Here is a 288,358-nt window from a genome sequence, read left to right as displayed (position 1 = left end):
GGGAATCCAAAAGATTATATACCAGGCGAAGAATGACTCTCCCCACAATTAGGTGTCCACATCCTAATTCCGGAAACCTATGACTATGTCACCCCACACGGACTTGCAGATATAAACAAATTAAGGACCCTGACAGGGGTCACTGCAAGTGGGAAACCTTTTCCTTCGTGGTCAGAGAGAGATGTGACTGGAGAAGAATGGTCAGAGAGATGTCACAATGCTGGCTTTGAAGACGGAGGAATGCAGCCCAGGGCCAAAGGATGCAAGAAACATCTAGAATCCAGAAAAGGCAAGGAAACAGATTTTCCCTGAGTGTCTCCAAAAATGAATCCAGCTCTGCCAATATTTTGATTTTAGCCTAGTGAGACCTATGTCAGACATCTAACCTACAGAAGTGTTAAGATAATAAATGTGTGTTGTTTTAAGTCACTAAGTTTGCAGTGATGTGTTACAGCAGCAACAGGAAACTGTACAGTTCCCTCCCACACTCCTCTTCTGAAAACAATTACTTAGGAATATACTATAGCAGAATGAAAAAGGAAGCTAAGAAATATAAACAAATATGATGCAAGAAACAGTGGAACTAATCCAGAAGTAAAATGGACAAGGTGGATTTACAGCTGTGCAATAAATCCAGCAAGCATTTTATCAAAATTAGACGAGAAAGCCAGAAGGCTCTGCGAAAAAAATATCTTAAGGAGAGAGTGAACTCCACAGCAAAATCACAGACGAAGAGGCCCAACGACCTCAAATATGTGATGACTACATTTGCATATTCTACAAATTTTTTTTAAAAGATGCACTAGGAACTTTGGGAAGAATCAAAAGTTGTACAGAAGTCATGATCCAAATACACACAAATTAAATAACCGAAAGAGAGTAAGAAAAGATCATCTATTTACCCAATAGGACAGGAATATTTCTTTTCATGCACCATAGCTTAGAATTACCATTTCTTCTCCATGGGCTCAATAACACTTCTATATTCTATATCAACTACTATTTACCCAATTACAATACTTGAGATGCTTTTGGCAGGGGTGATTAGAATTAACCTACAGACAAAGCAGGTGAGATTTAGTTATAATTATACTACCAAACACAATCGGTATCAACACTGACAAGATGAAAATAATGTTGGCCATCAGGAGTTAGGGCAGGGGGGAGGTGAGGGGGCAGAAAGTATAGGTCCAATAGTGTCCTCCTGTTACATGATGGGAAGTCAGGAGTACTATCTAAATGACTGATAAAATAAAAGTTTAAGGATGGATAGATTTTTTTAAGCAAAATACAGTTGGCATCCCATATTAAATTAGTCTCAGGTATACAACATAGTGATTCAACGATTATATACATTACAAAACACTCTCCAAGATAAGTGTAGCTACGGTCACCATACAAAGTTTTTACTATACTATTGACTGTATTCCCTATGCTGTACTTTTCATCCTCATGACTTATCTATTTTATAACTGGAAGTTTGTACCTCTTAATCCCCTTCACCTATTTCACCTACCCACCCTCACCCCCACCTCTGACAACCCCCAGCTTGTATGTATAATTGTATATACATAAGTATATATATTTTTAACTCATAACCATTCATTTAACGAACATTCATTGAGTGACTCCGCTAGTCACCTTCCTGTGCATGAGGAATCTAACAGCGAACAAAATAGATAAAACCCTTTTTATCACAGTTTACATTCCAGTGAGGAGAGATAGATTATAAATAAATGTATGACTTATCTAGTGAGTTAGATGGCGATCAATGCTGCAAAGCAGGAGTCAGTGAACTTTTTCTGTCAAAAGTCAGATACAGAGTAAATATTTTAGGTTTGCAGGCCAGAAGTTCTCTGTTACAAATACTTTGTCATTATAGCAGGAAAGCAGCTGTAAGCAATACATAAATAAATGTATGTGGCTTTGTTCCAATAAAACTTTATTTATAATAGTAAGCAGTGGGCCGGATTTGATCCATGGCCTAGAGGCCGTACTTTGTATATCTTTTCTATACAGAAAAAGCAAAGAGGGACAGGCGCTAGGGAAAGCCATAGACAGATGGGCTGCCATTTGAAATACAGAGAGGAGAGAAAGTCTCCGGAGAAATGATACTCGGGAAATTATCTGAAGGACGGAAGAGAGTGAGCCTTACAAATACCTGGGGAGTGTTCTAGACAGAAGGAACTGCAAGTACAAAGAAGGAGGTGGGAGCATGCAACCTAGAGACCAGAGACCCTGAGGCTGGGAACAAGAGGAGGGAAGTGGAGTATAAGACACAGGCCCCAGAAGCGAGGGAGGATGAGTATGTGGGTTGTGGGGACGATCCTGCAGTAAAAGTGTAGTCGTCAGCCAGCAGGACTCATTACCCAGGATCAGAATCTGCATTTTTTTTATTTTTAAATTTTTTTTTTAACGTTTATTTATTTTTTGAGACACAGAGAGACAGAGCATGAATGGGGGAGGGGCAGAGAGAGAGGGAGACACAGAATCAGAAGCAGGCTCCAGGCTCTGAGCCATCAGCCCAGAGCCCGACGCGGGGCTCGAACTCATGGATCCGCGAGATCGTGACCTGAGTTGAAGTCAGACGCTTAACCGACTGAGCCACCCAGGCGCCCCCAGAATCTGCACTTTAACAAGACCCACAGGTGAACCCTATGCACCTTAAAGTTTGAAAAGCACCCTATGGAGCCTCCTTGGCCATCTTAAGGACTCTGGCCTTTATTCTGAATAAGAATCAACCACTGGCTTGGGGCGCCTGGGTGGCTCAGTCGGTTAAGCGGCCGACTTCGGCTCAGGTCATGATCTCACGGTCCGTGAGTTCGAGCCCCGCGTCGGGCTCTGTGCTGACAGCTCAGAGCCTGGAGCCTGTTTCAGATTCTGTGTCTCCCTCTCTCTGACCCTCCCCCATTCATGCTCTCTCTCGGTCTCAAAAATAAATAAACGTAAAAAAAAAAAAGAATCAACCACTGGCTGAACAGAGGAGTAACCTGATCTGATACCCACGTTAAAAGAACTTCTCTGACTAGTATTTTGTGCTTACACTACAGGAGGGCAGGGGAGGAAGCAGGGAGACAAGTTAGAATATCTCAATAATTCAAGTGAGAGACAACCATGAGTTGGACAAGGGGAGGTAATGAGAAGTGGCTGGGGTCTGGGTATAGTTTGAGGTAAAGTCAATAGGATTTTCCATCATTTGGGGCTTGAGGCATGAGGGGGTCACAAAGGAGTGAGGAAAGGGAGATGACTGTAAGATTTGAGCACTTAGCAACTGTAAAGACGAATCTGGCGTTTACTGAGTGGGGAAGACTAGGCAGGGGAGTGGGTTGGAGGGGGCAGGGAGGGGTGGGGCCCAAGACCATGGGTTTCACAGGAGAGAATTTCAAGTTTGAGATGTCTGTTAGACACCCAGGTGGAGATCTCAAGCAAGCAGTTGGATGTACGAGTCTGGGGTTCAGTAGAGAAGGGCCACTTACTTGAAATGCTAAAAATCACTTCAAGAACTAAAACTGATAGCATGAGAGATGCAGAGCGAGAAGGGATTCTGGAAGTAGACCAATGACCTAAATCTTTCACTGCAGGAATCAACAAATACTATTGAAGTTTGAGAGATTAAATAACACCATACAAGCATATGAGTTAAGAGTTATAGTAGTGCCCGGCCTAAAATAAAAACCAGTCGAAAGAGCTCGTTTACATTAAGGGAAATGAGCCAGTCACAAAAGGACAAACCCTGCCTGACTCCCCCTACCCAGAGCAGACAAATGGATAGAGACCGGAAGTAAAGGGCTGTGGCCAGAGGCAGAGGGAGGGGGAATGAGGAGTTACTGTTTCATGGGTACAGAGTTTCACTCGGGGGAAGATGAAAAACGTTGTAGAGACAGGAGAGGGTGACGGCTGCACATCCACGGGAGTGTACTTCATGCCACGGAACTGTACATTTAAAAATGGTTACAATGTGGGCCACCTGGGTGGCTCAGCCGGTTAAATGTCTGACTTTGGCTCCGGTCACGGTCGTGCAAGTTTGTGGATTTGAGCCCCATATCCGGGTGTCTGCTGTGAATGTGGAGCCTGCTTCAGATCCTCTGTCTCCCTCTCTCCCTGCCCCTCCCCACTTTCTCTCCCTCTCCCTCTCTCTCTCTCAAGTTTAAATAAAAATTTCTTAAAAATGGTTAAAATGGTAAATCTTCTGAGCATTTTACCACAACACATTTTTTTAAATTTTTATAAACTCACAGAGCAAGCACACACAAAAAGAGAAATAAATTGTTACCTCGCGGGATGGAAGATGAGGACAGAGCGGGGAAAGGAGATTTCTGCTTTGTGTTTTGCACTTTTCTGAGCTGTTTGGATTCTTTAGCCAGATGCACACATTATTTTCATACTTAAAAAGAAAACATTTTAAAAGAATGAGGATGCAGAGGGAGAATTTCAACCCGTGTTTCTGCTTGACTTGCAACTCAATTTCTCAACACACTATTTTATAGAAGCTGATTTCCAAGAAGCCTTCAAAGCCCCTTTTTATTATTATTATTACTAGAAGCCATTCCCTTGGAAGCAGACACTTGTGATTTTCCGATGGAGCTCACATTCAAAGCCTCGGAGGGTAAGCGCACTTGGAAACCTACTCAGCACAGCCGCCTGCCTTTGAACTGCCATGTTTTCCAGGGCCCTTCACGCATCCAGTTGGCTTCCCATCCAACACATCCATTAGGCAGCCAGTATTTACTGAGTCGCCCATGGGGGTGGCCAGAATCTGCTGGAGCATGCCCATGATAGAAAGCCTCCCACCAGCAAAGCAAGATCTCCAGAAATTCCCAGACTACAGCTGCTCATCACCCAGGCTCCGACCAACAGACTATATGATGTCAATTTGAAGGTCTCTAATACATCCTTCTCATCTTACAGAATTTACCAGAAATTTTAATTTTTTTTAATGTTTATTCACTTTTGAGAGACAGAGAGAGACAGAGCGTGAGCAGGGGAGGGGCACTGAGAGAGGGAGACACAGAATCTGAAACAGGCTCAGGGCTCTGAGCTGTCAGCACAGAGTCCAGTGCAGGGCTCGAACCCACAAACTGTGAGATCATGACCTGAGCTGAAGTCAGATGCTTAACCAACTGAGCCACCCGGGTGCCCCCAGAATTTACCAGAAATTTTAGATTCCAGTCACAGGATTCCAGCAATCCAGAGTTAGAAGAGACTTCAGAAATCATACAGTAAAAACCGTTCCTCTTATCAAGGAAGAAATGAGGCTTAAAGACACACACAACGAGTTAGAAGCAGCAGCCAGACCCAAAAGTAGGTATGGCTATCAGGAAACATGCCATGCTCTAGATAAGTCTGAAAGGGTCTCCCAGAATGATAGATCCTGTCCTGTGGGGTTAGGTTGAGAAACAGGTGGTGATTAGGCGACTAGGAAGAAGGGAGGAAGTAGGGAAGGAATACATACATGTAGGTGAAGCTACCTTGGCAGGAAGTAATAGCATGATGAGTAAGCCAGAACTCTCTGGACTGTGAAGTCATTCAAATGATGCATGGTTTCTCCGTTGATTGACTCTTTTATTCAATGTACGTGCCAGACATTGCTCTATGTGCTATGGACGTAGATGTGGTACTGCCCTCAAGAGACAGACCAGCAGGCCAGCTGGTTACCATGGCCACCAACAGAGACAGTTGCAACACATTGTGATGAGCATGGAATAGAGCAGTATTTCCTAAACTTTTCTGGCCATAAGAATTCCCATCCCAGGGGCACACGGGTGGCTCAGTCAGTTATGCATCTGACTCTTGATTTCGGCTCAGGTCGCGATCTCATGATTCATGGGATCAAGCTCTGCATCGGGCTCTAAGCTGATGGCACAGAGCTTGCTTAGGATTCTCTCTCTCCCTCTCTCTTTTTAATAAACTTAAAAAAAAAAAAAAAGAATTGCCCATCCCAGATTTACTAAGTTTGATTATTCAGGGGCTGATAATCTGCATTTTTACTAAAAGTCCCTCCCCGTGCCCCGCCGACCCCAGTAATTCTTATGATCAGTCAGTCTGGCTTTGGAAACATTCAGAGCTGGATTCTAATTCTGACTCAGGCCAATGATGTTACCTGCCTGATGAAATTACCTATCGGGACATTCACCTCTCACCTGCTTCCAAGTTCCTAAGACTGCCTTTTCCAGCTGTCAAGATACAGTCCATCTTATATTGTTGTACAGGTTGTGTACTGCAAAAAGATACCAGTCAAAAGATTGAATGTTTGCTGAGATCCCACCTTGTACTAATTCCTCCACCCAGAGGAAGGGACCCCATTTTTTTTCATCCAAACACTCTTAGCTTTGCCTCCTGTTGAACTGTGTCTTCCCAAAGGGAGTGACTTTCGTAATTCTTCAGCCCAGATAAGGTACTTTTTCCTAATTTGTGCAAAGACCCCAAACAGACCAGCAGGATCCTGAAAACAGTACTGGTACCATTGACCACTCCCAGAATTCCCTGCTGCAGAGGCCTTCTTTATTTCTTCAGGCCCTCTACCAGGCTGGTGTATGAGCCACTTCCTGTGTGAGTCCTTGCCAGTCAACTCAGTCCTCCAAAACAGGACGCAGCACCCCAAGTACTGCTGTCCCTTGCCTAGAACGAGACAAACTGTAGCTTGTAACTAACTGTAGGAGTCTTCAACTCAGATCTGAGTTCACTCTTTCGTGTGTGACCTGAATAAAGTACTATTTGATGCAGGTTGAAAAGTTTCTCATGCACAACTTTGTTGCAAGGGTTGAACAAGATAACACATGCAATGGTCCTTAGCATGGAGCTGAGGACCTGGTGAGTTCTATTTCCTACGGGCGATCTCATTTGATTTCAACTTCACCATGACCCCTCTGGAGAGCTGTTATTGATATCCTCATCTCGAAAATGAGTAAAATGAATGTTGGGATGGGAAGGCAGTGGTACGGGGCTGATGTCCAAATCCAACTCTAGCTGTCTAATCCGTGCTTTTTCTACTCTTGCCACTAGATCCACACATCAGCTCTTCTCAGGGTTCCAGGTCTGAGGAGAGGAAAGGATAAGATTTCACCCTCAGTTTACAAATGCACCTCCATTAGGCTCATAACACAGGTATAATGGCACATAGCCTTTCAATTTTGAGGGCCAACTCGAATGGGTTAGTAATTACTGCTCAGAAGACCATGTCATGAAGGATTGCAAGAGCAAGTCAGAGTACATAGAGTATCGTGATTGATTAATGATGTCAGCCACGGGAATGGGATCCAGGAATGATGGCAGGCCCTAAGGAGCACACCGCACCCCCTTTCAGGTTTCAAAGTCTGCCCAAAGTCAAGCACACTTGATAAAAAGGGAGGTCCAAGGGTACTAAATAAAGCTGTTAAAGACCATTAGCACCTTATTAAGACCTTTTCCCAGATGCAGCCAGAAACAGCCAAAGAATACAGAATGGGGGAACATTTTGGAGAAAGAGCATAGAGTTGTCTGAAGCATTTAACATGAGGAGCACAAACCCAGTTCTGTCTGTTCCCAGACTTCTTGCCTCCTTCTCTCCAAACATCGGGATAGGTGGAGGGAGGGCGCCATGGAATTCTGAAACCTCCTCAAGAGGTCCAGCGGCAGCTTATGTGTGACCCAAGGCAACTAACCTAGGCTCTCCCAATCTTCGGGGTTCATCTGCAAAGGGCACAGAATGATCTCTCTCCATGGTTTTGTAAGAAGATAAAGTATCTAAAGAAGCTCCAGAGAACTCCACCCCTCAAAGTAGATCCTTGAAAAGTTTCATTCCCCATTCCTTCCCTTCCTCCCTTGAAGATCAGGCTTGTTGAGGTATAATTTGCATACAGTAAAATTCATTTATTTCCAATGAACAGCTCCACGAACAGAACAGCCGTGTGTAACTACTGCCTCAGTGGGACATAAAATGCTACCCTCAACCCAGAAAGTTCCTTCATGCCTCTTTCCAGTCCATCCCTCACCCCTACCTCTAGCCCCTGGTGAACACCGATCTTCTTTTTGCCCCTACAGTGTTGTTTTTTATCGTGACCTATTTTAAAAGCCTAAATCCAAACAGCAAATAATTCTCTTGAGTTTTTCTTTTACATCCTACTCAAAAATAGCTCGGCTCTGACAGCTCAGCTCTCTTTTCCAGGAAAATTCTTCATTAAATAAATGAATTCAATGTGCATATTAAAAACACTCAGCTTCGTATTCCTTCTATTTATAGCCAGAGTTCACCCAGCAGGGGCCCATCAGGCCTGTCAGGGTCTCCCTGTCCTCTTCAGCCCACACTCTCTCCTCCCAGCCCCAAGGCAGAGCTGGCTGCAGGCCCAGGCGGCACAGGCAAGTCAAAGCGCCAGAAGGGGCTTGGGGAAGTGTTTCCTGGGGGAGCGTGATCCTCAGCTTTTCAGCACAAACTTGAGAACACCCTGGAATTGCCATGGGGGAATGAATGGCCATATGATAATTAACAGCACCATGGAACAAGGGCAGAAGAAGGAGGGATGGGTAGAGCTATGCGTTCTCTAAAGTCCTGTCCTGCAAAAGCAGGCCCATGAGCGAGACAGATCACTCCACAATTCCTGGGGTCACCCCCACCCTCACCGCATGTGCCAGATCCTGCATTAAGCACAAAAATGAAAGGTGGACACGCAGAGGGAAAATAACTGGACCTGGTTTCTGTCCACAAAAAACTTACTATCTACTAGAGAGAGAAAACATACAGGGAAGGAAGGAGGAGTTGAGTGGGGGAGAAAAAGCATGAGCTATGGTGCCAAAGGGAGTGAGATTTTAAACTGATCTTGTCATTTGCTGGTCGTGTGTCCTTGGGGATGTTGCTTCACCTCTCTGAGCCTCGAGGTTCTCATCCGTAAGCTGGAAATTACACCCACCCTCAGAGGGGTGTTATGTTTAATGAATAAGCAGCTAATGGATATAAAGCCACCTAGTCCAGTTACTGTTACAGACACACCCAGGAACGTGTAGGTACCTTCTTACCTTCCGTGTTAGGGTTTCCCACAAAAGCAGAACCGGTAAGAGATGAGGAAGAAAGAGAGAGAGAGAGAGAGAGAGACTCTCTCAATACATATATATTGTAGATGATAATAGATACATACATAGATAGATAGATAATAAGGAATTTGCTCACACAATTATGGAGGCTGAGAAATCCCAAGATTTGTAGTCAGAAAGCTAGAGACCCAGAAAAGCCAATGATATTGTTCCAGTCTGAGTCTGAGAGTCTGAACACTAGGAGAGCTCATGGCAAAGTTTCAGTCCAAAAGCCAGAGGCTTGAGAACCAGGAAGGCTGATTCTTCAAGTTTGTGTCAAAAGGCAGGTGAAACATGATGTCCCACATCAGCCCTCAGGCAGGAGTTCCCCCCCACCTTGTTGTTGAATTGACTGGATGAGGCCTCCCCACAAGAGAGAGGGCAATCTGTTGGGCTCAATTTACCAATTCAAGAATGTTAACGTCATCCAGAAACACCCTTACAAAGACTCAACCAGAATGATGTCTGATCAAATGTCAGGGCAGCCCGTGGCTGGGTCAAGCTGACACATAAGATTAACCATCACCATTAACCCTCCCAAGAAGGAACTGGTGTTTTAAAGGGGTTAGATCAAGAGCTAGAGTCAGAATGAATGAGAAAAAGCTTACTTCTGACTGAGAGGTGTGGAAGAGATGAGATCTGGATCTTCTCTTCATAACTATCGCGACACCAACCCCTGAGCACCAGGCCCATCCCATAGGACAGGTTTGGGTTTAGTCTCAGACACCCCCATCAGTCTCAGCTACATCCCAAGATGTGACCTCTCACTTTCTACTGGCATTACAGTCCCTGTCTTGATTCTACTAATCTGTAGGCTTCTTAAGGATATTGTTCATGACTGATGCAGTCTCTGCCTGGAACATGGCAGAGGGGCAGGAAATACTGGTTGAGTGATATGAAATCTAATCCAACCATTTCGTGCAAGAGACAAAGCACCGAAGGCTAAAGACTTATTTGTTCGTTCATTCGGCCAGCATCTGCTGAGCCCCTAGTATATTCTGTGACAATAAATAAGGGTAAATATAGAGAGATAACCAAGATCACGTATGCCCCTAAAAGCTCAGGCTAATACAAGACAGAGAGAGGGAAAAATAAAGCTCCTACTATGTGCAAGTCTCTTTACGTACATCACTTCACCTTATACTCCCACTGTCCATCCATTCATTCATTCATCCAAATATACGTGTTGAGCACGGACAGTTCCAGGCATTGCCCTAGGTTCCACGGGTACCACAATAAACAAAGGAGGTATAGTTCTGCTGATACAGAGGGTTTGCAGTCCAGTGGGAGACACAGAGAGAGAGAGAGAGAAAGAGAGAAGAGAAAAGAAGGCAATTATGAAAAACGGCAGTATTTGCAACATGCAGAGGGATCTAAAAAAGAAAGAAAATATAGTCTGTCTGGGGGAGTCCAAAAAAGGTGTAACAGTAGTATTTGAGAATTGAAGGAAGAGGACATGCTCCACAATCAGACATGCAGGGAATATGGAATCAATGGGCCACTGCACCTTAGGTGGTGAGAACAGCCTCCACAAAGGTCTGGCACCATGGGACACCATACACAAAGAAAAGCTTTCATTTTGTGATAGAGCCTCTTACAGTTTAATTTTGCCCCAAAGTTATATTAAAACATAGGACCACGAGCCATTGCACACCACAGTCTAGCTCTGGCTTTTCATTCCAGCTGGTTAAACGTGACCCTGTGTGTGGCAGAAATCCAAAGGCTTCCAGTATGCAGCACTCAGAAAAGTTGCGTCACGTTGGGCTAGAAGTGCTGGGTCAGGGGACGCCGAGGGCAGGGGATAGTCCTCTGTCACCACTATGTGCATCTTTGCGGCCCTGATGGTATTCGCCGCAACCAATCATTAGTACATCTTTTGGATTACATCGTGCTTTAAAGGATCATAGACATGGCAAGCTATCAGAGAGCCGAAGTGGAAGCTTAGCGCTGCTCCTTGCTGGCTCTGTCACCACGTCCAAACGGTCTCACTTTCTCAATTAGTAATCGCTCATTTTCACCGAGGGCTATTTGCCAGGCGCTGCACCAGGCACCTACAGTCAGTCCCGTCAGACCTATGCCATCTCAACGAATCCTCAAGGCCACCAGCGGATGTGCACAGGGGTACCAGGATCCTCATTTTACAGCTGTGCACAAACTGAGGCCCAAGAGTGATGAACTGATGGGTCCAGAGCCACACAGATAGGGGCAGACTGTGGTCCAGAGCTCCACAAGCTCGACGTTTCACCCTCTGCCAACTCCCTGCCAGGAGGAGAGCTGAGTGTAACCCAACTATGGGAAGAAAAGAATGTGTAAATACTGATTAGGCTATCCAGCCTGAGAACACCATTCGTAGACTTACAATGATTCTTCAGTTCCCCCTCTACCAACCACGGGACAGTCCCTTCTCCAAGCACAGCACTCAGTATCCTTTACAACCTCGCTTCTGCCTCAAAAGCATTCATGTCCCCAACCCCAATACCAAATACTGCACATTACATCCTTTAACCCCCAAACTGTACTGCAGATAATACAGGGCAATTCCTCAGCTTCCTAATGTCTAATAAGGAGGGTTTTGACAAGAGCCTGTAAGGGTTCTCTATGGCCAAACAATCTCTGGCTATTTCTACTTCCGGCCAAGATGAAGGAACAGAGACCAGGTTTACCCTACCACCTGAAACAACTGAAAAGCCTAATGAAAACACAACGGTTCTCAAGGCATTGGACATTTAGGCAAAGAAGAACCATGATTTCTGAGAGATAGGAACACAATGAGGGAAATCTTCGAACGGATCCCATTTACAGCCTGAGTGAGTTTCTGGGCCACAGCACAGCACGGGGACCCAGGTGGAGGCAAGCAGACTCCCTGATCTGTGGAGACAGGGCTGGGAGTCTGGCAAGACCAAGATGAGCAGAGTTCGTGGGGCAATGTGCAGGAAGGAGCAACACACAGAGACAGGACTCCAGAGATCTGCGGATGGTCCCCTTAACCATGCAGCAGAGTGTGCATGGTGGAAAACTACCCAAGGCAGGAAGGGGGACCGGCCTGATAGGAGAAGAATCAACCAATTGGCACTAACCCATATGATAAAATTGGTAGACAACTCCATTAAAACAGTGATTACAAATATATCCTCCGTATTCAAGAAGCTAGAGGAAAAGACCGAACACAGACACAAAAAATGTAGAAAAGACCTAAAGCGAATGATCACATCTGAGATGAGAAGTAAACAGTGTGGGATTAAAGGCAGGGTCAACATTGCAAAAGACAATGAACACGAAGACTATCCGAAATCAAGCAGAGAGAGAGAGAGAAAAAAAAATGGAAAAACAATGAACATCAATAAGCTTTGGGAGAATACTATTTAGAGCATGAAAAAAAAGCAAACCACACACTGGGAGAATAGATTTTCACATCATACATTTGAAAAAGGATTTGTATCCAGAAGGCATAAAGAATTCTCAAAACTCAGTAATAAAAAAAAAAAACAAACAGGGGCTCCTGGGTGGCTCAGTCAGTTGAGCAACCGGCTTCGGCTCAGGTCATGATCTCACGGTTTGTGGGTTCAAGCCCTGCGTCGGGCTTTGTGCTGACAGCTCAGAGCCTGGAGCCTGCTTCCGATTCTGGGTCTCCATCTCTCTGTCTCTGTCCTCTCCCACTCATGCTGTCTCTGTCTCTCAAAAATAAACATTAAAAAAATGTTTTTTTTAAAAACAGCAAGCAAACAAACAAACAAAAAAAACCAGCCTCAATTTAAAAACTGGATGAAAGATTTGAACACTTTACCAGGATAGGTGGGTACTAAAGAAGCATGTGAAAAGATGCTCACCCCTCATTAGTCATTGGAGAAATGCAAAATCAAACCATGCTAAGACACGCGACTTGCCTATTAGATGTTAAAATTCTGAAAGACTGATATACTGAGTGTTGGGGAGGCTGAGGACCAAGTTGAACGCACACAGTTTGCTGGTGGAGATGGGAAAATGTTGCAACCACTCTGCCAAACAGCCAGTTTTTTAAAAAGTTACACACCCAGGGGTGCCTGGGTGGCTCAGTCGGTTGGGCGTCTGACTTCGGCCCAGGTCATGATCTCACGGTTCGTGGGTTCGAGCCCCGCATTGGGCTCTGTGCTGACAGCTCACAGCCTGGAGCCTCCTTCACATTCTGTGTCTCCCTCTCTGTCTGCCCCTTCCCTACTCAAGCTCTGACTCTCTATCTGTCTCTCAAAAAATAAATAAACATTGGAAAAGAAAAAATTTTTTAATGGAAAAGTTACCCACCCATCTATCATATGACCCACCCATGTGACCTTTAAGAGTTTAACAAGACTAATGTTCTTGGCAGCTTTATTTCTAATAGCCAACAACTGGAAATAAACGAAATGTTCATCAACAGGTCAATGGATAAATTATGGTCAATATTTACGACAGACCAACACTCTGCAATACAAAGGAATGATTGAAATGAAATGGCAAATCTGCAAATAATTATGCTGAAAAAGTCATTTTTCTTTTATTTGAGAAAGAAAGAGGGGGAGAGAGAGCAGAAGTAGGGGGAAAGAGCAGAGGGGGAGGGAAAGAAAGAGAGAGAGAGAGAGAGAGAGAGAGAGAGAGAGAGAGAGAATCTCAAGCAGGCTCTAGTACTCATCCTCACAGGGCTCGATCCCATGACCCGGGGATCGTGACCTGAACTGAAATTAAGAGTCAGAGGCTCAACCGGCTGAGCCACCCAGGCCCCCCTGTCTTCTGCCTTCTTTAGGGTACCCAACCCCTGGCTAGAACAGGAATAAATAAGTGCTTGGTAGTGCTACTTCAGATCAGCCCTCTGAGGTAAGTATTGTTATTATTGTTATATACAGTGTTGTCATATTATTGACAAGAGCCTGTAAGGGTTCTCTATGACCAAACAATCTCTGGCTATTTCTACTTCCGGCCAAGATGAAGGAACAGAGACCAGGTTCTAGGAGACCAGGGATGGTGGGAGTACCTATACAGTGTTCTGTCGGCAAAGACAACCTTGCCCAGCAACTGAGCATACAAACGCTGAGGACAGAGCAACTCGGGTTCAAACCTGCTTGCCAGCCATGGGGCCTTGGGCTTGAGACCTCCCCTCTCTGCTCAGTTTCCTCAACTGCAAAACAGGAATATAAATCCTTCAAACAGGCTTTGAAGCTCCCTTGAGTCATGGGCATGAAGAACATGAAACAGTGGCTGTTATGTAATAACATCTCAAAGGTGACAGTCAATGTCAGCTGAGGTCTAGCTTTGCAGTGTTTGTGGATTGACCGGTAACAGAAAGCATGTGACAGTGCTGACGCCCCCCTGATACAGTCCACCTGGGAAGTCCCCCCGGTGACAGTCATGTCCCATTCACCATGCCATTGGGATGAAGAAAGAGATCTAATTGCATCCTAAGAGATTTGGGTCTCATCACTGATTCCTCTCCAGCCCTGTCGGGCCATCTCAAAACCCCCTCAGAGCCCTGTGGGCAAACCTTGACCCAAGGTCACTCGCCTCTTCCTGGACAGAACCCCACCAGCCACTGCCCCACTACCTTCCAGCTCATCTCCTGCTGAATACCCTTGGCCTATCTTGGGGCTGTTAAGCGCTCTTAGGAGAAAAGGTTCAGAGCCATTTATGGTACCTTGTCCTCTTTGGAGTGAATAAAACTGTTTAATTACTTAAATAATGATGGGGCGCCTGGGTGGCTCAGTCGGTTGGGCGTCCGACTTTGGCTCAGGTCATGATCTCGCGGTGTGTGAGTTCGAGCCCCACGTCCGGCTCTATGCCGACAGCTCGGAGCTTGGAGCCTGCTTCGGATTCTGTGTCACCCTCTCTCTCTCTGCCTGCCCCCCCCCCCACACTTGTGCTCTGTCTCTCAAAAGTGAATAAATGTAAAAAAAATAATAATAATAAATAAAAAAATAATGACTAAGAGCCCTGGCCAACTCCAAATACCAGCCTTGTGACTTTGGATGAGTTATTGAATTCTCTCTGCCTCCATTTACACAGGCATTAAATGGCAATGATAATAGCACCTACCTCAGGGGATTGTCAATGAAAACAAAATTACATAAGTCATTTAACATAAGTCTGTTGGTAAGAAGAAAGTTCTCAACAAATGTTTGCCATGTTCTTGGTTACTGTTACCACTGTTGTGTTGTCCACACAGGACACAGCCTGGTGAAGGACCAGGTTTGTCGCTGTTGGAGGCCTGAGGGCTGGGCTCTAAGAAATGAAATGGCTTTGCTCAGGTCACAGCTGGCAGGAATGAGGCCTTAATCCCGAACCCTGATGCCACAGTACAGATTACTGCTAGTATTTCGGTGCCCATCCCAACACCCAGCTCCACAGTTCCTAGAGAAGAGCAGGGAAACAGTGCTAGGGAGGCTTCGGCTCATTCCAACAGACAGGTACTAAAGTCAGAGAAGCATTCAGAGCAGCTAGGGTCCCTGAACAGAACACACGGAAAGCCAAAGACTCTCTCTTTAGGAGGCAGTGTCAGAGTGGTCAAAGGCCCAAGCTCTGGGATGAGGCCTGGCTTTAAATCAGTGTTCTGCTACTAAGCAGCTACATGGCCCTGTACAAAGTCCCTTGATGCCTAAAAAGGTCCATTTCCTCATATATAACACAGGGATGGCGGGAGTACCTACTGCCTCTTCTAAAGCATGGAGCATAACGCAGGCACGCAGAAGCTCTAATTATTATTATCCATTTTTCACCCTCCAAGTGGTACTTCCTCCTCTTGGAGTAAAGACCAAGCCCACTAATATGGCCTACGGAGCCTGAGTCTGTCCCTATGTGCCCGTCTAGTCTAACGCTCACCTTTGCTCACCCCGTGCCAGCTACATTAGTGAGATGACTTTATAATTTCTCCTCCAAACAGAGATGCTTTCGAGTGCGAGAAGGCTCTAGGAATGACTATTCTGGGCAGGAACAGGGACTGCGCCCAGCAACCAGGGACATAGGACCCTACACAGTGACCTCTCCATTTCTCATTTGTGCCAAACTCCTTTGCGACTTCAGGCATAATGCTTTACCTAACCAAACGCCCTTCCCCTCCCTCTTCACTTGGCCACCTACCGCTCACTCTTCCAGACTCAGGCTCAGCCGCAGCCTTCACGGAACCCTAAACTCTTCATCCCTCCTCCCACACCTTCCCTGTCAGTGATTATTTCTACCAAGGTTGATTTACGTCTATCTCTCCCACTGGACCTTAAGCTCCATAAGCACAGGCCGTGGCTTTGGTTCATCTCTCCATCTCAACTGTCCAGCAGTTACTGAATGAATGACAAAGTGAATAACTGAAATTTGTTATCACATTTGACCTGGGCAATAACTCTGTAAGATGAAAAAGTATTACCATCCCCAATTCACAAATGGAGAAATGGAAACAGAAGCTAAGCACTTCGCCCCAAGTCATACAGTGAGTGGATCGATGAGGACACCGGACTCTGACCCTCAGCTCAGAGCGTTTCCTGCTACTGCCCATGGTTCCCTAATCCTCCGTCTCCATGTCCTTCTAGATCTGAACAAGTCAACCTCTACAGTGACTAGCTGAGAAATGCAAGAGAAATCTCTCTGAGCGTGGAAAAGCCCTCTCCACTTCTTATGTTAGCAGGAGGTTGGAAAGGAAGCTTACTGCAAACAGATGTAAGAAATAAACAGTTTTACCAGGCTGAATGTAGCCTATTTCAGTGGTTATTGAGATCGAAACCCCAGGGCAGTGTCTGGGTTGACCTCAGCTCTCTGAGGACAGCAGAGTACCACCAAGGTTCTAGCCACACTCGGGAGCCTCAGCCCAGGAGAAGCACACAAGGGCAGGGCTCAGAGTAGCAGTGACCCGAGGCAGCCAAGACTGAAACCCGAGAGGCCTCTTGAACTTGGAGGGAGAGGGCAGTCAACCAAATGCTCCATTGTCCACTGAAAGTTACACCCAACGCAGTATTAATCTCTTTTAGCAGAGGGCTTTATGGTTTTCAAAGTGCTTCCATAAACAGCTTTATCTTCCTTTTATCCTAGCCACAAAAAAGAGATGTGGGAACAGGCAATGTAGCAAAAATGATTAGGATCATGGGATCTGGAGCCAGACCAGATCGGATCCCGTTTCCGACACTTTCTATCTATGGAACTTAAATTAAGTCATTGAGCCCCCCTTGAGCCTCAGTTTCCTCATCTATAAAACAAAGATGGTATTATTACACACAGGCACATCCCAGAGACACTTACATGATTTATTGAAAATGCCGACTCATATACTCATTAATAGTTCAATATTCACAGCCCTGCAGTCTAAATGTCCCGATACCATTCCATTGAGTGGGATTTCCTTATAGGGAGGCCCACCAGCAAACATTCTCCTCCCTGTTTCATCTCCACAGTCAAACAGCAGGCTGAGTAAATATTTGTGCGATGAATCAATAAACCAGTGAAAATCTGTCCTATGATGGCACCAGGAAGCCTTTCCCACTCTCCTGGTTCAGGGGCATAAACGCTTCTGGAATAACAGGCTGTCAGGCATTGATGGATCACAAACCGGTGGGTTTACCAATGCCCTCAGAGCAATCACGTTTAAAGAAAAACCCTTTAGAGCACATTGACAGGGGGTGGAGGAGAGACGGGTTAGGTTCTGATGAATCCCACACATGGCCTGACAGGGTGACTGGCAGCCTCATCAAATCGGTTCTTGGCGGAGGCACTTGGGGAGTTCTCACTTACTAGCCTCTCCAGACCTGTCTGTCTGTCCTCGGCAGACCCCGCCTCTGATTGGGGAGGCCTGAGTCAGGCGACTAGGGGGGCCTGCTGATTGGAGTCAGCTCTCTGGGCTGTCAGCTGGGGAGAGGGGGATATTGAATTCATCAGTCTTGTTGACAGAGGATGTGGGAGGGGGACGGAGCTCCCAGAGCGCAGGGGAAAACCCAGTGGAGGGCAAAGCTGTGAAGAGCAACTGGTTTGGCCTTGGGCATGGTGACCCCCTGAGCCAGAGGAATGACCCGCAGATTCCCATTTTTTGTTTCAAATTGCACTAAATGATGGATGATCAATGTCAGCTCTTGGTCGTCACTCGACTACTTGGTCTAAGAAAAGCAGTAAACAATTTCCTAAATGTTGTGCCTCATGTTTTTAGATACTCTTGATGTCGTACATTTTGCTCCTTAAGAATTAGACATTCTGTTCCTATCTGGGAAGGGGAAAAGAACTTGGAATTTATTGAACACCTATTATGTGCCTTGTATGTACATGTCCATTTGTCATTGCATTGCTCTGAGAGGGAGACATGAGTATCTCCCAAGTTATAGGTAAGGAAACAGGAAAAAAAGACAGGTGACTAGCTTGCCAGGCCACCTAGAGACAGTGACAGAACCAAAATTTCCACTCAGATCTATTCACCTCCAAAGTGCAGTCCTCCCACGCCCAACCCACTTCACCTCTGCTCCAGAACCAATAAATAAGTTGGCTTCGCCTGTTGCTCTCTTGTTGAGAACATTTATATGCTTTTCACTGGTTAATTTTTGAAGTGAATTCTTTCTCTCTATGCATTTTAGCTAGAACCCTGTTAAGTTCCCTGCCTAAAACTTTACGTCAGTTGTCTTCAGTCCGGCAAGGAATCTAAAAGAGTGCTTCCTACCCCAGGCCTGGGCCCCTCCAGAACCCACCAAGAGGCACCCTTTTCAAAGGTTGTCAGAGCCACGACAGACACAGAGATTCTCTTCTTTCAAATTCCTGGGGCTGTCCTAATTAGCAGGTGGTAGAGGAGAGAGGAGAGTTTCACAGTTGGTACAGAGAGCTGGGCCAATGTCTCCTTTGGTTACAGTGCTCTGGGATTCTGTGAGTTGGGGGTATCCTCTGGTTCAGAATCCCCATCCCACACTTCCGCCTTCCCAGTCTTGTTTCCACAACCAAGGATTATATTGTTAGCTTTCATGCTAATGATATTGAATCACAGATTTGGAAGGGCTATATCCAATATACCATTTGATACTTGGGCCTCATCTATAACATTGCTGCTTACCCTTCTCCAGCAACGAGGAGTTCAGTATCTCATTCCTTCATTGGATAACGTGGCTGTTAGAGAGGATATTGACTGAGGGAAGTTACTCTCTCCCTTTACATTATTTTGGGCACAACACTAGCAAAAACATGGAAGACAGAAACAGCCCTGTACATTCAATGAGGATTTGGAATCAGAACACAAGAAGTCAAGTCCTACGCCTCCTACTTCTTAGCTGGTGACGTCAGACAGATCATTTAACCTTTGTGGACTTGAATGTTTCTTTCCTTGGCTGTAAAATAGGCAGTAATACCTGTCCTATCTACCCCAAGAATTTGCTGTGAATATCAAATGAGACGATGAACGGTTCCTTTTACAGAGAAAAAGACTGTGTGCATTTAAAATATAACAGTTATTTAAAAATAAAATAAAATACAGTAGTTATTATCATTGATACTTTCTTATCCAACTTTACTACTTTAAACAAGAAAGGAAACAAAGCAGTTGTTTTGTTTTCTTACTACTTGCAAGTGAGAGGGTTGACCTCCATCATAAAATCCAGAGGCAGCCCTTGACTAAGTTTTGCCACTTAGCACATGCAAAATATTCCCAGACGACATCATGAAACTGCTTTTCCCTGACCCCCCCAAATCCCCTTCCTGATCCAGGCATACTGTCCAGGTCTCTGCGGGGAGAACTCATGCTGATTTGCACCCACGTTGCCTGGGGCTGCACTGACAGAGACAGATGTCAACAGGGTGAAACCAACAAATTAATTTTGCCTGATGACCTAAGCCAGATGTGGACAGAAGTCTCAGAGGGAAGACAGAGTTGGGGGAAAGATGCGGTCTCTCCCCGCTATGCGATAACCCATTCTGTTTTTTCAAGATTATCTATCAGCCATAGGCCTCAAAACTGTTCTATACCCTAAACCTTTCTGAAACAGCATCCCCAGGTTATCCTGACTGAGCCCTTCTGGTTAACTGTGGCTATCAACTTTTGGGAAAGACCTGCTTGACAATGTCAAGGGCAACAAATGGTTCTTGAACTAGATGACATATCATTTAATTCTCAAAAGAATCCTATGTGGTCAATTTTATCATTCCCGTAATTTAGATGCATAAATTTAAGCCAAGGGAGGCAAAAGTTCTCATCCAAGTTCACCAGGTGGATCCCCTCCCCTTACCCTACAGAGACCACCACGATCCTGATTATCATGTTCACCATTCCCTCACTTATTTTCTAAATTTTACCACATGTGTGTAGGTTTGCAAACACTTGAACTTCACATAAAAAGAAACATGCTGGACACTCTCTTCTGCAACCTTCTTTTTCTACTTAACATGTTCTCAGTGTAGTGTAAACATGCCACGTGTAAAGGGTATGCTTGGTTTGGGACATGTAACATTTGCTCAGGCTGCAAACTGGGAGACGTTAGATAAGGAGTTGAATATATGATCTGGAGCTTAGGAGAAAGATACAAGCTGGAGGTAAACGTTTGGTGGCCGTCAGCTCATCAGTGGTGCCTGAAGCCAAGGGAGAGCAGATAGAGGGACAAGATAGAGGCTCGTCCACATTGTTTCTGAGACTCTGTTTCATTATTTTTTATTGCTGCATCACTCCACTGTATGAATACTCCACAATTTATTTTGCCTTTCTACTGTTGATGGATATTTGGGTTGTTTCCAATATTTGGTGACTACAATAATACTGCTATGCACTTCTATACATCTCCTCTGAAAATGTCTAGGATATATAATCAGGGTCAGCATTGCTGGGTGAGAGGCTTCGCACGTCTTTAGTAGGTCACCGAAAACTCCTTTTCAAAATGATTTGTATCGATCTGCACTCCCATCATCACGGCATGAATGTTTCAATTACCAACACTGATGCCGTCACACTTTCCTGAGTTAGTTGTCCCTCTATCTGCTCTCCCTTGGCTTCAGGCACCACTGATGAGCTGACGGCCACCAAAGGTTTACCTCCAGCTTGTACCTTTCTCCCAAGCTCCAGATCATATATTCAACTCCTTATCTAACGTCTCCTAGTTTGCAGCCTGAGCAAATGTTACATGTCCCCAACCGAGCATACCCTTTACACATGGCATGTTTACACTGCACCAGCTTTACTCGGTCACCCAAAGCAGAAACCAGGACATCACCGTAAGTGTCTTCTTTCCCTTTTAGTCCTACCTCCCCATCTTGTCAATTGTACTACTCAAATGTCCCTTGAGAATCTCTTCCCTCTCTTATTGTGGTTTGCTACTATGTCTGGGCTCGTGGTAAGATTGTTCTTCCTCGTTCTCTGAAGTTAAGAAGGCCATGTGACATGCTTGGCCAAAGAAATGTGTGCAGATGTGACCTATGTCACTCCCAGGCAGAAGGTGCAAAGCTCAGTGCATAATTTACCATAACCCAAAACCCCTGCCACAGTGGTGGGTAACATCACATCTGGGAGGGGCTCCACCAGCCTCAATTCTCGAGCGAGAACAACAAAACCCTGCTTACAGATAATCAACATGTAGTGTTCACAGAAACAAATCTTTCTTCTTTTAAGTTGCTGAAATGTTGAAGTTACTTGTAACTACAGCATCACCAAGACTATCCCGACAAATACACCTTTCTTTCCATCTTTCTGACGGCTGAACAGGCATCAACAGGAAGGTGAGAGAATTTTCCAGTTCCGCTGGAGCCCACTATGAAATTTAATTTTTTCTTGCAACTTCCTGCATAAAACCTTGCGTTGGCATAAAAATAATAGCCTTTGAATGCCTAACTTCAGAGTGTTCTGAGTTCTTTCCAAGTGGCATGAGTTGCTGCTGGCACTTTTTTCCAGAGCCCAGCCACCCTCTATCTGTGCAAGTCAGCTGTTATCTTCTTTCCAAAGCCACCAAATCCCAAAATAGTCTAAGTTGGGAGCAGGCTAATATCTTTCAGGCAAAGTCCAGTGTCAGGTTTCAAGGGCACCGCACCGTTTGATAGCCAGCTGACTGAGGGACATAACCTGGCTAGTCTGTTACGCTTAGAGACCTACAGACCTTTACTTCTAAGGAACTGACCACACCGAAGTCATGTCATGACACTGAGTAAAAGGAAATTAACACTGGCTGAGCACCTTCAAGTGCCAGGCATTTTATGTGTACTGTCTTGTTCAGTCTTCAAAACCACCCTGTGTGTTAGATATAATTAGTCTAGCTGACAAGTCATTCCCAAAAAAGATTCAAATTGAGTAAGTGACTGGCCAAGGTCACAGGAAAGACTCTGGGTCTAAAGCCCAGAGCCTCAGGCTTCTGGTAAAAGGTTCTTTACACTCTACCCTTGACTCTGAATTGTGTCACTGCCCTCAAAGATTAAACAGTAAACCAAACACAGGCAGATGAGTATTCTGAGCCTTGATTCACTTGTCTAACAAGCACTTGCCTCCTAGTCACTCAGTGTGAGTGGCAGTGCCAGAGCGGGGAAAAAACAGAGAGGGGTAAGATAGAAGGAGAAGGAGAAGGAGAAGAAGAAGAAAGAGGAGGAAGAAAGAAGAGGAAAAAGAAGAAGAAGGAGGAGGAGGAGGAGGAGGAGGGAAGAAGAGGAAAAAGAAGAAGAAGAAGGAGGAGGAGGAGGAGGAGGAGGAGGAGGGAAGAAGAGGAAAAAGAAGAAGAAGGAGGAGGAGGAGAGAAGAAGAGGAAAAAGAAGGAGGAGGAGGAGGAGGAGGAGGAGGAGGAGGAGGAGGAGAAGAAGAAGAAGAAGAAGAAGAAGAAGAAGAAGAAGAAGAAGAAGAAGAAGAAGAAGAAGAAATCCTTGCCCTCAAAGGGCTCGTGATATATAGTGGTACACAATGACAGGCAGGCAGATTAATTACACTGTGATGTGATGAATGCGTCCATTCATTCACTTGGCAAGCATTTACGAACAGCTGAAGATTTGCAGCTAGGATCACAGTCCCTGTCTTCAAGGAGCTCACAGTCCAGTGTCACCGTGAAACAACAGGAGTTTGTCAAGCGGGAGCACGAAGGAGGGCATGGCCAGTTCCCTTGGGTGAGTCAGCAAAGACTTCATACCTGCAGTCATTCTGTAGATGTTTTTAGAAACATAGGTTGATAAGGTGATAACCACTAAAAGAAGAGTGTTCCAGGCCACTAGAGCAGCATAAGCAAAGATGTACAGGGCAGGGCTGTGAATTCTGCCCTGGAGAATGAGGGACAGCTTCCCAGAGGAAGCAACCAGTCCACTATTGGCCCCACTGACAAGGTGCAGAGACGGCACGGCCAGGGCAGACAGAACAGCAGATGCCAAAGCAGGGAGGCTTTGCTGGAAGACACTGCATGCATCTGAGCATGCCTGGGGTTCGAGGTTCACACAGGGGAGTAGCAGAAAATGAAACTGGACAACAAGGGCCAGAGGCAGATCGTCAAGAGCCTTGAATGGTTTGCAAAGAAAACTGAAGGATCTCTTATGCGCAAAACAGAGCTACAGATGTCATGTCAGTACAATTTTTTTTTAAATGCTTAGAAAAAGAGCTTGACACATAGTAACTTCAACAAATGTTGGCTATTATTTTTAATTATTGTCTTAGCTATGGTTGCTACATTAAATACCATAGACTGGGTGGCATAAACAGCAGAAATCTGTCACAGTTTGGGGGCTGAAAGTCTGAGATCAGGGCGCCAACAGGCTCGGGTTCTGGTGAAAACTCTCTCCCTGGCTTACAGATCGTGCCTCCTTATCGTATCCTCACAGGACAGAGAGCCAGAGAGCCAGCTCTCTAGTCTCTTTTTACAAGGGCACTAATCCCATTATGGGACCCCCATCCTCATGACCTCAGCAAACCCTAATTACCTCCCAAGGGCCCCTCCTCTAATACCATCACATTGGGAATTAGGGCTTCAACATAGGAATTTAGGGAGACACAAACATGCAATCCATAGAAATTAACCTAACAAGGTGTTATAAGAAGGAAACAATGCGATCACATTTGCAATTTAGAATGCTCCCCCCCCACCCCCCACCCCGGCAGGCATGGGGGATGTCGTAAGTGGAGAGTTCCCTGCCACCACTGGCTGTACGTACTTGGCTGGCAGGTGAGATCTTGGATCCTCCCCTGTGCTTCTGCAGAACGACTGTTTCCTCTCCCACCACACTTAGTGCACACCTATCTGCTTACATGCTGGGCGCTCACGTTAGATGACGAGTTTCTTGAGAGACAGCGATTGCATTGATCTTTGGGTCCTCAGCACCGCCTGGCATAGAGTGTGTACTAAAATAATTTTAAATGAACGTGAGTCCACATAACCACCTGCCACTGCAACTGGTCTCCACCCCACCTGGGAGACGTTTCCTCCTTCCATATTCCACGTTCAAGTGCCTTGTCATTGCAGCCTGACCTGGTCCAAGGCTTATGATGTCATGTTTTAAAAGTTCCGGCTCAGACCAAGGGTGGTTAAGGATGGTGTCTACGTCCCCTTCATGGTCCAGACCCATCCACATTCAAGTTTCCACTTTCTCTGCACTTGCCTCGAAATTGATGACAAATGAATTTTGCAACAAACCTAGGAAATTACCTCAGCACCCAAGCCATTTCCTGGGGCCGTTTACATTCTTTAATGTACAAAGAAGGTTGAGGTACTTTTTCTTTTTGAATTCCCTGGACCACTGGCAAACCCTTTTCACCCATATAAATGGACGGGGGATGATGTCACAGCACAATAAAAGCTCTCGCTGCCTTTGCCTTCCCTTTCATGGTTAATGATGGACTCAGATTTCTCTGATCTTGGCTCCCTCTCCAAGACCGACATTATCAGATCACTGGGATGTCTCAGGCCTTCTGCCATTTGAGACAACGGATAGAGAGCTCATGGAACAAGACACTGATTTTCCTTTATTTTTTATTTTTTTAACGTTTATTCATCTTTGAGAGACAGAGAGAGACAGAGCATGAGCGGAGAAGGGGCAGAGAGAGAGGGAGACACAGAATCCAAAGCAGGCTCCAGGCTCTGAGCTGTCAACACAGAGCCCGGTGCGGGGCTCGAACTCACGAATTGTGAGATCATGACCTGAGCCGAAGTCGGACGCTCGACCGACTGAGCCACCCAGGTGCCCCTTTTAATTATTTTTTTAAGCTTATCTATTTATTTTGAGGGAGAGAGCAAGCAGGATACGGGCAGAGAGAGAGAGGGGAGAAAGAGAATCCCAAGCAGGCTGCGTACTGTCAGCCAGAGCCCGACACAGGGCTTGAACCCATGGACTGTGAGATCATGACCTGAGCCAAAATCTAGAGTGGGATGCTCAACCAACTGAGCCACCCAGGCACCCAGACACTGATTTTTCACATCACGGCGTTAGGCTGCACAAACTACTGACATATCCCAAATGGATCACTTAGCCATTCATTGATTTAAGCCACGTGTATAGGGATCTGACAGTGAGTAAGCCTGTGCTGGATTCTGAGGCCACGGTGCTGAGGAAGGCATATAACCTGCCTGCAGGAAACAGAGCATGATGCTGGTTCTAGATGAAACAACATGACTGGGACCTGCTCATTCACACCAATGAGTTTACAGGGTAGGTGGATACGGAATGCACATAATGATGTGGCTAGGACACAGTTAATATAACATTGAGGGTAGCAAGGACTTTAAGGAAGTAGATATATTTAAAATATATAAATACACATTTATTCTCTCTCCACATACATATGTATGAGAGATGCGTATCTTAGGTATAACTAACTATGTAGGTTTACAAAGCTATGTATACCTATCCTATGTATATCCTATACATTTCTACATATATTATAAACATATGTTGCATATGTATAGATTTACTCTAGTGCTTACTGTGAGCCAGATGCTTTATAAAGTGTTTTCACAAATAAACTCACTAACTTTAGCCCTCACGCAATCTCCATGAAATAGGCAGTGTCGCCATCGTCCATATTTTACAGATGAGAAAACTGAGGCTTAGACATTGAAGAAGTGTGCTCATGATCTAATGCGTTGTTGAGCAAGGATGTGAACCAGGCAGAATACCCCCAGAGGCTACGATGCATCAGCATATGGACCTGGAGGCATGGGAGGAAGAGTTGCAACAAACCTTTGGGGTGGGACACTGCAGACCACTCTCAAAGGATGGCAAGTAATTTAGTTTAAGATTAAAGTCAAGGGGTCATGTGGATGAAGGGCCACACTCCGGAGGGCAGCACAATAGACAGTGGGTACAAGGTGCAGGCATACAGACGGTGACCAGCTTTCTACCTGCAAGGGTGCCCAGGAGTGAAGCAGCTCCTCTTTTCTGCCCAGCTTAGCCTGTTCGAAGAGTCTAGCGACCTGCCATCTTGGTGGTGAAACACTTGAGCTCCGGGATTCCACTAGGTTGACTTTTGAGTAGAATGGCACTAGAACCTGAGAAGCATCTTCTCTCGCCTGAAGACACTCCCAGTATGACTCCCAGTATGACTTCTCGCCTGAAGACACTCCCAGCTGTCCCAGCTGACAACAAAGCCACTAAGGAGCTGCCCTGCTGTCTATGCTGTGAAATAAACCACCCCAGACCTGAGAGTGTAAAACAGCAATCATTTTGTTGTGCTCACAGACCGTGTGTTGGGAACTGGGAAAGGGCGGAGCAGGTACCGCTGTTGTCTGTTCTACAAAGTCTGGGGCCTCATCTGGAAGAGCTAGGTTGGCGTGACTTGACGGGTAGGAGCAGGGATCGCCTGGAGGCTCCTTTACTCAACAAATCTGAGGTTGATGCTCCTGCTGAGAACTCTGCAGAGGCTGCCAATCAGAACACCTACAGGAAGCCACTCCGAGTGGCTGCCTGGGCTTCCGCACAGCATGGCGGCTGGACTCCAAGAGTTAACACCCAACAGAACCAGATGGAAGTGAGTCACATAGGGTCACTTCTAGTAGAGTCACAAGCCCATTCAGATCCAAGGGGAGGCAACTGGACTCCCACAATTAAAATCATGAATGTCAACATGATATTGTTAGAAGAGCACATAGGATGGGAGAGATTGCTGTGGCCATCTCTGAAAAATAAATTTCCCACAGAACCTCATATTCAGAATTCAGAGGCCCCCCAACATTTGAGGCCACCTACTTTTTTATCAGAGAGCTTGCTACAAAATGCCAGCCCAGCAAAAAGACATCATCATCAGCCTCACCCAATTTCCACAGTCATTTGACCTCCAAACCCTTATCCAGAGACTATTCACACAAGATGGGACCTCAGAATGAGTTCTTTCCCAAATCCCTTCTCAGGACATTTGCACCAGCTCTTCTCTCTGCTTTCAACCACCTTCCCTCAGGTCTTTCCAAGGCTGGGTTGCTCCCCATCTGGGGCTGGATTCAAACATCACTTCTGTGGAGCAGCCCTCCCAGATTACCTATGCTCAAGTGTCCCCTCTTTCCAGTACCTCATCTGGTATTGTTCTAGCCCTAATATTCCCACTACCTGAAATTATCTAGTTTATTTATTTGTTTTTTCCACCTCACTCCTTCTGTGTGGTAACGCCCATGCGAAGACAGACCTTGCTCTTTCGGCTCCCTGGCACCCAGCCCAGTGCCTGGCATGCAGGAGACATCCATCAAACAGTCCTTGAATGAATAAGTGGAAAATGATGCCATATCCAGAAATCTTTTTATTTCTCATCTGTGGGATTTAGAGTAAGGAGAATAAAGGGTTTTTACATAGATCCCAATAAAGCGTAAACTTCCTTTCCTTCTCCTCTCCACTTCTTGAATCCTCTCCCAAATTTTCTTCTTTTTTTAAAAAAAAACAGTATGGTGCACAGAAGAGTGCTGTGCATGATTTTGCAACAATTTAGAAAAGGAAAATATAGTGACTACTTCTTGAATTGCCTCTCCATAGAATTTCTGGCAGTTAAATATATTCCACTATAAATTCCCTCATGGACTTCTTGTCTTTATAACATGAAGTGTAGCTAAAAATATATAAGAATATAAATAATATAATATGTAATTCATTTATATATAAAATATCTACATTTGTTTAATGTATTATATACATTTGTATTATTTATATGAAATATAAATATTTAAGTTTATATTTATTATATTTATATTTTATAAAACATTTTATAATGTTTATAATTATAATATTTATATAATATAAAATGTATATTTATGTCAATATAATAGTTATGTAAAATATAAACATACATTATAAGATCTAATAAGAGTAGCCTAAGAAACAATTTTTGGTCTTTCTTTTAAGTATTTGATCTTTCTTTCATAAAGATTTTATTTTGAGGGCACTCTGGACTTCAGCTCAAGTCATGATCTCAGGGTTCCTGAGAACTGCGATCTCAGCAACCATGAGATGGAGCCCTGGCATTGGGTTCCACCCTGACAGTGCAAGGAACCTGCCCCGGATTCTCTCTCTCTCTCTCTCTGCCCCTCCTCCACTCACTCACTCACTTTGTCTCTCTCTCAAATAAATAAAATTTTTAAAAAGATTTTATTTTTAGTGAAAAAACTAAGTTACAACACAGTGGTACGGAAGTATATATCAAAGAACACATAACTATCGAAAGCACTAAAAATAGTATACTTGAATTAAACAATACCCACGGTTCGAAAAACCTCAAACAAATGAATAAAATGGAAAGTCTAAGAGATACGGCAAAATTTTGCTTTCATGTACTGTAACTCACATATTCTCTATTCTTTGATGGGAGAATTCAACACCTACGGTAAGTCTCCCCGAGGAAGATGTCATTCATGCACTTCCTCCTCCAAGGTTTTGATAAAGGAGGATCGCAAAGAAAAGGGAGATCTTCGCCCTTCTCTGAAATACACTCCCAAGTCTTGTCCTTCCCATCCAGTCCCTCCTCCCCACCAACCCATGTAACTGCCCACTAATGACGAAGCAGCACTCATGAGCCACCTGCAGGTGCACTGACTTAGGCACATCAGATTTTATCCAGAATTTTTCACAGGAGTAAAATTATACTCACCCACACACCAAAAAGGAGGTCTGCTAGAAATCTTTTAAAAACCGGGTGCTTAATTTATATGAGACGGTGTCTAGACATTTATTTTCTGGAAATATTTAACTTGGATAAGACATGTGGCCCCCAAGATGAATGCAGGATTGAAATATTTCACTTGAAAATTTGTGCAAGGAAACGTCTGGTTGAGTGCAGTGAGGTTAAACATCGAAATATTTTCCTAGAATGGAAAGGTCATCCTGTTTGCTATGTGCTGGCAGGACACTGCCTCTGAATACTCCTGGCATTATGTTGGAAATATACACTTGGGCAATGATCGCTTTTGTTGTGCCTACCTTTCTATAGTTACATATGTCTGCACATGAGCCTATACGTCCTATACGTGACCGCTATAACCCCGATAGTTACTGGGGGAGAAATACTATGACAGAAATTCTGGAGATTATACACAATGGGAGCTTTATTGGACTTTAAATTGGAAGCTTTGCCTCAATATCCTAGACCATAGGGGCCAGCAAATTTTTCTGCAAAGAGTCAAATGGTAAATATTTTAGGATTTGTAGGCCATATGGTGTATCACAACTCCTCGGCTCAGCCATTGCAGGGCGAAAGCAGCCAAAGACAATACATACGCCGGTGGGTATGGCTGTATTCCAATAACCGTGTTCACAAAACCAGACATTTGCCAACCCCTGTCCCAGACCAGTAGCTTTTGAATTGTCTTAACTGTGACTCATAATAAAAAATAAATTTTACACCATCTCCCAAAACACAAACACATATATATATGTACGTCCCCATGCACGTGGGTGTGTGCTCACCGAAACAATCCCTTTACAAAGAGCATACACTGATACCTGCTATTCTATCCAATTTGATTCGAAATCACTTTTTAAATGCTGACGGCCACCATCTAAATCGACTTCAAGATCCACTTGTGGGTCATGACCCTCAGTTTGCAGAACACCGTACCAGGCTGACGCTGTGCTCGTGTTTAAAGCGAATAGCATGTGAATAGCTAGAAGTAAGTGAACAGGCATGTTCTGAGGGTTCTGCTGCCTGCTTGGGTTCTTGCATCTCTGGGATCTGATAGGGTGGTGACCCAAGAACCAAGAGGAACATGCATTGCTGAGAATGAGTATAAACAGTCTGAACAGGAACCGCAGGACAGGAAACTAGCATGCCTTATCTTCTTCAAAGCAAAGCTGGGAAACAGAATCTTTTCTCTTTGCATGAGCCTGGTAGAGTTGGCAGAAATCCTTCTCTAAATGGAGCCCCAGTGGGCAAGAAAACAATGAGGAACGATCTTTCTGATGCAACAGACCAAGCATCAGATAGTCCTACGCTGGTCACTATCTATCTGATGGCCTGGTCAGGTCACTGAGCCTCAGTTTCCTCTCCTGCTAACCGGGTGACGTTATGCCTTCCTGCACCTTCCTCTCTGAGCTGTAGATGCCCCAACTGTAAGGCAACGTTAGCTCCCTCCGAGGACTGCCATGATGATTACACAAACTAATGATGTATGCAAAGTGCTTAACACAAGCCTAGCACAAAGCCAGTACTTGATACGGAATACTTGCTTCTGACACGTCACATGTGGTATGTAATGCTCTTGCTACTAGATATGTAATACTTGATGCATAATACCTGCTACCATTTGCCCATTTTTATTTTTAAATTTTTCAGCAGAAAAGTTAACAGTCTAGTTGCCTAACAGTCTGCCTATTTTTTCTACACTTAGGTTTACCAGCTCGTCATATTTTGCCACATTTGCTCTTTCCTTCTCCCCCCCTCCCTCTCACATACACACACACACACACACACACACACACACACACACACACACACACACATTCCTTCTATCAGTCTATCTGTATATTAGTATGTACATATTTTGTGAACCAACTAGGCATAACTTACTAACATCAAAACACTGCATCTCTAAATAATTCAACACGCATCTCCTATTTCTTACCATCATACTCTTTCATGTGATATCATTATGGCTCAATAATTTAGTATTTATAAAATATTATCTAACATCCATTCCATATTTAAAGGTTCCCAACTATGTCCTTTATAGCTCTCTTTCCTTTTTTCCATTCCAGAGTTCAAACAAGTATCAAATGCACTGCATTTGCTTATCCTACCTCTTTAATTCTATTTCTATGTATCATTCCTCCTGTTTTCTTTCTTCCTTCCTTCTTTCCTTCTTTCCTTCCAGGACATTGGCATTTTTGAAGAGTCCACGATAGTTGACCTGTCGACTTTTTTTGCAAACCAAGACTCTCATTGTAAAAGAATGGGTGATATAAATATGAATGAGTAAGGTGATTGAGGACCTCATAGCATTGAAATTGGACTAGAGATATCTGACTCTACGTTAGCCAGGGTTATCCAGAGAAAAAGAACCAATGGGATGTATACATATACATGGTGGGAGGATTTATTCAAGGAATTGACTCACGCAGTTATGGAAGCTGAGAAAATCTTCAGGATGGGCCAGCAGGTAGAGACCCAGAGAAGAGCCCGTGTTGTGGTTTAAGTCAAAAGGCTGTCTCTGCTCAGGGGAAATCCACCTTTTTTCTAGTCAGGCTTTCATGTGATTGGATGAGGTCTGCCCACATTATGAAAGGCAATCTTTTTTATTCAAGGTCCATTGATTTAAATGTTAATCTCATCCCAAAACACCCTCACAGTAACATCCATGATAATGTTTGACCAAATATCTGGGTGCCTTGTCCCAACCACATTGACATATAAAATTAATCATCACAGACTCCAATATCTCTAAGATATAGATACATACACACACACACACACACACACACACACACACACACACACACACCTTATTTATTTCAGCTCTGTACTAAAAGGGCCCAAAAGCAATGATACCCCAGTAATACACAGAGCACCTAATGTCCAAATCTTGGTTTCTAAATACCATTCTCTACTGAAAACAGACAGCACTCCTTGGAGAAGTAGCTGATACTGGTTCTGGGGCAAGGAAAGTACAAGGTAAATCTGGAACCTCACATGCCAGAGAATAAGGAAGTATTTGAAGATCATTAGAAATGTACCAAAAAAACACAGGCACTGGTTTGAAGGAGATCCCACTGGTCAAACCATTTGGGAAATCAAGACAAATAATGATGGCAATGATTTATAGCATCAATAATGACAGAAGAGTCCATAAGACCATAATAATACTTACCAAATAAAATAAAAATGTGCATGGAGATGGAAAGGGAGCTGTTTGTCAGAATAGTTGTTACTAGAAGCAAGAAAAGGAGGAATATGTGTTCATCTCTATGCTCTCCAAGTTTTAATGTCATAGAACTCTTTGAAAAGAACAAAAATACACCAGTCTCTCCAATGCCCACAAATAAGAAGAATTTCATATCCTCCATGGTTGTAGGGTCTTTCTTATCCTGCTCTTTCCTCCTTTTTCTTTTCAAGATTCTACATTTCAGTCTGAAAATCCAAATGTAAAGGGGGAGCAAAAGTTATGTTTCAATTGTAAATAATATTAAAATGTTCAGGCATTTCACAATATATATGCCTATCAACTCATCACTTTGTACACCTTAAGCTTACGCAATGTTATAGGTCAGTTGTATCCCAGTAAAACTGGAAAAATAAAATAAAAAGATTTCAGGGCTTTTCACTGATAGTTTCCTAGGGATGCGTGACGTGGTTTTCCCAAAATTTGTGAGACTTCAGACTACACTCATAGGAACAAGGGCCTCAGAGAAATGGAGGTGATCTTTCTGTTTGCCTCTGGGTTTGGAATGCTGAGACCACTTCTTACATGCAAATAAACTGGATGCTTGCACACAGGAAACTGTTCAGTTGGGTTGAAGAAGGGGGAAGGTGGAATGAGAGGGCAATCAAACGAGTTACTGAAGAAAGGCTGGGACAATTGCAATGCTGATGCCAATGCTGACAGCCCCTGTTTGCAAGGAGTCGCTACTGAGATTTAAACACCATACTAGCCCCACCAGTCCCTTCATGCACATCCTGTCCTGTGTTACTCTGAGAAAGCTCAGTTAGGTGGGGTGCCTAAGGCCATATTGCCACTAAACATCAGAGCCAGTGCCGGCGTTTGACCTAGAGGTGTGGCCTCCAGTGTCCCCGCCTCCTGCTCTGGCATACACTTGCCTTTGGCCTGAATGTGAAGTAACCAGCGATAGATTCCAGTTCTGTCTCTGCGTGACCTTGAATAAATTACTCCTTTTCTCCGAACCTCAGATCCTTCAGCCTTTACTCAAAACCTCAGCACCCTTGGCTCCCCTGGTTCTCTCGCCCTTTTCCCTGCCCCCCATTCCTGCCCCCACCATCAGTTCATCTCTTCTCCACCTGCCCAGCCGCCTACACCGCCCCAATCGGCACAACAGGCAGGTGCCAGGAGAGGTGGGACAGGACACTGTATATGGCACATCTGCCCTCCCGTGGCTCCAGCTGGCTCCAGGGCTGCAAAGAGGAGCACCCTGCCTAAGGGTGGGGGAAGAAGCTCTGGGTTGTTTGTTTGTTTTATAAATTACCCCTTATACCCAGACAACTTCCAAGGCCAGCAGAACAAACACGATGAACCCGCCACCTGGATCTAACAATGTTACCATTCTGCCACATTTGCTTCAGATGTTTTTTTTTTAAAACGCAAAAACATTGAGTTGCAGGTTCAGCAGAAGTCCTCTCTGCAAGCTTCCCAGACCTCAGTCCACCCACCCCCAGAAGTAATTACTATCCTGTAGCAGCATGTACTTTTCCTGACCAGATCTTTATGGTACATAAAGAGAGTTCATTTTAAACATGCAGAATTGTTTCACATTTTTTTTAACATACATAAATGATCTTGTCTGTATCTTTCTGCAACTTGCTCTTTTTTTATTTAACGATACGCGTCTGTGATTTATCCACATCGCTGAGCAGAGCCCCACTCTGTTCCTTCAGCTGCTGGCTCATATTTCATCTACGGAAGACCACTTTATTTCTCCATTCCCCTATCCATGCACTTTTATATCATCTCCAGTATTTCACTATTACATAAAATGCTGAAACTGAACATTTTTTTACATCTCCTTCTGAACGTGTGCAAAAGTTTCTCTAAGGTACCGAATGCTTACAGGATACCCTGGTTCCAAGGGCAAGTTGATACTCACTAACATAGGCATTGCCAGTGGCTTCCCAAACTGATTTTACCATTTTATAGACCATTAGCATGGTGTAATAGTTCCCCTTTTCCTTTATCCTTGTTAACTCACGGTATTCTGTTATTTTTGCCAGTCTGACGGATGGGAAATGGTATCTCGCTCTCATTTGAATTTCCCCATGGCTAGTGATGCCAAACATCTTTTCACATGGCTATTGGCCATTCGAAATGCCTGTTCATAATCTGTCCATTTTCCCACTGCGTTGTTTTTTTTTTTCTTATTGACTCGTGTGAATTATTTATACATCCTGGATAATAATCTTTTAAAACTTGAACGTGTTGTAAATATTGGGACAATCTTTATAAACTTCAAAGCAGTGTAAAAACCTTTGGTTTTTATTAGCGTTCACTTTACTCTTACATGTGTCTTATCACCTAAACCAGAGCCCCCAGCGGACAGAGAATGTGGCTTCCTTATGTTTATTTATCCAGAGTGAGTGTTAATAGGAAGCAGCCTGGAATTATGGGGGGGAGATTATGGCTTTCAAAACAGAAATGGAGCTAATACGGCCTCTGCCACTGAGCAACTAGGCAAGCTTGTTCATGACACAAACTCTCAGCCTCTGTTCTTGTGTCCTAAACCGGGAAGAATCTCTCACAAGCTCGTCGTGAAGACATATACTAGATCTCAACAGATACCAGCTGAATAGAAATATTGATAAATATTTGTTGGTAGTTAATTCTTCAAGGACTGAATAATAACAGCATCAATTTATTGAGCATTGTTTATGTGCTAAACACTACATGAACAGCTCCCTGTTTCCCTCTTCCAGATGCTGAATCCCAGCCTAAGAAAGATTTAAATAATTTGGACATTCAGTGTTGTGAAACGGTAGCATTAAGCTACAGTCACTCATCTACCTTATTCTTGTGCCACAATTTATTAATTCATGCAACGGTATTTATGGAATCTCCACCACGCACCAGGTGCCCCACGAGGCACTGGGTGACATCGGTCAACAAGACAAACAGAGCTCTTTCCCTCGAGGAGTTCTACGAAAGGACAAAAGCAGAAAACAGCCAGGCAAATCACATGTGATATGTTATGAAATAAACGCACCGCTAAGAGAACATGTGGCAAAGAGCTGGGAGGTTCTCTTTCAGGGAGGTGAGCTAGGGAGGCTTCTCCAAGGAAATGACATCGAAGCTGAAATAAATGAGAAGACGTGGCAAACTGGCCAATCGAAGAGTCAGAATAGTTCAGGCCGAGGGAACAGGTCAAGTCCGGTACTAAAGTATATTATCAACTTATCTGAAACGATTTTCTTATTCTATATCCCATACTGTGGCTCCTGCTCACCACTCTTAGCTTAACCCATGGCAAGGAAGAGTGTGAGCCCCACGCATCTGGGAAAGCCATCAATCCATCCTGGGCCCAGATCACCCCAGCTGGGCAGCAGCCATCTGGACATCTTCCAGATGTAGGCCGCCCTCCTCCTACCAACTTCCCTTCCATGTCTCTGTTCCATCTCCCAGGCCCCAAGCCCGTGAACTCAGCCAGCCAAGCTTGGCTTTGTTTCCCAGGTAAAAGCTCCTTACCCTAGTATTCTCCACACCGTCAACAGGGTGGACATTTGCAGACTGGCCTCTATGTGCATGAGCTGAGAACCCCAGAGGATTGATTCAAGCCTGGAAGGCTGCCAGGTTTTCATTAAACCCCTTGTAAACCCACACTGCAGTTCTACAGAGCCACATCTGCCGAGGAAGTCATCTGTGATTTGTATCGTCGTGCTCCAACAAAACGCCAGCAGTGTGAAAAACTCTCCCCTCTGCTCTGCAGTGAACTGGAAAAGTAACATTAGTAATCGCTTCTGCAGGCTCCATAATGACATAATGGGCACCGGCTTAAGTCTTAAACCGAGGCTGATGGTCCCTGCCAACAATGTGGGTGGATCCAAGATGCCCTAAGAAATACAGGTCACCCCTGGTGCCCACCTCCCTATGCAAGAGAACACAGGTAAGGAATTTGTACTTTCGTGTACAGGGAGAAAAGAGTAACTAACGTCGAATGACTGTCTGCTATGCGTCAAGCACTTTACAACCATGATAACCTTAAGAAGCAGACATTATAATCCTCACTGTGGAGGAGGCCCCAGATGTGCCGGAAGCTGCCTCCATTCCGACTTCAGTCTGTACTTTCTAACCAATTAAGTTCTTCTTGCAGCTTATCTTTTAACTCCGGCAGAAGACCCTGCGGGCAAAGCATCCTGTGATGTGACCGTAACTACCCCTCAAGCAACAGGGACTGCCCTGAAGTCAGCAAGACCCCGCTGACTGACCCCGAGACAATGGTCAGCTTGACCTTTACTGCCCACCTGCACGTACCCAACGACCTTTGTCCCATATTTACCTGATATAAACCTAGAAGTATTTTTGCCACTTTGGAGATCGTCTTTGAGACACCAGTCCACCGTCTTCCCGGTGCTGCCTCACTGAAATAAATTCCTTTCTGGTTTTATCACCCCTTGTCTCTCTGCCTTTGGATTTTGTCGGCAGTGAGTGGCCAAACCTGGGTTTCTTTGGGGTCCATGGAGCCAGGTGCTCTAGCGCCCCTGAGTCCCAGTGACAATTTTACAGATATGGAAACTGAGGTCAGAGATGTTAGATGGCCTTCCCAAAGCCACATGGCTGGAAGTCAAACCCCCACTTCGTGAACTCCCAAGTCTGTGAGCTTTCTGCCACCCCAGAACCCTAGGGATGGCACGCAAACCAACCACTTGGTGGGTTGTTTTTATTTTTCTCCAGCTACACTTCAAGAATTTGTTAAAAAATTCTTGTCCAAAACTGTGTTTAAAATAAACAAGGCAGGGGGGGCACCTGGGTGGCTCGGTTAAGCGTCCAGCTCTTGGTTTTGGCTCAGGTCATGGTCTCACAGTTTGTGGGTTCGAGCCCCACATCTGACAGCACAGGGCCTGCTTGGGATTCTCTCTCTCTCTCCCTCCCTCTGCCCCTCCCTCACTCATGCTCTCTCTCAAAATAAATAAATAAGCACTTAAATAAAAAAAAATTTTTAATTAAAAAAAAAAACACAAGGCAGGACAGGTAGGGCATCTTCCACTCACAACAGCCTGGATCTAAGCAAAGCCACTAAATAATGGGATCTGCACATGGGATTTAAATCCATGATACTCATTTTGAATTGGATGAACTGAAAGGAACCCCCCTTCCCTGCTTCTTCCTTCCTTCTCCTCCCTCAAGCCAACAAACCTTGCCAGGAAGGAAGGAAGGAAGGAAGGAAGGAAGGAAGGAAGGCAGGCAGAAAGGAGGAAGGGAGGGAGAAAGGAGGAGGAAGAGGAGGAGAAGGAGAAGAAGACAGGGAAGGGAAGGGGAGGAAAAAGATACAGCCTATTCCTAAAGTCTGAGCCCGCATCCAAAAAAGGAAACGTCCAGCTGATGTCTATTCCACAGAGCGCTTTCCAAAAGCTATGCTCCCCCATTTGCTGCTACAGGGACCTTTGTGGTCTCACACAGTCTCGAGGCTAAAGTCCTTTTCCTTCTGAAATTGCAGATACGTAGTTTTCCCAGGGTCTCCCTGGGGCTACACAGGACAAAAGGCAGGGCTCCTCACCAAAAGGAATTTAGAAGTAGCAATAGCTTCAATTGCAGACTCAGAAGCAGAGAATAGTAGAAAAAAAGAGCCTACGCTTCAGGACCAGAAAGACTAAGGTTTGAATCCTGACTTTGACACCTGATCATCCTGTGATCTCAGATACATTTTTGCTTTTCTGAGCATGTTTATGTGGCCAGTGGATCTAACGATGCCTACAGTTCAGGGTGACTACAAGGAAGCAAGAAACAACGCATCAAGAAGACACAGACACACGGTAGCTTTCAACAAAAGTTCATTTGCTTTCCCGATCTTCTGTGTTTACTGCATATTTGGCTAAGGCTTCAAAGAAAGACTCGCAAAAAAGGTTGAAAGAGTTGATATTTTTCTTTAGAAAGGACAGTTTTTGATACATTATAGATGTTGTTGGATTACCCAAAAGTTTCCCTCTCAGCAGCTTTCCCTCTTCCCTCATGTAAACACCTAGAAATAATCTCCTGGTCCACGTCCTGTGGAAGTCAAAGAGCACCTGGCCAAAGAGAACCCGGTCACGCTTAAACTGCTTGGTGGAACTCACCCCTCTTCCACAGATTGCCCGGTTAGCCAAAGGTCTCACTGTTTTTAAAAAGGGGGGTGGAAGGGTGCCTGGGTGGCTCAGTCAGTTAAGCATCCGACTTCGGCTCAGGTCATGATCCTGCAGTTTGTGAGTTCGAGTCCCACATCAGGCTCTGTGCTGACAGCTCAGAGCCTGGAGCCTGCTTCTGATTCTGTGTCTCCCTCTCTCTCTGCCCCTCCCCTGTTCACGTTCTGTCTCTCAATAATAGATAAACGTTAAAAAAAAAATTTTTTTAAGGGGGGAGGAAAGGCACTTGGATGGCTGAGTCCATTAGGCATCTGACTCTTGATTTCGGCTCACATGACGATCACATGGTTCATAAGATCAGTCCCCACACCCGGCTCCCAGCTGACAGCAGGGAGCCTGCTTGGGATTCTCTCCCCTTCTCTCTCTGCCCCTCCCTCCCCACTCATGCTCATGTGTGCGTGCACGTGCACCCTCTCTCCCTCTCTCTCTCTCTCAAAATAAATAAACCTGCTCTCTTTCTCTCTCTGTCCCAAAATCAATCAATAAATAAACTTAACAAGATAAATAAATAAAAAGGAGGGTGGAAAGAGAAAAGTGCTGACAATAAGGGAAAGCTGCCACTAGGGGAGAGTTTAAGGCTTGACTAAGATTCACAACATACAATCACCATGTCCATAGCCACAGAGTGGCTTTGCAAAAAGAATCCAGTCCGGACGTCAGTACTGTCGTTAGAGTGAATTGTTCCATGCCTCTGAACTTCAGTTTCCTCTGCTCCAAAGTGGAGACTGGAGATGAGAATATAGACTTTGCAGGATGGTGAAGGAGATCACGGGTTAAACCCATCTAGCTACTAGGCTCAGTGCCTGGTGGAGAGCAGGTGCTTAGAGAAATGGATCTTACAAAACACTGTTTTTATACTCACAACAACTCTGCAAGGTAAGAATTACTGATCCCATTGTTTTAGACGTGGAAATAGAGATTCAGAAAAATAAAACATGCTCGAGATCCCATAGCCCTGGCTTGCACTGAGAGGATCTGCAAGCAGATTGATTTGGCTGCAAAGCCTATTTTCCTTCCAGTATACACACACACACACACACACACACACACACACACACACAGGCAGCCACGTCAGTTCCCGCGGATGCAGAGAGGGGAATAGATTTTAAGCCTGTTTTGTCTCCATCTGAGTTGCTTCCTCTCCTCTGGCTCATTTGTTCCATCTCTGTGGCCCCGGCCGAGGCCTCCTCTATGGCTGGCAACCTCCCCCTACCCCACGGCTGCCGCCAGCTGAAGCTCCCACACCGCCAAAAAGGCATTTGAGAAACCGCATCCCCTGCGCTCCCCACCGCATGCCTTTGAAGTGAGCCTGTCATCTGACCAGTACCTACTCAGGCTACAAATCCCAGACTCCTTCCCTACCTGGAGCCCTGAGTTCCGCCCAGGGTCCAGGGCAGACACTAGATAGTCTGCCTTATTTTTCACCGCGCTTCATTTCTATCCAGCCTGAATTCACTAAGCACCTACTCTGTGCCAGACGCTGGGCTTGGCTCTGGAAAGAGAGAGAAATGAGTAAAACATAGGCTCTGCCTTCAAAGAACCCATGGAAGATGACAGAATCCAATTTGGTTCAGCTTAATAAATAATTGCCAACCACCTACCATTTACAGACCTGTGCTGGGCACTAGAGAATACTATGATAAATAGCGTGTCAGTCCCCAGCCCGGAAGAGCTTACAGTCAATGGTATCCTACTCAGCATACTAATAAATACCTACTTAGCTACCCATCACCTGGTATGGCCCCCACCTTGTGCTTGATACACATTCTCTGCGGTCCTCAAAAGAAAATAACCTTTTGAGATAAATGTTTGAAAGAGCAGAAAAGTTTTTCTGTCCAAAACCCATCATGATGATGAGGATTCTAGAATTCAGGCCTGCTTTTTGTCTCAAAGGTTGCTAGTTTCTTGGCAGGGTAGTGGCAGATTCGTGGTTCCTATTATTACCTCACATTTGAATGATGTGCATGGATTTTCCAAAGCATATTCCCTCTATTATCTCATCTGAGCATCCACGTCCCTGTCCTGAGCAGGACAGAGGTTTTGCTGTGAGGCCCAGAGATGGTCACAAGTGACAGGAAAGAGGGCCGGCCAGCACCAAGCCCTGCGATGCCACTTAGTGTTCACAACACCCTGGAAAGGAGTTGACCTATTTCCCTCTCCTTGATTTACATTTGAGGAAGCTGAGGCTTAGGGCGTCTTTCCCAAGTGCACAGAACTGGTCAAGATAAATCCTGGGTCTGAACCCAAGTCCTACAGCAGCCAGCACCTCTGACAGCCAGGTCTGTCTTCAAAACCAACCAGCCTTCTCATCACAGAGCTGGGACAGCCTGGACTGCCTTGCTGAGGGACAGAAATGGCCTCGTGAGAGCTCAGCATGAGCGTGTTCCCTTGGCCGTATGACTTTGGGAGACTCTCAAACTTCTCTGGGCCGGCCTCGGTCTCTCATTTGTCAAGAGACAATGCTAACCTCTGGGTCTGCATCAAAGGGTTCGTTCGGTTCAGGGTCTGCAGAGGGTTGAAATGGACAGGAAGGCATTGGAGAAGTCACCCGTGTGTGGGGTGGCCCTCCATACAGGTTCTGCTGAATGGGACTATGGAATCAGAAGTCCAGGAGACAAAAAGCAGACAGGCCACAATCCCCCCACCCCCACCCCACGAGTCCCACTCTGGAACCAGGGACCCAAGAGAGGTCATCGTCCACAGAGCCAGACCCCTGCATTGCTGATGTGTCTGCCTTTGCCCCTTCAGCCCGGCTCAACGTGCAGACTTGGGGGGAGGGGCTATCACAGAAACAGACGGTCTGGTCACAGGGTAATGGCGTCCATGCCAAGAGCCCCACTTTGTTTTAATGAATGACACCAAACACTTAGGCTATAAACTCTTCAGATGGCTGGCTCTGGCAGTAATTACATACCTCCCATTAATAAATCCTGCTTCTGAATGGTTTACTGCACCCCTTTCTTCCAACACTGCAGGCTGAAACCTGTCAGATGAGGCCAGAGGCCTCGTGAAGAGAAGGCAAAGAAGACAGGGCAGCTTTCTGGGCAAGAGAAGGGAGAGAGCCCCAGGCTGGGCTCTGCGTCTGCGCCGGCAGGGGGAGGGAGGCTTCTGAGCCCCACCCCCACACTCTACCAGGTGCCGACTCCCATATTTAACCCCCCATTTATCCTGAAGCCACCTTCACTGCCTTGATCCAGGATTCACCAGTCTCGCCCACAACAGTGACAGTCTGCCTCCCTGTCACCATCCAGTTCGTCTGCCACACGCCGCCAAGGCAGTCTTGCCAACATAAGGGTCGGACCGCGTCCCTCTCTTAGATCCAAACCCTGCAGCGGTCCACGAGACTTCAAACTTCCCCAGGCAGGGCCCAGTGGCAGTGAATCCTGCTATCTGCCCAAGCTCACTTCCCAGAAATTACTCTTCCCACCCAACTTACTCCAGTGGTTCTCAGTGTGGGGCTCTGGGGCAGCATCAACATCACCCACAAACTCTTGGAAAATGCAAGTTCTCAGGCCCCACCCAGGGCTATGGATTCAGGGACCCTGGGGTAAGGCCCCGCAGTCTAGTTTTTTTGTTTGTTTGTTTTTGTTTTTTTTAAACAAACCTTCCGGACGATGTTGATTGTATATTTTTTAAGATTTTTAAGTAATCTCTACCCCCAACATGGGGCTCAAATTCACAACCTCCATATCAAGGGTCGCACACTCCATGGACTGAGCCTGCCAGGCTCCCCGGATTGCATAATTTTGATGGTGGTTTTGAAAAACACCACTTTGCCCACTTTCTCTTAAGCTTTAACGTGGGCAGGAACCACCTGGGGCTCTTGTTAAGATGTAGATTCTAGTTTAGTTGGTCTTGGGGTGGACCTCAATGATGCCACGTTCATGAGTTCGAGCCCCACGTCGGGCTCTGTGCTGACCTCACAGAGCCTGGAGCCTGCTTCAGATTCTGTGTCTCCCTCTCTCTTTGCCCCTCCCCCCCTCATGCTGTCTCTCTCTCTCTCTCTCTCTCTCTCTCTCTCTCAAAAGTAAACATTAAAAAAAATTTCCTTGTTCCAGCAAGTTCCCATGCAATGCTGATGCTGCTGGTCCTCGCTCCAAACTGAGCAGCAAAGCTCCAGACTTCAGCGATCTCTGTCATTTCCCAGGCATGCCTTCTACTCCTTGCTCTAGGCCTTGGGATTCCTGTCCCTGTGCCTTCCCTAGCTTTCTCTTCCTCCCTTTCTCACCTCCTTACCCATAAACAATTCTACTCACCTATCAAAAGTTCACATAAAGAGCCCCTCCCCTCATAAGACCTCCTGAACCCCTCCAGGTGGAAGAAAGCCCTCTTTTTCCTCGTCATGCACAGCTCCCATCACAGCACTGATCACCCTGTACTGCCTGTCTGTACTTCCCTATCCACCAGGACTACGTTAGAAACAGGACCCCTCCCCTCTCTGTGACCACGGCCCCGACACAGCGCCTGGCACCTAGCAGGAGACCAGTGGAAATGAGTGAATGAATGACGGACTGAATGAACCCCTAACAACCAGTCCTACTGGTAGGCAGAGGAGGAAAGTATCTGGGAGGGTTGGCTGTCTACTCCTGTACCTACCATGGGACCTGTACTAACTGCCAGGTTCCTTTTAAAGCAGGCAATAGCAAACTGTTTTCTAAAGCAAACCAACGGCCTGATCCCAGAAGACAAACACCAGAGAGATGGTCTCCCTGAACCAGGAACCCCAGAGAAAATTTCCAAGAGAGAATATCCAAACAGGATTCCTCAGAGAGGAAGACTCCCCAGACTGAAATTTCACAGAGGAAGTTCCTTTATGAACATACCCATTCCCTCCACAAACATGGACTGAACAGAAGAGGTGGGGATATAAGATGAGCCAGAGAGCCTCCTTGTTCCCAAGACGTTCATCCAGTGGGGGAGGTAGATGGAAGAGGGGCAGGACCAGCCAGTGAGAAAGGCTGTGACCCAAGTGGGCACACCCTTCACCCCGAGGCAGGTGCTTTCCATCTCACCAGGAGAGGTGAGGACCAGCATCGAGGAAGAGATGATATTTGAGCTCAGCCTGGAAGGCTGAGTCAGTGTTTCAGGAGCCCAACAGGGAAGAAGGAAGGGCATTGTAGGCAGAAGGTCTGGCACAGGCACAGAAGCAGGGGAAGAAGAACACTGCCCGCTGGGGCACTGCCAGCACTCTGACACGGCGAGGCTAAGTGGGTCGCGCTGGAGGTTCACGTCGGGAAGTGGAGCAGAACCAGGGCAGTCATTTAGCAAACATGTCGTGAGCATCAGCTTGGCACCGAGGCAGGCACTGGAGATGTAGACAGCCATAAATCACAGGTCTCTGCTCTCCTGGAGCTAACAGTTTACAGTTTACAAGCAGTGGTAGGAAAAGACACAAAGAAACAAATGAATACAATATCTGCAGAAGAGTACCATTAGCTGAACTGGAACAAAGCGAGACATTAAACCTCAGATAAAATGGTCAAGGGTAGGCTCTCTGAGGAGGCGGACTTCATCAGAGGAGGAAGGAAGGAGTAGAGATGAGAACCCCAAGCAGAGAGAAAAAAATATTGAACAAAACCCTGAGGCTGGAAGGAACACAGTAGATTCAAAAAACCTAAGTGGGGGCTCCTGGGTGGCTCAGTGGGTTAAGTAAAGCATCCGACTCTTGATTTCAGCAAATGGTCATGATCTGACTGTTCTTTTGTTTTGTTTTTAAATATTAGCTTTTATTTTATTTATTTTTTTTAACGTTTATTTATTTTTGAGACAGAGAGAGACAGAACATGAATGGGGGAGGGTCAGAGAGAGGGAGACACAGAATCTGAAACAGGTTCCAGGCTCTGAGCTGTCAGCACAGAGCCCGACGCGGGGCTCGAACTCACGGACCGTGAGATCATGACCTGAGCCGAAGTCGGCCGCCCAACCGACTGAGCCACCCAGGCGCCCCGATCTGACTGTTCTTGAGTTAGAGCCCCGCGTCCGTCTCTGTACTGACAGCGCTCAGCCTGCTTGGGATTGATTCTCTCTCTCCCTCTCTGCCCCTCCCCCGCTTATGCTCTCTTCCTCTCAAGATAAATTAAATAAACTTAAAAAAAAATCATTCCTTTCCAAAGGATGGAATTCATAAGTGCAAAAGCAGTGACCAATTTGACAAGAAGGGGTGGGAAAGGTAGCCTGGGTCTTACAGGCTCTGGTTGGTGCCTGTATTGATTCCAAGGGCAGTGGAGCCTCTGGGAGGGCTCATGAGTGGGTGGAAGACGTAAGCCAGTTTGTTTGGAGTATTTTGTTTGCCCTTTATTTATTTATTTTTTGAGAGAGAGTGAGAGAGTGTAAGTGAGCAAGGGACAGAGAGAGAAAGGGAAGTGGGGCTCACCTGGGGTTTGTATTTTACCTGAAGGGGGGTTTGTGTTGACCCAAAGTAGGACTCGAATTCATGAATGGTGAGATCATGACCTGAGCTGAAGTAAGATGCTTAATGACTGAGCCACCTAAGCACCACCCTTTTATTTTTATTTATTTTTTTCCCAAAAAGATAACCCTAGTTCCTTAGTAGGAAACGGGCTGGAGGGGGACTGGTGAAGACAAATCCTGACTAGAAGCTATGCAATTGTCCTGTTGAGGAAAAAAAAAAAAAAAAAAAAAAAGCCAGGGCCTGAACTAACATGAGGGCCAAAAGGATAGAGAGAACAGTCTTGAGAGAAGGTCTCCTTTAGGAAAATTCTACACTAGCAGCTCCAAACAGCGACGTCCTGTCCTTAAAGCGAATAGAACAGCAAGTTCTCTTTCAGGAGGTATCCACTGGAAGGAGCCCCCTCCCTTTTTCCAGGGTGACATCCATCTGCCTGAATGCTGGGTCGGACTCAAGGCAGAAGGAAGCTCTAAGCACCCATATTCCTGGCCAACACGTGTACTGATCCCGGCAGGCACTGAAAAAGGCAAAGATAACTCACATTTTTCCCACCTTGCCACTGTTGGGTTGCCCTATGGCAAGGTGCCCAGCCAGGTCTCCCAACAGGCTGAACTCCTGAGAATTTGGGATCTGAGGAATTATGGGAAAGAAGGTGGCTCCACAGAGGGAATGTCAGGTTGTACATAGCAGGCATGCATCTGATTCCTTTTCTCAAACCCCTACAATGCCCATCCTACAAAACATACATCATAGCATTTAACAGCAGGTTAGGAAGGGGAGTTTTACTGGGGCTTTTCAGACCTTGCAACAAATCCTAGCGTTAGATCTAAAAGATCTCCTAGGATAATTTAATCCAACCCCTGTCTGACAGATGGGAAAACTAAGATCCAGAGAAGAGTGATTTTTGTGAAATTACGTAGCTATTTTATTTGCAAAGTCATAGCCGCAATGTTGGTCCTAATTCCCAATTCTGTGCCCTTTCTTTATGACTCCACTCACATTTTAGTGAATAACTTACTGAGCATTTACTACACGCGGGGCTCTAATTCTCCATATCATTATAGAAATAAATGTTTAGGGGCTCCCGGGTGACTCAGTCGGTTGAGTATCCAACTTCAGCTCAGGTCATGGCCTCACAGTCCGTGAGTTCGAGACCCGCATCACACTCGCTGCTGTCAGCACAGAGCCCACTTCAGATCCTCTGTCCTCCTCTCTCTGTGCCTCTCCCCTGCTCACTCTCTCTCTCAAAAATAAATGTATGAAAAAATAAGTTTTTAAAATATTCAAACATGAGTACATGCAGTATTATGAAACTGAACTCTTGGCTTGGCCACAATCTTGACGGTAGTCATGGCCTCCAGGATATTCTGAACTCGCGAAGCAAGAGAAGGGAGTCTTGTTCGTCTCTGTGTATCTAGTCAAGGAACTAGGCGGACAGCACTGTTTATCAGTGAATGAGGGAAGGCATCCTAGTTGTTGACAACTATAAAATGAGGCCAAGTGACGTCTGGTACAGACAATTCCAAGCAGCCCTGTGTTCGTGGTGGGTCTCTGGACAGAGATACTGCTGGTAGTGGGTGGGTGGCAATGATTTTTTTCCCTTGCTGGTCAATTGCCTTTTCAGGTGGTCTTTATTAAGGCATCAATCTTTCGCCCCTGACAGTCACTGTGACCCACTGCAGCTCAGGAAAGGAATCTTTCTTAATTACCAGACCTTTCTTGCTCCCTTGAGATTCTTGAGTACTACACCAGGTGGGGCTGATGGATGTGTCATCTGGTTCTACCAACAAATGAAGTGTCTTATTTGCTCAAACCTGAGGGCCCAGTTTGCTATTCCAGCACAGTTAGAAGCCCTGGCAAGCCAAGCCACCCATGTTTTATGTCTCCGGGAAAAGCCCTCTTTGCTCCAGCATTTGGAGTACTGCTAAGAGCTTAAGAACATAGACGTCAGAGTCAGACCTATAGAGCTTGGATTCCCATCTCTGCCGCTCGCTAGGAAGCAGATTGCTTGATTCCGCAAGCTTTGATTTCTTCATCTGCAATGGGTTTCCCTCACCTGTGCCACCTTGAAATGCCGGCAGGCTCAGTCTTCAGGCCACTTCTATTTTCTGTCTATGCTCATTTCCTTCACGATCTTACCGATGGCTTAAATACTATGTATATGCCAAAGACTTCTAAATGTGGGTCTATACCAGACCTCTCATCAAAACCACAGACTCAATATTTAACTACAAAACTACCATCTCAACTGGACCAGGTAATGGATACCTCAAAGTCCATATGCCCCAAACCAACCTCTTGATTCCTACTCTGCCCTGTCTTCCCCATCTTGGTAAATAGCAACTCCACTCCACTAGTTATTTGGGTTCAAGACCTTCAAGTAATGTACTTTCACATCCCATCTCTGTCCATCAGCCTCTTGCACCTTCTGCAAGCTCACCTGTTCATAACACCCAACCCACCACCACCAACATCCAAGGTCCCATTAATCCTTTGCTTGGATTATTGCAATAGCCATCTTCTGGCCTTGCCCAAGCTGTACAGTGCCATGGTAACACTTTAGAGCCTTAGATCATGGATCACTTCTCTACTCAAATTGTCCAGTGATTTCGTACTTGACTCCGTAGAAGCTGAAGTACTTACAGTATCACGGGGGGCTTTACGAAATACGCCCTCCTCTCTCACAACCAGAACTTCTTTTCTTCCCTCTTCTCCTACCACACTCCCTCTCAAGCCATCCCAACCCATCCCACACCACCCTCCACTGTGCCTCCAACCTCCAATGGGCTCATTTCTACCTCAGAGCCCTGGTAGGAGCTGTTCCCACTTCCTGGATTGTGCCTCCCCTGATTATCCGTGGGGCTCAGTCTCTTACTTTTTCTACCCCTCTGCTCGAATATCATACCATCAGAGAGGTCTTCCCTTACCCTTCTGCACAACAGTGACCTCCTATTTACCACGCCATTACCCCCCAATCCTGCTCTATTCCCCCTCCTGACCTTACTACCACCTAAAGCACCCATTCGGTTGCAAGTTGTCTGTCTCCTGAATGTGCATGTAAGCTCTATGAGAGCAGGAAATTTGCTCTGCTTCCCACTGTGTCCCCAGAATCTAGAATAGCACTTGGTGTAGAGGAGGAGCTTTATTTTTTTTAAGTTTATTTTGAGAGAGACAGAGGCAGCACAAGTGAGGGAGAGGCAAAGAGAGAGAGAATCTCAAGAAGGCTCTGCACTGCCAGCACAGAGCCTGACACGGGACTTGAATTCACAAAACCATGAGATCGTGACCTGAGCCAAAACCAAGAGTCGCTTAACCGCTTAAGCCTCCCAGGTGCCCCAAGGAGGTGCTTTATCATGAATAAATGAATACATTCTTAAAACGGAAGATAACTGTTTCCCTACAAGGAATGGTGGAGCGATTGAATGGGATGGTATATAGGGGCTGCAGGTGAGCCTTCTAGTGAAGCTTCCAGTGTTACAGGTCCTGGTAACAAGTGATGCGGTGAAAATAGCATCCCAGCCCCTTACACAACAAGAGCTAGCATTGACTCCTGTGTGCCAGCTCCTGTAAGCTCTCACCTTCCTTATATATCATTTACTCCCACAGCCAACCTATGAAGTCGGGATTTTTATTATTTCCAACTTACAGATGGAGGAACTGAGGTCTGGGGAGGTAGGAAAGTTAAATAGATTAAATGTATGTAAAAGAGCCTGTCACAGAGCAGGGATGCAACACAAGTGTGTTGAACCGTCCATCCAACGTTCTGCCTGTGACTGGGAATTTAGGGGCCAGTAGTCTGCTGGGCCTCATTAGAACCCAACTATCACTCTAGATCAGACTTTAAAAGGCTCAGAATGCCTGAAAGGAGCAAGAGAAAAGAATGGAACTCCTCTTCCATAAATTAGGCCTGTAAAGAAATCTTTCCTTGAAACTTTAATTCTTTAATCAAAGAAGTACTGAGGTCAGTTCAACATGGCCCTTTTCAACACTTATTTAGAGAAAATCGACTAGCATTGAACCAAAATGGATATGTGCATGAGCCCACATGTAACACTTATCCCAGGTTTCTACTTCCAAATCTTGCTAAACTGTCCTCCATCAGTTGAAAGAACATGGCAGCCAATAGAATCAGATTTTATTTTTTCAACGTTTTTTTTTTTTTTTTTAATTTATTTTTGGGACAGAGAGAGACAGAGCATGAACGGGGGAGGGGCAGAGAGAGAGAGGGAGACACAGAATCGGAAACAGGCTCCAGGCTCCGAGCCATCAGCCCAGAGCCTGACGCGGGGCTCGAACTCACGGACCGCAAGATCGTGACCTGGCTGAAGTCGGACGCTTAACCGACTGCGCCACCCAGGCGCCCCAGAATCAGATTTTAAAAAAAAACAGAAATAACTTCAGCCAGCTGAGTCACTTGGTTGAGACCCACAAATGGGGGATTCCTCTAGGACCCTGACACCTGACCCCACCTCTCAGGCCTTTGAGGTGTTCTGAGTAAGAAAATGACAAATGACACCTGTAAAATCACATGCATTTAAATGATGAGAGAGAGTGAAAGAGAAAGAGAAGGTAGGAAGAGCTAGAAGCCCAGTGTTGGGAGAAAAAAAGCTCAAAATAGATGCTATTACACCGATATGTGAGTGTGTGTGTGTGTGTGTGTGTGTGTGTGTGTGTACCTGTTATATATAAAGTTTTGTACATAGAGAGAGAGATTCTGTAAGCACATATACTAAAATGCTAAAGGACTTCTCTCTGAACAGTGGGAATATGGGTGATTTTATCTCTTGTCCTTATATGTATTTTTTTTCCCTGCAATGAACATATTTTTGTAGTAAGAAGGAAAAAGAAGATACTAGCCAGAAAAGAGCAAGCCTCCCCATTTCCCAGACGGCACTGACACTTGGCTCAAGCATTCGCCTGCGCTCCTCAACTTTACCCCTCTCCTCCTCCCCTTTTGTCCTTGACTCATCCTAACATGCAAGATGATGCTTGGAAAAAATGGCCTTCACCAAAAAATAATAACAACTGAAGAGAAGCAGGAAGTATCAATCCTCCATGAAGGAAAACGATGCACTCCAATAAGAGATGCAATGTGGAGTGAAAGGGATTGACCATATTTCTCCTAATAACAAACAACAACCACAACAATAATACCAAATGCTGGCAAGGGTGCGTGAAATCGATAGCATCCTGCATCGTTGAGGACACTGCAAGTTCAACCCCATGGAAAAAGCAATCGTGGAAATATGAATTAAGATCCGTGAAATTGGTACTGTATTTCATTCAGTAATTCAACATCAGGAAATGTATCTTTAAAACACAATAAAAGGTGCTGTCAAGGATTTATGTTCCAAGATGTTCATATTAGCAGAAAAAAATAGCTCTGGTCTATCCATGCAAATAAAATATTAAACACCATTTAAAACTATCATCATCCTATGCTTGTGATATTTGTAAATGTACATCATTATTACAATTACACGTAAGTTATGGATAAAAGAGTCTAAAACACTTTAAAAGGAAACATAGCGACCTACTCTCATTGGATATGAAAGACCGAGAAAATCAGTATTTTTATTGATTTTTCTACAGTGTGGGTATGCTTAAGAACTTTTTAAAAAATCCATTCTAAATTAAACTGGGGTGGAAACCTGCCTTATTTGCACCTCAACTTCTCCATGCCTCAGTTTCCTTACCTCCAAAAAGTGTTAAGAATGGTGTTCACCTCAGGTGTGCCATGGGTGTAGGACAAGTTAATACATTTGATACATTAAATGAGCAAAGTCCCTGAGATGCTTAGACAATACCAGGGACACAGCAAATACTCAGTGAACATTAGTTACTACTGCTGTTGTTCTTTTGTAATTTGTCCTTCCCTTTCCTCCCCATCCCCTTGTACCACATTATTCTAGGGAATTTCTCTTCTCACTTAGGCCCTTTAAGCACCCGCCTGATCTGCCTTCAGACTCAGATTTGTTACAAATCCTGAGCGCAACTTTCTAAAAGCAAACAGACTGTTCACATCATTCATCACAACCTCCAACCTCTTCCAGCTTGGAGATGCTATCCAAACTCTTCAGCCTCTCATCTTATGCTACGGGATCAGCCCCTACGTTTCCTTATAGACTCACACCATCAATCGCAAAACTGCCCTCTCCGCTGTTGTTGAAAGGCGAAGGCGAATTGATCGTGCACGCCTAAAAGAAACCGGGAAGGGGGACGGGTGCTGTTGACGCGCACAGCACACAGGGTGCCTGCAAGCGCTGTGCAGCCGTCAGCACTGCCATCATGTCACAAGAGAAAACAGGCTGAGATAAGCGACTTGCCCAAAGGCACACGGCTAGCAAAGCACAGAGTGGAGATTTGGACTTCACGCTCTCCCGCCCCCAACACCAACCCCAGCACCCGTGTCCTTCCGCCTTCCTCCCTGCGTGCCTGCCTCATGAACATATCTTCCAGTTCAGGTCTTCCGTATCACCATTCTGCAAACAGGCCATGTTTCATTAAGGACCCCTTAGGTTATGGCGTCTGAAATGGCCCATACACACACACACACACACACACACACACACACACTCCCCTAGCCACGTGAGTGTGCCCGCGTGCATACCACACACTCTCTCTCTCTCTCTCTCTCCCTCTTTCCTAATCTTCTCTCTCTTGAACACCATTCCTCCTTCTAAGACCATTTACATCCTTCCCCTTGCATATTCTTCCTTTACCCTACCTTATTCATTGAATTCCATCTATGTTAAGAGATCACTCACCTGCAGTAAACAGAGCACTGAGATTCAGCCTCAGGGTCCGCTGAGAGGTGGTGGGCATGGCTCCACCTACAGAGGGCTGACAATCTAGCGGCTGCATTCTCGAGTGCTGATCCCAAAGAAGGTCAAATCCTAGGAGAGAGGCAGGGGGCGGTCAGAGCTGCTTGGCATGCAAGAGGAGGTATTTCACATCAGTGAGGACAGGACAAAGTCCTGACTGATCCCGCCATCGTAGACAAGTTACTTCTTTCTGCGCTCAGTCTCTTTCTATATAAAATGGTATAATGAGCTGGCTGTCCTCGGAGTACCTCCACCCTCACCCCAAACTCAGCACAGTGTCTGGCATACAGCGGGTATTCAATAAATATCTGCCGAACGAATAAATGAACTCTGTCGGTCTACAATGGAGGGGAATAGGAAGCGAGTCCTTTCAGGGAGAAAGACACGCTCTTCTCTTCTCAAGCTTTAGGCTCTGAAGAAATGATTCCTGCCCCAGGGGTAACCAATCACCCTTCTCCCCTTTCTCGCAAGGTCCAGGCCAGGTTTTCCCCGAGACCCTGACCATTCTTAGGCAGGGAGTGTTTAATTATTTCTCTGTGAGCCTGTACCCCAGCTGGACAGAGTTAATAAACCCGCCAGGTCTTTATCTTAACAAGGAGTCTGAGGATCAAATTCTCTCCTCATTAAAGGCCCAGAAATCTCCCTGACAGCGAGGCCTGGGAGTTCGGCAGTCAGCCTCAACACAGAATTTGGTTTCTTAGTGAATTCCTCCAAAGGCTCAAGCCTTTAGAGGTGGGGCAGTTAAGGGAGAGAGGGAGGGAGAGGGGGGAAGGTCAGGGAGAGGAGAGGGAGGGAAAACAACCCTCCCTTAGAACCCAGGACTTAGAGATGAGGCAAAGAGGTGCTTCCAGAGACAGCCAGTCCGTGGTGTGAAGGGGGGGATGCTGTGGGCCAGAGCGGGGCCCTCCACACACACTATCTCCCTGGACCCTCTGACCTGTCTTCTCATCTGCAAGAGGCCTGACAAACCCGAGTCCCCAGCTAGTAAGGGCTGGAGCCCATCCTTACTCGAGCCTGAGCTCCTTCCAGTCATTGCACAGGCTTCCCCAAATATGCCTCCAGACCACGGGGGGCAACAGGGGCAATTTCATATTCCCATTTCTCAGTGTCCCAACAACCACACAGGACAGATTCAGAGCCAAACACGTCTTTCCTCCTTCAGATAATGCCACATATAGCCACATTTATGAATAGGTGAATATATGTAGGGAGAGATTTCAATGTGTGCAAAACATACACATGTCTGGTTTTCGGGACAGTTTTTCTGTATGTACCCGTGTATATACATTCAACATGGAGCCACAAGACCTGAGTTCAAATCCCGCCCGTGTCACATGCTATCCACGTGAAACCAAAGAATCTCTTACGTTTTATTTCCTCACCCATCAGGCACAAGTAACAATAAGGCCTGTCTCCCAAAGTGGTTGTGATGGTTAAGTAGGAGAATACATATGCCAGTCAAAAAGAAAAATACTGTGTGCTTTTATTTACATAAGGTCACTAGAGTAGTCAAATTTACAGAAACAGAAAGTAGAACAGAAGTTGCCAGGGGCTGGCAGGAGAGGGGAACTGGGGGTTGTTTATGGGTGCAGAGAGTTTCAGTTTTGCAAGGTGAAAAAGTTCTGGACATGGGTCACACAAGAATACGTTTAACACTTCTGAGCTGCGCTCTCAGAAATGGTTCACATGATAAATTTATGTTTTGGGATTTTCATCCCGCTTAAAAATAAATGCTAATCAAAGGATACACATGAGAGGGCCCTGCCGAGCATGAAACACGTACTATGCTTGATGTTGTCTCACACACAGGAGCACACACACACATGCACACGCGTCCACGGCACACGTGCTGTTTCGCAGTCACACTTAGAAGGCGGCACGCGGGAACCCTATTTTAGGAAACTGTTCACAAATAAATTAACAATCCCATATTGGCTGCCTCTTCTGGTAAGCACAAGTTACGTGCTAGTAAGCAGGGTGTGGGGAAAAGATGGCCCAGGACAAATAAATAGGGGAAGCATTAGGTAATATCTCAAGACTTGAGGCTCATGCTTTTTTCTTTGCAAAATATACCAGTGTGTCTGCTGGTATGCCTGTGTTTGCACGTAGCTACTACTCATTTGGCATCTCCTGAACAGGTATTTTAAATACTTTGTCCCACTGAATATTCTAAATCACTCATCGCCATTAGGTAAGGTAGTAATTATCTCTAGTACACAGATGAGACAACTGAGGCTCAAAGAGCCAAATCATTTACCCAAGCTCACGTGGCTAGGTGACGCAGCTTTATTTTGAACTCGAATTTCTCCAACTCCAAAGTCCACTTCCTCTGTTTTGACAAGCCTGTCGCTTTCCTTAGAATGCTCACCCAGGACAGCGCTGGGCATTCTGGAAGTGTTGAGAGCAGATGTCGGGTGAATACATTCCCTTCAAGGTGGAGGAATATACTATGCCCTGGAGTATAAATGGAATGAGTCACGGGGCAAACCGAGCACCAGCTGGGCAATTCTGAGTATCAGTTCTAGCTTGGGGGCCCCTAGGAACCCAGTGGGATTGTCCACTGGGGGAAACTGCCAAGGTTGATGAGGTTCAGGCACCAGTTAAACCACCAGGGGCCAGAATTCAGGGTTGACAGGGAGGCCCAGGGGTGGCAGAATAAGTAAATCTGATTAGCAGGGTCAAAAGGCAAGGCAAGTCCAGAAATCAAAAACCGAAGCAATGGACTTGAAAGCAGTGTGGACCAAAACACTGTGGACAAAAGCACATAGCACGTATGTCTGTCCACGAGAGGGAAGCAAACCAGGCTTTGCCCTTCAAGCAGCGCCGGGGACATCACTGGGCTTAGAGAGACCACAGAGGAGACACTTCACATGTTTCCGAAAGGTGCCTTTAATGACTGAGATATGCACACTAGCCTATGAACCAGAGCTGAAAAAACGGATTGTCTTGCTATAAGCTCCAGGGGTAAGGACAAAGCAAACCAGTGGCATTTTCCATCACAGGTAATTCAGCCCCTAGTCAGCCTCACAGAGGAAATAGGTTTCCGTCTTCCCCTCCACGGTCTGTGGATCTATCAGAACAGGAGCCTTATGGGTTTTTGAAAGATTAGACAGAGCTCAGTGAGATTTACATTGGTCAGAGGACACACTGGGGCAGGAAATGCTGAAGAAGTGGTGACCACCCATCTGAAGACAGTGTGGGGAGTGGGGCACTGGGACAAGGGTCTCCCGTTGGCTGAGTGCCCCCCACCCCTTCCTTCTGGTTCTGGCAGGGCTGAAACAGAGGTGCTGGAGATGGCAGTGATCCCAACACTACGAAGGGCTGAAAAGAAGTCCTCCCACTGCCCTCGGGAGAAGGACGGTTAGCTCTGAATTCTGGTGCTCTTGTCTCAGGGAAGCGGGGCTGTGTGGTTGGGCAGGGGGCGGGGGCAGAAGGCTCCTGGAGAAGGAGGCATCAGAGTTGGGACCTGGGTGAGGGCACGGAGCTAAACAGATGGGGAGGCACACTTCAGAAGGAGGGAAGAGTGGGTGCCAAGGCCTTGAGGCAGGAATGACTTGGGAGTGCTAGAGGAACAGAAAGGGCGTCAGCATAGGGAGAACTTAGCTGTGCCTACCACGTGGGGCTTGGAGAAGTACCTAGTGATGCCTGAGGGCAGGTAGGGGCAGATGCTGCAAAACCCTAGTTTTCTCAGGTGTAAGTGCAGGTAACCTCCCTCCCCCTAAGATACCAGGTGGGTGAAAGAAGTCTGCAAACCCAGACGTAGGTCATATTCTCGGGGTACTCCTCCTCTGAGGGCCCAGGGAATACTCAAATATAAGCCTGGCTGCGGGCTGCATAATTTTCCTGATTTCCTTATCACCCGACAGGCAAGTGAGCAAAGGGCAAGACCAAAGGCATGTGGTTTGGCAAGAGTGCCCTTCTTGGGGCCATGTGGTAACTAGCATGCGGGGTTTGAGTGAGGAGTGCACACAGGAAGGAGTATGAGGGAACTCCCTCGTCACTTGTCACAAAAATCTGAGAACAGCGCATCCTTGACGGCCATGAACACTGGGCACTACTTTGATGGGTAAAAGCACATCCCGCTTCTCAACGGAGCAGGGACAGCCAAATTCAGGTTCCCCAGGTGCTCCTAGCCAGCACTGTAGGTCACTCCTAGAGAGGTGACCAGGCTGGGAGAGGCCTAGGAGGAAAGCTGGGAAGATTTTTCTGGCTAATCATGCTAGAACCCTCTAAGACCAAGAACTTGGTGTTGAGTTGGGTGTGAGAATTTTGGGGCCGTTCCCCGAAGAACATGTTATTAACATTCTGAATGTGTTGGCGGGGGAGGCAGTGACCCAGAATTCCCTCCCACATACCCAGCCAGGGTGGAGAGTGAGGGAAGGGAGTCTCCCCATGAGTATTTATCCTTCATGCTTGCACCCAGACATAAAACATCCATGCTCCGTGCTGAAATCCCATCCCCACCCCCAAGCTTGTCCATGTCATGCCTTTTACGTGTGTGCAGGAGAAGAAGGAGGGCTCATCGCCTCCCTGGAAAGAGCCAACAGCTGAGAGAGATAAACACAGGACTGAGAGAAGACACGGGTCTGGATTCTGACCCTGCTGCTTGCCCCCTGAGTGAATTTAGGCAACCCACGTGATCCCACTGCCCTCCAGCCGCCTCCCCTGAAACACAGGTGGCCCCACCCCACCTGACTCCAGCCTTCACCTACAATTCTGGATTGCTCAGGGAACACGACACCAGAAAGGACTGCATCAGTTTGGTTTAACAAAGAATAAAATGTAGGAACGAGATGCTAAAGCTGTACCAGTTGTCCCTTTCCTCTAAGAGCTCCAGGTGAGACAGTAGCACCATATTATAATAATCAGCGGTAGCAACTTTACAGAAAGATCCCCCTCTGGGATATCTGGATGTAAGCAACTGCCTTGAGGCTTTGAGAATGATTTGATTTGCATACATTTGGACTGCAGACAACTATTCAGGAGCCTACCCACCTCACACGCATACACTGAGCCTGCCCTTATTGTTGCAAGTTTATTCTTACTTATTCTTTGATTTGACAGATGGCCTTCTGTCTCCCCTGCCCCCCGGCCCCTCAATCTCCTGAGAGCTGTATTTGGTAGAGAGTCACGATCTTTCTTATAAATTTTTTGTTTATTTATTTTTGAGAGAGAGACAGAGACAGAGCAAGAGAGACAGAGCATGAGTAGGGGAGGGGCAGAGAGAGAAGGAGACACAGAATCTGAAGCAGGTGCCAGGCTCTGAGCTGTCAGCACAGAGCCCGACACAGGGCTCGAACTCACAGACCGTGAGATCATGACCTGAGCCAAAGTCGGAGGCTCAACGGACTAAGCCACCCGGGCTCCCTGAGAGTCACGATCTTTCAACCAGTAACCACCAAGTACTGACTTTCCCCAAGGGGCTGGGCACAGTATTAGCAGTGTTCCCTCACGTTTCCTATTCTTACAACAGCCCAGGAGATGGCTGCTACGCAGATCCCATTTCACACACAAGGACACTGAGGATCAAAGAGGTTAAGTGACTTGCCCGGGGTCACACGGTGCTGAAGTGACACGGCAGGCTATGGTGGCTCCTGAGCGCTCACTCCATCCACGGCATGGGAGAGGCAGCAGAGTTTCCCGCCTGTGCATTGTCCTGTTGGGTCTGACGCACACCCTGAGCTCCTCCTTGCCAGCGGCTCCAGGCCCACGCAGCCATCCACGCGGCTAGCTCTGACGTCCCCTCAAAGTCACACATCCAAGGGACGCTCTTTTGTAGCAGATCAGGAGGACTTTCCACTGCACGGAGGATTCCAGCCTTGCCAAGTTCTGCCCCAGCCAGGCTCCTGGAGGTGGGCCTCGTGTGTTCCCATTGCATAAGTGTTATTCCAGCCAGTTCCTGGAATCGGAAATACGGCAAACCATTCACCTCGTGGGGAGCCCTTGCCCGGGAGGGATGGTTGTTTGGTTAGCTGTGCCTTCAAGGCCCTTTCCAGGAGAAGAGCTTGTGAAAAGGCTTGTCTAGCAAGGCCACTTTCTGAAGTCAAAGTTGTTTTATTTTCCTTCTTCTTCAGTCACCCAACACACGCTTTTCCGCCCAATGATCTCTGAAATCCGCCTCAGCAGCCTCTGCCTGGCTCAGCCCCGCTGCCATCTCTGGCTGAAATCACACTGTGGCCTCCTTGCTGGTATCCCAGGCTTCCTGCCTCCAGCCAGGACCAGCTATGAGCCAACCTCCACTCTGCAGCCAGGAGGATCTTTCCGAATGCCAATCCTCCTGCATATAGGCCCCAGCGTAAAAATCCTTCAATGGCTCTCCAGCAGCTAAAAAATAAATACTCTCTGCTATTTGAATTGTTTGCAGTGAGAATGTATTATTGTTATAAGTTTGAAAGAAAATGTTTTAAAATGCTTATTTAGCTATGGAAGGGGGTGCTTGGCTGGCTCAGCCGGTAGAGTATGTGACTCTTGATCTTGGAGTCATGAGTTTGCCAACCCCACGTTGGGCACAGAGTTCACTTTAAAAAAAAAAAAGTTTCACAGATAGGCTTCCCTCCCTAGAATGAAACTCTCAAAAGAAGTGGGACAGCCAAAACAGCTTCATCAGTGTGTGCTGCATCATCTGAGATAAAGACATAACTTCCATTATAATATTTTGTTATCGTAAATGGTTCCTAGACTCTCTTTGTTAATTCATATTAGACGAGAACTCCAGACTGGGATCCATGTGATTGGCCAGATCTCTTGTATACCAATGAAGGCATACAAATTGCCTAGGGACAATTCTGATGAGCTCCCAAAAGAGAACGAGAGTGGTGAGTGGAAATTACCAGAAGAGCAATTTCAGTCCCTTGCTCTACCCTCCTATCTAATGCCAGTGACACCCTTTGCCCACAGCTGATGTCTTGGGCATCGGAGCTACGTTTGGTCGTGTACCAGCTCTGTGACCCCTTCACTTCTTGAGACTCTATGTTTGCATCTGTTCATGGGCTACTTGTGAAAAGCAAATGAAACCACATAGCATAATGTTTTGTAGATGGCTGGTGAATTCAGGGAATACAGAAAACCACCGAAATGATTAAAGTTACCTAGGCACAAACCTGTCTCTACTGCAAGATTAAGCACTTGAATTGGAGAGACCTTGTCCCACTCATCCTGCCTTCCTCAGAGTTCCTAGGAAGTTATCGTGAATTCATCAGGTGATCAGCCAGTGATCTGGGTAGGAATTGACATTAGGCCTGGATGTGCGAGCGCTACTGGCTTCTAGTAAGAACAAGGCCAAGCCTATGGGAATGGCCACAGGCCTCAGGCTTGCATCCGCGAAGCAAAGAAGACACATTGTCAAGGGAAGGCAGTACACGGTTAAGTCTTCCCAGATGTCTTCCAGGCAAGCATTTTATTCACTCCCTTACCGAATTTGCCCAAGTTGTGGATTTATCCTATAGCTGCAAAGGCTAAGAAACACTGTGTTGTCATCCCCCAAGAGCCGATCTTTCTCTCCTGCACACCAAGGGCTAATCTGGAAACCAGATCGCTCGTGTGTTATTGGACAGTGAGCGCAGGAAGGTACCATAACATGGAAGTAGAATCCACACATCAACACGACTAGTACATTCTCTACCTTCTGGGCCACACGGCTTGGGATGTCACATTAGACACGCTGACGATCACAGAGTGACCTAGGGATCAGCGCAGGAGGAGTTACATGACTACACTATCTAATAGCACCCAATTAAGATAGTCTTATGTGATTCCTAGCACGCAGCATGGACAGAGTGCCAAAATTTCCCTCTCTGACTCTGTTTTCCTTCCTTCTTCAAATATATTGGAGATCTATGGCCGGATTAAGATCAGTTGACTCTCAGAATCCTGGGAGCCATCCTGTCTCCTCACTAATCCTCTTGTGCCTGTCTTAAACTTTAACTCTCAAAGGATAATCTTGTTTCCATATTTCTGAGAGGCCCCCCCCCCCAGGAAGTTCCTTGTAATCCTAAGTACTGGCAACAAAGGTTTTACTTGAGAACAGCCTGGTACAGTAGAATGAGCATAAAATCTACAGTCAAGAAATTGGGATTAAAAAGAGGCTCAGACACTTGCGTGGAATGGACCTCCTCTCGTCATCCGGTAAGGGGGAATAAAATGCTCGTAACCTCCACTAGGGTAGTGGCAAGGGTCAAATGAGGTCAAGGATGTTATCAACCCCATGTGACAAGCTAGTCATTATTTCTGTTCTTTTCTTTAAAGTCTGGGAATAAGAAGGGTATAATTTTACTGTCATTAGGCCGTTCTTTAGTTGACACAAAGAGAAAAACCACCTGTAAAATGGGAGGCAGTGTTTCACACTCAACCACTGAGTAGCCATCTTCCCTCCCAGACCAGCCACACCTCTTCTGCATCTGAACTCCTAGTCTCAGACTTCCCTAAAGGATATGTCTGAGGAAGCATCCAATTGGATGTATTTCCTGCAGAGCTGTCTGGGGAGACGTTGGATGTTTTTGCCCCATTTTGCATATAACTGGAGGTTCCAGTGATATGAAAGCCAAGAACTGGGTGGAGATTTGTCCAGACAATAGCCAGACTTTCTGGATACCAGAAAGAGTTCACTTGGGGTTGGACGGATTCAGCTGTCAAGCAGTAGCAGGCACAAGGATTCCTTTTTAATGAGAGCTAACCAGCCCACTCCTCGTGGGGTATGAACAGCATGAGCAGTATTTGGCAGATGAATCTACCTACTGTAGGGTCATCCATCCGGGATCGGCTCAAATGCGGCCCAAAGAACCGGGAGGTCCTTGCGAAACACTCACCACTGTTAATTACAGGACAGTGTGCTGTGGAAACCGAAGCAGATGTTGATTCCCATTCTCTAACCGTCTCTGATTCTCGTGCCTCAATAACTTCCTAACACTCACTCTTTGCTTCAGCAAGACCTATCTCCTGGCTCCGATCTCCTCATGCCACGACCATTTCCCACCTCTGGGTCTTTGCTCATACTGTCATCTGTCAACAATTAGTAGTTGGGGGTAGGGGGACACAATGGCCTTATCCATAAGTCTCTAGTATCTAGCATGGTGTCTCGACAGAGAAGCAGCTCAGTGAGTGTCAGGCGGATGAATGAATGAATGAATGAATGAGTCAGTGAATGAATCAGTGAATGAGTAAGTGGATGCATAAGTAAAGGAATAAATTAATGAATGGAAGCCTGCGCTTTCCTTCTTCGAATATAAGCCAGCTGATCTCCTGATCTCGTTTTATTCTAGGATGGCCCAGACTGCATAGTTCTCGTAACATAGCAGGAAAATAGGCCAGCGAAACCTGGGGAATCACAATGAGTTTCAGATTAATCGGGCTTAATTCCCAACCATCCAGCGATAGCCTAGGGGAGTCTAGTACCAATACTAAGATCTGGGGGCACAGACTTGGTATAAACTCCAAACAGTAACCTGTTCTGTTAGGGTGATGAGTTCTTAAAAAAAAAAAAAACACACAACAACTCAGGTTTTGTCTCCATGGGGCACGACCTGGGTGAATCGGCTTCTCTTCTCATGTCAGAACAGGGTCCACAGAGGCAAGATTGAAACCACTGCTCTTCACATGCCCAGAGAAATGTGTGCTTCTCTTACAGCTGCTATACAATATAAACAATCGTTACCCTCCATTTCACTGCTGAGAAAGCGGAGTCTCCAAGAGATGAGGTGACTTACCCAATCATATCACTAGCGCACAGGTCCAGGATCCAAATCCAGGCCATTGTGCCTCTAGGTCCATGCTCTTCCATCCACGCCAACAGACGGCGAGGCCAGTGGTTCTCAAACTTGAGATGTCTGCAGGGCTTGTTAAAACCCACATTGCTGGGCCTCCCCTCCAGATTTTCTGATTCAGCACGTCTGGGATACAGCCTGAGAATTTGCCCCTTTAACATGTTCTCCGGTAAAGATGCTGAAGTTGGTCCCGGGATTACATTTTGAGAAAAATCTGGCTACAGTAACAGAAAAGACTCTTAATTGTAGTTAATAGAACCCAACTGAGGGTAATTTGAGGAGGAGAAAAAAAAAAGAAAAAGAGCATTTTATCACATGGATATCAGGGAACCCAAAGGACAGAACGCGATTGAGTCAAACACGTCTGGAAGCTCTATGCCTAGCTTTCATCCTCAGCTTCTCTTTGAAAGTTGCTTCATTTTTCTCCTTCTGTTTATACCAGCTTCTGAATCTGCCCCCCACCCCCACCTGCCGTCTAGTGACAGACCACATGGCAGGCAGCTTCTTCTAAGTTATGCCATGCAGAGCGAGCAACCCAAAGACAGACAGAACCTTCCTCACTGTCCCAGTCCCAAAGTTCCCAAGACTTGCTTGAGTGGGGTGCACGCCTCTGGTCTAATCACCTGTGAGCGGGACAATCGTGGGGATGGCGTTGTACAAGCGGCTACCAGAGCCCCATTACTGGAACCATACAGATGGACAAAGAAGGCTAGTTTGCAGAGAAAGGATCTGGGTAGTAAACCCAACAGCTGACCACTAGGCTAGGGTGTGATACGTGTGCATACAGAGAGGTAAGAGGTGAGAAAACTGGATTAAGCTGTAGTATTGACCACAACGTGAACAATAATGATTGGGAAACCTTTCAGAACATGCTGCTGATGGTCTCTGGAAATACTGTTTTTCCCTGGGACTAGAAGAGACAGTAAACAGTAAATCCATCTGGTTTGCAAATTCTCTCAAACAAGTCTACACAGACAATTCCGAGGGCTGAACAGAGCCAATTCTGTTTTCTTAGAAGGACAATGGAATGTGGAATTTCAGACCAGTACAGCTGGCCAAGCTGGGTCAGGGAAAAGGCACAGATTATATTCATTAATGTTTTGCAAACCCACCCAGTTCCGCCCCCCGCCCCCCCACCACCACCCCCACCCTTGCCTCTCTCTACCCCACCCTGCAAGGGAAAAGCCTAAAAGTTGCTAAAAAGGGTTGAGAAGAATTTGAGGCAGACGGGGTCAGATGTTCAGCGAGCACTTCCCACGCGGGCACGGGCACCAGCCCGCTGCTGTGTTTCGGAGAAGCGTGCACTTCCACCAGGCCGCGTGCTGCTGAACTAGGACCCCTGTCCTGGCAGCACCTCTGAGTCCCTGCTTGCTGGGAATTCCCATGATGGGAGCGTGGTGAGGGGCAGGTGCCGGCAGGCGGCACCATGGAAAGAACACTGGATTTATGATTAAACTTCAGTGGGTTCAACTTCCGGCTCTGGCGAACAGAGTGAACAGCCCAAGGAAGTCACCTGAAGTTGGGCAACATAATAATCCACATCCCTCTGATTCACCCGACCGCTATGAATAGCAAATGTGATTGGCTGAAGAGTATCACACATGACGTCAGGACAAGGCCACCGCTGGCCCGTATGATGTTTTCATGTACATTAGAAAAAGGCACCGCCTCCACTATGCCAGTGCACGTGGTTTAGCAAGCTGAACATGGGCTGCATTTCTTTCCCGGAGCTACCTCTGCACAGGGAATACCTTCACAGTGTCCCTCAGGTCATGGAGCCCCCTTTCAGTGGGCCACAGAATGGTCTCCGTCAGCTTGGATGATAGCAAGAGGCAAGGAGAGCGGTCAAGGCAGCCGTGACCACTATCCTCCCCGATCTAAGTTAAAAACATCCCAAAATGAGCAATCCCTAACTAGAAACCCACCCTCGCACCAGTGGAGAAAGGCGGAGGAAAGACTCGTAAATCTGCTTTCACTGACATGCTTAACTGGAAACACCTACACCATCAAGAAAAAACAAAGTTTTTTAGAAGCTTCAAACTGGCTGGTGTGAACGTACCTATTTTCACAAAACTCCCCCCAGCATCTCCGTTCCTAGACCTTACTATGGCAGGCCTGTACTCACCGTTCCTTCCATTGCCAGGTCTATCTAATATGAGTAGAGGTTTGGTGTTGAATGTCATGTATGAAACAGAGTCTCAGCCGCCACAGTTCATAAACACAAGTGGGTGTTAACACTACTTATCCTTTGCTTTCTGCTTTTTACTAGAATCCTATTTTTCTTTGATTACTTTTTTTTCCGCTTCTGTCTAAAAACACTATTAAACCTGTATTCCTATTCAAGCTTATCTTTTGCCTCATTGATCTGCCTGCTTCTACTGAGCCACAGTGCCTGAACCCCTCGTGCATGGAACCACAGAGAAAGGGGCACACAGGGCACAATCTTGTTTCTTGTGGGCCTAGTCCTGAACTATATGTCTTTGTCTCTCTCTCCACCCTGACTCCATGCTGCTCCTGAAGCTCCTAGATTCTAATTGCATGGCCCACTTTCCATTTATATCTTCGCCTTGCCTTATAAACTTGACCCTCTACTTGCTCCCCCCAGATGTTGAGATCACCTCCCAGCTAACAACATTCTGGTTCTCCCCTCCCAGCCTGAACTGTTTCAGGTAAATACTTCTACTAGTTTGGCCGTGCCCTGGGGCTTCCCACATTCAACAACCCCACCCCTCGTGAGTTACATACCCAAAAGGCCACCCAAACTCAGGAACCAGAAAAGAGTAAGGAGCGTTAAGAGGAAACCCAGTGAAATCTGGAAGGAACAGAAAGGTGCCCTCATGCTCTTCATGAGGGGGAAATCCCAGCCATCCCACTTGTAAAGAAAGGCGCCGTGAACCTCTCAGGAATTGAGTCTGAACCTCATACGAACGGACAACTGGGGAAACCTCAGGGATGCCGAAAGGGAGTTTCAGGAGGCTCAAAAGAGCTGTAAATACAGTTCATAAAGTGCCAAGTGAAAAATCAATATAGGTTCTCATTAAAGTTGGATGGCAGTTAATACTTCCAGGATTAGGCTGCCTATAACCGCATGTCTTTCTTAAATTCCTGAATGTTTCTGAAATCTGGGGGTCTACCTGCTTTCAGGCTTGTTCCACTCCAATTCACCCCCAAGTAGCCAGAGAGCTTGCCACTTGTCCGCTAAGAACCCGTCAGTTGTTTTACCAGCACTGGTGAAGCTCCATGCGTCCTTGGTCTGCCCACAAGGCCCTGCAGGACCACAGCTTGCCTCCTCACCTGTGTAGATACCTGTCCCCATCACAGGACTCTTTAAGGCACGGCCTCTACCTTCCTCATTTTTGTGCTCCTATCACCCAGGGTCACCCCGACACAGAGTGGACACTCCATAAACAGTGACTGTATCATTTCACTAATTAATAGCATGGACAACGTCTTCCTGATTGGGACCTAATCCCATTTATGTAAACTTCTCTTCTTTCTGTGAAGGAAAAAACTAAGCGACATCACTGTGCTCTCAGCCACCGAACCTCAGCGGCCCTGGACCTTGCGAAAGCAGTCCCTAGGGCTGCGGGGTTATGTGGCTGGGCTGGGGCTCCCTCCGCAGCCCGTGTCTGCAAGGCTGAGTCCTTGAGCACGAAGCCTGCCCTGGTTGGAGAAGGAGAAAATAGCTAGTAGCCACTGAGAGCCTGCAGCCAAGGAGATGTTTTTCTAGTCTGAACCCACACACCCAGACAGTCCCGAGAGATCCTGAGGGTAAGTGAATGTCCGCTTGCACAGGAACTCGACTCCCTGTGGGGGCCACCTCAACACCAAGCCCACCCTGGTCTTACTCCCCGGCACCCGGCCGTCTGACGCCCACTTCCTCTACCACGTTCCACAACAATGAGGTCTCCTGGCACCCCGTCTAGCTTCTGTTCCCCCTCGCCTTCGTTCCAGAATGCCTCCTGGAAAGGTTCTACTTCTAAGTTTTCTCCCAAGGGTGGGGGATTCTTGGCTGTTCAGCAAAGCCAGCAGGCTTGAGTGCACTCGGCAGGCTCCAATGCAAAGGTTCTCTCGATGGCTCTTGGCAGCATGAAGCTGTCTTCCCATCACAGACCTTCCTTACATCCCCAAGGTCCAAAATAGCCCAGAGTGGTGGCATGAAGCAAAGGTCAGAAGCACCCCAAGGACAAGCAGGCACTTGTCTTGGCGACCCCATGACATTTCTGCTAACTTGGGACCCTTTCTGAAAGGCAAATTCTCTGGCAGACAGCTGAACAGAGGGTGCTGGGGAGAGGCCGTATGCAGAGTAGAAAAAGCAAGGACTGTGAAACCAGAAGGTCCAGGTTTGGCTCCCTGCATCCAGCTTTGGGGTCTCTGACAAGCCACTGAAGCTTTCTGGAGCCTCCTTTGCCGAGAGCCCATGAGGTCAGTTAGATCTGAACCTGCCGCATACAGAGCAAGTAGAGAACCCCGACAAATTGTGCCTTCACTGAGTGCCAGATTCTCCGTCCATGAAAACCAGCCCAAAACTCCTTCCCCACTTTGGGAGGAGCACTGGGTGTTGTGGGTGAGCAGTGGATCACGGGAATCTACCCCCAAAACCAAGAGCACACTGTATACGCTGGTATGTTAGCTAACTTGACAAAAAATTATATTAAAAAAACAAACCGAAACAAACAAAAAAAAACCTTCCCCCTTAAATCCTCTCGGCAGCTTCTTGAAGCTCAGAGAAGTTAAAGCGCTTTCTAAGGTCACATAGGTGATGTTGCAGAACCGGGATGGAACTCAGCTCTAATGCCCAAATCCTATCTCCCGAGGCTTGTCCTTCCAGAGCAAATAAGACACACACAGAGTCTCTGCTTTCAGCCAACTGGAGTCTTTCAGAGAAGTTATGTTTACATCTCAAAATATGTGCCTTGTGTCCCTTTAGGTTTGGTAGAACTTCTTCGGCCAGGTGAGACACAGGAGCTGGGCTCTGAAGAATGGGTTTGCTGGGCCCCTCGTACCCTAGACTGCCAGCAACACTGGCCAGGGTGAGTGGCTCTCCGGCAGCAACAGGATGGGCTTGTGAGCAGGGGTGCTGTCTGAATTTACCTCACCTGCCCACAGCCTCCTCCTCCTGTCTCACCTTTCCCCTCGCTTTGCCACTCTTGACTCGAAGTGTACTTTATCTCATAGGTCGGAGTGTCTCTGTGTAAGTAGGCTGCCTTCGTGCATTTTGCAACAAGGCACAGGACGGGGCAGTTCCCCACTCCACACCTACTTAAGCGTAGACACTGCTGGGCCAGTGACTGGTTTCCATCCTCACTTTGTGTGAGGCCCCTGCCTCGAACGCCCTCTCATCCCTGCAGTTGGGGCCACTTGCCCTCTCCCACCAGGCCTCCAGGTTCACTAATTAGGGACACTGAGGAGCCCAGATATGGGCAGTCGGGGTCTGGCGGTTCAAGCAGATCAGCCTGCTGAGCTCATGCAGAGGGTGGCCCCGATTTCAGTGAAGGTGCTCATGGTGCTTCTGCAGACCAATGTCAGAGCCTCAGTCCCCACCTGTCCCTGTGCCTACCCTCTGCTGAGGCGTCCCGCCAGCCCCCAGGTTCTTTTCAGGATTGGGCCTTTGCTCTCGCCAGACCCTGTCCTGCAGCCAACCCCAAGGCCTTTAGAGGTAAGCACAACGTGGGACAACTTGGAGGTAAATGAACGACGACTGCACTCAGATTTGACCCTTCACATCAGTGGATGAGAACAGAAATATGCAAAGTCATCTGAAAGACCTAGATGGGCTCCCAGGCAGGAGATGCCGAAAACCCCGATGACTTCTAAAGGAAGGCAGGTCACACAGCAAGGGAGCTGGCCGACCGTTTCAACTGAAAAAAAGAGAAGGTTACAAAGTCAAACCAAAGGACACCGCCTATGGAGAAGATTCAGCCGAACAATTTCCAGCATTTACAGCCCCACTGGCAGACTGCCCCTACTGTGTGGTCAATAACTGATGGGTCTCATAAAGATGTTATAGGGACCTAATTCTCCTTGTTCCTATTTCATGCTTGCCACACAACCTTGCACCTAGGGGTTAGTTTTACCGGTAGGTCTGCTTTCAGGGAAAGCCTGAGCTTATTATGCCTGTGGGAACATTCCATTCCTGCAACCTTGAATTAGCAAGTTACATGAACAATTGGGCTTCTGAGACCCTTCAATCTCATTAACAGTCTCCCCTTGAGTCAAAGATACACTGCCAGAGACCTCACAAAGTAGATGTCTACGTCCTGAAAGCCAGCACGGTTGTGGAGAATTCACCGCATGATTGACAAACTGTAAGACCCTTTGGTGGCCAAGCCATTGGGGATCAGTGGGTAGGACATGTAGCTGCCAAAGAGAGCATTCTTTTCTACATGTGAAATTCCACTTCTCCCCAGTCCTCCTGAGGCTGGCATCCACAAGAGTGCACGGCTGTTTTCCCTATTATCTGTCCCCTATCGGGATGCCTGTCCACCCCTCTCCCCATACACCCCACTCACCCTGGTGGATTTCTAGGCACCTGTTCTCAGTCTGGACTGCCCACCACAGTCCCTGGGGAGCAAGCACACCTTGACGGGACTCACCCTTCCCCTGTGCAGTTGGGCCAGACTCTCACTAACAGCCAACACCCCGTTGGTGAGAATGATTACCAGTTGGTGAGAATGATTACCAGTATCCAATCCCTCTCCGTGCAACCTGTCCCACTACCTAACCCAAGTCAGAGCCACGCCTTCCCTCCCATGTGGCTCCCTGGCCACCGCCACCCCCACCCAGCTCATACAGGAAATAGAAATGTGTCTCCTCGGGTAATTAACATATTAAAAATGTTCATTTCCTAGTATACAGCACTACTCAAACTGGATGGAAAAAAACAAGAAGGTGGCACTGGAAGAACACAGATTTACTACAATAGATATTTTGTGTTTGGTTATCCAACTGGCAGGCATCCTTTGATACGACATTTGAGGGAACAGGGAAGCAGGAATGTTCACCCAGTGGTAGCAGCAATTAAAAATTTTTACAGCTTTCCGGGGGGATAACTTGACAATACGGTATACGGAAATGTCTTTAAAACTGAAATGTACTAGGGGCACCTGGGTGGCTCAGTCGGTTAAGCGTCCGACTTCGGCTCAGGTCATGATCTCGCGGTCTGTGAGTTCGAGCCCCGCGTCGGGCTCTCTGCTGACAGCTCAGAGCCTGGAGCCTGCTTCCGATTCTGTGTCTCCCTCTCTCTCTGACCCTCCCCCGTTCATGCTCTGTCTCAAAAATAAATAAACGTTAGAAAAAAAAATTAAAAAAAAAAAAAAAGTCGTATGCTTGGGGCACCTGGGTGGCTCAGTCAGTTAAGTGTCCAACTTTGGCTCAGGTCATGATCTTGCGGTCCGTGAGTTCGAGCCCCACGTCGGGCTCTGTGCTGACTGCTCAGAGCCTGGAGCGTGTTTCAGAGTCTGTGTCTCCCTCTCTCTCTGACCCTCCCCTGTTCATGCTCTGTCTCTCTCTGTCTCAAAAATAAATAAACGTTAAAAAAAAATTTAAAAAAACTGAAATGTACTTTAAATCATCAACTGCATTTTTAGGATTCTAGCCTAAGGAAGCAAAGATGTACACACAGATTGAACTGCAAAGAGGCTCACTGCAGCATTTTTTAACACTAGCGACAAATTACATCAAACTAAATATTTAACAGAGGATTGGTTCAATGAATGGCACATTCATAGAACAAACTACGAGGCAGCCCTTTTTAAATTATACAGAAACGTATTTATAGATGCAGAAAGATGTTTATAATATATATTGTTAAGCAGAAAAACACGTTACAAATATACATGGGGGAGAAGTCTGAAAAGACATACCAACGTGACAATAATTTTTATTTTTGGATGATAGAATTAATGGGTAATTTTTATTTTTCACTTGTTTCAGTATTTTCTCATTTTTAGGCAGTAAATATATATTAGTGGCAAAAATAAATAGATAGATAGATAGATAGAATGAATGAAAGAATGAATGAATGAATGAATTTGGGTTTTTTCAAGGGTGTGGACTTCATACTCACACAGACTCAGGTTCAAGTCCCAGCTAGACCACAAAGACATTACTTACGCTCTCTGAACCTCAGTTTCCTCATATCCTAAAAGTCTATCCTAGCACCTTCCTCATGAGGCGTTTGCAAGGATTAAATGAGGAAACATAAATAAAGCGCCTGGCACCAAGTAGACATTGATGACATTTTTCCCTTCCTTCCCGGATGTCCAAAAATACCTCGGAATAACAATTCACAAAGACAAGATGGTCAAACACGCACCTAATTATGTAAAACGTAGTTTGGAAACTTAGGAAAGACTCGTATTTAATGCTCCGGGCTTAATTTTTTCAGCTCTGATCTCCCCAAGCCCGCACGGTGGCACACACGGAGCCCCGTAGGTTGGCAACCCAGGTGGAATCAGGCAGGCTGTGTTACCCAGCCCCAGCAGCAGGTGGGGCCGGTCTCCATCCTGTGTCTATAGACAGCCTGCCGTACCCACTGGCCAGCACTGGACACAGCTCACGGAAGGCTATCCCACCAGACTGACTGCAGACACTGGGACCCTCCTCTCCGGCCCCTACATGCTCCCATCTTCATCCAGGTCCCATTCACGTCCCACTCTTAGCATTTTGGACTTGAGCTCCCAGGTTCATGAGTCTAGCTATCCATCAGGAATCCAGCTGGGATCTGCCCTGTCTTCTTTCAGCTTCTCATTCATTCACTCTCCAAACTTGATGCCCTCTAACGGATACAAAGCTCAGCACTAAGACACAGGATGAATCAGAGACAGGCCCTGCTCTGGGGGGCCTCACAGTCCGGGGGGAGAACTGACAGCAACACTATATGCTGTGGTATAGTGACTATTAATATCATACTTGTAGCACTTGCCCTATGCTTTTAAAAACATTTATTGGGGCGCCTGGGTGGCTCAGTCGGTTAAGCGTCCGACTTCAGCTCAGGTCACCATCTCGCGGTCCGTGAGTTCGAGCCCCACGTCGGGCTCTGGGCTGATGGCTCAGAGCCTGGAGCCTGCTTCTGGTTCTGTGTCTCCCTCTCTCTCTGCCCCTCCCCCGTTCATGCTCTGTCTCTCTCTGTCTCAAAATAAATAAATGTTAAAAAAAAAAAAAGTTAAAAACATTTATTAATTTCTTTACAATAATACCAAACCCACTACACATTAATCTAAATAACATGTTAAGTGAAAAAATCTATATGAAAATTAGCGAGAAGAATGGCATTGTTTCACAAGTTTACAAATTCCTTTAATGTCTGATTTATTAGCATACAGGTGGATTTCTGTAGCCTCTTTTTTTTTTTTAAGTTTATTCATTTTGAGAAAAAGAGAGTGCAAACGCACGGGCAAGTGGGGGAAGGGCAGAGAGAACAGGAAAGAAAGGAAGAAGAGAGAGAATTGGGGCACCTGGGTGGCTCACTCGGTTGAGTGTCCAACTTTGGCTCAGGTCATCATCTCACAGCAAGTGAGTTCAGGCCCCGCATAGGGCTCCAGTGCTGACAGCCCAGAGCCTGGAGCCCGCTTCAGATTCTGTGTCTCTCCCTCTCTCTGCCCCTAACCCACTTGCATTCTGTCTCTGTCTCTCTCAAAAAATAAATAAACATTCAAAAAAATTTTTAAAGGAAAAGAAGACAGAGAATCCCCAGCAGTCTCTAGAGCCCAGTGCAGGGGTCAAACCCACGAACCATGAGATCATGACCTGAGCCAAAAGCAAAAGTCAGATGCCTAATGGACTGAGCCACCCAGGGGCCCCTCCTCTTCTTTTTTTTTTTTTTTTTTTTTTTTTATTAAGTAGGCTTCACACCCATCCTCTTTTGCATTCAGTCTATGATGATATGGTATTTGGTTGTGTGAAAAGATAAGCTGGGGACAGTAAAAATTTTAAGAGCTTTGAGGGGTACTGACAGTGCACAGCCTGCTCGGGATTCTTCTCTCTCTCTCTCTCTCTCTCTCTCTCTCTCTCCTTCTCTTTCTCAAAATAAAGAAATAAACTTTAAAAATGTTTAAAGAAGAAAAAAAATGGGCTTATTTGAGTAAAAATCAATTTGAATGAGGCAGCACCAAACCGGTAGTGATTAGCAGTGCTCCCATGGCAGGAGTGCTCCCATGGAGGAGCTGGGGGCAAGACGTTCGCAGAGAAGACAAGGAAGTATGGCTAGGGAATTACCGGATTGGCCATAGCTTAAGCAGTGGTTGCCTTATTTGGGAAAGCCTATTAGGCTGGGATTGATTATCCTTAGGTTTTGATTTCTTAAACTTGAGGGATTTAAAGGCTTAAATTTTGGTTTGCTTGCCTAGGATACAAAGGCATTAGAATGACCTTAGCCTATAACATTAACAACTCAGGCAACAACAGATGTTGGCGAGGATGCGAGAAAGAGGATCTCTTTTGCACTGTTGGTGGGAATGCAAGCTCGTGCAGCCACCCTGGAAAACAGTATGGAGGTTCCTCAAAAAACTAAAAATAGAACTACCCTCCCACCCAGCAATTGCACTACTAGGTGTTCATCAAAGGGATACAGGTGTGCTGTTTCAAAGGGACACATGCACCCCCATGTTTATAGCAGCACTATCAACAATAGCCAAAGTGTGGAAAGAGCCCAAATGTCCACTGATGGATGAATGGATAAAGAAGATGTGGTATGTATACACACACACACACACACACACACACACACACACACACTGGAGTATTACTCGGCAATCAAAAAGAATGAAATCTCGCCATTTGCAGCTACGTGGATGGAACTGGAGGGTATTATGCTAAGTGAAATTAGTCGGTCAGAGAAAGACATAGATCATATGACTTCACTCATACGAGGACTTTAAGACACAGAACAGATGAACATAAGGGGAGGGAAACAAAAATAATATAAAAACAGGGAGGGGGACAAAACATCAGAGACTCTTAAACATGGAGAACAAACCGAGGGTTGCTGGAGGGGGTGTGGGAGGGGGGATGGGCTAAATGGGGAAGGGGCACTCCTGAAATCACTGCTGCACTCTATGCTAATTTGAATGTAAATTTTTAAAAACTCAAAAAAAACAAACAAAAAAAGAATGACCTTAGCCTAATGGCCTCTTTGTTTAATCAGTTCAACAGCTGAAAGATAAGAAGAAATGTGGCCTCACACACAGATGGTGGAGTTGACTAAGGGAGACCTATTTTAGCAGCTTATTCAGGGAACTGTGGATATTCTTCTTTGATACTATACCAACACTCGACAGGCGGTGGGTGGTTTCTTAAAGGATGGACGGAATTTGACAGTTCACGGTGGAGGATATAAATCTTCCAAAATTCTCATTCTTAATTTGTACTCTCGAATATGGTCTTGTTTTCTGTGAAGTGACAGCCCCCCAAAATCTGCCAACTACCCAAGTCTGATAGCCACAGTGTGTGTATCAGTCATTCTTTAAAAAAAAGTGGCTAGCTCAGTTCCTAGCTCAAACAACTGTGCCGGCATGCTTCCTTGATGGTGCCAGGGTACTGTGGTGGGTAGCAGAAATAGCTTATGAATACTTCCCATTTCATCACACAAAGCATTAAAAAGATAAGTACTCGGGGCACCTGGGTGGCTCGGTCAGTTCAGGGTCCAACGTCAGCTCAGGTCATGATCTCACAGCTCGTGAGTTCGAGCCCCGTGTCGAGCTCTGTGCTGACAGCTCAAAGCCTGGAGCCTTCTTTGGATTCTGTGTCTCCTTCTCTCTCTGCCCCTGCCCTGCTCACACTCTGTCTCTCTCTCTCAAAATAAATAAACGTTTTAAAAAAGAATTTTTTAAAGCCAAGTACTCAAGGGTTGACATTTAATAAATGTGGTCACTTTCACTGCTTCACCAAGCAACACTCTGAAAACTGGCTTTTGGTTTTTTTCTTTGTTTACTGTGCACGCGCGGGGGTGAGTCCCAGAGTGATTGTTACTGTAGCAAAGTAACTGTGTGTCAGGTTCCTCCGGGGCCCTCAGACTACACTTGGAGAACCACTGCTTTATACAACAGACCCAGGATCAACCTGCGGCTGTAGGAGCTTCCTCCTGCAGATCAAAGTTTGGACTGAAACCCTGCCCTGAGCCTCATGACTGCAACAGCCTGCATGGCTTGGCCAGCCCCTTCCCCCCCAACCTCCAAGAGTCAGCCCCAGTCCCTTGACCTCCAGCTTCCCGCTCGGATGCACCACTCACCACCGCTTGTCATCCACCTATAGAAACGGAGGGGAATTCACATGCCCCGGGCCCTGACTGTGTGCCAGGCATGACGTTATCGGATTTAATTGTCACGACACTCCTGTGAGGTAGATATTATCATCCCCATTTTGCCAGTGAAGAAACTGAGGCCCAGGGAAGCAGGATTCCCACACAGATCTGTCTGACATGATAGTGAAGGCTCACGCCGCCTTCTGGTCCATTCTCACAGTCTCATCCCCACCCCCGGTCTGGACTTCCTGCCCTTCGGGTCTGCCTGCTGGGGAGGTTCCAGCATGCCTCACGACCAAAATTTCCTGAAATGAGAAAATTCCCAGCACTGGCCGTTTTAATCATCCAGCGTCTGAATTCCTAACGTTCACAAATCACTCAGATGTTGGAAACTATGAGACACCTCAGTCTCCGGAACGGATAACTGATAAAGTCTGAGCTGAGTTCGCTTCTGCCGGTGTCTGTCGTGCATGAGCCCAGGAGACGAGGCTTTCCTCTGGGGAGCACTTCCACCCAAAGCTGACGGTTTGCCATCTCTGTCTTTGTACTGCACACGGGAGTTGACATCCTCTGGCCTCTTCCTCGGTGCCAGGGGGCTCCCTGGAAAAGCCAGAGCCCATTCAAACAAGTCACAAAACAACTCCCCAGGATGTGACCAGGATAAGAATCACATCCTAAGACTCCGCTTCAGGAAAGTTCATCTCAAAATAAACCCAGAGCTGAAGTAAATAAAGCATTAGGATTATTTTGGGAGAGCGATTTAACAGAACTAGAGAAAGGAAAAAAAGAAAAGAAAATACTATTGTCCCCAGCCTTTGTTCAGACATTCTGCGTTTCTGGTATGTCTTGTTAAGTGGTGGTTTCGTATCTGACATTGATGCAAGGGGGAAATGACCCATGTTTATGAAAATTATACCATCTCTGCTGAGGGGAAGAGTGTCCTTTAAGCACTGGTTGGAGAGAGGGCAGAGAGTCTGATGAGGATTCAAGGTTGTGTTGATTAAAGCTGGAAGAAACATGTAATTTGTGCAAAAGAACCGAGCGAACAGCAGCTAAGGAAGAACAGTGCTGAGCACGTACCAAGGGGACCCTGCGGTGCTGGCTCCCAGGGGAGGTGGGGCCGCAGACAGACAGCAAGATTTCTCAGGACAAGAGAAGGAACAGCACTCGGCACAAGGAAGGGCAAAGCAGTTGGCAGAATGGACGCCAACAGAGCCTCCACTCACGCATTCCACCAAAACAAACAGGTTGTTGTTCTATCGTGGTGTGACCATGATCTTCCTGCAGTCACTCCTTCATCCCATATGTAACAAGTCCACGGTCCTTGGCTAGGCACTGGGAAGATCTCAGGGATGACAACACCGCCTGTGCCCTCCAGGAGCTTCCAGGCCAGTGGGCAAAACGGACTTGTGAACAGGCAAGGATAGGAAAGCAACGATGCTATGGATTCTGTTGGGGAAGCGGGTGCACCCAGGACGCTTCCTCCGGAAGGTGGCAGTTGACCTAGTTAAACTCCCAGGGAGGACGGTGCAGGGAGGGGTTTGACAGATGGGAGGTGGATGTCGATGGTCAGTGTGAGTACTCCCAAAGATACCAAGGCATCAACCTTCTTCAGTCTGTGCTGTATCATTCCACTTAAATCCTTCCGAATTGGTGTAACTTCTATGGGCCTTAATTTAAACAGGGTAAGCAAGAAATGGTCATATTTGACTTAGGAAAGCCACATAATCTAGTAGTGTTTGGGGTTTGGGGGCCCACAGACCTGGGTTTGAATTCTGCCTCTGCACTCACTAGTGGTGGACAAGTTGCTTGACCTGGAACCATATCTACCTCACGGGGACGTTGTAAGAAATAGAATGAAGCAATTAGAGTGTCTGGCACATTCTGTCTCTGAGATCAAATAACCACTACTCAAATATCCCTCGGGGCAGCTGGGTGGCTCCGTCGATTAAGCATCCGACTACGGCTCAGGTCATGATCTCGCGGTCCGTGAGTTCGAGGTCCACGAGTTCGAGCCCGGCATCAGGCTCTGTGCTGACAGCTCAGAGCCTGGAGCCTGCTTCGGATTCTGTGTCTCCCTCTCTCTCTGCCCACCCCCCCCCCCCACACACTCTGTCCTTCTCTCCTTTAAAAATAAACAAACATTAAAATATATATATATGTATATATACATATATATACACACACACATATATATATACACACACACATATATACACACACATATATATACACACACATATATATACACACACACACATATATATATATACATATATACACACATACACACACACACACACACACACACACACACACACACACACACATATATATAGGGGCGCCTGGGTGGCTCAGTCAGTTAAGCGTCCGACTTCAGCTCAGGTCACGATCTCACAGTCCGTGAATTCGAAGTCTGCGTGTTTGAGCCCCGCATCAGGCTCTGTGCTGACAGCTCAGAGCCTAGAGCCTGCTTTGGGTTCTGTGTTTCCTTCTCTCTCTGCCTCTCGTGCTCTCTCTCTGTCTCTCTCAAAAATAAATAAACATTACTAAGTAAATAAATAAATAAATTTTATATATATATATATATATATATATATATATATATATCCCTCAATTCCCTGTATTACTTTCTCTCTCCAACGCCACGACCTAATCCAGGCTGCCGTCTCTCCCCTGGACTACAGGACAGCCTCAGCGCTCCTGTCCCTGCTTCCTATCTTGTTCCCCTCTGAGCCCCTTCAAGCTACCAACAAGGCTTTCAGGTACTTATGTGCCCCTGCCTTTCCCCGGCGTCAGCCCCTCCACAGCTCCCCTTGTCCGCGGGGTTGAAACAACAGTGGCTCTCAGCACATTCACCACCTGACCCTGCTTACCTCCCAACCTGATCTGCCCCACACTGCCCCATCACACTCCAATTCACTTTTGCCTCCAGAATTTGGGTGTGCTTCCTTCTGCCTGGAGCACAGTCCCTGCTGCCGGCCCTTTCCTCCAGGCTAACGTTCTCCTTCCCAACGCTCTATGCTTCTATCCTTCTTTCGGGATGCTCTTCCTGCCTCCTACCCTATGGCAAGGCTGGATCTGGTGCCCCTTTTTGTGCTCCCATAAAGCCACTTCCATGTTTTCCCCATTGCCCTACTCTATTGTAATCCAGTTCTCTGTAGCAATTGTTAGACAGTCATTTCTTAAGAGTAGGTCTTGTACTGTCCCCATTATCTGGCCTGTTTTGAATGAATGAACAATCTCATAGCTAATGAATGGCAGAAATGAGATTAAAACCCAGGGCACTCTAATTCCTAAACTCACGGGTTCCCCCCATCCCCACTGAAACCTAAAGACAGGTAGTGCTACCCCCCATCCCCTTGATCCCCCCCAACTCCTCCCCACCCTCCTGCAACAAACAACATTCTACAGCCTCTCTACTAGGTGTGGACTCACTTTCTGCCAGGAATGCATATCTCCATGGCAGACTGAGGCTCTGTCTGTATTGTGCAAAGTTATTATTCTCAAGGAAATCACTCAACCCACTGATTTTGGTGAAAACATTCTGGAGTGACAGCAATAACAGGGGGCTTTCCTGAGCTTAGGACATTGGTTTTGGGGAGTGGCAAAAACCACATTGCAACTCGGTTCGGGAGAAAATTCCTGGAAATTTGAGCAAGCTTGTTTGTTTCTTACTCATTAAAGTGCATTGGGCCAACTCTCATTCTTTTGTCAATATTTGCAGACTGAAGACATGACAAACTGCTCTCTGTGCTGGTCAAGATATGGATGCTGAATGATGGGACCAGGGACAAAAATCCCCTGGGACCAAAAGAAGAAGTTTCATGACTGGCTATAGGACAACTTTTTCCCATTTTGGAAGGTTCCACCACAGGATGGGAAAAGCACATGTATCGGCTGAACATGGGAGACACTCCCCTTCTCTTCCACCCAGAGTTATTCGAGTCCAGAACACAAAGGGACTTGCATGTCACATAAGGAGTTTGGATGTTAATACTAATAATGCCAATTATTGGGGACCTTCATTGTGGTAGATACACTTAATGTATTTTTATAATCCTGAGAGCTAAGAATTGATACAACCATACTATGGATTTGGAAAATGATGTAGAGAAGTTAAGAGCCGTGTCACTGCCACTCAACTGCTAAGTGACCAGGTTCAATTATGTCCTTTCTGCCCTATCTCACCTGCCTCCCTCCTCCCGGGCTCAGCCACCATCATCTCTCTTTGGAGTAGCTCCAAATGGTTCTCCCAGCTTCCTCTTTTTCCCTCCTCCAATGCAGGGAGATCTTTAAAAATGCAAACCAGTTATGTCAACCTTCCTGAAATCTGCTTGAAATCTTCCCACCGTAACAGGGGTTGTTGCTACTTCCCAGCATCCATCCTGCCAGCAATCCCGTGGTTTGGTGAGCCTAGTTAACTAATCTGGGGAGTCCCATGAGCCCTGCTGTAGGAATTGGTAAGCCAGGCACTGCATTCTCGTCGCTGCAGAGATTGAGCAAGGTGTTAGGAGAGGCCATTAGTCAGAAGTTCAGCAATGATGTTCTGTTTTCATTCTGGGGCTCTCTGTCTCCGTCCCTGTCTCTATCTCTGTCTCTGTCACTGTCTCTTTCTTACTCCAGAACATGAATGAAAAAGCACAGCCTCCGTGCCTGCGGGAAGCCACCTTGGGAGGGAGGCACTGAGCTTCACGAGAGGAGCACGGAGCCAAGGGGATCACAGAGACAGAGTTGGAGCCTCGGCTGCACCACATCTGAGGACTCTCTACCTTTCAGCCTTCTAGTTATGGTGTGCCAATAAACCCTCTTTATTATTCAAGCCGGCGTGCATTAGGTTCCCTGTAACCTGCCACAGAAAGTCTCCCGAGAGGTTCGAATGCCTCCCAGGGCACTTTGAATTGCATCCAGATGCCCTACCTTGGTATTAAAGGCCCACTGACCTCCAAGATCAATGAGAGGTGAGGGCAAGGACTGGACTTTCATCTACCCTGGTACTGCCAGCCCCTCACATCAGTCTAGCACGTAGCAGGCACTCTAAAAAAAAAAAAAAAAAAAAAAAAAAAATTTGTTTTTGGAGCCTATGAAGCCAGGTGTCTCTCTACTACATTATCTGCTTCCCGAAGGCAGGTGGTCCCACTGGCATCCCACTGCATCGCATGCTGGACAGACCTCTCTGCAAGTCAGCTGCATTTTGCTGGACATCAGTTTTATTAGACATTCAGCTCCCCCATGAGTGTCCTTGGGGACACCACCATCAGGGAGGGCTTGGCCCTTCTGAATGTGAGGATGTCAAGCTGTGCCTCTGATGGCCAGACACTCCCGGAGGAGGCAGCATCCCAGCAACGCCTAAGCTGTGGACCTTCCCCCTCACCCCCCACCCCCCTTGCCCAAGGAGAACCTCTGGAACAGGCTGGAACTCCCACGAGCAAGTGGGGAGGGGACTCCTAGCCATCATGATCCGGGCAGTGGGGCATAAAGAACATTCAGGCATGGGTCAGAGGAACATTTTATTCCTTTTGTTTATCTGACCAGCAGGCCCTTCCTGCCCTGAGCCCTCTGCACGGCTGCTTCCTCTGCCTGGTCACCCAGTTACTCTACTCTCCGAACAACCTTTGTCCTAATTCTCTGCAGACTGTTGATCAATAACTGATTTTACTTACCTGTGTGTTTATTTTTCTCTGTCCCTTCTTCTCAAACATAAACTCCATAAAAGCACAGACCGAAACTCTCTGCCTCATCACCACATCTCTGGTATCGAGAATCCCCTAATACACACAAATTATCAGTGATCAGCTGCCCTGCCCCCTCCCAGGGACCCACCCCCTGAAACAGCTGACTTTGTCTCATCAGTTAGGCATCATTCATTTTTTTTTTTTTAAGCGTCATTCATTTTATTTATTTATTTTTAATTATGAGAGAGAGCTGGGGAGAGGGGCAGAGGGAGAGAGAGAATCTTAAGCATGCCCCACACTCAGCCAACTCGGGGCTCAGTCCCACAACCCCAGGATTATGACCTGAGCCGAAATCAAGAGTCAGATGCTCCACTGACGGAGCCACCCAGGCGTCCCAGTTAGGCAATCATTCAAATATGACCTCCTCAGAGAGGCCGCCACCCCCTCGTGTAGAGCGACCCCTCCCCACAGAACTGCTTTCTGTTGACACATATGTGTATTTTCTTCCATAGCTCTGATCACGCTACAAAATCATCTCATGTGTTTGTATTTACTTGTTTGTTATCCGCTTTCTCAAATGAACGTAAATTCTCTATCATTCCCTGTGGAATTCCCCAAAGGCAAGATCACTTCCAAACATTAAGTAGGTACTCAGTGAACTTTTACAGGAGGAATGATAGGAAGAAAGGAGGGAGGGGAGGAGGGAGGGAGTCTCCAAGGCTTCAGAACTGGCGGACATGAGGAGATAAGGCACGGAAGGAAATCAAGGTTGATTTTAGAGTAACGCCGTGAGGTAAACAGGGCAGGTTTTGCCACCTGAAGAAACCACAGGTCAGCCATGTTGTGACTGTCACAAAACAGCATGTCTGGTGAAGTTCAAATTTGAACCCAACTCTCTATGATCCATTTTCCAGTTCCCTTTCTCCAGAATCGTGCTGCTTTCCTGTTTAAAACTTACCCACATACACGCTTAAGGGAGCAACGATCTCCCTTACCCCCATCAGTACAGATTCTCCTGAGGCGGAGTCTAGCTATTCGAGAAACCGTAACTGAATCTCTTGGTTTGTTTGTCTTCACAATGCTTCAATTAAACCACTTTAATGAGGCACAAGCAGCCAATACCAGTCTGATATAAAAGTCTTTCCATGCCTTTGTGCAACAGCCAGGTCTCTGGCTTCTCTCTCTCAATTATTACCTTAACCGTGCCCTGGAGACTGAAGGAGCCAGTTTATTTTGACTGGGAGATTGTTAAACTGCAGGAGGCAAATCTGAGACACTGCCAGGCTGTGATTTCCATTGCCCCACATGGCCACAGGGTGCTGAGAATAGCCAAGGGCGCTTCCTGCTGGAGGAGGAAATGGCAGTTTCCTCAAGTCCCGGAAACATTACTTCCTCTCTGGTGCCTAGCTCCGTGTTAACCAATTAGACAGCCTCTTCCCACCCCAAACCCCCAGAGACCTGGCCCAAGCCTGTAGAAGAGACATCCTGTTTCCCCTAAGGAAGTAGCCCAACTTGAAGGGGCCTCTAGGGTACTGAGTGAGGGGTGGGTAGGTAGTGGGGCAGGAAGGCAATGAACAGTAGTAATAATAGTGTTATCCAGTGTCAGCTAAGTACTAAGCCCCCACCCCACCCCCTTGTCCTGAGACTCAGAGATCTAAGTAAACTTGACCTCAACTCTCACTGGCCTTTGATAGTCCAAAGTCATCAAAGATAGAAAATTCAACCCTTTTCTTGTTTGTACAGAAAATAAGCTCACACCACACATTCCAGGAATTTAGAAACACTGCAGTGGAATTTGAGTGGTCACAGGGCACCGACATATTTCTTGGCAAGTAGCCTCACGGAGACAGCTCTGGAGCCAAGCTTCCTGGGTTCAAATCCTACTTCATACTCCCTATCCCTTCTTAACTGTATGTTATTGGGCAGGTCAAGGTCTCCGGGCCTCAGTTTTTTCTCTCTTTCCTTCTTTCTAGGGAAACAGTGGTACCTACCTCATCAAGATTCAGTGAGATAAAGCACTTAGAATAGATAAAGCATTTGGCACGATTCAGTACTCAATAAATGCCCATTATTGTTTATTCTGCTTCCTCCTCCCCTTCAGAAGGGAAAAAACAAAAAACCCTTCCTTGTCTCATAAAGAATAATGGTACCCCTTCTCTGAAACCTTGGCCTCAGCCAGTATCCATGCCCTTGAAATTTTAGCTCCTATGGGAAATGGCCTTGTCAGGCATTCCTCTAAGTGCTCTCCCTGTAGGCCATTTGAATGAATAAAAATTTCTCAGTCTCATTATCATTTATTCCCATTTAATAGCAACCACTTACTAAATAATGTTTGATGGTATTATTCCGTTTTTTTTAATAAACTTCCTATTTTAGGATAGTTTTAGATTTACAGGAAAATTACCAAGATAGTACAGAATTGCCATATATCTCACACTCGGATCCCCCATATATTAACATTGCATGTGAATGTGGTACATTTGTTACAATTAATGAGCCAAGGTTGATGTATCATATTAACTGATATATCTGTATTTACACATACATCTTTATATTTTACCTAATGTCTTTTTAGGTTTCAGGATCCTATCAAGGATAGCATATTATATTTAGTTGTCTTGCCTCCTAGGCCTGTCTTGGCTGTGACAGTTTCAGAGGAATCTCCTTGTTTTGGATGACCTTGACAGTTTTGAGGAGAACCAGTCAGGTATTTTACAGACAGTTCCTCAATTAGCCATTGTCTGATGTTTTTCTTATAATTTGAGAGACTGGGTTTTGAGAAGGAAGACTGCAGAAAGCAAGTGTCATTTTGATCATATCATATCACCCTATACCAATATAACTTATCATTGTTGATGCTGACCTTGAAGACCTGGCTGAGGTAGTGTTTGCCAGATTTCTCCACTGTAAAGTTACTCTTGTTTTCTCCCTTTCCATCCACACTCTTTAGAAGGAAACCACTCCATGCAGTCCACACTTGAGCAGGGAGATGTGCTTCACCTCCTTGATGGCACAGTATCTATATCAAGTATTTGGAATTCTCCTATATGGGAAATTTGTATATTCTCCTCTGTTGACTTATTTATTCAATAATTTGGCTATACCAGTAGGGGCTCCTGTTACAGTCAAAATCTTAACTTATTTATTCTGTTGTTCAAATTACTCCAGCTTTGATCATTGTGAGCTCTTTCACTTGATTCGTGCATCCCTTCACCATATTCCGTCACTGGTTTGCTTCCTTTTGTTTGACTTTTGAACACTTCCTCATATCCCGGTACTATGAGATGCCCTAAACTCATCTTATAAATTTCCTGCCCCGGTCTTAGATTCGGCCATGTCTCTAAGGAAAACTGATTCCTTTTATTGTAGAACGGTGTTAGCAACCAAGATCTGGGCACTAGATGTGCTCACTATGACTGCAGTGCCCTTGCTTTTAGGCTCTCTCAGTTGACCCAGTGAGGAAATTTTTGTGTGTATGCTAACTGTAACCCATTTATTTATACATATCTATAAATACTTATAAGCGTAGCCATCGGTATCTGTATTAAGCTGAACACTGTGGACACTAATGTCCTCAACTCTAATCCATTATTACCACATGGCTCATTCCAGCTTCCTCCTCTTGCTCAACTATGTACTCTCACTCCAGGAAGAAGAAAGCTGGCTCCTACCATCCATTTATTTAATTGTTCAATTCCAGTATACGGATGACCCTTGAACAATATGGGTTAGGGACACCAATCTCCATGCAGTCCAAAATGCCCATATAACCTCTGATTCTCCAAAAACTTAACTACTAATAGCCTACTGTGGACTAGATACCTTACTGGTAACACAAAAAGTCGACTAACATACATTTTGTATGTTACATGTATTATATGCTCTATTCTTCCAATTAGGTAAGCTAGAGAAAAGGAAATGCTATTAAGAAAAACCATAAATATGAGAAAACACATTTACAGTACCGTATGGTAAAATATCTACATGTAAGTGTACTCACAAATTTCAAACCCGTGTTGTTCAAGGGCCAACTGTATTTCTATAGCAATATCAGAACTGTTGACCCATATTCCCTGGGAACCAAGTTTTTAACGGAAGTGCAGTGTTTATACACAGTTCCTTCTGCCTTTAGTTTTACAAACTCCACTCATTTCCAAAGTTACTTAGTTCAGTGACTTCTTCCTTCGCCCCTTTCACTAAAGTTGTGTCATACACGTGTAATACAATTAAACTGTTCTGCCACATTCTCATCCCATCCCAGATCCCTTGACGTGTCAGTGATGTTCCTTTACTGTGTATATGTTAAGGTTCGCTCTGTGCTATCAAGTTCGATGTGTTTTGATAAGTGCATAATGTCATTTATCCACAGTTACGGTATCATACTCTAAAAAAACCCACTAAGCTTCACCTACTTACCCCCACCCTAGTGCCTGACAACTACAGATTTTTTTTTAACGTGGGGCTCAAATTCACAACCCCAAGATCAAGACCTGAGCTGATATCAAGAGTCAGATACTTAACCAACTGAGCTACCCAGGTACCCCCTCTACAGATGTTTTTAGCCCTACTTTAGTTTCACCTTTTCTAGAATAGCATATACAATTGGAACCATAGAGCATGCAACCTGAGTACCCTTCCTTCACTCAGCAGTATGCATTTAAGAGTCATCCGTATCTTTTCAAGGCTTAATAGCTCTTTTATATTTTGTTCTCTTACTGTGGAATAATATCTCATTGCATGTACATACCACAGTTTATCCATCCAGTGAGGAACACCTTGGGTGTGTGCGGGGGGCGGGGTGGGGAGGATCCAGTTTGGGGCAATTATGAATACTAGTGTGCAGGCTTTTGTTTGCATGTTGAGTTTCCACATTAGTTAGAAAAATACCTAGAAGGGCAGCTGCTGGATCAGAGAGTAAGAAACCGCAAGACTGTCTTCTAAAGTGGTCGAGCCATTTTGCATTCCTATCAGCAATAAAGGAGAGCTTCTGTTGCTATACTGTCCTCACCAGTATTTGGTGCAGTCGATGTTTTAAATCTGGGCCATTCTTATAGGTGTGCAGTGATATCTCATTATCGTTTTAACTCGAAATTTCCTAATGACAAATGATGTTGATCATCTTTCCATGGGTTACCTTCTCTGATGAGGTGTCTGTTTAGATCTGCTGCCCATTTTCATATTGTTGAGTTTTAAGTGTTCTCGTATATTTTGAATAGAAGTCCTTTATCAGACATGTGTGTTGCAAATATTTCCTCTCATTCTGTGGCTCATCTTTTGCCTATCTTAATGGTGTCTTTCACAGAGAAGACGTTTTCCATTTTTTTGGAAATTTAAAAAAAAATTTTTTATGTTGATTTATAAGAGCAAGAGAGACAGAGTATGAGCCAGGGAGGGGCAGAGAGAGAGAGAGGGAGACACAGAACCCGAAGCAGGCTCCAGGCTCTGAGCCGTCAGCCCAGAGCCCGATGTGGGGCCTGAACTCCCAGAACATGAGATCATGACCTGAGCCGAAGTCGGCCGCCCATCCGACTGAGCCACCCAGGCGCTCCTAGAAGAATAAAGTCCAAGTTACCTGCTTTCCCTTTCCCAGGCCACACCTTGGATGTTATATCTGGAAACGCACTGCCACACCCCAAAGGATTTTAAACGTGTTCTCTTCTGTAATCCTGACACCAGTGCTCTGAGGCAAGGGGCGTTACACCCATGTCACAGAGAGAGTGGCTGCCTGACACGCTTTTCTCTGAAGTACCTCTAAACAGGCGAAAAAGAGGACAGGTAAGAACTAAAGGAGAATGGGTAGCAGGCCAAGACAAATACCACATGTCTTCGAAGTTCCCTATTCAGCCTTAAAATTTGAGCCTGTTGACCATCTCCTCCACTACCCAGCTCAGTTTGTGGTGTTTTTAGTTTCAGAGAGGGCGCGCGCGCGGTAGTGGGGGTGGGAGAGGGGCAGAGAGACGGAGATGGAATCTTAAACAGAGTGCACGCTCAGCATCGAGCCCAACGTGAGTCTCCATCCCAGGACCTGAGCTCAAGTCAAGAGTCAGATGCTCAAGGAAACGAGCCACCCAGGCGCCCCAAAGCTGAGGTGTTTGTTTGTTTGTTTGACTTTTTTTAATGTTTCTGTATTTTTGAGAGAAGGAGAGAGAGCAGGGGAGTGGCAGAGAGGAGACAGAGAATCCCAAGCAGGCCCCCCGCTGTCAGTGCAGAGCCCGCTGAGGGGCCTCGAACTCACTAACGGTGATATCCTGACCTAAGTCAAAATCAAGAGTCAGATGCTTATGAGTTTAATATAAATATTATATTACTGACATTATTGTTGCTGGAACACACACACACACACACACACACACACACGCACACCACCAACACTATGATAAAACTAATGCCTCACTAGGAAATTTCATATTTATTGAGTGGATGACTTTGCACCCCCCAGCAGTGACACGCTCTTTCTAAGAATATTCGTTCATACCTCAGTTTGGAAAACAAACTGGACTGAAGGAAGAGGCAACGAGAAGGAACCTGGCTAGTGTCACGCAGCTAGCAAGCTGCAGGTTCAGGATCTGATTCCTGAATGAGCAGACTCCCAAAGCAGTGCTCCTGGGGACCTGGGGGGTACAGTAGGTGTGCCGGGGTCCTTGGCCAGACATAGCCTGCAGCGCAAGGAGGCACCCCCTCCCCCGCTGCCTGCTGACCTGGCCTTCCCCGGCTTCGCAGCCTCTAGAACCCTACCATGTAATTTAGGCTTCCCTCCCTCTTTGAAGCATCAACTAGAGAAAGGGAAGGAGCAACCCCGGGAAGTGCCTATCACTGAAGCGTGTGAATGTGGGGGGAGAACTAGCTCGAAGGGATGATACAGAACCTGAAAAAAAATTACCAATGATAAAAAAAAAAAAAAAACTTTGTAGGTCAAGACAATTTTTGCTGCAACAACAATGCACATAATAAAACGTCCCGAGGAACCTTATAATTACGCCAAGTTAAACTGCGCGGGAGCGTCTCTCCGGCCGTGAGAACCATGTATTTCTTGGTGCAGTTGCATTCAGTGGCTGGGGCTGGGGTAGCCACAGCTCTGAAAGAGGCAGCTTCATGAGAGAAAGAGGTCATTCTCTCAGAGGAATGGCCTCTGCCCTTCAGAGCTAGGATCTGACTGGCTCCTCTGGAAGGAGTGGGGGCCGCAGGCATCTCTGTGTGACAGCGGGGCTTTCAGAGCCCAGCGCCAGGCACAGGAGCCTCTCTGCTCCCCACCCACCCCATCTGGATTTCACGCATTCAGCGAGCATTCCTGTGTACAGGCGGGGACCCCCAGCTCCACCCTCCTCCTCAGGGTTAGTGGCCCCTTTTCCCACATGCCATCCTGGAGTCCAAGGCCTCAAGTTTTTTTTCTCTGCTTCCCCAGCAACTAGCCCTGTCCTCCTGCCTGACCTCTCGGGGCCACTTTCCTCTCCTCTGCAAAACAGGAGTCAGAGGACTCTAGGTGGGGTTGGACGGGGCTGCCTCCACCCTTGTGGTTTGACAGACGCTGCTTTTTTTTTTTTTGCTGCATTCCGGCAGAAAAACGGCCATCGGGACTGGCCTTCCAAGCTTGCTGCAAAGACTTCAGGTCCTTCTGGTAGCAAACGCCTCCTCCCAGATGTATGTAAAACAGTCAGCACAGGGTGCTAAGCCAGTCAGTGTTAAAACTTTCCTTCCCTTTTCTTGCACCGGCTTCAAAGTGCCCCCACCCGCTTTGCATGCCTCACTGCCTCGGATAAGGCTGCTCCGCCCCATGCCCCGCTTATGCCCCGAACCCCGGCTCATCTTCAGGGAGAGCGTTGGGGTGACCACTGCCATTCACATTTCAAAGACTCCAAAACGGGGGGCTCCTCTGAGCCCCAGCCTGATCGGTGGCGTGACTGAAGGATGGAGCGGGGACAGGGGGTTTTGCAGGATTAACCAGCTCTCCCACTGAGAGGCCGGGCAACCTGTGTTACTAAATCCTCCTACTGGATTAAGCCTGAGCCCACAGATCACCCGCAGCCTTGAACAGATGTGACACAATGGGACACTTTCTGGGCCTCGGTCCAACGAAGGGGCTAAAAGTAGACGGCGCATGGGCACACAGCACTTGTCACTCTCTCCCTTGTGTTATTTGTAGAGGCAGCAGGGTGTCTTAAAAAGAACATGAGCCAAAAGACCTGGGTCTGCTCCCAGCCCTGCCACATGCCAGCTGTGTGACCTCTGGTGGGTTACTTCACTTCTCTGGGCCTCAGCTCCCTCAACAGTTCACTGCATGGATTTCACAGACTCGTGCAGGGTTCTGAGAAATTACTGAAAACTCATGTCCTCAGAGAGCATGGGCATGAAGCATGAATGGGACTTCCCCTGGCTGGGATGAAGGCCTGGCTCGAATGTCGTCTCACATCTGTGGCTTCCTGCCCTCTTCCTCCTTCCTCGTCCGTGCTCTGCGGCACCTTGCACGTGCCTCCATCTTTACCCTCCGTCTTTCCAGTTTCTCTCCTTTTAAGGGGGGCAGGGTGGCTGCCCAGAAATTAGGGCCCCATAGTATTTATCTTTGCCCTCACTTATCTGGCCACCCATGGGTTCCTAGAAACACAGATCAAACTAAGAACACTTTGTAGCTGGTGCCCCCTCTGGGGTCACGAACCAGCCTATCTACCGGTACGCCCCATCTCCCCTCTAGACTGTAGGCACTCCAGGGGCAGCGACCAGGATCGACTCATCCATGCATCCACCATGGTGCCACGCTAGACATACAGCGGGTGCTCAGTGAGAACGTGTGGAAAACGGGAAGAAAGATGGAAGGGGAGAGAAAGAAACAGAACCCCTCTTCCCAAGAGCAGCTCACCCAGATAACTGTCATACCCCCGCAGCTGCCAGGCAGACCGCGATCTCACTCCTCCCCCTGGGTGCAAGTTCCACATGTTTTCTTAGTCCTCCTGGCCAAAATCTTTCCAAATTCAAAAAGCCTGGCTATGGTCTCTCCAGCAGCACTTTCCTGTGTGATGTTGAACTCAACCTGTCACCCAAAGGACGCAATCACTGCAGGGCTATCAGGGTTATGAGAAAAGTCACCCCTGGCCCCATGGAGCAGGAAGATCCCTGTATAATCTCTCCATAAACATGGGTGGGGAGGACCCGCCTTCCATTCACTGCTGCTTCTGTCTTTGCCGGTGCGCTTCCCTTTGGTCTGAACCGCCTTTGGCCATTCCCCAAACCACACCCTCACGTGAGACCCCTCCAGCCACCAACCTCGCCACAGCCAATTTGCCTAGGGGACTCACACTTCTCCTTCAGAATACAAGCCAGGTGTCACCTCTCTGACACAGAGGCCATCTGCACAGCAGGCATGCAGGACAGCTGTCAGGAGCCCGGGCTTTCCAGTTGAAGCCCTAGCACAAATGCGCTGTGTGACTTCGGGAAAGTCACCTCCCAGGTCTGAGCCTCAGTTGGCTCATCTGTAAAATGGGAATGGTAACAGCTCCTTCACACAGTTGTTACGAGATGTAGTAAACGTGAAACGCTTGGCACAGACCTAGGCAGAGGGAGAGCTCTTAGTGAACGGTGGCTGTGGGTGCATATGAAGCATTCCTAGACCCCCGACTGGATTAGATGGCCCTCCCCTACACTCCGACAGCACCCTGTGCATATCCCTATAGTTGTCATTCATCTCTTTTAATATCTGCTCATTATCTGTGGTCCAACGAGACAGGAAGCAACTCATGGGCAGCAACTCTCTGTCTTGGTAACCCCAGGAGCCAAGAGCAGATCTGTTTATTGTGAGTGAATGAATGGATGGAATGAATGAAGGCAGGAGTAAGTAAAGTGAATGAATAGGTCTTTAGGCTTCATTGACAGCAATGCCTATTATCAACACCCGTAGAGCTAACGCTAGAGCTGCCCAGAGCGGCTCAGGTCTAAACCATGCCTAGGATATCACTTTGGGCCCCCAAGGTCACAGAGCAGTGGGGACAATGAGAACTCAAAGGTAGACTCTCACATGTACTTTGTTACTGCTGAGCCTGGCCGCTGTCCTCCCCCCAAGGCCCACCAGGCATCTGACCATCAATAAATATTTGCTTGGAATGTAGAGATTCATTTATTCACTTAAGAAATATTTATCGAGACAGACACCATTCCAGCGAACAGGTTACAGCAGTGGAGGGATGAGCATGTTCCCAGGACAGACAAGGGGAAATATGATCCCTTAGAGAGGTGACATAAGCCAGTAACACCTGTCACTGTGGAGGTGGAGGAGGAGGATGAAGAACTATGAACAGGGAGCCAGGAAGCCCAGATCTGTACTTTGGCTATAGGCACAGTCATCTCAGCCAGGCCACTTAGCTTCTCTTGGCCCCTGTGACTTGCTACTTAGACGGCCATATCTGCCCTTCTCGCCACCAGGTCAGATATTCATATCAGGAATGATTCTAGAAAATGCTGTGGAGTCAGGGAAGGATGACAGCTTATTGCCACAATGACCTGGTTCGGGGACCTCCATCTACCTCTCCAAGCCTCTACTTGTTCCTCTGTAAAGTGGGGATGAATACTCACTTGGCCTACCCCACAGAGTCCTCGTGGATCTTTTTTTTTTTAATTTTTTTTTAACGTTTTTTTAAATTTTTTTTTGAGACAGAGAGAGACAGAGCATGAACGGGGGAGGGGCAGAGAGAGAGGGAGACACAGAATCGGAAACAGGCTCCAGGCTCTGAGCCATGAGCACAGAGCCCGACGCGGGGCTCGAACTCACGGACCACGAGATCGTGACCTGAGCCGAAGTCGGACACTCAACCGACTGAGCCACCCAGGCGCCCCGAGTCCTCGTGGATCTTAACCCAGACCACAGAAGGACACAGGGCATTGTGAACAGCAAAGAACACTGACATTGGAACTCCCTGCTCTAGGCTTGTACTTATTCCACTCACACTTCAGTTTCAAGGCCCGGATTTCCCTGAGGTGAATCAGCCTCTCTGACGCTCAAGGTCCTCATCTGTAAAATGGGAATAATAATCCCTGTCTGGCCCACCCCGCAGTGTTGTGAAAATCTAACGAAATTATGGATTTGAAAAACCTTGGCAAATGCTGACACGCTATATAAATGATCAAGTGCTCTATAAACGTGAAGAACGATTATTCTTTTTGTTGTCATGTGGGAGGATGTTCATCGTGGTAGAATTGGACTTGGTGCCACATCTGTGGCTCACCTATCAAGAGAGAAAGAAAAGAACCAGTAAAATGCTCTCCGTGTATCCCAAACGTGTGGAATCTCGCTCGATTCTTGAGGGGACCCCACGTGCTCTATGCAGGAAAAAGAAAGACTTTTTTTCATTAGAGAGGAAGATAGGATTCCAAGTTGTCACTGTTGCACCTACAGTGTGACCTTGGGCAAGTTGCTTTCCCTCCCTGAGCCTCATTCTCCACTCTTATCAAAAAAAGAGATCAGATTCTTTTTAAGTTGAGATGCTCATGCCTAAGAGGAAAAAAAAAAGTGATAATCAGTAACTCGATTTGTTATCTCACAGCAAGAAGCCCAGATATAGGGGTCCTGGGCTTGGTATTACAGGGCCTCAAAGGGATCAGGGCCACAACCAGTTTCTAGGTCATTCTTTAATGGTGTCAAGACAGCTCCTGCAGCTCCAAACTTCACACCCCCACTCAGCAATGCCCAAAGGCAAGAAGAGCTGAGTGTTCGCCTTGGGCCTCCCTTAAGAAAAGAATGAGGAAAATTTCCCAGATGTACCCCTTTGTTTTTCATGGTGCGGGCGGGAGGCAGGGGCAGGAGGGTGATCACATGCCTCTTAACTAAACAATCAGGAAAAAGAAAAGGGAATTACCATGATGAGCAACAAAATCAGTGCTCTGATAACAAGAACCAAAGCAGAAATGACTTCGGGGCAGGTAACCTTCAGCGTCTGACACAGTCTCTGGATCTCTGAAGTCCACTCGAACCCATGATGAGATCAGCCCAAGGTCACAGAGCCCCATGGGAGGAACTGAGACACCCTGCCCCTGCCCAGTCTCCACGCCCTACCCTGTTCCTAGTAGATGGACTAGATGGGAGGTGGTGCTGGTGAGTGAAGCCAGACTCTACACCATCACTGAACTCTCCTCTGGCCGCAGGACACCCGTTCAGCCAGGTGCACCTCTGACAGCTTTCTAGATTCTATTTCTAAAAACAGCCTCGCCCACCAGGCTCAGAGCTGATGACCCCTGACTTTCCTTCCTGCATCTTTCAATAAATAAACAGCAACTGATAAGAGTGACTTAAACAAAGAGGTGTGTTTTTTCCCCATATAAGAAGTCCAGAAGCAAGCAACCCAGGGCTCCACTGTCCTGAAGAAGCCAAGTTCCTTCCATCTCTCTGCCCCTCCATCCTCAAGATTATTTCATGGTCCAAAATCACTTCCACAACTATCATTATCATTATGTCAACATTCGGAAAGGAAAAGGGAAAAGCAAAACCAACAACAAAAAAGACCTTTATCTTTCTTATCCTCTCCTTTTTTTTTCAAGTAGGCTCTATACCCAATGAGGGTCTCAAACCCACACCCCCCGAGATCAAGAATCACATGCTCTACCAACTGAGCCAGCCAGGCGCCCCCTTCCCCTCTCCTTTTTTAAAGAGATTTCCCACACACCCCATCCCCAAACTCCTTATATCTCATTGGCCAGAACTTCATCACAGGACCACACCTTGCTGCTAAGGAGGCTGGGAAATGTCTGTTTTAAACTGGGCATTTTGCAACTCCCAATTCATTTAAATTAGTAAGCAAGACAAAGAGAACGGGTATGAGGCAGGCAGCCCGCAATCTCTGCTAGTTTTGGAGCTGATCGTTAGAGAATAACGTGAGTTCCAGACAGGAGATCTGGGTGGCTGATCGCTGCGAAGTGTTAGAGGACAGGGGACCCTGGGCAGTGGTGGGGGTGGTGGCTGCTTTGTTTCGTTTTGTTCTGGCTGGCTTTCATCTGGCTACCCGTGGTACTTCACACATGTCGCCACATCTCCCTGAACCTCCTAATGTAGAGGATGGGACTTTCTAGGTCAACTGTGGTAAAATGAATCTGGGGACAAGGTTCATCCCTTTACTTGTTCATTCTTTCACTCAACCAGAATCTACTCATGCATCTTCTGTGTGCCAAGGGCTGTGTAGGCATTGAGGATTCAGAGATTCATCATGAACCCTGCTTCCGGCAGTTTATAGTCAACTGAAAAAAAAAAAAAAAAAAGTCCAGGGAAACAACATCCATTATGGTACATTGTGCTAAATTCTACGTGAAGGATAAGTACAAAGAAAACGGAAGCTGGAAGAGGGGCGCCTAACACAGGCATCATGAGGATGCTTAAAACATGAGCAAGAGCTGGTGGGGGAGAGGAGGCTGGAAAGTACAGGAAGGAGGCTGGCACGTATGAACGTGTATCATGTTCCAGAAACACTCTCCCACTGCACACTGACCCTCAGGTAAGGCTCTGGCTTCTGAGCTTTTTTTTTTCCAGCTGGTATTGTTTATTCTGCTTGTTCAAACAGATCAGAGATTGGATCTCAGCCTACCACCTAACAATACGGGTTCAGGTAAGGGGTTCATCTTGAACTTGAGCTTCACCATTGTCATGAGCTTCCGTGTCCTTGTCCATAAACACCATCAGCCACTGGTGGTGAGGACTAATATCGTGCACACCTGGGCCTAGCCTAATCCTGATGCACAATGAGCTTTCAATCCATTTCTGCCCTCCCTCCCTTTCCTCATGACTATGGTGTGAACCCAACAGGTGTCAGGGAACCAGGAAGAGAACCACTGGCAAATGGCTTAAGCAGAACAAGAGTGGTTTCTGTATTGATCATGGAATGGGAAAAATTCAGGTGAAAGGAACCGTGATGCATGCCACAGAGCCAACCGTGTTGTTCGCCCCTGATGAGGCGGCCAGAAGAGCTTCTGGAGCAGGGGGACGGTCAACCCCTTGGAAGAGAACAAACCACCAAACCTTGTGGCCGGGTGACCCCTGCTGCAATTGACATGAATCTCTGTGCTGGCTGCCTCCTGTGGAACAAGGGAATTGTATCACAACCTCTGCCCCACCAGAGCTGCTACGGCTGTGTGAACAGGCCTGCAGGGGCATCCAGGGCACCCCTGATGAGGAAGGTCGGTTCCATCTCCGTGCCTCTGCCAACCTAGACGCGCACCTCCGTGCCTTCCTACAGGCTCCCCTTACCCCCGACCCAGAGCCCTCCCTTCTTCCTTTTACCTTCCACATCCTGCCCATCCTTGACAACCTTGTCTCCAGGAAGCCCTCCTGATGGCCAGCCTGCACTGATCTCACACCCTCAAGACGTCTCAGATCGGACCACGCCGTAAGATGGTCACTCTGCCTCTTCCATGTTTTTTCTGTTCTGCTTCACCCTCACCTCACCAGGACAAAGGCCCTTGGGTGTTCACCGTATCATCACTTCCAAGGGACTTCCCTCTACCTCCCAATCCCCACTGTAAATCAAGGCCACTTCATCTCTGCCCTCTGATATGATGATTTCAGTCCCTAAACGTGCCATACCCCAGCTTGTCTATCTTTCGAGCTTTGGTTTACACGTCACCCCCTTTGGAAGCCTTCCTTTGTCCTTTGCCTCTAACTCCCCTCAGACGGAGTACTTTTACCACGAGCCCTTTTTATACCGTTTCCCCCATTACTCCTCTTACCGATGCTGAAACTAACCAGTTCATGCCTTCCTCCCCCTCTGACAATAAACTACATGAGAGCCAGGGCAGAGATATATCCCCAGCACCCAGCGTGGTGCCTACCTGGGGCAGGTGCACGAATGACCTACCATGAACTACCCGACCTTGCAGTGATTGCACTCAATTCACAACACATTTGCACCGAATGCCATGCCATCTCGGCTCCAGCCCATCCCTTGAGGTGTCAGGCACAGAACTAGATCCCAGGAAAGAATGATCCCAGGCTGAGGGGGACAGGAGACAGCTGTAGGGTATGGGGAGGGAGCCCTGGGTGGAGATACAACATCACTGCCGCATCAGGACAGGGAAGGAAGCCAAAGCTTCATCTGGGACAATCAGGGAAGGTTTCTCAGCAGTAGCAGCTGAGGGGTCCGTTCAGATAAGGAGGAGTTTCCTAGGTTTAGGAAAGAGGACCGGGCTGACCCAGGTAGTAGTAGAAGCAGCATGTGTAAAGACAGGGAAGGAGGAAAAAGGTCACTACACTAAGGGCAGGATGAGAAGCCCAGGGTCATGGGCATATGGAGTCCAAGAGGGGAGTGGAGGCAACAGGGCTCTTGAGAGGAAGGCAGAGCCCAAGTAGGAGGGTCCTCACACTGCCAGGTGCCGCACCTGAGCCCTGATCCTGCAGGCAGCGGGGGGGCCGTGGAGACCTCTGAGTATGTGAGGCATGTGCCCAAGTCTGATTTCTAGAAAGATGTCTCTCAGCGCAGTACAATCTCATTTCCTATCCTCCTCTTTGACAAACTCATTCACGACCTCCACCCTTCCTGCAGACCAGCAGTGCTCGAGGCATGGCTGTGAACCAGCAGCAACATGTCAACTGGGAATCTGTTAAAAGTGCAGGGGCACCTGGGTGGCTCAGGCAGTTAAGCGTCCAACTCTTGATCTCAGCTCAGGTCACGATCTCACACATTGTGAGATGGAGCCCTGCATCAGGCTCTGTGCTGAAAGCTTTCAGCACAGAGTCTGCTTAGGATTCCCTCTCTCCTTCTCTGCCCCCCACCCAACTCTCTCTCAAAATAAATAAATGAACTTAAAAAAGAAAAGTGCTTATTATGGGGCTGTACCCAAGCCACAGAATCTGAAACCCCAGGACAGGGCGGGGGGGGGGGGGGGGGGGGGCGGGCACCATCTGTGCTTAAGTCTGCCAGGTGATTCTAATACACATCCAAGTTCAAGAATCAGTGCTTTCATGTGACCCTGTCTTCTAAGAAGGGAAAGGACAAAGTACTAACACCCTTCCTTAAGCTGCAGAGTTCTCCAGAAACACACTGACATGAAGGTCTCCATCACAGTGAACTTTAGTCTCTCCTCCAACAAAAATCACGGCACACCGGCTGCCTGGAGACAGAAGGCAGAATGGTCTGTGCCCGGGTTCATTCTGTACTTTACCCCCCCCCCCCGCCCCCCAATAGGATTGAGTACATATGATGCACGTTTCCAGCTTGAACTCAGAGACATCTGAGCCTCAAGGGGAGCAAGGGCTCCCGTGGGGAAGTGAGACAAGAGGGCTGGGTGAGCTCAGTGCCCGGCTCTGCCTGCAGGAGGGGCTGTTCTGGGGGAGGAAATCTCTCTAGGGGTCCCCTCCACCTAGGGCTTCAGCAGAAGGGGCTACCAGCCGCGAAGCAAAGGGCATGGGGTGCAGCACTCCTGCAAACACCAATGACACATGTTTCCTATTACATGCAACATTCTTTGTGGGAGCCCCTGTGAAAAATACACATGGCCAGCCAGCCCTTTCTAGGCAGGAGGGGCCCCAGGAAAGGGGATTTGGGCATCAAGCGTTAGAAACAAAGTGAAGGCTTTGAGCTTGTTAGAAAAACACACGGTTTGTGTTTGGGCTTTTATCTTAAGGATCTGGAGATGGTCTGGCTATCAGGGGATACCTGAGGAGCCCACGTGGGTCTCAAGACAACGGTTGAGAGTGCACAGGGTTTGGCATCCCCCCACCCCAGCTCCGTGGCTTCCCTGCTGCGGGACAGTGGGGGAGCCACCTGCCTGGCTGAACTTCCCGAATGTGATAACACTGCACCTCGCAGAGACGGGGCAACGAGGACCCTGGGAAATGTCATTTGCACGCCTGCTTTGTAACACAAATTACATAAAGGGGATTCTTCTTATCATCACTATATGTAGAAAATTCAGAAGGAAATATTGTCCAAGAAGTTATCCGGCAGCATAATACGGTGGAAGAACTATGGATTCGAAGACATTCAAAACTGGACCTAAGTCCCAACTTCACCACTTACTGGCCGTGTGACCTCAGGCAAGTCACTTCACTTCTCTGAGCCTCAGCTCTCTCATGTGCCAAACGGGAGTAAAAATGCTCCCCAGCAGACAGGTTGCTGCAAGGACTAATGAACATGCACGCTCTGTAAATGTCCCTGGCCTATGGAAGGTGCTCCATACAGGTGAGCACTACAGCCCAAAGATGCCCAAAGCAGCACCACCCACGCCCCCGGGTTCAGGGCCACTCCAAGGGGCAGCTCCGTGCTGCACACCCCCTCACTGGAAGAAAGGAAGCTGCCTCCACCTCCTGACATGCTTCTGAAAGGTCTTCTTCATCCTTACAGCTCTTGTAGCCTCCCTGGCCACCTCGATCAAGTTACAGGTCCGTTTGTTTCCCCTCACAAAGCACTGCGGTCTGGAGGCTGCCCCCCTTCTCTAGCCTGGTGAGCTGGGCCCAGAGCTCCGCTCTGAGTAGCACAGCGTCCGCACTTCTCATTAAGGCATGGAGAAGTCTCCCACCTGGCCCTGTGGTCCTTCCCTAGTATGTGTCTTCATCAATTTCCAGGCCACTGGAAGCGGCCCCCAGCATCCACTTCTTTTCAGCTGAGTAAGCTCCCTAGAGGGGAGGGGGTTTCATCAACCCACAGAAACCTGGTAGGTGTTGATGAGAGAGGTGTGATCCAAGGCAGGGGGTGGGAGTGAGCATTCACCAACCATCTCCCACATCCCAGGCTCCCTGTATGTACAGCAAACCTCAGCATGAGCACCACCTTTCTGGGGGCCCCTCTCGTGACCCACCCCCCCAAGACTCAGCGAAGTCCTGTTACACACCACCTTGGCAAGCCACATTTCTTCTGGCAACACTTACAAGGCTGTGTTGAGTCTCTTCCCTGCTGGTAAGCTTCATGATGGGTAGGTCAAGTCTCCCTCTTTCCCCAGATTTCTTTGGCACCTGCCACATAGTAAGTACGTAACATGCTACTGAATGAGCACATAAAACCTCATGGCAATGCTGTGGGGTAAATATCGTTTTCCTGATTTTTCAGAGCGGCTACTAAGACTCCCAGGGACAGAAATGTCTTCCCCCAGCCAACAGCCAGTAAACGGTGGAAATAGGATTCGAACCCAGGTTTTCACCAGGCCTCGCTGCATTTGCTTCATATTAAGATCAGGCTGAAAACGTTAACAAAGGCAATTTTTCAAAATAAAGAAGCTGAAGCTGTTTGCCCAGAACTCCCTCTCCACCCCCAACACAGCGGGATTTGTACCAAGTGAGCAAGCAGATTCTGAGAGCTCTATGCAACCCACACAAGGCGGGGAACGGGGACAGGGGCGGCCCTTGTCCCCCCAGCTGCCAGGGACTGGCTCCTCACACAGAGCCCCTCCCTGGCTGGTCCCCACCAGGGCAGGACTGGGATGAAAAGTCTCTCTCGGGAGAACAAAGACCACATTTTCCCCCTGGAAGCAGAGAAGCCAGCGCTGGGGAAACAATGGCCTTGCTGGGATCAAAGAGAGTGAGGCCCAGACAAGGGACAAAAGCTGAGTCCCAGCAGGGTAAGAATGACAACCTGTTCTCCTCCTCCTTTTGCAAAGGTCTCCAGAGAGCAAGCATGCGCCTCCTTTGCAGCCCACACCTCTTTCCCGCCTCCCCTCCCCACAGCCTAACTGCTCTTCCCTGGGCCAGCCATGTTCTATCCCTTCTAGGCCTTCCCTCAGGTTTTTCCTCTACCTACCCTGCCCCCCCCTCCTTTTCTCTGAAGTGTACGTACTCAGGCTTCAGTTCAAGAGCTGCCTCCTCTCTGCCCTCTGTGACCCCACACACCAGGACCAATGAACCCTGCCGTACGATGCCCCCACACGGGTGCCTGCTTCTAGTTACAGCACTGATCACGCTAAATTATTACTATCAGGGTCAATGCCTGCCTCCCTTACCAGACTGTGACCATATGGAGGCTAAGACCATTTCTTAATCATGTTGTAAATGCATTGCCTGGCATAAGAGGACAGGGATGGGTAAACAGTTTGTTGAATGAACAAAGCAACAAATGGTGTAGAGTGAGCTCTCCCAAGGCATGGAAATTCACTTGCGGTACCATGTCTTTTGGCAAATCAGAACCTCTCTGACCTCTCAGTGTCCCTCATTTAATATTGTGCAACTAGGGGCGCCTGGGTGGCTCAGTCGGTTAAGCGTCCGACTTTGGCTCAGGTCATGATCTCACGGTTCGTGGGTTCGAGCCCCGCATCGGGCTCCGTGCTGACAGTTCAGAGCCTGGAGCCTGTTTCGGATTCTGTGTCTCCTTCTCTCTCTGACCCTCCCCCATTCATGCTCTGTCTCTCTCTGTCTCAAAAATAAACGTTAAAAAATTTTTTTTCTTAAAATATTATGTAACTAGAATTCTTTTTTTTTTAATGTTTATTATTTATTTTTGACAGAGAGAGAGAGACAGAGCACAAGCCGGAGAGGGGCAGAGAGAAGGGGGGAAGACACAGAATCGGGAGCAGGCTCCAGGCTCTGAGCTGTCAGCACAGAGCCTGACATGGGGCCCGAACTCATGAACTGTGAGATCATGACCTGAGCCGAAGTTGGATGCTTAACCGACTGAGCCACCCAGGTGCCCCTAAATAGGGTGTAAAGTTCTAACCCTGCCTTGCCACCTAGATGGCCTTGGCAATACCTTGATGCCTTCTCCTTGGTAACAACAAATGGGATGTACCCTGCATCCCATAATATCTACATTCCTTTTCTTCTTGCATAGTTCCATTGTGTAAATAGAAAAAAAAATAAATTCCTCGGCAGTGGTCACTCCAATGGCAAGACAGGAAGAAGGCTAAGGTTCTGCTATTTTCAGAACCAGTCACACCAACACCCTCCAAGGGCTCAGCTTCCTGCTGTTCCTCTGAATCTATAGTTGAAGCAACTCCAGAAAACATTCTTTTCCTTACCTTTCCCCTCCTGCCCTACCCAGCAAGTGGGAGCCACGTTTTGCTTAGAGGCAATCAGTTTTATTATTATCAGGCAAAGAAGACATAACTTAGGGAGCCACCCTGACAAGACTTAACTGTCCCCAGGTCACCCACTGGGTATTTTAGGCAAGATTCATCCATCTGGCAACCTGCCTTGGCATGCCCCAAACAGCTAACCCTCCAGGAGCAGGTGACGAGGCAACTTCTCATCTTGCTGCTTTCTTGGTGAGATGCTAAAGAGATTCTGTGGTTTTCTTCTAAAGACTATGTCAGCATATCGTTTTTGCAATCTGAGCCCAGGCAGTTCCTAAAGACTGGCTTTACTCTGTTGTATTTGCTTCCTCTTTGAATCCAGTCAAATCAAGATAGTGATGCCAAAAGAGATGAGTAAGCAGAGGAGAGCCGCTGAAATGGCACTTCGGCACAGTCAGAAAAACAAAATAGTTTTGAAAAGGTGCTAATTGATCTCTGGGCCACTGAGGCCCTATCTGGGAGCTCACTGTGCCCCTTCTGAGCCCCATATTTTGGGTTGCTTTTCAAAATGACCATGCGCATTGCAGAAAATTTGGAAAACAGAAAAATGTAAAGAATGTACACATGTACACACATACATATTTACACACGTGTGTGCTCTTTGTTAGCCTATCATCTCAAGATATTGTTGAAACGATGATTAATGTCGGGATGTATTTTATTCCAGGCTTACTTTATGTTGAGCGGAAATCATACTAGAGATAACGTTTTATATCTTGTTTGTTTTGTTTTGGTTTTTAGCTTCATTGAGGTATAACTGACATACATTGCTTGATTTGATTAGCATTTTATCATAGGCTTTTTTTTTTTTAAAGAAACTTTAATAGCTGCACATTATCCCATTGACATGATGTACCTTTGTTATTTAACCATTCTGCTGTGAACGTTTAGGTTAGTTCTGTTTTCTGTTTTATTGTGGATGGCTTTTAATTGTAGGTCTGTTATAATTCGTAATTGACTATCACTGCCTTAATTTCCTACACAGTATTCTTGAAACAACCTTGAGAATTAGGTAGTATTCACATGAAGTAGATAAGGATCCCAGAAGCAAGTAATGAAACACAGCTCATAAACCCAGAACTAAAGCAGAGGCCACTTCTTCAGGCCTCAAGGCCCATGCCTGTTCTACCACTCTGTGCTTCCTGATACAATGTGAATGACAGGAGCACGGACCATCGGACCATCTGACAGCCACATCTCATCAGAAAGAACTGGAGGAACCGGGAATTCTGGACCTGGAGGAGAGAAGACTTAGAAAGCAAACATTTCTTCCAGCACATGCCAGGACAACAGATTGCCTGATGCAAAAGCAAGCAATAACATCTATATGGAAGGGGCGCCTGGGTGGCTCAGACAACAGTTAAGCGTCCGACTTTGGTTCAGGTCATGATCTCACAGCTCGTGAGTTCGAGCCCCGCGTCGGGCTCTATGCTGACAGCTCGGAGCCTGGAGCCTGCTTCGGATTCTGGGTCTCCCTCTCTCTCTGCCTCTAACCCACTCGCATTCTGTCTTGGTCTCTCTCAAAAATAAATACACATTAAAAAAAATTTTAAAGAACATCCATATGGAAATTAGAGATGATTTTAATTCAACATAAGGAGAACATATGGTGCCATGGGTTTGACATAAGATGGACTTGAGTTTGAATTCCTGCTCCATCACTTACTGGTTGTGTGACCTTAAGCAAGTCACTTGTGTTCTATGAAACTCAATTCCCACAAATTTAAACCATGTATGGCTCATCGGAGGGTCACTGTACATTTAGAATACTTCTTGGTGTATAACAGGGACTCAAAAAATGGTATCATTTTTAACACTCGGTTATAACTGTCTGACCCTAGAATGGGCCACGTTGGATGTTCAAGCAAAGTTGGTAGAAACAGTCAGAGGCTGAACCAGGTGATATCTAAGTCACATTGCAGGAAAAAGGTGAGCCAGAGTTAGGAGCCCTGCACACAAGACCCGGCTGCATTACTTAGCAGCCAAGGCATAAGGACAAATGACTTGCCCTTACGAGGCCTCGGTCACCTCGTTTATAAAAATGGGTAGAATAACAATGCACTCCTCACTGGGCTACTGGGGCAGAGAAAGGAAACTGCGGATCTGCGAGCACTCATTATAATTCCAAAAATTTCCACCAAAGTCCACTAATTTTCTGATTAGCCTTCCAACTCTATGACGTGATGACTCTCCCGGGGTTGCATGGAGAAAATAAACTGGGCTCCTGATACAGCTGCTGCCTTCCGGCCTCCACCACTCTTCACAGCAGGCCCTGCATTTTCCATCATCGTTTCAAGGGAGAGCCAGCCAGGATGAGCAGGGCCTTCCTGGGGTTCGGAGGGGCTCCCAGGACTGCCTGTGGAACTGCCTTTCACCTCCCAGGAATGTCTGCGGTACTGACAGAGCAGACAGCACCTCACCTCCAGGACTGGGGCAGAGACTGTGAGCACCCTTCCCCAGCCCCCTCACCTCTGGGTATGGGATGCTCTCGGGTTTTGGACAGCTGACCCTTTGGGCTGGAATGCAGTGAGCGAAGCCTGACACATCTTCCATCAACTTCCTTGGGAAAGAAAGATCCCAGAGAGGCAGCCTGCGTTCATCCATCTCATCTCAACCATCCCGGGTGTCTCAGGGGTTTTATCTGTTCATCCATCGCAGAGACTGACTGGTGCCCTTCACTCAAATGTCCATTACGTGAGGCCAGAGATTCCTGATCCTTGGTGCTCTGACCTCCATCCATCACTTAGAAATGGACAGGAATTGCATTCATGACAACTTCACCCCATAAATTCTGATTAGGTGTCACATTTCTTAGCCAACATTAGCTTTCCTCCATTGAAAACCTGGGATTTATATCAATCCCCCATCAGTCTCCTTAGAGCAGAACTGGGCAGAAGAAAGCTCTGAGCAGAGGTAGACCTGATCATAAATACCAGTTCTGGCATTTATTGGTGATGTAAGGCAGGCTGTTAGGTAGATTAAATGAGAGAATGTACATTAGGCCCTAAGCCCACCGCCCGGGGTCATAGAGCACACTCTATAAAAGTTAGCTGTTACTTAGCTATTGTATCAGCTGCATGATCTTGGGTAATTCACCTAGCTTTTCTGAGCTTCAGTTTCCTCATCTGGAAAAATGGATCATCTGTAAAAGGTGGTTGGGCAGAAAGCAGTAAGTTTCACACTCAGAGCAGGCTAGGATCATTTTCTACTTCTTTCCTTTAGCAAACTGTTTCCTTGCATGTTGTTGAAAGGAACCTCAGAGCTTCAGTTTCCTTTTCCATGAAGTATAAATAATAATACCCATTATTCAGGGTTGCTGGGAGAATGAGAGATAATATCTGGAAAGCTCCTGGCAAGAAGAACAACTATGACATAATTCCTCACGGGTGACCGGCAGAACGATTACCACTTTGACCTTGAATGGCAGCGATTTAAATTCGGCGTCTGAAGCCCTCGTCTTCTTCAAAGGGTGGAAGGGTATAATCGCCAGCCGACATCGTAGCAAGCGGATGCTGAGGTAGATGCTGTGGGCACAGCTGATGGGCCACAGAGATTAAATCAGAGCCAGGCTCAAATTACACAGGCAACCACTAAGTGCTTTGCAGGGGGAGATGACCCCTGTCCAGTCTGTCCTTCCCAGCCTCGCCCTGCCCCAGTTCAGGAGTAGCTATTCCTCAAGACCCAACTGCGTGGGACAGTCAAAATAAAGCAGATTCTTACTCCCCAGTTTTCATTGCATCCTCAGTCCCCATATCTACCCTGGTCGCCCCACATCCAAAAGCAGCTTTGTCATATGACTTTCAGTTTAAAGAGCTTCAGCGTATCCCTAATATCTCCCAAATGAAGTTCAAATTCAAAGCATAAAGTTAAGGTCTGCTAGAATTTTCCACCATTTATCCTGAGATGAGCTCACGGTACAGCGGGGCAGGGGGCTCTGGACTAGGAATCACACACACGTAGCTGAAGCCTGGCCCGTGCCACAGAGTGCCTCAGTCTCGTGTGGACAAGTTTCCTGGAAGAAGCAGGCGAGCGTCCCTCAGGTACTACAAGCTGGGAGCTGGGGCTGGGCACTTCTGCTTGGTATTCCAGAGGCATTCTCACCACACGGCGGCAAAGCAGAGATTTTTTTTTTTTTTGAGAAAGAGAGAGTGTGTGTCCAAGGGGGGGGTTGGGGGGGAGGGGCAGACAGAGAGGGACAAAGGGAATCCCAAGCAGCTTCCGCACTGTCAGCGCAGAGCCCGACGTGGGGCTCGATCCCATGAACCACGAGATGATGACCTGGGCCAAAATCAAAAGTCGGCCGCCTAACCGACTGAGCCACCCAGGCGTCCCAGAGCCAGAGACTCTTATTGTCCCTGTTTTGCAGATGTGGGACAGAGCTCAAAACCAAGCAACACAGACAGAGTCTCTGAGCTCACTTCCTGGTGCAAAACAGGGAGGCCCTAGGAATGCCTCTCCACGGGAAACAGGAGGACGCCCCCAAAACACCGTGAGGTTCAGGGCTTTAGTCAACGTCACCTCAGCTTGAGGGTTGGTACTCTTTCTGGCCTCATCTTCCTTTCTTCTTGATCTGTGGCTACACCATAAAGGCTGGCATGGCGTCTAGAAATAGCATGGACTTAAAATCTGCAAATGATTTTGAAGACTGGACTCATCCTCAGGTTCCCACCATAAAGAAAGGAGCAGGCAACTCCCACCCAGTCTGAACTAGAGCCAGCCTCCTGGTTATACATTCTCAAAGTTCCGCTGAATTTGCCTATAGCTCGTTCAATTATACCCAGTGGGAACACAGAGTGTGTGGAGTTTATGAGGGTAAGAATTATGTCTAATGAGGGGCGCCTGGGTGGCTCTTGATCTCAGCTCAGGTCATGATCCCAGGGTCACGGGATCAAGCCGTGTGTGTGTTGGGCTTCGGGTTGGGCGTGAAGCTTGCTTGGGATTCTCTCTCTCCCTCTCTCTCTGCCTCTCCCCTGCTCATGTTCACTCTCTCTCAATAAGTGAACATTAAAAAAAAAAAAAAAAAAAAAAGAATTATGTCTAATGTGCTCATCAGCCCCCTGCCCTGCTGTACCATGAGCTCATCTCAGGACTGAGGACACCTGAAACACTGGACCAATGTGCACTGCCTTGGCCACAGTGTCCTAGGCTGGCACCACCTCTGACTCAAAAGAGGCTGTGTGTCCCTCAAGGGCCGGGCTATGTGCACAAGTTTTCAGAAAGCTTTGTTTCTTGTCGAGAGCTAAACTGATGTTTTTCCTGGAATGGGTTTTGGAAGGAAGCATGATTGCTGATTAAATATGAAGTGGTTTGAAACCTCAGGGTCTCTCTGAATAACGTAATGTGTACTCCTGACGACCAGGAAGGGGTGCCAAGGGGCTGTCTCCTCAGAGTTATTTACATGTCCGGGTCTCCAACACCCCCTTTGGAAGCTGCTGCAGTGACCCTCTTTGGGTTGGACGCCCCTGAAGGGATCCGTGTCCTGAAGTGGCCTGAGGGCTGGGAGGGAGGACTGCTGTCCCCAGAGCCATCATCTCTGCTGGCTGCACCCCCCACATCCACCCCCAACCCTTGTGCCTGCAGAGAGCTGGCTTCACTGCTCCGTGCCCAGGGGAGGAGCCAGACACATACAGACTCACAGTCTCCCACCATCTTAGCATGGGGCCAGGGGATCCTGGCCTGTGATGCTCTGGAAGGAATCCTGGAGGCAGGTGGAAAGAAAAATAAAAGTTTCGTCTGAAAGGGCATCCTAGGGGTGCCTGGGTGGCTCAGTCAGGTGAGTGTCCAACGTTGGTTCAGGTCATGATCTCACGGCTCATGAGTTAGAGCCACACATCAGGCTCTGTGCTGACAGCTCAGAGCCTGGAGCCTGCTTCGGATTCTGTGTCTCCTTCTCTCTCTGCCCCTCCCCTGCTCGTGCTGTGTCTCTCGCTGTCTCAAAAAAAAAAAAAAAAAAATAGGGGCACCTGGGTGGCTCGGTCGGTTGGGCGTCCGACTTCAGCTCAGGTCATGATCTCGCGGTCCGTGAGTTCGAGCTCCGCGTCGGGCTCCGTGCTGACAGCTCAGAGCCTGGAGCCTGTTTCAGATTCTGTGTCTCTCTCTCTCTGACCCTCCCCCGTTCATGCTCTGTCTCTGTCTCAAAAATAAATAAACGTTAAAAAAAAAAATTTAAAAAAAAAGATAATAATAATAATAAAACAAAAGGGCACCCTGTGCTACATCTATCATCTGTCTGAATTCTTCAAAGAACCCTCAATGTGATCATTCCTGTTGCCGTTTCATAGTTAAGAAAAGCCAAGACCCAGGAAAGTTAACACTTTTCCCAAGTTCTCAGAGGATTTGCCCCCAGGACTGTCTGATTCTAATGCCTCTGTTCACTTCAGGAAGGAAAGGGCAGGTAGGAGGAAAGGGGGACTTATTTTCTGCCATGCACTGTGCAGGATGACTTCCTCTCCATTATCTACTTTATTCTTCCTACCATTCTTGTGAGAAAGGTATGATCATGCTCATCTCACAGGTAAGAAGACTGAGGTTCAGAGGACTGGAGTGCTTGCCCAAGGGCACACATGCAGTGATAAGAGCTAGGGGGCCACCCGGGTGGCTCAGTCCATTACGCAGGACTCTTGGTTTCGGCTCAGGTCACGATCTCATGGTTTAGGAGTTCAAGCCCTGTGTCGGGCAGCATCTGCTTGAGAGTCTCTCTCTTTCTCTCTCTCAAAAAAAAAAAAAAAAAAAAAAAAGTTAGAACCGGGTGATAGTTGAGGCTGGTCCTCATTTCCCATCTCCTTATACTGCCTCACTGACAATGAGTCCCAAAGTCTGAATCTCTTTCTAACCCTACCCCTAACTGGTGTGTGATCTGGGATCTGGGGTAAATCACTCGCCTCTCTCAACCTCAGTTTCCCCTTCTGAATCATAAAATGGCAGCAAGAGTCTCCTAGGTTTATAAATCTGAAACATTGGAGGCCCATCAGAACAGTCTCTACGTGTGGAGAGACAACCTGGCTCCTGGTCGGGTTTTAAGTAAATGTTGTTTAAGTAGCTGGCTCTTAGGCTGTCTTTGTGTAAGGAAAATATCTCAGAAGATACCCAAAAAGTTTTGTCGGTCACTAGGGAGAGGCTGGGGGCGGGGGGGGGGGGGGACGAGGAAGAGTGGGATGTACGAGTGTTTGGGAGAAGAAGGTTCAAGAAATCCCTGGAAAGTCCCTGAAATAGCTCATGTAGCCACCACCTCGCTCAGCCACAGCAGGAAAAGTGTAGGTGACCTGGGGCTCGTGTGATGGGGTTCTGAGGATGTATTACCAGGCCATCACCCTCAATTTCTTCACCCCCAAATTCCATGCCCCTGACACCTGCAAGAGTCAGGGCTCGCAAACATCAGTCCTGGGACACCAGTTATAGGAGAGAGTGCAACAGACCAAGCTTGAGAAAGGAAAAAAACCTAATTTGTTGCAGACCAAATGAATACCAGACACATATTCAATAATAAAAGTAACAAATACTGCAGTATTTTTTACCTACTAATAAGAATAACAATAAATAGGGGTGCCTGGGTGGCTCAGTCGGTTGGGCGGCCGACTTCGGCTCAGGTCATGATCTCGCAGTCCGTGAGTTCGAGCCCCGCGTCAGGCTCTGTGCTGACAGCTCAGAGCCTGGAGCCTGTTTCAGATTCTGTGTCTCCCTCTCTCTGACCCTCCCCCGTTCATGCTTTGTCTCTCTCTGTCTCAAAAATAAATAAACGTTAAAAAAAAAAAATTTTTTTTAAATAAAAAAAAAGAATAACAATAAATAGGAAACTAAAGACAAGTAAGAACAGTAATAACTGTGACCAACATTCCCAGAGCTCTTCCTTCGTACCTATGCCCCAGTCCCTCTTTGCATGCATTATGGTCATGAACCCTGACAACAACTTGCTAGAATATTTACTGTTACTATGCTCATGTCACCATTTTGGCCCCCTGAGGCTCAGAGAGGTTGAGTAACTTATACAAAATCAAACAGCAAGCAGCTGGCAGATTGGGAATCTGAACCTATGTCTGTGACCCGAATGCTCTGGTTACTCTCCATTAAACCATGAGGACTCCTGGAAGAATTTCAAGAATTTCCCCGTCTTTCCCCTTATTAACTGTGCCACCTTGGTCAAGGCACTGAACGTCTCAAAACGTCAGTTTCCTTATCTGTAAAATGGAGTTGTATGAGGACCAAGAACATTAGATCTGGTTGCGTACTTAGCCAGTCATTCCACAGCCACTTGTGGGGCTCCCCTGATCTATCAGGCACTGAGGTTCTGGGGTTTGGGAGGTGAATGTGAGTGTCCACCAACAAGGGCAAAAGACACCTGCACAACTAACCACAGGCAGCGTGCTAAGCGTTATTAGGAAACTGACTGTGCACCCAGTGACACCGATAAACGCTCAGGGTTCTTAGGAATACAGAATATTTATAGAATAAATTATTATTACTGCTGTTCACTGGGACATTAAAGGCCCTTCTGAGTCTCCCTTCCTGACTTCTCCCTTCAGATCCCACATTCCCCAGATGAACACTTAGACCAACAGAACGTATAAATGCAGCTGGCTTCAGAACTTGCAACACTATGGACTTTTTTTTTTAACCCTCCAGGAGCCGATAACTTGGAAAATCCCAGAGGTGACTCAGAGACTTTCAGGGAAAGCGACCAAAGCTGAAGCCACTAAAGCCCCTGGACCCTACCAACCCTACAACGTCCCCTCTCCCGGGGGCAGAACTGGCCAGAGCTGAATCCCACAGACCTTCTCACCGCCTGCGGCAGCTGAGGGAGGGCACAGGGCGCCCCGCGGGATCTGCTCATCCAGGCTCCAACCTGCCGCTCAGCTCTGGGTCAATTGTGGGTCCCTGGGCAAGTCCCTCCAAGGTCAATGTCCTCTTCTACAAAGTGGAGATAGAATTTTTCTACCCTCTTTTCCTCATAAGGCTGCTGTAAAAACTCAACAGGAAAGTACAGTATTGTGCAATGACTTACCTGTAAGAAAGAATCCATTCATTCTCTATTTGTTGAGCATACGCTTTGTGTCACAAGCTGACCGCAATAATTTACTGGGTACTAATTCCATGTCTCAAATTAGTTAACAATTCTACACTACATTTCATATATTACATTTGTCAATACATATTTTTTAAAAGCTTAGCTTTACATATATTACCTAATTTAATTCTCATAGCAAGCCTGTAGGTATATATTTTCTGTATCCTTATGTTGGGTTAGGCAACCTGCTTGGGTTACACAGACGTGGCCGGGGTTTAAAAAGCTGGACTCTGAACCTGAGCAGGCTAGCTCCAGAGTCTGTGTTCCCAGCCTTTACAGTACTTCCCTCTCCCTGGGGGCAAGACACGGTTTCTGCCCTCGCGGTCGGGTAGGAAAGAGAGACAAGTAAGCAGACAATGACAGTATACAGTATGATACTGCTGTGATGGGGGACGTACAGGGGCTCGTTCTGACGGAGCCTGGGGGTATCAAGGAAGACTTCTCGGAAGAAACAGATATGGGGTAACAGAGCCAGAAAGCCCCGGGGTGAGAAGGAGGCTGGTGCATGTGATAACAGAGGGGGCCAGGGAAGAGATCAGTTGGGGGGGGGGGGGATCGCACAGGGCCTTGTAAGCCAGGGTCCCAGCAGGAGAGAGGAGGCACACTCGCCTGCACGGTTTAAGAAAAGCTTAAGAAAGGGACTTCACAAAGTGAGGGCAGGGACTAGGAGACTGATAACAGATGTTGTAGGGGTCATGGGTTAGCAATCAGCAGCACCAGCAGTCTGAAGAGATAAGAGGCAAGAGGAGTATACAGGACTGTGGCAGGAGCTGTGGCCTGTGGTCCAGGGGCACAGCCTTCCATGGGAACCTGGCAGGAAGGAAGCAGGAGGTAAATGCTCTGACCACTCTCTCCTCCCCTCCCACCACCTGGAGCTTCGGGGGTTGAACCCAACTGGAAACACGCATGCAAGCAGGCTCTGTTGGCACAGTCAGGATGGCTCGGGGTCTTGAGGCACAGGGCGGGGTGAAGAAGGGAAGATGGGAGACCGATAGGGGGGTAATCCGAAAACAGTCCTGCCATGGGATTTGTTATTCATCCTGGGGGCCACGGGGAGCCATTACTACACTAAGTGGAGTATCATTCTAGAAGAATGGATCACAGTGTGAAGGAGAAGGAAAGCAGCATGCGGGCTGGAGGCAGGAAGGCCCGTTAAGAGGCCACAGCGGATGTCGCCATGGGAGGGGCGTGGGCCTGGACCACAGCAGTGGTGTTTAGGGTAATGAGATTCTCACAGGTCATTAGGGAAGGGCCTCCCAAACCTCAGGAAACTGCATACCTTTCCTTTTCCTCTTCCTCTTCTCTTACACACACCCCTTACATGCACCCTCACGGGCACTGAGCCACGTGCCCTGGTGCTGTCCCCAGCTGCATCCTCCGTTCCTCTGACTCAGATTCAGCTCACACTTGCCGGGCATCCCCGGGAGAGCCGACACTGTGTCGCTGTGTTGTTTCATTCATGCCCTCCGCAGACCTGTGGTCCGGGCACTCTGCTTTCGTCGTACAGCTGAGCGCCGAGAGGGTCAGACAAATCCAGAGACTTGCCCAGGGCTCCCGTGGCAAGTAAGCGGCACAGCCAGGACTGGGAGCCAAGAGTGCCTGGCACCCCCCCACCCCGGGGCCCTGACTATGCAGAGTAGCCCCCCTCCTCTTCCCTTCTTTTCTCTTGCCGCCCCCCCTTTGCCCTGCCATGAGACCTCTGACTCTCACACTTTGCCCCCACCCCGGGATTTCCTCGGTGAGAGGCATCACTCCCCACGGGGTCCTCAACAGCCAGATCGGGACTTAAAGTCAACTTCCCACTGGCACAGGAAGCCCAGGGCACCGCGGGGCCCCACAGTGGCTTCTGAAACAGAGGGCATCGCCTGCTGTGGGTTGGGTGATGATCACAGTAACTCTTTATACCTGCAGGCCACTTACTTTACTTTATGCCAGGCACTGTCTGAAACGGGAAACCCCACGTGGTGCGTGTGGTGAGTATTCCCATCACACAGATGAGAAAACAGAGGCGCGGTTTAAACGAATTACCTAAGAACACAAAGACTGTGGGTGGCAAGGCTGCATCAGAATTCGGGCAAGGTGGTTCCTGAGTCTGCTCACTTAATCTCCTCATATGTTTTTTGCCGGAGCTGGAAAGTCCCAAAGGACATCCAACATCACCCCTCATTTTGAAAATGAAGACCATGAGGCCCAGAGAGAGGGAGGGGAGCTTGCTCCAGTCCATGGGTCCGTGGCAGAGCCTGGGCTAGCACTCTCCCCCCGCCCCAGTTCCAGAGCCCCTCCTACCTCTGGCACTGCACCCCTTCTTAGCCTTCCATGGAACTAGTCTCTCCTGGCTGGAAACGGGCTGGGTTTCTCGCTAACAGCTCGATTATACTGGGGTGAGCACTCCACTCCAGGAAGCCGGTTTACGGGACATTAAAGTCTCTTGCTAATGACCTATGTTCCTCACATTCAAACTGGAGCCTGGCCAGACGCTCCAGGCAACCCCTTGCAGGAGTCACGAAGCTTTTGGCTGGGGAATAAGCGAAGTCACATATTTCCAGAGACAGGAAAACCCCTAGGGTCCCGTTGCTCAGCTCCTCCACAACCCACAAGGAGGTCGCTGTGCAGCCAGTGGAAGGCATTTTTTTTTTTGGCCTCCTGAGATTCTCCCGGAGGACACCTGGTTAGCCTAGGCTCCCATCACCCTCACCCCGGAATTGTTCTATAGATGAAAAACTGTCACGGGCTTTTCGATAGGGGATGTCTGTCCAAACCCCACCTTGAACCAACGGGGAAACTGAGGCCAGCAAGGAGACTGGGCCAGCTCCAAGCCACACGGTGGGCCAACAGCTGCCAGAGGCAGGCTGGAAACCCGACCTGTCCACTCGGAATCCTACTTTCCATCACACTGGCTCCTCCCAGCACTCTGCCCAGAGTAAATAATCCCTGAAAGTGTCTTAGGTTCTTCTTAAAACTTTAAACCATTGTAGATATCTTTGCAAAGACATATTTGTGGAAATAAAGAAAACAATCGCTCAGGGAATAACTTGTCTCCCTCATCCCTTACTTAATCTGTTTACTCAGCATTGCTGGGCCAGCTACCCAGCTGTCCCCTTCCTTCCCCGGGGGCTTGAAGGAGGTAAATTTAGGACATATCAATGAGCTCAACGAACGAATGTTTGTGAAGTGCTCTGCTTCACACAATGGTTTCGGGTTACATTTTCCAACAGCCTTGTGAGGTAAACACGAGCGTCTTGCAAGAGACGGTATGGCATGCCATCTCCACCGGACACGAGAGTGAGGTAGACCAAGGGCTGGATCCCAGTCTCAACACACACGAGCCACCCGAGCTCAGGTCACTCATCTACCCTCTCTAAGCCTCTATTTTCCTCACTTATAAAATGGACATCGGACCCACCTCACAGATTTGTTGGGGAGACTGAATGAGGCAAGGCGCCCAGCACACGATAGCACTCAGAAGATGCTAGCAATGGTTATTCTTGCTTCCTCTGTGGCCAGGGGCCACATTACCAATAAGGCAGTCACCCCTGGGGTTTGATAACCCAATATAGGCAAAAACTACACATGAGCGTCAGAAGGGTCGGATGGATTCCAGCTGACAAATCCATAGCGGGAGCTGGATATACTCAGGATTGGCACATCACCCTGGCTAATCTAGTCAGGGTGAAGCCGGGTTTTGTGAGGGAGCTGCTGGGAAGATGCACCACTTTTTTCTGTTGGATGTGTACCCAGAGAACGCAGGCATGGAGGTGCCGGCTGCCATGCTGGCACTATGTGGAAAGTGGGAATGAAGCCAGCAGGGAGAAAAGAAGGCCCAGGAAGGGAAGAAAGGGGGTCCCCGATGACATCGTCTTAGCAAGTTCTGCCCCAGGGCATTCAAAGGGCAGGAACCAATGCATCCTTTTTTGGGTGGGGGAGAATGTCTATCACTTACAAGTGAAAGAATTCTACAGATTCACCCACTGGCCCCCCGGGGTCTTTGATGGATCAAGAGATCCACTGGCCCGCTGGGAGAGAAGAGTTGGGCGATGCCACTGGAATGAGATACGCAGGGCACTTCAGAGAACTGTGGAGGAGTTCTACTTCTTAAACTGGAGAGCGAGTATGCAGGTGTTTTTGATGTTATTCTCTGTGCCTCGCATGGATGAAAAATCTCACCAGAAAAAATTTTTTTAATTCCACCTAAAGAAGTATACCTCACAACTTTTCTGGAGACAATCCCACAACACATTGTATTGTGTCCTGTGTATTTGTGTAAACACAAATGTATTTAACCATTTTTAAATTACCAACTGCAGGTGCACAAACAAGTTAACCCTAAAATCCCTCTTCTTATCCTAAGGAAACATTACCGTGGGCACAAAGATTTATTTCACACTGTTTATAATTTTCAAAAATTGAAAAGACCTTACGAGATTGATCAATAAGGAACTGAGTAAATCCTTATGCGGGAATATTTAATCATGAGGAAGAATACAGATTTTTCAATGTGCTAACAGGGAAAATATCTACAATATAAAGTTAAGCGGAAGGGGTGGGAGAGAACTAGGTGTCATTTAGAAACTGCATTCAGGATCAGGAGCAGATGACTTCATCATAGTGGCCTAAGCTCACAGGGGATTATTCTCCAATGTTAAAGACAGCCTGAAGAAGGACGATCAGAAGTGATGTGGCTGTTCCTTTAAGCTGTCAATGATTCAGACACTTTCTTGTGGCCTCCAACGTGTAGCTTCCATCCTCAGGGTCCCCTCATGGCCTAGGATGACTGCTGGAACTCTCCTTCACATCTGTTTTGTAGCTAGGAGGAGACAGGAAATAAGCTAAAAAGATGCACCTCCCACCTGACTTAGCCTCATTTAAGCAACCTTCTCGGTGTTGCACAGTCTGTCTGCTTATCTGCTATTGGTCAGAAGTTAGCCACATGCACACGCCTTGCTGGAATGGAGACTGGGAAAGGTAGTCTTTATTCCAGGTGGCAAAATGCTCAGCTAAAAATCAAGATTCTGCACTAAGTGGGGTGTGTGTGTATGTGTGTGTGTCCACATGTGTGTAGACTGCAACATACATGTTTATGCGAACAGAGAATAAAGTCTGGAAGCCTATGCATATGACAAAACATTGTTATGTCTGGGAAGTCCAATTAGAAAGGATTCTTTCACTTGCTACTTCGTATCATCCTGAATTAATAAAATTATTTTCAACCACCTTATATTACTTTTAGACTCAGAAAAAAAAAAAAAAGCCATAAAGATTCCTCAATACTGGGGACAAAAGAGGTTAATGATGTTAAAATCCTATAACGTGAACTTCAGAGTGTGCTATGAAATTGGCAACAATATTTTATTTATGCCAGGGTTTGAATACACTCATCTACAGTCATGCAGTTAATAACCATTCTTAAAGCCTTTAGTGTGTAGTAAGCCTGAATAAGGCTGAACATTGTAGACGTGAAAATCTCTCTTCTGATCTAAAGAAATTAGATCCTCCTGGTGGTGCTCTGATCATGAGTCAATGAAGACTTCCTTTTACAAACATTTCATCTCCCCACGAGACTCATTCAGTGAACATTAACTGAGTGCCCACCACAGGCCAGGCAATTTATCAGGCCCTTTCAACCTTTTCTCACTTCATCCTTAACAAAAGCTCTGTCAGGCAGATACTACCGTCCCATTTTATAGATGAGAAAACCAAGCCTGAGAGAGCTGAAATAAGTCACTTGATCACATATAGCTCAACACTAGATCTATCTGACCTTGAAGTCCGTCCTTTTTCCATGCCAGCCCCTCCTCTGAAGGCCAGTGGATGATAAATGACAAGTAATCTTCACTGAGTTCCTTGTCTCGTACCTTAGGAGCCTCAGAGTCTGAGGCTTTCTAAAATTAGGTTGATGGCTTCCTTCTCTACCTCCGGCCAGTTTTAAATATAGGCTCTCCTATCCATCTTCCTTATTCACCAATGTTTCCTCTGCACTTCACAGACCATCAGGCCAGCAGTATTTTTCCTATTGCCCTCTTAACTTCCTCTGGGAGTCTGACTTGTTACTCGTTTTGGACCCAGCGTCTTGCAAACTTGTTAATGGTCATCCTTACCTAACCGTCAGCTCTGACACAAGTCAAAAAGAGCCTCCATGTATTAGTCACCCCTTGGGGACAGGGCTCTCGGCGACGTGCCGCCCCTTCCGTGTTAACTTGAGCAAATTTCCTGGAAGCAGTGGGTGCGGTGGACAGACCTTGGGCTTCGGGCCCAGAGAAACTTGGGTGTGAATCTCAGCTGTTCGATATTTCTGAGTCTTAGTTTACTTATTCCTAAAATGCAAGTAGATAATACATCTTTTCCAGGCTGCATGGGGGGCGGTTAATGGAGATAAGTATTTTATCCCCTGGCACCTGGGAATTGCTTAATAACTTTGGCTATTTCTCTACCTTTCAGTTTTCTTGATTGAAAATGCCCCAAATTCTCACTTTATAGCTAAAGCATACCAACACCGGTTGTAACTGTGCCAATAATTACATAGCACAATAGTCCAAAGCACAAGCTTTAGGATTGACTGCCTCAACCCGAATCTCAGCTCCATCACCTGGTAGCAAGGTGACCTTGGGCACTGACTTAAATCACCTGAACCTGTTTCTTCAACTGCAAAATGAGTTGTCTGACCTTACCTACCTCGTGGGGTTAAATCACTTAGAATAGCGCCTCGCCCATTTGTGAGCACTCAGTTTATGTGAGCTATTACAGCTGCCGTGCACTGAGCTCCTGCTACATGCCAGCCTCTGCGTTCAAGTCTCATCTATGTGTTCTCATTTCCACTACGTCATGGGTCACACAATCCCCACCTTTAGGCTGCGGGAACCGAGAGTCACAGCAGGAGGTTGACTTCCCCTGGATCCCACAGCTGGCAGGTGGCAGAGGCTGGGCTCAAGTCAGAGCTCTTTTCCACTTCACCCCAAGTTTATCTCCCTCTGACTTCCAGCTCATTCTCCAAGGAGCCCCCTTGGCTCCTTCGCAATTTCCTATCCTGATATCTCAGGGACATTTCCACATTAATCTTGGTTTCCTATGCTATTTATGTTCTGTTACCTTGCCCATGCTGTATCACCAGGGTTGATTAATCAGAAATCGTGTCTCCGTGGTTATGACCCTGAAGGAAATGTTTCAGAACCCCCGCCAACCCGTCCCTGATGTCAGCTCATGAAGGACGGGCTGTTTATCAGAGGGCAGAGGGCAGCCTATTGTTGCGATATAAAGGAGAGACGGCCTGGTGGCAGCGTCTCTCACAAGACTCGGCCTCTGGGGCCTGCTGAGTAAGCAGGGGCCCATGTGGCCCTCTGTAAGCAGGACGGTGCCGGCCCAAAGTGCTGACGCAGCTCCGCTGTGCGGTGGAGGGAGGCCTGCAGGAGCAGGGATGCACACCCAGAGACAGTCACACGCCTACCTCCCCACCAGCAGAAGTTAGGATCACGCAACACGTTGACTGAGTGTTTCTCCCATGCTGAGGAGGAGGCACACATACCTCTTGGGTGTCAGCTCTCACCAGTCCCTGCCTTGCCCCCGAAGCACCAAGAACCCCAAACAACCCAGAGCTCCCTACAGGCCGCCTCCCCACCAGCCCCCCGCCGAGCTACTTCTTGCCTCTGTGCCTTCATCCATGCATTCCTTCATTTGACGAATATATTTTGACTACCTACTATGTGCCTTTTGTGGGTTGAATTGCACCCACCCAAAATTCGTATCTTGAGGTCCTAGCCCCCAATATCTCAGGATATGATCTTATTTGGAAATAGGGTCATCGCAGATATGATTCGTCAGGTTGAGGTCATGCGGAAACAGGGTGCACCCCTAATCTTATATGAATTGGGTCCTCACAAAAAGGGAAAATTTGGACACAGATGCACACACTCAGGGGTAATGCCACATAGAGATGAAGGCAGAGAGCAGGGTGAGATATTTACAAGAAAAGGAACACCAAAGACTGCCAGCAAACCACGAGAGGCTAGGAGGAAGACATGGAACTGATCCTTCCTCACGGGCCTCAGAAGGAACCAATCCCGCCTATGCCCTGATCTGGGACTACTGGCCTCCAGAAACGCGAGGAAATACATTTCTGTCGTTTGAGCTGCCCACTCTGTGGTCTCTTGTTATGGCAGGCCGAGCAAACTAATCCGGCATCAGGCCGGAGGCAAGGGGGACGCCACACTGAACAAGGCAGAGGAGGTCCCCACCCACATCATGCTTACATTCCCACAGGGAAAGCAGGCTGTAAATCCACAAAAATATATATAAGATGATTTCAGGTCACGATAAGTGACATTAAGGAAACTAAATCAAGGTAAAGGAATAGAGGGACCAAAGTACTCAGACCAAATGCCTGTGGGGAGGTGACATTTGAAGCCTGGAAGAAGTAAGACAGCACGCCATGAGAAGTTATGAGGAAAGGACATTCCATGCGGCCCGTGTGTATGGTGGTCCACCTCTCCTGTGCGCCCCAACTCTCACACCCGGCAGACTCATCCTCCAAGGCTCAGGTCAGATGCCATCTCCTCTGAAACAGACTTGGCTGACTTACAGACTATGCTTAAACGTGCTTCCTTCTGGGCTCTCAGGTCCCTCGAGTTCAGGGCTTTCCCCAAAGTCCCACACTGTTTTATAATTTGGGGGGGTAGAGTTTGTGTGCAAGCCTAGATAGTTTCTGTCCCATTACTCTAGACAAATACCAGAGACACACTGCTCTGTTCCAAGACAGCAGGAAACACCTGCCCTTTAAAACAAAATAAACAAGAAGCAAAACAAAAAAAGGAGAAAACCATGATACAGACATAGCCCGAAAATCCATTTTTCCAGAGAACTGCACTTTAGTCTTCAAAGCCCCTTTCCCTGGAAGACCAGAGCTCTTCTGGAGGATCGAGCTGGAAGACAGCAGACTGACGATGAATCCGCCAAACAGAGCAGCCCCTTCCACAGGGAAACACGTGGAGGTGGACAGGAATAAGTGTGGGGGTGGACGGAGTTCCAGAAGCTCCTGCCTCACTGACATGGATGGGGGTTTGCCCAAATGGCCCAGTATTCCCAGCAGGAGATGGCAGAGAGCACAAGTCCCAGCGTGGCCGGCAGCCTATAGGCCAGCAAAGGTCACTCTCCTCAGTGTGAATATCGCTGTGACTTCCATCCTTGCTGCCCATGTTGCCAAACAGCCCTCTGTTCCGTCCTGGGCCTCTGTGCCCAGGTCAAGGGTATGGATTCCACCTGGAGAGGTCAAGGTCAGATCCCAGAGCCCCAGTCCCCATGTGGAAAAAAAAAAAAAATCTTTCAAGCTTACAAAGCATTTTTGAGTAAAATACCTCAAAATTGGTCTAAAAACGAGGGCTCTTATCCCCCCAAGCTTACTTCCACTCCCGTGTTCTCAGGAAGCACCAATACTCACGTATCATTCAGCTAGAAAAGTAATTAAGCATCTTCGTTTTACCTCTGCATCATTCCCCTATTCAAAAGATGAACAAAAGTAGCTGATTCTACTTGAGAAATGTCTCCCGGTATCCCTTCCTCTCCACTCCCGGAGCACGTGCACTCCTGCGAGCACCTTATCGCCTCACTCGTGGCTTTCTTACTACAGCAGCAACCTTCCTCCCCCCCACCACACACACACACACACACACACACACACACTTGCAACCTACCCTCCCTGTTGGTGCCATCTTCCCAAACAGTTACCCTGATCAGGTCAGTTCTCTGCTCCTACTGCTGAATCCCGATTTCCCTCGGGATACATCCAAACTCTTTATCAGGAACCACAAGGCCCGGCACAACCCAGCTTTATCTCCTCTTACCACTGGTGCCTTCCACTTGTCTCTCCAGCAGCTGTCAACTGCTTAAAACCACATCACACCATTTCTCATCTCCGATCATTTCCTCATGTTTTTCCCTTTTCCTGGGACACCTCCCTTCCCTCACCCCACCCCACCCCCACCCCACCCCTACCTAACTCCTTCTCATTCTTTGTGGCACAGCACAGGTATCATCCCCGTGAGGAAGCCTTGCCAGGCCTCCCTCACCCCTCCCCAGCACACCTGGCGAGGGTAGGTACCTTTTCCAGCACCTTTTAGGACCCGAGTAAGTCATCTTCCCACGGCCCTTTGTTGTGACATGGTGCACCCAGAGTGACAGCCAGCCATTCATGTGCCATTCCTCTCATTTGACTGTGAGCTCCTCGAGGGCCAGAGCTGTGTTCTACTCGTGTCTACACCGCCAGCTGCTAGTCACAGCCTTGGCAGAAAGTAAGAACTGAGTAAGGGCCGAATGAAGGAAAGAATCTTTAATGGACTTGATGTAACTCATGAGTGGAAATGAGGAGCCTAGGGTAATTCCAAGTTCAAGAGGCTGGATAGTGATGACTTTTATAAGCATAGGAAATACAGGATGAGTGAAGGTTTAGGCAGCAGATAGCCACCTACATCAGGAAGAGACTTCACTAGGCAGTTGGGTCTATGTACGCTTCTAGAGTTCAGGGAAAGCTCTCGCCCGAATAAGAGATATCATTTGGGGGAATCAATGCAGTGGGAAAATTCCCCAGAGGGTGGTCTAGAGTGAGAAACATAGTGGAGGAAACCTTGAAAGAACACTGGCATTAAAAGGTGGGCAGAGAAAGACAACCCGATGCAAATGACAGAGGGGGACCGGCCAGAGAGGTAAAAGCTGCTCCATCAGAGAATGATGTCAACCAAATCAAGTGAAGAGTGCATTTCCAGAAGCATGACAGGGTTTCCAAATGCAGCAGTAGCGACCACGCTTTTTCAACTATGGGCAAGGCCCTTTATAATGCAGTCTTTGCCTAGACTTCCCACCTCACCCCCTCACACTGCAGATCCTAGCCTGTCTGCATGGTTTAGGATTCCCGAATATGCTATGCCATTTCACCCTCTCATACCTTTGCTCAGTCATTCCCTCTGCCTGTAAGGTCCACATCCACCCACTCTGAAATTGTCATCAATCAAATGCCACCTTGAGCTTTTCCTCCTGCAAAGCTCTCCTAGCCTGTGCCCTGACAGGAGAGGGAGGTGACTGCTCCCTCTTGGTAAGCCTCCACTCTTCTGTGAACTTGGCTCTCATATATGACCTGTAATACCATATTTTTCTTTCCATGCTTGAGTTGTCTAGGGGCACGGGCTGTCGTATTTATTTCTATATATTTTTATAATGCCAAGACCAGACACAGTCTGGCATAAAGTCTGAAGTCCATATATTTTATTGAATGAGAAAGAAAGAAGGACTCTGAACGTCAACATCACTCAGAGAACAAACCAACAGAAATGCAAGAATCAAAATCTGGTTAAATGGTCTCCTTGGTTGGGATTTGGTTAACAGGTTTTCCTGAGAATGCCCGGGTTAAATGTTACATAGGACACATTAAGTGAGTTTTGCCCTGGCCTACGGAAGCTCCTGAGCACGGCTGCAAATGAACTAATCTGGGTGGGAGGGAGCACCTCCGTGGGGTCACAGAGAAACATCCGTTTGTGTTGAAGCTGCCAAACTGCCTTTCCCTTGCCCCCAGCGCACCAAGGGTGTCTCATAAATGTTAAATAATCATAATGACCACGCTCAAGGGGTGTCAGTGCTCATAAAATCTAGCTTTTATGGATGATTCCGAGTCTCCTGGTGGGTGGTTAGAAATTGAGCAGGCCTCATGGCCAGAGGTCTCCATACAGGCTGCATCTGAGAGACCTATAAGCTTGGGTGGCAGGAAGGGGATCCAATCACAAGCTAGGACGCCCAACCATTGATTGATTGAGGAAGGCCACCCACACTGAGCCTTCTGGAATCCATTGGTGAGTCATGGGCCAAAGGATTATGTCTTCAATATGGGCCATCGGGCCTGATATCGAGGCATTTCCTGCTTACAGCTTAGGGGAGCTATCCTTAATGAGGGTGATGACCTGTGAGTCCAAGAAATAAGCAGCTGAGAGGAAAACCCTGGTCTCCTTTACCCCTCATGGCGGGCGCATGGCTTCCTAAGCCTTTTCTGATGGTATAATCTCCAGCAAACCTCAGTTTACATTCATTCATTCATTCATTCCATCATTATTCAGCTGTTGTATTCACTCTTTCCACAGACATTAATTAAGTACCTGGGCTAGATGTTAGAAGTACCGAGATAAATAAGACACGGTTCCCACCCTTGTTGGGTCCACTGTAGGAAAATGAGTAAAACACCAATTTTTATGTAATGGGTTAAGTACATATAGCCATAGAGGCACGTACAAAGGGCAGAACAGCAACCTCTACTGCTGTAGAGGATGAACAGAGTTCTACCAGGCAGGTAAAAGGGAAGAAGAGAGGGGGCTAGGTATCCAGGGGGATTGAGAAGGCATTTTAAACAATCAGATACACAAAGTGAGGGTGGCACCAAAATAGGGGTCATGACCAGTACCTCCACCTTGCATAGTTCCTGGAGCTACTACTCACATCAGCATCTATAGTCATATAGTGCACAGTCAACCCCCACACCCACCCCACCCCTAATCAGGGTTCAGTTCCTGGCTCTGCTTCTAACTAGCTGTATGACGCTCTTGGACAATGCTTTTCCCGTTTCTCAGTCTCTTCAAGTGTGGAATAAAGAAGCTGCACCAGCTAGCTTCCAAATCTCTTCTTCCCTCTAGAGTCCCCCAGGAATCTAGGAGTCTAACCGGAGCTGAAACGACATGGGGTTATTAAAGCTTGTCATTCAGGACCAAATTAGGTATTGTCCTTGGAAATGAAACTTTACTCTTCTCCAAATCTTGATTCACACAAAGGTTGATTAAACACTGACGCACTAAAATGTAAATTAAGGATCACTTAGCCCAAGTGGTTCCTTTTTGAAAAGGTGAGACTGAGGCCCAGAGACAACAAATGATTCACTCAGAGGTAAACAGCCAAGTGGATTAGGACCAAGACCAGGGTCAGGACAAAAGTGTTGTGTGTGCCAAGCCAAGTAGTTACCAAGCTGGACCCTGACTCCTTCCAATGCTTTGTAATGGCAGAGCACCCCGTTGACCAAACCTACAGATCTAGGACTGGAGCACAATTCCAACTGATATGCCTTTAAGACCTAAGACTTCCAAACCCATTTCCTCAGAAGTAAATTGAGTCTATGTATATAGTCAAGTTACTTTAGACATGGCCAAAACATTTTAAACACCATCCATCCTGACAACCAAATGAGAACCCAAGTGTGATCCTAGCTCCTCCCTCTCTCTATTGTCTCTTGCCAGGGGGCGCCTGGGTGGCTCAGTCAGTTAAGCATCCGACTTCGGCTCAGGTCATGATCTCGCATGAGTTCGAGCCCCGCGTCGGGCTCCGTGCTGACAGCTCAGAGCCTGGAGCCTGTTTCAGATTCTGTGTCTCCCTCTCTCTGACCCTCCTCCGTTCATGCTCTGTCTCTGTCTCAAAAATAAATAAACATTAAAAAAAAAAAAAATTTATTGTCTCTTGCCAGATCCTAAATACGTGCCTCTCCCTGTCCCACCGCTGACCTGGTTCAGAGCCAGGCTATTGCGTTAGCTGGCTCACTAGTCTCCCGCCCTCCCATGCATCTTCCTCCGTGTAGCTACCAGGACGGTGTTGACTCTCCCCTGCTCTGAGCAAGCTGGGGGCACTCCCACACCTGCCAGATAAAACCCAACCTCTGCAGCATGGCACGCCACACCTTTTGCCATTCCCCCCACCTGCCTGGCATTGTTAGTCTCTGCCTTCATACTCCTCAAGGGTGCACCGGTATTGCTCATGGGTCTGCAGTCATGCCGAGCTCTCTTGGCTCTCTGTGCCTCTCCTCAGACTGCTTCCTACGCCTGGAAGGCTTCCCCCTCCTCAAATCCATCTCCTTGTACATCCCTCCTATACTAGTCTGCTCGGGGTGCAAAATACCACAGGCTGAGTGGTGCAAACAACAGAAGTTTATTTCCTCACAGTTCTGAAGGCTAAAATGCATGACCAAGATGCAGGCAGATTCAGTTTCTGATGAGAGCTCTCTTGCTGCTTAGGGACAGTCGCCTTCTCTCGTGACCTCACGTGGTCTTCCCTGTGTGTGTGCATGGGAACATAGCTTCCTGGTATCTCTGCCTCTTCTTACAAGGACACCAATCCTGTTGGACCAGGCACCCACCTTCATAACCTCATTTAACGTAATAACCTCCCTAAAGGTCATACCTGCAAATACAGTCACATTCAGGGTTAGGACTTCAATATATGAACTTAGGGGAGGGGGACAAACTTCAGTCCATGGCACCTCCATTTAGAGCTCTTATCTCTACGAACTGGGATGATTTATTTTCATATCTGTCTCCTCCACTGGTTTTGAGTTCCTATGGAAAGTTAAAATGGTCTCTGAATCCTATGTCAGTGACGACTGGTCTAGGTTTTGCGAGGTCCTCGTTAAGAAAAGGATGAAAAATTAGATATGAAGTGAATTTAGAAAGGGCCCGTACAAGTGACGGACCCTGGAGTTAAGCTTTACAGCTTCAGAGTACATCTGCCTCTGGGCTCATAGTAAGAAGCCTCACTGGGTGCTAGAAAGACCACAGGCTGGGCTGCATTCCAATTTCTCCTTTCTTTTTGGGCAGGTGAGTTCACTGTCTGCACTTCAGTATTTCTGCATACCTGCAGGTGAGGGTATTTTGAAAATGTAATTACATAACCCGAAAAAGATGTTACGTGTTTGTTTACGTGCCTACTGTCTGTGTTTCTAACTACAGTGTGTGCTCCACGAAGAAGGGGACCTGCCCTGGTCACTGCTGAATCCCAGTGTTCCATGATCGTGCCCGGAAAGGACGAGATGCTCAAGAAACATGTGTTGATTGAAAGAATGTAGTCCTTGGTAGGACCTGAAAGATTGGTGTCTGGTATCCATCTGTAAGTAAGTTTTCCCCATTGAAACTCTCGCTATTATTAATGAATCTTAGTTAAATGAATAAAGAAGAGTCAAAACACACCCACGTTCAGAAGACATAAAAATCACTGTAAGCTAGACTCTGGAGAGCATAATAATTCAAAATTTCTTATGGCCCTAAATGTTTTTAAAGCTAGAATAACAAAATACCTGGAAGGAAGAAGGGAAGGAAAAAAGGGGAGGGAGAGGGGGAGAGAGAGAAGGGGAGAAAGAAAGTGAGGAGGAGGGGGAGAGGGAGACAGACAGAGAGACAGAGAGAGAGAGAGGCAAAACAAAAGAACACAGAAAACCCTCCGGGCAGTGGGCATAATCGAAATAGGAAAGCCCCGGAAATTTGATATGGTTTCTCTGGGGACTAAACATATTTATTCCTTGTGGAGTGGCCACCTCCGTACTCTCCAGGGAGCAGAGGGTGCTGGTAGGTGCTCTCCAGCGGGCTGCTTAAGGGGAGGCAGGGACCAGCCTCATCGGACAACCTGGAATAGTGCCAAGCTCCAGTCTCTTGCAGCTTGGAGCTGAAAAGCCAATCCTCCAACTTAGCTCTGAACTCTTCACCCCAATCAATTAAGAGAAATCCCATCAAAACCTCCAGATAAGTCTGCTTGGCCTGACCCTGATGATTCGAGAGACTCTGCTGCTCCTGGAAGAATCGGTTTTTAAATGGCTCACCCTGTAGGGTTGAGGAATTCAGGGAGAGGTAGACAATCCCAGCACTGTAGAGCTGAGAGGGACTTAGCACTCACAGAGTGCACATCTCGACAGGGTCACGTAGCTTCCTTAGTGTTGTTGGGAGAAATTTCTTAAAGTGGTCTGGCTTCCTACGCAGCCCATTTAATTCTCACACTTGACCGTGTCAGTAACTCTGACTCGTGGTTCAAGCATAAGAGCGTGGCCTCGGCTTCACAGACCTTGTTTCATTTCTCACTCTGCTTCCTGTGTACTGTGTGAGCTTCACCTTCCTGGGCCTCAATCCCACCTTCCACAGGACAGATATTATCTCACATTCCTGTAGTCAAGATGGAGTCAGATAGCATTTACCTAAAGGCGGGCACTTTCAGGGCTGAATCAGTGGTGATTTCCCACCTTCTCTCTTGCTCCCTCTTCCCTCTACTCCTTTTCCCCCTCTGTTCCCAGCAGGTACTGTGATGAACGCAGAGTGCAGTACGGAGCCCTTGCTCAAAGGAAGCTCACCTCCATGGAGCTTCAAGCTTCCATGTGAAGGTGGGAAGACATGGCTTCTCCAGATCCATGCTCCCCCACAGACTTCTGGGACATCACATCCAGGCCGTGGGCCAAGCTGCAGGAATACACAGATGTCCATTCCCTATCCTCAAGGAGCTCACAGAAAACTCTAGCTAAAGACAAGGAAGAGAAAAAACCCACAGTAAGCATGAAATTATATAGAGCCCAGAAGTCATGTAGAAGGGAAGGAAATGGCTTCATCAGGGTCCAGCGATGACACGATTGGGGGGAAACCCAAGAACAACTGCAAAGTCCTCCTTGTCTGATTAAAAAAATAAACATGCAAAAAAAAAAAAAAAAAAAAAGTACAAGGAATTAGAAGCTCACCAGTCAGGGCAAACTATTCCTGGGCACCGCATATTCTGAAGAGAATCTGGTGCATACCAACTACTACACTTATTCAGTCTTCTGGATCCTGTGATTATTAAGGCTGGTGGGAAAAAGTATACAATTAAAGGAGACTGAAAGAAAAAGACAGAAAATGAAAGAAGAGCAGAAAAGAGGAAGGAAGAAAGGAAGGAAACTACCTTTGGTTTCACTTGTGTGTACTAAGTCCCCTACCAGGTCCCTGCACTTATTCCACTCCCTGACTGGAAAGAAAGAAAGGGGTGGGGGAGGAAGAAATCCTTGAGATGGATAATATCTCTCTGTAACTATGAGGAAAGTAAAGCCAGGAGATGAAATGCCTTGCCTAAGGCCACATAACCGTAAGCAGAGAACAGGGATTGAAAGTCAGCTATGCCTGGGGCGCCTGAGTGGCTCAGGTGATTAAGCTCAGGTCATGACCTCACGGTTTATGGGTTCGAGCCCCACATCAGGCTCTGTGCTGACAGCTCAGAGCCTGGAGCCTGCTTCGATTCTGTGTTTCCCTCTCTCTGCCCCTCCCCTGCTCGTGTTCTCTCTCTCTCTCTCTCTCTCTCTCTCTCAAAGTGAATAAACATTTAAAAATAAAAAATAAAATAAAAAAGAAAGTCAGCTACACCTGACTCCAAAGCTCATGTTCCTTTCAGGGTATCCTGATCCCTGGGACAGACTCTACCATATTCTTCCCAAATGATGGCGTAAATGGAAAGGGGTAGTCATGGGTGTAGGAATATGAAGAACAGAGACATGAGCCCTTCCACATGCCCAAGGAATCCCACCACCCCTGTGACTGACTTCTCCCTTTGCTATTGAGTTAACCCTGGGCAAACTGCCTAACCTCGGTGCATCCTGGATTGTCTTACGTGTAAAACGGATCCCTAATACATTCATCATCTGACAAAGGAGAATAGATTAGCTAAATTCTTTTTTTTTAATGTTTATTTATTTTGAAAGAGCACACAAGTTGGGGAGGGGCAGAGAGACAGAAAGAGAGAGTTAATCCCAAGAAGACTCTACACTCAGCAGAAGCCTGATTCAGGGCTCAAGCTCATGACCCTGGCATCATGACCCGAGCTGAAATCAAAAGTTGGTTAACTCAACTGACTGAGCCACACAGGCACCCCCAGATTAGCTAAACTCTTGAGATCCCTTACAGTCTACTCACATCACAGAATTTCATACCTAGAAAGAACTGTAGAAATTAGCGTTTCTCAAGCTTGAGGAATGGCTAAATCCTATGGCAGCTATCTCCATTTGGCCTCTTTATCTGTTCATGAACGAATTTTTAGTTGGTCACAAGAATGTCCAGCTAAAGAGATTTCTTGGCATCCCTTGAAGGTAGGGGTGACCACTTGACCAAACTATGGGCAGGGAACTATAAAAAGAAGTGATATGTGCAACTTCTGCCCTTTAAAGGAAACAGTAGGCTCTTGCCTTTCCTCCTTTCCTCTTTCCTGTTGGATGGAATACAGACTCAATGGCAGGAACTGGGGCTGCCATCTTGGATCACAAGATGGAAGGCATATGTGGAGAACTATAGGGCAATATGATGGAAAAAGCTGAGGTCCTGATGCTCGAGAAGCCATCGTTCCCCTTAGGATGCCTATCTGGACTTTATATTTGAGAAAGAAATAAATTCCTATCTTGTTTGTGTCTTCTAACAAATACATCCCATTTAAAGAAAAAAAATTCACAGATTCCCCAGTTTGGGAAACACACTGCACAGAAAGTGAAATGGGAGAAATTTTAGATATTTTCAGGCTGCTGCCACAGTCATACATATAAATGCCAAGGGAGCGACTGAAATTTCATGTCCATCCATGAGAAAAAGGGGTGAGGGAGGGCCATCAAGATAATCTGGATTATGTTTATATGTAATGGCTAGAGCGTTGGATAATCATTTAATGTATACACAAAATTATAAAATTATCACAGGACTTTTTAATTGCCCTCACCCCTACCTTGAGCCCAGGGACCCGAGAAGCCAGTTTAGAGTGAAAATGTTCGATTCGGTTGTTTCAAACTAAATTCCACTATACCTCCAGGGCAATGTCTAGGACTCAAAAGTCCTGAGAGGATGAGGAGGACAAGTTGAAATCTAAAGCTGAAATCAGCAGAACCTCAGGCCACAACCCCATGGCTTTCATCTGGTTTATATATTGGGGTTCCACAGAAGAGTTCAAAGAGCTCTGCTGATCACATGTCACTAAGTGAAACCTTCTTGCTAATAGAGAAGGGACCTAATATCCAGAAAGAGGAAGTGATTTGCCCACAACCACACAATGAGGAAGAAGCCCAGTTCCCAGGCCTAAAAAGCAGCCTCTTTCACCTGAATCTGACCTACTGAGCAGACCATGCAGCTTCTAAGCTGGGGACAACCCAACAAGGCCTCCTGGAGTCCCTCAGCCCACTCTTACCCCAGAGATGGAGCTTCCCTTTTGTTCATAAGTTTTAAGTGACTCTCCATCTCCACAGCCAGAAGAGAAAGCAGCTTTGACCACAGCAGGTGCTCCCAGCCTAAGGATGAGCTGGTGAATTCCCATACAGGCCCCAGAAAGTCACAGGTTAGCCAGCCTGCTCAGCTGACCCACAAACAGATGGTTTCTCTCCTGGGCAGGATGGGCCATGACAACAGATAAGGGAAGGTGTCGCATTGTGATCATGACCAAAGGTCACTTCTACCCAGAAAGTAGGATCAGGTAGGTGCCTAGTGTCAGGAACAGACCCCCAAATGCCTGGGCACTGGTGTTGGCCACAAAGATTAAGATTAAAAGTGTGTTGGGGCACCTGGGTGGCTCAGTCAGTTAAGTGTCCAACTCTAGATTTCAGCTCAGGTCATGATCTCACAGTTCGTGAGTTCGAGCCCCACATGGGACTCTGCGCTGATAGCACAGAGCCTACTTGGGATTCTCTGCCCCCCTCTCTCTGCCCCTCTCCCACTTGCACATGCTCTCTCCCTCTCTCAAAATAAATAAGTAAATAAATGTTTTTTAAAAAGAGTGTCTAGGGGTGCCTGGGTGGCCCAGTCGGTTGAGCGTCTGACTTCAGCTCAGGTCATGATCTCACGGTTCGTGGGTTCGAGCCCTACATCAGGCTCTGTGCTGACCGCTGGCTCAGAGCCTGGAGCCCGCTTCAGATTCTGTCTCCTTCTCTCTCTGTCCCTCCCCCACTCACGCTTTGTCTCACTCTGTTTCTCAAAAATAAATAAATGTAAAAAAAAAAAATTTTTTTTAAAAAGAGTGTTTACTCATAGGAATGATCCAGAAGTTCCCGGTTCTCAAAGGGCTTTTACACACATTATCTCATTACATACAATCCTAGAGGGAAGGACCCTTATGATACTGTAACAGACACCAGAGGCCCAACAGGATCTCACTAGAACACAAATTCCTCCAGGGCAGGGGACTGTGAAGACTTTGTTCACTACTATTTCCCTCATGTCTACAATACTGAACTTGGAGTGACGCCCACTGATTATTTACTTCATAAGTGAATAAACGGCTCTGCCAATCTTCCAACCTCGTCTCTTCAAGGCCCCCAGGACACCACGCACTCTCCCTTCTGGTCACAGTGAACCACCTGCAGGTCCCCAAATGAAGGAAGCTCTTTCCCAAGCCTGCAGGTTTTACACATGCTTATTCCTTGGCCTGAAATGGACTCTTCCACCTCTGTCTTCTGCTGGACCTCTACACCTCGGTCTTGACATTCAGGGCTGCAGTGTTCAGATCTGCAAGCTGTTCACAAAGCAGGAGTGACCAGTCCAGGGGGGCGGTGACTGGAGGCACCAAAGGGCTCCACCTGCCAAGCGGTGCAATCTGATATGGGGATGCCCAGAAAAAAAAGGTGGGGGGGGAGCGGAGGTTGGCACCTTTTTCAAATTTTCATGAAGGTTCCACTACTAGGGTTGTTGTGGTCCTATTGCCATCAGCTCCTCCAGGGGCTCTGTTCCCATACCCCAGGGTAATTTAGGATCCACTCACAATGTCTGGCCTTGTCGGTTTCCCCCTCGAGGTTGTGAGTGTGTCCACTATAGGGGCTGTCTTGTTAGGTGTCTCATCCACCAGGACTGTGCCAGGCCCACAGTAGTACAAGAAATGTTAGTGAATGACAAGGGAATTGCCTTTTCCACGGTCACAAAGCCAGTGAGTGGCAGAGCAGGCTCGAGCCCCCCCAGACCTCCTGTAATCGAGGGCAGAGCTGCCTTCCACAGTAGAAGCCCTCCTTCTAAATATCCCTTCTTGAAGCCAAGCCTTCAGAGGCACTTTAGTTAGCAGTGAAGACAAGCCAGAGTGGCTAGATTAATTTTAAGAACGGCATGCACCTCATCCACTAGGTCAGTGAGGGTCACTCGTGAACAAAAATATTTGGGGGGAGGGACTTCAGTTTTGCACCCCCAATTCATAACTCTATCTATTGGTCACTCTCCACCCAGATTTAAGAGATTCTAAGTTCCAGCAGGCCCCATGCCTACGGTGCCGGCTATCCTGACCAGGCTTTGCCCCTCTGATTCTCATCCTGCAAACCTAAACCAAAGTTGCTTTACCAAATGGCTTCTCTAAGGGGTCGCAGAGCCAAAAGCATCTCACACTTTGGTTTTCTGGGATGATGTGATCCAGATCCCCCGATGGCATGCTGCACGGGAGAAAGTGAGGAGAAACACAGAAAATCACCACGTTGGCAGCCAGGAGATCCAGGTCCTTGTCTTGTTTGAGCAGGAAATTCATCATGGGAAAAGTGGTATTTGACCCTACAACTGGAGCCAGAAGTGGAGCTATTTTACCTGCTGAGGCCAAAATCCCCAAGGGCAGTGTCAGAAAGATGGGAGTCAGGAGAAGGAGGGCTGTGATCAATTCTCTATCTAAGGCGGGGTTACGCTAGATGGAGCAGAGAGAACCCAGGACTGGTCTCCAGGGCCGGTTCCGCCACTTTTTCACTCTGCGACCTCGGGCACCACCGGACATCTCTGAGCCTCAGGTCCTCATCTGAATGTGGGGGTGAGACACATTTCTACTGTGAAAGGTTTTTTGTTTTTTGTTTCATCATGCCCTTCTTTCCTTATCTACTTTCCTTATCATGACAGATAACAGAGTAGTCAAGAGCCTGGGCTCTGGGCTGAGATTTGCACTGTGATCTTGGGTAAGTTCCTTCTGTCTCAATTTTCTCCTTTGTAAAATACTTGTAAAAATACTATATTTTGTCCAATACCTCATGGAGTTGTTACGAGGACTAAAAGAAATGCAAGTGTATAAAGTAACTTATTTAGTATGTGCTAAACAAGTGAACTACTCTTACAGAAGTTGGAACCTCAGTTATTAAGAAATCCAGAGAACACCTTAAAGGGTAGAGAACCTGTGTTCCAGGCCATTTTGTCTTTCCTGTTCTGTGCCTCTATTTATTTCCTCAGTAAAATAAAAGGGTGGGGGCTCCCTAAGAGTCTTCTAGTCAGTCCATCCTGTGGGTACCGATACATGCCCCTTGGAACCTGTCTCAGCCATGGAACTCCCTACTCGTCTTCAGTGGCCAGGTTACATTTAACTTCGTCTGGGAATGCTTCCTTGTATCACACAGAAACAAGCCAACACACAAAAATGACCACTGGAATCTTCCCTTGCCTTGAGCATTCACCAGATACTTACTGTTTCCCTAATCATCAGTTTCCCTCCTCTCCCCACCCTTGCAAAGCCCTTACCCCTGGAGGGCATGTCCCAGGTGGAGTATTACAAAGTGCCCAGGCTATTAAGGCAGATCTGGGCGAAGCCGAATTCTAAATGACACTGGGTACTTCAACCCTCTAAGCCTTGACTGCCTTATCTTAAAATAGGCAGACTAATATCTACATCATAGGGGTGTGAGGATTCCACGCAGGGACAGCCAGGAGCTGGAGCACAAGTCCCTAGAAAGGGCTGGAAGTCGCCTTTTTCTCCAGAAACGTCCCAGGCTGTGGCAGAAAGCACGAAATACAGGGCTGGAGGACCGCACGCTGTGCTTTGTGCAGCGTGGAGATCCAAATCATCCTGCCGCCTCCCCCACGGATAAACCACCGCCGCAAAGAGTTAACGTTCAACCAACCACCCTACTGACCCCATTCTTTTCAAAACCAGACCTGGCTGGAAGCCCTGAGCTGCTCCCATTGGGCCCGTGCCTGCCCCGCCCTCCAGCGTCCCACCCGAGGCGCGGGCTGGGGAAAAGCACGCCAAACAAAACCCTGCTGCTGTAATCGGGGTCACCCCAAAGACGCTCCCAGGAAATCGCGCCGCTGCCGCACTACTCCGCACCCGCAGTCTAAACTGTGGGCCTGGGGATTTAAAGCAGGGAACTGGGTCCCAGCCGGCCTCACTCCCACCCCGGGACACCCGGGCCGGAGGCAGGGCTCCGGCGCCCACGACGCCCAGAAAAGCGCGCGACGAGCTCACCGCGGGGTCTCCGCGCCCGGCAGGCAGCCCGGGCAGGCCCCGCCCCCGCACTCAGGCCTCCAATCAGCGCCTCCTTCCGCCTCCAGCCGCCCGAGTGCAGTGCCTGGGGCGGCGGGCGCGCGGGAAAGCCGGCAGAGACCCACCACTGGGCGCGGGTCTCGCGGCAGGCGGAAAAAGTGCTAGGAAAAGCGCAAGTCACCTTCTCCCGAAAGGCGGAGAGTAGTCCTCACGGGAAAATGACCGCAGAGGCTATTGCAAAAAGGAAAAAAAAAAAAGAATTGGACAGGCACAAAGGCGTGTATATATATATATATATATATACACACACACATATGTATATACACACACATATATATATATACAGATATATATATGAATATTTTGAAAAGAAAAATCCATACCGCACCCCCACGGCTTTAACAATCCATCGCTCCCATCACCCATACCTATGTCCTCCCTCCGCTCCCTCCGCAGCTCCAAGGCTAGCCTCCATCACCTTTACTCAGCCTCAACTCCTGTGCCCCATCCCCCACACCCGTCCCGGGCCGCACCTGGCAACCCCCAAGCTGGTTAAAGCCCACCCCCGGCCGCCCTCACCTGCGTCCCGCCCCGGGAACGCAGCACGGGAGCAAGCTGCCTTGCTGCCTGGTGTCGATAAATTCCTGCGAGGAACTTCAGGATTTCCCGAGTGGATTCTTCCCCGCTCCTCTAAAGGACATTGCACATCTACTCTCTTATCAGCCCAGCACCTTCGCTCTCCTCACAGCGGCTCGTTTGGCCCGGATATTACTGCGGAGGTAGGTGCAATCCGGCCAGAAAGGACACTTTTCACCTAGTTCCCCCACCCCCCTCGTCTATGGCAGCCAGACTTCTGCCCGCCCCCCGCGCCTGGTGGTCTGCGGGGTCGCCCCGGCCCTTTTCTAGGCCTTGCTTTCGCCGGTTCTCTGTGCGCCTGCCCTTCACTTCTCCCCCCCCCCCCCCCCCCCCCCATCATTTGCCCCTTGCTTCCAAATCATTGCCCTCTGCTCACGAGTTTTCTCCTATCTTCAAAAACAAAAGCAAACGAAAGCCGAGCCAAAAACCAAAAATCTCTCTTGGTGCCCTAATTTCCTCCAGCTACCTACCCGTTTGCCCCCTTTACAGAGCAACTCATCAAGAACCCTTAATGCCAGTGGTCGTCAAACTTGTTTGGTTCACCTGCGCCTGAAAGAATATAGACGAATCATGTACTCCAAAACCGATTTTTAAGTTAACGTCTAAAATTGTTCATTTTAAGTTTAAATAGTTGCAAACATGATAATTTATGGCAATTTGTAAATATTGGAATTATAAAGGCACTTACTATTTTAAGTGTATCCAAGTGAATTTAAATATAGCACTCTGTTGCTTGCAAGAATGAAAGATTTAAAGAATCAGAAATTTTGCATAGTTCCTTTTATTCCTTGAACTCTTATTTTTATCCTATTTACCTCCCTTCCAGAATCTTAGCCTACTGCAGATTATTCGATTGAAAGTCTTTTATTCATCATACCATATATCTAACAAAACATGGATATAAATGGAAATATAAAATGTTCCGCTTCCCGTGTCCATGTGGTTCAAAGTATCAGAAAATTCCATCTGGGGGTTCCTGGGGGGCTCAGTCCGTCAAGCGACTGACTTGGGCTCAGGTCAGGATCATTGGGCCCTGTGCTGACAGCTCAGAGCCTGGAGCCTGCTTCAGGTTCTGTCTCCCTCTCTCTCTGCCCCTTCCCTGCTCACGGGCTCTCTCTCTCTCTCTCTCTCTCTCTCTCTCTCTCAAAAATAAATAAACATTAAAACATTTAAAAAGAAAATTCCATCTGAATTATAATAATTATCAGTAGTACACAATTGACCAAAACGACAAATATACTATGGATTTTTAAAAATAATTCTGAAACGTATAAAGTAAAATTTTATTGGAAATGAATCTCATAATGAGATCTATGAGGATTTTCTCAGTTCATATATCCATTGGCATATATTTATTGCTAGAATGGCACAAGGTTAAGCATCAAATCTGTTCCTATTTTTCATATTTACAGATGTCAGCAGTGAGAAACCTTATTCTCAAAAATAAGTATGTGGGGAAAGAGTTTGTTGTAAGAATGTGACTCAATTCTTCGAATTCCTTCTAAGGCATGTTCCAAAACCACATCGCGAACTACCATCAAAAATTGTTTTCAAAACTGTATCATTGGATAACAAATCAGGGGCTCAGTTTAGGGTATTGTGAGGTGCCTATTAGATATTTGGGCAGAGACATCAAGGGAATGCATTCTCTGCTATGGAGAAAACTGTGGTCTCCAGGCAGCTTCAGGATGTGAAGTGACTGCAGAGGCCGACCCTGACCCTGATGGCCAGTGGAATGGGAAGAGCACTGAACTGGAGTCAAAAACTTGGATTCTGGGGTGCCCCGGTGGCTCAGTTGGTTGAGCAACCTCAGCTCAGGTTGTGATCTCACAGTTTGTGAGTTCGAGCCTGGCACTGGGCTCTTTGCTGTCAGTGCGGAGCCTGCTTGGGATCCTCTGTCCCCCTCTATCACTGCCCCTCCCCCATTTATGCTCTCTCACGCTCTCTCTCTCTCTCTCTCAAAATAAATAAACATAAGAAAAAATAATAAAAAAACTTGGGTTCTACTCATGGGACCTAGTCTCTGCTGACAGTGTGAGCTTGCCCAAGTTACACAACCTCTCTGAGCCTTAGCTTCCCCTTTCCCCTTTCATGGGGTCCACAAAATCTGGAGCAGGAGGAGCTCTCACTGGGAACACAGACTTTTCTGAGTTCTTTAACTTCTCAGGAGACCAGAATAACACAGATCCAGATACGGCTGCATCACCAGCCACACAATGAGTTTTATTTTATTTTTTTAACTTTTAAATATAGTAAGATATGCATAGTATAAAGTTTATCATCTTAACCATTTTTAAGTGTACAGTTTAATAGTGTTAAGTGTATTCACATTGTTGTACAACTAATTGCCAGAAGTTTCTCATCTTACAAAATTGAAATTCTATATCCATTAAACAATTTTCTATTCTTTCCTCCCCCAGTCTCTGGCAACTGCCGTTCTACTTTGTTTCTATTACTTTGACTATTCTATATACTCCTATAAGGGTGATCATATCTCGTATGTCCTTGTGATTGGTTTATTTCATTTAGCACAATTTCCTCAAGGTTCATCCATTTGTAGCATATGTCAGAACTTCCTTCCTTGTTAAGACTGAATAACATTCCACTGTAGGTATGTACCAACTCTGAATTTTATTTCACACTGAGATGGGATTTTTTTTTAATTCAAAAGATGCTATGTTTCTACATACACATTTGTATATGACCTACCAGACAGATGTCAGGTTCACGGTCTACTGTAGACTTCAAAGTTGACCCATTCTCCTGTCCTATTTATTATTCCATCAATCAAAGCTGTGGGTCAGAATATCAAGTTAACACCACAATCCCAGTGTTCCAGTTTGGAGCCCTGAGACTACCTGGTTCCATTCTCCAAGCATACAACACATCTCCAGATCGGTCCTCACACCAACTCAAACCTCTGCTCACCTTTATTCACTCTCCTATGATAGATAGCTCTGTAGAGGTCTGTATCTCTCATGAGATTGTATACCTGTTTGCAAATAAGCAAATATTTGATTCTGCATCCCCAGCACTTGAACAAGGTATTTGGCACATGGAAATGTTCAATAATTGTTTTTTAATGTTTACTCCTAAAGTTGGAAAATCCCTTATTTACTTGTTCCAAATTATTCAAATAGTTCAAAATTTGAATGCAGAATAATTCAAAAATTACTGCTTGCCTTCTCTGAGCCAGGCTCTGTTCTAGGAGATGGACTATCACAAAGAACAAGACAGACTTGATCCATACTCTCATGGCACATTCTGGTAGGAGTGTGGGAGAACCAACAATCAGTAAAATTCCAGGCCCTGATTAGAAGAGGGTATGGAGTAGCAAGGGCCTGGGTTTATATTGACTTATACTGGGGGGGGGGGGGGGGGGATCATGGAAGTCATCTCTGCAAAAGTATTAAAGAGAGACCTACATGCCAAGAAGGAGCCAAGCAGGGGAAGAACAAAAAGAAGGGCATTCCAGGCAGAAGGAATGGAGAGTACAGAGGTCCTGAAGTAGGAAAGTTACACTGATGCAGGTTAAAGTCATATTACTTCTATTCTAGAGATACGACAACTAAATCTAAGAGAGAGTGATTTGCCCACCTCTCACAGAAGTGGCAGCTAGGTTGGGAGTTGACTACAGCCAGAAAGTAGTCATATTTAGGGGGTTTGCAGATGCTTACCAAAGTGGTTCGATTCCCTACACTATGAAAAAGAAGTAGCCTGACTGACTGTGATCCCCAATAAGTACGCGTCTCTTTCTACACTCTCCCACTGGACCATTTGTCTCATCCACCCTCTACTGGCTTTCTCCACCTCCGCCAGTTGTTGACTCCAAAAAGCCTACTAACCCCCAACTGGAATGCAAGCACTATTTTGTTTTGTACATTCCTACATGCCGAGAACTAAAACACTGTGTGGCATGTAGTAGATACTCAATAAATATTTGTTGAATGAATGGATAACTGGACCGCAAACCTATTTTTCTGTTATTCACTGGAAGTGTTCACCTCGACCTCCCACAAACACCTGAAATTCAGCACATGAAAAGCAGACCTCCTCATCTCTGCTACTCTGTCCCCCAAACTGCCCTTTCCCTGTCTTGTGTTTCTCTCTAAGATCAGTACACACTCCACCTGATTGCCCAAGTAAGAAACCAGATTTCTTCTTGATGATTTCACCCATATCTAACAGAAAATGAGATCTTCTCAGTGCTGACTCTTGATATTTCTATAACCTGTCCCTGCTTCTCTATATCCCTTCTGCTTATGCCTTGGCTAAAAATCTTATCCTTCTCTCCTGGATTAGTATAATAGTCAATCAGTTGTCTCATTTTTTTCTTACTGCCCTACATAAGCCTCTATTCTGTACATGCCTATAAGAGTGATAATTCAAAAAATATTTTTAAATTGTAAAAGCTATATATCCATTCTAAAGATTTGGAAAGTACAGAAAAAACTTGAAAAGCAGAAAAGAAATCACCAATAATCCCTCCACACAGAGATAAGTATAGTTATTTATTTATTCGGGTGTAGTTCTTCCCTTTCTTCCTCTCTTCCTTTCTCTCTTTCTTTTAAAACAAGACCAGGGGCACCTGAGTGGCTCAGTCGGTTAATCATCTGACTCTTGACTTCAGCTAAGGTCATGATCTTGAGATTGGTGGGATTGAGCTGTGGATTCTCTCGCTGTTTCTGTCCCTCCCCTGTTTGTGTTCTTTCTCTCTCTCTCTCAAAATAAATAAACCTTAAAAATAAATCAATAAATAAACCAAACCCAGAACCATTGTATTTAAACTTTGAATTCTTCTTTTTGCATTGACATTTTATTATGAATGCCTGCTATGCCTTTAAATGTTGTCGAATGTATTTGATTTAAAATATTCTATCATTTGGATGTATCATAATGCGTTTAATCATTTTCCAATTATTTAACATTTAGATTATTTATAATTTCATTATTATAAAACAGTCTTCGATATGCATTCTCGCACATAAATTTTTGTCTTTATCTCTGATTATGTCCTTATTATAAATTCCTAGAAGTAAAATTATTGGATCAAATTATATGAAACTGCTTAAGGCTCTTGACAGTTTTATCAAGTTGCCTGAGCGTAACTTTTTTTTCTTTCTTTCTTTTTTTTTTTTTTTTTTTGCCTTAGAGTAAATTTTTTAAAATGCAAATCAGTTGGCTACGCGTTTGACTCTTTATTTTGGCTCAGGTCATGATCTCATGGTTCATGAGCTTGAGCCCCACATCAGGCTCTCTGCACTGACAGCAAGGAGCCTGCGTAGAATTCTCTCTCCCTCTCTCTCTGCCCCTACCCGACTCATGCTCTCTCTCTCTCTCTCTCTCTCTCTCAAAATAAATAAATAAACTAAAAAGTTTTTTTAATGAATAAATAATGCAAATCTAATCACCTTCTCTTCTTAAGTGTTTTTAAAAGATTTTAAGTAATCTCTATACCCAGTGTGGGGGCGTGAACTTACAACCTGAGATCAAGAGTCCCATGCTGCACCAACTGAGCCAGCCAGGTGCCCCACATTATTCTCTTTTTAAAATCTCTAAACATAGAGTGCAGAAAATGGTTCAGACTTTTTAGGTAGGTATACAGGACTGCATGATTTGACCTCTGTCTCTCTGACTTCAGCTTCCACTTGTTCTGTGAGTGAACACTTCGTTTCAACCATATCAAACTATATAACAGTTTATTACATGTGTCACACCTCTGGACAAGGCTGTGTTCCTCGTCTAGAACACCACTAGAACACTTTTATGCTAGCCAATCTTGCATGTTGCTTCAAAGTTTAGCTTTAAGCATCATCTATATGTGATATAATAAAATACCTTCCACTTGTGGCGCCTGGCTGACTCAGTTGGAAGAGTGTGCCACTCTTTTAATTTTTAACGTTTATTTATTATTGAGAGACAGAGAGAGACAGAGCATGAGCATGGGAGGGGCAGAGAGAGGAGGAGACACAGAATCCGAAACAGGCTCCAGGCTCTGAGCTGTTAGCACAGAGCCCGAAGCGGGGCTCGAACCCACAAACCGCGAGATCGTGACCTGAGCCGAAGTCAGATGCTTAACCGACTGAGCCACCCAGGCGCCCCGAGTGTGCCACTCTTGATCTCAGGGTGGTGAGTTCAAGCCCTACGCTGGGTATAGAAATTACTAAAAACAAAATAAAAAAATATCTTCCACTTAAATGCTTGCAGTGAGTCAGACCTTCTGCTAAAAACTCATGTCATTTGCTCATCAGACCGTTTCACACAAGTACGTTATCTTCAGTATCCAACTGAAGAAATGGAGTCTCCATTAGTAAGTGATTTCTACTGTTAAGTGGCAGAATGGAGGCTTAAACTGCTTCCAAGCCCACATTCTTTATCACTGTGTGTGATTTCCTGCCTCTCTGGGCTTCTTGCCATTTAGATTCATCTTCTCTGTGTTTCTATAGTATCCTGGGCTTACCTCTGTCTCTCTGTCCATAAATCAATCTCCCTCCCTAGACTGTAAATTCCTTGAGGGCAGGAGCTATGTCTAAGTCACAGTATAGGAGCTCAGTGACTCTTCATTGAATGAATGGAGAATGAATAAACAAATACTGGTATTGCTCTTATAAATCTGACCTCGGTTTTCCTTAATTTCCTTTGCTGTCACTGATGATGACTTTATGAGCTTGTCTCCTTGGGGGATCACCACTCATTTCCTCTGATGTCTTGATTCATGCTGGGGTCCTCCAACTGAGCAGAGGTGACATCATGGTCATGGAACTCCTCTGCCAATAAAGGTGGACCCCTAGACAGCGTCCCATGAATCAAGCAGAAAGAGAAAGATGTCGAATGGCAGTGCTGGTAGAAAGTTTCTGTTTGCCCACACATGCCAGAGTAATGAGAGGAAAAGAAACACAGAAATAGAAGGCACAGGCTTAATGGGATGGAAAGAGGCCCCAGTGTGCAGCAGGAACTAGCCTCACAGGATTAAAAAGAAAATGAAAAATGAAAACTTGGCACATAAGCTTCAATTGGCATTAAAGAGATCGGGTCCATAGGAACCGTTGTCCACCGAGGCTGTCCCATTGATGTCAAAACTCATTCTTCCCCCTCCTCCCAACACCCTAAGTGTAAGAGCAGTGTAGTATTTGCTTAGGTAGAATGCACCCCCCATTAGAGGCACCTTCCATAGGGAGAGTTTCTGGCTGAGGGTTGCTTGGACCACATATGCCACAGTTTGGTCACCAAAGTGGCAATTATCCTTTATTCCCCTCTCCACTGTCACCGCAAACATCACAGCATCTCCACAAATGCCACCTAACGGTTTGTGTCTCCCACTCAGAAGCAGAGTGAACATGGACATGCATATATTTGGATGCACACACTCACATTTGCATGCATATCCAGAGATACAAATCACGCATCTGCAAATACATATACATACTTGCACATACAATCCCACCCCCCTCCCCCACACATACAACTTTCACATATAAACTGAAAGAGGGACTCTCTAGTCATCTATTCAATCAAAAACTATTTATGGAGTTCCAACTCTGTGCTAACCCCTGAGCTCCATCTTAAGGGAAAAATTAAGGATGAGACATTATCATTGCCCTCAAAAAGTTCTCAGTCAGTAAGTGAGATAGGGAGACATATGGTCAACTGCAGAACCAAAGGGCAGTTGGAAGGCCAGCAAAGCCATCCAACCCAACCTCTGGACTCAGAGTTTTTCCAGAGAGGGTGGAGGCAGATCCGATCCTCAAGGATGACTGGCTACAGATACAAAAGCAAAGCAGTATGAGTTTAGAAGAATTGCAAGCAGTTCAGCATGGCTGGATTTTAGGGGGCAAGGGGGAAAAGTAAGTACATTGGGAAAATATAGGGGTAGAGGGATAGGCAAGTCCCAGATCGTGAAAGTTATATTCCAAATCTAGCAACATGGCAGACTTCACTAATGTAGAACTACCTCTCCCAGAAAAACACATAGAAATACTGAATACAATATACTGCCTCCCTCCACTGAATAAAGTATAACAATTCCATGCCCCCATTAATCCATGGACCAGATGAGTAGAAGTTCCCTATATCTGAAATGAAAGAGAAGTATAAGAGCAAGGTAAGACCTTGAGGCTAAAGTTGATGTTGGAGAGGTGGCCATCAAATCACGCAGTCCTATACATCTGAAGAGTCTCGACTCTTTCCTGAAATCCCTCTTTAGAAAGTTTAAAAAGATGGGGCACCTGGGTGGCTCAGTCGGTTAAGCATCCGACTGAAGCTCAGGTCATGACTTCATGGTTCGTAGGTTCGAGCCCCACGTCAGGCTCTGTGCTGACAGCTCAGAGCCTGGAATCTGCTTCCGATTCTGTGTCTCCCTCTCTCTCTGCCCCTCCCCTGCTTGCTCTCTCTCTCTCTCTCTCTCAAAAATAAAAACATTTAAAAAAGAAAAAATAAATAAAGTTTAAAAAGAGAATAGCATGATTAGATTTGCATTGCCCAAGGCCTGTGAAATCCCTGGGACTCCCTCCTGGCAGGAGCAAGCACAGAACTACTTTTTAAAGACCAGGGCACATGGCACTCCTACATTAAACATAAGCCCTGCCATAGATAAGCTCAGAATAAAAACATTATAAACCACACAAGCTCAACCTATTTAGTATCCAAAATGAAAACTAAAATGCAAAGGGATTTTACTTATCCATACCTATTAGATCATTAAAATTTTAAAGTCCAACAATTGTTGAAGATGGAAATCAATTGGAAATCTGTGCTGCTAATAATAGTTTGAGTGTGATACAACTACTTCTGAGAGTATTTTGACAATGTCTGTTAAAGAAGGGATATACATATATTCTATCCAGTGATTCCATTTCTATGGATCTTGTGACTAAAACTCACATGGACAAGGAGAGAGACATAAGGGTGTCCATTGCTGCACTGTGTATAATAGTCCAAAACTGCAAACAACTTGAATGTCTTTCAACACTATAATGGATTCATGAGGAATGGTTTACTCATACAGTGCTGCTGCAGAGTGGCTAAGATGAACATTCTAGATCTGTGTTGCATCATGTATAAATTGCAAAAACACAGTGCTGACTAGTTAGAGCAGATTATAAAAATACATACTATTTTGATAATTTTTACATATATGTATATTTAAAGCTCGTAAAATAGTTCTACAAGTTATTCATGAAAGCATCCATGTATTGTTCAGCTACGAAGATCTGATTTGAAAGGACTAGAACTCAGGATAATGGTTACCTCTGGGACAGACTGTATGGAAGAGAGGGGCTGAGCTTAAATTGTATCTTAATGGTTCATTTTTAAATTATAACAATATTTGATCTGGAACAAATGGGGCAAAATGCAAATTTGTTATACCTGAGGGGTTGTTATATGGTTCTCACGTTACTCTCTGTATTGTATTACATTTTTAAAATAAATTGAAATTTTCAAATAAGGATAAATGCCATGCAAAGATTTTATTCCCTGAGCAGAGAATGACACGGTTAGTTTTGTGCTTTGGAAAGCTCCCTCTGGCCCTTGTGTGGAGGGATTGTTATGATAATGTAGATGGAGGCAGGGCTATTGCAGTAGACTGGGAAAGAGGTAATGAGGCCTGGCCTAAGTTCATGGCCAGGGAGTGAAACGAAGGGATGAGTTTGAAAGTAATTTAGAAAGTAAAATTGCCTATATACTATCAGCGTTTTCCTTTGTCCTTTGGTCTTTTTTTTTTTTTTTTTTTTACAAACTTTCCTTTTTTCCCGTTTCAACTGATGTATGTCATGGCAATAGACTAATGAATAAATCATAAGCATACTGCTTAATAAGTTTTCACAAAGTGACCACCACCCAGGTCAAATCCTCTCCCAGCCAGTATACTCCCAAATGTAATCACAAATCTGACTTCTGTCACCGAAGATGAGTTTATTCTGTCTTTTTTTTTTTTTTTTAATATTGAGTTGAATTTATTAAAATAACAAAGGCATTTAGTGACCACATATTATGAGAGTCTACATCCAGATGGTTCCAGAGCTGATCCATCCAGGGCATCGGGTCAACGGCTCTGTGAGGTTCTGGCCCTTTCCTTATGGCTGGCAAGGTGGCTGCCATAACCCCAAACATCATACCCTCACAGGACAATGCCAAAGGAAGGAAGCAGCCATAACCAAGCTAATGAGACACCTCCTCAAGTGCTTTCCTGTTTTCTCAAATACATAGAATATTAGCAGCTGCAAGGAGGCTCAGAAAGCCAGTGACCCTCTTCTTTAGACTCCATGACGGAGGATAGGTTAAGAACAACCTTCTTAGGCCAGGCGCCTTATGATAGTTAAATAATTTCCTTGGTTTCCAACCAGGCCATTTCAATGCTAGGAATCAAGTAGTACAAATATTTATTTTGGTTCAAGAGTCTTTTTCTGTCTGACGTATAATCATTACCCTGGAATTTTCTGTTCTTATTGAGCTCCTTGAACTATTTTTGTTAGTTTGGTTTTATTTTTTGTTGTTTCCCAGTTTTGAGTTATAATACACATACAGCACTGTGTCAGTTTAAGGTATATAGCATGACAATTTGACTTACATACATTGTGAAATAGTTACCACAGTAAGCTTAGTTAAGATTTATCATCTCGTAAAGATAGCAAAAAAAAAAAAAAAAAAAAAAAGAAAGAAAGAAAGAAAAAAGAAAAAATTTTTTTTTCCTTGTGCTGATTTAAGATTTATTCTTTAACACGGGTGCCTGGGTGGCTCAGTTCATCAAGCACCCGACCCTTGATTTCGGCTCAGGTCATGATCTCACAGTCAGGGATTGAGGCCCTCATCGGGCTCTTCACTGGTTGTGGAGCCTGCTAGGGATTCTCTCTCTCCCCCTCTCTCTGCCCACCTCCTCAAAATAAATAAACGTTTTTTTTTTAAAAAAAAGGATTTATTCTTTAACAACTTTCAAATATGCCACACAGCAGTGCTAACTATAGCCATCATGTTGGACATTACGTCCCTACTACTTGTTTATCTTATAACTGGAGTTTGTACCTTTTGCCACCTTCGTCCGATTCCTTCCCCTCCCACCTCCAGCCTCTGGTACCACAAATCTGATCTCTTTCTACGGCTTTGGGTTTTTTGGTTTATTTTTTACATTTCACATATAAGCAAGATCATGCTGTATTTATTTTTCTCTGGTTTAGTTCACTTAGCCTTAAGCCCTCAAGGTGCATCCATGTTGTTGCAAATAGCCAAATTTCCTCCTTTGCATAGGTGAATAGTGTTCTATTGTATATATATTCCACAACTTCTTCATCCACTGATAGACTTTTAGGTGGTTTCCATGTCTTGGCTATTGTAAATATTGCTGCAGTGACATGAGGGTGCAGATATCTCTTTGACAAAGTGTTTTTGCTTCCTTCAGATATCGTCCCAGAAGTGGAATTGCCAGATCATATGGTATTTCTATCTCGAATTTTTTGAGGAACCTCCATACTGTTTTCCACGGTGGCTGCACCAGTTTGCAATCCCACCAACAAGCATAAGGGTTCCCTCTCTTCCACATCCTCATCAGTATTTGTTACCTCTTGTCTTTTTGATGCCATTCTAACAGGTGAGGTGATACATCACTGTGGCTTTGGTTTGCATTTCCCTGATGATGAGTGATGCTGAGCATCTTTTCATGTACCTGTTGGCCATTCATATATCTTCTTTGGAAAAGTGTCTATTTGTGTCCTTTGGCCATTTTTTAAAATTAAAATTATTTATTTATGTTGAGAGAGAAAGCAGGGGAGGGGCAGAGAGAGAGAGAGAGAGAGAGAGAAAATCCCAAGAAGGCTCCTCGCCCTCAGGGCCGAGCCCAACGCGGGGCTCTATCGCACGAACTGTGAGATATGACCTGAGCTGAAATCAAGAGTCAGACACTTAACCGAGCCACCCAGGTGCCCCTCTTCTGGCCATTTTTAAATTGGGTTATTTGGTCTTTTACTATTGAATTGCATGAGTATTTATATATTTTGAGTATTAACCTCTTATCAGATATATGATTAGCAAGTATTTTTTTTCCCATTCCATGGTTGTCTTTTCATTTTGTCGATCATTTCTTTTGCTGTGGGCTTTGCCAGTTCTGAACTTCGTACAAATCAACTCACACAGTATGTATTCTGCTGGGCTTGGTTTCACTCACTCTATAGTCTTCTGTGAAATTCACTCATATTGTGCATAGTGGGGGTTTGTTAATTTTCATTGTTTAATAGTATTCCTCATGTGGCTATTTAATTATCCACTCAATTGATGAGAATTTGAGTTGTCTCCAGTCTTAGGTAGTGCCTCCATGAGCATTCTTGTACCTGTCTTTTGATAAGTATGTGGATATATATATATATATATATGTATATATATATACATATATATATATATATATATATATATATATACATATATATATATATATAGTGTATATATTTGGTGTATATTTAGGAGGAGAATTTCTGGGGGATAGGGTCTGTGTATAACTGGCTTTAGTAGATACTGCCAACGTTTTCCAAAATGGTTGTACCAATTTACCTCCTATTTGCCATGCATGAGTTCCAGTTTTGTTTTGTTTTGAATGTTTATTTTTGAGAGAGAGAGAGAGAGAGAGAGAGAGAATATGCAAGCTGAGGAGGGGCAGAGAGGGAGGGAGACACAGAATCTGAAGCAGGTTCCAGGCTGTGAGCTGTCAGCACAGAGCCTGACACAGGGCTCAAACTCACGTATGATGAGATCGTGACCTGAGCTGAAGTAGGACGCATAACCAACTGAGCAACCCAGGCGCTCCAAGAAGTCTACTCTTTGCCCAAACCCAGGATCGAACTAGGGACCTTTAGTCTCTTTTTCTTATTCATTATTATCTACAACCTGTTTGGGTGTCAAAAGAAAACTACCAAAGCCTCCCTGTCACTAACATTTTCTCTGATATCCGGCTGGGGCCATTCCTTCCATGTCATTTAGAAAGAGACGTGGAGAATCCAAATGGGACCGTGTGCACTCAAGGGTCTTTGAAACTGCAAAGGGCTGTTAAAGGCATGATTATCATCATTGGAAGGATTCTTGCAGAAGCTAGCATCTTTTTCGGGATTGGATGTTCTAGAAAGGACGCTTACATGAGGTGAGAAGAGGGTCCACATGGAGGGTGTCAGTCTTTCTGATTCATTCCATTTAAGTTCCCAGGACACTTTATACAGGGCCCTCCTCCCCCATCCTACTGCCATAATTATTTACCTACTCATTTGTCTCTTGTCCTAGACCTGCATTTGGCAGACTCTTCATTCGTTCTGTTGGGGTCAGGGAGGGATACAAACAGGCTTTGGCCCAAGGTAGCTCTTAGGGAAACCAGCCTCAGATAGGACATCTCCCTCTGCCTACACCTCATGGCTTCCTCTACTTTCTTCATAACAGCTTAATTCGTGATTACATATTTGTGTGATTATTTGATATTTTACATTCTCCTCTAGCCTATAAACTCCTTAAAACTGAGATCCTGTCCCTTTTATCCACTATCCTACCTTATGTGTTTACTGGTGCTCAGTACACTGTAGGGAATTAATACTAGTCAACAAATAATTGAAATGGGTTGGATCTGAATCCCAGAGGTGCCCCATACTATGGCATGGCTCCATCTTCCCTTAAGTCTCCAGGAAATGGGGTTATTTCTTCTTGAGACCAGTTGAGTCTGTCAAGTGCTACTGGAAAGGTGTGATGGAAAGGCTAGAGGATTAGCAGTACAGGGGTTTGGTCTCCTGGTCCCTCCTCTAATTTGCCTTCTCCCCCCCAGCAAGTTATTTTGTCTATCTGGACCTTTGTTCCTCTGGATTGGAAGGGAAAATCTGGACTCTGACCTTGAGGGTCTCCCTAGCTGCATACTGGGGCCCAAAGGTACATTTCTGCCTGCAGGAAAATGCTGAGAAAGTGCTGAGCTAGTGTCAGGGCCTGAGCAGGCTTATCTAGAAGTGAAGAGCAGACTGATTGGGGGGGGGGGGGGGGGCGGGGGGGGCTTTATTCCCCTATGCCCTGAAACCAAATGAAGTTTTGCCTCCTTGGATTTTCAAAGTGCTTGGAATCCACGGCTTTTTTCCTCCCATTTTCTCTTTTGAACAGGAATGTCTGTAACTGTTATTATTATTATTATTTTTTACATTTATTTATTTTTGAGACAGAGAGGGACAGAGCATGAATGGGGGAGGGTCAGAGAGAGAGGGAGACACAGAATCTGAAACAGGCTCCAGGCTCTGAGCTGTCAGCACAGAGCCCGATGCGGGGCTCGAACTCACGGACCATGAGATCATGACCTGAGCCGAAGTCGGTCGCCCAACCGACTGAGCCACCCAGGCGCCCCTGTAACTGTTATTCTACGCCTGTCCCATCGCTGAATTTTGGGGAGCAGCTGACTTGTGTTATGCATTCACAGTTGGAGAGCAATTATGCCTCAGGATGGACTAAACCCAGAACCCCATCCTTACCTGACTTCGATGATTTAGTTTAGATGATGAGATTTGAGACTCTGGAGTCAAGATTTAGGTAAGACTTCGGATTTGAGTTGATGCTGTAATGGGTTGAGACTTTGGGGGAGGTTCGGATCTGGTGAATCTATTTTGCATATGGGCTGGATGGGAATCTTTGAGGCCTAGAGGGTGAACTGTGGTGGGCAGTCTGACCACCCTGCAAGACGTCCGTGTACTAATCCCTGGGTTCTATGCATATGCTCTGTGACATGGCAAAAGGGAATTAAGGTAGCAGATGGAATGAAGGTTGCTAATCGGCTGACCTTAACACAGGTAGAGTATCCTGGATAAGAGAGGTGGGTCCATCTAATCAGCAGGGCCCTAAATGTGGAAGACGTGGCAGAAGTAGAGACCCAGAGACCACAGAATGGAAAGGACCTGGTCCAGTACTGCTGGCTTTGCAGATGGAGAAAGAGGGCCACAAACCAAGGGATGCAGATGGCCTCTAGAAGCTGGAAAAGACCAGGAAACAGCTTCTTCCCCAGAGCCTCCAAAACTATCAGATAGTAAATCTGTGCCGTTTTAAGCTACTGTGTTACTGGTAACTTGTTATAGCAGCAATAGGCAACGGACACAAGTCTTGGCCGGCAATTTACTCTTCCAGGATCTCAGACAGGTCGTTCCATCTTTGGGCTCCTTCGCATTCCTCAGGTCTCAAAGTAAGAACTGCCAGAAGGATCAGCAGTGACAAACAGGCAGACGTGCCTGGCACACAGGTGCTCAACGGGTGTGACATGTCCAGCTCCCCCTCTTCTTCCAGGCTGGGGAGACACCGGGAGAGAAAGCAAGGGCCAAGTGCCATTCTCTGGGGAGCACCCTCCACCCTCCTTCTTTTGATACGTAAAGAGCTCCCTTGGGAGCTCCCCAAGCACACCTTATCAGGAGCCCTGCTTCTTATCTGCCTTTGGGGGACCCACTAGCTCCTCCCTCCTTGACAAACCCGTTTAGAATACAGAAGCTCTTTAGAGCCTGAGACAGAGCAGAGCCAGAGTCTGGCTGGGCAAACAGGCTTTCAGAGATGAAAGAGCAGCTGAGGCAGCTACGGCCACCGTATTTCCCCCTGGAAGGATCAGGAAGTGGTGCCCCGAGGTGAAGCCAGCCCACTGAAAGAGCTCAGATGGCCTGCGAGCCCCCTCCCTCCTGCCACACACCCGAGACAAACACCCCTCACACATTTCAGGATTCCAGCCCCTTCCTTAGTTGGGTTATGAGCTTTTATTTAAAAAGCACATTTAATACAAGTGTAGTTTCGCAGATACAAGTTTTCACTTTGTATTCTACAAAAGTCTTTGAATATTATTCTCTTTACAAAATGGAACCTTACAAAAATACTGACACTTTAATGTTTTTATACAGTTTTCTCTAGTTATTTCTTTCGTTGTAAAACAATGTCTACCACAGAACTACGATATTTTAGTTGATATTAAAAAAAAAAAAATTAACTCCATGCTTTTTTTAAGCAGCTAATGTAAATAACACAGGTCGAGACAGTTTATAAATCATAGTGGATGTAGCTAAAATTGTTTCAGAAATAATATCTTACATAGTTAACTTTTAATGTTTTATACATTATTTATATAATATTTATATATAAAAATCATAGCTTGCTAGAAGTGGAAATGAAAAGGACGGCTTCTGGAGTAAGGATGTACATGTGCTTGATCCATGTGGTTACATTTAGCCCTTTGAAAGGTTTGCACCCGCGATCTGAAAGCATTTCTTCCTTCCTCCTTTCCTCGAAGGTTCAGTAGAAAGGATCCCTGTCTACTGCCCCGCGTGGGACCTTGCTTGGAAGGACACTTATGGAGAGAGGATGAGGAAAAACTCTACGGAGATTTAACCCATGTGTTCTGCCCAGCAGAACCTACCAAGAACTGCCCTAGAGATCAACCCCAAGACAATAGTGCTTTACACAGCTTCGCAAGAGCAGCCCCCGCAGAGACGCTCGTCCGCTCCGAGATCTGGAAGGGCCGCCTCTCAGGCACGAGACCATCTGCTGCTCTGGCTCATTCTGACTCTGAGTAGCCAAAAGGTTGGTGAGTTTTTCATTCTTGCCCATTCGTTCCCACGTCTCTTGTACGTAAGGCTGCTTCCCGTCAGCCGACGGCAGAGCACGCCTTTGCTGGGGTCGGGACCCTCCCGGGAGACCCCGGGGGGCACACAGCAAGGACTTCCGGGGAGAAAGCAGTGACCGAAGCTAACTGTTACCAAGAGTGTGAAGGTGCCGAGTGACTGGTGAACACAACAGGGGCATCCCGCTGCTGACGTCCCGCATCACACAATGATGCGGCCAGAGAAGACAAAGGAGGGCCAGCACCCTCTATCGCTTTTGAAATTGTGCTATTTGTGAAACTCACTCATCCACAAAGAGTCTCCTAATCGCTAAAGTGAGGGGCTGTGGCTGCTGGCCTGGGGGCCGGGGGAGGGAGGGAGAAAGGCCTCAGGACTGGGAATCCAGATTCGGGATCGCGTGGCCTGACTTAGCACACCTGCTCTGCCCTTATATTGAACAAAACAAAACCAACCTTCCTGAACCAAAGTCACAGCACAGATCAGAGTGGTGTGGACAGAGAGACACGAGACAGGAGCCCGCCCAATCGCTGTTTTCTTGATTCAGTGCTACTTCTAGCATTGTGTGCTACAATGTGAATTTGATCTTTTCTCACAGGCCTGGGGTTCCTCGGGTCACAAGCGTGACTGGCAGACCCTACTCAAATCATTTTAGTGTCTGTTCCAGAACAAGCCCGTGTTCACTAGAACATGAACACTTAGACCAATTGCACATCCAGGATTTCGGCACTTGGTGTTAGTTTGCTGTTGTTTCCACATAGGTGAATGCTACCTATTTTGGAAGGCCACAAAATAAGACTTTTTTTTTTTCCTTTTTAAAATCAGTTGGGCAAAAAGTTTTTCCCTACATTCTACTGTCTGATGAGATTGGAGAGCAGCAAGAGCTTGCTGTCAGCAGTCATTTTATAAAACAGCTCAGGAGGTGGGCAGCACCTACACCATGTTGTGGTGATTGTTCCTGTCAATAATGTCCACAGGCGAAAGGATTTCCTTCCGGAGAGCAGGGGGAGGCAGGGAGAGTGTCGTCTTAGTCTTGAAGAGGTCGGACACAAAGAAAACCTAGAAGCACAAAATCAGACATCGAAATTAATAACTGACACCTGGGGCCTGGGGACAGGCAAAGGGAAGGTCATAGAAGCACAGACTTTGGGAAAAAGGGACCCCCAAACCATAGATCTTTGACTAGGGAAGGATCCTACGGAGATTTTATATATATATATATATATATATATATATATATATATATATATATATATATATACACACACACACACACCAAGTTGTGTTATACAGGTAGGGAAACTGAAGCCCAGAGAAGGACAGTGACATGTCCCAGGATGCACAGCCATGGGGGGAGTAGAATTCTGTTCTCTGGACTCTCAGTCCAGTGCTTCCTACCAAAAATGCTACTTCCCTATTTCTCAAGGAAAATGAACAGCAGTGAAAAATACATTCCTACATAAGGAAGCAAGTCATAATTAGTCATGCTCATTAATCTACGATACTTTCCCTTTCCTCACAAAGAAATCTAGGGTGTAACCACAAGAGATCAGCCAACATGAATTCCTATCAGCAGGAGTGGAGAAGGAAGCCGTTGTGACCACGTTTTCCTGAAAGTCCGGATCTCAACAATTTGATGGGGGTGCAGAAGCCAGGGTTTTGTGGCTGAGGGAGTCAGCAGCTAACCCGGAGGAGAGGTCAATGCAATCTCCTATCGCTCCTTCCCACAGTCCATCCCATTTGTGAGCACAAGACCCCACCGGGTCTTAACAATCACTGAGGAACATTTACAGACACCCAACTTGCAAAGGTACGGGGATGGCTGAGGCATAGCTCCTGTCCCAATTAGCTTACGAGGACAGATTCAAGAGCCTGATGAGTTAGTGGAGTAAGAAAAATTTATGCTTTGTATTACATGGCAAAATAAATACACAGACATCCACTTGAGCCATTCAGCAATAGGAGTTTGTATTGCGTAACCATAAGAGGCGGCTATCAGTCATGTCATTTAATAGGAAACACAGGGCAGATTTTTGAAATGGAGACTAGAGCACCTCCAAATTCCCTATGCCTAGCCAACTTTCTGGATTGGAAAGTCCTTGTCCTGCCACAGGTCATGCGCTCACTAACAATGATGGCACTGTGACTTCGTTCTGGACACAGTAGAGGCTAAAAAGTTACTTTTCAAATTTTTTTGAGAGAGAGAGTATGAGCTGGGGAGAGGGGCAGAGGGAGAGAGAGAGAATCCCAAGCAAGCATGCTCAGTGCGGAGCCAGATGTGGGGCTCGATACCCTGATCCGTGGATCATGCATCAAGGGTCCATTGATCACCCCTTGGATCACCTATCGAACCAACTTCCATGATGTCCTTTCTATAGTCAGAGCATCAACCAAGTGCCACAGAAAGCACAGCCAGAAACTGGTGGTGCTGGTTACTCAGGAGATCAAGGGACCAGAAGAGGAACAGGAAATAGAGACTTATCAGCTGCTACAAAACCCTGACAACTTTAAAAAAAAAAAAAAAAAAAAAAGAATTTTTTTTTTTTTTAATGTTTATTTACTTTTGAGACAATGTGAGAGACAGAGTGCAAGCAGCGGAGGGGCAGACAGAGGGAGACACAGAATCTGAAGCGGGCTCCAGGCTCTGAGCTGTCAGCACAGAGCCCGACTCGGGGCTCGAACTCAACGAACTGTGAGATCATGACCTGAGCTGAAGTCGGACGCTTAACCGACTGAGCCACTCAGGCGCCCCAACCCTGACATCTTTTGAATTTTGTACCCATTCTATACATCGCCTACTCAAAGGTTTAATTATTATTTGTTTGTAAAAAAGTAATAAATAAGAAAAGATGGCTGGGATGTTTCTGTGCTACTATCAGAAAGTGAAATGTTGCGAAGAAATGTTAACATTTTAATAACATTTACAGCCCCGGCGCTATAGAATGTACCATTTTGCAAAGAAAAAAAAAATTAAACCTTCTGTCCCTTTCTTTTCCAAGGAGGTGTGAACAGTGAGAACTCCTGGCTCCTAGTCCGGGCCAAACCCGAGAACCAGGAAAGGAAAGATGTGTACCCAACCCTGCCAGGAGGTTCGAGGCCCCCTGGCTGGGAATCCTTTACATGTGGTCACAGAAGGAGCTTGCAAGTGCTTCCCGTATAAGAAAGCACTAACGACCGTGACTGAAGTTAAATGTGGAAATAATTACACTTTTCAACTCTTCTCTGACAGGTGCAGAGCCAATATCCCCATCTCCACCTGGAAACTACCCTCGGCTTCCTCCTTTACTTGGTTTTGGAAGAAGGCTTCAATCTAGCCCTCCGAGGCGGACTCTCAACTGCACTTCTTCCTGCCCAGCTGCCGGTGGCACCAAATGAGGGCTCTCACTGCTCCCATCTCTTAGAGATCTTTCTCCCAGCTTCAGCCCACCTGCTGAAGGCAAACATAGCAAGGGGATGAACCCCCAGCCCCCAATAAACATCTTCCCTCCGAGAATCTGACACCACCTTAATCTACTGGCTTATTTCCCAGTTTAATTTTCTGAGCTCATTATCTACCGCATATTAGGGTTTCCGTTTCCCAGCTGCGAGACAGGGATAATATGGACGTTAAAGGCAAGAATGTAGAGGCCGCCTGGGTGGCTCAGTCGGTTAATCGTCCGACTTCGGCTCAGGTCATGATCTCGTGGCTCGTGAGCTTGAGACCCCATGTTGGGCTCTGTGCTAATGGCACAGAGCCTGCTTGGGATCCTGCTTCTCTCCCTCTCCCTCTCCCTCTCTCCTCCTCCCCTGCTCACTCTCTTTCTCTCTCTCTCTCAAAATAAATAAATAAACCTAAAAAAAATTCTTGTTGAATTTCTTTTTTTTTTTTTAATATGAAATTTATTGTCAAACTGGTTTCCATACAACACCCAGTTGAATTTCTAAACTCCTCTGTACTGGAAGCAAGCACGCTGGCCTTGGGTCTTATCGGCACATGCAAATCCCCCAACCTTCTGGGGAACCACACGCTCGCACACTGCATGTACGTGGCCAGGCGGCAAGATGAAAAGTTGAGTCAGGTCCAGCAGAACCCCCTTTAAAAGCTGCATTTCGCTTTCAGCGTGGCTTGAGCTTACACAAACACTTTTTTGGGATCATGAAACTCGATCCTGTCAAGACTCAAACAGGGCTCAGTCTTCCCAACGCTTGAACAGCAGAGCACAAAAAGGACTAGCAGAAGTGAAAACCTTGCCCCGAGCAGTTCCATTTCCTGCAGAAGGTGCTCTCCGCCCAAAAAGAAAACCCAGAGGCCCAGACTGGGAAGGGTCTATACAAATTAGGTAGCTATCTTATGTCCAGGGAACCACTCCCAGCCCACAGCCCTACTTCCACAGATCTCTGCTGTGAGAAGAGAGCAACATTAGATAATAAACACAGTGTCAGCGAGCCGGAAATCTATACCCTAAGCACCAAGAAAAGCTCTTGTTTAAACTGCCCTGAGCATTTGCTTTCAATTCCATCTCTCCGATTCTTTGAATTTTATAAAGTGCTTTTTTTGAAAAATGCAACCAGTGGGGCGCCTGGGTGGCGCAGTCGGTTAAGCGTCCGACTTCAGCCAGGTCACGATCTCGCGGTCTGTGAGTTCGAGCCCCGCGTCAGGCTCTGGGCTGATGGCTCGGAGCATGGAGCCTGTTTCCGATTCTGTGTCTCCCTCTCTCTCTGCCCCTCCCCCGTTCATGCTCTGTCTCTCTCTGTCCCAAAAATAAATAAAAAATGTTGGAAAAAAAAAAAAAAAAAAAAAAAAAAAAAAAAAAAAGAAAAATGCAACCAGTAACGCGTATTGAACATCTGCTCTGTGCCAAGCCCTGAGATTATAAAGATAAATATACCTAAGAGCCCTTTGCCCTCCCAAGCTCACAGGGCAATGGGGGGGAGAGATCCAAGCAAACAGATAGTTACTATACAGTGTTTTAAAGATCATGATAGAGGGAAGCCAGGGGGGTTGAAGAATCATGGAACCCACACTGAAGGGGAGGGTGGGGGGCTTTATAAAGAAGGCTTCCCCCAAAGGAGGTATATTTGAGCTTAGCTCAATAGGAGTTAGCCAGGTGGCGAACGCCAGGAATGTTGTTCTAGGCAGAGGAGCAGTGCGTGCAAAGGCACGGGAGTGAGAGAGAACAGCACGTTCAGGAGCTGCAGGAAACTCAGCATGGCTACGGCCACGCGGTCAATAAGGCTGCAGAGGAGACAGCCAGATCCTGAGAAGGCTCCTAGGACACGTTAAGGAACTCGGACCTCATCCTCTTGGCTTCAGGAGCCACTGGTCAAGGCTGTAGCAGAGAAGCAGCCTGTTGAGAAGGCTGTTACCTAAAGATGCAGAAGGAGTCAGAAAAGGAATGGAGAACCTGAAGGCAAGGGCACCAAGTCAGGACCTGCAGAGTCCAGAAGACGGGTCCCGCGCTACAACCAAGCCGTGAAGACGCAGAAGAGATGAGCTTCTGGAATGTGGAGAGCAGACTGCAGTTGATAAGAATTGACGGGGGTTGGTGTGGACGTGTGGAGGTGGATACGCGTGCAGGAAAAAGGCGATGCTTTCCTTCCTAGTTGCGCGTCTCACTCTAGAAATCTTTGCTCTTGTTCCCCCCCAAACTCTTGCGGCGGGGGTAACCACGCCAGGGGAAAAAAATTCTAGCTCCGCTTTCATCTGCCTTCTAACATTTGGGGTCCCTCTGACAGCACCTTGGGGAAGCAGGTGTGGCCTTCTTCTGAGTTAGAATGGCCAGGCCATTCTGGGACCCGAGTGTGCAAGATGCCCTGACGTACCCAAGCCCTCAGGAGAGTGGAGTCCTTCGACCAAGAGCAAGACTCCACACAAACGAGGCAAGTCCAGGCTGAGGAATCCCATTCGTTACAAAGAGGAGGTAAGAAGCGTACAGGGAGCCACCATCCCCAGCGCACCACTGTGTCATCACCTCCCCCTCCCCGTCCAGCACATGCAGCACTGGCAACGAGCTTTGCCCACAAGGGCAAGACAGACTTGTCTTCAAATCCAGCCTCTGCCATTTTCGGTAAAATACCCAAATGAGGGACACAGTACCCACCTCGGAGGGTCACTCTAAGGATGTGACGTAACAGAAGGCACAAGTGTTGACAGCGTGGTTAATAAACCATAAATAAATAAATAAATAAATAAATAAATAAATAAATAAATGTTAATAAATGGGAGCCATGGCCACTGGCTCATGCGTCCAGTGCCTACCTACACAACGTCACTTCTCCTTCCCCGCCCCTTGTGCGGTCACTTCTCCTTCCCCGCCCCTTGTGTGGGAAGACAAGAAACAAGAGAAGGAACTAGAAGAAAGGAAAAGGAGGGGGGGTTGCAGGGAAGACGGATGATGAAGAATATAAATAAGCCAAAAGGTAAAAGTCGAGCCAGACAGGAAGATCATACGCAGGTAGGAGTTTTCCACAGGACAGATAGAATCTGATCTCCAAGTCCTATAATTTCCGAGGCTATTTTGGGGAATGAGTCAGCACAATCAAGAAGGAAGATGCCTCTGATGTCTTGCTGTCAGCACTCACTGGCCCCAGAGATGCCAGCCCCCCGGAGCAGAGAGGCCCTTCTGGGGTACGGCCTGGCTGGAGCTCAGCAAGGACCAAGCCGGCCAGAAACAAGAAGGCCGGTCGGTAGCAAGGTTTCCACTCCCACTTGCCTGCGAATGGCCACGTCGGCAACTTCTGAGGGTCACTTCGTTAATCTAGCCTCGGTTGTGACAACAAACGTGTTCTTTAAATGTTTCTGGAGTCCTTGAGTGTTTCAATTCCTGAGAATGTGGAAGTTAGCTCCCTGAAAATAGGAATCACCTCCTCATACATCAAGGATTTTTATAAGCCCCTGTTGAGCTTAGATGCCAGCCCAGAGCAGCTAAATATTAAAGGAGAAGAATGTTAGAACCTTAACAACCAGAAGAACACGGAGGGTTGTCTATTCTGGTATTTCTCCAAATGTAATCCTCAGATCATCTGTTTCAGAATCAGCTGGCTGCCTCTTGAAAAAGCAGATTCCTAGGCCCACCCTGGCCTACGGGAAGTGTAGGGTTTTAACAAACCCTATTTTAGTCTGTTATGCAGACTAAAGTTAGGAGAACCGCCAATGGGCACCCTATGAATGGGCTCAAATGCTAGATCTGCCAATTTAATGGCTGAAGGTCTTACACATCTTGTAATTGCTTTGAAAGCAGCTCCTGTATCTGTACACTGGGTTTCGGGATACCTGCCCGGAGCTGCCTGTATTTTCTCTTTGCTATCCACACTCAACGTTTTTTAAGTTTATTTATCTATTTATCTTGAGAGAGACAGTGTGAGCAGAGGAAGGGGCTGAGAGGGGGACTCCCAAGGAGGCTTCATGCTGTCAGTGGAGAGCCTGACGCGGGGCTCGATCTCATGAACGTTGAGATCACGACCTGAGCCCAAACCAAGAGTTGGACACTCAACCAACTCAGCCACCCAGGCACCCCTACCCACACTCAACTTGTAATGACCTTCCGTCTTAGCACTGGGCACAGGCTTTAAGGAGTAATGCTATGCCACGTTTCCACTTTAGACTGTGAGCTACTCAAATGCATGAAGGACTCAGAGCCCAGCTGTGGCCCTCAACAAATTCTACTCCACCCCCACGGGAGGATACAGTCCATGAGCTGGTCTTTTTCTTTTTAACATTTTCTTTTCAAGTAATCTCCACGCCCAGCACAGGGCTCGAACCTACAACCCCGAGATCAAGAGTCTCACACTCCACCCACTGAGCCAGCCAGGCACCCCTGTGCTGTTCCTTTTCGTAGACATCCCCATGCCTTGGCCTCAGGATTTCCTTTTGGCATCCTGCTCTACCATAATAAACAATCTCCTGGATTAAGGAATCATTTTCTTTGCAGGAGAAAGCCTTGGGACCCGGCTCACCCTCGTGCCCCAAGTATAATAAGGGCTGTCTAAAGAAAAGCCATCTTTGGCAGCCCTGTCTTTTGACTAAATGAGAGCTACCCAGTTGCAATCATCACTTTTTGACCTCAGAAAAGGACTTCCAGTGGCTTTTGGCACTGGGGACTTGCCAGCATCTCATCTGAATGGTTTCCTGGTATATCTGAGAGGAACTTGATGGGGTGGAAACGGTCACAGAAAAGACTTGCATCAGGCAGCAGGATCTGGTACCAAAATTGCTCCTGCTGTGTGTGACCTCAGACTAAGTCACACTCTTGTTGGGATTTGAATTTATACCAAATGAAGAGGTTTATAACTTCAGATGATAGATGGTCTCTGTATGTGTGTGCAAGCATTATTTAAAAATTCACCTTCCCATAGCTGTCAGGCTTCAGTGGGAGAATTCTCGTGAAAACACCTCCTACTGATGTAGGGGTACTCAAATCCTACCTCAGTTATCATCATTCATGACCATCACTGCTACTGAGGGTCATAGATGAAGTTAGTCTCACAAAAACAAGGTGTGTTTGGAACAGCGGAGGAGAGTTGGGGGCAATTCTGGAGGAGAACAGGGATCTGTGCCTGCCTAGGACCCTTCCAAGAAGGCGCTTCTAGGCTATGGCAAAGGAGGGTTTCTGGGAAGGCGGGCGGGGGGGGGGGGGGGGGTGGCGGCACAGCACCAACAGCTCAGCTAGTGGGGAGCTACATCTAGCAAGATCTGGGCTTCCGGAACATGATGCTCAAGGATGACAGAGGCTGGGAAAAGCAGGGGCCCTGCTTCCAGAAGTCCTACATTTTGAAGCCTTCAAGGATCAGAAGACACACTGTGTTCCCATTGTTCTCACCCATCCCCATGTCTCTGCAACATTCTTTCTTCATGAAATGCCTTTCCTTCTCTTTCATAGCTCATAAAAAAATGTCCACTCATCAAGGTTCCATCTCCTCTAGGAATTCTTTCTAGCCTTCCAACACCCTCAGAATGAACTATCCCCTCTCTTGTGCCCCCCATTGTCCCCACTACATCAGTGTTTTTCAAACCTCATGTCACAAGTCCTGAGAAAGTTACAAAATCCATTTACTGGGTGGTCACTACCAGCATTTGTTTTTTTTTTGGATACACTACCAACATTTTTAAAGGTTGAATGAAAAATATTAGACTGTATCACACACAGTAAGGGTAAGTCTTATTTTGGGAAATTTTCCAGTTATGTGTGAGTGCTTCTATTGGGTTATAATGGAAAACATACTTCTTTTACAGTTTATTTATTTATTGAGAGAGAGAGAGAATGAGAAAGAATATTCCAAGCAGACTCAGTGCTTCTTGCACAGAGTCCAATGAGGGCTCTATCTCAAGAACCATGAGATCATGACCTGAGCCGAAATCCAGGGTCAGAAGCCTAACCAAGCAAGCCACGCAGGCACCCTGGAAAATGAATTTATTATTACGGATCGTGGTCAAGTCTGGGGAAGCTCCTGCATTAAAACTCTTCAAGGGCCAACTCTTTTTAGCTCCAAATCTTTAAAACAAAGTATAGTACTTCCTCCACGATACACATTCAATTGATGTGTTGCATGTGGCAAGCACAGGCATCTTTTATTCATTGATTCCACAATCCAAAGAGAGTGGGATGTTATTATCATCCCCACACCCCACTATGGGGAAAGGTGGCTGAGAAGAAGTGACATATCCATATGCCTAATTAGCAGGTGGCTAGTGGGATTCCCTTTGGAGTCTCTGACTCATCACTCATTCATCTCAGCAGTGGAATGAGAAACGAGATTTTCGAAGGACACTGAAGATGGTGGAGGATCCAGTCATCATCTGTTGGGGCCACAGTTTGTCTCCAGACCTTGCTCCCTTCTCTTTCCCACATCACGGTCCTGACACCCCTACCCTCCTCAGAGCGGGGGCCCTGAGGAGGCAAGGTCAGCCCCAGGGCCTACTGGGCAAAGAGCTAGACTTCTGAATGGCCAGAAAAGACTTGCAAGGTCATTTCATCCATATTCCTGTGCCCAGACAACAGTGCGATCAATCCAATGGGAATAGACGGGAATCTTCCATTAGAGAAGGAAGAGATCTCACAAATTCATGGCATAGACCAAGCATGTTTAGAGTTCATGGTTTTAGTCCTGTGAGAGAGAACTGTGAGCCAGGATCTGGTCCCAACTCTGCCACTGTGTGTCCTTGGGTGTGCCACACCCTCTCTGCATCCATTTCCTCTCAAGGGGGTATCATCACCAAGTTCTTAACACTTGTGTTCTTGCTGGTCTCTTCTCCCAAGGTCACCGCACTGGGGCAGAGACAAAGAACGCCCTCTCCCTTCCCTACATCCTGGAGGAAGACAGCAGCACACAAAAGAGCGACTGCTAGCTGAGCTACACCCCCGGGGAAGAGGAAAACCAGGAAAGACTCTGCTGTGTGTTTATGACATTCAAAAACAGCTGCTTCCTCTGCTGCACCCACAGCAATGGCGGCCTGGCCCTGCCCTGACCCCTCCCAGGGCCCCATCGTTTGCCATCTGCTAGAGGGTCAGGGAAGAGGTGACCAGATAGGCAAGTTGTCACCAGACAGGAAATGAACTGATGTTTGTCGCTTCGTCGGAGTCCCTGGGTTACTCTAGGGGGTGAGTCCAGCTGTAGGGCTCATATCTTGGTAGGGCTGACTGTGTGTGTGTGTGTAGGCAGGAGGGGCACTGCGAAGGTCAGTATGTGGCTGTGTTTGCATTGGCTTGCCTGACTGTGTGTTTCTGTGGTTCTGATCGGAAAAAGGATGGATGTCTACGTGTCTGGGTACTGCTGGGTCTGTCCATGCGCCTCTGGGTCTCTCTACCTCCAGCCACACGTGTAAAGACATACATCAGTGCGCAGGCCTATCTGACCCCGTGTGCCCGTGTCTTCGTGTTCAGTCCGTGATGCCACATAGATTTTCTGTTTGTGGTGAGTGCCATCAGCTTCCCTCTCTGGAAAGGTTCAACTAGCGAGCAGTGGGGTAGGAAATCGGATCTGCTCTTGCTTGACACGTGGTTTCTGTCTAGACACATGTGCTTGCTGTGCAGGACTTACTCTCAGAAGACCTGAGTAAAAGTGCTAAGCTGTCACGGCCTGTTGCCCAAGGCTCTGCAGTGACTCAGTCAACGTTCTAGGGTGATGCAAGGCACCCACTGGGACTTAAAAACAAGTCCCAGTCCCCCAAAAGAGGCCATCTTCGTGGGCACTGCAGGAAGACGGTTCCATCTGCGAAGGCAGGTAGTTTACTCACTACAAAGTCGGCCGTGCCTCTCAATCTCTGTGGGAGAACGTCCCGGAGCTATCACGCCTCCAAGGTCCATTCACAGGATGAGAAAACTAGGCTCAGAGGGGAAGTGTCTCGCCTGAGGTTACAAGTTCACTCATCACATGCCCTCTTTAACCAAGGCTAATCAAGCACCCCTTGTGCCAGCCACTGTATAAGGCCTGAGGATGACAAAGAGCTGGAAGGTGAAGCCACAGGATTCTGCTAAGGCACTGGCAGCCTGGTCCGGGAGGCAGACATTTGAGCAGGCAACTTCAACAAAGCCAGGCTGAAGGCCACAGCAGGAAAACCATGAAAAGGGCCACGGGAACAGGAGGAGAAAGTTAGACAATTCTGTCTTCGAGGAAGATGGCGGGAAACGTGTGGTAGACTAAACAACGGTGCCCCAAAGATGCCTGTGTCCTAATCCCTACAACCTGCTAATATGTTACCCTCCATGGCCAAACGGACTTTGCAGATGGGATGAAGTTGAAGACCCGGAGATGGGGAGATTTCCCTGGATCACCGGGCGGACTCCATGGAATCTCCCGAGCCCTCCTAAGAGGGAGGCAAGAGAGTCAGAATCACAGGGGGAGATGTAGTGACAGAAGCAGAGGCCAGAGAGAAGGAAAGAAAGACCTGGAGAGGGAGGAAGGGGCCATGGGCTAAAGAACGCAGGCAGCTTCCAGAAGGAACGCAGCCCGCCAACACCTTGATCTTAGCCCAGTGAGACCTATTTTGTAATTCCAAACTCGAGAACTGCCAGAAAATAAATCTGTGTGGTCTGTGCTGTTCCGCCTCAGGTTAACTCTGGTTGGCCTGAGGCCCCAGTGACCATCCTTCCTTGCCAAGTGCAGAGGGCAAAGCTTTCAAGTCAGGGAGCACCTGAGAGCAGCCATCGACCATGGGTAAAGGATCTGGAATGGTGCCAGCACAGAGTAGGGGCTTAGTAAATGCTCGTACCAACTTCCTCTCCTCAGCTACAGTCAGCCAGAGTCAAACAGGACAAAAGTCAGACCTCTCATTTCCCTTGTTGAAAATAAACCCCGGTCCTCCCAGATACTGTCTCATTGTGCATGGAGAGTGCTATGGGATATGAAAGAGGCAGGCTACAAAGCATCTCTGCACCTTTTTAAACTGGGGGTGCAGGAGACCCTAACTAGGACAGCAGCACGCGGAAGAAAACACAGCAGCAGGCCGGTGGGCCAGGCGCCTGCCAAGAGCACGGCTCAGAAGGCCACAGTCGGCAAAGGGTTACCCTCTCGAGCAAACACCCGTCCCCTGCTGTCACTTCACATTAAAGCATCAGAGACTGAGCTGGCTGGTGACCGATGCTCTCATTTAACGGTTTGCTCCCCCAATTTCTCTCCCTTCTGACCTTGACTGAAAAAAAAAAAAAAAAAAGGGAGAAAGAAAGTGATGAACAAAGCCGTCAAAAGAGGCAAGTCCTTAGGCCAGGATTCTCCTGCCAAAACTGACAAGCAGCTCAGACACGACTTTCTACGTGGTGCCCACTCGATCGCCACTACTCCCTGCCCACTTCCTTCCCCCTGCACCCGGCCCTCGCCTGCAGCCGAAGCACCCTGTCTGTATCTCCATGACAGCCCCGTGCTGTGTTCTAACCCCTGTGCTGGCCAGGCAGTGGGAGTGAGTAGACTGGGATTTCCTTGGAAGCAAGGCCCGGGCCTTATTCATCCCTCTGCCTCCAACACAATGTCTCTTGTAGTGTTCTCAAGGAAGAGGAGAGCCACCCATTGACTCAAGCTTTCTGTGGATTAAAGATTTATCTACTCTGAGCCAGACTCCCTGAGAGGCACTGGGGAGACGGGGAGAACAGTGTGTCATCTATGGTCCCTGTCCCCGGGGAAATTTACAGTCTAAAGGGATACACACATCTGCAATGGCAGCACAGGGTGACAAATGCCATCACAGGAGTGAGTGGGAGAGGTGATCAAAGGGAGACTCGAGGCAGCAGCCAGGTTTAGAAATGAAGAAAGGCCAAGGGCTCGTCCAGATCTCTATTGTTCATGAGTCTTACTGCGAGTGGGCAAGGATAATACGAACAACACAACCCGCATGTGTGGTGCCTAAACATCCAGCCATGACTGTGCTCTGAGATTCTCGCTGGCCTGGTGTGAGCTCCCCAGGGTGGGGCCCAGGAAGGCACGGTATCAGAGCAGGAGCTCCACCATGTGTGCTGAATAAACCCCTCAAAACTTTTAGCAGGCAAGAAAAGCAGAGATTCTTGAGGGGACAGAAGCTCAGAGAGCTGGGATGCCTTATGCACATTCACAGAGTCAGGGATGAAATATGGGAAAAGGGTATAACCCAGTCGCCTGGGGCAAATGAGAACCTGGCCCATCCCGAGGCCATTCTCTAGGTACAAGGCCTTCTCTTGATGTACAAGGCCCTTTAGCTAACCAAGGTAAGGCTCAGCCTTGACCAACCCCCTCTTGTCTAGCCGACACCACGTTTAGGGTCTGACCAAGTCACCCTAAAGGTCACACTGGGAAGGGTGGAAGTTTCCCAAGATTCTGAATTCAACTCAATTTTAAGTGTCCACCAAAGCAGCACGTGAGCACTGAGTCAGAGACCCAGACTCTCCTGGTCACCTGACATGTGACCTGGGGCAAGTTTCTTCCCCTTTCAAACCCTAAATGTTCTCATCAATAAAGTGAGCAAGGTGCCCAATATCAAAGATCTCCGGCTGCAACGTTCTATGAGCCCAAACCTGAGGACTCACAGACTCTGCTGAATGAAAACTCACAGGCTGGAAGGAAACAGAAATGACTTTCCTTTTACTGAAGGGGTCCTGGGGCGGGGTGACTCTTTATACACCAAGCAGAAAAAAGGATTGAGAGCTCCCTAGCTTTGGTCACTGAGCTGGAAACATTTAACAAGCAGGCGGTGTGGGGCTCTGCGTGTATAGTAAGAATACGATGCTACTCACTATGCAGCAGGCCACCAGGGCTCCTTGAGCAAATCCTGCAAGCACATCGCTGGGATGGTGCTTGTGGTCGGACACACGCGACAGTCCTGTGTAAAAGGCCATCATGATCAGGGTGAACTGCAGGAGGGGCCGGAGCAGGCGGGCCCCTCGCCAAGTGAAGCGGGCCTGAAGGTAGAGCTGGACAGAGGAGAGAAAATGAACAGAAGCTCAGTGCATTAGAACACCACGAGGACACACACTACACTTCCATTAAATGGACCCATCTGGACCTCAGGTGGCATGTTTTGCAAAAAGCATTCAGCTTGGATATGACCTCAAGCCAGTTATTTAAGCCTTGAGCCTCAGCTCCCATATGGAAGAAAGAAAAGAAAAGAAAAGAAAAGAAAAGAAAAGAAAAGAAAAGAAAAGAAAAGAAAAGAAAAGAAAAGAAAAGAAAGAGAGAGAGAGAAAGAAAGAAAGAAAGAAAGAGAAAGAAAGAAAGAGAAAGAAAGAAAGAAAGAAAAAGAAAGAAAGAAAGAAGCAAGAAAGCAAGAATTAAAATGGAGACAGCAAGGAATGCCTTAGAATACACAGCCTGGGGGCGCCTGGCTGGCTCAATTGGTTAAGTGTCTGACTTCAGTTCAGGTCATGATCTCACGGTTTGTGGGTTCCAGCCCTGCGTCGGGCTCGATGCTGGCGGTGCAGAGACCGCTTGGGATTTTCTCTCTCCCCCCCTCTTTCCGTCCCTGCCCCACTTATGTGCACACATGAGAGAAAGATCTCTCTCAAAATAAATAAATAAACTTAAAAAGAAAAAAACAAAAAAGAATCCACAGCCTGGCACACACTGGACACCTCCTAAGTTCACTACTTTCTTTTCATCATTTTCTTTTGAAGATTTGAAGTTTGATTGAAACTCACTAAAGAATACTAACCAGGGTAGGAAAGCTTTCTTTTCTGCAACCCGTGACAACTCATTTCACGCATTTGTGTGTATTCCTGGAGATATGGCTGTACAGTCCCTACATGACTCGCCTCTTAGGATCGTGTTGGAAATAAAACGCAGGATCGATAGGACAGGTTATCGAGATAGTCACAAGGGGATGCTTCTGCTTCAAAACAAAGCAACCCTACCAAAGGCCAAGCGTCTAAGTCTAACTATGGATTTTTGAGCTTGAATATAAAGGAAACACATAAACCAACCAGACAATGCCAGGGAGCTTTCACACAGAGGTTGACAGATACTGGGCTGGGTGGAGTAGAAGAGTAACCTGAAGAAAAATGGAAGAAAGAAAAAAACCACCTCTGGCCGAGGCAAAGAAATGACGTCAACTGAGCATTGTCCCTTGGAGTTATCTGGCTGCAGTTTCCGTTCTAACCTCTGGGCACAACCTACTTCCCAGGTTCCTGTGGGAACTTGGGAAATGAAGGGGAAAAGGCAAGTGGACAAGGGGAACTTCCGAAGACAAATCAAAGGCAAGCACAGGGGGAGACCAGGAGAAAGGGGAAGAGAGCACAGGGGAGGAGCCGATGGCCCAAAGATGGACCTGGGACGGCAGGGATGGGACTCTGCCCTGCCGGAGACAAAGGGACACCTTCCTCCTGGTGGTCAGGAAGGACCAGCCACTGGCTGGTCCTGAGGAGAAAGAAGGGTGGAAGATTCCAGAGCCAGCCCTGACAGGGCGGGAAAGTTGGCCAGCACTGAATCCACAACTAACCGGAAAGACAATTTTAAAACCCAGGCCAAGAAAACAGCAGGCAACTCTATAATCATTATGAAATGCTATGAATGCGTTATTGGGCAATCTAAGAATAACGAATGAGAAATAATAAAGAATGCACTGATGGGGACGGTTGAACAAGTGATAAAGATCAACAGTTTCTCGTATATAAAAAATAAACAGTTGAAAATCTACAAGAAGAGGTGATGGGGCGCCTGGGTGCCTTAGTCCGTTAAGCGTCGGGACTCTTGATTTTGGCTCAGGTCATGATCTCACAGGTGGTGGGTTCGAGCCCTGCGCTGGGCTCTGTGCTGACAGTGTGGAGCCTGCTAGGGATTCTCTCCCTCTCCCTCTGCCCCTCCCCTGCTCACACTCATGCTCTCTCTCTCCAAATAAATAAAACATAAAAAAAAAAAAAAAAAAAAAAAAAAAAGGAAAATCTCACTGAGCCTTGAGTTTTCTCACAAATAAAATAAGTGTAACAGCCACTATCTCTCAGGCTGTAGTACAGACGGCTGCTATGGTAGAGGAGGTGCCTGGCACCAAGTTCTGCTCAAGACACAGATTTTATTCTCTAACCACATTTCTTTTTTTTTTTTTTTTTAATTTTTTTTTTAACGTTTATTTATTTTTGAGACAGAGAGAGACAGAGCATGAACGGGGGAGGGGCAGAGAGGGAGACACAGAATCGGAAGCAGGCTCCAGGCTCTGAGCCGTCAGCCCAGAGCCCGACGTGGGGCTCGAACTCACAGACTGCGAGATCGTGACCTGAGCTGAAGTCGGACGCTTAACCGACTGAGCCACCCAGGCACCCCTCTAACCACATTTCTTAACCCGGCCTTGAGATTTTCTCCTTTCCCTCAACTGAAAAGTCCGCAGATCCTCAGAAAATGCTTCTTTAGAATCCTCCAGGGCTTCTCCCTCCCTGTGCAGAGTTTAAGTCATGGGCCTTGGAAATGAGGGTGGGGCAGAGGAAGGGTGGGTTTCCCAACCGGACACGACCCACATCTCCCCTTCTACTGACTCAGATACTGGAGCTCACGAAAAGAAAAAAATAAATACACCAGAGGAACTTGAAGAGAGAGGAAGAGACCAGTCATCAGGAGAGCTTCAGGAAGGGAGTGCTTATGAATGAAAAAGGAGTAGGGGCCACAGGAAAAGAATCCCTTTGGGGAGCAGTCAGACGTGGACTGGCCGGCAGCACGCTGAAGCTTGCTCCTCTGCTCCCATCGGTAACCAACACATTTACCCACGAATGGCTCAAGGCCTCAGGGCTGATCCTGGGGTCTGCAGCTGGGGCTTCAGGGGGAAAGCACAGCGGCGGCGGCACCGGGAATTTTGGGGTGAAGCGGCCCCAACTCCATTCCTGGCTCTGTCACTTCCTAAGTGGGTGGGCCCCCAACTTCTCATCTGTGGAACAGGTACAACACTATCTCCCTCTCAGGGTTGCCGGGATCGAATGGGACACACAGGACCCTGCCTGGCGTGACACGGGAACTCAAGGCACTCTTCAGACACCTGTGTCAACCCTTTACATTGGTGAATGCCATTTACTCGCTGACGATGAGGGATTTCGCCAAAACAAGTAGATTACCAAAGCAAAAGGTTGCACAATAACCTTCCACCTTGTGGCTAATTCTGATTTGAGAAGCTGTTACAACAGGCTTGGAGGCTGACCGAAGGACCTGGTAAGTCCCTCCATGCCCCAGCAACCCTGCCGCTGAATGGATTAGTTTCTGCTGGTTCATAGCCCAGTTCTCCTGCTCTCGGAAACCTGAGCCTGGGAAAGGTCCGTGGGGCAAGAGGCTGTGTTCACTGCCATTCCACGGGAGGAAGTCGCACTTCTGACCACAACACTCCCATGGCCCCTGTCCTAGACCAAACAGCAAGGAGACTTGCCCGGAATCAGAATTTCTGCAGGGGCTTCAGCAAAGTCCCAGGCACCCTGAATGAGTAATTAGCAAAGACATAAGCAGAGTTGGACAAAACCAGAAAGGCTGAATCACCTTGATCTCTCCTCGTGGTCAGCAGCCCTGAGGTCCTGACCGATCTGTCTTTACTTCCCCTTTTGTGTGAAGACCTCTGGGATGGGAGAATCCACTTCTAACCATCAGTGTGACACTGCAGAAAAGTGTCTGATTTGCAATCAGAGCAAAACCAAACTTGAATCTTTTCTCTGCTCCAGGCCAGCTGGGGGACTCTGCTTCTCTGAAATTTCTGCTTTCTCTTACAGAATAAGGGAATTTGTTCATTAAAAAAAAAACCTCCAACACATACCGTGTACATCTGTTCAAAATTGTGAAAGACAGAAACATGAATAAAAAATAAGTTCCTCCATGCAAAAAGAATATGTTTACATTAAAAATTAAATCTCGGGGCGCCCGGGTGGCTCAGTCAGTTGGGTGTCCGACTTCGGCTCAGGTCATGATCTCCCGGTTCGTGGGTTCGAGCCCCGCGTCGGGCTCTGTGCTGACAGCTCGGGGCCTGGAGCCTACTTCGGATTCTGTGTCTCCCTCTCTCTCTGCCTCTCCCCCCTGATGCTCTGTCTCTCTCTCTCTCTCTCAAAAAGGAATTAAATGTAAAAAAAAAAAAAAATTTTTTTTTAATTAAATCTCATTCTTTTACTAAGATTCTTCTCCCCAATTGCTAAAATAACACTGCTGATTGAAGACAGGTAGCTTACAACAGAAAGGACTATGTCTGCCCGTGAACCCCCATCCCCAAAATGATGTATGTGGAAGTCCCTGGCACACCCAACTCACTCCCTAAATGGAGTTCTCTTCTCCTTCCTGGTCCTAGCTCCCAAACTGGGGTCCTGTGGAATTCAACAAAAACTCTTTAGAGAGGTCTGGCTGAACTCAAGCTGGCTCCTCTGGTCTGAACCAGCCGAGTCACATGTGGGGTGAGTCACACTCCTTCTTGCGAAGTCATTTGTGTTTCATTACATGATTTGCATACTGGTGAAACAGGTCGGTACTGTCCTCTTACTTCATTTCCATTGCTCTTGGGACTGCTCTGCTCAGAGTGAAAAGGAGGCTTTTGTCCCTCCTTACGTCCCTGCATATGCTCTCTTCCTGGAAGTCGGTCCAGATCACTGACACCCACAGGGAGAAGAAACTTTCTCCCTCCTCTCAGCTCCTCCACGGCTCACGCCTGGCTCTGGTGCCAGTGCCTGGTGATTCGTCTACATGGTGCAGAACGGGCATTTCTCTCTGGGAAGCTATTCGACTACTTTCATGACAAAAGAAGAATTTTTAGTCGACTTTTCTCCTCCTTGAGAAGGGGGTCAGCTCTTGTTTTCTGTCACTATCAGGGGGAGAAACATACACTCCCCGTTTGTCAAGCACGGTTTCAGACACAGTGCCGCGGCTTTAAACGGCCTCACCTGCAACTATCACAATCATCCTGTTGGGTAGATACCACCATTGTGCCCATTTATCAGATGAAGAGATCAAGGCCAAAAGGCCCCGTCACTTGCTCAAGGTAACAAAGAGCCACGATTTACACTGAGTAAGATGTGTCTTTTTCTAAGACTGAGGTCTAACCACAGAGCCTGGCTTCCTTTGAGGAAATTAGTGCTCTCCACACAAAGTAACGGTCTTTTATACTGGATTTGTCTTAGGAGAAAAGCAATTTGAGGGGACTACCCGCTTGTCGTGGACTTAAGGACAACCTACAGGAAACATGTGAACACTCATGCTCCTTGAATTCACCGGTCACATACTTTTACAAGGCCCATGTCAAAACACAAGCATACAGCTTTTGGAAGAGTCAGGGTATTAGAATCTCTGACCTGATCATAAGCTAAGGAGACCCTGTGAACTGAGTCAGTGAGCCTCAGAGTGGAGTTCACAGCCCTTCCCTTGGGGCTCCGTGCCTCAGTCCACCCGAATTGGGGACCTCATCCAACTGTTCTGAGACTTTACCTTTCAGGATTTCCACACCAAATACGAGGTCTCTTCGTGTCCTCAGGTGCTCACACAAGGTCTGGCTCAGAAACTGCTGGCTGGCTGAATGGATGGACAGACTGATGGATGGGCAGATGGACAGAAGGGTGGTTGGATGGATGGATGTAGATGGGGGTGGGGAAGAGTTTGGAAAACATTTGGTACAGTGGTTTATTCCCCTTACAAACAGCCATCTTGTACCTACAAGGGGTTTCACCAGAAACTCCCAGGATCTGTGGGCATGTCTCCTGGGCATACCAGACCCCACCGCTCCAGGATTCTAAACACACTGAACAAAACCTCAATGACTAACAACCACAGGCCAGGGAACATGGCGGTCAGAGGACAGCCGCTTCCCTGTTTCCTTGGTATCCGACAAACCCTTTGACACATAAACATTTCTCATGGGCACTGCAGTAAAGAGCCAGTGCATAAACAGTTCAGCAAAGAGGCAGCAGAGGCCTTCCTTACACCACATAGGTCCTTCACGATCTATCAATTCAGTGATGAGGAGAGGAACAAAATCTGCATGGAACCGAAAGAAGCATGGCCTGGGAATGTTGAAGACCTGAGATTGATTCATTCACTCACTCCTCAAATGTTCATTGCAACTAAGTGTCAGATGCTGTTTGGGGCAGTGGGATACAAGAGTGAGTCAAGAGACAAAAACATCTCCCTCATGAAGCTTACAATTTATCCGGCAGAGATAAACAAAGAAGCGAAGAATATATAGTATGTCAGATGGTGAGAAACTGGTCGGGGGAGGGGGGCAGGGATTAGGCTGCACAGGGGAGTCAGGGAGTATTGCAGAAGGGGGCCAGGAAAGGCTTCTCTGACCCTGAAAAAGGCAAGCGGCCAAGGTTCACGTTTGGGGAGGGGAGCGCAGCAACAAGGGAAAGGCCTCACCACCAACTTGCTGCCTGCTCTGGGCTGGAGAAGGAGGAGCTGGGTGGCTGGTCCCAAAGGTCCTCTCAGCTTTCACTGCGCCCTCCTGCCCCTGCTTCCTCCCCTACCAGCCACCCCAGCTAGACCGAAATGAAAACCTGCAGCCCCCAAACCATCGTCCCCCTTTTCACCTGCACACGGGTGGTCCTTCCAATCTGCCCATCTTTACCCTACGGGAACCCTTCCCCAGCTCTGCCCCCCTCCACTCTGGGCTGGCTGGGGGTGCCACGACCCCGAGCTTCCATAAGATCCCACGTCCACCCCCCACCCCCACCCCAGCACACAGTGTACCCAACCGCTGTCACTGTCTCCTTGCTCCCCTAGACTGAACTCCCCAAGGCTGTGACCACGACTTCCCCATGTCGTTAATTCCACCCCCTAGCACGCTGTTTGGTGTGTAACAGCCACCCACTGAATATGCGCTGAACGCCAAATGCCGAAACCGTGTTGAGTCCCTGGAGGGCAGGGCCCACGTCCGATGCACGTCAGGGGCCCCGGGAGGTAGCAGGGTGCTGACACAACACAAGAAACACCAGGTTGTCTGGTTGCTACATGGTTTAGTGCCTGTGCTGGTATAGGCGTTTTATCCAGAAAGCCAAGTTATCCTCAGTCCCCGACCAGGGAGGGTACAGGGCCAGTCCAGATGTGGTTCCCTGGGGTTGGGGCCAGGACTCCGGGCTAGGAAAGCTTCACATGTGCTTATACATGCTGTGGGTTTTTCTTATTAGAATCTGCATTAATCACTAACATGCCTTAACCTCATCTGTAAGCTTCTATGCCCAGAGATAATTTGGTGTTTGGGGCATGGTTTTTCCAAGCTAACCATTTTACAAATCAAAACCTAATACGGAGTGTCCTTCAAAGCCATGGGAGGCTCTAGATGGCAGCTGCCGTCAACAGGCCTAGAGTGCTTCCTGTCCGCCCCTCTCTTTGAACGCCAGGGCCATGAGGGCATAAGTTTGTCCCCGAGGGCTTCCCATCTTCCCTTGCAGAGTTTAGGGTAGTTCAAACATCTTTCAAAGAGATTGAGAAGTAGATGCCATCTAATTCCACTCTTTCATAGGACAGATGGAGAACGTGGGATCTAAAGAAGTGAAGTAGCGAAAACCCTGCGAAATACACTACTGTCTCTACTTTACAGAGGAATACACCGAGGCTTCAAAGCTCAGTGAGCAATGCCTGGTTCCAGAGCTAGTAACCGCCAGGGCAGAATCTTCCAGGTCTGCCTGACCTTGAGGGCAAACGCCATCAATGCTGCCATCAATGCTGCCGACACCCAGCTGGTTCAAAGGCGGTTTTCCCCCAAGGCCCCAAGGAAGCTGCCCTGGGGGGGGGAGGCCAGGGTCTTCTGTGGTCTCATTTGCCCAGCTCCAGTACTTTGGGAAGCTCCACATCCCTGGGGGATGGGTCTGAGGGCTGCTCTGACCGACTACAGCATTTCCCACTGACCCTGACGGGCAGCCGTGGTGTTCTAACTTGCTTTAGAAACCTCTGCAAATTGGACATAGAGAGGGTTGAGACTTCAGTCTGACATCACATAGAGGAAGAGCCCTGGGAATGAGCACTGTCCTCCTTGGAATTTAGCCTCAGAGGTTGCCTTAGGGCAAGATAACCTCAGAGCTAAAAATGGAGCTATGTGTTTCTATGTTGTATATGTGGGTGTCCGCGAGTTGTGTCTGTCTGCAAGGGTCCTTCAACGTGTGATGTGCGCATGGCTGTGTGCGCACGTGTAGCAGGATGCGAGGGACGCGAAGGACTAAGGACGCTCTTCTCTTCCTCCCTCCCTCCTTCCCTTCCTTCTTTCCAGGAACATAAAGGCACTGTAATTTTTTTCCTCCCTCAGAGATGCAAATAAACACCCAGTCTGAACTACCCCTTACTCCTCACCCCTGCAGAGATCTCCAGCTGTAATCATCCTGGTGGTGGAGGATGGGGGCGAGAAGGGCATCTCATCCATTAAGGCAGCTCTGAAGAAAGGCAGGTCGCCTTCAGGTGAAATTGAAATTAGGGTCGGGAGCTTATATTCTTTAAGTTTATCCCAACGAGGTTGGTTTTGGGTTTGTAGTGCAGTATCACGAAAAGAACAGACAGCGATCCTGGTGGCATCAAGACCAGCCTTCAAATCTCTTTTCTGCCTCTTACAGGAGGTAGAACTTTTATTGTTTTTAATGTTTACTTATTTTGAGACAGAGACAGAGTGCGAGTGGGGGAGGGACAGGGAGAGAGGGAGACGCGGAATCCGAAGCAGGCTCCGGCCTCTGAGCTGTCAGCACAGAGCCCGACACGGGGCTCGAACTCACGAACCGTGAGATCACGACCTGAGCCGAAGTCAGACGCTTAACCGACTGGGCCACCCAGGCGCCCCTGGAGGTAGAATTTTTATTACTAAACTTCTTAGCGTCAGGTTGGTTGGTTTGTTTTCAGCTTAAAACGGGGTAATCAAAACGCATCTCATCGAGTTATTGAGAGAACCAGTGTGGAAGAGAGAGCTTGACCCAGTGCCCGGCACACAGAAGGCACCAGAAACGGGTCAGCACCTTTATCTTTTGCGCGGCCATAGAGCACACAGTGCACACAGTTGGTTTCAAAATTACCCAGTATTTTTCTCTTGGAAGAAAATGAAGGAACATGAGAAAAATGAACAGAGACCCACTCCTCCAAGCACCTTTGCAAAACACTGAAATTACATTTGTAAAATTGCTTCCAGACCTGGGTAGAATACAAAAAAACAAAAACAAAAACAAAAACGAAATAGGAAACGAAAGATCTTCGTGACATTAGCTTTCTAAAAGCCAAGCGAAAGCAAAACAACAACAAATGAAGAATGGAGGGAGTGTGATTCGTGTTTAAACAAAATCCATGTTTGAGGTTTTCATAGGTTGGGGCCCACCTTTCAGCTCCGCATCCCAGGTAACGGGAAGCCGGGAGGCCTCCAGGCTTGGAAAGGATTGTTTTGGGAGGAGGGGGGAAACAAAACAAAAAAAACCTTCTGCTAGGTTTTCCAAATCCTAATTATGTTTTTTAAATAAGTCAAAATCAAAACGTTCTTTTGCAAACAGCTTTTGCTCCCCTGAGCTATGTCTGACCTCTCAGCGCCTTCTCGCTCTGCATCAAAGGGGCCGAAAGCAGGAAGTGCCTTGGCACAGGGGCCTCATTCAAGGGGAGAGGAGAGGCAGGGGACCGTTTTTTAACGCGCAAAGAGAAACAGACCAGCTGCTGTCTGTGCAGCAGCTGGGGAAGAACCGGGCACTCACCTGTCCCTTCCCAGCACCTCTAGGAAGTCGGGGCAGACAGGGCCACAGGGGTTCAGATCATGGCCCCACCACTAGCTGAGGGACCCCCCAACGTGCTGCTTAGCCTCCCTGGGTCTTAGTTTCTGGCTCCAAGCAGTGGGGATACACATTTCATACTTCGCCATGCTGTCATGAGGTGACGTATGCTCATGGAGCAGAAGTATTCTGAGAAACTTGAAATCATTCTATGTAGTCGGATATTGATGATTTTTAAAGCCTTTCCATCAGCGGGGGATGGAAGAAGCCTGGCATGGTGAACACTAGGAATTTGATGACAGGGTTTGCATTTGAGCAACAGTTCTAGTGCCTGTCAATTCTGACAGTTGACTTGAATTCTCGGAGCCTTGTTTAGTAATCCTTTCCCACAACGGAGACAGTAACTTATAACCCAGGGTGCCTGGAAGGGTCAACTGAGTAAACAGATGGTCAGAAGACAGTACTCGTTACCATAAAATATTACACAAGTGTCTTTATCACTTTATAATTTCAAAAAGGGCACACAAGCCTTATCAAGCAGCCATGATCAATATTATTTTTATTTGACAAATGGGAAAAGCCTAGAAAGGAAGACAACTTCTAACGCTGTGGCAGAGCTCAAAACGGAACCTAACTCTTCTAGCTAACTTCTTTTTCAAGGATTTCACAATGGGGTCTATCCCTAACCATTCTGAGGGCTCTCTGCACAGAAGAGATTTAAGCTGGGGCTCAATAGTACACTCCATTGGAATCAGAAGGAAGGTACTTACCACCAAATACAGCATAGTGTACATGGAGAAGGAGGCGTGGCCAGAGAAGAAGGACTTCCTGCAAGAGCAAGAGAGGGCCATGAGAGGGCCATATGCACATCCCTGACACATGTCTGCCTGTCTGTCTTCTCTCCCTAGACTGTGACCTTGAGATCAGCACTGTCTTGTTTGGTTTTGCCACGTTGGCAGTCCATTGGGACATGTTTTCTAGAACCTAGCAGGCACCCATGAATGAATGAATGAATGAATGGACTTACCAGTATTCTACCATAATTGCTTATTTACCTATGCATCTAAATCAACTGACCCCGAGTTCCTTAAGGATGGGGACTATGCCTCATTCACCCACTGAAACCAAAGCCCAGCGCTGAGCCTGGCACCTCATGTCGCAGGCGCCTTCGCAAATGCTCCCTGAACTGCCCGTGTCAAAGCAGGCACGCTGTGGCCACGGCAGGTGGTGACTCACCTGGCCTCTTGGACTTTGCTGTCGTCCCCTCTGCATTTGTAGTTTTGGATGTAGCCCTCGGAGCAGTTGATCTGGCTGAAATCGGGGTTGCAGACGTTCAAGAAGTGAGGACGCAGGCGCCCAATGGAGACTTTGGCAATGTCGGTGAAGGACTGGCTGATGGCACAGCCGAAGAGGAAGCAGCCCACCTGCTTGTAGAGGGCTGCCACATAGGGATTCTGGATGGCTGGCCGGGACTTCTCCTTCAGGTAGTAGATACGGTAGAACTCCCCAGTGATGATCTGAAAGGAAGCCAACAGGGGAATTAGGTGGTCTCAAGACCCGTCATCAAAGTGGATGCTGTAAAGGATATTTCATGACTCGAGAGAACGTTCAGTACGTAATCGCAGGCTATAATCTAGAAAAGTCCCAGTGTTCTATTTAAGAAATATACAGACAGAAATACGCAGGAGAGGAAAGAGCAAAGTGCTAATAACATGGTCATTTTCTCCTTTTTAAAAAAAGTCCCAGCAGAAATAAATATACAACTAAATGTATTTATATATAAACACATATGATATGTAAAAATATAAATATTATGGATAATATGTAAAAAATATAATTATATATAATATAAATTATATACGTATTTTTTTAAACAAAGAAAGAGACAAGGACCCAGATATGAAAAAAAAAAAAAAATAGAAGAATCAAGGACATGGTCAAGGGTGGCCAGGATGTCAGAGGATCTGAGCAAATGTCAGGATTCTGAGCTTTTGAGTAAGGGATCTCAGCCTTGTGTCAACACTGAGCCGTGGTGGGGGCTTCTATAGGAGGGTGGATGCCTAAGACCATGTCCTGGGTGTGAGTCCCAGCTCTGCCACCTGCCCGGTGTCCTTCAGCAATGACTTAACCTCTCCAAGCTTCAGTCTCCTTCTCCTTGAGAGGAGGCTGCAGGCCTTTGCAGAGTTGTTGGCTTAAATCTGGTAACACGGATGGGAAACGACCTGGGTTGTAGAAAGGGATTCTTTCATTTTCCTTTGTAGAGGAATGCTGTGATGAAAGAATACTGCTCTACAAACCAAGGAGCTTTTTTTTTGTTTTTTTAAAAATAGAATCCAGTTAACTATTAAGCATTGTATTTAGTTGGCATGTTTCTTTAGCTGTCTTTATTTATTTACTTTTTTATATTTATTTTTGAGAGAGAGAGAATGAAGGAAAGGCTGAGAGAGGGGGAGAAAGAGAGAATCCACTGACAGCACAGAGCCCAACACAGGGCTCGATCCTATGAACCCTGAGACCATGACCTGAGCCGAAATCAAGAGTCTGACTTAACAGACTGAGCCACCCAGGCGCCCCCAAACCAAGGAACTTTTAACACAATGCCCTTCAGTGTTTGCAAATTTCCAAGTCTCAGCACATTGTCTCCCATGTCCTCAATCCTAAAGGGCAGCCAATGAGTCTGGATTTTCATACCCTTTCTCCATCCCACCTTGTTTACGCCTAATACTTAGGGGAGGTTTGTCACTCCGGGAAAAATTATTGATTACCTACTGCCTACTAGGTATTGCTTTCATACACTTCATTTCATGAACTGCCTACAATAATCATGAGTTAGGTACGGTGGAAGCTCAAGATCAAGTCACACCGCCTGGTTTTATATTAGGAGTGGGGGGCCAGCCTGCTCTCCGTAAGGCAAATGCCCTTGATGCCTACACAGCAGAGGACCAATCCCACTTCGGTGATGCCCCACCACACAGCCTGCTGCTCTTGTCTTAACTCCATAGCACAGCCCCGGCCACTTCCTGATTGCAACCACAGTCCAGGGACAGCGATGTTCAACTCATCACACACCACAAAGCTCCTTTCACAATTCCTCCCAGGGCAGGGTGACGAGCCACACTTGCTGCTGCAGGGAACAGACAGCGTGTTCACAACCGCAAGGGAAGCAATAGACTGACATATCCGGGCACTCCTTTTCAACGTCTCCCACTATTTTTTTTTTTTTACCGCTGGGGAAGGGGTCAACGCAGGGGAACTGATCCAAGTTCTCAAGGGCTCCCACGTCTAGCGGGAGGATGGCCAGGTGGCAGGGAGATGCCAGCCGGGCCCAGGGGCCAGCCGGTGTGGCAGCGAGAACAGCCACCAGCACTGCTAACGTTTACACAACGATTCTGTGTTTATAAATACCTGATTATTTCTAAGTGCTACACCTTGGCTCCCACATCACACTGAGCATGATTCTACAATAAAGAGAGACGGTCAAAGGCCAGTCCAACGCAAAGTCCTGGCTTAGGCATTCCCTGAGGGGCAGGATGAGTACCTGCTCTTGCAGAGGTGCTCAGACTACTGATTGAATGAATGGACGGATGGAAATAGGACCACAGTTTTCGCAGTTGTTTTATTGCAAAGTTGGAAATATCCTCTAAATATTACCAAAAGTCCTTTGAGAACACGTTGCAGAGATTAAAATCTGAGAAGCACAGCAAGTCAGAAATGAAAGGGTCCCCTATACACGGAAGAAACCGAGGTCCAAATTAACTCGCAACTGAAGATTGGACCCAGGTGTTCTAGCTCCCCGCCCAGCGTTCTTTCCTACGATTCCTGGTCTAACTCCCCTTTGAACCTGTTTATACTTTTACCCTGTGTAACCTTACAGGCTAACAAGTTCCAGATGTTCACTACCACCGTCATGCTCTTTCTTCTTCTTTATTTATAAATGATGCTCACATGACTTTGGATGCAGGGAGAAGAAAACTACAGTAGCCAGCGTTCTCTACTCACTGAGCGAGTCTCTACTCACTGAGTGAACCTGAGATAAGCCAGTTTCTCCATTGAGGAGACTAGACTCCGTAATTTATCACTTCCTCATTGCAATGACATTTTCTTGTTTTTGAAAAGGGGGGAAGGGTGCAAGTGAGCGACGGGCAGAGAGAGAGGGAGTGAGAGAGAGAGAAGCGGGGCTCACCTGAAGCAGGGCACGAGCTTACCATAAGCGGGGCTTGAACTCACCTGAGGTGGGACTCGAACTCACAAACTGTGAGATCATGACCCAAACCAAAATCAGATGCTTAACGACTGAGACACCCAGGCGCCCGTACAATGACATTTATTTTCAACTCTCCCATACTACCTTCACCACGACCCTCCTAACCAAGCAAAGGTAATCAGCAGTAGCAGAGGTAAGGTACTCCCTCCGAGATGATGCCACGGGCACGGAGCAGAACCAAGGCCCCATGCACAATCCCCGCCCTTGGACGGCTCCTGAGTTCCTTGAACTCAGCGGCCACAAATGAAGAAACTCTAAGCTGGCCTGGTTTGAGCCCGATTTCCTATTTGATGCTGAAAAAGAACACGTAGCTTTTCACTGCAAATCAGCATCTCTTACACAAGTCTACGGATTAATCTCAGGGAATTCACTGCTGTGCTTGAGTCACTTTAGAGAGAAAGGGTTTGGTTACAACTCAAGGACTCATTTCAGTGCTAACATCCCTTCATTTGAAAACTTTGGGTTCAGTGCCACAGTGTCTCACACAGTTAAAATGCTTCCTCCTCTCACTGGAGGAGAAAGAGGTAAAGAAGGCATTTCGTGGCACCTCAGATTCCTCAAAACAATGCTAATAACGGCAGCAAGCTTTTACATTTCTTTCGTATTTTTTGGTTTCATTTGATCTGCGGCTCTGTGAAGTTATACCCATTCTGCAGCTGAGAATGGTAAGTAAGGCACTGAGGGAGAGTCACTAACCTGAAGGTTCTGAGGCTTCTAAGTGACAGAGCTAAAAGGAGAGCCCAGATATTTAAGTTCAAAGACTCACAACACACTGTATTGAGAGAATTTTTTATTACAGATCTTCCTCAACCTATGATGGCATTACATCCCGATAAACACATCCTAAGTGGAAAACATCGTAAGTCAGAAATGCATTGAACACGCCTAACCTACTGAACATCACAGCTTCGCCTGGCCTACCTTAAATGTGCTCAGAACACTTTCGTTAGCTTACATTTGGGCACAATCACTACCAAAGAGCCTATTTTACAATAAAGTGTAGCACAGCTCACGTAATTTATTAAATATTGCACTGACAGTGAAAACCAGAACGGTTGCACGGGCACAGAATGACGTGAAGAGTACCGGCTGTTTACCCTCGTGCTGGCAAGGCCGACTGGGAGCCGTGGCTCACTGCTGGTGCCCAGCACCGTGGATCACTAGCCCAGGAAAAAAAAAATCAAAATTCAAAATCAAAGTGTGGTTTCTACTGAATGGGTATTGCTTGTGCACCGCCGTAAAGTCGAAAAATCGTAAGTCAAACCCTCCTAAGTTGGGGATCAGCCGTATTTCTATTGTTACTAAAAACGATCTCCACGGCCCAACAGCAACTGCGTAATTTCAAGGACAGGGCCAGGCTGAAGCCATTTAGCAGACACATGACTCCAGGACCACATGGCTTCTGGGGCAGCCCTGACAGATCTTACAGTTAATGAGCAACAAATTATGTATTTTCTCTATCCCCTTGTACAGAAGGGTCGGGGAGTCGACAACACAGCCATAAATCATCATTATGAACCAGCCGGACTTGGCTTCTTGTAATCCTAACCCTTAAAAGGCCATTTAATGAAATTCGGGCTGTGAAAGGCAGCCCGAATACCTCACCTCTGCCGAAGAGGCGAAGGCTTAAATTGTTCTCCGACACGTTACACACCTAACGCCGGAGTTCCAGATTTACTGCTTTCGGACTTTATTCATTACTCACAATGTTTTTATTCCTGGGTAATAAAATAAGCTCTTCCCTCCCCCTACAAAGGCTCTGTCCCCACCCCCAGACTCCAGCCCCTGGAGCCCTCATTTCTGCTTCAGTCAGCAAGGCTGTGATATGTAAATTTCACTACTGAGAAAAATGCCTTCAATGTTGATCCCTTTCTGAAACAGCAAGCAACAGATTCCGGGGGTAATGGCAAGCTGCCAGGCAGCAGAGGAGAATTCTCCCCTACCTGCCTTTTAAAGCACTTGGCACAGAATCTGGAAACTAATAAAGCGGGGAAGCATCGCAATTAAAGCTACAAGGAGACAGAAAACGACCAGCGCTTGCCCCCCGACCACGGTGACGGTTTGTCCCCAACTCCAAGACAGCTCCTCTCTGCCTCTCCTTTCTGGTGTAAAAGACCTCAACTGTCCACATAGTCACCAATATCGAAGTGTTCCAGAGAGGAAATCTGGAGAGCATTGGCTTTTTGGAAAAGAGAGAGCACAGGGTGGTCAAAGCAGCACTGACTTTGGAGCCAGAAAAACCTCAGCCTGAATCGTACATCTTACGTTAGGCAAGTGACTTCGCCTCTCTGGGCTTACGGCTCCTCCTCTATGAAAATAACGTCAATAACATCTACCTGGTAGGATTGCCAAGGGACGCAAGAAGGTGGTATGTCAAAAGCCTAGAGCTCTCTTATAATTTTTTTCTCTTCCCCTTAGGGAAGAGGAAACAAAGCATTAACAAATACTTGTAGGAAATCTTTTTTTTTTTTTTAAGTTTATTTATTTATTTTGAGAGAGACAGAGACAGCATGAGTGGGGGAGGGACAGAGAGAGAGAAGCAGAGGCTCTGTGATGCCAGGGTAGAGCCTGACACGGGGCTCGAACTCATGAAACCGTGAGATCATGACCTGAGATGAAGTTGGACGCTCAACCGACGGAGCCACCCAGGCGCCCTGAAAATATCTTCTCTAAGATACTTTCAAAAGCTCCTTGGAAAAGCACATTCCAAAGTGAAGAGTTTGGAAGTACTACCCCTCCAGAGTAGAACCAGAAAACATGTGTATGGATATGTTGGCTTTGACCACTTTATCCATAGGATGTCTTTTTCAGGGGGACAAAGCAGAAGTCTCAACCCAGGGCAGCAAGGGAAAGCCTAGTGCATTGTTCGTGTCATCTGTCACATGCCACTCTGTAACTTATCCCAAGAAAAGTCAGACTTTTGCACAGCAGCCCAACAAACACCTCTTTTAGAGACTGAGAACTCATCTTCTTCCCCTGCCGAGTTTGAAGGACAAACTTCCTTATTTTTTGATCTGCTTGAATAATAATATTCGCCTAGCACTTTATGGCTTACAAAGCATTTTCACAACTACTGCATTATCTGCTTCTCACAACATCCTATTACTGAATTATTATTAACACCTTATAAGTGAGTATGGGGAAGGCCGGGGAGGCCAGGGAATCACCCTTAGAAATCAGGCAATGGCAGAACTGTCACTGCAGCCTGGACTCCTCATTCTAGCTCCTGGGTCCTGTCCGATGGCGTCAAGCTAGCTTTCTCTTAGATGTCCCAGCAGGCTGCAGGGTCTGTGTTTCCAGTGAGACAGGTGCTCCTAGAACACCTGGGAAGGTCAGGTAATCTTGCCAAACGCTTGCCCACCTCAGTCCCTGCTAGCCACAGAGGGCCAACCTGTTCTTTCACATCTCAGCTATGCAGACTAGTGAACTTCTTTCCATCCAGAAGAATAGATTCATTCAACAAACACTGGATGATGGACAATAAAGAAGGGAGAATCATTTTTTTCAGTCCCCAGCGAAAGGAAAAAGGTTATGTTATCTGGATCCCGCTTCGCGGGACGGAGACAGAAGTGTGGCTGGATTTTCTCTGAAGCTGGATGCTCCATCCAGGACAACAAAATGCAGTATCTTTAATGACTAGAAATAAATGATGAGACATTTAATCTTCACTGCTTCTCCTGCTTGGGTGGAAGAGTAGTGCCTCGCAGACTGGGAAAAGCACTGAGGACATAGTTCTGTCCAAGGCCACCAGTGGAGTTTCTGGACTCCGTGGATAAGCCAACACTCCAATATCTAGAATACAGACAGCAAAGAGGCCAGAGAGAGGCCACAGAAGCTAGCTATGGCGGAAATCAGCAGTGGCTGCCCTAAGCCCAGAAGCTTTATGAAGAAGGCAGTCTGAAGTGCAAAGCATCGTAGGGGCGCCTGGGTGGTTCAGTCGGTTAAGCGTCCAACTTGGGCTCAGGTCATGATCTCACAGTTGACGAGTTCGAGCCCCGTGTCGGGCTCTGTGCTGACAGCTCAGAGCTTGGAGCCTGCTTCGGATTCTGTGTCTCCCTCTCTCTCTGCCCCTCCCCTGCTCATGCGGTCTCTCTCTGTCTCTCAAAAATAAATAAATGTAAAAAAAAAAAAAAAAAATTTGAAGTGCGAAGCATCGTCATTTTCCCAAAATCAGGGACTCAAAGCCACGGGTGTCCTAGATGGCTAGCTCTGCCTGTCCGCATAAGGGTCTCCTGAATGTTTTTCTGTAGCACTGCCTGCTGCCCATCTCATGCTCTTTTTTGACACTGAATCCCCCGAACTTCCTGAATATCGCACCACCATGCTTTTCTTCCTATTTCTCAAATGCGTTTCTCCTTCCAGAGGCTCCCCCCTTCAGGGTTCTCCCAGATAAATGTGGGTCTTCCTGGGGTCGAAGCCTTGCCTTTCCGCCCTGATCTCTGCTGCTTCAACAGTTCCAATTATTACCTCTGTGAAGAGGACCATCAAAAGGGCACTTCCCTCTCTCTCTTCCCACCCTCCCCCCCCCCCGCTCTACTTTCGGCTTACCCCTTACCCCAGTGGTCGGCCTTCTTCCAATCTTCTGCCAAATCTCCCAACCAGTTATCAAACCAATGGTATCCGTACGTCAACCTAACCCAGTCTGTCACACCCATTCCCACTTTTTCCCCAAACCTCACTCTTCTTCCCCTTATTCCTGCTCAAGTTACCATCATATAACTGCAAAGACATGACCCTGTAGGCTGTCGCACGGTCTTCCAATTCCGGTCGTCTTACTTCTACAAGGAGTCTCATATCCATCTCTCTCTCTCCCTCTCTCTCTCTCTCTCTCCCCCTTGCATCAGCCCCATCGTGGTTCAGGCCTCCTCCTCACCTTGGCTGCAAAACTGATGAGGCTAGCTTGAAAGGCTTTCATCACAATCTCCAGCCGATTAACTGGGGTAAAAACTCCTTGACATTCAAGGAATTTCACAATCTCGCTGTGATCCTTTTCTACCTTATCTCCATCTACTCCCCGATACTCTTATTTCTCCAGCCAAACAGGGTTGCTCTACGTTTCCTGAAAACACTCCATTGTTCCAGCCTCTCATTCTCCGAGCAAGCCCTTCTGCCTAGAAGGTCAGGATCTCTGATGGAAGTCCCACCCACCCTTCAAGGTGGAGCTCCATCAATCAACGAGTGCATGGGGGGAGAGTTCTGGCTCTCTTCACTTAATGGGTCCTGGACAACAGAGCGCTGTAACCCTCAGTTTCCTCATGTGTGAAAAAGGGACGATGCCAATACCAAGAGCTCAAGGGCTGTGGTGATGATTAAGTGGGACCAGTGCCCAATGAATGACGAGGGGGACAATGATGATCCCAGTCTTGACCCATGAAAGTAACCTTCAGTGATCTTCCTCTGAATTTTCACAGCAGCACTTGATTTATACATCACACCATCTACAGCCTTTGGCCTGTTTTACCCTTGAAGCTCTCGGTTCCGGGGGGCACCACCAGCACCACCGGGGGCGCTCTGGCCCCCGTCCTGTTCTCTGACCAACTCCTCAGTCTCCCCGCGGGGAACAGTATTGTCAGTCTTGTAGTTGCCCTGCTTCCCCTTTAGACCATAAACCCCTAGGGTAGCATCTGGGTCCTAGGGCGAGGTGTCTACCACAAAGCCTGCTTGTTCTAAGGGGGGGGACTCACCCAACATCCACCCTCCCAGCAGGTTAACACCTTCTGCAAAAGCCACTTTGCCTAAAATGCTATCGCACACCGTCCACGGGAGGATCTTAGGCGGCCGTCTGCCTAGCGGTCTCAACGTTTTGCCTTCCGCCATACGCTGAGCTCCCCAAGCGCAGAAACGAAAAGGTTTTACAGCTCACTGAAATAAAGAGCACTCGGCATAGCTCCTGGCAGAGCAGGCCTTGAATAAATGTCAGTTCAGGCACTGGGCTCTGAAGCCACAGAGACCTGGGTTCTCATTTCTGCTCCCTCATTCACTGAACAGAGTAACCTTAAACTAGCCACTTCTCCCTTGGGAGCCTCCGTGCCCTCCTTCATTTGTAAAACAGGGTAAATAACACCTACCTCTGGGCACCTAGGTGGCTCAACCGATTAAGCGTCCGACTTCGGCTCAGATGACGGTCTCACAGTTTGCGAGTTCGAGCCCCGCGTAGGGCTCTCTCCTGTCAGCGCAGAGCCCACTTTAGATCCTCTGTCCCCACCTCTCTCTGCTCCTACCCCGGGCATGCTCTCTCTCTCAAAAATAAATAAACGTAAAAAAATAAAAATAAGAATAAATAATAATACCTACCTCATCTAACTAAAGAAGAGGATTTAAGATAAGGCATTAGTTTCCCGTCCATCAGATAGCTTGTAAATGTTACCTGATTCTCTGCCCCAATCCCAAACAGACAATGATTCACAGAATGGACTTCTCAGCCTCCAGAGCATTATCCATTTAAAATGGACAAATGAGGGGCGCCTGGGTGGCGCAGTCGGTTAAGCGTCCGACTTCAGCCAGGTCACGATCTCGCGGTCCGTGAGTTCGAGCCCTGCGACGATCTCGCGGTCCGTGAGTTCGAGCCCCGCGTCAGGCTCTGGGCTGATGGCTCGGAGCCTGGAGCCTGTTTCCGATTCTGTGTCTCCCTCTCTCTCTGACCCTCCCCCGTTCATGCTCTGTCTCTCTCTGTCCCAAAAATAAATAAAAAACGTTGATAAAATGGACAAATGAGGGGCGCCTGGGTGGCTCAGTCGGTTGAGCATCCGACTTCAACTCAGGTCATGATCTCGCGGTTTCCAACTTTGAGCCCCACGTTGGGCGCTGTGCTGACAGCTCGGAGCCTGGAGCCTGCTTCAGATTCTGTGCCTCCCTCTCTCTCTGCCCCAACCCATTCGCATTCTGTGTCTCTCTCAAAAATTAATAAACATCAAAAAAAATTTTTTTAAATGGACAAATTAAAAGCCACTTGCACACTGGAGACATTTTCCAAGTGGTCATTAACCCCTCAGAGCTACATGTGCCTGAGGAAAAACTGGTGCCAAAGCATGGACTGCGTGTGTGTGTGTGTGTGTGTGTGTGTGGAAGGGAACAAACTAAATCCTAATCCCGATGCCCGTGTTTGTTAAATTGCAAATAGATGCCCCCTGCCACCATCCCCTCAGGGATAAGAAGGTCTCAGAAGAACTCTGTGCCATTTGATCAGGGACCGACACAGTGGAAGGATTCATGCGACCACTCTCTGTGGGTGGTCCTGGTAATTGCACAGGCCTAGTGGATTGTAAACTGGGGGACCGGGTCTCCTACCGGGGCACCGCTGGGCCAGCCCGACTTCACTTTTTGCAGAGTTGAAAACTCGACTAACCCTTAATGAGGCAATCTTGGGGAACCTTGTTTTCTTGGCAGTGTGCTCTCAGATAAAGGGGTTGGAGGGGTGGGGAGGAAGTAATGAAGTCCAGATGTGGGCACACTGAAGCCCGATCCTGAATAAACAAGTCTTGGAGGTATTAAGCTCTTCTTCTTGTCTCTGCAGCAAGACATCTGCGTGTGCTACACAGCCCGTTCCCACGTGCGTTGAGGACCGTATTTAAGATTTTAGGGAAGCAAATGGAATACTTTGCCCGGCTGCCTAGGTCCTCTGACATCTCCTGGCCTAATGCTTTTGATTTGCTGCCCAAAACGTATGGCTTGTGATTTTTACAAACGCGTATTGAGCACCACAGTCTGTGCCTTGCACTAGAGACTACCAATTTAAAATCAGATCAGGCCGCTCCCTGTCTCTGCTGCAGCTAACGGGGTCACCGAGAAAAAGATAGGACAGTTGCACACAGTAACTGCAAAGACAGAGGCCAGCCCAGGGATCTCTGGGACCTTTGGAAGGTGGGGAAGGAGGCAGCCAAGGAATGTTTCCTGGAGAGGGAGATGTCTGACTGGGGTTTATTTAATACATACCAGGGGCAAGAAGAAAAGGCTGGTCTCAGCCTTCCAGGGACCTATCATCTAGCTGGGGAGACAATACCCAGACACAAATCACATTACCAGGCAGAAATACTCAAGGTGCTGTTTGCCTGCTTGAGATGCAACAGGTTCACCATCGGGTCCCCAACACCTGCTACTTCGGGGGTGCTAGACAAGTGAATGTGGAAGGCAGGCAGGCAGGCAGGCAGGCAGGCTTTATAAGGCAGCAATGGTGCCATTATTATTATTATTATCATTATTATTTTAAAAGCCTTACCTGTGAATCAGAGGACCCCTGGTCTGGCCCTGCCACTAAGTAGTTATGGGAAAGTCACTTAATATCCTTGATCCCCAGTGGCCTTAACTGTAACAGTCAACCTCCCAGAATCACCACCAGGTGCAAATAAGGGAATGTGCACATAATGGGCACTCTGTTAACTATATGACACTACAGCAATGACAAGGAGGACTCTCGCCAATGACACACATAATGTCACTTGATTGGACCTCCAGAAAAGCCTAGGGGGTTGGGGAGCTACTGTCACCATCTTACAGGAAAGGAAGGTATAGTTCTTTTCCAAAGGGATCTGACAATCAATAATCAGCACAAAAGTTAGGACATAAACCTAAACCAGATGATGCCAAAGTCTGAGCTCTTTCTCTAGTTAGGAGTATTATTACAGAAGTTCCATTCAATGGGATCTGAGAGGAAAAGCCAAATTTATATGGCCAGAGGGAGAAGGGGATTCACCCGTGACTCATTCACACATCAAGTCCTAGATGCTAAGAATCTATATAAACCACTTTCAGGGCCTGACCAAAGCAAGCCCTGAGCCCACGCTGATTTAAAAAGAATACTGAGCATTTTTCCATATTAAAATCTTCGCCCCTGATACTCTTCATAGTGCAGTACAAGGCAAATTGAGAGGAGGCTAGGTAGGGGGTGATACTTCACTGTTTTTGCTCCTAATCTCTCTGCTGCTAGAGTCATTAAACCTTTACAAGGCAGAGATAGGAACCGCTGCTTTGTGGATTTGGAAGGAATTCCTATTATGCTATAATTCCAGAATCTGAGATACATCTGAAAAAGAAGTCAAAGCGACTAGATTTTTCCACATCTCCTGCCATCGAAAGGTGTCTGCTTTCTCTATAACTTCTGATGATTTGCACCTCCCGGTCACATTTGAAACGGCACCGCCACCCCTCTCCTTTGCTGTGGGGACACTCAGACTGGAGCAGGGGCATGCAAGTCAGCCAAGGATTCTCTTGTTGTTTTAAACAAACCTGAGGTCGGCAGGAGAAGGCCCGGGCAGCAAATATCAAGATGATTAGATTTCCAGACCAGGTTCCCCACCCCCACCCTCCCTGTCACTCACGCCCTCTGATCAGAAGCAGATCCTGGATGGAGGCAGCCAGGCTCTGTGACCAGTCATGATGGGAAAGTGGGAAACGTGTTGTTGTTGTTTAATTTAAGCTGTATATAGCTTTTCCAGAATCGGGTGCACTAAAGTGAATTACTCATTTTTCCTCTGAGGTCCTGCCTCTGCTTATTTCCATGAGTACTCTAGTACTTAATGGCAGGGAAGTGGGTAAGCAGACCTCGTTATGAGCCCACATCTCACACATGCCCCCAGCTGGATCCAGAGGTAAAGGTCCTTTTGCAAAGAGCACGGGAGGAAGAGTCAAGAGATCTGGGTTTTAGTGAATTAACTACAAGGAAAGAGCGGGAGCGGCAGGATGGGTCCCAAGGCTGGCGTTCCTTTCCTGATTCTATTTTTATTAGACATGAGGTCTTTGCAAAGTCACTCCACCACTTTTTGACTGTTTAGTCATTTATAATGAAAACAGTTAACATTTATCGAGGATGCTCCAGGCGCCAAGCACTGAGTTACCTTACATGCATCATCTCACTTAATTCTGAAAACCTTAATAAGGAGATGTATTATCTCCATTCAACAGATGGGCCTACTGAGGCTCAGCGGGGTTAATTCACTGGCTACATACACACTGCACAGCGGGAGTTCAGAGAGGCACCGGAGCACATGCCTTTAACTTCAGACTAAATGGAGGCAGGTTATCTAGCTGTCAGGGTTTCTGCACGGGTGAAATGCTTGAACACAGTTTGTAGGTTTCTGTGGCACACAGTGGCACCTAACGAAGGACACTAATTATTATCTGTTTTGCCTGTTTTGTTTTGGGCTTCGGAGGGGGGTTGGGAGGAGCACGGAGAACTAGAGGAAAGCACTATCCAAACCTATTTTGCTGACACTGTATGGGATGTGGAAGCAATGCTGTTGCTCATCCTATAACCAAGGTCACAGCGCACGACTGACCGTTTCAAGGAAACCTGGGAGGTCAGGGCGGCTTTTAATTAAAACACCAACATGACATGAGGAGAAGAGCAAGCCAAACTAAACTCCTAAAAGCAGATTTTTTTTTCAGAAATGCTAGCATTTCAAGAGGAAGAAGGGGCTGGTCTTGACCGACAGCAGGGAAAGAGCTGCTGACCAGGAGTTTTGCTTGAGGAAGGAAGAACAGACGAGAAGCACAGCCCTCAGAAAAGCCACTTTGGCACCCCATGTCCATCTGCTACAAAGTCCGTTCCCACGAATGATGGCATCTGATCCTTATAGCAAGGCCCATGAGTGAATCTGAACACAGGTAAGGAAAACGAGGGCTGGACAGAGTCGTGATTCACCTGATTCACGTAGCTGGGGTGCCACGGCCTCTGAAGAGTGCCTCGCTCCCGTGCTGGGTCTGGGAGCAGTCCCACTAGGCAAGCCGAAGCCAAGAACAATTGCATGCAGAAAGAGCAAAGGGCATGTGACACTTTGTCCCTGTGCTATTCTTATCTTAACCACTCCTGGGTTACAGTCAGCTTCCTAAAAGCACTCAATTAACTGATCCTCCCGAGTGTCAAAAACACCTGTTCAAACCTTAGTAGACGATACTGCACAATTATGTGCCTTCTACGACAAACTTCTCTTCCAGGAAAAGCCATTCTTCCTGCAGAACTCAACCTCACACTGTCCATTTGGAACAAACAGTAAAATTAGATTTTATATCTCTCAGTTTCTGAACACAAAGATCCTCAGTGCACCTTTAAGAAACTACGAGCATTGCCCGATGGACTGTTTTTATTTTAAAGGTTGGAAAGAATTCTACCAGCCCCCCTCCCCCCCCCTCCCCAATTTCAAACTGTTGATTGTGTGCTTGGTTTACGATGTTATTAAAAAACAAAGAGGGGTCTCAAAGTTTACAACCAACCCCCAGAGTGGGGAAGTCAAAAGAAAAACTTCATGAAATGGCGGCTCAGGACCATCAGCAGCTTCCATCGGATCCAGAGTAGGCATGAGTAGACAAATGCTGATCCCTTAAGCAATTAATTTGGACAGAACAGCCACTCTGCATTTGAAATCACGCCTGCAAAATGGAAGCAGGGCTTTGAAATAAGCCAGGGATAGGCTTGAGCCCCAATTTTTACTTGCTGTAGACTTTGAACATATCATTTAACCCCTTTGAGTTTCTGATTTTCCATTCGTATAATGGGAATACTAGCACTCAATTCACATGTAGTGTGTTTAACTCTAGCTTCCTTCCTTCTCAGCTTCTCATATAGGCCAAAGATAAGCTTCCAGGCTCTGGCTAATATAAACATGACTCAAGGATCTGAGAGGGAGAATTTATGATCTTGGTGGACATGATGCCTATCCCTTATGCCTACATGGCTGGGGTTCAAGGGCAAAGAACAGAAAATACTGGAGGTGTGGAACAGACATCTGTGAAAATGTATGACTCACAAATTAGGAGAGTGGATTATCATCAATTACTCTCCCAAACACCCCAAATGGACACATCTAAAAACAAAAGGTGGTGACCTCCCAAGTAAAGCCCAAGTAGGCCATGCCCCAATTTCCACGAGGCTAACATTGCTCCAAAGTAATTCCGGACTCTGTCAAAGACCGTGGCACATGTGTGCATTCCCAACGAGGCCTTCATCCTTTAAGGGATGAGCTGTATGTAAGTCGAGACTTTACACTTGCACCTGAGTAACCCGCTCAGCAATTCAGGAGTTTGCCAAGTTATTTCAATGCTCATGCTCTCTTTTCCTCCTCAATACAACACTATGCAGCAAGGGGGTCATCCCTGGTTTTAAGCACGTACAGCTTGTCAGCGGGGTGCCAGGTCTAGAACTTCGGTCTCTTGATGCCAAGTCCCAATTTTATTTTCGCTTTGCCACCCCAGCCCCTGGATGAGAGAAGTAAACAATATGCCAGAGAACACCAGTGGCATGACTGTTACAAAGGCACAGCCGTAGTGTGAAGACAGCAGAACATGCCTGTGATAGCCCTCCTCGGGGGCTCGCCTTCATGGCTCAGAGGTCAGACTCTGGGGTAAGGGACAGATGGGTTCAAATTCCAACTCTACCGCTCCAAGTGAGCGTGGGCAAATTATTTTCACTCTGCAGACCTCAGTCTCCTACCTTGTACAAGAAAGACAAGGACGGTATCTGGACTTCACTGGACGGCTGTGAGGATAGTGCATGCAAAGTAGAGTAGAGGGGTGCTTAGCGTACTTTTAGAAGACGTTCAGTATATATGTGTGTATACAGATGATACTTTTAGTATATGCTTTTGGTAACAGCATTAACCGCATGAAATACACACTATTATCAACCGAATGAAATTCTGCTTGCGCGGCCAACCTCCGTTGGCTCAGATATCCTGAAACTCGACACAGGGGAAGTCGGACAGGTGGAGCATGGCAGCCCAGGCGCTTACCGCGAGGATGGCGATGACAATCCCCACGGCGCAGAGCACAGCATCATTTATGGTCTCGCTGGTTTTCAGAGGATACTTGATGCTCTCGTCATTGCAGTAAAACCCTCGGTGGTAAGGCTTGATGGTGCTTGTCTCAATGATGAGGAAGGGCAGGCCCGCTGGTCCAGATGCAACCATCATAGGCACCGGAAAATTAAAAAAACGAGAGGAGAGAGAAAGGGAAAACATCAATAAAAGGAGGCCGGAGAATGACTTGCAGCAAAGACCAGCCCAGGTAACACCATTGCCAGGGACAGGAATTCCGTGCATTTGCAGCTATGTACAGCCCACAGAGAGTGTTCAGCACCTGCAGGCCCTCTCCTTCCTGGTCACCCCCAGGAGGAGCAACGCATTATTCTCTGGTCTCGTCCAAGGGCACAGTGGGAGGCAGTGGAAGAGCCGGGGAGGAGCTTTCCCACCGCGCGACCACACCCTGCGGACATTAAAGCCCAACGAGTGACAATCGCCAACAGGGCCCCGAGTCTAATGATGTGTCGTTCGCCAAGTGCATCGGACGTCACCATTCCCCCTTCGAGAGGCTCATCGTAAGGCTCTGCTGCTTGGAGCCGTGAAGGCCTCGGGGTCAGATAAGCTGAATTTGGATCTCAGGTCCAATGTGACCCCTGGTTGTCATTCCATCTTTCTGAGCCTCAGTCTCCCCACACATGAGTTGCAGGGACGACAAAAGGAGAACCAGCCACACACGACTTCCAGCGTAGCGCCTGGCACACGGTAGCTGCTCAGTGGTGCCCTTTTCAACCATTTTCTCCCACTAAAGAGTCCCTTCCAAGACGAAGTAGAGCTGAGCAGAGGGCCCTGAGGCCTGGAGCTCTGGAGCGGAGCCCAAGGGCATCTGGGAGCACCAAGCTGCTCCCGCAGCTGCTGCTGGTTTATCAGTGGCTCGGCTCAGATGCCATTCTCTTAAAGGTCATGGCGAATGGATTCCATCACCTGCCAGGAAAAGTTCCTCACAACCCTGAAGCAAAAAGCGAAGGCCTACAAGATCTCTGGCCTGGTCACTGCAGCAGCCTCCGCATCGGTCTCCTGACCTTCACCGCCTCTCACACACATCTACCGGTTCACTTCCTGACCACGAGCACGTCACTGCCTTGCTTAAGTTTCTTCCGCGGCTCGCCGTTGCACCGCACGAGATAAAGTGTGACCTCTGGAGTGCCCCGCGACCTGGACCTCCCTTCTCCTGACTCATGGTCTGTGGCCCCCGTGACACAGCCTCCAAGAAAACAGGACACGGCGACTCTTGCCTCAGTTGCTACTCTTCTCTCAGACTGGAAGACCTCTTCCCCTACCACCCAAGTTCAATGCCAAGCTGCAATACCACTCCCCTAAGTAAAAGGTGAGCCAGTAAATGTTAGGACTAGGGAAGACCAAGAAAAACATCCTGTTAACAGCCACCACCGATGTAAGAGCCATCCACAATGTGTAAGGCATTCATTCATTTCTGTATTGGATCTCCCAACAACCTGAAGAGGTCATTTTACACCATCGGTTAAGCATGTGCCGTTCATCTTCAAGTGAAGAGAACAGTGACTACGAGAGAATATTTAGCTCCTTCAGGGTCTCTTAGTCTACCCCCAAATGCCTGAATCCCTGATTTAACTTTGCAAATTGGTTTCGTCCGACTGTGAATTTCATTAGCCGAAAAATCCCAAGATAAGCGGTGGTTGAAAAGATAAAATTCCACTTTCGTGTTTTTCAAAAAGAATTGAATTCACGTCACGTCACGTTGCTCGAAGCCCCAGACTGCCTCTTAAAAAAAAAATGTACCACGAACTCCACAATTTTTCAATTACTTTGGTCCAGACCAGCAGCGATAAAAATGCTCACTTTCTAAAAAGTGTATTTATGTATCACTGTGCATACACACATGGATTTATTTGGTTTTATTCTTTGGATTTATTTGAATTCTACGGCTATTTATTTTGTGACCCCTAACTGCTTCCTGCTAGAACAACAATTTACTTTATCAAATTCATACTAGTGCTTTGAAAAGAAAGAAACAGCAACATACCACAGCATTGTGCCTGACCTTCTCAAAGTAAACACAGAGGGACCCTGGAAGGCAATAACCATTAGCTCTTGAGACCGTGTCTCTGCAAAAGAGTGAAGCAGGAGAGGTGAGGCAGGGAGGGAATGCTGTGGCGAGGAAGGGGCAAGAACAGTCAGCTGATCTTTGGGGGGTGGGGCGCTGGGAGAGAAAAAAATAACCTACGGGCCCAAACCATCTTCATTCCACTGCCTAAACATTTTGAAATGTGGCCAAGTTGGCTACGAAAAGTAGCCAAGAAGCCAGCACTATGATATTAATAGTCCGCTTTTAAAGCTCCACACATCGTGATAAAAACCTTGAGCTCCACGTCTGAGCCCGGCCGCAGCCTCTGTGGTGCCTGGGAGCCAAAGCGTTGCTAATAAACTCAGGAAGGGAACAGACCTCGAGTGCCTTACATTCAGGCTGGGCTCTTAGGCCCCAGCTTCTATTTTTAATGGTGTTCACATGATAGGCCTGTAAAACATATGTTTCTAAGGACAATAAAACACATATAAAAGAGCTGTGGAGTTAGACAGAACTGGGTTAATGACCTCAACTCTGCTCCCAGCTACTTGAGCAAGTTATTTCACATCTCCAAAACGCTCTTCTCATCTCTGCAATGGGAAGAGTGCAGTCTAGCTTTGGGATTGCTGGGATGACGCCATCTACTACTACACTAACCCATTCATTTAGTCGACAAATATTGATTCAATCTTCACTGTGTACACGAGGTACAAAGACAGCACGAGCCCTGCCCTCAGGGAGCTTGCAATCTAGTACGGCAAGACGTCATGGAATAAAATCAGTGCAGGAAGGGGTTTTAGTTGGAGGAAACCAGGCAACAGCACTGGGTCATGTCAGCTTGGGGTCTGGCACGCACCACAGACACTCAATAAATGTTAAAAGGACCAAGAGGGGGTGGGGGGAACAATCCCACAGAGAAAGTTAGTAAAGAAAATCTGTTTATTCCGTTCCTTTGCCCTCTCTTAACCTGGGAGCAATCCAAATCCTTTCTCATCTGTCCTCCCTTGCCTAAAGCTCGGGGAGCTTCCGGTTCTGATCATGTGGACAGTGCCCACAAACAGTCAAGAAGTTGGATCTGAATGTGTTCTGTTTATTTTCTTGAAAGGCATGGAGAGAGCATTCAGAAGACCCAATGGCTTTTTCTGTTTCCTCTAAAAATGTGTGGTATGATCGGGGATGATGCCAGTCAAGTCTTGACTTCACTCCAGAAGAGAGTAACCTCGGATTCCCTTCAGTTGATGGGAAAAGCATAGGCATTTTCTCCAACGGGGTAGCTGATCCTCAAGAGACACAGCATCATGCCTTCCTTGCCTCTCCAGGACCCAGAGAAGAGGCTGTTCTTTTCCAAAGCAGGATCTCCATTTCCAACACTGGCACCATCTTTATACCCAACTACTATAGCTCTTGATCAGTTCATTTCCAAAAAATTCCCAGTGCTAATGACTAGGAACCTAGAGGTGAATGCATCACAGCACCCGCCCTCAAGAGGCCTATGGTATTTTAAGAAAGTTACAAAAACAAGCGCACTAAAATATTTCTAAATGGGCAGACTGACGTATGTATAGATTACGGGGAGGGCCCATAAGACTTCTCCACCAGGGACACTAAAGATAGCCCACAGAGGATGGGAGGCTTGAGGGAACCCTTATGTGAGTAGGAGGTTTCTGGGGTCCAGGGACTAAGTACGCTCAAGAAACTCAAAGTAGTTTAGGGACTTCAACAAGGCAGTCATCACAACCGATGGCCATTACGAGAACACGATTTTAGATTTGGCTCCAGAGCTGGAAGAGACACACAAGTAGACAACGAAAGGAAGAAAGAGAGAGTCAACACAGACAACAGCAAGAGCAGCTAACATTTACTAAGTAACTGTTTTGTGCCCGAACTGTGCTGAGGAACCCCACATGAAGGGCTGCCATCTGGACAATCTGGATACCCATTATTGTTCTCGGCACTGACTGGGTCACTGTGCTGAGGGAATTTAAGTCCCAACCTTCAAGTGGCCCAAAGGCTAATGGGAGAAACAGTCATAAAAATGAACACATTCAGTCACCCGAAGGTTCAAAGGGATTAAAGTGACTTACCAGAGACACTCGGACTTTCGAGTGCTTTCTAAAGTAAGCGAGTCACTTGAAACAGAGAAGGAAGCCCCGAGGTATATTGATAAATTAGTTAAAGCTCAGCAAATTTCATGGCCTTTGAAGAAAAAGATGCTTTATATGGAACAGTCAAGGCAACAGCATGGGCGATTACTCACTGAATATTCACCACATACACATCTGTGCTCAGTATCTAATTTAACCAACACTCTGATGCCAATATCCTGGAATTTAGATTTATCTATAATGAAAGGTACATTACAAGCTTTTTGCAAAGTAGAAATAAGAAGTGTGTGTGTGTGTGTGTGTGTATACATACCATCTGGTGATTCTAGACCCCAATTCAAAGCACTTCTCCTTCTTTTAATCAAGGATCAATTAACTTCCTATACCTCCAGGGACCTCTTGGGATATGTAGGCTGCAGAGGAGGCGTAATACGAACTCACTGACAAACACTTAACGGGCAGAAAATCAAAGCGTGAAGAAAGGCCCCTGTGTTGGGTTCGGGCCTTTGAAACTTCTTGGGCTTTGAAAAACTAACACTTGAGCAGGTTGGGTGGTTTGGGGGTGGGGTGTAAAAAAACACAGGATAAGTTTTTGTGGCCCACCCATTGATAAAGTCATGTGGGAAGTGTTACCAAAGTGACCCAGCCCCAGAGCCCTGCTCCCTTCAGCCACAGCTTCACGTTGGCACAAAATTAAACACAGCCTCCTGCTCTCAAAGTGCTTTTTTAGAAAGGGAAGGAGTGGGGGTGGGAGAGTGAATAAGAAATCTTTGCACTTGGGCGGGACCCACGGCAGGACCTGACTCAGAGCATCAGGAAGGGGCTGCCCGTGGCTCCTATATACCAAGTCCTTCGAGTGCCTTTCCCGGAGTTGTCCAACTTGATATTTCATCCAATCTGTGGTTATTTTAGAATAAGCAAAGTCCAGGACCTGTGAGAATAATAATTAAACTAATATCTGCAGAAAGCCTACACTTCTACCCACAGAAGAATACTGGGTGCAGACCACGTATGTGGATATCAAGCGCAGGCTCACTGCTCCAATCAGGCAGCTGGGAGAACTCTACAACAGAGTTTTCTACATCTTACCTACAGTGTAGACTTCACTCTTGTGCTCATTTTACAAATGAAAGACTGAAGCTCAGAGACTGAAGACTGCAGCTCATCTAAAATGCAAAGCCGGCAAATGGCACCAATGTGGACCAGATGTTTGAAATAGTGACGGAAGGGCGCCTGGGTGGCTCAGTCGTGGAGCATCTGACTTTGGCTCAGGTTATGATCTCACAGTTAGTGAGTTCGAGTTCCATATCGGGTGAGCTCAAGCCCCGTGTGAGCCCCACTTCTCTCTCTCTCTCAAAAAAAAAGAACAGAAAGAAAAGAAAAGAAAAGAAAAGAAAAGAAAAGAAGAAAGAAAGAAAGAAAGAAAGAAAGAAAGAAAGAAAGAAAGAAAGAAAGAAAGAAAGAGAAAGATAGATATAGATGGAAGACATTAGGCTTCTGAGTTCAAACTTGGAATCCAATTAGGAATTGATGTATCTGAATTTTCACAACAGCTGTGAAAATGTGCATTATTATTTTCATCTGTACCCAACAGAAAGCTGAGGCCAGAAGTTTTGTAACATGTTCAAGGTTCCCACACTGAGTCAGTTGGTCACTGGGATTTGAACCCAGGTCTGTCTGTCTTTTGGTTCATGTTTTCTTACTCCATGACCTGACCCTCCCTTTCTTTATAAATGTATTCCTTGTTAAAATATGACCAACTGATTTTTTTTTTTAATCACTTAAGGCCAGAATGGTCAACCCAACTACTACTTAGAGGTTCAAAATACAAATATTTATGTTGCTTGTAAGTGACAGGGTTTCTATTTAAAGTAATTAATTGCTACTGGTCTTAGAAGTGTGCAAACTTTCTTTGGTTTACGATTATTTGTCCAGATTTTTGTACTGGACACAATCCAGATGAGACAAAACTGAGTTTACTATGAAGGCGTTTCCTACCTTTGAAAAGGGCTGCCATGAAAAACACTCGCTGTAGGCTGGTGTGAACATGCAATATTCTGGGTCTAGGGGTTTGCCTTGACAAATGGTCATTCTTCAAAGCTGGAAGGTCTAGACCTTTCTTTACAAAAAGAAGACTGTCATAACCGAAAGCAACTCCATGGGAGAAACAAAGACATTAGTGGCAGATCTGGTCCCGGTGCCGGGTTTCCTGAGCCCAAATCCAAGGCCTTCAATGCAATTCCACAAACATGTACTGACAGTTTCTGAGTACTGGGCACTGTTAGGTGCTGGGGACACACCGTATCGAGAAACCACACTGTTTCTGAGTTTCTCAACGTTGAAAAGTCTCCGGTTCCATGACAAAGGGACATCTGTCTTTAGTCTAATCATGGATGTGAAAAAGAACTTTGGATGGCCTTTCTTATTTGGAAGTGCTTAAAGGGCAAAAACCCACTTTATTCTCCAAAATAATATCAGCCACCTTAAAACTCTTAGCGCTATTTTGGCCTTTTCATTTGGATTTTGAAAGGGGTGTCAGATCCACCCCTAAAAAACAAACTAGCCAACAGCATGATTCAGACCTTTCACGAAGAGAGTCCCAGCCCTCTTTTGTCGACATGATATGTCTAATTTTTGAGTGAGCCCCACACCCAATGTGTGGTTCGAACTCATGACCCTGAGATCAAGAGCCACATGCTCTACCGACTAAGCCAGCCAGGCACCCCTCGACATGATATTTCTAGTAATACACAACTACCAAAGTTAAAAGGACTTATAATTCTCTTCCCCAGGTCAAACTGGGTCACCTCCTTCCTCTTTTGACCCCTCTTTTCAATAAGGACGAGAGTAATATGCATTCATTGGGTACCCATACTACGTGCCAGGAGTTCTGTATAAGTCAACGGATGTAACTCTCAAAACAATCCTCTAAAATAATTATTAATATACAGCCAAAGAATTGAGTCAGAGAGATTATAATTTGCCACTGCTGATAACCAGTGTAACCAGGATATATCATAGAATACCAAGACCCTTAGAGTTCATTCAGAGATGGGGCCAGTTAGCCTTTCTTGCTAAAGTACATAGGAAATATGTCTATGTAGAGATTAGCAAAGCTACAAAGCTCTGAAAAGTGTAGGCTGACCCTGAACGAGGATAAAAAGCAGGGCTCTCCCTTATATGTTGAGATGGACTTACCACCTACTCTCTTGATCTCTCTGGATCTCTCAGATCCACCTACTCTCCTGCCTCAGTCTCTGTTATGACCCAATGTGTTTATTTCCAATATGGCTCCCCAGAGCTAGGACACAGCAAGAATCCCAAGTGTGCATGGGGTTTTATTAGCTCTTACATAAATAACCACATTTAATCTTCCTAACAACTCCAGGAAATGATGTCTTAACATGTGGATTAAACTACCGCTGGCAAACTCCTATTCATCCTGTAAGACTTAGATATCTCTTCTACAAAGGATTCACTGAGCCATGTAAGCTACTCTGGCAGAGTTACTTTTTTTTCAATTTATCTGTGAACTTCAGAGTCAGGCAGACAGGATTTCACCTCTTACCTCTATCACCTGCCACGCTTACGGTATGACCTTGGGCAAGTCAGGTTCCAGAGTCAGGCAGACAGGATTTCACGTCTTACTTCTACCACCTGCCATGTTTATGGTATGACCTTGGGCAAGTCAGTTTACCTCTCTGAGCTTCATCGTCGTACAACAGGACCTGTACAATAGTTCCCAATGCACGAAGACACAGTTTATAAAATATCCAATTGCCTGGCTCCGTGTTAGCTCCTGCTCCTGTAGGTGACAGGAAGCCGCTGAAAGCTTTTAAGCAGGTATAAGATGTGATCAGCGTTCAGTCAAAAGCTCACTCACTCAGCTGTGGGTTTGCCAGCTCCTTCCCAAATGCAATCTGATCCCATGGGAAAAGCATGCTCATAAAATCCTGCAATTCCAGGGACTTCTTGGGATTGTATAAACAGAAGGGGCTTCAGCAGTGGTTAGCAGGACCTGGCACCCTGATGCAGAGAAGAAATATCACGGCAGGAACCCTGCCACGTGTCATCAAAGGATCGCACAAGGCTGAATGGGAGGGAAGTCCACGAGGGTGAAAAAAAATGTTATTTTCCCAACAGTTACGCACACATGCGTCAGCAGGCGTGCTCCCACCCCAGCCACGCTGCCCAGGTGTACACAAAACGCCAGGTTCACGTGGCGGTAAAATAAACAACATGTGGACTGGCAGGACATCAGACACCTGGGAGGGCCAAAGTTCGAGATAGTCAAAAGGCAAGACTGGAGCCAGACGCGGTGCCAAAAATGAAGAGTTGGAGTGTTACTGGAGACGCTGTGAGAACAAAATCACGCTGGTAGGCAATCCAAGGCCACCAGGGCCCAGCTGCATGGTCCAACCTAGGTCAAAGGTCACAAACTGGCAGCCCATGGCCAAATCTGGCTGGCAGAGATGCTCGGTTTGGACACCCATTGCTTAAATTTTTTTAAATGTGTATTTATTTAAGAGAGAGAGAGAGAGAGCAGGGAAGGGGCAGAGAGAGAGAGAGGGAGAGAGAGAGAATGAGAGAGAGAATCCAAAGCAGGCTTTGCACTGTCAGCACAGAGCACGACTGGGGTTTGAACTCACAAACCGTGAGATGATGACCGGAGTCATCAAGACTCAGACACTTAACCAGCTGAGCCACCCAGGCCCCCCCCCCAACCCATGTATATGTTTTCATCTTAACCCTATCTATGTGTTCAACTATAAATCCAAGGATTTATCCATCACATCCTAGCACCATTAATTATTCCTTTTTCTGTAAGCCCCCTACATCAGCTGATAGTCTCTTCAGAAAAGGGTTCATATTTTATTCATCTCTGCATACCCCGCACAAAAAGACTAATTCCTGGTGCCTAGCGAGTGCTCCACAAACGTATATTGGAGAAATGCATAAAGGAAATAAACTAAAATCCAGATGACCTGGCTCTGGCCCAGATACAGTGTATGGCTTGTAAATCCTTTTTCCCCCACCCTTCGGAGTTTTAATCTGATCTCTCTCACATCTCCAATCCTGTTTTTCTAACACAATCCCCTGAAACAACACACGACCACACAACCTCATGAAGAGCAGACAAATCCATCGGGAGTTATTTACGGGGAACCTAACCAGCTTCAAGCCTCTGGCTGTTGGGCTGGATGACCGCTAAGACCCCGAATTTTCAGTTTCCTCATCTTTTTCAGGTAGTGAAACTATCAGAAAACACTTTGTGGGGCAGCCCCAGGTAAGCCGCAGAGGCCGCCACTCAGTGATTCAGCCGCCCCGCCCCACCCCACCCTGCCCGGCCACCCAGAGGGCTAAGGGATCCATTTCAGCACACCTCTGACCCACTTCCTGTGATCCTCTTGGGAGCCACTGCCCAGGAGAGAGCTCCCAATCAGAGGAAGGGCACAAATCTCAAGAAGGCAACTCGGATCCGGGTTTGGAAACCAGTTTTGCCGCTTGAAATCTATGCAAACTTCAGCAAGCTGCTTAATTTCTCAGAGCCCCAATTTTCAAAAGAGGAGGTCAATACCCACTTGGAAGAGCTGGGAGGATGACAGATCACATGGTAGGTATTTAACAGAGGTGAGTTCCCTGCCCTCCCAGCCTGCAAATCTACTATCCAGCTGTATCAGCCGGCTTGACTGGTTTGCTCAAGAAGGTGGCCAGACTACCCTGGTCAGGGCTGTGTCAGCTCAAGACAAGGACCGGCACTGGAGTTCAGTAAAGCTGGAGCGATTCCAGCTTCAGGGATAAGACCAGCCTCACGCCAGGAGCACACTCCCCATTCCCCAGCCTGTCAAACGTTCCTTTTGTAAAACCCAGAAACCTCCTTCAAATCTGACAGCTGCCACCTGCACAAATAATTCAGGGATGCAATTCTGAAACCGAATACAAGGCCCCTAAAAGCTGAAAAGTTTGAAGTCCAAAATAATCCCTTTGACCTTCTGCCTAAATGCACGCTAATCACTTTTTAATTTGTAGTGTATTTCCTCCCTATGTGTTGTACTTGTGGGGCCACATTTTCTTTTAGAAGTATCCAGGGAGTGGATGGCATTACAAAACACCTGATTAAAGTACAAGGCAAACTTCTTTCCCCGACATCTGAGGCTTGGTGTAGGCCCCAAGTTTTCCGAACTGCACTGGGTGGTGAAGAAAGTGAAGGAGAAAAAGGCTGCTTTTGAAGGAGGGTCCTTACTGAGAGAATTACGGGCTACAGAAATTAATAAGAGGTGGCCCCTGCCCTCTAAGAGTGCACGCTCGGGGGACAGCACACGCATCTGGGGAGGCGTACTCATGATGCAGCGTGACAGGAACGTCCAGGACATGTGTTAGCACGTGTCGCGAAAGCCAGCAGACGCGCAGTACCAGTTTATTGACTAATCCAGTAAACACATTTCAAAGATTCCTTGCTGTCATCTGAACGCCAACAATGTAGGTAAGGCCACACACACAAAAAATTTTAATAAAAAAAAATAAAAATAAAAAAATAAAAATTCAGAACTGGAAACCACCCCCCCACCACCACCCCGACGAGCCAATTAACAATACTGCTGTTGCAACCTACCCTCATTTCCTACCCAAGTTTTAACCCTGAGGAAAAATGAGAAAAGGAGTCTGAGGGAGCCCATCTAATTTCACAGATGCTGAAAAGATGCTACAAAGGGAGAACTGGCAGTTAAAAATGTTGTTCACTCCAGAAGAAATGTCTTATTTGGGGTTTCCCCCCAAAAGGGGAAGGTTTCTCCAACCTTAAACTAGGTTTCTAGTTTAAGAAAGGATCTATAGTAATCACCAGGATTACTCTAAATGGAAGTAAGTCAAATCCAAATAGAAGGATCAGGGTCATTCTACACTGTGTGACTATCCTAGTGAATTAGGCAACCTTTCACCTACTGACTAATGAAGTCTCAAGCAGTCGGAGCTGGGTCAGCTCAGCCAGGGTCCTAGAGAAGAAAATGGTCTCCACACTAGTCCCTGACTCGGTGAAGAGACACCTGCTACCACAAGTGAGTTGGGTGTACAAGGGAAGTTTCTGTTGGCAAGGCGACCTCAAAAACTAATACCAACTAACAATAATTGACAATAATAATGACCCGTATTCATCAGTGTTTATTCCGCGGCTGGCTAACTATACAGAGATTCACTTCTGCTCTCTCAGGCTCTGTTTCTTCATGTGCAAAATGAAAGGGGTGGTTTCATCAGGTGGCTTAGGGACATTTCTAATTCAGGAGAGTTTTTGCCTTTAGCCTATAGGCATTCTATAAACAAACTGCAGGCTTCATTCCCATGGCGTCCTTATAGGGCGGATTCGCCACCTGCCCGCTATGCCCCTGGGGTAACTGAGGAGCGGTGCTGCTTTCAGTTGGGGAAGAGAGACTGGCCAAGCAGAACCCTCCAGAATTCAAAGGTGCTCATTTATAAACACGAGCTTCAGAAAACATCCCCAAATCTGCAGGCCTTCCCATCCAAAGTGAATTAATGATTGGCAGCTCTTGGCTCTGTCAAAGAAGCAGGTTATCAGCAAAAATGCAGTGTGGGTTGGAAGCAGGTGGGAATTTGCATCAGCTACTGCAGCCAACTGGATACTCTCCTAGGTGATTTAGAGCTGAGCCTCTTTTATTCCTCCTAGGAACCCCTTCCACGTAAGCGGCACCACCTAGGGTTTGCAAAGGCCCAAACTGAAGATCAGAAACACGGTCACAGAACAGCAAAGCAGAAATGCCACTGGGTCAGACTGGCTTTGCACAGTCCTGTGCAGTCACCGCACTTCCTATCTTTAGGTGCTTTTGCCCAGACTGAGAAGGGGGTGCCTCTGGTGAACTGGCTGGCCTTCTGTAGTAAGAAATCCCAGAAATGTCTCTGGGGCCACCCTCAGTTGCTCTGGCAGCCCCCCTCCCCCCACCAGGATGGGGATAACAAAATGTGGGCATTCAGATACAGGAGAACTGGCAGCAGTAAAAAAAAAAAAAAAAAACCAAAACCCTAGGTGGTTTGCTATAGGAACCCTATTGTTCCAGAGGGGAGCTCTTTTGCCAAAACTCTCCAGGAAGCCACTGCTCTGTGATGCATTTTTCAGCTGTTGAGAGAAAAGGGTAGTTCCTGGGATGTTTCTTCAATGGTACTGGAAACCAGGCCCTTAATCCTTGCAAAGCAGCAAGGAGCCAGCTTCCCTCAGAGGGACAGAATGTCTAGAGTCCTTCTTCCAAATAGAAACATAAAAACTCCTCAACTTCCTCCTTACAACCTCTCAAAATGTGTGAATCAGGCAAAAGGGGAGAAGCAGGTAGTGAATCCCAAGGTGGGGAGGGGAGCATTCAGGCCTCCTCTGCACCCCACCTCCCCTCATGGCCCTGCTCACCTGACCTCTCTGTAGCAGTAAATTACAAAGCCCCCACTGTTCTCTCTGCCCATCCTCCCACAGCCTCCCTACCCGCCCCCCGCCCCCCACACATACATTTTTTTTAAGGGCGAAATGCCAAATAACATTATTCCCCTTCACCATGGTATTGCCATGAGAGCTGCCTGGTATGTGTGCCTGAAAATTGGAAGGTTTTCATGGAAATCTCGGCCTCCACTACAGCTCTCCCTTTGTGGAAATGGACTTGGAAAGAAATGGAAGGGCCTCTAACTGGAACCTAATTGGGCAGACGAGAGCAGAGAGCAAGGCCCCTGGGACTGCTCGGAGGCCTGAGGAATACCTGACTGCCTTCGGAAGCCTGGAACAGGGCTCTGCACACTCGAGAGCCCGCCTTCTCCAGCCACTCATCCGCCTGCACAATGTGGCTCTCTGTAAGGGGCAGCCTCACCCCAGAGTAGGGACCCTACTACAGAACTTCAGGGGAAAGGGGAACACTGTAAGTGCATATATTACCCACAGGTATCCCTGGCTCAGGAGGTCAACGACAGAAAACTGTTTCATACCCCATCTTTTGTTTGTTTTATTTATTTATTTTGAGAAAGAGAGAGAGAGCAAGCATTAGAAGGGGAGGAGCAGAGAGAGAGGGAGAGAATCCCAACCAGGCTCCATGCTGCCAGTACGGGGCCCAATGCGGGTCTTGAACTCACGATCCTCAAGATTGTGACCTGAGACAAAATCAAGAGTCCGACGGTGGAGCGACCCAGACGCCCCCCCACAGCCATCTTAATCAACTGACCACCAAGCAAAACGAAAAATGATTTTCCGGGTTTGGTCCAGTTTGGTGACAGTTTGGAATTAGCGGACCTAGATAGGAGTCCCTCCCTTCTCTGTTGTGGCACTGTGACCCTAGATTAGTGAATTCTCAGAACCTCCGGATCCTCAAAAGAGGTCATGCAGCCTGGAAGGGCTGCTCTAAGGATTTCCTAAGACGGGGTGTTAAACAGCTGGGCATGACACAAGAGTAGATGCCCTCTGTTTCTTCCTTCCCCCCAAAGCACGGCGGGGAGGGGGACAGATTGCTGAGCACAGGACAGGAACCGTGAGAAATCATCTCTCCTATCACACTCCTTGTACCGCTGGGAGCAAAACCATGTATGTGGGCCCCTGCTTGTCCATCAAGATGACAGAATGGGTCTCGGGGAATTAAGTATTCAACAAACTGGCCCTTCACAAATCCCATCCAAAGGAACGGTTTGATGCCTTTCAGTACACTGACTATACAAAATACTGAAAGACCAGTGCACTTCAAAAGCTTCACAAAAACCCAGGCCTGGGTTTGGCAGGAGTTCCTCAGCCACTGGGTTTTTCTGTGTGTGGTTTATAATAACATGCAAGCCCGATGCCAAGTCCTAATCTATTAAGGGACTGCCAATTAGCAGGGGGCTTAGAGCCGCAGGTTTGAGAACTAGGGAGCAGGTCTAATTAGGGTTCCAAATCATTTCTCTCCATCACCCCCTCTCAGTCTGACACCAGGTATACTGGCCAATTGTTCTGCGCATAACCTTTCTGCATTTCTCAGCACACTTTGTTTCAAGGCTCCAGGCCTGAAGGCTAGTGCTTATTTTCATGGCTGTCTTTAAGTGTAAAGCTGGGGATTGAACCAAGTTATCCTCTGGACAGCGACTTTCAGATCTGGCCAATCAACAAAATCATCAGGGGCACTCATGAAAAAATACATTCCAGGCCCTACCCAGACCTACTTAATAACTCAATCAGAATTCCCAAGACAAGGGCCTGAGAATTCTCATTTTTAATGAGCCTTTGAAATGATTCTATTCCCAGGTGATTTGGGAATCACTGCTCTAAAAAGTAAAAGCAATTTCACTGTCGAACTCAAGGGCTTTAAAAAAAATTGACGGGGGCGCCTGGGTGGCTTGGTCGGTTAAGCGTCCGACTTCGGCTCAGGTCATGAACTCACGGTCCGTGAGTTCGAGCCCCGCGTCGGGCTCTGTGCTGACAGCTCAGAGCCTGGAGCCTGTTTCGGATTCTGTGTCTCCCTCTCTCTCTGCCCCTCCCCTGTTCATGCTCTGTCTCTCTCTGTCTCAAAAATAAATAAACGTTAAAAAAAATTTTTTTTAAATAAAAAAATAAAAAAAATTGACGAATAATATACATAAAATGCAATTTATATATGCATACACCAAATGATTACAATTTTGAACCACAATGAACATCAAATGTTTGCTGAGCACCTACTGTGTGAGAGAAGGGGACAACCGAGGGGAAAAAAAACAGGGTTCCTGCCCTCAGAAGAGCTTGCTGTCTAGCGATGCAGTGACATCCCAACAGAAAAGCCAGCCTTTCTTACCCAGGGATCCTGTGAGACTACAAACCCACGGCTCTTCCTCGCTTTCTCTTTTGCCTCATGGTCAACTTTGCTTTCCAGTCTCTTCGCCAAGATGGCACCAAAAACGCAACAGGATGATTTCAGGCACCAAACATCAGAGGCCTATCTTAGAAGGGGAGGAAAAGCCTGAGAAACATATGGTTTCAAGATCCAGAAGAAAATATGTGCCTTAAGCCTGTCTAGTCTGAACACAGAGAAATAGAGTGGTTCCCTATACAGCAGACAGAGCCCTGGGCTGGGTTTTGAAAGAGCCCAAGGTCGGAGTGTTTCTCAATTTACAGCCTCCGTTCCTCATTGTGCCTCCTTATCTGTTAAAGAGGGGAGACTGGACCTTGTGGTCACACCCGAGAGCATATGTAGCATAAACCCTTTCCCTGGAGCCTTCATCAAAGTTCTCTGCTGAGTCTTCAAGACTGGAAGAATTGTAGCTCTCCAGAACGCTCTCTAAGAAAAGCTCGACTAAATGATCTCTGACCGGCTCTAAAATTAGGTTTCATGTACCCGGCTTTCAAACAAGACTCGTTTCTTAGCCGGCAGAGACAGGGCTTTTTCTTTATTCTCTGCAGTGCTGGGTACACAGCAGAGACTCAAAATGAAGGAAGAGGTCTAGGCTAGGCAGTGGCATGGCCAGGCTGCTTTACAAAGATGACTCTGGCAGCCACGTGGAGGACAGACTGGAGCACAGGGCCCTTAGAACTAATGCTCCCTGCTAACTGAGGTGTGACCAACCACCTTCCCGAGGAAAAGCCTTCTGCATTTTTTAGACACATCCCCATCAATTCTGAATAAGATGTATTAAGGCCTCCCACAGCCCTGACGCCATGCTAGGTCCTGGCCAGCACAACTCAAATAAACACTGCCTGCTCTCCGGGAGAGTCTGGGGCTCTTTCCCTCTTTGCTTTTAAACACCTCTCTGAAACGGACTGCTGCGGCCTCTCTGTTCAGACTCTCGGGTTATCTTAACACAGAGCACTATTCAGGAGCACGCCTAGGTGTAGACTGCCGAAGGGGCAATCCATCTATGGGCAACTGAACTACCATGGCTTCGGTGGTGCTCTAAGCAGGTGGATTTGGGGAGTCAGACGCACCGGGGGCTCATCTCCACCTTAACCAAGTCAGCACACCTCACAGTGACGTGAGAGGAATAAGACACTGGGTGCAAAGATGCTTAATTCAATGCCTGGCACACAGAAACGCCCAATAACCGTTGCTATCGGGACTATGGGATGGCGAACCTTCTGTAACAAGGAGAGAGACAGGTGTTATCCTGGCCCACGAAGAGGGCCACGGTTTACTTTACGTACAGTTGCCGAATATGTTACCACGATGGTCACCAAGCCTTTGGCTTTTTGAGGAGACGTGAGTGAGTGAGTGAGTGAGTGAGTGAGTGAGTGAGTAAGTGAGTGAGTGAGTGACAATATAGATGATCAGAAAAAGCACACAGGGTTTGGGGTCGATTCAATTTGCATTTGAAGCTTGGATCGGTTTCTTCTTAGTCCTGTGACGTTGGGCAAGCTGCTGAAGTCTGTAAGGCCATCTGTTAGGTGGGGCTAGCTGAGCCACTCCTGAGGGGTGAGTGTGGGGTTGAAACATACAGCATGATATATACAGTGCACTCCGTTCATAGAGGTGATCGTGATCGCTGACGGTCTTTCCTACAAAACCCATCAGAACCAAGAAAGAGGATTAGGGGAGTCCTTTGTCCCCGAGTGGGAGCTCTTCATTTCCTTTCAAGCAGTCAAGGGCAACAACATATGCAGAGTTTTCGAAAACACCAGTTGCCTTTTGGATGTTGGATTATTTCCCGCTAACGGAAAATAACTGGGGATTTTCTCAGCACGGCAGGCTGGTTTGAATGGAATGTCCCTTGGGACTGCCTGGGGCCTTCACTTCATATTGATAGTCTCCATACAGACAGAAACTACTGGTTCACCTTCTCTTCATTCACTTTTTTCCAATCAATATTATTATGCACCCACAATGAACAAAGTACAGATGTGAGGGCAGCTGGGGGTAATCCCGGGTCAAACCCTTTTTTAAAACTCATGTGAGGAAGTTAAGAAAAAGAAGAGTGATCTGCCCGAGCGCACCCAGTGAAAAAGGGACTCAGGTATTTATGTACAGCACGACCCCAAAGGTCACTACTTACAGGCTTCAGGGTCAGCCAGGCCTGAATCTAAGGGCCATTTCCACTCCTGCCTCATGGAGAAGGCTGAGCAGGCCCCGTGCAACCTCCTCTACTCGATAGCTTCAACAGGGGCCTTGGATTTCTTGTGAGCATGGCATCCTCAGGACCATGGCCTGGCTGATGACATCAGCTGGGCACTGTTACGCTGGGTCTGGCCTTCCCTGGGGCCTATTGGGGTGTATGTGATGTTCACGCCAAACTTGGATGAATCGAGTCATAAGGAAACAGAAAAACCCAAAGTGTGGGGCAGTCTTTCGCACAACTCGCCAGAACCCCTCAATAAATTCAATGTTATAAAAAAAGAAAGAAAAGAATCTGCTGCAGATCGTTGGTCTCCTTTGAGACTGAAGAGGCAGTCATCAAATATGCTGAGTGAAATTTGATTAGATCCTGGATCCAAAACACCTATAAAAGACATACTGGGCCCATTCTGCCATTTTGAGGATGGCCCACGTATTAGACATTACTGAATAAATGTTACTTTCCTTACCAATAGTATGTATGTGGGGGTGTAGCACGTACGCACGTGTGTACTCCTAGTTGGCCATAGTCACGCCGAAGAACGAAAAACTAAAAGGGATCTACGAAAAAGAGAAACAAGATAAAAACGGATGACCACTATGTAATATTGATAGGTTTTTCACTCTGAAATGTGATCCGACTGCCAGGGAATCATTGGGATGCCACGGAGCCAAGAGGAATGGAACAATCTGTGCAACAGGTTTAGCAAACACCGCAGAACAATAGAAAGGTTTCACAAAGCATAGTGTATTGTACTTCTCTTCATTTTTAGATAACATGATTACCCAGGTTCCAAGGGTCAAGCAGTTAAATTTAGCAGTTACTAACCATCATCAAACATTGTCTCACACTAATCAAAATCACATCAAGGAAGACATTTTTTTTTCCCACCGTTCATGGCATTCTCAATTCATGAGTAGAAAACAGGATGTGAGGATAATGCACATTTCAGAGTCACAGAAGCCTAGGTTCAAAGCTCAAGTTACTTAACTTGGGACTCGTTTTCCTCGCATATAAATGGAAGAGTGTTATGGCTTGAGGTGTCTCCTCCTCCCATCCCCAACATGTGTGGACCTCAGAGTGTGAGACCTTATTTGGAGATGGGGTCTTTACAGAGGTAATTCACAGTGAGGTCATTAGGGTGGATCCCAATCCAACATGACAAGTGACCTAATAAAATGGGATATCTGGACGTAGAGAGGCGCATGGAGAGAGAACGCCAAGGGCCCAGGAAGATCACCATCTTCGGCCAAGGAGACATGGAACACCTCTTCCCTCACAGCCCTCAGAAGGAACCACTGTGCATCACTTTGATCTTGGACTTCTAGCCGCCAGAGTTGTAAGACAATAGATTTCTGCTGTTTAAGCCACTCAGTGTGTGGTACTTTGTTAATAGAAGCCCTAGCCAACAGGGCCAACAGTACTACCCCAGAGAGAGAATCAATCTGGGGGAGAAGCGGGGAGGAAAGGTACAGGGTTACAGGGTAATCCTTAATTCTGAATAAGGGTAAAGATGAATAACTTTGATTATGGCAATTCTTTGCAACACAGAAAATCATACATATATATGTACATATATATACCTAAAAAATTAAAAGAAACTCAAATAAAAATGGCTAATGGGATATATGCCCAAATGGTGGTAGAATTTGTTGTCAGGTGGTGGATATGAGTGATTTTCTCCCTTTTTCCCAAATTTGGGCGAGTTTAAAACATCAGTGATGAAAAAGAAACTGATAGGTTTAGAAAGAAAGGCTACAGGGGCACCTGGGTGGCTCAGTCAGTTAAGCGTCCGCCTTCGGCTCAGGACATTATCTCGCGGTTCGTGAGTTCGAGCCCCGCAGCAGGCTCTGTGCTCAGAGCTAGCTCAGAGCCTGGAGCCTGTCTTCAGATTCTGTGTCTCCCTCTCTCTCTGTCCCTCCCCTGCTCATGCTGTCTCTCTCTCTCAAAAATAAATAAAACATAAAAAAATTTTTAAAAAAAAAACCTTAAAAAAAAGACATTATTTAAAAAAAAGAAAGGCTATAACATTTATGCTAGTGCAAAAATCACTTCAGTTTATCTGTTTGTTTTTTTTTCAATTTTTACTGAACAATTTATGTATACCAGGCCCTGAGTTAGGCAACAGGAATACAGAAGTAAAAAGAGAAAGTCCCTGCCTCAGATTTCACTCTCAGGGTTCTACATAGACCTATAGCTATTCTGTTTCTCTCCCAATATATATAGGAATATGGTATTTTCTCCAAATCTTAATCCACCATACAAAATGCTCTCATTCAAAGAGGGAAAGAAAAGTTGTGTGCGTGGTCCAGATATCTACAAACACATGGGACACTTTTCTTCTAAATGTCATTGTTCAATAAACCAATCAGCTGTTATAATGTCTCTGATTGAGTCCAGTTGTCAAAGCGAATTAAGTCCATCTGAATCAAAAGAGAGAGACATGCTGTCCCTACATCTCATGACAACACCTAACTAGGGTGAGAATAACCTAGCCTGGATGCAGATTCAAAGCCCTGGCACCTCTGAATTCAAGTGTGCTGGACTTTGTTGGTCAAGCACGTCCGTGAAACTACTAGGGGAGGAACAATACTCGTTAACTGCCACCACAAATAATGCTACAAGGCAGAGGCTTAGATCTTGACTCTCAGGAGCCTCTTAGCATGGACTACATTACTGACACCACCCATCTGGGGCACAGAGCACAAGTAGTTAAGATCACTAATCTACGAAAAACTGTCCCTCCTTGCTCACATCTCTTGAGTCCTGTTGCCCTGAAATCTTAGTTTTCCAAATGTGTGACCCAGAGTCGCTGCGCCTCGTCTAGGTGACAGTCCCGGTTGACCCAGGCCCTCCCAGAATCCTGTCTGTTGTCAAAGGTTCTGCCAAACCCACTCATTTCCTTTCGTTGTTCCCATTGTTCTATCTCGACCCCCACGCCCCCTGCTCCAACCTTACGAAGCAGTTGACAGGAAGTGGGTCTTCACTGCTCATGGACGTTTTTGCTTAGTAGGTACTGTTTAGATACATAAAAATGAAGAAAAGGAAAAAAAAAAAATGAATGGGCTCTGCCAGAATTTATTTTCTCTTCCGTGAGTTATATCACTGAGTCTCCTCCATGTTTATAGCCCTTCTCTAACCAAACCGTCCCTGCAGGGCTCCATCTGTTGGTGGGGTTGCTGCTGTTTAGAAAATCTGTGAGGAGACTACTGAAGTCTCACTTCAGGGAAGGTCAAATTTAAAAGCCTGTTGGTTGGGAGAGGGCCACACGTATGTGAACGCGGTGGTGGGTGCTTATGAAGAAAGGCAGTCTCCTAGACTTCAAGTCTTCGCGCTCTGGTCAACTCAAGTTTAAGCTCCTTTGTACTGGAATCGTACTCCTTTAACTCAGCTCCATCAACCTAGCAGATAGCAGGTGATGAGAAAATGTTGCACAGATAAGCGGGTGAATCAATGAATTCATGAACGCAGTCACTTTGGGTGGCGAAAGGAAAACCTTTGGTCTCAGGTCAGACATCCTTGCGAGAGTGGTCATGTCTGTGTGTACCTTCACGGATCATTTCCGTCTTCTGCTAAAAGACATACTAGTGTTAAGTCCGCACTATACAGGCTGTGCAGATTAAGCGGACAGAGGAAAGATAACAGCTTCTGAAACCGACTTTCGAGGGTTTTGGAATAAACTCTCACTGTATGGGGAAAGTTTATACTTCCTCCATCGATCCCATAGTCCCTCTCCTCCTCGGCAAGTCCCGGGGCGCTGTTCCAATCCCACACTGCTCTGTGCTGAAGCCAAAGCCCCGTTTCCTGCCTCAAAAGGCCCTTTGTTTGGGCTCTCTTTCCAAATCAGCGTATCCTGAGCTTGAACCCTCTTGCTTTTGAGAACTCCGATGCCTTGGCAGCAGAAGCGTTGGCCAGCAGGTCTGTAGTCCTAACAGCTTTCAAAAACCTCAATGTGAGGGCATGTCTATAGCTAAGAAACTCTGTTTCATGGGAGGGGGGAGACGGAGTATTATTTTAAGAGTTGCAAAAACAACTTCAAATTGACTCTTTAGTCTTTAATTGCTACCAGAAGACTGAGAACTTCTTGTTCCCTTGTATTTAATTAAGATGATAGTTTTAATCAACTTTAAATGATATTGGTTAATATGCTCAGCTTAATCTCTTGGGCAAGTTTTGCCTCAGAACACTGGAATGCATTAAAGACAAAACCCCAGCGTGCACACTCTCTCCCAACTGGAAAACACCTTCCTTTAGCAAGAGCAGCTGGCAAGGTAGCTATCTGTGCAGCTGCCATAGGATTCTCTGGAAGGGCTCCAAAGCTACTTCTCAAAGATCAGATAAACTACGTCTAATCCACACTTTGTATACTACACATGCTATAAATCCAGGTAGCACTCTTCTACACACTTACTGGTTCTGAAGTTTGCCAATTATCTCCGACAGATAACGGTTTCCAAACAAAAAGTTTCTAGGGGGGCAGGGCAGAGGTAGAGGTCAGTGTGGAATAGGCTGCTGTCTGCCAGGGCATCTTCCAATCCTGGGACAACCTCTGAGATAGGGATTACTGCCCCCATTTTACAGATGAGGAAACTGAGTTTCAGAGAGGTTACAATCCTTTCCTTGGGTTGTAAGCTAGCAAATGGTGGAACCACGATTTGAGTCCAGAACTGTCCCAAGACACATCCTTTTTCCATTGTGCCACATTGTTTTTTATAAAATGTTAACACTTTGGGCAAGCGCTGGACTGGGGAAACTTGTTAGGTCAATCTCTTCGTCTCTCTTCTTATGTTGAAATCCTGGGACAGGACTCAGCCATCCAATACGGTCAAGACTCCAAAGTAACTAAGCATTGTGTTAGGTGCAGTCTTTAATATTTTATGACCTCAGCAGATCTTAAAGACCATCTAGGGGTGCCTGGGTGGCTCAGTCAGTTAAGTGCCCGACTGTTGATTTCAGCTCAGGTCATGATATCAGTTTTGTGAGTTTAAGCCCTGTCAATCAGTGGGGTTCAGCGCTGTCAGTGTGGAGCCTGCTTGAGATTCTCCCTCTTACTCTGCCCCTCCCCTGCTCTCACTCTCTCTTTCTCTCTCGAAATATATAAATAAATAAACTTGAAGGAAAAAAAAAAGGCCATCTAATTCAACTGCCCCATTATTTAAGTGAGGAATATTAGACCAACAAAGTTCAGGGCTCTCTTTAAGGCTGTTAACTAGTGCCACAGCTGGGATGACTTCAGATGAGGTGGACGTAGTGAGGGAGTGGGATGAGCAGAAACCAGCCATCAGAATGGATACGCTTTCCCACTTGCAGAGAGGAAGGGGAGGGTGCTTTGAAGAGGGAAGACGTGATCAAAGGCCAGAAGGCAGCCATCTGTGGGGCGTGCCTAGGAAACAATGAGAGCAATATGGCTGAATGTGGATGTCAAGGAGAATACCTGTGTATTCAAAATAAGCCTGGTAGGAACTAGAAACTGTTAACAGTAGATGCCTCTGGGGATTAGAATTTTGAGGGATGATGGGTGAGAGGGTTATTTATTCCCTTTTAACATTATCATATTTTTGGATTTTTTTTTTTTTTTTTTTTTTTACTGTAAGAATATTTCGCTGTGCTCTGGTATGCTGTGTTAAGGTTTAAAAGGCTTTGTAGATTACTGACACATGGGGTCAGTATCTGATCTGCAAAAGGACCAAATCCATAGCGTGCAGGGATGCTTTAAAATAAAGTACTTCCTGGATTTAAACTTGGACCTGCACAAGGTAAGCGTTTTATTTCCTCTGGGTTTTACCCATTTTCCAAGACGGTTAACTTTTCTGAGCCTAGTTTTCCCACCCATAAAATAGGGGTGGGCAGGGGAAACCCTTGGTGCTTGTGCCCAATGCCTTCTGCATTCTAAGACTTTTCTAAAGGATGGTCATCAGTACAGGTCAGGGCTAAGAAAGAAGAACCACTCTGCTGGTGTAATGCCTCATTTGACAACGGTGCCTAACAGCCTTCTCCTGATTTGCCGTCCAAACAACTGTGATTATTACTACCCTCGGTCTCCCCAGACCAATTCTGCCACCCCCGTACAATGTCCGTGTTGAACTTCTAGATTCGTATCTGCCCAGTGTCCGCTCCAGAAGACTCATGGGCAGGGACCACATCCGATTCATCATTAGGTCCCAACACCTAGCGCTTTCCCTGGTACATTAAAGATGCTCAAGGAATATCTGTTGAAATGACACATCATGACCATTTATTCTAGGGCTTTAAGTGATAAAGCTGATTAATATTAATAATGCTAATAATTAACAACACAGTACCAAACATAGTTCATGCTGGATTAAAATTATAGCAAGACAGATTGCATATTAACATAGTCTTTGAGGCAACAGTCATAGAGAAGGAAAGTTACCTGGCCAAGGTGATCCAGTAAAATTAGAAGGTTAGAACAGAAGCCCAGATTTAGATTTCTTTTTCCCAGTTTGGATGTCTTTCCTCCACAGAAGGCCTCCTCTCTCCCTCCATGTAGAAGCCTACCTTCAGACAGGACCAGGTGAGAAAAATCTCTCATTCTAAAAATAGCCCTGGCTTTTTGGGCACTTGGGTGGCTCGGCTGGTTAAGCGATCGACTTTTGATTTTGGCTCAGGTAATGATCTCAGGGTTGTGAGATCGAGCCCTGCGATGATACTGTGGAGCCTGCTTGGGAGTCTCTCTCTCTCTCTCTCTCTCTCTCTCTCTCTCTCTCTCTCCCTCTCTCTCTCTCCCTCTCTCTCCCTCTCCCTCTCTCTCTCTCTCTGCCCATCCCCTGCTTACTTGCTCATGCTCTCTAAAAAATAAAAAATATTTTTTAAAAAAGTAAAGAAATAGTTTAAAAATAGCCCTAGCTTTTAAGGTAAGTTAAACACTTTTTTTTTAAAACAGAAGCTGTCGTGGTTAGTACAAATTCAGTCTGTTGACCACAAAACACTGTATGAATGTGAAACTGAACTCAAAATATCTAGCGGCATTTAATTTTGTTACATACTCTCAATTTTCTCAAGTTCATTAGTACTTTATGATGGGCTGTTACAAGTCTAGGAAGCAAAGGGTTGGTTTTTTTTGTTTTTTTTTTTTTTCCCATTTCATCACACTGACTGGCAGGAAGTATGTAGTAAGCATACAGCGTTTAGCATTATAATTATACTTAATAATAATGTAGCTATTTATAGAAAGAAGAGATAGTGTGCCAGCGGCTACCTTAGGATTGTGCAAAATGTTACTTTTCTTTTTTGCTTCTTGTCTCTACTTTCTAAAGTAACTTTTTGCTGACATTTTCTTTAATACAATTTCTTGAGCACCTATTATATGCCAGGAAGTCATAATCTATTAAGATGGAACTTTACAAAAGTGAAAATAAACCAAACGCTCTACCTGAGAAAGATCAACACAAAGTGCTATGAGGGCCCGAAGAAGGTCTAATTCTGCCCAGAGGAAATAGAGTAAGGCTTCACAGATATTGCACTTGAACTGAATATGGGGAGGTACATAGCATACAGTGAACAAAGAGAAAGAATGACAGTGGGGAAGCCAGTGAGCAGTCATAGAAGGGAGACGCCGGGGGGCCAAGGGCATGGAGAAGGGGAAGAGAGGGGGAATGGGAAGCAAGGGAATGAGGAACACAAACAGTTGGCTGGGGCCTCACTCCGAAGGGTCTCAAATACCCTTATTTTGTAGGGGCACCTGGGTGGCTCAGTCGGTTAAGCGTCCAACTCTTGATTTTGGCTCAGATCACAATCTCACGGCTTCATGGGTTTGGGCCCTGCATTGGGCTCTGCGCTGGTGTTGGGAGTGTTGGGATTCTCACTCTCTCCCTCTCTCTGGCCCTCCCCTACTCATGCTGTCTCTCTCTCAAAACAAGTTTTGTTTTTAATTTTTTTTTTTAACGTTTATTTATTTTTGAGACAGAGAGAGACAGAGCATGAACAGGGGAGGGGCAGAGAGAGAGGGAGACACAGAATCTGAAACAGGCCCCAGGCTCTGAGCAGTCAGCACAGAGCCTGACACGGGGCTCAAACTCACGGACTGTGAGATCATGACCTGAGCCGAAGTCTGACGCTTAACTGACCAAGCCACCCAGGCGCCCCTCAAAACAAGTTTTAAAAACCTAAAAAAAATAAAATAAAAGGTTACTTTGCAGTCAATAAGAGGTCGTAAAAGTCCTGGTCTGAAGAGAAAGGCCTATGCAATCTGAATTGCTGTTTTCGGACACACTCCTTCATTCTTTTTTTCTTTTGTAATGTTTTTTTTATTTATTTTTTGAGACAGAGAGAGACAGAGCACGAGCAGGGGAGGGGCAGAAAGAGAGGGAGACACAGAATCCGAAGCAGGCTCCAGGCTCTGAGCTGTCTGCACAGAGCCCAACATGAGGTTCGAACTCACAAACTGTGACATCATGACCTGAGCCAAAGTCGGAAGCTCAACCGACTGAGCCACCCAGGTGCCACAAGAAACACTCCTTTATTCTTAATGCATATGGAGGGGAGACACTATCACCTCAGAAATAAAACCTCTGAAGAAATGTTTTCAGCCACAAGTATGTGATAGCATGCATCTAAAATGAGATAGAAACAGTGAGAATGGAGAAGAGAGCAAACTCAGAAGATAATATATATATGTATATATACATACACAAATATATACATATACATATATATACATATACATGTATATACATATATATATGAACACACACACACACACACATGTATATATCCATTGCATAATACATACATGATTTTACAGCCTAAGGCATTTCCTGTATATTTGTGACACCATACCCTTTGGTCTCAATAGCTCTAACAGGTCAGCAGAAAATGAATTGTCACCCCACTGTATCATTCCTAAAGTTGTAGTGATTTGCCAGGGGACCCCCAACCAATACAGCAAAGCAGGGAAGAGAGCCCAGGATCAGCAAGGAGCTGCTTCCTAGACTCCACATTTTAAGTTTTTCATTTAATCATCCACCCAAGACACCTGGCTGTGTTTTCTAGGTCAACTGATTGTGTACCTATCTTCTCATCTTCTCACCTGCCCCTTAAGGGCAGGATCCACCTCTCCAGATTCTTTGTGTCTCTCTCAGCCTTTGTATGTATCTCAATAAACACTGAAGGATAGATAAGATAGACCGGGAGTCCCAGGAATGTTCTCATCTGTAGTTTTCCGACAACAGAGAATGGTCAATAGCCAAGAATGCACTTTCTCACTGGTTTTTTTTTTGTGTGTGTGGGTATTTCCCATTCATCACTGGTCCACAGGGAAGGAACAGCCCTTGCTATGACTCCTATGATCCCAAGTGCCTCTTGCCAGCTGCTTTGCTGCTCTGCATGCTAAGTGTGAAGGGTCTGTACAAAATGGGTCTGCTCTAAGTCCTATTTAACTTTTCCATGGGTCTGTGTTTGTCAAAGCTTCATGCCAACTCTGTCAGAAAAAGAAACGCCACAAAACTTCTTTTAGGAAAAGGAGAAAAAGACCTACTTTATACACTTGCTCTCATGCTAATCATACCACCATTCAAAACCAGATGAATAGGAAACCTACAATAGCCTGGGAAATACACAGAGCCTGTAACCAAAGTGTAGGCTACTTCCCTCAAAATGTTGCATTGCCCCGGGGTCTTTTTAACTCTTTTGGGCAAGACTGATAAGCAACAACCACAGAATCTGAAGTCGCGGATCTCTACACAGAAAAGTCCATCCATTTCTGTATGAAATTGGCAAACTATTCTCCTGCCAGGCCCCTGCCCTTCTTTAATGCTCTACGGAGCTGGAGCTAAGAATCTCCTGCGTATTTTCAATAAAAACGGATGCGTGGCATGAGTGACCAGCTCAAAACAGATCCCAGAAAAACACTTCCCCTGGAATCTTAGTAAACGATCTTTGCTAGTGATTAACTAGTTGAATTATTAATACGTTGTGTCACTACTCACCAGAAGGAGTTGAGACAGGCATTGCTAAGTTCAGAGAAAACTAAAATGAACTCCAACCTGCTCCTTCAGAGTTATTGTGAAATTCAAGTCAGTTAATAATGCCTGTAAAGCCCCTTGCATTACAGCCTGCCAGATAAGTCTCCAGCAAAATGCATGCCCTTCCCCCTTCCAGCCTGAAGGTTTTGAGTCTAATCTCGACCCTCCAGGAATCTGCAAAGCAACAGGCAAAACTAAAAGGCTCTAAATCCCAAATCACACTTGAACACTTTAGAAGGCCTGATCATTTCATTCTAAAACTTTCTGGCTTGCTTGCTTTCTTCATAAGCTTATTATTGAAAATAGAAGCCAGTGCAATTTCCAATGCTAGTCTTCACTCTTGGAGGAAAGAGCGAAGGTGTTGATTGCTTCTTATCCCCAGGCACTCAACCATTTTCCTATCGCAGGATCCCCAGCAAGCCACTCAACCTCTCCCCAAAGGGCAACTGCTTCGTCTTTAAAAATCAGTTATGGCAGTATCTCCCCCTTCGGCATCACACAATTTGATGAGATACACATCATGCATGACTATATCAGAAGGGCTCAAAAAATGTTTGTTTCCTAGTCTTTTTCCAATTGACATTTGGAGAAAAATATTCTGAATGTGGGGGTATTTGTGTTTTGTTTTGTTAGCTTTCAGGGTTTAGGTAGCCAGAGATCTATCTAGAATGAGAGAAATTAATTGGGGCAAAACAAAATATTTACGCTCAAATTCTCAGATGCATTTGATGGAACTGTTCAGTGAAAGAGATTATTAATTAATAATAACTGTATTTCACCACCCAGACGAGCGGGACTGCAGACACCAAATTTAAGGCAAAATGTTGATTAAAGGTTTTTCAATCATCAGTGGCCCTAGGAAAATTGAACCAAAGGAAAAAAAAAATCAAGATGGCTTACTTTCCCATGGGATTGAAAGGCCAGTAGTTTGAATGTTCTGACCCAAGAAGCATATTTTAATTTTCCACCAGCCCCTGGAAATCATGCATTCACCCAATGCCTATGATATAGATCTTCCAAAGCAATGGTTTACCAGGTAATGAGTGGAGACCATCCCTCCTGCCTACTTATTGGAGTCACTCTCTCCAAAGAGATTTAAGTGAGAAGCCCATCAAACAAAAGACTCGGCTAAGTTGGTAACATCCTTGGCAATATTTTAAAAATCCTAGCCTGCTGAAAGTAGGTGCAGCTGTTCAAAAGACAACACTATATATTTCATCAAAATGTCCATCAAGGCCAAGATGACAGCCAAGACCAATGCAATGATGAGAACTAATACATCAGGTCATTCTTCCCTAGAAACCAATGGAGGCCAAATTGACCAAATCAGCTACTGTGGGCAAGTGTCTAATGAAATCCACTGTGCGGCTGACAAGCATGTCTGCAACTTCCTGTTGGTGGTCACCAACTCCACAAAAATGTGGGTCATCTGTGGGGAAGAGGCTATTGGGAGAAGTTCTATTCACCGCATCTAATGAAGGTACTGCACCCACAGCCACTAACCAGAAAAGCGCAATTTCTCCATGGGACCCAAAGGTTACATCACACCACAAGCACAGCACATCAAGCCCATGGAACGAAAAGGTCACTAACACAACAACCCATTACTGTTGCCTGATGCCGGTGACAAAGGCTCGGTTCCAGCCCCTCTTCCATTTGGGCCGCCTTCCCATGACCTGGTGGTTTCCTCTGCTCTAGATTCACAGAGCGGCTTCTCCATCCAGGAATGCTCAACCTTTTCACCACCAAAGATACCTGCCACTTCCTTCTTGACCCTCTGTGACCTCTGGAAGATGTCCTTACTTACCAAGTAAACTATATTTTACATCATTTCTCCGCTTTTGCAAAACAAAGCATAGACAGTGCCAATCCCATCTCCGAATGAGCAGAGATAACCAGCAGGACCAGAGTGAGTGGACAAGTGTCCTTACACATTCAAGTCACAGCACAGAACACCAATGCTTTGACTCATCTAGGCAGAGGCTGATGGTCTGAGTTAGTCCAGTCTAATTGACTGTGGGTAAATAAATGTGCAGTACATGTTAGCTATTTTTGAAGTACAGAAAATAGCATAAGATGCCCCATAATTGCCCTAGTGGAGCTTTACAGGCCCAGAGAACCCAGGGCGAGAATCACAAATATAACTCATGTTGGACAATTCATCATGTGTCACCAATGTGAAAGCCAGCAGGGACTAGTACGGACAAAGGGGGCTTCAGAAGCACCCGGAGAACAAAAGCAGTAAAGCCTGGTCTTATGGGACAGACTGCTTAGCTCTGACCCCAACACTGACACCCACTTGCCCCATAATCTTTAAGAAGTTATTTTTTAACCTCTCTGAACCTCAGTCCTATAAAATGGAAATATTGGTAATAAGGACTCCACAGGCTCATTGGGAGAATTAAATAAGAGAATGAGGGCACACTGCTTAACCCAGTGAGAGGGACATAGTACTCAATAAATGTCAGCAATTAACATTATTTTGGCAGGCCTGAGTCCCAGGCCAGCCCCAACATACATGAGCTGTGTGAACTTGGCCAAATCATTTCCCCTCTCCGAGTTGTAAAACCAAGTCATTGACATCTACCTTATTCTGTTATTGTAGAGATCAAGCGAGACAGCAACTAATGTTCCTATTAATAAAGGTGAGTGTTGGGGCGCCTGGGTGGCTCAGTCTTAAGTATGCGACTTTTGGTTTCGGCTCAGGTCATGATCTCATGGTTTGGGAGTTGGAGCCCCACATCAGGTTCCATACTGACAGCGTGGAACCTGCTTGGGATTCTCTCTCCCTCTCCCTCTCTCTCTCTCTGCCCCTCCCCCCTCGTTCTGTGTCTCTCTCTCTCTCTCTCTCTCAAAGATAAATAAACTTTAAAAAATAAACAAAGGTGAGTCTCTTCCTCACCCTTTTGTAATATCTGTGGTTTTTCATGCCCTTACCGTTTCATTTGTAGAACAACTTACAGCATGATACTTAAACTAATTCCTAAAGATTTGTGCTTGGGTCTTACGCTCTTTACCATCTCCGGCACCCAGCACAAGTCCAAAAGACAGGTGGTAATTCTCATTTCTGACATGATCATTATGTACACAGCCACACAACTGGGGGCAGGGGGGAGAGTGAAGGAACAACCTTAGCAGACACGACAGCTCTATTCCATAGCCTTAAAAATACTGTAAGACAGATCTCAGGAATACTCAGGTCTTAATATTAACATTCGCACTTTTAACTGTTTTCAAGCGACTCTGAAGATCCAAGCCTTGTTTTCATGTTGCCGAGGCAGGAATCTGCCTGTAACATCCCGGTTTGTGGAAATAGGTTACTCAGAGGGTGAGCGGTCTAGCTGACCACCCGGCATCTTTTTCCTCGGTCAGCTTTATTGTTCTCTGCCCACTCATTTTAAACCCAGGGACAGTAGTAAACTGATTAGAAACTTTGCTTCTTTGTGGAAAATGGCCCTGAGAACAAAGGGACACTATAGTGGTTTCATGAATATGTTAATTCCAAAGGTCTTTGGTAAAACTTTTGTGTTTTCTCCTTACATATTTTAATTAATCTGAAGAAATTTTCCTTAATTTTTTTAATATTTTTTTTAAATTTATTTTTGAGGGAGAGAGACAGAGAGAAACAGAATGCGAGAGGGGTAGGGGCAGAGAGAGAGGGAGACACAATCTGAAGCAGGCTCCAGGCTCCGCAAACTGTCAGCACAGAGCCCGATGCGGGGCTCGAACCCGTAAAGTGTGAGATCACAACCTGCGCTGAAGTCGGATGCTTAACCCACTGAGCCACCCAGGCGGCCCCGATCTTAAGATATTTCCAAAATGGTACAGCCGCTATGGAAAATAGTTTGGCAGTTTCCTCAAGAAGTTAAACACGGAGTTACCATGGGGTCCAGCAATTCCACTCCTAAGTATACATGCCCAAGAGAATTGAAAACATAGCCACACACAAAGTCTGTACAACGAATGTTCAGAGCAGCATTATTCGTAATAGCCAGGAAGTGCAAATAACCCAGAGGCCTTACTGACTGATAAATGTGGTATGGCCATACAATGGAATATTATTTGGCAATAAAAGTAAATGAAGCATTGATACATGCTGAACAAACACGCTGTTCATATGTGATACAATATGGATGAACCCTAAAAATATTATCTTGAGTGAAAGAGGCCATTCACAAAGACCACATAGACGATTCCACTTACATGAAACGTCCAGAAGAGGTGAATGCGTATAGAAGCAAAGAGTTGATAAGTGTTTGCCGTGGGATGGCGGGACCAGGAGGGTAAATGGAGAGTGACCGCTGACAGGTACGGGTTTCTTTTTACAGGATGAAAATGTTCTAAAAATTGAATGTGGTGACAGTTGCCCAAGTCCGTAGGATATACAGAAAGCCAGTGAACTGTACATTTTAAATGGGTGAATTATACAGTACCTGAATTACACCTCAACAATGCCGTTTTAAAGACAGCATTACAATCCAAGAAAAATTGCTTCTCTAAACCAGGAGGATATCCAATGGCCCATTTATTTTCAGGGGCATTTGAGAAACTAAAAGTTCCAGGAGGCAGGGGTGCAGAGATAACTCACAAGTTCACTTGTCTAGTAAGGTTATGAACATGAAGCATTTTAGTAGTCCTACAAGATGGGTTTCATTGAGTCTTATATAAACACTGTCTTGAAAATGTGGAGGGAGGGAATAGTAGCACCACTGTTCGGAGGTTCCCACCAAGGAGATCAGGAACTAGCTGTCTGTCTGTCTGTCTATCTAGCTTTCTTTCTTTCTTTCTACCTATCTATCTATCTATCTATCTATCCAATTTTTCTCCCTCCCTCCCTCCCTTTCTTTCTATTTATTTATTTTGAGAGTGTGTGCCACTGGGGGAGGGGCAGAGAGAGAGAATCCCAAGCAAGCTCTGTGCTATCCGCACAGAGCCCAGAGCACACAGCCCAACAGCGGGCTCGATCTCACAAACTGTGAGATCGTGACCTGAGCCAAAATGAAAAGTCAGATGCTTAACCAACTGAGCCACCCAGGCACCCCTCTCTGTCATCTTTCTTACCTTCTCTTCTCTGCCTCCCTAATAACTGGTCCTCATTCTCCAATTTCCCTCTCCTCAGACCCAGTGATCTCCAACACAAATCAGAGTAGATGAATCCTCTCTTAAAAATGGTTCATGAATATGTTAATTCCAAACGTTGTCTATAAAACCTTTAATTTTTTTCCTGACATATTTCAACTAATGTTATGCTATTTCTAAAACATGCTGCAGCCGCCATGGAAAAACAATTTGGCAGTTCCCCAAAAAGTTAAACATGGAGTTACCATATGACCCAGCAATTCCACACCTAGGTATATATGGTGTTTGGTTTCTATATGACATTTTCCATAATAAAAAGGAAAACGAAAACAAAAATAAAATTTCATTTGCTCGGCTGGTCCTCCAAAATAAAGTTCAAGTTCCTCGGCTGCCTGCCTTTCACAGCCCCCCCTTTATAATCTGGCTCCAAGCTATCTCTCTAGCCTCATCCACAACATTCTCCCTCCCACACACAATACAAACACACAGTGCTGTGCTTACACCCCAGCCTCACATACGCACCCTTCCCGGATGTATGTTCCCGTTTCCACGGCTCAGCACCTGCTGGTCCCTTTGCTGGATCGCCGTCTCCTCTTTCCGGGCATGTAAGCCAGGATTTCTCTTGCATGACCCAGCTCCAGTCGCTCAGGCAAACTTCCCCACTCTTCACTTTTCTGCTAGAGCCCCTCCTCTATCACTCCACATCAGCAACACTTAGCGTGCACAAGTATGCAAGTCTGTTTCTCACTCCCCAGCCTGAGGAAGTCTTAAAGGTCAAGACACCCCGAGGGACCCAGCATATAGTAGGTGTTCAAGGAACATCCATGGAAGACAAGACCCCTACTCGAAAGACAGGTACAAACCTAGACTTAATTAAACAGGCTCTCTAGAAATTATACCGATTGATACCACAAACTAATTTGGGGGCCAGATATAAAGAAACCATCAATGAGAACGGCTTCCTTCGTGTCAATATAATTATGTGCATTATGTGCTTTGGGGGTACATAAACAGGAACCAAAGCATACTGCTTATTATGACAAGGCGCTTATACTGATTTGCATTTCTCTGCAAACCTCTCGAGGCATATAATTTTGTTAATTTGTGACAAACCTCAAAAACACACTTACCACCAATATTCTGATTGCAACATATACTTTCAAGGAACAGAAATCAACAAGTTCCTTTCAAAAGTTTCCAACTGGATTTCATGTGTGTTGTTTGGTTTGCTTTTAAATTGGGGGGACTTTAATGCACATTCTAATTTGTACATCTGGATCTAAAGGAAGGAGAGTTCCACGAGGATGTTGGAGAACCTGACCCAGCTTTCTTTTGAATGTTGGCACCAGTAATTAGTGCATGACCCTGAGGAAATTATTTAATCTGAGAGCCTCTGTTTCCTCCTCAGTCACATGAGAATATTTTCTACCTCAAGAAGCTTTTAAAAAGCAAAAACTTCGCAAACTTGGTTTTCTTTTTCTTCCCTCCTGATACAGCGTTTGAAAAAGTGGGGGCCTGTTCAAACTCCAATCAGTCAGCAGTGATCTTTGGTAATGAGCACTTTCCAGAACAAGTGCTGGTTTGAAGAAAAATGGCATCGAGAAGCTGCCTTGTCCTTCAAATTCGCCTCATGTGTCTCTGGCCTCGCTCAACTACGACCTGCCGATTTAGATTACAAGTTAACCCATTTGCCTTGTTCTTCCTTTGACGCCAGCAAGGGAAAAAAGAGAAGTTCTGGAGAACTGGACCTCACGAATGATGCTGATTTCAAACTCACAGCTACACAACACAGGAAAAATGGCATAAAAGGCAAGACACTGGTTGGAGGCCCTGCTCCTCCATGATGGCCAGGCGATCACCACCCAGTTCAGGCCTCAGGCTCCTCTTATCTGATCAAGGGCCCAGATGAGGACACAGTGACAAGGATGACAGCAGCCGCCACCACCTGCTGAGCGTCCCACACCAGGCACTATGCCTGGCAGAGTCTCACAACCCTACAACACACGTACCATCCCACCGACAAAGGAGAAAACGGAGGCCTCGCACACATGCAGTGACTTGCCTTTTTTTTTATAATTTTTTTTTTAAACGTTTATTCATTTTTGAGAGACAGAGAGAGACAGAGCATGAGCCGGCAAGGGGCAGAGAGAGGGAGATGCAGAATCTGAAACAGGCTCCAGGCTCTGAGCTGTCAGCACAGAGCCCGACGCGGGGCTCGAACTCACGGACTGTGAGATCATGACCTGAGCCAAAGTCGGACACTCAACCGACTGAGTCACCCAGGTGCCCCTCAGTGACTTTCTTGAGAGTACAAAGCCAGTACTAGCAGGCAAGCTCTCATCTGTCTGACTCTAAAGCCTGTGCCTCCCTCTCCGACCTCCCGACCAAGAGCCCTGTGTTTCTGACTGAAATTAAAAAAAAAAAAGACCTTGATATTGTTGATCATCATGCCTCCAAGCCCCTTCCAAATTCTAAAGCTTCCATGAATCTAAGGCAGTGGAGAACTGTTCCTACAGAAAGGCTCATTCAACACACTCTGAGCTGTTTTGCCATTAATTATGTACAGCTAGCTCTTCACTGCCCAACATGATCCTTCGGGTTTCTATTTATGTCCGAGGCACCTGGGTGGCTCAGTCAGTTAAGCATCCAACTTCGGCTCAGGTCATGATCTTGCAGTTCGTGAGTTCGAGCCCCGCGTCGGGCTCTGCTGACAGCTCAGAGCCTGGAGCCTGCTTTGGATTTTATGTCTCCCTCTATCTCTCTCTGTTCCTCCCCCACTTTCTCTCTCTCAAAAATAAACAAACATAAAAATTTAAAAAAAAAAAAAAAAAAAAAGAGACTCCTATGTATGTCCTATATTGGGTCCCGTAGAACATACAGTACATATCCGGACTCAATAAAACTGAAATGAATGAAATAGAATGAACTAGAAAAAAGCAAGTCTTTGCTGCATTAATTGCATTGAAAAGTGGGCAGCGAGGCAGATGGGAGCGGACAAGAGCTCTGGAAAACTGCATGACTAATGACCACCAGGCGCCTGTGTTTCCTCATCTGAGCTGCAGTTTCCTCATCTACCAAAGGAATCTGGTACCGACCCCACACGGTTGGCCTGCATAATCAATCTGATAATTAGCACGGCTGGTCCCCCACTTCCTCAAGAAATACAGAGTTCCCTGGATGACAGGCATTTTGAAAACTGTCAATCATGGCTGTTCTTTTGAGTCAGATTTTTCCCTGGGCTGGCAGAAGACACGGATAAGAAGTGACCCTGAGACATGCCATTTGTCCAAACTCCCTCCCACCTTTCCTAAGGTGTGTTTGTCTTTCTCTCCAGATGATGTCCCTTGCAAAGGGGAAGAAAGCAGCCATCAGACATTACTGAGGTTCCTGTATTGTGACTTTCCCCACAGGGGATCAGAAAACCGGCCCCTGCTTTTCTTCCGCTAATGGAAAACATTTGTGTTCCCTCTGCCTGGTTTTTTCTTAGGATTCTCTTCCCACTTTTTCCCCCTAGCCTATTTTTCAGGCAATTCTGCTGCCAAAAAATGCAAGGATTTCATAGCACCCCTGGGGAGTAAGAACACTAGGAAAGAAAGGGAAATACTACTATTACCAGGAGTAATAATAGCAACACAATACCTGGTAGTGATAGAGTGCTTTTTAACTTCCCAAAGTGCTTTCAGATTCATGACCTCATCTGAGTTGCACCGGACAAGGGGGTCACTAGGTTTCTTGCTTATTTTCCAGATGAGGAAAGTGAAGCCTGGAAAGGTTAAACAACTTTTGCCCAAGTCACAGGCAGATCTGAGTGAATCCAAAGCTGGTATTGTTTCTACAATACTTTGCCAGGCTAACTTTGATCCTATGAAGGCTCTATTCAAGAACCTCATTTAGGGGCGCCTGGGTGGCTCAGTCGGTGAAGCGTCCGACTTCGGCTCAGGTCATGATCTCGCGGTCCATGAGTTCAAGCCCCGCGTCGGGCTCTGTGCTGACAGCTCAGAGCCTGGAGCCTGTTTCGGATGCTGTGTCTCCCTCTCTCTCTGACCCTCCCCGTTCATGCTCTGTCTCTCCCTGTCTCAAAAATAAATAAACGTTAAAAAAAAAAAAAGAACATTTATTCATTTCGCTTGTCACTCATACACAAACTTCAATATCTCAAAAGAAAATATTTACAAAGTTAACACCTCATGTTTCCAAAGTGGTCACTGGGCTGGCAACTTCCACTGAGCAGAACTCAGTTTAGAACCCAGAAATAAAAAATTCCGGCCTCTCGGCAATCAGAAGACATCACACCTAGTCCCTGCACTAAAAATCACAGACCTTCAGGCCCGCACGCAGAGGGAGTTTTTCCTCTTGAAAGAGTTCTAACAAGCTTCATGATCTTTGCTGAAAGACAGGTGTGCTGGCCACCAACGGAAAAACTACAGACAACCTAACAACGTGAAAACTGGCAGAACAATCGGTCCAGGGACAAAAGGCCCAGCACATAACCAATTGCCCTTAAGACACAGCTGTTGAACAACATAGCTAATATCCGATTGGCTTGATGAGAATCACCAGAAGCTTTTATAAAAAACAGGACCCCAGGTCCTGGCCCAAAGCCTGGCGAATCTAAATCTCCTGAGAAGGAGGCTGAGAATCTCCATTTCACATCAGTTGGGTTTCCTTACTAGGTGAGTTTGCGACATACTGATATAGTAGGCATCCCCCAAATAAGTCATTACCCCTCATATAATGTGCGCTGGTTGAATTGACACACTGGGTAGGGTGTTTCCATAAATATAACTGCCCACACAGGGAAGAGGTCCTCGACTACAATCTCATTAGCATCATGCTGTGACCAACTGGGCTTGCCAGCCCAAACAACTGCACAGGAAGGGGAAAGAAAAAATCCAAAATTGACAGGAAATCAAAAGGGGCTAAAAGTGGAAAAGGCCACCAACTCTGGCTTTAACAGCCTCCCACAAAGACAGCTAAACCCCCCCTGGTGTCTTGGGAAGAAAGAGCTAAGGTTAAACAAAAACAGCACAAAAAGACCCTGGCCGTTCGGACAATTAAGGAAACCGAGGTTTTCAACCATTCTGGAAAAGTCATCATGGCTTACCTATGAAATGGAGGTTCCCTTCTTTTTTTATTTTTTTTTATTTTTTTTTTTAACATTTATTTATTTTTGAGACAGAGAGAGATGGAGAGACGGGGAGGGGCAGAGAGAGAGGGAGACAGAGAATCGGAAGCAGGCTCCAGGCTCTGAGCCGTCAGCCCAGAGCCCCGACGCGGGGCTCGAACTCACGGACCGCGAGATCGTGACCTGAGCTGAAGTCGGACGCTTCACCGACTGAGCCACCCAGGCGCCCCTGGTGGTTCCCTTCTTTATTTCAACCCACGCAGGATGCTTGGCTGGACAGTTCACCAGCGGATTAATGAAAACCTGTTTCTACATTCTGTGGTTCACATGGTAGATTAAGCTATCAAAACGTATTGAGTTATTAAAAACACATAGTGAATATAATAGAAGAGCAATAAAAAAAGGGAAAAGTCACCTGTTGTGATGGTATGCTTGTGACTACAGCCGACTCTTGAACAACACAGATTTGAACTGCACGGGTCCACTTACAGAGATTTTTTTTCAATACAGTACAGGACTACAAATGTATCTTTTCTTTCTTAAGATTTTCCTAATAACATTTCCTTTTCTCTAGCTCACTTTCTCGTAAGAACATAGTATATAATACCTATAACATGCAAAATACGTGGTAACTGATGTCTATGTTTACCAGTAAGGCTTCCGGTCAACAGAAGGCTCTTAAAGTTTTGGGGAAGTCAAAAGTCATACGCATTGCTCAAGGGTCAGCTGTACTATACATTTCAGGAGGCAGGTTAAGGGACACATCTGGCCAAGGAAAAATCTAGCTAGTTTCTCAGCATATTGGGTTAACTTTAGTAATGGTGCTTACTTTTCCTTCCAGAAAGAATACCAATATTACCTTATGGTCAGCATTCATTCTTTGGTAAAAAAGAGGACACTTCAGTTGATGGTAAATGGTCCAACAGAAGAACAACTGGGTTTCTACATCGCAGTATCTACCAGCACAGAATCATAAAACGGTTAGTGCTGCAAGAGATCTGAGAAGATGATCTAGTCCCTTCCTTTTATTGTGATAATGAAGAAACCCAGGCCCAGGGAAGTCAAGTGACTTTCTCCACAGTTACATAGTGACCTAGTGGCAGTCTGAGGCCAGAACCCCTATTTCTAGGCTCATCACTGTTGTCACTCACTGAGATAATGGACAATGAAGAGTTAAGCAGAGTGCACCCATGAGGGTAGATATTCCACAAATGTGTCACTCCTCTCTACTAGAAATCCGTCACAGAATGTTGCAAGGCAGCTTTACACATTAGAGATAATCCCACCCAACCAGTCATTTTACTACTGGGGAAAAAAAAAAAAAAAACAAACCTGAGATCCACAGAAAACCAACTTGTCCACAACCACACAACTGGATGGTAGCTTTGGCCACCCTGGAACTGGAAGCTTTCTGGCTCCAAGTCTCCTGCTCTCTTCACTACACCACACTGCCTCTCTTCCACAGTTAAAAGTGGGTAGTTTAATAATAACACAAGAGGGTGTTATGTAGCCCATATATGGAACCAGTTCCAGGATTTTACCTCCACTGTTTAAGTGAAAATCAAGAAACATCCAAGAACATTCTGGAATCACTAAATTACCCAGCATAGTTGCTGAGTGTCCAGATTCTATATTTTTACCCGTTTGAGCTTCTTTCTCTCTGCTTCATGATACTACACCCATCGACTGCATTTCCTGGCGAGGAAGGGCACAGGAGTCCAGCCTTCCAGGCTAAATCTGACCGAGCACCTGCTTCTTCAAACACCTCCCACCCCTACCTTAAGTTCAACTTACCTACCTTCGGGTATCAAAAGCCAAATGAGGACAGTTGGGTTTTTTGTTTGGTTGTTTTTTTTTTTTTTTTTGAACAAACAACTTTCTCTAAAGAGAGCTTAGGGTACGCTGTTGTTGAGCAGTTGGCTCAAGAATTCTGCTCAGTTTTAGGGTCCACTTTCTCAGCTACAGTTTAGCGTCCCGATGAATGGGAATCATCTGTCTTCAACTTACTGGGCAAACGTGACATTCTCCTATTTGAAGTGAAGCTTTCTGGTCTTCACCATACTATTCTTCCTGAGTATTTCATGGTCTCATCTACTTATTATTCTGAGACACAATGTATGAAGACAGCCACAAGACCTTCATCCAGGGCTCAGGTATAAATCCCTTGCATTTGCCCAAGTCTTTTTAAAAATTTTTTTTTTTTTTTTACAACGTTTTTTATTTATTTTTGGGACAGAGAGAGACAGAGCATGAACGGGGGAGGGGCAGAGAGAGAGGGAGACACAGAATCGGAAACAGGCTCCAGGCTCCGAGCCATCAGCCCAGAGCCTGACGCGGGGCTCGAACTCACGGACCGCGAGATCGTGACCTGGCTGAAGTCGGACGCTTAACCGACTGCGCCACCCAGGCGCCCCTACATTTGCCCAAGTCTTAAGAGAGGACAAAAAACTTTCACGTCCAGTATTTCTTCTGATCCTTGCAGCAACGTAACGAAGTGGTCAGGCTGACCACTGTTTTGCAGATTAGCTAACTGTGCTCGAAGGATGAAGGGCCTTGAACAAAGCCCACGCATAAAAAGCTGGACCTGTCTCAAACTGCCTAGACCTCAAAATGCATGTGTTGGAAGGAGGCACTCAGTAAATACCTGGGATGAGGGACAGGAAAGAGGGAAAGCAGGGGCATAGAAGCTCCGCATGGATTTACCAAATCTCTGCCTTTTGCTACAGCCACGGACTGCTGGTGTTCCTTCTTTGGAACTGCAGTCGCACAGAGTAAAAAGGTGCCCTCAAAAATCTGTGAACTACTTAGACTCACAACCAGCCCCAAATCAAAACAATGCTATGGGGCCACAAAACCGTATCACTAATTAGAAGAGTTCAGTCACGTTTATCCATTTGCTTTGGTGCAAATGGGTAACTGGGAAATGTAGAGAGGGAGGGCTTTGTGCGAACGGTTTCGGAATTTTCTGGTAAGAATCTGAGTTTGAGGGGTGCCTGGATGACTCAGTCAGTTAAGCATCTGACTCTTCATTTCAGCTCAGGTCATGATGGATCTCAAAGTCCACTGAGATCGAGCCCCACGCAGGGCTCTGCACTAAGTGTGGAGTCTCCTTGGGATTCTCTCTCTCTCTCCTCTCTGTCTCTCCCCCGCTCACACACACTCTCTCTCAAAGTAAATAAGTAAACATTTTTTTTAAAAACCTGAGCTTGAGGGGCGCCTGGGTGGCTCAGTCGGTTAAGCGTCCGACTTCGGCTCAGGTCATGATCTTGCGGTCCGTGGGTTCGAGCCCCGCGTCGGGCTCTGTGCTGACAGCTCAGAGCCTGAAGCCTGCTTCAGATTCTGTGTCTCTCTCTCTCTCTCTGACCCTCCCCCGTGCATGCTCTGTCTCTGTCTCAAAAATAAAAATAAATGTTAAAAAAAAAAATTAAAAAAATAAAAACCTGAGCTTGAAAAGGAGACTGACTCCAGTCCTGCTCACTGAGAATTAGTCCTCAACCCATATTGACTTCAGTGTGAACCTCAGTCCTTCCCTTCTCTGACATGCTGGTTTTCTCACCTAGGAAATGGAGATGATCTCTCCACAAAGGTTACAGCAAAGAGGAGATACATTTATATTAAGAAGAGGTGAACAGGGCTTAGAAGGACAGTGGATGCTCCTCCCTTCTTGCCTGGGAAGGTCCTCTGCCACTCTCATGTCCCCTGCTACACCAGAACCCATGCACAAAACACAGGAGGCGGTACATGTTACATAATTGAAAGGAAAACAAAACCAATTTCGGAAAGACTACCACACAAAGATTCTTAACTGTGTTTACAAAAGCAATTAGTTGGCAAAGACAGCTGTTCAATGGGAGGTAAACTCCCTTTGGTGTCCTCAGACACCAGATTCTTTTGGCCTTCAAGCCAAGAGTGGACTTTTGTTTTGTTTTTTTTTTCCCTAAGAATTTAGCGTTCCAAGAAGGTATGAGAAACGAGTTCAACCACTAGCATATTTCCACTCACATAACACTTATGTAGCACATCAGCTTTTATTTTTTCCAGATACAAGGAGATGAAGCTTGCTGTGTATTCCTGTGAGAGAATAAACAGAAAACTAGGCTTCTCTTTTTAATATATTAGTGCCCTGTAATCCAGACCAGATGATCAATAAACTATATAAAAATTAAATCATACTGACAGTCTGAGGCAAAAAGTGAACCAAGTAGAAACAATGTTTTAGGACCGTTGTGTAGGGGATATTAAAATCACATGCTGGTTATTAACTTTCTTTTGGAAGTCAAAGAGTTCTCCTGCATAGGTTTCTCAAGTGCTTACCTTATGGCTTTTCCTATTAATTAAAGGTGTTAGGCATTAAGTTAGTGATGATGTATTTTGGTCTATGCACAGGGGAGACACTGATAATAAGTCACTTTGAAAAGGACTTTGTTGACATAGTTTTAATGGCACAGCATATACCCTTAAAATAGATAGCTACATGCCTCATAATAAAATGCAGGGTCCGGCTATCACCTTTTTGAGGTAAACAAAATCATTTATTCAACCAGACCAGCAGTGAGTCAACATAATAGCAAAGTAGAGAATATTAGCTTCCGGGGGGGGGGGGGGGGGGGGGGGGTGGGCACAGGGAGAGTTGGGGCAGATGACCTAAAATGCACAATCATACACATCACTCGCACCTTCCACGCACAACAGTGTCCCTGGCTAAACCATAGCTGATAGTTGGGTCTTCTTGCAAATTCCTTCACACTTCTTTTCCCTTTTCCCTTTACTCAGAATGCATCCTCTCTTGGGGACGGCCTTCTGAATCAGCAGAGTGGAAGGGGGGAGGAGAACAATGAAACTGTTCAAAGGCTGTCAGGCATGTTCTACCTTTGTTTTCCTAATCACAAAGTGGGAGGCAGGAGGGTACCGGGCACAGACCGTCTGGGAAGAGTGTACCTTACCGCCAACAACACGCACCAGTAAACACTGGGAAGCCCCAGACAAGTTTACAGCAAACAGCTTCAATGTGTTTAGTGTTTTCCTTGCACTCCCCCAGGACCAGGGAGGGCCTTTTAAAAATTCAATAGCTTGGCAGCAGACTTGAAATACTACTCTTCCCACTGTGCAGGATAATAAGCCAGCGGCCTTCAGGAAGGTAGGCCCCCCAGTGACAATTCCTTTACATAGCATCTTAACGTTCAATTTCTAGCAAGAGGTGCCAAGGGGATTTGTGCCTCTCTTCCCTTCCACAGAGCACAATTTTATGGACAGCTGTCTCCCTGGGCCCAAAGGGGACCATTCTTATGTTTTCATAATCCTAAGGGTCCCATCTTTCTTTGACTCCCAAACTTACTACGGACAGTCAAGCCAAGGACAGACGGACGTCAGTAAGGACCTCGCTGCAGAAAGAGTCAGCAAACACAAAGAGAAGTGTACCTCCAGCCCACTGTCCCTGGTTTGCACAATGTGCACGGACAAATCCATTTCAAAGGGGACTTAAGTCTCCGTGCAGGAGTTCTATTTTAAGGGAACTGAACTGGGAACACAGATGTTTCTTCAGTTAGCAGAGTTGGCAGAACAGCTCCTGGACCAAATCCGAGTTCTTAATGCAGGAAGGGGCCTTAGGAGAGCATCTAATTCAACCCACTCACTCCACTGACGAGGAAACTGAGGCCAATGAGGCAGTGGGGTGGCACACCCAGCAAGTGGCAGTGTTCTGATGACAAGTCCTGCGCGCTTTCCATTACGCCATGAAGCGCTTTAAAAAAAAAAAAAAAATTCTACTCTGACTTCAACCTTGGAACTCCTGTAGATTCATGTCAATAGCTTTCTCCTGCCTCCTACCAAGTTCATAAATCCTCCTCGCTCCCCGTTCCATTCTTTAACGCCCACCGCTCTTCCGGCGGGGGCATCAAACTAGTGGGGAAAACAGCAAAGGACCATCGCCTCAACTTTCTGGGACTGCCGTTAACCGTGGTGCCACAACATGAACTCGATCCTGGCTTGCCTGCCCCGTGCCTCGGTCTTCCTAATCGGTGAAACGGGGTTCCTCACCCATCCCGCACCGAGTCAGGGCGAGGGCTGGTTGAAGCCAGGGCCGCGACACCGCCCACCCCTGACACACAGTAGGCGCCCAACAAGTTGCAGCGGAACGGGCGCCCGCATCAAGGCCCCGGGGCGCACCTTCCAGCCCCCCCGGGGGGCGCGCGGGGAAAGGCCAGCCCGAGAGCCGCCGGGCCGCGGCGGCGCGAGCGGAAGGGTTGGGTGTTTACACACATTCAGCGAGGAGGCAGCGCGGCTGCAGGCAGGGGCCCGGCGCCCCCGGAGATCCATTTTACTCGGACGCGGGGCCACAGGATCGGCGCGGGCTCCGGGTCACGGTTCCGCCCACGGCCCTGCGTAAGGAGGCCGACCCCGCACCTTCCGCGGGACCCTGCCTGCGCCCCCAGCCGGAGACGGCTTGTAAGGGGCCGCGGGCTCCGGTGGCCCGGGGAGCCTGAGCGCGCCCCCACGCCCGCTTCCAGGCCGGGAAGACGGCGGCCCGGGGAAGGGCGGGCGCCGGGGCTCGGGCGGCGCGAGGGCTCCGGGACAGGGCTGGGGTGGGGTGGGGGTGGGGGGCCGGGGCTGACGGCGCGGGGCCGAGCTCACCCATGAAGAGGCAGAAGAGGTCGAGGCAGATGAGCAGCGCCCGCTTGCTGCCGCCCTTCCTCGGGTTGTTGTTGAGCGCCGGGCTGCCGCCGTTCTTGCTCTCCGGGGCGATCGCCTTGTCGTACTTGTAGTTTTGCATGGCGCTGGCTGCGGCGCGAGCCTCCGGCCCCGCGAAGACGCCCGGCGGCGGCGGCGGCGGCGGCGGCCACACACCCGCGCGCCCGGCCCGCCTCCCGGCCGCGGCTGCTCGGGGACGCGGAGGGTCGGCCCCCGCTGGCGGCGCGGCGGCGACGGTGCAGCCCGCCGCGCGCTTCCCGCTGCAGCCCGGGCTGTGTTCGGCTCCCCGCTGCTCCTCCGCGCTCCTCTCTCAGCCCCCAGCCGTGCAAGAGTCCGGGGGGACGAGAGCCAGATGCCGAGCAGAAACTTCTGCAGAGAGCTGTGCTGCCCGGGGCGCGCGGGGCTGGCGCGTGTCCGGCTGCGCGAGCGGGCGAGTGGGCAGCGCGGGCGCTCGGCCACCTTCCTCGGCTGCTGCTTCCTTAATGAATGGGAGCTGCTCCGAGCCCGGCCGGAGCGCCTGCCCCGACTCCCAACTTCTCCTCCCTCCTCTTCCTCCGCCTCCTCCTGCTGCCGTAGCGGCTGCTGTTGTGGTCGCCTGTGTTTGTTTCTGCACTTTTATTGCACGAGGTCCTTTTAAAAAGAGAAGGCGGGGGGGGGGGGGGGGGGGGGGGGGGGGGGGGGGTCCTTACTTGGCTCCGAAGAGATCCCGAAAGCACAGCCCCTTCCTTAAACTGCCTAAGACGTAGGATAATTAAGGCCACATTTTCCCCCACCCCCTTCAAAAAAAAAAAAAAAATCCTAAAAGGAAAAGTTAACTCTCAAACCAGAGAATCCGGGAGCCCCTAGCGTTCAGAAACACCAAGTTGTCACAAAAGGAAAACGATATAAATAAAAAAACATTGTCTTGCTGGCCCTTGGGTCGGCCAAAAGTTGAGGCTGTATGCATTCATTTCTCCTCCCTTACAGATTCGGGGCTTTTAAGGATTTATTTCGGTTTGAATCGTATTAATCGTGAAAATGCTCAGGGAAAAACGCCCGGCACTGGATTCTGAGCTAGATTCTGAAGATAGGAACTGGAGACACGACTTTGGAGCCAGAGCCTGTAGATTTGAATCGCGGCTGTGGCTCTGTGCCTCAGTTTCCCCATATGTAAATGCATATGTTAACTGTTTCTCCCAAATACAGTAACTGCAAAGATTGAATTAGTTAATCCATGTAAGCATCTAGAACGGTGCCCGGTACAAAGAAATGCTACGTAAGAGTTAGCCATGACCTTTATTCCAGTTTCTGGAGATGAAGGCATCCCAAGCCATCAAGCCACTCTGCAATATCTGTAATATTATTTTACATTATTTTATATGAGTTCATCTTTCTTCCAGGTAGAATACTATATCAACATTTACGGGGCAAGAGTCTTCCCCTATATCTTCTATAGCGCTTGGCAGAGAACTGGGCACACAGTGGACGATAAATGGACACTTTTTCCAGCTGTCTTTTTTGTGTATCAAGAAAGAGTTGTAGCTTGCTGATACATTTACACTGACTTGTTGTGGGGTTCAGTGACACCTGTATCCAGCCACCATCAACCACTTGTCCTTTCCAGAACAGTCCTTTGACACCATTCTCTTGCCCTCCTACTCCCTCTGCTTATGACGCACATCTATCCTTTCTCTAGCTAGCAAAAGGCTTCTGTTGCTCTAGAGTCCTCTGAAATGTCACCTCTCTGAGCCCGTTCTTGACCCTTGGGCAGAATTAACTTCACTTTCAACCTTTGTTTAGAACACTGTCGTGGCACTTATCACCGTCTGGTTTAGGGCTATAGTTAGGAAAAATCAGTTGCACAGCATCTGTACCGTCCCCAGCACAGGGTTTGGTATCTGCTCAATTAAGGTGAAGTCCAGCCTGGACGACAAGTCGGGCTGGCAAAGAAAGGTAAAATCGCCGTCTTCTGGAATCTCCAAGCCAGCTTTGGAGCTGGGGCATCCAGATGTGTCACACACACAGCACTCTCAATTCAAATAGCAACAAGTAAAAGCCAGGATAGCTAAGAGAACAGATTCCTTCTGTAGCTTTTCAGTGAGACCCACCTCTTGAAATGTTAAAATGGCAGAAACAATACAAAGTGATTATTGACATTCTGAAAGGAATTCGGGGATTCTGGAGTCTTTCCCTTGCCCACTCAACCCTCTTTGTAATGATAATCACCCTTGAAGTTCTAAGTCGCCAACCCCTGTCTTTGGAATTTCGATCTGCAAGTAAGTCCAAGTCTTGTTGAAACCTCAGACCCCTCCTATCTTCCCCCCTCCTTGGGCACCTGTGCCACTCAGATGGCTCCTTGTATCCTACTCTGTTCTATCATTAGAATTTTAGAGTTACCTCCTTTTCCATTTCCTGTATGCTTTTCCTTATCTGCGAAATGCCTTTTATTAAGAATAAACATATTTAAGAATAAACATTGTAAAAGCCAGCCTTTTACTGTAGCTAAATGGTATTACAACTCTTCAATCTTGTCGGTTCCTAAAGTAATTAATTGGGTGAGATTGTTAACTTTAGCTGGCACTAGACTGAATACTAAGAACCTAACATTCAAGTTCTCCAGGTTGAATTCAGCTGCTTGCTAAGAAGGCAAAAAAATCTGTTGTTCCAAGAGCAGATAAGAGGGAAAAGGAATGGATGTTGAAGTAAGTTTTATATTTCCATTCACAGGGCTCTGCAGGTTATCTTTTGTTCATAACAAAAAGATCATAGCGCTGATTGAAGCCTGTAGTTATGCAAACAAGTATTGTATTTGAATTACTCTTCAAGGGAACAGAATGATAGAGATACTCATTAAAATTGACTTGAACAAATCACAAGTACAGTGTCAATATCATTCTTCACATAATAGGAAATCACACCACCTAACCAGATACGTAAACGTGAAGGCATCTTTGCTTTAAACTCTAAAATTGAGCAATCTAACTAGCAAGTTAAATGCAGTGGAACAGACTTCATAGTTTAGAATGGTGTCATTTCAAAGTAATTAAGTCATTAAAATTCCTGGTAAACATGGCTTACCAAAACTCACTCCTGAAAATGGCATCCAGTTCACTAAACTAGTCTGTATAAGAACTATAGCATCAGCAGGGATAAATGCCTTTTTTAAGATTAACTTATTATGTGTGACAACCACAGCACATCATATTCTTAAATAACTGATACCTCCCAAGAGATTTAAATGGCTTTCATTTCTAAGATCTCCTGTTACCTCATTATTTTATTTCTCTTTCTCTTTAACCCCTAACATTTAATAATTAATCTTTTGTTTTGTTTTGTTTTGTTTTGTTTTTTGAAAAGGCATGAACTGGTTCTGGAAATATTTAGAGGAAAGGTAATGGAGTGCCTTTACATGAGAGTGTGTAGTCCAAAGGTCAAAGGAAGCCATTGAAATTCACTTAAGGAGACAGATAAGTTTTGGTTATGAAGTACCCCATTTATCCAGTTTCTTTAAAACCGGTACATTCCACCTCTGGATTATACTAAACAAAAATTGCTAGATTGCTTTTTTGTAAGTGCTAGATTTGGAATCATGAGTGTTGCTACAGGAGTGAGTAGAGGCCGCCACAGTAATGGGCCTGGGAAAAGGCAGGAAGGAGGTGCCTAGGTGGCTCAGGCAGTTAAAGGGCCAACTCTTGACTTTGGACTTGGGTCATGACCTCCTTGGTATGTGGGATCAAGCCCCGCATGGGCTCTGTGCTGACAGTGGAGCCTGCTTGGGATTCTCACTCTTCTCTCTCTCTGCCCCTCCCCTATTTTCTCTCTCTCTGCTTCTCAAAATAAGGAAATAAGCTTAAAAAGAAAAGGCAGGAAGGAACAGGGGATTTGAGGTCTGAACATCTTGGATCTGCTGTTTGACCTGAGGCAAACTGAGCAACTTCTCTGAGTCTCAGTTTTCTCAACTTTTAATTTCAATTTCAATTTGATTTCAATTTTTCTCTGGTTTTGAGGACTAAAACATTAAAAATGAAAGAACACATTTTGAGAATACTCAATACAAAATAGGCAGTTGATAAACGTTTAGTTGAATGTTCGTATTTTAAGCAAACAGTTTATTTCTACAAGACACCTAATTTAAACACACATATTCAAAAAGTGTTTATCAACTACTAATCTGAATATATACCATTTAGTTTGAGTTTATCCTTCCCTAAATGCAATGATACCTTAGGCTTCTTTATTCCTGTCTTTTTTTTTCTAAATGTGAGATCTCCTGAGATTTCTCCTCCTCCCCGCCCTGAGGGGGTGCGCAGTTCCTAGAGGTGCTGCATTCCCAGGTCCGTGTGGAGTAGACTGAGCAAGCTCCAAAAATCCATTTACTAGATTGTCTTCAGATAAAGGACATATCAGATATCAACCTGATAAGAACAGATACTACACTTGATCTTAGCTCAAAGGCCAAGAAGTGATGCACAATTTCCTGAGATTTCTGAAGTAAATCAAACATGCTTATTTTAAAAAGCCTATTTAGTTACATGTTGTTGTCTTCGGGATTCTTTGTGAAACTCAAGAAAAGCCATTTGCTTAAACTAACAATCTTGTACAAGTGAGAGTACTTGCACTGTAAATGCACTTTCACATCTATTACCTCATTTTATCCTTACAAGTCACTGAAGTAGGTGGGGTTGCTTTCATCAGCCCATTTTATAGACGAGAAAACTGAGGCAAGCCCATTTAACTGGCTAGAGCTGGTTTTCCCCGTAGGTAAAATGGAAATGATTCTAACATTAGCTCATGCAGTATAAAATAGAGCCCTTTACAGTTTATAAATGCATTTACATTCATTGATCTCATTTCAAGTAGATAAGGCAGACATTATTATCTTTGTTTTAGAAATAGAGGTACTGAATTTGGGAAAGATAGGAACTTTGTTTAACGTTTATTTATTTTTGAGACAGAGAGAGACAGAGCATGAACAGGGGAGGGTCAGAGAGAGAGGGAGACACAGAATCCTAAACAGGCTCCAGGCTCTGAGCTGTCACCACAGAGCCCGACATGGGGCTCGAACTCACAGACTGCAAGATCATGAGCTGAGCTGAAGTAGGACGCCCAACCGACTGAGCCACCCAGGTGCCCCAGGAACTTTGTTTAAAGTTGGAGATAAGGAGATTCCTGAAGCACCACTAGAATCCCAGGTCTCTTAATTTCTAAACCGGGATTCTTTTCTTTACACCACAAGGTCTCACCTTCAAAGGTACTCGGAAATTTCTGCTTCTGCGCAGTGGTTTCACAGAATTAATTTAGAAGGACTGCAGAATCAGCCACATTGTCTTTATTTAGAAAGCAGAGAACATTTGCTTTTGTTTTTTTTTTTTTTTTTTCTTACAGACTTGAAAAGGAACAACATTGTTGCACCTTGTGTAGCAGAAAGGAAGGCTTGGGTTCATTATTTGTCAAGCAGTTATTTGTTACGGAAATGGACCTTTAGGAACGCACAAAACAGTTACTGTAAAGCAGCCTGGATTATGTCAGTACTTCTTCATCTTTTTACCAGCGGTGATCTTTTCTTTAGCTAGAAATTAGGGCAGTTAAGAGCTCACCTTACAGTAATTCAAATAGTTAATGTTGTTATTCAAAGCAACAGAATCTAGAATGGATGGAGGAATTTGCCCATAAAGACGCTGCGGGATTTCTCTCTAGAATAGTGAAACTGGTGCGGTTGGTCGCTCAAAAGGAGACTGATGCTGCCACCTTGTGTCACTGGTGAAAAATGCTATGATTCCCAAAGAGTGAAATTGTCATCATTGGGGACTGGGGGATGGGGAATGGCTGGAACTGGAATTCAGAGCTTTTCTATCACGTATGAAATAATCACAGCCAACAATCATCGGGATTTTCCTGATCCACGTATTTCTCATTCATGCAACAGACGTGATTATCGAGTGTCTACAGCGTACCAGTCTCCTAGGAGCTAGGGGTACAGCAATGAAGAAAGCAGACAAAAATTCCTGTCCTCATTGAGCTTTTTAGGTCTCTGGTTGTTTCATACGTATGCACTCATTTAATATTCTAAACAACCCTATGAGAGAGGTCTTCCCATTTTACGGATGAGGTTACTGGGGCACAGAAAGATTTAGCAACTGGTCTAAGATTATGCAGCCACTAGGTGTTAGAGCCTGGATTTGAATGGAGGCGGTCTGATACAGGAGCCACCAGGACTTTGATCATGAGGCTATACCACGTAAACTTTGTCCTCTGACCAAGGTACACAAAGATTAGTTGCACAAGAGGTACTTTAGCTTGTGTGTCTGGGAGGAAGAGGTAGAAGGCTGTGTGTGTGTGTGTGTGTGTGTGTGTGTGTGCACATATTCACTGAAATCTTATATGTACATAATCTGTGTACATATGCACTGTATACATATATGTCCATATAATCACTGTGCATGTATGGGTATTTATCCACTCATTTACTCAGGAAATTTTCATGAGCACCTCTTTTCTACCAGAATTCATGCAAAGTGCTAGAGATAATCGAATGAAAGCTTTTGCCCTTTCTTCAAATGCCTAATTTTTAGTAGGAGAAAAACATAAACAAATACCTGCAATATAATCGTGGCACTTATCACATTTTATTGTAGAGACTTCGTTGTTATCTTCAAAAGGCTATAATCGCCTTGAGACTAAAGCCAAACCTTTGCATCTAGCATGGTGCATAAAAAGCCTTTAAAAAGTAGTCGTTGAATGAATGCTGAGCTGACAGTTGTAAGCTCCGCATTCGGCCATCAGGGAATGTTTCAGGGCTGGTAAGTCACAGCTGCATAGAAGAGTTGGAAAAGGTGTATGATAATTTGAGTACATAGAAACAAAAGTGTAAAACCTCTGCTTTACATCATACACAAAACTGAATCCTAGATGGGTCATTGGCAAACGTTGAGTGACAAAATACAGCTCTTTGGGATAAAACAAAGGAGAACATATTCAAGAACTGTGATAGGCAAAGATTTCTTATATAGGAATAAAAAGCACTAATGACCAAAGAAGAGACATAAATTGGAACTCATGAAAATTAAGAACTTATGTGTATAAAATACATGTCGGGTCCACCAAACTATGGCCAATGTACTAAATTCATCCTGCTATATGTCTTTGTACAGCCTGTGAGCTCAAAATGGTTTTTATATTTTCACGTGGTTGAAAAAAGTCAGGGGAAGAATAATATGTAATGATATGTGAAATGCACATGAAATTCAAAATATCAGTGTCCATAAATAAAGTTTTATTGGAATACAGCCATGCTTATTCATTTAATGTATGGCTGTCTACAGCTGCTTTTTTTCTACAGTGGCAGAGTTGAGTAGCAGCAACAGAGATCACATGGCTTACAAAGTCTAAAATAATTACCATCTGGCCCTTTATAGAAAAAGTTTGCTGACGGCAAAAATACACAAGTGAGAAAATGAAAAGGCAATTAGGGCAGATCAGGAAAAGACATATATTTACAAAGAGGACTCATATCCAGATTATATAAAGAACTACAAATCAGTTGGAAAAATACAGACAACCCCAATTTTTTTTGGGGGGGGACAGAAAAAACCTTCAACAAGCACTTTGCAAGAGGATATACAAGTGGCCAGTAAGCATAGGACAAAGTACTCAACATCATAAGTCATTAGGGAAATGCAAATTAAGACCCAATTAAATCCCACTATATGCCTATCAGAATAACTACAATGAAAAATCCTGACACTATCAAGCGTTGGTGAGGATGTGGGCCAACTGGAGTGAAAATTGGTCTAGCTACTTTGGAAAAGTCTTTGGCAATATCTACTAACACTAACCATATGCTTATCCTATGGCCCAGCACTTCCACTCCTGGGTATGTGCCCAACGAAGATAAGGGCATATGTCCACCAAAAGACCTGTGCAAGATGATTCATAGCAGCTTTATTCATGATAGCTCACAAATGGAAGCAACACAGGCACCCATCAAAACAGAATGACTGTATAATACACAATGGAATACTATGGAGTGGTGAAAAAGAATGGACTCCATCTACACGGAGGACCATGGAAGAATCTCTCATACACAATGTCAAACAAAGAAAGCGACACAAGAACACATACTACATTGCTTTATAAGAAGTGTGAAAACAGTTAACTAGTCCATGGTGATAGAACTCAGAATAGTGGTCGCTTTGGGAGGAGGGGTTATTAACTGGGCACAGGTATGTGAAAGCTTCCTGGGTGCTTGATTTGAATGGTGCTTACATAGATATACACATATGTAAAATTTAATAGTATGAAATCAATACACGGGCATAAAGCTTTATGCTTCATTGCTTGTATGTTATACCACAAGTTTAAGAGACTTAAACTATAAAAAGGTACCCAAAGTAGAAGTGAAATATGAATAAGGAAGGGAACAGTTCTGTATGGTATGGATGGGAAAAGGGAGAAATGGGGGAATTTCTTCAATATGCCAGATTGTTATCATTGGATTACATTTATCTACTTGATGTTTGGCCAACAGGGAGTTAATAATTCTTCTGAAAATTTAACCTACCTAGTCATCCCAACTCCAAACCAGATGTCAGCCCCACCTTGCACTTGGACCACATTAACGGCCATGGCCATATGAACATCTCTTTCTCAGATAATTCGTAGTCGTCCACCTCGCCTAGTTCTGCATAGGCACTGCCTTCCCAAAAAGCATGTCTACAAGGCAACCTTTCAACCTGAAGAAAAAAAGATGGGGAATGTGAGGAAGTCCAGAGTGAGGGCAAAGTAAAACTAAGACAACTTCACTGACTATAGTGGACTCACCCCCTTTGGAGGGGTAATTCACCCCTTTGGCGGGGGTGAATCCGCTCACACCTTGCAATGGTCACCCCTCCAAAGATATGTTTATGTCCTAATTGTCAGAACCTGTGATTGTGACCTTATTTGGAAAAAGCGTCTTTGTAGGTGTAATTAAGGTTCTTGAGATCATCCTGCATTACGAAGTTGGGACCAGAATCCAAAGACAAGTGTCCTTTTAAGACACAGAAGAGAAGACATGGGCACACACAAGAGAAGACCCTGTGACAGTGGCGAAAGAGGGGACAGTGAAGCAGCCAGAAAGCTCTGTGGCGGCCGCTGGGAGCTGGAAGAGGCAAGGAATGGGTTCTCTCCAAAAGCCCCCACAGAGAGCACGGTTCTGCTGGATTTTGGCTTTCTGGTCTCCAGAGCTGTGAGAGAACACATTTTTGTTGTTTTAAACCCCCCGGTTAGTAGTAATTTGTTGAAGTAGCCCTTACAAAGTCATACATGGAGTTATCGAGTACGTTATCTTCTTCAGTCCAATAGAAACTTTTCACTTTTCTCTTTCAATGTTAGAAGTGGAGAAATGGGACACAGCATGACACAGACAGGACGATGCAGGGCCTTTGCACTGACCGCTCCCACTGTTGGGAAGTTCCCCTCCTCAGGCCTTTACTGTATTCGCCATATCCACGTCTCTCCTGACGCCACTGCTTGCTTTGTCCCCATAGAATTTACATATTTTACTTGTTTCTTCCCTGTAGTCCTTGACCAGACTTCAAACTCCATCAGGATAAGAATTTTTGTCTTGATTTCCCTTTGGTTTCCTTAGTGCAAATATCTGTTGCCTAAATCAGTAAATAAGTGAATGAATGAGCGGGTGAATGAATGAATACCTAGCTGGGATGGAAGACACAAAGGCCGCAAGAAGAGTTCATGATAATTTTAGGTATTGTCAAATCACTTGAAGAAGCCTGCTTCCCTGTTATTCATTAGAAAAAAGACATGATGCGGGGTTTCTTTTTTTTTTTTTTTTTTACGTTTATTTTTGAGACAGAGAGAGACAGAGCATGAACGGGATAGGGGCAGAGAGAGAGGGAGACACAGAATCGGAAGCAGGATCCAGGCTCTGAGCTGTCAGCACAGAGCCCGACGCGGGGCTCGAACTCACGGTCTGTGAGATCATGACCTGAGCTGAAGTCGGACGCTCAACCGACCGAGCCACCCAGGGCCACCCAGGCGCCCCTAATTTTTTTTTTTTTTTTTTAACGTTTATTTATTTTTGAGACAGGGAGAGACAGAGCATGAACGGGGAAGGGTCAGAGAGAGGGAGACACAGAATCTGAAACAGGCTCCAGGCTCTGAGCTGTCAGCACAGAGCCCGACGCGGGGCTCGAACTCACAGACCGCGAGAACGTGACCTGAGCGGAAGTCGGCCGCTTAACCGACTGAGCCACCCAGGCGCCCCTAACATGATGCGGGGTTTCATCTCTTAGCAGCCAGTGTTTCAAACCACCTCGACCTTTCCATAATTACCGCATCTGCTTCACTAAGCTGGATTCCATATTTGCTGAGTGCATTCTATCTCCTCAACCTGGATTGTGCCTCCTCTTTTCGAGATTCCTTTCTCCATTTTCCCCTCTTTGGTCACTGTTAACTGGCCTTTATCTCCCATCCTAAACTGTTGGGCAGGTAAGTAGGCTTTCCTATATTGAGTGTCTCAGGTTAATCCAGTCTGGATAAGAGTAAGAAGTTCTACTGAGGCAAAATTCAGGTGGAAAAATAAGGAAGGAAACTTTAGTAACATTCTTCGAACACCTACTACCTACTGGTTCCCTTCTTTTGTATCATCTCCTCTCTTCATGTTAACCCCGTGACTTAATAATAATAGCAACTACCTACATCATGCTTGTCCACCAAGCCCAAAGCATTGTGTGTGTATTATCTAATGCATATATTATTTGATAGCCCTATGGGATAGGTGCTTTTATTATCCGTATTTGGGGGTGAAGAAAATGGGATTCGAAGAGGTAACTTGTCCCACGTTACACTGCTGTGGTCATGGATCCAAATCAGGCAGTTGAGGCTCAAAGTCCGTGTTCTTAACCAAAAAGCTGTGATAATCCAGTGGGTTATTATTTGGCTATTAAAGAGTATTGTAATCTTCACTACCAGATGAAGGAATCAGGGAAAAAAATAACTTTTCGCAGTGTCACATAGCTTGCAAATGGCGGAGCCAACATTGGAACCCAATCTGAACTGTATATCAAGCTACCTATGTACATCTCTACCTGGTGGTTCTCAAATGTAGCATATCCAGAACTCCCGGACCCCAAGCCACTCTTCTCGTAGGGGTCTCCATCTAATGGAATGGAGTCCTCCTCTACCCCGAGCCTTCATGCCCTACGTCAGTCTGTCACCAACTTTATCTACTTATCCCTCCAAAGTAGATCCTAAGATCCATCTCTCGTCTCTGCCTCTACTTCAACAATCCTTTCTTCTGCATCTCCTGCAATAACCTTTTAATTGCTCTATTTCTACATTTGTCCTGTTCTAATTCTCCCAGCCAGAATGTTTTTTTTTTTTAATGGAAATTTGATTATGTCACTTACCTGCTTGAAGCTCTTTAAAACTTCTTTCAGGCTTGTGATAAAATTTAAAATTCTCCATGATACACTCTTAATCTAACTCTCCAGCTTATTTCCCACTTTGCTCATATACTGGGGATTTTGGCTTTCCCTCTTTCTTTTAGATACTAAGTTCCTTTCTAATCTGGAGTCTTTACATATTCTGCTCCCATTTTATTATGTTCTGTCCTTTCCTCCTATTACCTTCTGTTGTGTTTATTTGTTTGTTTGTTTAGAGAGAGAAAGAGATGTAATTCACCTATCATAAAACATACCCATTTATAGTGTACAATTCAGAGACGCCTGGGTGGCTCAGTTGGTTCAGCATCTGACTTTGGCTCGGGTCATGATCTCACAGTTCGTGAGTTCGAGTCCTGTGTCGGGCTCTGCACTATTAGCGGAAGATTGGGATTCTCTTGGGATTTGCTTGGGAGTCTCTCTCTCCCTCTGTATCTGCCCCTCCCCTACTCACACTTTCTCTCTCTCTCAAAATAAATAAATCAACTTAAAAAAAATAAAGTGTACGATTCAGTGGTTTTGGTATATTTACGGAGATGTGCAAATATAACCACAAGTCAATTTTAGAACATTTTTTTGTCATTCCCAAAAGAAACCTGTGCCCACTAGCAGTCACTTCCTGTCTCTTCCATCCCCTCCAGTCCTGGGTAGCCACTAGTCCATTTTTCCATCTCTATGGGTGTGCTTATTCTGGACATTTCATATAAATGGAGTCAATACAATATACAACCTTGTGGCTGATTTCTTTCACTTAGGATAATATTTTCGAAGCTCATCTAAGCTGTCGCATATATTCATACGTCGCTTTTTTTTTTCTTACCAAGGATTTTGCATTCTGGACTATACCACATTGTTGTTGATGTATCCATTTGGTGACATTTGGGCCATTTCCACTTCTTGGTTTATTAGGAATGATGCTGCTATAAACATCTGTGCCATCGAAGGGACTGTAGCCCTTAGAAGACGCGAAATGAAAGTCTGTTTTAGAACTAGGGTCAGAAAGAATCATTCTGGCTGGTTTTTTTTGTTTTTGTTTTTGTTTTTTTTTTGTTTTGTTTTTTTTGTTTTTTTTTTGTTTTTTGTTTTTTTTGAGAATAGACTGGTGTGGACAAAGGGAGAAGCAGAGTCTGGCTAGAAGACCATTGCAGTCACCCAAGAGAGAGATGGTTATGGACTGGTTTAAGGTGCTAGCGGTAGAGAACATGGCGAGAGACGTCGGATTCTGGAGATGTTTGGAAGGTAGAACCAGCTGGATTTGTTGACAAAATGGTATGTGGCAGGAAAAAAAGACAGACATCAGTAAAAACTCCAAGGTTTTTAGCCTGAGTAACTAGAAGGATAAAGTTGCCATCAATAGAGAGAAGGAAGACTGAGTAAAGCCTACCTGGGGTGGGGGGTGTAGAGCAGGAACTCAGCGGGACATGAAAAATTCGAAATATCGATTAGTGATTCAGGATGTTAAGTAGACAGATAAGCATGTATTATAAGTTTATTTGTCCTTATTACATCAAATAGTATAGTACTAATTTAATTTTTTTTAATGTTTATTTATTATTGAGAGACAGAGAGAGACAGAGCATGAGCAGGAGAGGGGCAGAGAGAGGGGGAGACACAGAATCCGAAGTGGGCTCCAGGCTCTGAGCAGTCAGCACAGAGCCGGATGCGGGGCTCGAACCCACGAACCGTGAGATCGTGACCTGAGCCGAAGTCAGACGCTTAACCGACTGAGCCACCCAGGCGCCCCACTAATTTAATTTTTTAATTTATTCAGTAAATAATTAGTGAATGCCTATTATGTGTAAGGCACCACTGCGGATAGCCAATGAAGATAATCTGACTCTGTTTACGTCTCAGACAGTATTCTACACATTGCCAGTCATCAGTGAAAGCAGTGTGGAGTCTGGAGACACAAATATTAGTTCTGTCTCTAGTCCAACTGGTTACCTGATCTTGGGCAACTATCTTCACTTATCTGTGCCTCAGTTTCTTCAACTTTAAAAAGGGGGGTCATGCAAGAAGATAGTCAAGATGCCCCCACCTGGCCCTAAAAATTCTTCAGTTTGCATATCTGAATTGAAGTCGATTTTTCCTCAGGTGATATCATTCCCTTGGAACTTAACCGGGGAAGACAGCTACTTTTCCTTCTCCCAGTAATTCACTGGACAAAGAAAAAGTTGTTCTCTACACAGACAGTCCCGACCTACAATGGTTCAACTTATGATTCTGCAACTTCACGGTGGTGTGAAAGTGATACGCATTCATTGGAAACCATGCTTCGGATTTTGAATTTTGATCTTTCCTCGGGCCAGCTGTACATGGTATGAGGTTCTCTTGTGCTGCTAAGCAGGAAGAGTGAGTCACAGCTCCTAATCAGCCCCATGATCACGAGGATGAGTATCCAATACGCTTGCAACCGATCTGTACCCGTACAACCATGCCATGTTTTCTGTCTGAACAGTATTCAGTAAATTACATGATATTCAACAGTTTATTATAAACACTTTATAAAATACACTTTATGTTGGGTGATTCTGTTCAACCGTAGGCTACTGTAAGTGTCTGAGCATGTTTAAGGCAGGTCAGGCTAAGCTGTGATGTTTGATAGGTTGAGTGTATAAAGTGCATTTTTGACTTGCGATATTTTCATTTTACAATGAGTTAGCAGGGTGTAACCCCACCGTAAATTGTGGCAGACCTGTATCTGTGACTTTCCGTGGCCACTTCCATACTTGTGCTTCTCTTCCATAAACTTAATGATCTCTCTTCATTAAAAATTAGGGGCCCCTGGGTGGCTCAGTCGGTTGGGCATCCAACTTCAGCTCAGGTCACGATCTCGCAGTCCGTGAGTTCAAGCCCCGCGTCGGGCTCTGAGCTGATGGCTCAGAGCCTGGAGCCTGCTTCTGATTCTGTGTCTCCCTCTCTCTCTGCCCCTATCCCGTTCATGCTCTGTCTCTCTCTGTCTCAAAAATAAATAAACGTTAAAAAAAAATTAAAAAAAAAAACTAAATGAATCTTGGGGTGCCTGGGTGGCTTAGTTGGTTGAGTGTCCGACCTTTCACTTTGGCTCAGGTCATGATCTCAGTCATGAAATCGAGCCCCCTGTCAGGCTCCACACTGAGCGTGGAGGCTGCTTGGGATTCCTTCTCTCCCTCTCTTTCTCTGCCCCTCCCCTGCTCATGCACATTCTCTCTCTCAATAAATAAACTTAAAAAAATATATAAATAAAAAGTAAATGAATCTTTTAAAATTGGTATTCTAAAAGTAATATGTATTTAATGTAGACAAAATGAAAATTATGCTGCCTCTGCTAATTTCTCATAACCCTATACTCACATGGCTACTATGGCATTTGTAACATTTTGCCCGTTATTACAGTTATTTGTGTGCTTGGAGATAATACATTTCATGAGGTCAGTAATTGTGTCCCATTCGTTTTTACAGCTCCCATAGTGTTCAGTTCAGGGCCTTGTCAATAACAGACATCCCCCAAATGTATACTGAATTAATGAGCAAGCCAACAGGCCATGTATGATAAATTTTTAAAATTCTAATATACAATAAAATAAAATTTCCCCTCTGATGTCTGTGGGTATTTTTCTGCTCTTTTGAGCTCTTATGTAATATTGTGATAGCTCTTTTGATTTTATACACACCTATGAGGTCACTGAAGGGAGAGAGAAGAAGAGAGAGAAAGGAAGAAAGGAAGGAAGGGAGGAAGGAAGGAAGGAAGGTCATCCTTAATTTCATGGAGTAAAATCATCTTCAAGTAGGAAAGAATTAAGACACATGAGTCAATTTGGGGCTTAAGTTGATAGTCCCATAGTAACAAGAAGAAAAGGTTACATAAAGGAACTTTGTTGTCCCTCAATCTCTTACAAGAATGATAAGCCTATTTATCCTTAACAAAATAAAAAGGCTTCCTTTCTTTATGATATTATTTAAAGTCAGTTTTTCCATTTTTTTTTACCCAGTTGGTATGATAATAATAAAGAAGGCATTATTTTGTAGTTGAATCTGGGCAAAGTATTTTGTCTGATACCCTAAACTGTGGGTTGGAGTGGAGATAACCGCCCCAAGGTAATCACACTTAAAAGTTTATGCATGCCCTTGAGCATTCTTTCTAGGTCATTCTCCTAGAATAGTTAGTAGTTATTCAGGTTCCAGGATTTGGAATAGATACCCTCTCTTAAAATAGGGAAGGAAACACAGGAGAAAATATTAGGGCTAATGTCTGTGGAAATTTTCTTAACCCTTAAGGGGCATGTCTCTGAATTTTTAATCTGGGGTGTCTGCCTAAAAGACTCAGTTGAGTAAATTTGATATTGTGAGTGTGGAGTCAGATAGGCTATACTGCTTACTAGTGTGTGTGATCATGGACAGTTACCTCAGCTCCTTGTCCTTGAGTTTCCTGATCTGTAAAATAAGAGAGTTAGGTCTTCTTTGCAGTGTTCTGGGACAGATGAAGTAAAGAACGTACACTGAAATAAACTGCTCCATCCATGGTAACTCTTATAATTCAGTGACAGAATAAGATTACTCCTTATAAACCACATTCTGTTATGGAAGATTAATGCTTCATGTTTGGTAACTAAATGAAATGCTCAAATTTCTAAAATTTGTAGACAAATGAGGAAAAGAAGTTTATTATTCTATATCAGGCAAATACATACACCGAAAGAGAAAGAGTGAAAGGCAAAAACACAAGACTGAGCGCTCATGGAAGCCAATAAAAACCTTTGCCTTAAAAAGCCCGCAAGGCCGTCTAAATTCTTCAGAGACTTTGTCATCAGACCTCTAGATCACTTGAGGGCATCTAGACAGGAGGAAGGGTGATAGAGTCTAAACTACTTCCCCCTGTAATGTATGTAAAACTGGCCTGAAGCCTGGGATTGGGAGGCCACAAATACAAGGACACTGGAATTGGCTATTTGCTATGAAATTATATCTTACAGATCCTCTGTCTTACAGACGATAATGAAAAGCTGAGAGCAATTAACAATAGAAAATGAACTACGAAGCCCAGAGAGCCTCTTTGGTATCCTACAGGCCCCTTTTCTCTTGTAGTGAGAGGCAGAAGAAGCTAAAAACCAAACTCAGAATTAAATAGAGTTCCTAGCTTCAAAGACAATTGAATATATAACCCAAGAAAGTCTATTATGCCAATGTCAGGGCCCTGCTTGGGAAGCCCAGGAATCTCGACACACAGGATAAGGACATCTGCGTATTTCTTGAAGATTTATGCACCACAGACTTATATAAATCCTCAGAGCCTGCAAAGATGACCTACCTCTCTTCGACAGTGCAACTGGGCCCAAACTACAAAGTTAATAGGTATGTGGAGTGACAGCCAGGTCCATGTTTAGCCTGATGAGGGAGGACAGGGTACTCCACAACAGCCGCGAGAGTGAGTCGGCATTTTCCACATGGAACCGAGGGTACCTGAGCACTGGATCTTGTGAAATTTTCTCAAAGGGCCTGGCACATAAGACTGAACGTGGTAGAGTTTCTTGAGTTGGGGTAACTCTCTTGAGATACTGGGTTTAGCATCCTTCCAAGAAACTCAGGTGACAGTACAAACCCAATGCAAGGGAGACCAAAGAAAGCAATGGTTTATGCTGAGCTAAGTTGAAATGCTTGAGTCTCTGTAGCGTATGGTGAACAGGAAGAATAAAAAGCTCAGGCAATGGGCGCACTTGAGTAGATATACCATGGGAGTCTGAAGAACCCACTGGAGGGTTTTGTCCCACGAGGTTCCATAAGTCATGCAATTTGCCAAGGCCATCAGGTTTATGCCAGTGAGAGAAGCATTGGCATCACGAAGAAGTTTAGCGGTGGCTCCCGTCTGACAGTAGGGGAGGTAGGAGAACTTGGCTCATTGATGGGAGGGGACGAAGACACATGGTAGTGCTTAACCGCCAATGCTTCACAATGGTTCATGATGATTGTAATGATGGACAAAGTTGATGTGGCATCCAAGAGAATGTGACCTGCAGGGCTGTAGAGATTATTAACAGAACACCGTGTCCCTCAGGACAAAATAGAAGGGGCGGGGGGGGGGGGGATCTCTGTGCAGGTCTATGTCTCCAGCCAAAAGAAAGCAAGAATGGGATAAACAGATGGCTGCATGGCTGCAGAAAGCTGTCTTAATAAAAGTTCACCATCCCTCGCTCAGTTTCTGGACCTGTGCCAGATACCAAACCTGGAGTCCATTTCAGTACAGGTCCAGTCAGAAGACAGAAACTACACTGTGATGTTTTAAATTAAATTTTTTTAAATGTTTATTTATTTTTGCAAGAGAGAGGGAGAGACAGAGCGCGAGCAGGGGAGGGGCAGAGAGAGAGGGAGACACAGAATCCCAAGCAGGCTCCAGGCTCTGAGCTGTCGGCACAGAGCCCGACGGAGGGCTCAGACTCACCCGCTGTGAGATCATGACCTGAGCTGAAGTCAGATGCTTACCTGATTGAGCCACCCAGGCGCCGCTACACTGTGATTTAAACAAGAGAAGTTCAGTGCAAAGAATGATCAAGCTATGATAAAAGAGTCACTGTAAGATACAAATAGATCTTGGGGCTGAGGGAGAGTAACCAAGGCAGGACAAACGTGTACAGGACTTTAGACCTCACTGGAGACAGTAGAGTTGCAGTCCACTGGGTGGTGAAAAATTCTCCAACATCCCACATCAGAGATGGTCCACAGTCATTGGGCAAGCAGGAAGCAGCCCTTGGGGTCACAGACAAGCCACAACCAGTGGACACGCACAGGGTACAGGAGAAAGCTACTTCCATAAGGGAGCTACACGTTACTGGGCTTCAGTGCATCTTTTTAAATTTCTTTTCCCGTAAGTTCTGAAGTGCTTTCAAAAGGGTCCATCTGTGGACTCTACCACAGTCCTTACAGACTGCCATAATGGCCCAACGCCATAGCCACGTAAGTTTCTAAGGCACTTGCTTCATCTGGCACTCCATCACAATCAACGACAGTGTGATTACTCACGATGCCATCACATGCACTGAGTTACCAGCATCCCGCTTCCCGTTAGCAATGGGTTCAGCGCTGCACTCAAGACCAGAGGATGACCCATCTGATTCCCAAATCCTAACTCTCTGGAGCCATTCCCAGTGTGTAGCAGTCTGGGTCCAATCGAGAGACAGCAACCACACCATGATTTTAAAAGGGCAGTTTCAAGAGTAAGAATAATTAGGCTATGATCAAAAAGTAAGAATAAGATGTAAGGGTACTCTAGGGCTGAGGGAAAAATACCCAGGAAGAACAGACTTCTATGGAGGGAGTTCTCTGAAGGCTGGGGTTCAGATCTTGATGGCGAAGGTATGGTTGCAACCCATTAAATGACAGGGAAGTCTGCTGGCTTTCCTAGGCCAGAGCTGGTTAGTTTCCAGGCAAGCAGGGAGAGAATCGTTGTGGGGGAAGGTTGGCCACAGTGGCCGGCGCAAATGGGATGCCTGGAGAGCACAGTGTCTATGTCAGGAAGGTCACGCCATTGTAAGGGATACCAAACCTGGCGTCCTCTCCCTCTGGGGGAGAGGTAGAGGCCAGCAGAAGGAGGTGCTGGTGCAGACAAGAGCCTTGGAGGGCACGATATCTGTATTGAGAGGGCCATGGGAAGATTATCAGTCTAGGCTGGGCTGTGTATTCTGGGAGCTAGGCTGGATCGGCACCACTGACCGCGTCACTGACTGACAGCACAGCAGCCAGAATGAGTGGAAAAAGCTCCTTGCTTCTCCCTGTATTATTCTTCTAGCACCCGCCACTGAGAAAGATTAGCATTTTGCTCACTGCAAAGGATAAATCCTTAAAAACATTTCATCCATGATCATAGAGTATGCACTGACGTGTAAATTTGGAGCTGAGAGGTAATCAATTGATAATTAGGACACCAGTGAATAACGAAGTCGTTTGTCTCCAGGAAGAAGGACCCTGAAGTACCACAGCAAAATACTCAAATTCTCTTTGTTCTTTCCCAAAGGATGAACGGCTGTTTGCTTGGGTGACTATACACTGGGGAGAGAGAAATACCAATACCTTTGGAAAATTATTGGAACAGGGTCTGCTATTTGATATTGATAGCACGATGGTTAATTTTATGTGTCAACTTGGCTAGGCTCTGATGCCCAGATGTTTGTCATAATGCCAGGCTAGATGTTGTGGTGTAGGTATTTTTCAGGCGTGGCTAACATTTAAAATTAATAGACTTCGAGTAAAGCAGATTACTCGCCATCATTCCAAGTGGGCCTCATCCAATCGGTCGAAGGGGTTAAGAATGAAGACCGAGGTCCTCTTTAGGGAAAAGGAATTCTGCATCCAGACTGCCTCTGGACTTAAGCTACCATATCAACTCTTCCCTGGGTCTCCACACTGCCAGCCTTCCTTGCAGATATGCCTGTCCCTATAATCACATGAGCCAGTTCCTTAAAATCTCTTTCTTTACACAACACACACACACACACACACACACACACACACACACTTTTGATTTTGTTTCCCTGAAAAACCTTGACTAATACAGATACCTAGAAACCAGGTGTCATTATAACCCTCTGCCGAGTGGATGCAAAAGTGAACCAGGAATTAAGTGGATCCATGGCCACAAGATAGCTTAAAATCAATATACTATGTCTGTGCACTGACCCTGTGGCTATTTCCCCAATTCTTGATTATATCACGGAGACCGAATTACTTGGCATTTGAAGTAACGCTTGGCTTGTGGGGATAAGAAATATGATAGTAGGTCAAGTAAAAACCTCTGAAACTGCCCCATCCTCACCCCTAATCAAGGTAGAAACAGCATTGTATCCCAGGGAGGATGGAATGGATTCGTATCAACCTTACGTATCTCAAGGATGCAGTGATGGTGGCCACCACCTTGTCTCCATGTGACCAGCCAGTCTTGCCTCTGCAGAAACCAGATGCTAGATTCTGGAGAACAACAGTAGGCCACTGCAGGCCCAACCAAGTAACATCCCCAATTGCAGCTAATATGCTAACCATGGTATCTTAACTACAGCAGATCAATTATGGCCTTAGGTACATGGTATCTGGCCATTAATATGAAAGATGAATTCTTTTCTATCCTGATCAAGAAAAAGGACCAGAATCGGTCCCTATGAAGTGGAGAACTATACACGTTCACAGTTTTGCCAGTGTGCTCTGTTAACTCTTCTGCTATCTGACATTAACACAGTCCGAAGAGATCTGAACTTTCCGGGTGTCCCACAAAACATCACATTCATTCATTCCAGTGACGACATCACTCTGATTTGACAGGGTGAGCAAGAATTGGCTAGCACGCTGGAAGCCTTGATAAAGTGCGTGCATGTACTCCAGCAGGTGGACCATACATCCTCGGATAATTCAGGGGCCTGCCATTTCAGTGAAGTTCTTAAAACCCCAGTGGTCAGGCGTATCCCAGAACGTCTCCTCCAAAGCAAAAGACAAATTGCTGCATCTTGCACGTTTCCATAAAGAGGAAAGCACAATGTCTGGTAGGCTTCTTTGGGTTCTGAAGGCAATAAATTCCACATCTAGAAATACTGCCCTTCTACCGGTGTCCATCATGAAAATTTGTCAGCTTTGCACGGGGTCTAGAATAGGGAAGGCCTCTGCAGCAGATCCAGGCAGTGGTACAAACAGCTACTCCACTTGGGCCATATAATTTGGCAGATGCTATGGTGCTGGAACTATCAGCGGTGGGGACATTGTAGCATAGAGTCTGTGACAAGCTCTAGTGAAAGGGTCACCATGCAGGCCCTTGGGCTTCTAGAGCAAAGACCCTGATCCACAGCGAAGAATTATACGCTTTCTGGAATACTGCTCCTGGTATGCTGCTGGGTCCTGGTAGATTAGAACGATGACCATAGGGTACTAAGTGACCAGGCATTCAGAACTGCCCATAATGACCTCGGAGCTCTGATAGACCCACCGGGTTATAAAGGTGGACAGTCTCAGTAACAATCCATCCTAAGATGAAAGTGTTACACCGGGGGTCAAACGTAAACAGAACCGAAGGGCACAAGTACCTTGCATAATCAGGTATCTCAACCCTACCCCCACCCCCGCCGCAAAGAACCCTGCGGGAGATACTCCCAGGGCGGAAGTGGACAGCAGTGGCCACAGAGATGTGCCGCTTAGCTCCCCCTTCAAGAGAGAACAGCTACAGTTGCAAAGATTGAAGTCATTTGACAGCTTCCATTTCAGTGCCTTCAGGATACACTTTGGTTTAACTGAAACCTTACTTTTCTTAGGCAACCCAAGCCAATGACTAAGGACAATGGAGATATGTTATGGACTGAGTGTTTGTGTCCCCCTCTCACTAATTTATATATTGAAGACCTAACCCCTAAGGTGATGGTGCTGTGATATGAGTCTCTGTGTTCCCGCCAAATTCATATGTTAAGATAATAATGCCCAATGCGATGGCAGTAGGTGGGGCCTTTGGGCAGTGCTTACGTCACAAAGGGGAGGTCCTTTGGTCATGAGGGCGGAGCTCTCACGAATGGAATTAGTGTTCTTAGAGCACATACAGTTCCCTAGCCCTTTCTGCCACGTGAGGACACAGCATGAAGCCTGTGACCCAGAAGAGGACCCTCCCGCCGACCACGCTGGTATCCTGATCTCAGGCTTCCAGCCTCCAGAACTGTGAGAAAAAAATAAATTTTTGTTGTTTATAAGCTATCCAGTCTGTGGCATTTTGTTATAGCAGCCAGAACAGCCTAAGACAGGTGGTATTTGGAGATGGGGACTTTGACGTTAATTAGGGTTAGATCAGGTCATGACCATGGGGCCCTGGTAATGTGATTAGTGGCCTTATAGAAGAGGGAGAGAGAGAGCTCTCTCTTTGTCCTCATGAACATGGAGGAAAGCCCACATGAAGACACAGAGAGAAGGCAGCTATTTGCAAGCCAGGAAGGAGTTCTTACGAGGAAATGAACCCCGTCTAACTTTGATCTTGGACTCCTCAGCCTCTGGAACTATGAGCCCCCTCGTCTATGACAGTGTGTTAATGCAGCCCAAGCAGATGGAATCGGTGTATGGCCACCAAGACCCAACCAGGACTCTTAGTCTTTGCTCCAGAGCTCCTCATCAGGCTGATTCAGACTTCGGCAGGTCTGCATTACAGTCCTCCCCTTACTGGTAACTCAAAGGATCTGGTAAGTCAAAGGATCTGTGGTTTGACTTTTCTTTAAATACAAGCAAACTAGCTTATATATTTGAATCCTCTCCTCCCTTTCCTGGATAAATGATAACGTTCTCCGTATGCTTTCTCCTCCTCGCTGTTTACACTTAATATATTCTAAAGATAACTCTATTGTAATATATAGACAATTTTATTCCTTTTTGTACATCTGCTTCGTACTCTATTATATGGAGGTGTTATAACTTGTTTATCGAATCCCCCATTGAGACTTCTGACTTGTTTTCAGTGTTTCGTTGTCACTTCACCTTTAGGAGGGAGCCTGAGAAGTGGGGCTGCTAAGTCAAAGAGCAAATAATATGTATTTTGCTAGGTATTTTTATTTTTGTAATTTTTTTAACGTTTATTTATTTTTGAAAGAGAGAGACAGAGTGAGAGCAGGGGAAGGGCAGAGAGAGACAGAGACAGAGAGAGAGAGAGAGAGAGAGAGAGAATCCCAAGCAGGCTCCACGCTGCCAGCACAGATCCCAATGTTGGGCTTGAACCCACGAACTATGAGGTTATGACCTGAGTCAAAACCAAGAGAGGGATGCTCGACTGACTGAGCCACCCAGTCGCCCCAGGTTCTGACTTCTAATCCCAAAATCCATGGCTTTAATTCAAACTCTTGTGACCTCCTTGGACATGCTCTCTTACACATCGTATCATGGGTATGTTGAGGCACATGTACCTGGAGACTGAACAGACATTGACTAGAGAAAGGGCTTTCTAGGCAGAGCAAAAGCATATCCTAAGGTACTGTGGTAGGGAAAGCATTTCCTAAGAGTAGGAACTGAAAGAAAGCTAATAAATTACAAGCACAAAGAGGAAAAGAAAATAAACTGGAGAGATAGGAGCCAGAACATGCAAGGTATGTAGACTAGATTAAAAATATTTTTTTATTATTTAAAAAAAAAAAAAGGATTCCCTACTTTATGCTAAACAGGATGGGACCCGTGGGCAGTAAACGCTGCCAGAGGTTCATTTGAAATTCTAAGATAAGATAGTAAGCACTAAGTGGGAAATAAAGTTCAGTGGGAAGGACTGGTTGATGACGTATGTTTCTGAGTCATCTGCTAATGACATAATTTGGAATCATAGGTCTATATGAGAATGTCCCAGTATTGTAATGAGGAGGGGACAGGACTAGATAAAGTCTTAAGGTCCGGTGACACTCACTGCCAGAAAGAGGAAGAGCAGCACACAAACGTATAATCAAGAAACAGCAGCACGTTGTGGGCGTTAAAAGGAAGCCAGAGAAGGAATAGTTAAAGAAGAGAATGCTTGGTTGTGTTGATTGCTGCTTGAGGTTGGGTTAAATGAAGCCACAAAAAAATACTCTCATTAGACTGAGCAACAGAGCCCTTAGTAACTTCTATAAGGTCACTGCCCGTGCAAGTGGAAGCCTCACTACAGTTTGTCGAGGAAAGAATAGAAGGTAAGAGAGTGGCGGGGCACCTGGGTGGCTCAGTCAGTTGAGCATCCCCTCAGCTCAGGCCATGATCTCGAAGTTTGTGAGTTCGAGACCCGCCTCCGGTTCACTGTTGTCAGCACAGAGCCCGTCTCACATCCTCTGTCTCCCTCTCTGCCCCTCCCCTACTTGTTCTCTCTCTTTCTCTCTCTCAAAAAAATGAACAAATGTTAAAAAAAAAAAAGAAGGTAAGAAAATTGAGACAGCCTTTGTTTTGCTTCAGAGAAGTTTGACTGGGAAAGCAAGTACAGAAGTGTAGAAATAGCTGGAGGCCTGGATGCAGTGAAGGGAGGTCTTTTAAAGGTGGAAAAAGTACAGTGAACGCAGACGGGAATAGAGGAAGAGGGGTTATGCCCACAAGAAGGAGGGGAATGAGGAATCAAGGCCCCGAGAAGGCCAGGGGCAATCAGATCCATACTGAGGAATTGGCTGGCCATAGGAGAAGAGACACTCCACCAGATGGAATAGGAGGAAAGGAGAGGAGGGCAGGCGCAGATGGGCTTATTGACCTAGCGATAAGATGACCCAAGAGTACCCATCTGATGGTGTCTATTTTCCCAATTAAATGTGAAGAGAGGCTGTCAGATGAAGGCGATAGTGATAGAAGTTTGAGGCTAGAGGGTCTACGAAGCAGACACCTGAGAATTTGAAAGCGAGCTTTCAAGAGGAATGTGGTATGACGGTTGCCCAATGTGGACAGCTCATTTTAACTTGTCAGTTGGCATTACCATTCTCCTGTATTTAACATCCTGACTTGTAAATTAATCCAAATTGATCTCTGCAAGAGTTTGGTCTGAATTAACCAGATGATGGTTTCAATTCTCCCCTTATGTCTTAGTCTGGATCGCCCCAAAGCAGAGCCTGAAGCAGAGGGGGGGTGTGCTCTTATTTTATTAAGGAGTACAATCCCAGGGAAGGAGCGTGAAGGGCTAAGAGAGCCAAGCAAGGAAGGTGAGAAAGTCCAAGTGCCGATGGTATATACCAGTTGCTGCAAAGTGCTATTGATTGCTGGATTCAAAGACTAGGCTCTTAAGAATCCGGACATGCTGTTTGTCAGGACTTCCCACTTGGCAGGGAAGGGGGTAGAAAGGAGGAAGAGTTTATCCATTGGCTGTGATCTATGAGATCGTAGTTTCATCCCCTACGCTTCCAGGTTGCATCTGTCCAGGTGCATGTGGACCCCTAGTAGGGATGTGCCAGGGTGGGAGGCAGGGCTGGAGGTGAAGTGCTTTCATCTTTGGCCTGTGTGAACTTTGTCAGAGCTCATACAGAGCTGGCCTGCCCATCTATGCCTAACGAGCTGGACTAAGAGGTAGAAACGTCCAAAGAAGTATCTCATATTACTTACACTTCACAATATGGCTTACTGATTTGACTCAAGTCAAGTAACGCTTTAGAAATCCAGACAACGATGGAAATGAACTAGCTGATTTTTGGGGTTTTTTTTTGTTTTTTTTAATGCTTATTTATTTTTGAGAGAGACAGAGACAGAATGCGAGTGGGTTAGGGGCAGAGAGAGAGGGAGACACAGAAGCTGAAGCAGGCTCCAGGCTCTGAGCTCTCAGCACAGAGCCCGCCGCGGGGCTCGAACTCACGAGCTGTGAGATCATGACCTGAGCCGAAGTGGGACACTCAACCGACTGAGCCGCCCAGGTGCCCCTGAACCAGCTGTTTTTAAAGTCATTAACAGAAGTCCTCTAACCGGGGTGGTAGGCTGATCTGAGATTTTAAGATGCTTTGTACATAGCAGGAGAAGTTCAGATTTGCTTTGGGCAGACTTACACAGGAAACGATGTTAAAATTATTATTTCAACAGGGCAGAAGAATCTCATGGATTTTGAATGCTGACCTCCCCGACCCTTAATCAGAACGCTTCACTGTCCTGCCATCCAGTGTCCATCTCAGAGGGACGTTTGTAAGGAGTTGCTTTATCTGGTCCTCAGGGGCAGCCCTACCGACGTTTTGTGGCAGGGCAATTTCTAGTTATGGGGGACTACTCCCTGGCATTTGGGGATATTTATGTCCCCGTCCCCCACCTGCCTCCCTCCAGCCCTTGTGAGGACTGAAAACATTTGCACATTTTGAAATGTGCTCCAGCACCCCAACCTTTGAAAACCAGTGCTGGAGGGGTTGATGGTGAGCCCCTACCTTATAGATGAGGGAACCAGGGCTTAGAGAAGCTGGATAGCAAGGTCACGCTAGACATGAGCAGCGGATTTGGTACTCCATAAATGTAAGTTCTTTCCTAACTTCCCTCTGCAGAGGGTGTTTAAGTGAGTAGCAAGTTATTTAAGTTAGTGCATGTATGATAGGACACAATTTATTAAATATTTTCACAGAGCTGCGTTTCACAGTGAGGTTCACTTGTCAGATGGTCATGCTAACAAAGATAGAGTAAATGATAGAGAAGTCGATAGAAGAAACGATAGAGAAGTCACAAAGTACAAAGACTGTGAGGCGTTTGAGGAAAGATTATAGGAAGAAATTATAAATAAACTGGGCGATTCAGCCTAGAAATTGGAATGAGGATTTGCTAGTGGCCTTCGAGCATATGAAAGATTTTTGCACAGAGAATGGTGTGAATATGTGACATGCTATAAGGTCAGAGATGCTGTGATTGAACGGTGTTTGCATCGGGATAGTGTTTGTAAAGAGCTTGAAAGCTTACCAAGCACTTTCATATACATTATCTCATCTAAATAATTTTTCTAGCATTGAGTCGAGTTTAAGGCGGTAGTGTTATATGTACTTGTTACGTACATGCATAAAAATGGGAGAAAACAAACATTACTGATAAAAATCAGAGAAAAGACTACTGAATATAAACATATGATGATTCGGTTTTAATTAGATAGGAAGATGGGAGTTCATATAGGCAGGCCCGTGTCTGACCATCAGACGCCTAGGAAATTCAGGGAACTGGCTAATTTTAATGGAAGGTCTATGCATGCATTACAAGACCTGTCTAACTGAATGCACCAACAGAAAGACCATCAATCAAAGTGAAATCAAATTCAAAGAGAAAATACGTATCCGTGACATATTGCAGATGGTCACTGAAAACAAACCCCAAATTAGAAGGAGTTGGGAACCAGGATTATCAGGAACGCATGAGGCACAATGCAAAGACAGGATAAAAAAGATGATATAAGAGAAAACTCTGGAAAAAACAGAAGAATTCTGAGAAGAACTCCTTACGTGAAAAAAAATTGCATGCAAGCCAGAACCATCTAATTCATTATTCATGAGGGATTGTTCGTCGTGTTACCTGTGTGTGTAACCCCAAATAACCAGAAATGACATAAGAGGTAAGAATAATTGACTATGTATGCTGCATGAATATGTGTTTTCACAGTTACATTATCTGACTGAGTTTTAAATCCAGGAATTATCTCCTGTGATGGCGCTATTATCCCTTCCTCTTTGACATTATTTATTCAATAAATAGCATACCCACTGTGTGCCAAGCCTTCTTTAGGCACTGGTGAGACAGTAGAGAACAGAATAAACATATTTTTGCTCTCATGGAGATTACTTTCTTGAATGTGTGTAGGGGGTGGGGAGGGGAGGAACAACAGGTGAACAAAATAAAGAAGTAACATTTGACCTTGCAGCGTGTCAAGGGTGGTAGGTGTTACAGAGATGCTAAAACAGGCAAGGAGGGTAGGCACTGTTGGGGCATCCATAAAAAAATAGTATTTGTTGCTCAGGATAAAATATTCAGTGAAAAGAACAGGTCTGAAACTGCATATAAGTATATTGCCCATTTTTATGTAAAAATACATTTAATACAATATGCACAGAAAAGAGAATCCAAGGGAATATTCCTAAAATTAAAGCAATTATCTTTTCAGTTGGTGAAACCAGGAGTGATTTTTAAAGTGTTTTTCTTTATATTTTACCATTTTGCTAGTTTTCTATGTTAGCACATATTACTTTTATAAATCGGAAGCAGTACAAAGTTATAATTATTTTTTAAATATGGTTTTCATTTCCACTACATAGAATGGAGCATAATAGATCTGTGTTACACCTATGGAAGGATCATTTTTCTAGAGAGATAAAATTAAATCTTCTTGAAACCCCAATAATATCTCTTATCATTATCCACTGTTCTCTCTACTAAAGTGCTACCAATTTTTAAAGATCTTGACCTTTCGCCCTGATTTCTCTCCCCTCATTCACTTACGGCTTAGACCACTCATAAGATGTTTACCAAATATTGTTTTGTATTAGTAACCTCCCTTCAAGAAGGAGTGGCTAAGACTCTGGAAAACAGGATGGAGGTTCCTCAAAAAATTAAAAAATAGAACTACCCTACAACCCTTTGGAAAGAGCCCAAATGTCCATCGACGGATGAATGGATAAAGAAGATGTGGTATATATATACAATGGAGTATTATTCAGCAATCAAAAAGAATGGAATCTTGCCCTTTGCAACTAAGTGGTTGGAACTAGAGGGTATTATGCTAAGCGAAATTAGTCAGAGAAACACAAATATCATATGACTTCACTCATAAGAGGACTTTAAGATACAAAACAGCTGAACTTAAGGGAAGGGAACCAAAAATAATATAAAAACAGGAAGGGGGAGAAAACATAAGAGACTCTTAAATACAGAGAACAACCTGAGGGTTGCTGGAGGGGTTGTGGGTTGGGGCATGGGCTAAATGGTTAAGGGGCATTAGGGAGGACACTTGTTGGGATAGCACTGGGTGTTACATGTAGGGGATGATCACTGGAATCTACTCCTGAAACATTATAGCACTATATGCTAACTAACTTGGATGTAAACTAAAGAATAAAAAAATGAATTAAAAAGAAAAAAAGAGGCAGTGGCTAAGAACACAGATTCCAGAGACAGGCTGCTTGGGATTGAATTCCACCTTGCTACTCACTAGTTGTGTTACTATGGCCAAGTGGCCTAATCTTCCCGTGCTTCCTCACAGAAAACAGGATGTAGGGGCCCTGGGCTCAGTCGATTAAGGTTAAGCGTCTGACTCTTGGTTTTGGCTCAGGTCATGATCTCACGGTTGGTGAGTTCGAGCCCCTCGTGGGGCTTTGCACTGACAGCACAAAGCCTGCTTGGGATTCTCTCTCTCTCTCTCTCTCTCTCTCTCTATCTCTTTCTCCCTGTCCTTGTCCTGCTCTCTCTCTCTCCCAGAAGAAATAAAGTTAAAAAAAAAAAAAAAGACAGGATGTGCATAATTCCTATCTCATAGGTTGGTATGAAGAAGAGTGAGTTTATCCATCTAGTAGTACTTAGGACAATGGTTGGTATATATTAAATGTTACTCATTGTTATTTAATTTTCCAGAAGATGAGGACCACATTTGATAGTTCTCTATATTAGCTCCAACTAAGCACAGTGCTTAGGAAATGCATCCTATCCATCTTGTATCCCTAGGGCCTAACATGTGGGGAACAGGTGAGCTTTGGCGTGGGGTAGGAGAAAATAAAATGTCAAGCAGTTTTATCTGTTATGTTTGTAATCCACTCTGTCATTCTTCAAGGTAAACAGCAGGTATGAAAGCTGAGGCTCTGAGAATTTCAACAACTTGCCCGAGATCACCCTGCTGTTAAGTGCAAATTAAATCCATGTTTGTTTGACTCTATTCATTGTACTATGTGTTGGAAATAAACGTGAATAAATGGATGAGTGAATCTGAGAAGGATCTGGAATTGTCTTTTGAGCTCCTCCTGTGTTTATTTATTTACCGCTGTATTCCCAGAACTTCGCACAGCGCCTACTTCACAGGAAGCGCTCAATAAATATTTATTGTTAAGTGAATGAATAAATAAATGAAGAAAAGGACAAAGGAACAAATCAAGGAATGAATAGGCAAAACGCCCTTTCAAAATATTATTTTCAGCCTTAATATCCAGTCTCCTACATTCAGTATATGACAGGATCATGATAAATGCATCTATTCAGCACCTAGAGAAAGTGGAGGAAGTAATTCATTAGCTATTTGCTACATGCACAAATTCAGACCAACTGGTACACAATCACCCGTGGTTTTATTTTTATAAAATGAAGAAGTAATAAGTCTCCAGCTGTGCAACCATAAGCTTCATTTTTTTGGCTGTGGGTTCACATGGAATAGGCAAAGGCATTCTAGTAAATTTATATGGTGCATCCCCAACATATTTTCTCTGTCGATTCAAAGAACTTTGGGGAAACATTTTTGTTTATATTTTAGATTACTGTATTTCTTCCCCCCTCCCCTAAAAAAATCAGTCTCAAGCTGGCAAAAATCTACAGGGACTCCTGGAGGGACTATTACAGATACTTCTTTTGATTCACGCTAGTCCCCCACTTCCTCTTAATATAAGCATGGGAGAAACACCATAAGTTTAAGATAAAATGATTTATTTATAATAACATGTCAACACGATAAAAACACATTAATATATCTGCAGGGTACAATGAAAACCTGCTCTAAAAATCAACTGTAAAAATAACTTCCATTTCGATGAATAATAGTAGATAGCTCTGGAATGAGCCAATGCGTGTTTTTGTGAAGAAAGCTTATATCCCACTGGTGCTTATAAAACATTTCTCAATTTATAAAAATATGCTTTTTGCATGATTTTAGAGTTTATAAACAAAGTCACGCTGGAAATGGCATAGTATCATTATGTTTTATATGGGTACATTCTCTCCATTCACACATAAAATGTTCAACATTAGAATGAATTTTGGAGCAGGGAGGTTGCTTTCAGATAGTCAAATAACTATAATATGCAAATACAGTAGAACAGAAATATAAACAACATGAGTTAGTCACAGACGACTTTAAATTTTTGACAGCTACTACTAATGCACAATATTGAACAAGAAATCTTTCTCAGTGGTCAAACTAGAACCCTCCAATAAATGAGAAAATACTAATGTTTGGTATTATTATTTCTATTACCATATGCATCTGGGTGTATAGTTATACAAAACACAGTTACAATCCTGCAACGCAGTTTCTTTCCTTTATTTTGCTTCCCGTGGGCATTAGTGGAGAGTGAGAACTGTCTGAAGCATTTCATAAGCCTAAAGTCCTATTTCATTAGGACAAAACTCTTCTTCCTCATGTCATTTTCTTTACTGAATTAGATTGGTGGCAATGGATTTTATTGTGAAAATGATTTCTTTTCAATTTTATTATAAAAGGGGAATCATGACAGATACATTATTATTAATTATTAATACAAACATAGAGGCATACCTGTAGGCTATTGTATGGCAAGTATTTGCATCCTTTGCACGCACTTTGGTACAAAAAGGCGGACATTGTGTTAAGAGTGACACACGGCACATATTTGACAATCTATGTGTAACACTTGCTTCTTTGTTTTGAAAGTCACTTCAAAGTCCCCCCTTTTGTTTATATTGCTTATGGTTTTTCTCACAAGGACGCTATGATCAAAAAGTTAATTCTTTTTTGCTATAGTACCAGGCGACCCTAACACTCCAGTGGCTTACATTAATATAGATTTATTTCATGCTCACAGGCCTCTGAGCATCGCCTACAGCTTTGATGGGCTCTATATGGTTTTTTTTTTTTGGTTCAGGACTATCCGAGAAAGGCTATTTGTTTGGCAGAGATCAGAAGCTTAAGAGGACAGAGCAAACCATGCAAGCATGTTAGTACCTGTTCAAGGATGGGGTGTATGTGACATCTGCTCACATTCCATTGGTCAAAGCAAGTCACATGGCCAAGCCCCTCACCAATGTGGTGGGGAAGTATATGCCTCTCCTACACGGGGAGGTGGGGGAGGAAAAATTGGGAGTTAAACATAAAGTAGTATAATCTGTCTTGACTGCAGATTAAAGAGCCAAGTCATACCCCTGAGTTACAAAAACGAGTTAAATTCTAAAATATCCTTTCAGATTTAAGTAACATTTTAGTATTTCATTGGAAAACCACTTACAAAGGACGTGATTGTTTGGAAGCCAGGCTAGTAGTTTAGAGAAAGTGATGTGATACATTAATTAAATCTAAGAAAGTACAGAACAAAACATATCAATTTCTTTCTGGGGCTTCCGTAGCACCTGTGCTTATCTCTATCATTTTACATATTATTATGCCTTCTGATTGTTCATTTCTGAAGTCAGAAGCAGTATGTATTATCTTTGCATACCCAAGGCCTAGTCAAAGCCCTGGCATCAAAAAAGCACTTAATAAATGTCTTTTGAATGACTAAATGAATCCATGCACACGGAAACCAGAATATGTTGTCCTTAATCTTTTTCAATTCTAAAATCATGGGAGAATTAAAGTAGTTATTTTTCTCTCCCCCGTTTCCTATGTGGGACTTCTCACTTTTCCTTCTCTCGGTGAGGTGATTTTATTTTAAATAAAATAAGTTAAGCATGCTTCGTTTAATATACCTCAAGTATTTTCCTGAAGATAAGCTGTGTGCACATGAACATCTGTGCGTGTGTGTGTGTGTGTGTGTGTGTGAGAGAGAGAGAGAGAGAGAGAGAGAGAGAGAGAGAAATCTGTACAAACAGATTGTATACATTTACCAAATATTTTTAGGGTATTCACTATTCATTTACTATACTGTTGATGAAAATCAGTTCTTGAACCGACTTCTTTCCACATTTATTTCTTTTATGATTTGCTTACTGGGAAAACCTTCAAAGAGTCACATTATGTAGTTATGAGCCTGTCAGGAGGTCTATTACCATAACAACACAGTTAAAAAGATTCCAAATAGGTTGTATAATGCAGTCCCTTCACAGTAAACAGCAGACAACAATATACAGGAATGAGAAAGTGATGATAATTCGAAAAAAAAAAAAAAGAAAATGGAAACAGTAGAATGCAAACTGGTTTCTATTTCCATTCAGCACATAAAATAAACCTTTCGATTTCTATAAAATTATTGTTAGACTCACTTGGCTCAGTTGTATATTTTCCTGATGTAAACCTCACACTGAAGTCATGAAGTATTTTTAAATGAAGTTCATATGAAATTGCATCTTTGCGAGTTATTCAGAAATAATGGAGAGGTACCATCTCTGCAATTCCCCCTGCTTCTCCAAACCATGACTTTCCAATTCTGTAGCTGATATTAGAGAGATGAGGTATGTGACAAGAGTAGACAGTATTATTTTTATGTTGCTAAACAAAAGGAAACAGAATTTGCTCGTGTTTTTTTTTTTTACATATGCATATCCTCTTCCTGCGGGAAACTTAATTGTTCCTGACAAAACTTTTGAGGACACAAATGGGTGTGATTACTTAGTACAAGTCACCTTGGCTTCTTTTTTTCTTATAGGTAAAAATGTGATGACAATTTATTTTATTTTATTTTATTTAACATTTATTTATTTTTCGAGACAGAGAGAGAGCATGAACGGGGGAGGAGCAGAGAGAGGGAGACACAGAATCTGAAACAGGCTCCAGGCTCTGAGCTGTCAGCACAGAGCCCGACGCAGGGCCCGAACTCACGGACTGTGAGATCATGACCTGATCCGAAGTTGGCTGCTTAACCGCCTGAGCCACCCAGGCACCCCATGTAATGACAATTTAAAGACTAAATGAGGGGTGCCTGGGTGGCTCAGTCCGTTAAGTGTCTGACTTCAGCTCAGGTCACGATCTCGTGGTCCCCAAGTTCGAGCCCCACGTCGGGCTCTGGGCTGATGGCTCAGAGCCTGGAGCCTGCTTCCGATTCTGTGCCTCCCTCTCTCTCTGCCCCTTCCCCATTCATGCTCTGTCTCTCTCTGTCTCAAAAATAAATAAACGTTAAAAAAAAAATTTATAAAGACTAAATGAGGGGCGCCTGGGTGGCTCAGTCGGTTAAGCTTCCAACTTTGGCTCAGGTCATGATCTCACAGTCCATGAGTTCGAGCCCCGCGTCGGGCTCTGTGCTGACAGCTCAGAGCCTGGAGCCTGCTTCAGATTCTGTGTCTCCCTCTCTCTCTGCTCCTCCCCTGTTCACGCTCTGTCTCTCTCTGTCTCAAAAATAAATAAATGTTAAAAAAAAATTAAAAAAAAAAAAAAGACTAAATGAATTATCCAAAAATCACAACTTCATGAAATCTCAGATTTGTAATGAATATTCAGAAGATTTTCATTTAGAAACTCACACATATCAGGGCAGAAATAGTGAAGTGATTCAAAATAGTTAACACCCGAAATCTGAAAATTCTTGGCTTAATGCTGAGAAATATTTGGAATATAATAAGATCAAGCTGTTTTTATCTGATGCTTGACTCTATGCTAAGGATTCTATCACATACAAATTCTCTATGCTAAGGATTCTATCAGATACAAATTCAGCTAAGACGTAGTGACACGAAGCTATGACATAAAGCTCCCAGCAGCAAAGGAGTGAGAACATAAAATTCTTGTAGGGATTTCTTTTTTAATGTACATTTGAAAAATGTTCCTAACAGATGAGAAAAAGTAAGGAGCTATTCATAAAACCTTTGGCTTATTTCCATGAAAATGTTCCATTTATTGAACAGGAAATAAGGTGTAGAATGTACTTTTAACCAAACTAAGAATTCATTTCTCCAATTTATAAAAGCTGTTCATTCCTTCTACTACCAATCCAAACATTTCCTCATCTGTACCTCTCAAGAGGCTTGTGACTCTTTAAAAGAAGTTCAAGAATAAGTGTTTATGGCACCCTCTTTCCTGAAGAGGAGGAAAAAACAATTCCTTTTCAATGTTGCTAAACTCTGGTGGGTGACAAAGCTGGGGGTTTACTTGGTGTGATGAGAAACTTGCCAGAGGGGCATGTTCCCAGTTTATTCGTTAACAAGGCAACCTTTTTTAGGGGGAAAGCCTAGAGTTTGCTAGGGTGCATCCATATTTTGTAGATTAAATTTTGCCCTGATGGGGGGGGGAGCAGGATGTTGTTAAGACTGTCAGACTTTGGATGCAGCAGTCGTAGAAAAACAAGTAAATATAAAAATGCAGAGCCGACTTGGGGCGCCTGGGTGGCTCAGTCAGTTGAGCAGCCGACTTCCGCTCAGGTCTATAATCTCATAGCGCGTGAGTTCGAGCCCCCCGTCGGGCTCTGTGCTGACAGCTCAGATCTGGAGCCTGTCTCTGTCTCTCTCAAAAATAAATAAACATTAAAAAATGCAGAGCAGACTTAACCAACAAACTGGTTACAGAGGCAAAAGAGGCAAAGTATGGAACAACTGGTGAGAGTTAACCACAGACAGGTGTCTTTACAACTATTGCGGAAAGTCTTTGCAGCAGGAATTCAGGGCTGAGGCCAAGTTTTGGATTCAAGAAACATAGTCAGTGCTGGTACTTAGAAGTATGGGACTTATCGGGGCGCCTGGGTGGCTCAGTCGGTTAAGCGGCCGACTTCAGCTCAGGTCATGATCTCGCGGTCCGTGAGTTCGAGCCCTAAGTCGGGCTCTGTGCTGACAGCTCAGAGCCTGGAGCCTGTTTCAGATTCTGTGTCTCCCTCTCTCTGACCCTCCCCCGTTCATGCTCTGTCTCTCCCTGTCTCAAAAATAAATAAATGTTAAAAAAAAAAATTAAAAAATATATATATAAAAAAAGAAATATGGGACTTATCAAAGACAGTTTTGATTAATTATCTCTCTAAAAAAATCTTCCTTGCCTTCAGGTTATTTTTTTTAATGTGTATTTATTGATTTTTGTGTGAGAGGAAAGGGAGGGGCAGAGAGAGAGGGAGACAGAGAATCCCAAGCAGGCTCCGTGCTGTCAGCACAGAGACCCACACCAGACTCAAACCCACAAACCGTGAGATCATGATGTGAGCCAAAGTCAAGAGTTGGACCTTTGACTGAGCCACCCACGTGCCCCCCAGGTTGTTTATTTTAAGCTATCACCACTTGATTCAGCGTTTTCTCTCTAGGCATCATAAAGATACACTAGATTTTCAAGTGAGGGAGTAAAGAAAAGGGCAGGAAGAGTGTATAATCAGACTGTTTTTGTTACAAGCCCATGTTTCTGAGAGTATTTATGTCACAGGCAATGAAAAGTAACAAAAATCCAGTGATTTCTTTCTTATGCAACTAAAGAGAGTTTGGTGGAAAAAATAAGAGGTGTCATTTTAATTCATGAGTTAAAAAGGAATAAGTCAAAAAATAATGACTTACTTTTAAATTGTTTCATGGTGGGGCACCTGAGGGGCTCGGCTGGTTAAGCATTTGCCTCTTGATTTCAGCTCAGGTCATGATCTCACAGTTTGTGGGATTGAGCCCTGAGATAGGCTCTGCACTGACAGCATGAAGCCTGCTTGTGATTCTCTTTCTCCCTCTCTCTCTGCCCTCCCCCACTCTCTCTCTCTCAAAACAAATAAATAAACATGGAAAAAACAAATTGTTTCATTAGTACAAGTCTTCTTGAGAAGGTGAGCTTCAGGGCATTGTTCACGGGATACTTCTTTTGTATGTAGCATGGTAGGCACTAGAAAACTCTTGAGGCTTGAATGACATTCTGAAAGATTAGCATTTAGCTTACCAAAAGAATTCCTCCAATGATTCACCTTTACAATAAACCCGATAACAGTTACCTGAAAAAAAGCTACATTAAAAATGACTGTACAGCAGCCAAATTATGCAAAGAGCCCAAAAGTCCATCAACTGATGAATGGATAAAGATGTGGTCTACACATCCATACACAAGGGAATATTACTAGGCGATCGAAAAGAATGAAATGTTGCCATTTGCGACAACATGGATGGAACTAGAGTGCATTATGCTAAGTGACATAAGTCAGAGAAAGACAAATAACATATGACTTCTCTCATATACAGAATTTAAGAAACAAAACAGATGAATATAGGGGAAGAGAAGGAAAAATAAAATAAGATAAAAACAGAGAGGGAGGCAAACCACAAGAGACTCTTAAACACAGAGAGCAAACTGAGAGTTGCTAGAGGGGAGGCAGGTGGGGGGATGGGTTAAATAGGTGATGGGCGATAAGGAGGGCACTTGTTGGGATGATCATTGGGTGTTGCGTGTAAGTGATAAATCACTAAATTCTACTGAAACCCAATACTGCACTGTACGTTAACTAACTTGAATCTAAAAAAAAAATGGTTGTAAGTTTTATTAAAGAGAATTAGAATCAGATTTAAAGCAAAACAAAAAGAATGCCTTCAAATTTATTTTTACTCTTTTCTTTGTTGTTCCCGAAACAAGACTTGAAAAAGATTATAAGAGGCTGGAAATACACATTTTAAAAAATAGAGGATGATACTTAAGGTGGTTTCTTTTTTTTCCTCCTGAGGAAAAATTTAAAGACCTATTTCCAGGAATATAGTTGAAGATTGCCTTGAATTCTTTTTTTTTTTTTTCCTGGAAAAACTCATGAGAGATGCTGTGATAAGTTTCTCATCATGCATTACGATTTTTAGCATATCCCTAATCTATGTCTGTAGCCAAGTAAGCCCGACATTCCACACACTTCGTTACGTGGTCTATGTGAGATATCAAGAGGATCAAATCATGAAAGCGTATGAGAGCAGGATCACGGTGGGGATGCCAACCACATGCTCACTTTCTAAATTCTGGCAAGGGAACCCAAGTGTCAACTTTGCACAGAGACATCCTCCCTACGTGCCTTCTCCCTTTCTCCCAGCGTCAGGAGCAGCTTTCTGGGGCACTTGGATGATCACACAAAGAGGAAAAACAAAGTAGGGGGAAATAAAAGCTGCCTCCAGTCTTTGAAAAAGTGGGAGGTGTTCCCTGAGAAGGGGAGAATTACCCACGCAGGTAGAAGGAGCAGAGAGACAGGTGCTCCAGGGCTGGGCTACTCCATTATGGTTTGCATGGGTAACAGGTTGGGGCTGAGCGTGCATGATAACTTCCTCCCGGTGCTCAGTCCTCCTGAGACATTTGTTTCAAGTTCTGCGTTGTATAATGGGGTCTAAACCGAAAGAACAAAATCGCCTTTCATTTTTTTTTTTTTTTTTTTTTTACTTTTTAAAGTTTATTTATTTATTTTGAGAGAGAGCCCGTGCATGTGTGAGAGGGGGAAGGGGCAGAAAGAGAGGAGAGAATCCCAAGCAGGCTCCGTGTACTGTCAGTGCAAAGCCCGATGTGGGGCTCCAACTCTCCAACTGTGCGATCATGACCTGAGCTGAAATTAAATGACCTGAGCTGAAATCAAGAGTCAGACGCTTAACTGCTTAACCGCATAACCGCTTAACCGACTGAGCCACCCAGGCACCCCCAAGATCACCTTTTCAATTGTTAAAGAGTTGTAGTCACTGGGAGGAAAAAAAAATCCCTCCTCCTCAATTTTGGGGATCAAGAAAGCAGCGGTGGGCGCCAGATGGAAAAGTAAGTGCTGGGGAACATGGGAAATGGGAAAGAGTAGCGGTTACTTGGGTTACACAGAGAATAGAGAGGTCAGAACATACTAACACCTCAGGGAAAACTCAGTTCCTGTAAACATTTCTATTTGTTTCCAAGGTTAGTATGGCCTGGAAAAAAGAAGCGTATTTCTTTTAAGTGAAACTATTATTTTATTTCAAATTTGGCTTATAAAGGACAATACTAACTTCCTCTAGCCCATACAAATAAATTATTTTTGGCTCTAAGCAGTGATAGATAAAATGAGCAGACTAATTTTGGACAAAAAGCAAAGTCTGAAATCCCTCTGAAGTTGGTAATGGAAATAGTATTCCTTCCTTCTTTTATTCATTCATCAAACGTTCAAAGAAAGCCTTCCAGGGAGACAAGAGATTGGCATAACTAGTTATCAATAATAGTATAAATGCAGTAGTTTATGATTGTTTATTTTAACAAAATAAATCATATCAGATTCAGAAGCATTGTTTTTACAGCTCTCTCCCATGGGAAGGGTAGAATTACAACAAGGGCTCTAGGAACTAGTGTGCTAGTCAAGTATAAAAAAAGAAGAGAATTACAGCTGTATGGGAATATAATGAAGAATAAGATTTTTCTTGTTCTTAGGCTTTTGTAGTCACTCTGTACCAATTACTGTCCTAGAAAGTGGTAATTACACAAAAGAGATATAGGTACAGGTCAATAGAACGCTGAGCGAAAGATTCGGGGGAGTTCTAGCCCAGAGTCATTAGAGAATCCTTAGTGAAGGTGGAAAAACGTGGGCATGATTATGTGATATAAGACTTTAAAAGGCAAGATAGCGCTTTAATTATTAAACAATACATTTTTATTTTATTAAAAAAATTTTTTTTTAAAGTTTATTCATTTCTCAGAGAGAGAGAGACAGAGTATGAGCAGGGGAGGGGTAGAGAGAGAGGGAGACACAGAATCTGAAACAGGCTCCAGGCTCCGAGCTGTCAGCACAGAGCCTGACGCGGGGCTCGAACTCACAAACTGTGAGATCATGACCTGAGCTGAAGTCGGACGCTCAACCAACTGCGCCATCCAGGCGCCCCAGTGAACAATACATTTTTAAAGCATATATTAAGAACCTAGGTGATTGGGATACAAAGATTAACAGGATAAAATCCTTGCACTTGAACACTGCAGGGAAGGGGTATAAGCACCAAAAGAGGCAGAAGAAACAATGCTATAGAGCAAAATACGACATTAGAGCACAGTATGGTGCTAGAACAGAAGTGATACAGGACCTTACAGGAGTAAACAGGAAGAACCCTTTAGGGCTGCCTGGGAGGGGAGAGGTGAATCCAGATAACATTATGCCTGAAGTGAGATTTCATCTGTTACTCATTCACTCCACTGACATGTATTAAGTACATGTATCAACATATATTAAGTACCATTACCATGTACTGTGTACATAGCTTGCCCTCAAGGGATTAATAGTCAAACGGTGAACGAGACCTATAAATAGGTAAGTACAATGAGGGATTTAATTGTATAAAGCACACGACATTATTAAAGACAGCGTGGTCAACTGTATCTGGGACGTTGCAGAACGGCGGGACCGAGGAGGCGAATTTTGAAACCCGTGGAGGTATTTGTTAGGCAGACCATGATCAGGAGTACCAACGGCTAAAGGAGTTCTAGACAATGAGAACAAGGAACTTGCCTGCTATAGCTTCATGTGTACACAGAATGGAAAAGACCTACAGGTAAGAAAGATGAGGCAAGAAATGCGATTAGTAAGGAGATTAGAGAGGGCCTTGAATGCAGACTGAAAGAGTTTGAATTTTACTCTTTAGATGAGTACTTTTCAAAGTAGAATTCACTAAGTCCTTGAGTTCCAACGAAGTCTCTAAGAAAGGTACTGGGCATGCCAAAAAAGCAGATTTCAGGGGTGCATGAATTCCAGACTATGGAGCTTTAAACATTAATCATTAGGCAATGTAAAGTCTTTGCACATTTTTATTTTATGGATTTATTCAATTTTAATTTTTTAAAAAATTTGAGACAGAGAGTGCACGAGCAGGGAAGAGAGAGAGAGAGAGAGAGAGAGAATATTAAGCAGGCTCCATAGCTCAGCATGGAACCCAACGCAGGGCTCAATCCCACAGCCATTAGATCATGACCAGAGCTGAAATCAAGAGTTGGATGCTTAGTCGACTGAGCCCCGCAGGTGCCCTGTCTTTGAACATTTTTTAAAAATATTTTTTTATGTTTATTGTTGAGAGAGAGACAGAGACAGATACAGAGAGACAGAGTGAGAGCAGGGGAGGGGCAGAGAGAGAGGGAGACACAGAGTCCAAAGCAGGCTCCAGGCCCTGAGCTGTCAGCACAGAGCCCGACGTGGGGCTCGAACTCACAAACTGCGAGATCATGACCTGAGCCGAAGTCAGACGCTTAACCGACTAAGCCACCCAGGCACCCCTTTTTAAATATTTTTTTATGTTTATTTATTTTTGAGAGAGAGAGACAGAGACAGAGACAGAGCGTGAGGAAAGGGCAGAGAGAGGGAGCCGTCTTTGAACATTTTTAAGGAAGAAAGCGATAGGCTAAGAATTGTTTAAGGAAGATTCATCCACCTAGAGGTCATCCAAAATTGTTCCATTTCTCTCCTAATTCATAAATAAGCAGTCACTAAATCCTATTCATTCTTCCTCTTCAATATTACTCGAATCCACCCTTTCCTCTCCTTCCCTGCGGGAACTGCCAGTGGTTCGAGTCCTTAACCTTTTTTCCCCTGGTCAAATACAAGAGCCTTCTAACCTACGGTTCCTTACTTTTCAGGCACTTCTATCCATGATTTTGTCATACCACTTCTTGTACCATTTTTGCAATCTATTAAAGTGTATATGATTTCCATTAGAGTATAAGTCCAGGTATGAGAGGTCCTGCAGGACTGTCGAATCAGGATTCACTGCTAAACGTTCCACAGGTATTCATTCTGTCTTACACCATCATTTCCCCCCCCCCCCCCCCCACGCTTCTACGGGATCATACCAATCGGCACGCAAGCATGTGGCATTTTTCCTCATCCTAAACCATTCCCTCTTGTCTCCACATTCCCCAATTGCTACTACCCCCTGCAAAGCCAACTTCATAAATTTCTCTGCTCCCTTTCATAGCCGAGAATTGGAGGGAATCGTCTTCTCCTAGGTCTTCAATTTTCTCCTCAACTCACTCCATTCATACCATCATCATCATACCACTATCAAGTCCATTATCAAATCCAATAGACAACTCTTCAACTCCAACTTGCTTAACCTCTTGGTAGCATTGGGCAAGGCTGCCAATAGGGTCTTGAAACAGTTGATAATACTTTCTTAAACTTCCTCCTACCTTAGTGGATATTCCTTCTTAGTATCTTTTTTTTTTCCCTAACTCCTCTTCCTTTTATAGTTCTCTAAGTCTGACCTACCTCAGTGTGAGAATCTCTTCCTTTTGCTCTTTATATTGATTTCCCAAGGGATCGCCAGTCCTGGGGTATATATACTGATGGTTTTGAAACTTGAATTTACTGTCTGGACCTGTCCCCTGAGGTTCCCATTCTTCTGGTTGACTACTTACTGGACGAATCCTTTTGAATTTGGTTAAACTTCTCACACTCACCATGGTCAAGACAGAATTGTGTCCCTCGTCCTTCCCTTCGTCCCAACTGATTTCTCATGAAGTCTTTTGCATGTCAGTCTGTGGCACCCCCATCCATCTGGTTGTATGGGCCAAAAGAAATCAAAGTGTTTCATTCCTTTTTGTGATTCTTCTCACATCACTCAACCGACCACTGGCAAATCCTCTTGGATAAAGATTCTATTGGGGCGCCTGGGTGGCGCAGTCGGTTAAGCGTCTGACTTCAGCTCAGGTCACGATCTCGCGGTCTGTGAGTTCGAGCCCCGCGTCGGGCTCTGGGCTGATGGCTCGGAGCCTGGAGCCTGTTTCCGATTCTGTGTCTCCCTCTCTCTCTGCCCCTCCCCTGTTCATGCTCTGTCTCTCTCTGTCCCAAAAATAAATAAAAAAAAATAAATAAAAATAAAGATTCTATCAAAATATATGCCGAATTTGGATGGTTGTCCCCATCCTCACTGCTATGACCCTAGTGTAAGAGCTTATTGGCCCTCGGCTGTTTCTACTACACAATGGCCTCTCAGTTTCTCTGCTTCAACTCTTGTCCCTTTCGACTCTTTTCCACACGGCCATCCAGAGAGGTCTTTAAGTTTATGATTCATATCATGCCAGTCTCCTGTTCCAAAATCCTCCAAAAACTGTGATCACACTGTTTAAAAAGTCCGGAGTTTTTACTATAGCCTAACCAATATGATCTGGCTGTAAGCATTCTTTTCTTTTCTTTTTTTTTAAGTTTATTTATTTTGAGAGAGAGAACCAGTGGGGGAAGGGCAGAGAGAGAGGGGGACAGAGGATCTGAAGCTGGCTCTGCACTGACAGCAGCGAGCCCAATGTGGGGCTCAAAACCCTTGAACCATGAGATCATGACGTGAGCCACATATGGACGCTTAACCAACTGAGCCACCCAGGTGTCCCTGGCTCTAAGCATTCTAATTGCAACGCCATCTATTCTCATTCTTGTACTCACCACTCTGGGCACATCGGTTTTCTTGCTGTATCTTCTGTATGCTATTTGTACTATCTCAGGGTCTTTGCTCTTGCCTCTGTGTGCAATGCTCTGATCTCAGACATTTTAATGGTTCCTTCCTTCATATAATTCTCAGCTGTCTGCTCAAATGCTACATTCTCAGAGAGACTTTCTCTGACAACCCGTACAAAATGCCTGTTCAACCCTTCCCCCTTCCCCACTCTCATCTGTGCATCCATTTACTCTGCTCATTTTTCTTTACTGCACTTGTCACTAATATTACATTAGATTATGTATTTGATTGCTTGTTTATTGTCTGGCTTTCCCCCTAGAATGTGACAAAGACACTCTCCTTGACAGGATTGTTGTCAGACTCCTCTGAGCCCAATTAGGCCCCACCCTTGGGCACCCTTAGGCTCTCCCCCTGGGCACCCACCCTTGGGCAAGAATACTACTAAGTTAGGGGCGCCTGGGTGGCCCAGTCTGTTAAGCGTCCGACTTCGGCTCAGGTCATTATCTCACGGTTCAAGGATTCGAGCCCCGCATCGGGCTCTGTGCTGACAGCTCAGAGCTTGGAGCCTGCTTCAGATTCTGTGTCTCCCTCTCTCTCTCCCCCTCCCCTGCTCATGCTCTGTCTCTGTCTCAAAAATAAAAAAATAAAAAAGAATACTACTGAGTTAGTTCAGCCAGACTAATAACCCTCACTACTCAACAAAGTTCTTCATCTTTACCATCACCTTGTCCTGTTAAGTCACTTTAGCAAAGAATTACTTTTTTTTTTTTTTTTTTTACTATTTTTTAAAAGTAATCTGTATGCTCAACATGGGGTTCACATTCACGAACCCATGATCAAGAGTCACATGCCCTAGCCTTTTAGTAATTTCCTACCCACTGACCCTCCCATCTTGCTCCTTGTCTATAAATCCCTACTTTTCATTATTGTATTTGGAATTGAGCCAAATCTCTCTCCTACTGTAAAACCCCAGTGCAATAGCCCTTATCCTATAGGGATGGAGACACAGACACACACACAAATATATCAATAATATAAATAATATTATAATAATATAAATAATAAAATATACCTTACCTTCCTTAAAATTATATCCTAGAAGAGTGTGTGGCTCTCAGTAGGCATTCAAAACATCTTTGTTCAATAAATGAATGTATTCAGAACAAGGAATGATATACTCAGAGAAGTTGGGAATCTTTAATAGATAAAGCTAATTTTATACCACTTCTAAAACCTTTCAATATTTTAAGAACAAAGGGTGAAGGTTTATTAATAAATACTTTAAAAAGTATTAATATGTTTAATTTCATAGAATTGCAACTTCAGAGTTAAGAACGCTTCAAGGGCACCTACTGCCCCACATTCTAATTAAAAAAAAAAAAAAAGAAAGAAAAGAAACTGAATTCTTTGGTTAGTTTTTAAAGGTCTTTATTCTTAGAGGGTGAACTATTTTGTCATTTACAGACGATTTGGAAATTTTGAAATTACATAATTGATCTTAAGTTTGCACTAACTAATCATGTCAAAGCTTTGCAGTTAATGCTAACAGGATTGAGCCAACAAGCCAAAGCATTAACACCCACTTGAGGTCATTAAAAGTGGATTACAAAAGACTTCAAATAATATATATACTATATTGTTTTGTCAAGGGTTGTTTTAATTCCAAAGCACGGCCATAACAAAGTTGATAATCAATTCAAGGTGACATTGATATCTCATTCAACCTCACCAATTTAAAAGTATTTAGTATAGATAGGCACTGAATTCATGCCAGGAGGGAAATAATTGATTTAGCTGATCTAAAAGTGTGTTTGAGCTTTTTTCAGGCAAGCTGTCAACACACACATGAAAGCAAGATTCTAAAAATGTGTCAGATCCATAATGTTTATACAGCAAAGCAAACAACCTTTGTTATTCCAATTAATGCATCTGCTCTTGGAAGAAATTTGATCCAAAATGTTTTATTTTTCTCAGCTACACTGAAAATTACAATGTTGACTCACATTGAAGCAATTTAGAAATGTACTCAGCCACAAAATGGAAATGGATTACATTAAGTTTAATATCTGTTACTAGGATACCTGCTAAAAATTACATCTCAAAGTTACATATTATATTTCCTTGAAAGGGTTTCAAGTATTGTCACACATATTGCATCTACTTATCCTTTTGGAGAAGGTTGGGCCCAATAATATTATTCTCTCAACCTTACAAACCAGTAATAACAAATGTCAAGAGGTAAACGTGTATAGGGAAAATAATGCACCAAGAGCAGTTTGTTGATACCTTGGGCTATAGCCTACAGTACTTTCTTGTAATCCTATCTTTTTCCTTTGATAGTTTCATTTTAAAATGGGGAGTGGGGACTGGGAGTTGAATTTCCTAACAATTGAAAAGAACTTTCAGTATAATCTATTTCAACACTACTAGTTTTACCAATGAGATATGAAATGATGTTGTTTTTTTTTTTTTAAGTGTATTTATTTTGAGTGAGAGAGCTCATGAGCTGGGAAGAGACAGAGAGAGAGGGAGAGAGACCTAATCCCAGCAAGCTCCATGCTATCAGCACAGAGCTTCACATGGGACTCGATCCCATCAACTGTGAGATCATGACCTGAGCTGAAATAAAGAGTTGAGCATTCAACTGACTGAGCCAGCCAGGTGCCCCTAAAGTACTTTTTTTATCAGTGAAATATTTTATCTGGTTATTTGCTTTCAAATACCTTAGGGAACAAATTAAAAAGTGCCAAGATAGATTGGTAAATGTTAACACTGTTGATAATCATCAAGGGTAGGGGTTATTTCTACTACCTAATTTGGTGTATGTTTGGAATTTTTCATAGTAAAAATTAGATAATTATTGGTCTTGTAATACATAAAACATATCATCAACACAGTTCATTAATCACTGAATGTCCAACTCTTCTTATTTTATATATGCTTTAAGTTTATTTATTTAGAGAGAGAGCACATGTGAGTGTGTGCAGAAAAGGGGCAGAAAGTAATGGAGAGAGAGAATCCCAAGGCTCCAGAAAAGGGGCAGAAAATAATGGAGAGAGAGAATCCCAAGGCTCCAGGCTATCAGTGCAGAACCTGATGCGGGGCTCAATCTCACGAACCATGAGAACCATGAGATCATGACCCAAGCCAAAATCAAGAGTTGGACACTTAACCAAGTGAGCCACCCAGGGGGCCCATCAACTCTTCTTATTTTAAACTTCAGAGCAATAACAGAAATGCCTTAGGATGAATCTATAAGGTCCTACATGTTCTCCCTTATGCCTATTTCCAATCTCACTAATGACTACTGCACTAAAGATAGAAAATTATGCTTTGTAGTTAATACGCATTTGCATAAAATAAAACTATTAATTTTGACTTTTTAATTTTATTATTTTTTTATTAAACGTTTTCATTTAAGTAATCTCCACACTCTACATGGGGTTCGAACTCACGACCCCAAGATCGGGAGTCACATGCTTTTCGAACTGAGCCAGCTAGGCACCCAACTTCTTTTTTTAAAGTGCTCTTCCCTATATTCTTGTTCCTTGATTCTATGGTTTAGTAACTATTTTGCTTATTTCAATTCAGCAAATATTTCTGGAATGATGTACCACTTTCTGTTAGGCCCTAGGAACAGCAGATGGGGTATGTAATTTTTATATGTAGCTATCTATGAAATATTCACTTATATATAAGTATATATGAAAAATACATGAGATATTAATATATAATAAAATTGATAGATGCTCTATTAGCTGTATGAAGAAAGTCCTATGGGGACCCCAAAGAGAAATGTGTGATCAAAAACTTGACGAATAGGGGCACCTGGGTGGCGCAGTCGGTTAAGCGTCCGACTTCAGCCAGGTCACGATCTCACGGTCCGTGAGTTCGAGCCCCGCGTCAGGCTCTGGGCTGATGGCTCGGAGCCTGGAGCCTGTTTCCGATTCTGTGTCTCCCTCTCTCTCTGCCCCTCCCCCGTTCATGCTCTGTCTCTCTCTGTCCCAAAAAAAATAAATAAAAAACGTTGAAAAAAAAAAATTAAAAAAAAAAAAAAACTTGACGAATAATGTCAGAGGAAGGACAGAATTATCTTTCTATGTGCTCTATAAAGAATATTAAGGGCACCTGGGTGGCTTAGTTGGTTGAGGATCTGACTCTTGATTTTGGCTCAGGTCATGATCCCAGGATTGTGGGATTGAGCCCTGTGCTGGGCTCAGTGCTGAGCATGGAGTCTGCTTGGGATTCTCTCTCCCTCTTCCTTGCTCTTCTACCTTGCTCACATGCCCCCCCTTCTCTCCCTAAAAGAAAATAAAAAATTATAAAACATGAAGAGACAATCAAAGAATATGCTTCCAAAAATGTACAAAAGTATTACAGAGGTGTGTGGGACAATTAATTTATAAAAATGTTATTTTTCTGGATTTAGGAATGTTTGTGTTGTCAGCTTCAAAGGATGTGTACATAGTTGTGTTCTCTCTTTCAAATAAATACTCACTGCACATTATATAAACTTCAGGTGCCACACAACGTGAATCCACTTGAGTGCCTGTAATTTGCTAGGCACTATTCTGGGAGTCAAGGATCCATCAGTGAACAAAATAGAGGAAAAAAAAAAAAAAAACCTCTCTCTTTGAAGCTTACATTCTAGTTAGGAGTGACTAGCAAAACGAAAACATAACAAACGAGGAAATGAAATAGTATGTCAGAAAGTAAGTGCCATGGGGGGAAAAGAAACAGTTGAGAAGGGTAGGGGGAAGGAGAGCGCGCAGGGCAGAGAGTATGGGTGGGCTGGTACTTCCCATGTTAAAATAAGGTGGTCAAAGCAGGTAAGTCTCATGGGGAAGGTGACTGAGCAAAGACTTGAAGGAACTGGTTGTTGAGAATACCAGTGGAATCTAGTGTAGTATATTTGGCTAGTGGTAGTCCACTATTCTCTTATTCAGGCTCTGAGTATTTGAAGTAAAATAACCCCAAAGACCCAGTATCAGTGGGTAAAGCAGTTAATAGCTGGAGCAGGGTTGAGAACTGAATGGCTGTCTGGGGCACCAATCTAGAGATAGGTATTAAAGAACATAGGGACACTATAGCATCACTGGAAAATAATCAAATGGGGAATATTGTTATTTACCAGAACATCTCTGTTGGTGGTGGGGGGTCGGTGGTGGTGAGACCTCCAAGGGGCACGGCACTCAAGGAGATTTGTTCTGATGAACAGTCAGGTTTGTACTCCTGGGGAGGGTGAGGCAGTTGGGAACCACATCCAAAATGCCCCAGGGCAACAGGAGGCTGCTCCCTGCCAATGAGAGAGTGGTGCTTTCCCAGCCTTCTCAGCCCTTAGGGTTCAATCTTGCTGCCAAACTGAGGTCAGGAAGACAGCTAAAGGTAGAAGCTTGAAGTATACATTGTTGGCCTGCCCTAGACATAACTATGAGAATGGGACTCCAATCGTGAACATTTTAAATGTTCTTAGAACAGCACGTTTAGTTTTCTTTGGCAGCTGTGGTATGGAAGAGAGACCAAAGGACAAGTCAGAACTGCATAGGGGTTCTGATGAGTCTGCCATTTAGCCGATTTAAGTTTTACCATCTACAAAATGGGGGTAATAATAAGTTTCTTTTATGGCAGTCAAATGAGATCATTGTGTTCAAATGAACGTTTTAATCAGCGAAGTATATACTTGTTGGCATAATAATAAAGCTACAAGGTCGTTCACAGTTGCTGGGTAAGGATCATAGTTATGAAGTATATAATAACAAATTGTAATTATCTAGGAGTAAAGATGGTGTGTAAAATGCTTTAAAATCTCCATTTATAATCTGCCTTCGTGGCGAATCAAGAAAACAATCTAACAGACTTTTCAATGTCTTTTACTGGTGTATCAGAAGAAGAGACATACATCATCTGTCTCAAAAGCAAAATTAAGTATTCTGTTTTCTTACTTATTTGAATGAATACCCAAATGAAGGTTCAGCATTAAAAATAACTGGCTGTTTTCTCCCAATTGCCAGCTAGGTCGAGTGATTCTTAAATGATACTTCTTGTCAGCAAGAAAGATGATCCCAAGAATGAACGAAAATAGCCTCTGTTCAACAGCTGTGATATTTATAATTTATAAGCTGTGATCATCTCTCATCAGATTGCCTTGGTGTCTGAACAAGAAAGGATGTATGTTTGCCATTCGCGTATCTATCACTTCTCAGAAAATAAACTTTTATTACATTTTATTCCTTCTGATCAATACATTTCTCTCTTTACACATAAACAGTGTGATAAGAGGGTTCCTGTTTGAGGAGCATGACCTTGAAACTCTAGTGTTATGCACAATGTTAATTAAGTATGTTCAACTACTCCGTAAACATTCAGTTCCAATCATCAAATCATTTTTAAGCACTGAAAGGCAACCCTGAAGACTCGGACCACATGGAAGGAAGAAAGGGAGGGAGGATGGGAGAGATCAATTCGTAACGAAATTCTTGTCAGTCTTTAATACTGTGCCTGCGTGTCACGCTTCCAGTTTCCTCTCACCCTTCTCCCCTACTTCGATCTCTTATTTTTCTTTAATTTGTGTCCTTATATCGCCCTTGCTCTTCACAATTCTCTAGGTCCTTTATGTATTTTACTTGCTTTGCTCATTACATTGTTTCCCTTTTCATTTCACTATTGCCCCCTTTGGGCAACTCTACGACCAGCTAAATCTACACTTTATATAAGCATGTGCTAAATTACAATCGAGCAAAAATCGTGACTGTGCGTTACTGGAGAACTAAACGCAAATCAGAACTGAGAGCTCTTGGGGAGAGAGCTCTTGCACCACAGGGCAAGAGGACGGAGAATTACAAAATCCACAGTGGAGAACAACCGAAGAGAGCACAAGTATTGCGTCCTCTGTGTGCCAAGACCTGCATCAGAAACACCCCGCCCAGACTCGAAAAACTTCCCCCTAGCGCTCCGCAGACTGACCTTCGATCGAGGCCCTTCCCCACCGCCGCCTCCCCCTGACTTCCCTTACACCCGCACTTTAGACTTCACGTCCCTCTCTCCCCACACTTCAGGCCTGCCTCTCTTCAAATTCGATTCCCACGTCGCCGCACGCCGACGCTCGGCCCCTCTCGGCTCACACGTTAGCTCCCCTCGGTTTCTCCCACGGCGGGTTCCGAAGCCTGCTCCCGCGCTAGGCGCCCCCCACAGGTGGAAGGGGCCACCCCCCTCCCTGCCCCGCTCCCTCCTCCGCACACCTGGCTGCCCCCAGGCCCGCCCCGCCCCCCTCCGGCGCCCCGCCCAGCCCCCAGCCGCCGCCGCCGCCGCCGCCGCCGCAGCTCGCGCCCGGACGCTCCCACGCCGCCGCCGCCGCCGCCGCCGCCGCCGCCGCCGCCGCCGCCTCCCGCGCGCCGCGCCCGCCCCGCGCCCCTCGGCGACTCGGGCCTCCCCCCACCCCCCCGCCGCGGGCCCGCTGCACTGTGGGTAGGCGGCGGCCACACTGAGGAGCCCGCGGCGGCGGCCGCACTCGCACTGAGGCGCCGGCGGCGGAGCGAGGCTGCGCGCGCCGAAGATGGCTGAGAAGCAGAAGCACGACGGGCGGGTGAAGATCGGACACTACGTGCTGGGTGACACGCTGGGCGTCGGCACCTTCGGCAAAGTGAAGAGTTGAGTACGCGCCGGAGGCCGCCGCGCGGGGCTGTCCGCTCGCAGGAGGCCGGGTCGGGCGGCGGGAGCCCGGCGCGCCCAGGGCCGCGGGCGGGCGGGGGCCTGGCGGCAGGTGGAGCGGGCCCGGGAGCCCCGCGAGGGCGGGCGTGGGGGCGGCGGCGGGGACGACGGTGGGCCCGGGGTGTGACCGGCGGTCCGTGCCCGGGTGGGTGACGCCGGAGGTCGGGCTGGGGGGCAGGGTGCCTTGCAGCGGAGTCGGTGTGGGCGGCGCCGGGGAGTAAGACCCGGTGCCGGTGAGCGAGTTTCCAGCGCCTCAGGTGCCTTGCTGGGTGCTTCGCGTGTGAGCTCATTTCATCCTTGCGGCGACTCGGCGCAGGTGTTGTCCTCACCTTGAAGGTGGGAAAACGGGGACCCCTAGAGGTTTGGGAACGAGCCCAAGGTCACACCGAAATTGGCAGAAGCAGGGTGAGGTGCAAAATGTCTTCCAGCACTGGCCAGGCCGGGAGGTGCCTGCCGTCCGACGCTCGTGCTCCGGGACTCGGGTTGGTGGGGCGGACGCTTTCGGGCAGGTTCCCAGGGCCTGCAGGTGGGGGCGTGAACGCAGGGAGGCCGCGGCAGCGGGTCTGGGCTCGGTTAGATCTGGGGATCTCAAGGGTGCTTGGCGTGTGGAAAGAAGTCTAGGAAGGCTTCTGGAATGGGGACAGATTAAAGGTTCCTTGGTGTTGGCCCTCGGAGCGTACCGGGCTCAGGAGGCCAGAACTGCTAAGACCTGTCCAGCTGAGGTCTGTTTTCTTGGTGATGGGATCCCATTTTCGGTGTAGAGAAACAGGCTGCTTTTGAATGTCATTTTATTTTATTTTTTTACTTGTTACTAGTTAAGCATTGAACCTTTTTTTTTTTTTGATGTTAATAGGAGTCACATGGGGTTTTATTAATCTGTCCTCTCTTCAGAATTAGAGCCAGCTTATTAGAAATACTTTCCGTTGGATTGTTGTAAATCCAGAATTACAAGTCAAACGTCAGCTTTTTTCTTTTGCTGTAGGCAGTCTGAGATTTTACTCTCAGGCCTTTAGTTCCCTGTAAACTTCATATTTTAAGCCTCAAGTCAAAGGTGTTAAATAGGTAGAAGGAACTCGTTCATTCCCGTGGCATAGACCATCTTATTGCACGTGTCTGATGCTGTTTTATTCGGAACGTACTTGCCGAGCACCTGCTGTGTGCTAGACATCATTCTAGGCGGTGGGGATACAATAAGGAACACAGCCACATTAAAATCTCTCCTTTGGGGCACCTGGGTGGCTCAGTTGGTTAAGCCACCGACTTCGGCTCAGGTCATGATCTCGCATCGCGGTCTGTGAGTTCGAGCCCCGCATGGGGCTCTGTGCTGACAGCTCAGAGCCTGGAGCCTACTTTGGATTCTATGTCTCCCCCTCTCTCTACCCCTCCCCTGCTCACGCTCTGTGTCTCTCTGTCTCTGGATGATAAATAAACGTTAAAAAAAATTAAATAAAATCTCTCCTTTTGTGGAGCTTATGTTCTAGTAGGAGGAGACAAAAGATCAGAATATATGTGTAAAATATGTAGTCTGTTTAGTGCTACTGAGAAGAATGAATCAGGGAGGAGAGAGTGAGTTTTGTGAGGTTAGCAGTTTTCAATAAGGTGGTCAGGCCAAGTCTCACAGACAAAGTGGTATTTGTGTAAAGACCTGAAAAGTTTGTAAAAATCTTTGAAGTACTACGTGCGCCATAAAGTCCTGGGGTATTATAAAAGGCTTCCTAGAGCGGCTAGCCAAGAGGATATATTTAGGATGAATATAGGAAGATCCAAGCATTAGATTCATGCCTGTAAGGTTACTTGCCATTCAGTGTCATTACTGAGGGCTACCGTGTCATGACATGATCCATTTACTCAAGCAAGCTGTGCCTCTGCCATCTGGGCATGTATACCCTCAAAGTTATATAACTTACCCTGCATCCTTTCAAACTGTGTTAAAATGTTTGTCGCTTTGAATTCTTACATAATTTGAATGTAGACGAAAACACCCATCAGATCAACTGGCCCATTGTCAAAGGACGACTTAAATCTCTTTTGTATATACTCTTGAGCAGCTTCCAGGCACTGGCTTCTTAAAATATAAACCAGTGGAAGGTACGCTGATTTATGAGAAATCCTTTTCCTGGAGGGCCCAGTCTAATGAACAGTCGGAGGAGTGTTTTTAACACCATGTTGGAGCCTCTCTAAAGTTAGACTGTGATTTCCCATCCCGGATTAGAAGTAGTACAGTTGCTCAATAAAAATGGTAGAAATTGTTGTAGTCAGTCTTATTTAATTCTTCAGGGGACAACAAACAAAAGTACACGTATTTTTAAAAACTTGTATTTTTGGGGGCGTCTGGGTGGCTCAGTCAGTTCAGTGTCCAGCTCAGGTCATGGTCTCACAGTTTGTGAGTTCAAAGCCCACATGAGGCTCTCTGCTGTCATCGTGGAGCCTGCTTGGGATCCTCTGCCTCCCTCTCCCCCTCCCCCACTCTCTCTCTCTCAAAAATAAACATTTAAAAATGTATTTTTTAAAAAGAAAAATACACCTTTATTGAGGCATGTCTACGTATCATAAAATTCACCCATTTCAAATATGTGATTCATTAATTTTTAGTAACTTTATTGATGATGCAGCCATCATCATAGATGGAACCAACATCAACTTTAAAACATTTTTATCACCACAGTAAGATCCCTCATGTTCATTTACAGTTCATCTTTGTTCCCACCAACAGCCTCAGGAAACCCCTAATCTGTTTTCTGTCTGAATAAACTTTATTTCTCTGGACACTTCTGATAAATAGGATCATTCAATATGGAGTCTTTCATATTTCCTTTAACGATGTGTTTAGGCTTATGCATGAGGTAACATGTCAATAGTTTATTCCTTTTTATTGCTAAATAATGTTCCATTGTGTGGACATGCCACTTTCTGCCTGTACATTGACCAGTTGATGGACACTGTTTTCAGTTTGGGGCTATTACAAATAATGCTACCACAGGGATGCCTCGGTGACTCAGTCAGTTAAGCATCCGACTTCGGCTCAGGTCATGATCTCACGGTCTGTGAGTTCGAGCCCCACGTCGGGCTCTGTGCTGACAGCTCAGAGCCTGGAGCCTGCTTTGGATTCTGTGTCTCCCTCTCTCTCTGCCCCTCCCCTGTTTGCGCTCTGTCTCTCTCTCTCTCAAAGATAAAAATGTTAAAAAAAAAATTTACGAATAATGCTACCACAAATATTTGGATGCAAATCTTTGGGCACATGTTTTCATATATCTTGGTCAGGTACCTAGGAGAAGAATTGTTGGGACATATCATAGTTTGTATGTTTAGCTTTTTGAAAAACTGCAAACTTTTCAAAAGTGGTTGTACCATTTTACTATCCTACCCACAATGTATGAAGGTTCTCCTTTCTCTACATCCTTACTAACATTTGTTGTTGTGTGTTTTAAAGGCGTTTTGATGGGTGGAAATGGTGTCCATTGTGGCTTTAATTTGCATTTGTTAATGATTAATGATACTAACTATCTTCAGATACTTATTAGCCATATATTTATTGTCTTGGGTGAGATATCTCTTCATATCTTTTGCTCATCTCATGAGCTGAATTATAAGAATTCTTTACAAATTTTGGGTCCAAGTCTCTTATTGGATGCAGTTTGTAAATATTTTCTCCTAATCTGTTTGACTTTTCATTTTCTTAACGGTGTCTTTTGAAGTTTAAAAGTTTTGAATTTTCATGAGGTCCAATTTATTGATTCTTGTTTTATGGACCTTTTGATGCTATATCCAAGAAATCTTTACTTTAGATCTCAAGGATTTTCTCTTATGTTGTCTTCTAAATATTTTGTTTTAGCCCTCACATTTAAGTGTAAGACCCATTTTGAGTTAATTTTTGAGTATAAGAGGAGGTTCTAAGATCAGCTTTTTGAATGAATACCCAGTTGTTCCAGTACAATTGAAATGTATTGAAAACATATTTTTAATTGTTACATAGATTTAGACCTTGTAAATTTAATTTCTACTAAATAACTTAATGATAGATGATTTAGTTTTTTT

At 45.9% G+C, this 288,358-nt stretch overlaps 2 protein-coding genes, 3 long non-coding RNA genes and 1 pseudogene across 12 annotated transcripts in view; 1 reads left to right on the top strand and 5 right to left on the bottom strand.

Annotated features, from left to right (window-relative positions):
• Positions 1-51,534: 51,534 nt before the first annotated feature.
• LOC109266802 (uncharacterized) lies at positions 51,535-132,180 on the bottom strand. The gene is made up of 3 exons (XR_008419466.1): positions 131,852-132,180; positions 131,454-131,503; positions 51,535-51,697 (listed from the first exon to the last, which is right to left on the bottom strand). It is a non-coding gene; the product is annotated as an uncharacterized LOC109266802 (long non-coding RNA).
• LOC109266803 (uncharacterized) lies at positions 73,219-79,380 on the bottom strand. 2 transcript variants are annotated; one of them, XR_008419464.1, is made up of 3 exons: positions 79,288-79,380; positions 77,998-78,661; positions 73,219-74,220 (listed from the first exon to the last, which is right to left on the bottom strand). It is a non-coding gene; the product is annotated as an uncharacterized LOC109266803 (long non-coding RNA). The 2 variants fall into 2 exon arrangements; XR_008419463.1 differs by lacking the exon at positions 79,288-79,380 and adding an exon at positions 79,026-79,182.
• Positions 132,181-147,614: 15,434 nt separating the features above from the next.
• On the bottom strand, positions 147,615-234,235 carry PLPP3 (phospholipid phosphatase 3). Of its 3 annotated transcripts, none has more exons than XM_019449157.2 (6): positions 233,562-234,232; positions 189,507-189,664; positions 173,760-174,040; positions 173,294-173,351; positions 162,663-162,839; positions 147,615-149,547 (listed from the first exon to the last, which is right to left on the bottom strand). In XM_019449157.2, exons 1-6 carry the CDS (start codon positions 233,698-233,700, stop codon positions 149,422-149,424), a joined length of 939 nt encoding a protein of 312 aa, XP_019304702.1. In that variant the 5' UTR covers positions 233,701-234,232; the 3' UTR covers positions 147,615-149,421. The 3 variants fall into 3 exon arrangements, with proteins under 3 accessions (XP_019304702.1, XP_019304703.1, XP_019304706.1); XM_019449158.2 differs by lacking the exon at positions 233,562-234,232 and adding an exon at positions 222,329-222,459; XM_019449161.2 differs by lacking the exon at positions 162,663-162,839 and having other exon boundaries at positions 233,562-234,235.
• A 3,659-nt stretch (positions 234,236-237,894) lies between these two features.
• Positions 237,895-238,064, bottom strand: LOC128776033 (U2 spliceosomal RNA; annotated as a pseudogene).
• A 35,417-nt stretch (positions 238,065-273,481) lies between these two features.
• On the bottom strand, positions 273,482-283,809 carry LOC109266798 (uncharacterized). The gene is made up of 3 exons (XR_002079862.2): positions 283,667-283,809; positions 275,625-275,721; positions 273,482-273,721 (listed from the first exon to the last, which is right to left on the bottom strand). It is a non-coding gene; the product is annotated as an uncharacterized LOC109266798 (long non-coding RNA).
• Positions 283,810-284,039: 230 nt separating this feature from the next.
• Positions 284,040-288,358, top strand: part of PRKAA2 (protein kinase AMP-activated catalytic subunit alpha 2) — an 82,163-nt gene continuing 77,844 nt past the window's right edge. The window contains exon 1 of one of the 5 annotated variants that reach the window (XM_053894859.1): positions 284,040-284,262. In XM_053894859.1, coding sequence (XP_053750834.1) covers positions 284,169-284,262 — 94 coding nt within the window. In that variant the 5' untranslated portion in view covers positions 284,040-284,168. Of the gene's footprint in view, positions 284,263-284,540; positions 284,660-288,358 lie in introns of those variants that run through there. The other 4 variants (XM_019449153.2, XM_019449152.2, XM_019449155.2 and 1 more) reach the window with 4 other exon arrangements.

This window comes from Panthera pardus, unplaced genomic scaffold, assembly GCF_024362965.1.
Source record: "Panthera pardus isolate Hobbes unplaced genomic scaffold, ASM2436296v1 HiC_scaffold_11, whole genome shotgun sequence".
NCBI lineage: Eukaryota > Metazoa > Chordata > Mammalia > Carnivora > Felidae > Panthera > Panthera pardus.
Note: the sequence above shows the minus strand (reverse complement) of the source record. Positions and strands in the feature narration are given on the sequence as shown.

What these genes read in the sequence shown, in the direction of transcription:
- PLPP3 (XM_019449157.2), bottom strand. Translation starts at nt 233,700, where the DNA reads ATGCAAAACTACAAGTACGACAAGGCGATCGCCCCGGAGAGCAAGAAC. An exon ending in TTGTCATCGCCATCCTCGCG is followed by an intron (nt 174,041 to 189,506) that starts GTAAGCGCCTGG and finishes GCTTCCTTTCAG; the next exon opens with ATCATCACTGGGGAGTTCTA. An exon ending in CCCTGGTGGCCTGCTGCATA is followed by an intron (nt 149,548 to 162,662) that starts GTGAGTAGCATC and finishes TTGTGCTTCTAG; the next exon opens with GTTTTCTTTGTGTCCGACCT.